Raw genomic sequence first — 229750 nt, 5'->3', positions numbered from 1 at the left:
CTTGCAGGGGGGCCTGGGCCTTGGGGGCCCCACCTTCTCATGTTTATCCACTTTCCCTGGATTTAACCTTGGCCCAGTATCCATCATTGCAATCCTCATGGACACATCGGTCTCCACGAGAAATCCAGCCACTCCATGTGGGAAAGGGAAAGAAATACTTATTTTCAGCTTTGAATCCACTGCCTGGGATCTGAAGTTGTCACCCACTCGAGCCATCTGACTCCACCCTGAGCAGTCATTTCTTTTTTTTTTTTTAAGATTTTATTTATTTATTCATGAGAGACACAGAGAGAGGCAGAGATACAGGCAGAGGAAGAAGCAGGCTCCCTGAGGGGAACCTGTTGTGGGACTCGATCCCAGGACCCCAGGATCATGTCCTGAGCTGAAGGCAGATGCTCAACCGCTACACTACCCAGGGGTCCCCTGAGAAGTCATTTCATTTTTTGTTTTTTGTTTTTACTGAAGTTTGATTTGTTAACATATAGTATAAGACCCAGTGCTCATCCCATCAAGTGCCCTCCTCAGTGCCCATTACCCAGTCACCCCATCCTCCCGCCCACCTCCCCTTCCACAGCACTTTGTTTCCCAGAGTTAGGAGTCTCTCATGGTTTGTCTCCCTCTCTAATTTTCCCCACTCATTTTCCTTCCTTTCTTACACCATACACAAAGATAAACTCGAAATGGATGAAAGATCTAAATGTGAGACAAGATTCCATCAAAATCCTAGAGGAGAACACAGGCAACACCCTTTTTGAACTCGGCCACAGTAACTTCTTGCAAGATCCATCCACGAAGGCAAAAGAAACAAAAGCAAAAATGAACTATTGGGACTTCATCAAGATAAGAAGCTTTTGCACAGCTTTGATACAGTCAACAAAACTAAACGACAACCTACAGAATGGGAGAAGATGTTTGCAAATGATGTATCAGATAAAGGGCTAGTTTCCAAGATCTATAAAGAACTTATTCAACTCAACAGCAAAGAAACAAACAATCCAATCATGAAATGGGCAAAAGACGTGAACAGAAATTTCACCAAAGAAGACATAGACATGCTCAACAAGCACATGAGAAAATGCTCCACATCACTTGCATCAGGGAAATACAAATCAAAACCACAAGATACCACCTCACACCAGTGAGAATGGGGAAAATTAACAAGACAGGAAACCACAAATGTTGGAGAGGATGCGGAGAAAGGGGAGCCCTCTTGCACTGTTGGTGGGAATGTGAACTGGTGCAGCCACTCTGGAAAACTGTGTGGAGGTTCCTCAAAGAGTTAAAAATAGATCTGCCCTATGACACAGCTATTGCACTGCTGGGGATTTACCCCAAAGATACAGATGCAGTGAAACACCAGGACACCTGCACCCCGATGTTTCTAGCAGCAATGTCCACAATAGCCAAACTGTGGAAGGAGCCTCGGTGTCCATCGAAAGATGAATGGATAAAGAAGATGTGGTTTATGTATACACTGGAATATTACTCAGCCATTAGAAACGACAAATACCCACCATTTGCTTTGACATGGATGGGACTGGAGGGTATTATGCTGAGTGAAGTAAGTCAGTCGGAGAAGGACAAACATTATATGCTTTCACTCATACGGGGAATATGAGCAGTCATTTCAAACATGAGTCTGGCCCTGCTGCTCCAGAGCTGAAAGCCCCAGGGGTGGCCTGTTGTTCGAGGAAAACAGGATGGGAGGGGCCCAAGTGGACAGGCCCTTTCCTCACTGCCCTGCCCCCTCCTGACTTTCCTTCAGGCACAGCAACATGGGCTCCTCCAGACCCCGAGGGACCCAGGGAAGGTGCTCTGGATGCCCCCGAACAAACCTTCTTACCCTCTCTCGCTGCGAACCTCGACCCCTGCCCCTCAATCTTTTCCTTGCCGCCCCTGCACCCAGCAGGCTCTGACCTCTGCAAGGACAGCTGTCTGTGTGTGTCCTGCTCATCGCCACATCGCTGGCGCCTGGAAAGCTCCCAGAGTGTAGTGAGAACCAAATACATACCTGGTGAATAAATGAGCACACGGGGGTGTGAGACACCCCACGGCTGGACACGGTGCAGCAGGCAGGCCCGACAGGCATCTTCGTGCAGGGGTCAGCGAACCGCCACGGCCCTGGCACAGCTGGGTTCCCTGGCTCTGCTTCTCCCTGAGCCTCCCGGCACATTCCCGTTAGAGCGAGTTCCGCATCCTGCCCACAGCAGAGGAAGCACAGCTTCCAGCTCCACGAGGGGCTCCTTCCCCCACCCGCCTGAATTACCTGCCGTCACATCCAGATGCCCAGTCGCCGTCCGGGCAGGTAGATCTGCGCCGCTGCTCCCGGGGCCCTCAGTTCCGAGGCAGGAAAGCCAAGTGCGCAGAGTCAGGAGCGATCCGCTCACCGGCCCCTCCTGCGCAGATGGCGACCACCTCCCCGGGATCCGGCTGGTGCCCAGGAGGAAACAGCCTGTGCTGGGAGCTCTGTCATCCAGGACGGACGTCTGCACAGCCTCACGCCCCGCACCCCTACAGGAGCCACCGCCGGCGCCGTCCAGGAAGCCCAGGGTCCCCCGCAGAGGTGGGAGGCTGGCAGGTTGGCCCCTGTAGCACCTGAGTCACGTGGCTCCCTCGGCATGCCCAGCCATGAGCCAGGGCGCTGGGCTTGAGCCACAGAAGGATCCAGGCTGCATCATCCTCTCGGCAAGGACCATAAATCTTCCAAGGGCCTGAATGTGCTCTTCAGACAGTTGCAGTTCATGAAGCTTATGGCGCTCACAACTATAACTCGGGAAAGGGATGGATAAGCTGACAGCATCCTCTCTCCTGGGCGCCCCCACTGCGGGTTTCCCAGGTGAGCAACGGATGAATTGACATGAGGTGTTGCTGGCGGGAATGTAAGGTGGGGCAGCCCTTTGGAAACAGTCTGACAATCCTCAAATGTCACACCTAGCACTACACGGTCACTCCAGGTACCCTTCCACCCCAGGAAATGGAAGCAGTGAACACAGGGCCACACGAAAACTTGGACTTAAATGCCCTTAACAGCATTATTCATAGCAGCCAAGAGCGGAAACAACCCCAGCGTCCATCAGGGGATGGAAGGATGGACACTCATGCTCTATCCGGGCAAGGGATGAAAAGCCATAGAAAGCAATGAGGTACGAAGCCAAGTGGCAACACTTGAAAACATCATGCCACATGAGAGGAGCTGGTTCCCAAAGGCCACGTGGTGTATGGTTCCAGTTATGAGAAACGTCCAGAATGGGCAAATCCATGGAAACGGAGAGCAGGTGTTTGTTGCCACGTACTAGTCACACAGGGGAACTGGGGTTGATTACAAAGAGGTATGAGATTTCTTTCTGGGGTGCTGGAAATGTTCCGGAAGTAGATGCCAGGGATGGTTGCACAGCACAAGAAGTGTGCTGAGGATCACAGGATTATAATACTTCCAGTTGGAGAGTTTTATAGTGTGTGAATTTTATTTCAATAGAAAACATAAGAGAAAACGGTATGTCGGAGAAGACCCGCTATGATCCACACGCTCAATTGTGGTCTCTAACGCAAACACGGTCCCTCATGCCCAGGACAGTGAGTATCCCCTCATGCCCAGGATTGCCAGGCTGAAGGCGAAACCTTGGGCACTAGCCTCAAGCAAGAAGGCAGGGTCAGGAGTGTGGGCTCACCCCTCTCCTGGTCTGTGGGATCTCTGTGGGATCACACACCCCAGCCCCCAGCCCTGGCCAGAAGGGTCCCAGCTAAGCCCAGCTGGGAGACCGACTGAGAGTGTCCCCTAGCGACCAACCCAGATCCAGGGCACTGTGTACTTTGGAGCTGCTCATGTTGTCACCGCGTCACTATGTCACACACTGCCTGCCCTCAGTTCCTGCTGCTGAGTGGCTGTGGATGCCCTGCATCATCCACCTTCTCCGCCGAACCCTTCCCTTCAACCCACAAACCACTTCAGTGTCTCCTGTTCCTCACCTGTCCTGCACCCTCACCCCAGCCCCATCCCTCCCTTTCTTGTTGCAACAGTTGCACCAGAGATGTGAGACACTCACAGAGCCAAATTCTGTCCTCCAGGCCTCTCTGCTTGTCATTCAGTCCAGTGCTCAATGGAGACCTCACCACCTTGATGTTGCCAAAACCAGTGGTTACTCCTCATCCCCATCTTATTTGACTACCAGTAGCATTTGGACACAGGTCACTGCTCTTTCCTTCTAGAAAGAATTGCACAAGGGGTGTCCTTGAGTGGGCAAGAAGCGTTCAGATCTAGACCCAAGGGGGAGGCTGGTCTTAGCTGGGAGCACAGAGTCCATCCCTGTCCCAGGGCCAAAGGCAGGTGTGCACATGAGGGTAGATGTGACCCTGGGACCGTGGAAGTTCTCCTTTGCTGGCTGTAGCATTTACCTGCAGGACTAGGAATTGAGAACATCGCTGAGAGTGAGAATGAGGTGCAGGTGTTGGAGATTTGAAAGGTATGAAATAGTGTCTGTGACCCCAGGTCAGCAAAAGGCCAGGGGACACGGTGTGGCCACCAGGCAGCATAAGAACCCAGCTGTGCTAGGGAGTGTCCACCGAAGGTGAGACAAATCAGCATGTGTATTCATCATCAATTGCTGCTAACGAGTTACCCCAAACTCAGTGGCCTAGAACAATAAATATTTATTTTCTTGCGATTTCTGTGCAAGGAAGTCAGGGGTAGCTTAGCTGAGTAGTTCCGGCCTGAGGGTCTTCCTTGGAGCTGATGCTGGCTGGGGTGGCCATCCACCAAAGGCCTGACCGGGCAGAGGGTCACTTCCAAGATGGTGCACTCAGGTGGCTGCTGGCAGGAGGTGCCCCCCTCACTCTGCGGGCTCTCCACGGGGAGCCTGAGTGTCCTTATGACATGGCAGCTGCCTTCCTCCAGTGCGAGGGACACAGAGACCACAGAGGAAACCACAGTGCCTTGTATGCCCTGGTCTCCAAAGTGGCACACTGTCACCTCCAGTTCATCTGCTCACTAGCAACAAGCCTGAGGTCCAGGCCGCTCTGGGAGTAAGGCAATCAGCCTTCACTTCTCACAGGGAGGAAGGTCGGACACTTCAGTCACGTCCGGCCGCGCAGGCTCGGATATGGGCTCAGGCTGGGTGGAAAGTTGGGTCCAAGCCGTGATGCTGCCGATCAGACGTGGAATCTGCAGCAGCCTGAGCACCAGGACTCGTGGGTCCTGCTCCCGCTGCCCTCTGTGAGCAAGTCTTCGCTTTGGTCGACCACCCATCTCTGCCCCGCTCTCGGCTGGCCGCCTCGGAGCGCTCCTTGTTTTTTATCCAGGCAGGCTTTGGCTTCCCCACCTCGGCCTCTCCAGCTCCAACTCCGTCTCCTGGCCTCTCAAGGGCAGCTCCCACCCCCAAAAGGCAGACAATGCCTCGTGGTCCTCAGCAGGGGTCCCGGGAGAGAATCGAATTGGCCCAGCTCACCTTTTGGAGGCAGGCATGCTGGTCCCGTCACCAAGCAGGCTGAGGACGGGCGGCTGGGGCACGAGGTCTAGGCTCGACCTGTCGCCCTCAAAGCCTCTCAGCCTTCTCACGCACGGGCCCTGGGGTGCAGCAGCTGCCCCCTCATTCCCAGCTGGAGGCTATGCTGCTCCCTAGCTGGCAGTGCCCATGCCTGCCTGCACTGGGGATCTGCACCCTGCAGGTGGTGTGATGACATGCTGAAGGATAAATGTGACGTGCATTCTTTTTTTTTTTTTAAGATTTTATTTATTTATTCTCAAGAAACACAGAGAGAGAGGCAGAGACACAGGCAGAGGGAGAAGCAGGCTCCATGCACGGAGCCTGATGTGGGACCCGATCCCAGGACCCCGGGATCACGCCCTAAGCTAAAGGTAGACGCTCAATCACTGAGCCACCCAGGTGTCCCCATGATGTGCTTTCTTGAATTATCATCTTCACTCAAAGATCCGTTTGTAAGAGGAATTTTTAAAATGTTCAGCATGAAATATATTGAGGAAGCTGCCAGGCTCAAGTCCCGAGGAAAGCGTGTTAGCTCTCCCCACCAACCCCGCAGTGTAGGAAGCTTCTTCCCATTTAGTGGGACAACTTTGAATGTGGGGGGGGAAACACGGCCATGCAAAGATAAGAATTAAAACTCACTGGGGTGCCCAGCTGGTTCAGCCAATGGAGCACACAACTCAACCTCAGGGCTGTGAGTTCAAGCCCTCATTGAGTATAGAGGTGACTTAAAAATAAACTGTTTAAAAACAGATAAATAAATGATAAAATACACCAAAAAAGAAAGATAAACACAAAGCTCACAATGGTGGTCCTTTCCGTCTTGAAGAGGGGGAGATGGGATGGGAAAAAGTGTATAGAAATGTAAGCTGTAGGTTCTTTATGTTCTTAGGTGGGGTAGGGGACATAGAGGAGTTCATTATACTATCAAAAATAACATAATTAAAGAAAGCTATGCATGGACTAATGATGAGAGTGTGTCATGAATCAAGGATTATCTTTACTCCAGTTTTTTTTTAACATTTTTATTTTTTTTATTTTTTATTTATTTATGATAGTCACAGAGGGAGAGAGAGAGAGAGGCGCAGAGACATAGGCAGAGGGAGAAGCAGGCTCCACGCACCGGGAGCCCGATGTGGGATTCGATCCTGGGTCTCCAGGATCGCGCCCTGGGCCAAAGGCAGGCGCCAAACCGCTGTGCCACCCAGGGATCCCTTTACTCCAGTTTTGAACACTGACAGGGTCAGGACACTCACCACCTGAGTCCAGCGCGGCCCATCACGGGCTCCTCGGGAAGAACTGACGCTGAGAAAGCCCTGCCGTGCCCCTGCCGACCAGAACAGACACCTGCTCCCTGCCCGCCCCACCCTGGCTCACCGTCCAGATTCAGCTGCACCTCTGCAGAAGGGCTCCCGCGGCAGAGGCCGTCCTGTGCCCCACGCGGAAGCATAATCATTGTCCCACGGAGCTAAATCCTCGCACGTGGAAACTGTACTGTTCCTCCCCGAGTCTCTGCCCCTCCACTGTGGCCCAGGGCTGGGCCCATGACAGATGTCCCATAAATGGGTGATGAACTAATAACTCACCAAACAGAGGGGTTGCACTCAAGCTTCGGGTCTTGCACCCTTAGATTAGCGAGAGACAGAATATGATCTAGCCCCCACATGGGTAAGATTACCGAGATTTCAGTGCAGGTGCATCCAGAGGGCTCTTATTTCCTGGTGATGGTCTGAAAAGGTTTGCATTTATGACTGAAACCAAGACTAACTAGGAAGGGCTTGGAGAAAACTAGAAGTATCTAGACATAGTAGATTTGATGCAGCCTGTGAGAGCCCCAGACCCAGAGTAGACCCAGATTTCAGCCTCTCTCTGCTCCATCCTCACGTCACCTGGAGAAATCACTTTTCCCGCAGGCCTTTGCTATCTGACACAGAGGACACGGGAAGCCCAGCACATAGCTGCACTATGCACTTAAGCAAGCCACACTTGTCTGGAGGAGATGGGCTCCTGCTGAGCTGAATGTAACCATCAGCCTGCTGAGCTCCCCAGGAGGGGGTGAGGGGGTACCCCTCGCAGTTATGCGTGCATGCGCACACTCACACCACACACTGAACCCCCGCCCCCCGCTGAGCCCTTCGTCCCTGTGCAACAGCAGCCATCAACTGCCTGTTATCAATGAGGAAAGGCAGATGCATCTCTTGGCTCCTAAGTAGCGGATCAGGATTTGAACCCCGGTCTGTCTTCCCTAAAAGTCCACTTGTTTTCCTAAGACTTTATATTGACACTTTAAAAAATCAGTTAACTAACATATAATGTATTATTAGTTTCAGAGGTAGAGGTGAGTGATGTATCAGTCTTAAATAATGCCTGGTGCCCATCACATCACGTGCCCTCTTTACTGCCCATCACCCAGTGACCCCGTCTCCCCCTCCCCTCCAGCGACCCTCAGTTTGTTTCCTATGATTAAGAGTCTTATGGTTTGTCTCCCTCTCTGATTTTGTCTTGTTTTATTTTTTCCTCTCTCCTCCTATGATCTTCTGTTTTGTTTCTTAAATTCCACACTTGAGTGAGATCATGTAATTATCTTTCTCTGACTTATTTTACTCGGCAAACTATCCTCTAGTTCCATCCAAGTCATTGCAAATGGCAAGATTTCATCCTTTCTGATGGCTAATACTCCACTGCATATATATACCACATCTTCCTTATCCATCCATCCATCGATGGACATCTGGGCTCCTTCCACAGTTTGGCTATTGTGGACATTGCTGCTATGAATGTTGGGGTGCAGGTGCCCCTTCCGATCACTATGTTTGTATCCCTTGAGTAAATATCTAGCAGTGTAATTGCTTGGTTTAAAGAGACAAAGGATCACTTGAAAACACGGAGAATGCACCTGGAGGGTTGAACTGAGGGCGGCTGGTTCCTCAACAGGGCTCTGAGTCCCCACAGGGCTGCTGGGCTCTTGCTGCTAGCCTGGAGGTGAGACTCTTCTCTTTCAGCCACAGAGAACAAGGGCCAGGGACGCCAGGAACAGCGTCTAGTCCCCCCTGCAGCCACGACCCACACATATCCTCTCACAGCAACTGAGATTCTCCCTAGCAGAGCGGCCGGCTGCAAGCTGCAGTGCTCCAGAGTGAGGGACCCCAGAAGGTTCCAGAGCCAGGGTGGGCTGGCTGCAGGAGCTGGTGGTCTCTGCTGCCCCCTAGAGCCCCTCTCATCCCCACAGGCCTCAGGCATCCCTTTAGAACCAAGTACTCCAGATAACATTGTCTCTATAGTAACTCACACTTGCCTGCTTCACTCCTCAGAGGGTGGCTGCTAGCTGATTCTCCTGACAAAGAATATTGAAACTTATTTTTAAGTGAGTAGCGCATTCTGAAAATTGATAAAGGGAAAGCACCGTGCATATATTGTCCTCCCTTTTAGGGAAAATATCTGATAAGGCGAAGCTTTCTTTATAGAAGAATTGCAGCTGATCAGAGGAGTGGGGGAGAATTGGAAGCATCAATATCTTAAACCCTTAGTGAAATCTAAGCAGCTGTCACCAATGGACGATAAAACTTCAAGATGAAAAGTTTTGGGGTTTTTTTTTTTTTTTTTTTTTTTTTTATTTATGATAGTCACACACACAGAGAGAGAGAGAGAGAGAGAGAGGCAGAGACACAGGCAGAGGGAGAAGCAGGCTCCATGCACCAGGAGCCCGACATGGGATTTGATCCCGGGTCTCCAGGATCGCGCCCTGGGCCAAAGGCAGGCGCCAAACTGCTGCGCCACCCAGGGATCCCCTCAAGATGAAAAGTTAACGAGGAGCTTGGCAGTGGGTGGACCAGGCTGGCACATCGAGACCTGCTTACCGATCTGCACATCGCTAAGCACGGACGCCATTGCCTTCTTGTGTGATACAACAGGATGTGCAACACGGGTCCACCTGTGAGGGAAGAATTCTGTTATCCCCCCAAAAATGAACTTGAATTTAACCAAACCCCTCAATCTAGTTGCCATTTTAAAGACAATAAAAGGTTTAGAAGAGGGACATCTGGGGGGCTCAGTGGTTTAGTACCTGCCTTCAGCCCAGGACGTGATCCTGGAGTCCCAGGATCGAGTCCCACATGGGGCTCCCTGCATGGAGCATGCTTCTCCCTCTGCCTATGTCTCTGCCTCTCTCTCTGTGTGTCTCTAATGAATAAATAAATAAAATCTTTAAAAATATATCTGTACTATTGATGTTTTGGACCAGATAACTCCTTGCTGGGGGAGCTGTTCTGTACATTGCAGTTTAGATGCATCTTTGGCCTCCACTTACCAATGCCAATTGTGCTGTGTAATCATGGCAACTGAAAATGCCTAGACATCACCAGATGTACTCTGGGCAGCCAGACCTCCCCCAGTCATGTCACTAGGCTAGAGACGCAATTAAATGGCACCATGAGGATTCCATCAGCTATCTCCCAAATGTGGAAATTCTACAGGACAACAATACAGTCTCTTCCTTAAATAAATGTCACGGGGGGATAAAGGGTGAGAGCAATGTTGTTATAGATCTAAAGGTAGCTGAGAAACCTATCAGTCAAATACTATCTGGGGCACCTGACTGGCTCAGTTGGTGGAGAGGGTGACTCTTGATCTCAGGGTTGTGAGGTCGAGCCCCACACTGGGTATAAAGATTACTTAAAAATAAAATCTTTAAACGAAATACAATGCATGAGCCCTCTATGTATCCCAATTTGAACAAACTGGGACATTTTGGAGACAATTTGGGAAAACTGAACTTAAGGTGGGTATTACATGCCATTTGCAACAACATGGATGCTAAGTGAAGTAAGTCAGAGAAAGACAAATACCATATGACTTCACAGATATGTGGAATTTAAGAAGCAAAACAAATGAAGATGAGGAGAAAGGAGAGGCAAACCAAGAAACAGACCTTAACTACAGAAAACTGATGACCAGAGGTCACCAGGTGGGATGATGGTTAAAACAGGTGGTAGGGATTGAGTAGTGTACCTGTTGTGCCAAGCACCAGCTGACATACAGAAGAGCTGAATATTGCACGCTTGAAAATAATATAGTACTGTATGTCAACTATACTGGAATTTAAATTTTTAAAAATGGGCAGGGCGCCTGGGGGGCCTCAGAGGTTGAGTATCTGCCTTTGGCTCAAGTCATGATCCTGGGGTCCTGGGATTGAGTCTCCCATCCAGTTCCCCACAGGGAGCCTGCTTCTGCCTCTGCCTGTGTCTCTGCCTCTCTCTGTGTGTCTCTCATGAATAAATAAATAAAATCTTTCTTCTTTAGTGGATATTAAATGATATTAAGAAATTATTAATTTTGGGCAGCCCCGGTGGCATAGCGGTTGATCCTGGAGACCCTGGATCGAGTCCCACATCGGGCTCTCTGCATGGAGCCTGCTTCTCTCTCTGCCTGTGTCTCTGCCTCTCTCTCTCTCTCTGCATCTCTATGAATAACTAAATAAAATCTTTAAAAAAAAGAAATTATTAATTTTATTGAATTAAAATATTGTAGTTTTTATATAGATATATTTGTCACATCTTTATCTGAAAAGCACACTAAAGTATTTTCAATTAAAATGATATTTTTCTGCCCTTTGATTTAAAACATTCAGGCCAGGGACACCTGGGTGGCTCAGTGGTTGAGCGTCTGCCTTCGACTCAGGGTGTGATCCCAGAGTCTGGGATCGAGTCCCACATCGGGCTCCTTGTGGGGAGCCTGCTTCTCCCTCTGCCTATGTCTCTGCCTCTCTCTCTCTCTGTCTCTCATGAATAAATAAATAAATCTTTTTTTTCCCCACTAAAAAAATATTTTACTTATTTATTCATGAGAGACATAGAGAGGCAGAGACACAGGCAGAGTGGGGAGCCAATATGGGACTCGATTCCAGGACCCTGGGATCATGCCCCCCAGCCAAAGGCAAATGCCCAACCACTGAGCCACCCAGGTGTCCCCTCTGCCCATATTTTACTTGGGTTATATGTTGTTTCTGCTCTTGAGTTTTAAGAGTCCCTTATAGATTTTGGAAATGAGCTCCTCGGCAGATATTATAGTTTGCAAATATTTTCTCTCACTCCAGAGGAGGCCTTTTTATTCTGTCTTTTCCTTTGCTGTGCAGCTTTTTAGTGTAATGTTCTCTATTTTTGCTTTTGTTGCACTCCATTCCTTCTTCATATCAGTGAAAACTATTTCCTCAGGAATGCCTTCCTTGAGCCCCACACCGCCTCCCATGTCAGCTCAGGTCACCAAGCACCAGTTTAGTGCACTTTGCATTTTTTTCCTCACCCAGTTTCTGATCATATATTTGTTCGTGGTTACTAATGAAACATTAAGCTCGAGAGGTGAAGGGACTCTCACCAGTTTGGCTTACGGTGATGTTAGGTCACTTAGCACGACGCCTGGCACGCAGAATGTTGCCAACCAAGTGAACGGGGACTTGCCCAAGGTCATTCATTAAGGATCACATCTGAAACCAGACTTGGTAACCCAATGCTCACAGGAAGGCTTTCTCTGCTGTGCCACTTGCTTCCACTCCAAACCTCATTGCTTTTTTCAGCGCCAAAACTTCTGACCATCTACCGATTAAGGCATGGTGTCTACTGCTTCTCCTCAAACGGAAAACATTCCATCTTCATCTCAACAGCCACCTTCTTGCCAAAATAAGCCAGAGAAGGTTATGGGAGTGCCTGGATTCCAACAGGAGTTGAGCGGGTCAAAAGGGATTATATCACAAAAATGGGCTCGTGAAGGTCACGCTCCCACAAGGAGAGTAGAATTGCCTCTCTGAGCCTTTGTTTCTCTTGCATTCCAGACAAGATGCAATGGTAGGAAGGGAAGCTGAAGGGAGAGATGCTCCCACTCCTCTCAACTGGGCCAATTTAGTTGAAATACTGGTACAACCCACTGAAATTCACGGAAGATGGGGTCCATTGCTCTGACCTTGGACAAGTTGCTTAACTTCTGTAAACCTCAGTCTTCTCATCTTGGTTGAGAGTTTCCTTCTCTCGGCTTCCCAGTGTCTGGGGGCAGGCCTCCCTGGGCCTGGGAGCTGCTCTGCCCATGGCTTAGTCTGGAGAGAATAAATAAATAAATCTTAAAAAAAAAACAAAACATTCAAGCCAAAAAAAAATGCAGGGTTACTTCCTCTCCCTTGAATATTCTTGTGATTTGAGCCTTTCTCATTACAAGATGACTCTTTTATTCTAATAATGCTTTTTTGCCCTAGAGTTTATTTTTTCCATTATTAATATAGTTTTGCCAGCTTCCTTCTCTTTAACCTTCGCATAATCTTTTCCCGTTATTTTTTTTCAATCTTCCTATACTATATCCATCATTCGGTTCATGTAGATCAGTGATTCACCGACTGAGTCCCTGATACCCTGATGTTAAACCAATCTCCTGTTCTCCTTTTAAAATAATCTCTGGGGTGTTATTCTGTATGTTGGTAAATTGAACACCAATAAAAAATAAATTTTATTAAAAAATAAAAATAAAAAATAAAATAATCTCTGTATGCAATGTGATGCTCAAACCCACAACCCCAGACCAAGAGTCAGATTCTTCACCAAGTGATCCCTCCAGGTGCCACCCCTCCCCCAACCTTGTATTCTTGGTTGTGAGTATTACCATGTGTATACAGCTGGAGTCAGTTAGCTAGCATTCTCTCCAGAAGTCCAGGAGAGATGTGGGTCAACCTGAGAAGGGTGTGTCCTCAGGGCAGTGGTTCTGCCCCAAGTAGACCCCCAAAGGACCTGAGGCTGAGAAGTCCCTACAGAGGGAGCAGCCCACACCCAGGGCCTGACAGAGACAAGACTACAAAGACGTTCATGCCCATCCTGCATCTCTGGTAAACCACAGATGGTCCAGGGCTCCCATGGGATTGGCCAGAACTCTGGCCCAAGTATGTGGCGTTTTGACTTCTCCCTCTGACCGAGACTCTCAGATGTTGATCCCTAGTAAACACAGTGGATGTGAAACTCCACCACAGCGTCCACTTCTGGAGAAGGCAGCAGCAGACTGGGCAGGCCAGCTACTCTCAGAAGGGCCCACACTACCTTGACGCTCCTTGGTCACCACCTTGCGTTTCCATGGCTCAGTAAGTGAATTTTCAGCAAAATGAGTCAGAGAAATCCTATGATCCATCATGATATTCAAATTAATAAAAACTACATCATTCATCATATCATATAAAATTAGAATACCAGAAATAGCATATTTTTACAGTTTTGAGTTTATGTTGAACCTCGGTGTCATTCTTACTATCTTTTGTAAGTAAAAAGTATCATTAAAGGAAAAAGCTTGGAACACCTGGGTGCTTCAGTGGTTGAGCGTCTTGCCTTCTGCACAGGTTGTGATCCCCGGGGTCCTGGGATGGAGTCCCACATCGGGCTCCCTGCAGGGAACCTGCTTCTCCTTCTTCCTATGTTTCTGCCTCTCTCTGTGTGTCTCATGAATAAATAAATAAAATTGTAATAAATAAATACATACATACATCATAAATAAGCTTGATATTTCAATGGTACTTCTTTTCCGAGTTTGGGAGAATGTGGCCACATTTGCATTTGCACTGAGCCCCACTGTCTCCAACTGGCCCCGGGGAGTTGCGGGGGAGACTCCTGCTCCCCGAGCTTTCCTGGTGCACAGGGCTCCACCAGAGAAGAGTGGAGCTTTCAGCTGTCATTCGTTATTTACACCCTAATGTGAATGAATGGCAGGCACTTTTATGAAATATTTTCAAATGTGTAAGAAGAGATCGATTGTAGGGCCACTGCATACATGGAAAACAGGGGGTGCCCTCCAGAGTCCAAGGAAGGGCAGAGCAGAGGGGGGTGGGAGGGGGGAGAGGGAGAGAGTAGGCAGGGAGGGGGGGGGAAGAGGGGGGGAGTGGAGGGGAGGGGCTTTGTTAGAATTTTGTCCCTGACCCAATGCAAACATAACACACAGTCAAGCTATTGAACGCTAAAAATGAAGATGTCATTTAAATAAATCATTAAAAATTTACCTTACCACAGGAAGTACACTAACACCACATGGAAAACTGAACAATCAGGAACAGTCTTCTTTAGAACTGGCTTTGAAAGCCCCAGCCCGGAGCCTGGAGCTGCTTCTCGTGATCCGGGCCCCTGGAGGAATACCAGTGTCTCCAAAAGTACTCCAAAGAGAGAAGTGTATCCAGAGTTAATTAAAATGGGCCAATGCCATCATTTTCCTTGTGGCTGGAAAGAACTCATGTGTGGTTAAGAGAGGAGCCAAAGGCTGGTAAAAACGTAAGTCACTGGTAAAGAATGCACAGCTTCTGGGAGGTGATCAAAGCACAACTTGTTTTTACACTATGCTGCATGTATATATGATATTTCTATTTAATGACCCCCTTGTGCAAAGAGTGGCTCTGTTTTCCTGTGAAAGGAGCCCCCAGCTCACAACACGGTGGCTGGGGTGATGGAGCACACCATACCGTCCTGCCGTCCACGCTGCAGACTCAGTGTCCACCCAACCTCAGGGAAGAACTAAGCTGAGAAACCACTCTGTCCACAGCATCCTGACCGCTGGTCCTCCCTGAATCCAAATGAACTGTAAACAAATGCTGAACACTGGTCAGTAGTTTCGATTTTCATAGTAATATGGACCAGCAACTTGAAACTACTTCTGTGTTTCCTTAGAGCAAGAAAATGAGGAAATTGATGAAGAATGTTGGAAGCCAGGCTTCTTGTCGCTGGACAGGTTCGCTACAGATACAGGGAGACAGAACTTTGAAACAAGCCAGAGGCTTTTCGTCTGGAAGCGAAGGTAAATGTGAACTCATGTGACAAAATATAACTTTTTTAAAAACTTTTTTTAATTTATTCATTTGAGAGAGCGAACTCACAAGCAGGAAGAGCAGTGGGCAGAGAGAGAAGCAGGCTCCCCCCTGAGCAGGAAGTCCAACTTGGGGCTTGACCCCAGGACACGACGCTGAGTGGAAGGCAGACACTTCACCAACTAAGCCGCCCAGGTGCCTCGACAAAGTGTAACCTTTTAGAAGTTAAAATTTTGTCATTTCTTCACTTTCATAAACATGAAAAGAGCTTGTATTTATTTACCTAATTTTTTTTTTTTACAATTTATTTACTTAATTAAAAGATAACCAGCAGGATGGTAAAGTTGCACTGAATGTTAAAATAGGAATTCTGGGTTATATTCACAACTGGTTAATGTCATATAGGACAAGGAGACTATAACCTTTAGGATTGGGGAGCTTTTGTTTCTGCTTTGTTTGGTTGGGGTTTTATTCTTTTGTTACCTGAAAGAAGTTATTTGCATAAATAGCAGACAAAAACCTACATGTTAACATGTAACCTTATAGAGTCTGGGTGCTATTCAACAAATAACAAATCAAACAGAAATACATCCCTAAGGAATAAGAAAATCAGATGGCAGAAGAGTAGGGTCCCCAAGTCACCTGTCCCCACCAACTTACCTAGATAACTTTCAAATCATCCAGAAAACCTTTGAATTCGACCTGAGATTTAAAGAGAGAACAGCTTGAATGCTACAGAGAGAAGAGTTTGCACTTCCAACAAGTACAACTCATTTTTAGCCACTCTGCACTGAGCAAAATGACTAGAAAGAAGAACTCACCACAAAAGAAAGAATCAGAAACAGTACTCTCTGCCACAGAGTTACAGAATTTGGATTACAATTCGATGTCAGAAAACCAATTCAGAAGCACAATTATAAAGCTACTGGTGGCTCTGGAAAAAAGGATAAATGACTTCATGACTGCAGAATTTGGATCTAATCAGGTTGAAATTAAAAATCAATTAAATGAGATGCAATCCAAACTGGAGGTCCTAACGACAAGGGTTAATGAGGTAGAAGAAAGAGTGAGTGACATAGAAGACAAATTGATGGCAAGGAAGGAAATTGAGGAAAAAAGAGAAAAACAATTAAAAGACCATGAGGAAAGGTTAAGGGGAAAAAAATTACAGCCTCAGAAGGAAAAATCTATGTTTAATTGGGGTTCCAGAGGGCGCCGAAAGGGACAGAGGACCAGGAAGCATATATGAACAAATCATAGTTGAGAACGTCCCTAACTTGGGGAGGGAAACAGCCATTTAGATCCAGGAGATAGAGAGATCCTCCCCTAAAATCAATAAAAACCATTCACCATTCAACACCTCAACATTTAATAGTGAAACTTGCAAATCCCCAAAATAAAGAGAAAATCCTTAAAGCAGCAAGAGACAAGAGATCCCTAAATTATATGGGGAGAAATACTAGATTAACAGCAGACCTCTCCACAGACACCTGGCAGGCCAGAAAGGGCTGGCAGGATATATTCAGGGTCCTAAATGAGAAGAACATGCAACCAAGAATACTTTATCCAGCAAGGCTCTCATTCAAAATGGAAGGAGAGATAAAGAGCTTCCAAGATAGGCAGAAACTAAAAGAGTATGTGACCACCAAACTACCTCTGCAAAAAATATTAAGGGGGACTCTGTAAAAGAAAGAGGAAGCCCAAAGAAATACCACAAAAACAGGGACTGAATATGTATTATAATGACACTAAATTCGTATCATTCAATAGAAACTCTGAATGTGAATGGCTTAATGATCCCATCAAAAGGCGCAGGGTTTCAGACTGAATAAAAAAGCAGGACCCATCTATTTGCTGTCTACAAGAGACTCATTTTAGACCTTAGCACACCTACAGCCTGAAAATGAAAGGTTGGAGAACCATTTACCATTCAAATGGTCCTCAAAAGAAAGCAGGGGTAGCCATCCTCATATCAGATAAATTAAAGTTTATTCCAAAGTAGTAAGAGATGGAGAGGGACACTATATCATACTTAAAGGGTCTATCCAACAAGAGGACCTAACAATAATGAATATTTATGCCCCTAAAGTGGGAGCCACCAACTATATCAATCAATTAATAACCAAAGTAAAGACATACTTAGATAATAATATACTAATACTGGGAGACTTCAACACTGCGCTTTCTGCAAATGACAGATATTCTAAGCACAACATCTCTAAAGAAACAAGAACTTTATTTTTTTTTAAAGATTTTATTTATTTATTTATGAGAGACGCACACAGAGAGAGGCATAGACAGAAGCAGGCTCCATGCAAGGAGCCTGATGTGGGACTTGATCCTAGGTCCCCAGGATCAGGCCCTGGGCTGAAGGCAGCGCTAAACCACTGAGCCACCCGGGCTGCCCAGAAACAAGAGCTTTAAATGATACACTAGACCAGATGGATTTCACAGATATTTATAGAACTTTACATTCAAATGCAAGAATACACATTCTTCTCAAGTGCACATGGAACTTTCTCCAGAACAGACCACATACTAGGTCACAAATCAGGTCTTAACCAATGCCAAAAGATTGGGATTGTCCCCCGCATATTTTCAGATCATAATGCTTTGAAACTTGAACCCAATCATAAGAAGAAATTTGGAAGAAATTCAAACACATGGAGGCTAAAGACCATCCTGCTAAAAGATGAAAGGGTCAACCAGGAAATTAGAGAAGAATTAAAAAGATTCATGGAAACTAATGAGAATGAAGATACAACAGTTCAAAATCTTTGGGATACAGCAAAAGCAATCCTGAGAGGGAAATACAAGCCTCCCTCAAAAAACTGGAAAAAACTCAAATACACAAGCTAACCTTGCATCTAAAGGAACTGGAGAAAGAACAACAAATAAAACCTACACCCAGCAGAAGAAGAGAGTTAATAAAGACTTGATCAGAACTCAATGAAATAGAGACCAGAAGAACTGTGGAACAGATCAACAAAACCAGGAGTCGGTTCTTTGAAAGAATTAATAAGATAGATAAACCATTAGCCAGCCTTATTAAAAACAAAAGAGAAAAAAGACTCTAATTAATATACTCACAAATGAGAAAGGAGAGATCACAACCAATACCAAGGAAATATAAATGATTTTTGAAACATATTATGAAAAATAAAATAAAAAATAAAAACATTATGAGCAGCTATACGCCAATAAATTAGGCAATCTAGAAGAAATGGACGCATTTCTGGAAAACCACAAACTACCAAAACTGGAACAGGAAGAAATAGAAAACCTGAACATCAGGGCCAATAACCAGGGAGGAAATTGAAGCAGTCATCAAAAACAAAAAGTCCAGGGCCAGATGGCTTCCCAAGGGAATTCTATCAAACGTTTAAAGAACTAACAATACCTATTCCACTAAAGCTGTTCTCAAAGATGGAAAGGGATGGAACACTTCCAAATTCGTTCTATGAGGCCAGCATCACCTTAATTCCAAAGCTAGACAAATACCCCACCAAAAAGGAGAGTTATAGACCAATATCCCTGATGAACACAGATGCAAAAATTCTCAACAAGATACTAGCCAATAGGATCCAGCAATACATTAAGAAGATTATTCATCATGACCAAGTGGGATTTATCCCCAGGATGCAAGGTTGGTTCAACACTTGTAAAGCAATCAACATGATAGATCATATCAACAAGAGAAAAAACAAGAACCATAGGATCCTCTCAATAGATGCAGAGAAAGCATTTGACAAAATACAGCATCCATTCCTGGTCAAAACTCTTCAGAGTGTAGGGATAGAGGAAACATTCCTCAGCATCTTAAAAGCCATCTACGAAAAGCCCACAGCAAATATCATTCTCAATGGGGAAACACTGGGAGCCTTTCCCCTAAGATCAGGAACATGACAGGGATGTTCACTCTCACCACTGCTATTCAACATAGTACTAGAAATCCTAGCCTCAGCAATCAGGCAACAAAAATAAATAAAAGGCTTTCAAATTGGCAAAGAAGAAGTCAAACTCTCCCTCTTTGCAGATGACATGATATTGTACATAGAAAACCCAAAAGACTACACCCAAGATTGCTAGAACTCATACAGCAATTTGGCAGCGTGGCAGGATACAAAATCAATGCTCAGAAATCAATGGCATTTCTATACACTAATAATGACACTGAAGAAAATGAAATTAAGGAGCCAATCCCATTTACAATTGCACCCAAAAGCATAAGATACCTAGGAATAAACCCAACCAAAGAGGTAAAGGATCTATACCCTAAAAACCACAGAACACTTCTGAAAGTAATCGAGGAAGACACAAAGAGATGGAAAAATATTCCATGCTCATGGATTGGAAGAATGAATATTGTGAAAATGTCAATGCTACCCAGGGCAATTTACACATTTAATGCAATTCCCTATCAAAATACCATGGACTTTCTTCAGAGAGTTGGAACAAATAATCTTAAGATTTGTGTGGAATCAGAAAAGACCCCGAATAGCAAGGGGAATAACTGAAAAAGAAAACCAGAGCTGGGGCATCACAATGCCAGATTTCAGGTTGTACTACAAAGCTGTGGTCATCAAGACAGTGTGGTACTGGCACAAAAACAGACACATAGATCAATGGAACAGAATAGAGAATCCAGAAATGGGCCCTCAACTCTATGGTCAACTAATAATCAACAAAGCAGGAAAGACTATCCACTGGAAAAAAAGGCAGTCTCTTCAATAAATGGTGCTGGGAAAATTGGACATCCACATGCAGAAGAGTGAAACTAGACCACTCTCTTACACCATACACAAAGATAAACTCAAAATGGATGAAAGATCTAAATGTGAGACAAGATTCCATCAAAATCCTAGAGGAGAACACAGGCAACACCCTTTTTGAACTTGGCCACAACAACTTCTTGCAAGATACATCTATGAAGGCAAGGGAAACAAAAGCAAAAATAAACTATTGGGACTTAATCAGGATAAAAACTTCTGCACAGCAAAGGAAACAGTCAGCAAAACTAAAAGACAACCTACAGAATGGGAGAAGATATTTGCAAATGACCTATCAGATAAAGGGCTAGTATCCAAGATCTATAAAGAACTTATTCAACTCAACAGCAAAGAAACAAACAATCCAATCATGAAATGGGCAAAAGACATGAACAGAAATTTCACCAAAGAAGACATACACATGGCCAACAAGCACATGAGAAAATGCTCCACATCACTTGCCATCAGGGAAATACAAATTAAAACCACAATGAGATACCACCTCACACCAGTGAGAATGGGGAAAATTAACAAGACAGGAAACCACAAATGTTGAAGAGGATGCGGAGAAAGGGGAACCCTCTTGCACTGTTGGTGGGAATGTGAACTGGTGCAGCCACTCTGGAAAACTGTGTGGAGGTTCCTCAAAGAGTTAAAAATAGACCTGCCCTATGACCCAGCAATTGCACTGCTGGGCATTTACCCCAAAGATACAGATGCAGTGAAACATTAGGACACCTGTACCCCGATGTTTATAGCAGCAATGTCCACAATAGCCAAACTGTGGAAGGAGTTTCAGTGTCCATCGAAAGATGAATGGATAAAGAAAATGTGGTCTACATATACAATGGAATATTACTCAGCCATTAGAAATGACAAATACCCACCATTTGCTTCAGCTTGGATGGAACTGGAGGGTATTATGCTGAGTGAAGTAAGTCAATTGGAGAAGGTCAAACATTATATGGTCTCATTCATTTGGGGAATATAAAAAATAGTGAAAGGGAATAAAGGGGAAAGGAGAGAAAATGAGTGGGAAATATCAGTGAGGGTGACAGGACATGAAAGACTCCTAACTCTGAGAAATGAACAAGGGGTAGTGGAAGGGGAGGTGGGTGGGGGGTTGGGGTGACTGGGTGACAGGCACGGAAGGAGGCACTTGACAGGATGAGCACTGGGTATTAGGCTATATGTTGGCAAATTGAACTCCAATAAAAAAAATATACAAAAGATAAATAAATAAATAAATAAATAAATAAATAAATAAATAAATAAGAAAATCTGGGGTGCCTGGCTGGCTCAGTCCATGGACCATGTGGCTGTTGATCTTGAGGTTGTGAGTTCAAGTCCCCATGTAGCATGTAAGGATTATTTATGAATGAATGAGTAAATAAATAAATAAACAAATAAATAAAACAGTCACTTAAAACAAAAGAAAAGAAAATCCTTGAGTGGGCCTGTCAGCTAGAGAGGACAGAGATTCATCCAACACAAGGCCTGCAGGCACCCAGCCTCCTGACTGTCCTCCTGCCCTGACAACCTGCTTGCCACACTCAAGTTAAAAGCATTGGCTGAAGTCCCATTCTTATGGTCCAAACTTGTCCAGCTAGCTTACCACACCGTATGTCCTGGCTCCCACTCTCCTGGCTGACCTCCTCCTGCCTCCATCAGCCCACCCACCCTCACATCAGCTGAACAAGCTCTGGGCCCGTCCGTGGTTATGACTTCCTCACTGGAGCCTTCCAAGACTCCCCAAGTCTGGGTGAGGGTCCTCAACATGCACTTCCCGCCATAGCCACAGTCAGGGCTAATCATGGTCACCTACTGACTCGCCTAAATCCTCTGCGAGCACTGTCCTGTGCTTGGCTCACAGCTGAAGCCCAGGGCTACACCTGCCCACAAATCACACGGATGGTGGATGGACAGACTGACCAATCGCTAAACAGTTGCTGGGTACAAGTGAACAGATAGGGGAGAGGGAGGGAGGGACAAAGATGGTAGATGGTAGATGATAGATAGTTGATACATACATACATATATACATGATAGATGATAGATAGATAGATAGATAGATAGATAGATAGATAGATAGACAGACAGACAGACAGACAGACAGACAGATAGATAGATAGATAGATAGATAGATAGATAGATAGATAGATAGATAGATAGATAGATATGGATGGATGATGGATGGATGGATGGATGATGGATGGATGGAGAGAGAGATCAATCAGAGAGGAGATAAAATGATCCAAAGCGAGAGGCTTTGGAATCTGCAGCTGTGGCTGCCTGCAATCCCCTCAACACACTTTGCTAATTTTAGTTCTTTATGCTGAACAGTATCAAAGGCTTCTTGAGGCAGAGATACCCTTTATTGCAGCTCAATTGGGGTTTTTCTTGCTTCGAACTAGCAATGCTGTGTTTTACCGCGTGGTGGAGCTAACACAGCATGGAAGAGGCCTGCCCCCACCCCCGCTCTCCCTCCCTCAGCAGGTCACACCCTGCCGTCCACAATGGAGAGGGGCTTCCAGGGGTGGAGATGGTGAGCATACACAGGCTCACATTCGCCATTCTGGAAGTCTCAGTGGACTTTAGAACCCTCCGAGACTCAAACAAACCACCCAGCTCCACAAAAGCATGAGTGGGCCTGTGGCCTGTGTTCCACTCTGAGGACAAGTGGGAGAAACTAGGGGACAGGCATCTTCCCTCAGCCCATCCTTTCCCAGCAGGATCCAGGGTACAGGGGTTAGGGGACTGCAGTCCTGGCCAGGAACTCTGCTCCCAGGAGGAAGCCCTCAGTGTGGCATTCCTGCCAGCCCTGGGGCCCTCTCCACACAGCCCTCTAAGCCTGGATCCTTGGGTGGCTCCCTTACAGCCCAGGAGGCCCTAGGAGATCCAGGCCCTCCCTCCCTCCTGGCCTCACCCCTGACCTCCCCCTGCCCTCTCACACCACCACCACCAGTCCCAGGGCCCCAACCCCACCCACAAACTCTCCAGAGCCAGAGGGAGTTCCCTGGTTTCCTGGGCTTACAGTGCTTTGATGGCTTGGCAATGCCTCTATGGTGGCCATGGGGTGGAGACTGGACTGTGTGTCCCAAGCAGACTCCCCAAAGATTTCCTGGACTCCCCACCCCAATCCCAGCACCAAAGGAAGCTGAGCAATGGACCGGCCCTGCCAGGGTAAGGGAGGAGGAGGGCGGAAGGAAATGCTTGCTGGCCTTGTCTCACCTTTCTCTGGAGTAAAGGTCAGGAGCAGCACCGCACCTTAGGGGAGGGATCTTCTGGTTCTCCTGGAAAGAAGGATCGCACACACACCCGCAAACACACAGCCCTGAAACAGTCCTGGGAGTTACTAACTCAGAGGGGCCCTCGGGGCCCCTTGGACAGGTCATGGGCCCCAGGCTGCTTCCCCCACCTGTGCCAGGGAGTCCAACACTGAAGGCCCAGCAGGCTTTGCCTCGGCAAGCTTGCTGTCTGTGATCCTTCCTTGAATAAACTTTCCCACGGACTTGAGTGTGTCGCATGCTGTGCCAGGATCATGAGGTGAGTAGGAAAGACCGTCAGCTCCAGGCCCTTACAGGCCAGCAGGGGACGGGACGGGTGAATGGTCTGACACCTGGCAGATGTGCAGGGGCTCCACAGAAAGTGCTGAGGGAGCAGCTCTAATCATAGTTGTGCTTGTTGATTTCGAGTCAAATCCACATCACAATGTGGACTTTAGGGAGCACTCCCATCCTGATGTGACTTGCATTTTCCATCCGTCCGTGAACCACTGGAGTGGAAAGAAATCCCTCAAGACACTCCCCCTCTGAGTTAGGAAGCTGGGGAGTCCCTGGCATAACCTGGTCGCAGGCAGAGTGACAGGGGCGGGGCACAGCCTGAGCAGCGGGCAGCAGGCCGGGCCACCCTGGTCTAGACCCTGTGCGTGCCTGGGGCCCCCTTCAGCTGTCAAGCCTGCGGCTCTGCCTTTGACTCCCCAGCTGCAGCAGGTGGACGCAGAGAGAGTCGGCCCTCTGCTCTGCCCCTCAGCAGCTGCCTCCGGGATTCTTAGCTTGCCTGAGGAGCTGTGGAATCTGAGTCAGACGGGGCAGGGTGCAGCTGCATCACTGAGTGGTGACTCACACCAGACACAGCTTGGAGGCCCCTCAGGCAAATTCCCTTATTTGGCGCCTGGCAGGGGCTGGGGTTCTTTCTGGAGAATGGTCCTGGCTGAGCCTCTCTTCTCTGGGCCCAGAAAGAACCTGGGGTGTCTGGAGCTGACCTGGCACCTGCCTGGAAACCCACATTCATGTGCTAAATAAAAAATCAATCTCTGGGTCACCTGGGTGGCTCAGCGGCTGAGCATATGCCTTCAGCTCAGGGCGTGGTCCTGGAGTCACCGGATCGAGTCCCACATTGGGCTCTTTGCTTGGAGCCTGCTTCTCCTCCCACTGCCTGTGTCTCTGCCTCTTTCTGTGTCCCTCATGAATAAATAAATAAAATCTTCCGTGATGAGGAGCCGGAGGCAGAGGAGGCGGTGGGCCAGGGGGTCTTGAGGCAGAAGAAGCCTGACCTGTGCACACAAGATACAGCCCAAGAAGAGCTGGTGAAGGGCAGTGAGAAAGAGCAAAGAACAGAAGCATCTGCAAGAAAGGTTTACGAGACGCAGGGAGGCAGAGGAGCCGCAGGCCATGGGGGTGCTGGTTCTGAGGTCTGGAAAGCCTTCGGTGTGCGGTGTGTGGTGTGCAGTGTGCGGGTGTGCGGGTGTGTGGGTGTGTGATGTGCAGGTGTGCGGTGTGTGGATGTGCAGTGTGCACTGTGCAGGTGTGTGCTGTGCAGGTGTGCAGTGTGTGGTTGTGCGGTGTGCAGTGTGTGGGTGTACAGTGTGCACTGTGCAGGTATGCGCTGTGCGGGTGTGTGGTGTAGGTGTGTGGATGTGTGATGTGAGGGTCGGCGGTGTGCGGTGTGTGGGTGTATGGTGTGTGCTGTGCGGGTGTGCAGTGTGCGGGTATGGTGTGCGGTGGGTGGGTGTGTGATGTGAGGGTGTGCAGCATGCAGGTGTGCAGTGTGTGGTTGTACGGTTGTGTGGGTGTGTGATATGTGGGTGTGTGGGTGTACAGTGTGCGGGTGTGTGGATGTGTGGTGTGTGGGTGTGGTGGGTGGGTGTGCAGTGTGCGGATGTGTGGTGTGCAGTATGTGGATGTGGGTGTGCAGTGTGTGAATGTGTGATGTGTAGGGGTGTAATGTGAGGATGTGTGGGTGTGCAGGGTACAGTGTGCACTGTGCAGGTGTACGCTGTGCAGGTGTGTGGGTGTGCACTGTGCAGATGTGTGGGTGTGCGCTGTGCAGATGTGCAGTGTGTGGGTGTGCAAGTGTGTGGTATGCAGTGTGTGGGTGTGTAGTGTGCAATGTGTGTGTGATGTGTGCTGTGTGGTGTGTGGGTGTGACGTGCAGGTGTGCTATGTACAGTGTGCAGGTGTGCGGTGTGTGGGTGTGTGGTGTGCACTATGCGGGTGTGATGTGTGGGTGTGTGATGTGCAATGTGCGGGTGTGTGGTGTGCAGTGGGTGGGTATGCGTGTGGGGGTGTGTGATGTGCAGGTGTGTGGGTGTGTGATGTGCAGGTGTGCAGTGTGTGGTGTGTGGAGAGATGAGCATCCGTGTTCCCTCCCCATTTGCCCTGCAATCCCCGCAGCCCCAGCTGTAGGGCCGAGCTTCCCGAAGGCAGCCTTGCACTCTGATTGTGATTCCATCACTCACCACTGGCCAGGTGACCCGGGCCAAGTCACAGAAACGCTCCATGCCTCAGTTTCTTCATCGGTAAATGTGGAAAACACAGCGAGACCTACGTCGCAGGGTTATTGTGAGGGTTTGTCTAAGGAAGAAAAATGAAAACACCCTCACTCCCAGACACCTGCGCCCTCGTGTTCGGAGCAGCACTGTTTACAACAGCCACGGCGTGGAAGCAGCACAAGTGTCCATCCCCAGAAGAACGGTGAGGAGATGGGCTGTGTCTGCCGCGAGCCCTCTTCTCCACCACAGACCCCATCAGCTAAGGCGACAAATAGACAAGGGGCGCCGAGGTGGCTCCGTTGATCCAACTCCTGATCTCAGGGTCATGAGTTCAAATCTGGAGTTGGTCCACCTGGACAAGGAGCCTACTTGAAAAAAAAAATGTTAACCCCACAAAAACACACAAGCCCACTTAACTCATGCTCTAACTCAAACCAGGGTGCTTATTGCTTATCCTACTTCTTGAGGCATTCATGAAGACGTTTTGCAATGACCAGAACATTCCAGAACAGGAAAGCCCTGATAGCAAGGGAATGTGTAGAGGACAACACCCAGCACGTCCCCTGCTCTGCCGGTGATCCTGGGCTGAAGGCAGACTGACCCCCGCCCATGGTCACCCACTGTCTGCACACTCCCTCGCATGTACCCCCCCTCCCCTTATAAAACTCCTGGTGCTCCTCTTGCCACTGGAGAGGTTGGTTGGGATTTTTTGTAGGATTTACTTTTTGAGAGGTCAGTTGTTAAGGCTGGAACCTGTGTCCTCCCCCCAGCTGCCAGCACCTGAAATAAATCCCTCCCTTTCTTTCCAAACCCTCATCTCTTGAGTTACTGGCTTCTCTTGCCGTGAGAGCTTATCTGGTTTGTTGTGAGGCCGTGTTGGCAAACCCAACCTGGAGCCATACTTCAGATTTGTGCAGCCCCCTCAGAATTCCCCGGGATTCCCTGGCACTGAGTAGATGGCAGGGGCGGCGCGCCAGGGTCTTACCCACTCGTTTCCTGAGTTAGTGGTTATGATAGATCCGTGGGCGAGATGTACACAGTGGAATATTACTCGGCCATTAAAAACGATGAGATCTTGTCATTTGCAAGCACGTGGATGGACCTTGAGGGCATCATGCCGAGCAACATCAGTCAGACAAGAAAAACAAATACCACACAATCTCACTTACATGTGCAGTCAAACAAAACAAAACCGAGATACAGAGAACAGATTGGTGGTTGCCAGAGGTGGCAGCTGGGGTGTGAGCAAAATGGGTGAAGTAGGTCAAAAGGTCCAAGCTTCCAGTTATGGACCAGACAGGTTGTGGAATGCAGCACCAGGGTCGGGACCGTCGCTGATGCTCTAGTGCATGTTGGAGAGCTGCTAAGAGAGTAGATCTTAAAAGTCGTCACAAGAAAAACATTTTCTGTACCTACGTTTGGCGATGCATGTTGGCCACACTTAGTGTGGAGACCATCTTGCAATGTACACCAACACCGAATCATCATACTGTCCACCTGAAATTAACATAATGTAGGATGCCAATTATAGTTCAATTTTTAAAAATGAGTAAATATTTGCAGAACACTCAAGATGAGGACAGGCTGTCCCCTGCTGCTCCAGCCAGCGACAACACAGCAGACGTCTCGGGCCCCCTGCTTCTACCCCATGCAGACCTCTAACAGGCCAGCTCTGCTGGGGACTCCCCATGGGGTTGGCTGAGACCCTGTCGGGCCGCACTGCAGGCCAGGGATCCTCCTACCCTGGGGGCTTTCCTTCTCACTCTTCACAGGTGTCAGACATGTGCTGTGGTCTGAAGGCTCCCCTACCTTCTCTGTTCCCCCTCCCCTTTATCTTTCACAGGCAGGACCCCCAATAAATCTCTTGCACTTCTAAGTCTCTGTTGGCATTTGTTTCCTGGAGAATGCAAAAATGACAGACTAGGATAAATAGAATTCTTCACTGCAGGACTTGTCAGAGTCTTTGACATAATAATACATATGAGGATTCCTTGAGAGGAACATACTGTGAAGTGTGCTCCAAATTCATTGACTAAACGTTAACATCCACATGCTCATACCCATATACACAGCACAGAACATCCCTTAGCACCTTGTGGAACTTACAATCTGCTGTATAAAGTTTAGTTAAAACTGGATGAGAAGACTACATTTCTAGCAAGGCTGGGATTCCATCATACAGACCTCAAGATATACATCCAGAGCCTCGTGGTACAGAAGGAAAGCCCCAAAGCCTCGCCTGATTTTTATCAGCACCCCACTCTGTACACTCTGTATGTATAAGCCTCCACCCATCAGAATTACAGAACCCTTGATGACACAGTGCTGTCCTTATTCCTATTTTACAGAGGGAAAAACTGAGGCACAGAGAGGTTGTGAACATCCCCCAGATCCACTCTCGGGTTCCTGGCACAGCCACTGAGTCATGGTCCATCTGACTGTTACATCGACAGAGAACGAGGTGGCCACCACAGGGGATAGGGAGCCCGGCGTCCCTGGTGGGATCTTGGCCCCAGGGAAGGGGGTCCCCGCAATTACAGGAGTCTGGGGGCTGACCCCTGGGTCCGGGGGTTGTAAAGAGCAATGAGTGCCCGACCCCAGTGCAATGCAGCAGCACACAGACAAGTACTGAAATAGGTCTATACTGCCAAACCCCACTCACAGAGTGCAAGGAAGCGCGGAGGCCCCAAACACCTCCGTAACAGGGCCCGCTGGCCGTCCTCCATCACAGCGGGCCTGGCAGGTGGCTGCCCCCTCTCACTATCCTGGCCCCATGGCCCCCCAGCCCCTGTCCATCGGCCCTGCCACTCGTGAGCCTCTCTAGGCTTTTTGGTGCTTTCTTCCCAGCATTTCTCCCTCCTGCCCACAGCACCTCCCACCTCTTGCAATACCAGGGACCAGCCCACCCCTGCTCCTCTTCAGACCTTGGAAGGCACTAGAACACCCCCCACCCCCGGGCTCCCGCACCCAACGGCATCCAGCAGGCCCGCCCAGCCCACAAGCTGCAGTCATAAGGAAGGAATAAGCCCTGTAAGCGCTCCAAAAGGGAGAGGTCTCTAAAGCAAAACCATTTGTTGTAATACCATGGAATTCCTAATTCCTATTCTCCCCTAGCTCCTCTGGACTCAGCTCGCAGGCTGGGGGTGGGGGAGAGGCTTGGGCTTTCCTAGGCCCCAGCCGACCGCTCGGCCCTGCTGGAGGAGGCCGACAGCCTATGGTCTGCAGCCCTGGGCTAGGCTCATGCCAGAGCCCAATCGCTGCTGCCCTGCGGGCCTCTGTTTTCCTTTTCTGTAAAATGAAGAAACAAGGCCTTGCTTAACCACTTGCGAAGACTTAATGTATATAAAGTGTGGAGCTCGAGCCTGGCACCTGGAGATGCTCAGGGTAAAGGAGCCTGGACCCCTACGTCCACACCCTGCAGAATGTGCCTCTGCCACCCTTCCCCATCGGACATCGAGGACCATGGGTGCTGGGGTCGAGATGTTTCCTTCTCCTCTGGGTCTCTGTCACATGCACGCATGGGCACACAGGCCGGGGCCCCACCCATTCCGGGTGCTCCCAGCGCTCTGACACCGCCCCCCCAACTGGCCTCTGGGTCTGGGTGACTCACTGCAGGAAGGTTCCCCAGGGTGAGGCCCTGAGTGTGCATCTGTGGACTTCTGTGTGAATCCTGAGGAAAGGATTGTGGGGTCAGAAACAGATTGGCTTTTGCCAGATCCAATGAGATAGCATCGTGTGAGAGGCTCCAAAGGATAAAGAACGCTTTTTTCAGTTTTAAAAACCACTCCCTGTCCATTGGCGAGGGCAGTAATCATTGTGTGAATCTGCAAACAAATCTGAGTCACTCGGATGGCGAAGCTCTTTGTTAGCGGGGTCCTGTGTGCCAAGGCCCTGGGAGGCTGCTGGACAGCTGCTGGGGTGCAGGAAGCTGCTGCTGGGGCTGGCCTGCCCTGGCCAGAGTCGTGTAGAGTGTTGGCTGCACCAGGGCGGGCGGGGAGGAGGACCACGTCCTGAGGGAGCTGGCCTCGAGGAGACTGGCAGGAGAAGTGTGAGCACCCCTGGCCCCTCTGTCACAGTGGCCAGGTAGACACGGTTTCCCCCAAGAGCTCATAGCCCAGAAGGAATCTGGTGCGCACAGTAGAAATCGGACAGTGAAGCCAGTTAACGGTTCCAGGAAGAGCTCTCTTCCCTTTCTTCCCAGTTACAGTGATTTCAGAAACCCTATGAGCTAGAAGCCAAGGCCGGTGTGTGCCATTTCATCCAAGGCTACAAAAGCAGAGCCTGGGAGTGGGTGGTGGTTCCTGTCCCTTGGCCAGCACACCTGGACTTGCAAAGGGAGTGTGGAGATTTCAGACAAAAGCACAGCCAGGCTTAGGTAGGCAAGACTTGAATCAGAAAGAACGACTATCGACATAGGGAGACATTTCCAGTCTCAGAAATCTGCAAGCGTCTCAGCATCATACAGAAAGGGGTTTCCTCTTTAGGGTAAAGGACAGGCAGAGATAAGCAGAATCTTTGCCAGGGAAGCCGGTCAAACAAGGAGAAATGACCAGTGGGGTCTGACAGGAAAAGCCAACAAAGGGACCACGCTCCACTTTGTGTTTGTCTGAAGGCAGCAGAGTTCAGATGCCTTGTAAGAAAGAGAAAAACCTGCCTACAGTTTGGTCAAGGGGGCAGAGTGTAAGAAACAGGCAACTGAGCATCTGATCAGGAGCAAGAGCCAAGGGGGGGGGCAATATTAGAGACTGCAAACCCAAACCCCAAAGCAGACTGATTCCATGGACTCCTCTCCTAGACACATGGTGCAAAGGGATCACGTCTTTTATTATTATTATTATTTTATTTTTAAAGTTGTCTCCACACCTAACATGGAGCTCGAACTCAGGACCCTGAGACCAAATGTCTCCCGCTCCCATTCCCCCAGCTGAGCCAGCCAGGCGCCCCAAGGGCTCAGTTCTTGAATCTGAATAAATACTGGGCTGCTTCCTCCTCTCTGGGGAAGTTTAGGGAGTGGGAGGAAATACCAGGCAGTCCCCACAGAATTCTGAGGGGCAGAGAAATCGTACCTTTCAAAACCTATGAAAGTGCCCCTGAGAACAAGGCAATGCTGACTTTCAGGCTAAGAAGAAACTGGCCCCCTGATGACACCGGAGTAACACCTCCAGCCTGAGTCCCACCTCCTGCCAGCGACACCACCACTGGCCTGCCAAGGCCTGGGAGGTCAGCAGCCCCCCACTGGGCAGGCCCCCAGGCAGTAGGACCCCAGGGAGTGGGAATGCCCCTCCACCCTCCAGGTCCCCTGCGGGACTGAGAGTTCAGTGTACACACATCGACCTAGAGGTGTGTTACATGCTCACAGAGGCTCAGGGATGAAACTGGGACCCAAAGAAATCACCAACAAACCCAGGTGGTTTTTACACGTTTTAGACAAAGAGATGATAAATTTGTGAGGAATCAACAGAATCAGGAAACACATGCATGGGAGCTTTAATGAGTAAGGAAGTCCAAGTGGAATTAGGGCTGAGATAGGAGATGAGTGAAAAAGTAACAAGTTTTGTTTTTGCAGCTTTCTGGGCTTTGGAGTCTCTATCTCTGAAGATAAGGGTGTCACTTAGAGCGGGAGGATTTTTTTCGTTTCCTTTTTATTTTAAAAAGTATTTATTTTTAGAGAGAGTGAGAGAGAGCATGTGCACAGGGCAGAGAGAGAGGGAGAGAATCTTCAGCAGACTCTGTGTTAATCTCAGCCCAATGTGGAGCTCCATCTCACAACCTTGAGATCGTGACCTCAAGATCACAACCTGAGCCAAAACAGAGTCTGATGCTCAACTGACTGAGCCACCCTGGTGCCTCTAAGAGGATTTTTTTCATAAGGGAGGTTTATTTTCTGCTTTCAGGGGGAGAGAGGAGGATTTGAGGCACTAGCTGTTTCTTGAGTGACTTTTATTTAAAATAATCACTATGCCGAAGGGGCACAATTTAGGGTGGCCTGCCCTTGGGCCTTACAGCCCCAACCCTGTTGGTCCTCGATCGTCAAAGACTTCTTAGTGAATTGGCACCTGGGTGTGCAGGCCTGGAAGCTGTGTTTTTAATATGCTTGCAGGTGGTGCTCAGCAAAATCGGAAGCCTAAACCTCGGGAGCACACCAGCAGGGCTATACTTTCAGTGCCACAATGCTGGCCAGTGTGAGCATTTTTTGTTCAATTAAAACCTGCACCCCATGAAGCCCATTGCTGGCCCTTGTTTCCTCTGCGGAGCAACACAGCATAAATACACATCCTATTCTCCATGGCAACCCCCAAAACACTTGAAGTTAGCATCTGGGCCTGTGCACAAAAAGACACCGAAAGTTACTTTCCTAAAAAAGTAAAATAATGAAAAAAAAAAAGTAAAATAATGACTCTCATTCAAATATAAGGTGAACATATGTGCAAGATTTTACTTAACTCATTAATGAAGGAGGGAGTCAGTAGGTATTTTTTATTTTAAAATAGTTAGGGCAGCCCTGGTGGCTCAGGAGTTTAGCGCCGCCTTCAGCCCAGGGCGTGATCCTGGGGACCTGGGATCGGGATGGAGTCCCACATCGGGCTCCCTGCATGGAGCCTGCTTCTCCCTCTGCCTGTGTCTCTGCCTCTCTCTCTCTCTCTCTCTCTCTCTCTCTCTCTGTCTCTCATGAATAAATAAATAAAATCTTTAAAAAATCTAGTTAAAAGGAGAATTTAAAAGAGCAGCTGGTTAGAAATGCAGAATTTAGGTCTGTGAATAGATGTAAAGCAGGAGTGGGGAGGCTGTGGGGTCCCCCTTGCACCAGGGAAAGTCTATTTGCATATACATGGACAAGAGTTTTTAGCATTACTGTCAATTTCCTAAAACTACAGAGTGGTAACTAGTTTGAAGACTACAAAGTGCACAACCCCAAGCTCTCCTCACACCTGCAAGTTTGCTCAGGCTTCACTTAACACTGCAGAGAACACCCAGGACATCTTTTTCTTTTTCTTTTTCTTTTTTTTTTTTTTAATTCCAAAGATGTTCAAGTGTCTCCTGACAGGTCATTGACTGGTGGGCAAATTCTAAGTGCTCAAATCTCAAACTATGCTTCAAGATCAACCATCTGTTCTTCCTACTCTTCAGGCTAAAAGAGAATTTAAAAATCAAATTATGACCGACTCTCATCTAGCTATAGAATGAACACGCGTCAAAGATTTCATTTAACTCATTAATTAAATGAGACAACTGAGCAGATGCTGCATCTGGTTAAAAGGGAAAGTCCTAGAAACACAAGTTTATGTGAAATGAAGACATGTTTTTTTAAGAATTTACTTATTCATTCATGAGAGACACAGAGAGAGGCAGAGACACAGGCAGAGGGAGAAGCAGGCCCCATGCAGGGAGCCTGACGCAGGACTTGGCTGTGGGACCCCAGGATCACGCCCTGGGCTGAAGGCAGATGGTCAACTGCTGAGCCACCCAGGCGTCCTGAAATGAAGACTATCTAAATGAATGTGCAGATGGCCTCAACTGACCTCCCCCACTTGGGGAAACCCCCCCACCGGTCAGGATGAGTTTGGGTCTCCACAGTGTACTGTCTGGCTATCCACAGCAGCTCAAACAGTGAAAGGCTACTACCCAGCAAGCTGGGAAGAAGGGCTCTAATCCAGGATTCTCAGCATTGCTGACATTTTGGGTCAGATCACTTGCTGTGGAAGCTGTCTCAGGCAGTAAGAAGTTTAGGAGCATCCCTGCTACCCAGGAGTGGGCAGTGGCCCCCATCTACAGTCCTGACAATGAAAATTGTCTTCCAGACAAGCCCAGTGTCCCCTCGGGCCGGGTGCAGGGGCAAATTCACCCCGTTTCCCCCTGAAGGGAGGGTGCACTAGCAGTGGGTGGGACCCCGCCTGGGTGCTGGAGCGGAGAAGCTACCCCCCCAACACTCTGCCCCTGTCACTCAGGCCTCCCTCCAAGGTGAGTTTCAGGTAACCTGCAAGACCTTTCTGGTCATCTCCACCTCCAACCTGGGGCTCCTGACGCCAAGAGCACAGGTCGCGCTGCACCTACTGACCCGGCCAGGCGCCCCACAACCCACCCCTGCAAAATCTGGGACATACTTAACGCCGAGAAAACACTGGTGCTACCCTGAAATTCAAATGGAACGGCGAGGATGTATTTTTGATTGCCAGCCGGCAGTGACCTGCGGCGTGTGACGAGGGCAGGCCCCGAGGCCCCGGAACCCTGCGCAGCCCGAGACCCTGCGTCCCCCCCAGCTCTCCAAGGCCCGCGGCCGGCAGCTGCAGGAGGGCACAGGAGGGCACGGGAGCGCGGGGACCCCTGTGCTGGGGTTGCCGCGAGCCTTAAACGAGAGACCGTCTGCGGGGCCGTGGCCACGGCGCTGGACACAAAGCCGGGGCCTAGGTGGTGGCGGCGGATCCAGGTCAGGGACCTTCCTGCCCCGGGGGCCGCCGAGGGCACCTGGCGGCTCCTCCCCGCCCCGCCCCGCCCCGCCCAGCGGAGGCCCCGGGCCCGCCCAGCCGGAGGCCCCGCCCCCGAGGCCCCGCCCCCGCCGGGAGGGGGCACCGCCTGCAGCGCCGCGGACCGCAGTCCTGCCGCCGCTCGCCCGACCAGGCCGCGCCCCTGCCGCCCGGGCCCCGCTCGCCGCGCCCCGCAGAGCCCCCGAGCCATGGCCGGCATCGCGGCCAAGCTGGTGAGGGACCGAGAGGCAGCCGAGGGGCTGGGCTCGCACGAACGGGCCATCAAGTACCTCAACCAGGACTACGAGGCGCTGCGGGACGAGTGCCTGGAGGCCGGGGCGCTCTTCCAGGACCCCTCCTTCCCGGCCATCCCCTCCTCCCTGGGCTTCAAGGAGCTGGGGCCGTACTCCAGCAAGACCCAGGGCATCGAGTGGAAGCGGCCCACGGTAGGGGGAGGTGCGGGGGGCCCGGGCGCGGGGCGGGGGGCGAGGCGGAGGGGGGGACCCGGCGTGGGGGGGGGTGCGGGGGGGCCGGCGTGGGAGGGGGTGCGGGGAACGGGGTGGGGGGCGGGGGGGCCGGCGTGGGAGGGGGTGCGGGGAACGGGGTGGGGGGGCGGGGGGCCGGCGTGGGAGGGGGTGCGGGGAACGGGGTGGGGGGCGGGGGGGCCGGCGTGGGAGGGGGTGCGGGGAACGGGGTGGGGGGGCGGGGGGGCCGGCGTGGGAGGGGGTGCGGGGAACGGGGCGGGGGGGCGGGGGGGCCGGCGTGGGAGGGGGTGCGGGGAACGGGCGGGGGGGCGGGGGGGCCGGCGTGGGAGGGGGTGCGGGGAACGGGGCGGGGGGGCGGGGGGGCCGGCGTGGGAGGGGGTGCGGGGAACGGGGCGGGGGGGCCGGCGTGGGAGGGGGTGCGGGGAACCGGGTGGGGGCGCGGGGTGCGGGGCCTGGGCCCCTGGCGCGCGGAGCACACCCAGGTCGCGGAGGGCCCCGAGAGCGCGCTCCTCCCCGTTAGCCGGTCCGCAGCGCAGGCCCGGCCCCTCCCTGCCCCCGCGCTTCCCGGGGCGGCCAGGCGCGCCCTGCCCTCCGGGGCCGGGGCCGGGGCCGGGGCCCATAGCAGGCCCTCCAGGGGAGCCGCCCTCGCACCCCACGCGGGGGACCTGGGGGAAACTGCTTGGACTCCGGGGGGGACATGGTAGGGAGGAGGGTCTGCGGGGAAAGGAGGGGGAGGCAGTATCTGACCAGGAAAAGTCAGGCTGCAACTCGGCTTGCGTCTGCCTCAGGGAGGAGGGAAATCCGCATTCTGGGCCTTTTGTGAGGAAGGATCTCTCCTGCGGTCGTGGTTACATTGACCCAATCGGAGCTTCTGGTTTATTTTTCCACTTGGGAGTCGGCCAGACATCCGCATATTTACCCTGATGATTAACAAGGACAGGGGTGATGCAGCACTGAGGCAGATGCTCCTCCTCACTGCGCTGGGCCAAAATCCTCCCTGGGGAGCCTGGGGGCCCCCTCCAAGCTCCCTTGCCCTGTCCACCCCCACACCGGGTCCAGGACAGGCCTCGGACACCTTACTCCCTCTTCCTGTAGTGAACCACTGCTGGCTCCCCCTGACACTTCACCGGCTTCCCCCACCAAACCTGAACAAGGCTTCCTAGGAACCCAGCCTCTCGATTCCTGACCTGAGAGTAGGATTGCTGCCCCTTGTCCATGCCTCTGGACCGCCTGGGTCACCTGTTCCCCTACATCCAGCCTGTAGGCAGCAGGCGCAGTAGAAATGCCCTCGGCGGGGTCCCCAGCACTTGAGTTCATTTCTTGCTAACTACTGGGTGGCCCTGGCTCCACTTTTTAGCCTTTCTACTTCCATTTCTTCATCTAAAAGGAGAGGTGTTGCTAAATATTTTCCTCATTTATTATTCTTTATCTTTTACGATTCCTCACAAAGCCCTGCTATCTTTCCTCAAGTGTTTTTACAGCTTATAGACATAGGTATTATCTGTCCTTCTCCCTGAACTGCTGGGCCCTATGTATCAGTCACCAGTGTATCCCCAGAGGCCAGTTCCACCTCGTCCAGCAGTGTGTACTGAGCGTCTGTTATATGCCAGGCGCTGTCTTCAGTGTTGGGCTCATCGGTGAACAGAACAACAGTGATTCTCCGTGGAACGAGGGAATGAATGACAGCAGGTCGTAGTGCACCTAAGGGAAGTTGTGGTTGTGAAGGTGACAGATGAGAGAGCGTATTCACCTGACATGAGCCCTCACAGCTTAGAGTGAATTTGCACACTCTGTCCCTTGTTCTTTCATTTACTAAATAAGCACTTACTGAACATTTACTATGTGCCAGGCATGGTTTGTCTCGTTTTTGCCTCCTTAGACTTTAGGGCTGGTGAGGGAAGGCAGGTCATCCAACAGTTGGAAATACCAGGAGGGTTTCCACCCCTGCTTAGGGGGAGATGCTGTGAGCTATACAAGCGTCAGGGGGAGGCGGGGAGGCTGTTACATTCCCACTCCACTGTGGAGGAATGGAGGCTCCCGGAAGCTAAATGTTTGCTCACACAGGTGTCCAGGGAGGAGCCAGAACTCTGTCCAGCCTGTCGGTGTGCAGAGCCTCCGGCCCACGGCTGCCCTCGGCTTCCGTCCTACCCTCCCAGACACTGCTGTGCTTGGGGTCCAGGAAGGGAAACACAATGTCCCCAGATTTGGACACAAGCAAGACTTTCATGGAGCCACCATGGGAAGGTGGTGCCAAGTCAAACAGCTGTATGCTGTGGACTCCACAGTGAGGGACCCAAAGGGACGAGTGTCATCTCTTTCAGAAGACTGTCTAAAAAGAGACAGGGAGTGGTGGATAGGGCTGTGGGGTTTGAGGGGCTGTGGGGTGTGTCATGAGTTGAGTCAACAGGAAGGAAGGGATGAAAGCTGGGCAGACAGGAGGAGTTGGTGAAACAGGGTCCGGAGGAGGGAGAGCAAGGGGTGGGCAAGCTGGGCCGGCTCCTCCCCAGAGAGGGGTTTCCTGACCTCACTGCTGCTGCTGCTGACTGGCCCTGGGACTGAGAAGGGACTGGAGTCCCTGGAAGGCGCAGTCTCACTCTGGCAGGGGTGCAGGGAGAGGGCAGGGGCAGCAGAGGCAGGCAGGGGTGGCAGGGGCGGGCCATGTGAGTCCTGGTGTCCCCTGAGAGCCCAGACCTCTGTGGTGACTCACTTGTTCAGCCTCAACCCTTCATCTCCTGCCTCTGGGTTCAGGGACTAGTATCTCCTTGTTTGCCAGTGACTATGGTAACAGGTGATTTCCGTGGAGTGCTTACCAAAGCCACCTCCACGGTCGTCTCACTGAACCCCCAGAACACCCTGTGGTCGGTACACTTGTCACACCATCCCCATCCTACAGTTGAGAAACCAAGGCCAAGAGAGGTGGAGGGACTTACCCGGGGCTAAAACCTGTTCAAGTGGCAGAGCCAGGGCTCAGACCCCGTTGCCAGAACCCAGAGCCCAGGTGCTCACCCTCTTCCCTGAACCCATCACATCCCTGTTTACTGGATGTGTGCAGGCTTGTGTGCAGGCCTCAGAGGGCCAGTCTGGGCTTTGCCTTCTTTGAAGAGGCTGCCTAAGGTGCAGGAAGGTTTCTGAACCAGTGGAAAATCCTGCTGAGGGATGAGCCTGGCACAAGGAGGAACTGCAGCATGTTCTTGGGTTCTCGGCACCAAGCCCAGTGGGTCCGTCAAAACACTGCATGGGTGGTTGGCTGGCAGGCTCAGTTGCTCAGCAGAAACACATTCTCATTGTCCCGTTATCCCCAAAACAGAGCAACCTGAGCAGGGAGGGGACAGTGTGAAGCCTGAAAGGAATGTGCTCTGCTGTAGATTGAGGTGCAGGGCAGGGCAGGCCAGGCTGGGTAGGCCAGGCAGGCCCACCCGGGAAGGGCTTCTGCTTGCCTGAGAGGGGAACACCACGGGGTGTGGGGTGGAACACCTGCAAACTGAGGTCACCAGAGCCGATGAAAGCCCAGATTTATGCCTGGCTTCCTCTGTGGCTTCAGAATCAGGAAACAGAGAGGGTGGTGGAAGGGGCCAGAATTGTTCACTGTTGGCCGCCAGCAGGCTGCTTGTGACACCCTTAGGGTTTTGTTACTCATCAGTTGGAGGCAGTGCAGGCGCAGAAAGAGTACGCGCTCTAGGCCAGTGAGCGCGAATCCCAGCGCAGCCGTCTGTGACTTAGGGTCAGCTCCCCATGGACACATTGTTTCATATGGTTCTATCCCCTTGGCCTATTTCCTCTCCCATAAAATGGGGACAGTACCCATCTGTGTTCCTGGGAGGGCTCCATGACATAAAGCACCACGCGCAGCCTGGCTCTGCAGCAGGTTCCCAAGCACAGATGCTGCCAGTATCCTGGCCCGGTGGACAGATTCAGAAGGCATACATAAACCCACCAGCACCGCTAGATGGTGCAGAGTCCAAGTGTTCTGGGGCTCAGAATCCCAGAGATGACCAAGGGCTGGGCTGTGAAGGAGGGCTTCCTGGAGGAGGCGGCAGTGAGTCTTGAACTATGGGTAGGAGGTGAGAGATCAGGGTGGGAAAGGAATCCCATGAAGACAAAACAGCTGATGTGCAGGACTGGAGAGGGGCTGAGGGGGCGGCCCCAGGCGGTGAAGGGATTGCATACCTGGTAGAGAGGCAGCTCAATGCCTCTGTGGCCTCAGATAGCAGATGATGTAGGCTGCAAGCAGTGCAGGGCGTTGGGGCTCCACGGAGCAAGGTGCAAGCAGGACCCCATGGCAGCCTATAACTGCACTGCCTTCCCCAGGGGGGCAGGGGCAGGGAGAAGGCATCTGGTGCACCTCCTGGGAGCTGAGGTATCCTAACCACACAAGCCCGCGCCTGGTGGTTGACAGTGGGTTTCATTCCCAGGAGATCTGCGATGATCCCCAGTTCATTGTTGGAGGCGCTACCCGCACGGACATCTGCCAGGGAGCCCTGGGTAAGTGACAGCACCTGAAATGGGCTTGCCTTCCCCCCTCCCAGGCAGCCTGATGATTTCCAATTCCAGAAGCTTCCTGGGATTTCTGCTCCCCTGAGGGCCCCCTTCTCCCCCACCCCCCTGAGCTGGTGGTGGAGGGTGGAGGGGCTTCCGGATTCCGGCCACCCCTTGCTCTAGGAAGCAGCTGGGGGCAGAGTTGGGAGCGGCCTGTGATAGTCTGTGGGCTGAGAGCCAGGGCAGAGGGACTCCCCAGGCCAGTGACGGCACTGACACCTCTGTTCTCTGGGGCTCCGGGGCCCAGGGATGGTGACTCAGTGGGAGGGAAGAGGAAAGTCTCTGCACCCGCTGCTAAGCGGAAGTCAGAGCACCAGGTTGTCAGTGTTTGCAAGACAAGCTCACCATGGTATCACAACAGCAGGGAGCAGTGCTCCTTATTGCAAAGGTGCTTGTGATGTTCATTTAAACAAGACGTATGGGGAAGGCTGAACCGTAGGCATCTGCAGCCGAGCCCCTATCTCCTCCTGGACACAGTGCCGCTGAGACTGGACCTGCAGGGTTTCTGGCTTTACTGTGAAATCTCCCAGGGCTTCTGTGAAGTCTTAGCAGTGGGCCTGGAACTGTTAAGTACGACACTCGTAGAACCCACTTGAGATAAATATGAGCCTGTGGCCCCTGGAGTAAATCATCTGCTCCCATAAACCAGAGATGTGTGTCCTGCCATCAGCTTCACCTTGTTCCCCAGACTAGTCCACCAGTAACAAAATCGATCACCTGGAATCAGACTTCCTTTCCTGGCTTTGCACAGGTTCCGATACTCAGAATAATAACAGCTAATATTTATTGAGCGAATACTGTGTGCCAGACACTATGATGGCACTGTGATGATTCTTATTTAATCGATGAGGACACTGAGGTCCCAGAGCAGCAGTGGAAATGAGTCTGGCATACCGGTGCGGACAGCGTGACTCCAGGGCTGGGCTGCTTGTAGAAGGGGGGCCTGGGGAGTCCCTGAGCGATGTCGGGGGCAGCTGTGTGAATCAGTAGGCTGGGCACTCTGGGAGCCCACAGGAAATACCTCTCTGAGAGCAGGACCAGCTGGCCTGAGCCCAGCCTGCATGTGCAGATGCCTGAGATGCCGAGCACATTCTTACCTGCAGAGAACCCCCCCAGCCACCCCTGTTTCCTTCCTGCTCCTCCACAGACAATAGAAGCCCAAGGGTAATGGGAGTTAACAGGCCTGGAAGTTGACAGAAGCCTTAGCCAACCCAGGGGGCTTGGGGGAGACAAAGAGGTAGCAGCTGTCACACTTGGCCCACCCTCCATGCCTGGCCTGCTTGGCTACAGGTGTGCCCTCCCCCACTTGGCTACAGGTGCGCCCCCACAGCAAAGCACACTAGAGTGGGGACAGGCAGGAGGACCAGTGGGAAAAGCACCTGCTCCCTCCACCACTCACTAGCCGGTGTGTATGGGGTTAGGGGGCTTGGGCAGGTTACCCAAGCTCCCTGAGACTCCATCTCCTCCTCCATAAATGGGAATAGCGGCACTACAGTTGACCCTGGAGCAGCATGGGGGTTAGGGGTGCTGAAGCCCCACACATTCGAAAATCTGCATATAACTCAACTCCTCCCCAACTTAGCTACTAATAAGTGTTGTAAATAATTTTTATTTGTTTTTTAAAGACTTATTTATTTGAGAGAGAGAGAGCACGAGCTGGGGGAGCAGGAGGCAGAAGGAGAGAGAGAGAAGCAGATTCCCCACTGATTAGGAAGTCTGGCACGGGGCTCAATCCCACAACCCTGAGATCATGACCTGAGCTGAAACCAAGAATCAGATGCTTAAGCGACTGAGCCACCCAGGTGCCCCTGTAAGTGACTTTTAGATTATTTATATTATAATTTTTTTTAAATCATTTTTATAGTGGATGGCTTTGAAAATTTTAACAGGCTTTATTTTATAGTAGAGTGTTAGACTTACGGAAGAAGTGAGGACAGTAAGAGAATCCCATACACCCCACAGCCAGATCCATCTCACTCAACTCTGGCGACAGTGCTGTGCACCTGTTACAGCTCATGAACCAGCACTGACACGGCACCGTCCAGATCTCCTAGCTGGTACTACTGTCCTGTCTCTGCTCCCGAGTCCCATTCAGGGACCACGCTGTGTTTAGTTGTGTCTGTGTGGGCTCCTCTGGGCTGTGGCAACTGCTGAGTCTCCTTGCTTTTTTGGTTCTTGTAGGATGTTCCTCTGTTGGAATTTGCAGGTGCCTATAGAAAAAAAAATAGTGCTTGTACTTAAAAAAAAAAAAAAAAAAAAAAAAACCAAAACAGGTCTGAAAGTTAAGTGTCCATTTGTTTGGTGGAGAAAGTAAATAGATCCTCTTCTGTACTGCAGTCGCTTCTTGGCCAGCCCCATCCTCCCCGCCCGCCGTGGTCTCTCCAGCAGATACGTGGCCGTCATGACTCATTTCCTCCTAGCCTTCCTTCCATCTATAAATACTCCTTCGCCGCTCTCCTCCCGCTCCCTTCCACTGCCTCTGAGACCTCACAGAAGCTGGGAACCCTGATGCTTTCCCCGGGTCCCTGTCCTGCCCTGGCTGTCCCAGCCTTGGCCGGCACACAGGCCTGACCTCCTGTCCCCAGAGAGCAGAGGCAGCAGGAATCTTACCCCTAAAGACCACCCCTGTTGTTGCGTATATTTGTATTTGAGGCCCAGGGATGCTAAGAGGGGTTTACAGGGCTCCCCCCCTCCACTCTCCGTGGCCTCTGGTTCACACTGTGACTTGTCCAGGGGCTCCCTGAGCCCAGAGCCAGGCCACACTTCTCTGGCCTCTTGTCTGACATGGGAGTTGGATCAGATTTTCCTAAGGCCCCACTGCTTCTGACATTTTGTGACTCCGAAGTATGCTACCCGCTGCTGGCAACCCCCCGCCCCCTGAGGGGCTCCTCCGCTCTTGTTTGTTCCTGCTCTGTGTTGGGGGAGCCTTGCTCAGATCAGCCCCCAGGGGTGTCAGCCACAGGGGGACCTGGCCACCTGCTGGCGAGGGGCCCTAGGAGGAGGGTGGTCCACACGCGTCGGGGGCCTGGCCAGCAGGCATGCACTAATGGAGAAGGAAGTGGTGTCCTCACTCCCACGTGGTGGCACAGGCCACGTGTGGAGTGGTGCAACCAAGGAACCGAATTTCTAATGTAAATATAAATGTGAGGAGCTCTGTGTGCCTTGTGGCTACAGCAGGGGCGGCACCTCAGACCCTGACGCATGGGAGTCCAGCCTCCCTGCAGTCTCCAGGGGGGGACGGTCCTCACAGGCCTGCATGTGTCCAGTAGAGCCAGCCTGGGCCCACCTGTAAATAGCAGGGACCAGAGTGAGGATGTACGTGGGTGCCCATCCTGGCTCTTGGCTTTGGGCTCCCTCCTGGAGCCTCCGTTGTCTTATCCACGAACTGGAGTGAGAGGGGCACCTGCTGCGGGGCTGAGGCTAAAGGTGAACGCACCTGAGAACAGCTATTAATAGCTGCACATTGCCAGCTCTGGTCCCGTGAGCAGGTCAGGGGACAGGGGTAGCAGGTGTGGTGCCCGTTGTTGGTATGGGCCAGGTCGGGCTCTGGGCCTTGCCCTCAGCAGCCCCCAGAGGTGTGGGAGGGACAGGAGACAGGAGCTGGAGGGGCACCGTGTGGACTCCTGCGCCCGCCCTCCCCTGAGAGGCTCTTGCAACATGCCCTCAGCCAGAGCTCCCTCACCCCCCTGCACACAGGAAACAGAGGTGATCCCTCTCCCGTGGCTGGGGAACTGTGTGACTTGGTTTCTCTGTCCCTCTGGGGTCTGGATCAGCATGAAGAGCCCATTCCTCTTGGGCCACTTTGTAATAGGGTCTCCTGCCTCCGGCTGCCTCCCACGGGGAGACTTTCGTCCACAGTTCAACACTACGAATGCCACCAGCAAGTCAGGAGATTGGTGCTCTCCTCCTAGGGGTGCATGAAGGCAGCAGGGGGTCGGGGGCAAAAGGCCATGGGTAGGACTGAGCCACAGCCCGTGGAGCCAGGGAACCAGCATCGGAGTGGGGGGGCTTCCTGCTGGTCTGGGACCCGTTGGGGCTTCTGTCCCTTCCTTCAGGCTGCCTAAGCCTGTCCCCTGTGCTGGAGACCTGTAAACACCAGTGTGTCAGGAAGGGTCAGGTGTGGCGGAAAGCAACCTCAGCATCTTGGTCTGTTTAGTGTTGATGTAGCTGTCGCCAGGAAGGACAAGGAACAAGGCACTGACGCAGTGAGACCGGGGCCAGCGGGACAGGACCCAGGGCAGGGCTTTCCACCAGCATTCCTGGCCTCTGCCCACTGTTGCACCAGCCCCCACCCAAACTTGACAGTCAGAAATGTCTCCAGGCGTCGCCAAGATCTCCTGGGGTGGGGGAGTCAGTGGCGGAAAGCCATCATACGCTGGAGTGTGCAGGGGGAGGGTGGGGAGGACAGTGGTGGATATTAAAGGGGGGTAAATGAGGGAGGCTCATGGAGGCAGGCAGGTGGAGGAACCAGTGGCGTGCAGTCAGGGCACATTGCTGGGATGTTTGAACTTGTGGGAGGCGTTCCCGCCCTTCCCCCTGGGCACTGCTGCAGCAGAAGAGGGGCTGTCCCTGCTTCTCAGAGGGTGCTCCCCTGCAGGGCTGGTTGTCCCATCAGCCTCCTGGCACAGGTGTGTGGACCGCATCCCGGGCCCTGGAGTGCCCTGGGCACAGCAGACTGACTGGGCACCCTCCCAACAGGGCAGGCCACTACAGCCAGCAGGTGCATCTTACTGCCTAGATCTCAGGCAAGCAGATTCCAGGAGGGGTGCTGTCTTGCTCTACCTGTGTCTAGCATCATAACCACTCCAAAATCAGTAGCTCGAAACAGGATTTTCCTGTTCACTTCCACAGGTTTGAAGGATGACCAGGGTCAGCCCGGTGACCCAGGGATCCTCCTGCACTTACAGCCTCTAAGCTGGGGCTGGGGTCGCATGTTTGGCACCTGGGCTGGAGGCTGGGTCAGCTGGGGCTCCAGGGTCCCTGTGCCCCTTATGTGCCTCATCTGCAGAGGCCTCCAGTTAGCAGATCTTCTGGGTGCACGTCCTGAGAGACACCCTAGGAAGCTGCCTCTCCTTTTGAGATGGAGCTTCAGAGATCACGCAGTATCCCTTCTGCCAAACCTTCTCCATTGAGACCCCCCGAGGCCGGCCCAGGTCCTAGGAGAGCATGTGAAACCAGAAATGGTATGGCTGCCATTTCTGGAAGATGCCACAGGTCTTCCTTTAAATAATGGCCTTGTCCCTTGCCTGTGGTGACCCAAGGCAGCTCAGACACCTGCCCATCATGGTTGGGGGGCTGTGTTCCCAGGGACCCCCCAGCATGCAGGGCAGAGGGGCACTCAGCTAGCTGGGCTCCCTGGCTGCAGTGTGGGGACACTGGAGGCAGACAGCAAGGGGTGAAGAGGAGCCCCCAAAGCTGGGACTGAGCCCCAAGGGTGACAGAGGTGGAAGTCAGGTGTCCAGACAGGGGACGCAGGGTCACAGTGGTCCCCTAGAAAGTGGTGGCATTTTGTCTGAGCCGTGTCCCCCATGAAGAGGTCGCGTGGCCCACACCATATGCCCCACTGTGACATGGGCCCTGCCCTCCTGAATCTTCCCTGCTGGGACCCGCCGGGCAGCCACGCTCTCCTGAGCTGCACCACCAGGGGTCATGGGTTGGGGACAGGCTCCTGGACTTCCCGCCTCACTTTCCTGTTGGCAAAGGGACACTGTGGTGGGAGGAAGCACACGACTGTTCCTGTGCTCTCCTCTTGGAAATACTCCATGGCCACGAATACTAGTAAACAGCCTGTCCAGCTTCCTGCAGGGCCCCGGGTGACCTCAGCCCACCCCCACCCAGGGTTGACCTCCAGGACGCAGAGAGAGGCCTGGGTGCACATGGAAATTTACTGACATGGCTCTGTATGAATCTACCTTTTCAGAAGAGGCTCTGCACCTCCAAAGAGCCATTCATAAGTCCACTGGGCATGCTGTGTGGGGGGGGCGTGCTGTGTGCCCCGGGGTGTTCAGGCCGCCGCCAGGAGGAGGGTGAGCCCCGCTGGAGACACTTCACGTTTGTCCGGTTAGGTCCCAGTGGCCGGTCCAGAGGGCAAGGCGGTGCCTGATGGCCCCAGAAGGCTACCTGTTCCTCCTTTTCCCAAGCAGGGGAGGGGGGGGGCCAGGTCTGGACATGGACGGGCTTCCCTGGGGCCCATGAGCGCCAGGGGCCTCGTGATCCCAGCGGGCACCAGCGGGCACAGGGAGGCTGAGAGGATGTCGCTCAGCAGTGGTTGAACAAAGGAATAAACTAATACGTGACCTCTCCCTGCCTTAGACACAAAATACATAGGTGTAACTTCTGTGCAAACACGCGCCTCAGGACACACAGGGAGCAAGTGGTCATCCACCTGCTGAGTTGGGGCAAGGCGCTGGTGCAGCTCCCTCCCCTCTGCGGGCACCCCCACCACCCAGACGCTTTGTCAGCTGTCCTCCTGTCTGGGACACACACCTCAGCCTGAGCATTCACCCGTCCTAACCCTAACTGCTCCCGCTAGGAAAATGCATATGTTCACATTCGTGCAGAATTTGCAGTTTGGGGTTCGCCACCTCTGAAGCCCATGTGGGCTTTGATCTGATCCTAACAGCATTCGGACTATCTCCTTTCACAGCTGAGAGGGCATGGCGTCAGAGAAGTTAAGAAATGTATCCAGGTTTACACATCACAATCAGGATGGGGATTCAGATCCAGGTCCTCTTGGCACACGTCCTGTGCTCATATGCACCACCTCCGGTTGGGCCTGCTAGGTTTGCCCTGTGCCTAAAGCTGGGGACGGCTAGCTCCACCCCCGTGAGACTGCTTCGTCAACCCGAGCCTTACTTGGGACCCCTGTGCGCCCAGGCTGACCAGCGCCCTGCTCAGAACACCTGGGGAAGGGGGGGACCTCTGTGCCAACCCAAGTGAAAGAGGGCGAGTCTGTCTTGGCCTTGGACACCCCCCACCCCGCCTCGGGCAATTTCTATACTGCTAGCTTCCTAGCTGCCCCCACCCGGCCTCAGACACTTAGAACCTCTCCAGAGTTCCCAGTCCAAGTCTGGTCTCCATGTAGGATGGGGACTCTGTCTTCTGCTATGGGAATTAAGTCAAGGTGCAGTGTGGGGTTTTGGGCGGGGGATGCAAGCTCCTGTACGTAGCTCCTGTTTGACCAAGCACACGGCTGTTGGGGCACCAGGTGGGCTTTTAGGATAGGAAGCAGGGCAGAAAATTCACCCCCACACACGCCTGGCTTCTCTGGCCTATACCAGTTGAATGTCTTCCAGCACAGAACAGAAGAGCCAGGAGTCCAGCTGGGTGTGTGTGGGGAGCGCAGACGTGGGAACAGCCAGTCTGGAGCCTATGGTCAGACCTACAGTGGGTGTTTCAGAAACCTCTGGGCAGGGCCTCATCTGCTCCTGTGATGATGAGCATGGCTGGCAGCTCTGACCCTTGTCCCTGCCCATGTCTGGGGTGCTGGGCGAACTGAGGCAGGCAGCAGGTGCACAGGGCATCCGAGCTTTAGACGAAGACGGCAGAAATGTGCTAGCGTTGATGCACGCCTCACCTCAGTGACCCTCCCCGGGTGCATACAATAAGGCCATGTCTTGTAAAGAAAAACCATGGTTCTGGGCAGCCCGGGTGGCTCAGCGGTTTAGCGCCACATGCGGCCCAGGGCATGATCCTGGAGATCCAGGATCGAGTCCCACGTTGGGCTCCCTGCATGGAGCCTGCTTCTCCCTCTGTGTCTTTGCCTCTGTCTCTCTGTGTCTCTCATGAATAAATAAAATCTTAATAAAAAAAAAAAGAAAGAAAAACCATGGTTCTAAAGAGAAAAGTATATGAAAATCTAGAGAGAAAAAAGACACAGATGCTATCACAGGACCTCAGCTGCCAGAGGAGGTCTCTGCATTTAGGGCAGATGCCAGACGGCCAGGAAGGAACTTTACCCAATCCCAGGGAAGATCTGGCTCTGCGCAGTCCAGCCCCGGGAGACCCTGGGCAGCCAGGCCGGCAGCAGGTGCACCCTTCCTGACCCCAGAAGGGCTCCAGGGCCGAGTCCACGGAAACCGTGCCCCTCTCCCCCAAAGTCACCACATCATTGTTGGGAAGCTCTGAGAAATCGCCTCTCTTGACCTGCTTCGCTCTGCATCTCCCGTGGAAATGCACGTTTCTGTAGAAAATGTTTCTCAGAGGATAGCTGTTAACTTTCGGGGGAGCTAGTTTCTAGCACACATATTGGGGGTCACGGGAGTCCATCAGAACAACTGATGAGCTGTTCTTATTGACGACAGACCCATTCTGACAGGGACTTTACGTAAAATAGTAATATTCGCTTAGAATAGCTGCTATTACGCTGTTGTCCTCACTCTAAGGGGGGACATAGCTGAGCAGTCCGTTGAGGACAGTAAGCTAGGGTTGATGGCAGGAGAAGCACAGTCGAAGGACACATAAAACAAGCCTCCAAAAGCAGCTTCAGTTGACGAAGACAGGAGTCGCAGGATGGGCCTGTGCAATGCTCCCCCATATTTGCTCCCATTTCTCTGGTTTTCTCCCTTTTTTGGCACATCCGACATCCTGTAATGTGCCAGGCTGTCTTACTGAGCACCTAGTCCCAGGCAGCGGAGAACGTCTTTGATTCTTCTGTGGCCGCGGAGAGTCTCGTCCTAGAGGTGGCCCCTAATTTGTTCCCCTAGTTACCTGCAGACGACATGCAGCTGTTTCTGCTACGACCAAGGTTCAGGAAATAACCATATCACCTGCCTGCTGCTCATGGGAGTATGTCTGTAGGGCCAACTCCTGACCCGGAACCACGGGGGCACATGCTCTATGTTGCCCCTCCGTGCTTGCAGGTGGGTGTGAGAGTGAGTCTCCCACAGCTGCCTGGGGGTCCCACATCTTGTTCTTTGCCATCCAAAAGGTAGAAATGGTGCTCTGTGGGTCCACTTCATGTTTCTTTCATGATGAGTGAGGGTGAGTACCTTTTCATGCCTAGGGTTTATCTATTTAGTTATTTTAAATACTCTGTACCCCTCAATGTGGGGCTCAAACTCACAACCCTGAGATCAAGAGTCCTGTGCTCCTCTGACAGAGCCAGCCAGGCACCCCTCAGTATGTTTGAGATGTTGGTTTTTCCCTTTTCCATGAATGTTTTATATCTTTGTCCATTTTACTATGGAGCTCTCTTTCTTTATTTACTAGAAAAGTTTACATGTAATGTCTGGGATCTGAGTAACATATTTTTCCTTTGATTTTTTTTTATCATGTTTTTTTTTATCATGTTGATTTTTTTTTTTTTTACTTTAGCATAGTTAAGTTTATCATTTAAAAGGTTTATGGCTTCCAGGTTACAATGTGTTAGCCTGTCTCCACTCAGATTATATTGGAATTCCCCCATTGTCTTTTCCAGAATGCCTATGGATTTATAAAAATACTGTATGTATAATGTTATCATAATGTAAACATACTAAAATGCAGATAAGATATATGGTATAAATACATAGGCAATAAACATGTAAATAAAACAAATGGCTAGATTTTCCATATTTATGTGGGAATATGTAAATAATAGTTTAAGCGTATACTTAAGATGTATAATGTTAAATGCCTAAACATGAATGTTATTCCATTTAGAATTTATCCCTGTGACAGGATGAGCTAGAACTTGATTTTTTTCTAGGTGGCCACTTAATTGTTCCAATTCCACATGTGAATAATGAGTGACTGCACTAAATTCCTGTGTATGGAATGATTTCTGAACTTTCTGTTCAATGCCATGTATCAGTATTCTCATGCACAAGTTTTGCACTCTTTTAATTATTGTGGCTTTATGCCTGTTTTAATACCTGTTAGAGCTAGACTCTCTTCCTTCTAGACTTTTTTCTGTGTTTGATGTTTAATTTTTCCTTAAAAACTTTAGAACAGCTAAGTTCCCAATGTTAAATATCCTCTCACTATTTTTGTTGGAATTGCATTGCGTTTATAGACTAACTTAAGAGGAAATGGCATTTTTACAATGATGACTTTCTAGCCAGGAATCTGGGCCACATTTTAAATGGGATAAATGATTATCTGAGCCTCTCCAGGCAGGATGGCGCCCTCCGAGTTAGTTTGGGGTGAATGGCTGATGAGGGACAGATGGCAGTTGGTGAAGTCTTGAACACCTCTGGCCATACACGCTGTGTGTTGGAAGCCTTCTGAGATCCGGTGAGGTAGCATAACCAGCTCCCTGGCAGGAGAGGCCCTGATTTAGGAGGTGGAGTCAGTGTTAGAATTCTAGAACTGGGTGTGAGTGGATCATGCCCAGATGCCACCTCGAGGGAGCCGTGCCTGGGGTCAAGGGACACAGCTCAAGTCGAGCCCAGGAAGAAATACTCTCTCCACACCCTCCTCCCTCCCTGTGACTCCCCACACCCTTTTTCCTCCCTGTGCTCCCCAGGGCTTCCATTGGCCAAACCCACCAGCTGCCAGAGGCACTGGGAGCCCATGGTCACGTCCAGGGGGGCCAGCTCGGGGGTAGATGGCAGAATGAGGGCGTGCACTGGACATGGGGAGGCGGACGACTCCTCAAGGTGGTCACCTCTGCCCTGAGACAATGGATTAAGTGAGGACAGGTCACCAGTGGTGACCGAGTGTATGTAAGCAGACACTGCAGCTGGCTCAGGCTTTATGGTGCACTGCTCAGGGACAGTCCCGTGTGGTCTGGGGGGCTGCCTGCCCTCACCTGTCTCTTGCAGTCAGATAATTTAAACCCTATAGAACTGCACACCGACGTCCTTCCAAGCCATCCATGTGGCAGCTTTCCCGGGCAGTCCTGGTCACTGAAGGACACCCTCGCAGGCTTTTCTGAGCTACACCAGTAGAGTGGCAGGCAGGTGTGTCACCATCCCCCCTGTCCCGAACCAGCCGGGTTGTACCCAGATCTTGATGCCACTGGCCTGCACGGGCTCTCTGGGCGCGGCTCCAGGGACTTTACCCAAGTCACCTCCGCAGAAGCAAGTCCAGGCAGGACCGTCCAGGGCGGGAGGGCTATTTGAGTCATTTGGGGGCAGATAGGAGCTGACCTTGACAGAGGGGATGGAGGATCTGAGGCTGGAGCAGGAGGTTTTGGGACAGGTATCCCGGGGTGGTGGGGAGAAGGCCCCATGTGGATGAGGTGTCCAGGTGGCAGCAGGGCGCTAGTGAGCGCACTGTGCAGCCAGACACTGAAACAACCAAGTCTCCTCTCAAGGACAGAGTCCCCACCACCAAATCTTGTGAATTAGGTGCTTTGGAAATTGGCACCTGTTTGCAAAGAAGACTGTGTGGGTCACACAGTAAGAGCTTTGCTCAGACCCACCTGATGGCCACGTGTTACGGGGTCTTGGGGTGAGTCACAGGCCTCCCTGGGCCTCCTGTCCTCAGGTGTGATGGGCTGACGGCACCTGTGTGTTCTGTGATGAAACGAGAGGGCGATGCAGGAATCTTGGTAGAGCTTGGGGCCTAACTCATAGTGAGCCTCACGGATGGGACTAGCCCAGTGCTTGATACTGAGCAGCTCACTCAAGCAGGGGTGAGTAAGGAAGACAGGTGCACTCTGCAAGGGAGAGTCAGAGAGTTAGGGTACAAAGTAGGATTTCTGGTGCTTCCAGCTTAATGGACATCAGATCAGGATGCTGTTCGGGGGACCTCCCAACCTTGAACCCACAACCTGGAGCACCAATGGGAACTGTTTCAGGTCTTTGGCTATAAAACACTCTGGCTCTTGTTCCTGCTTGTTGGCTGTTTTTCTGGTGGCCTGGGTTTGACCGTGTGATGACAGGCCACCATCCCATTGTCCTGGTGAATCACGGTGCGTCAGGCAGCATCGAGTTCTTCTGTCCCATGAGCCCATGGCCTGAGGGGGTCCAGGAGGCCGAGTACCCCTTAGTTTGACATTTGAATTGCAGTTGGGTACTCCAAGTGGGGTCTCTCCTTCGCTAAAGGAATCGGACGCCCTTGAACCAAAAGAAATCTCCAGCAAGGTTCAGTTTTGAGACAAAATCCAGGGTTTGACTTAGACGATATGCTGGCGAGACCTGCCAGTTACCTGGCGTACATGCCCTGCCCCCCAGCTTCAATTTCTTCACCCCAGGAAGGCAATGACGGTGAGGGCAGTCGTGTCAGAGGCTCACAGACAAAGGTGCAGCACGTTCTCTGTGACCTATGGAGCATGATCCAGAACGCTGGCTGCTTGCTGCGGCTACGGGCAGAGGCGGGGGTGGGGACCAGCCCGTGAGTGCTCTGCTCCTCCCACGACACGCGACTTCAAGCAAGGAACTTGACCCCTCAAAGCCATGGTTCTGTCATCCAGCTAACATTCTGGGATGATGGGCCCTTTCAGAGGAGCCCGTAGGTTGAACCAGCCAGGCTCCAGGAGAGCAGCCATCCGCAGGCAGGGGCGGCCAGGGGAGACCGAGACCACGGAACGAGGCCACTGATCTCTGGGCCTGCTGGAGAATGGTAATCCGAGCTGCGTGTATGGCCAGCACAGACCTAGATGTGTGGTCCTGATAAACACGACCTGAAGCCACATGACCTGCATTTAGTCATGGCCCAAGAACAGCTGTGACCTCATGGCCACAGAGCAGGTGACCGGTCCTGCACTGACGCTGGGGACCCAGGGAACGCGATCCAGGAGGATTTGGAGTGGCCACCCTGTGCCTGCAGCCCCAGCACCCTGGGCAGCTCTTCGGTGACTGCACAGCAAGTGTGGGAGCTGTAGTTTTGGGACTCTGTCTCCAGGATCCCTACACTTGGGTCCACTTTGTCCACAGGGCTTTTCTCCTCCTCGAGTTGACAGACCCAAATCCCAGCATTTGCAGGATGCCCAGAAAAATCTCAAATTCACTCAAGAAGAATAAAAGTCACAGGCATCTTCAGGCTTCCAGAGAAGGCCCAGAGCCTTGAGAGGTTAGGGGAGGGGATCTCGTGACCCCAGGAACCACTGACACGTGGTGGGTTCATCCTCCAGGCGGGAGAGTGAGATGCTCAAAAACGTCCAGAAGATGGTCTGTTTTATTGACCAGGCAGCATGTGGGCTCAGGACAGGGAAGCCCCTCTGCGTACACTTCCATCCCTGTGACTCCTAAAGACTCCCGCTGCCATGTTTCTCTGCAAGCTCCGTGTTGTCAACACACCCAAGGGTCTCTACTTTGGTTTCCATAAAGGCCTGCTTGGCCCAAAAGGCTGTCTCTGAGATCTGATGGACAGAAACACCCCCTGAGCCATGTCCTACTCCTACTGACGCGGAGACGTCCATACTCCTCACAGAGCATTGAGAGGAATAGATGAGGTAATGACCTCTTCAGGGTAATGACCCTGAAGCTCCCAGGAGACTGGTTGGCACATCAGAAGGTTCAGCAAGTGAGGGCTGGTGCCTACACTGCCCGGGCACTCAGGAAACGGAGGTCATCCATTCAAGTAGCAGGAAAGTCCACGGCAGAGCAGGCTGCAGGTGTGGCTTGATTCGGGGTCTCCAGTGATGCCAGCAGGACCTGGTTTCTAAATTCCTTCTACCTCCCAGCCCCTCTTCCTCTGAGATGGCCCGTTCTCAGGCAGGCTGCCCCTCCCACGGCAGCGGTAGACTGTACATCACTGAGCCGATGCAGCAGACATTTGTCCACTCTCGCCAAAGCCCCCGTAAAGGTCTCGTGGCACCTCACAGGCTCTGGCTGGGCCACAGAACCTTCTCCAACCCAACCACTGCAGGTGGGGCAATGTGATGCCTGGGTGGCCACAGGCCTGCCTCTGGAATTGGGGCAGGGTCCGCACCATGGAAACATTGCAGACTGAGTGTGCCGGGCAGCTGGTTTCACAGACGGATGTGGGGTACTCGGGAGGAGCACAGGAAAGCCAAAGCTGAGTCCCCAGCACCGCTGCACCCACTCAGTGCAGGAGCCACAGGATTCATTTGCCCTGGTCAGGTTGGGGCCTCAGAGAGCTGTGCGCACCACAGGACAGTGGTGCGCACTTTCTGAGCATCAGCAGGACAGTCCCGTTTAAGAATCATCAGGACACCAAGGGGTGGACCAGAAGAGAAAAGAGCTCCGTGACCTTCAGTAGCACCTGCAAGAGGCCCGACCCTCAGTAAACGTAAATCCAGTGATGCACATGAACTCATCCAAGGCTGTTTCCTGTTACCGCCTTGGGAAGTGGTAGGAGAGTGCTCACTCCTTTAGCACAAACTAGATGTCCTCAGCCTCCCCCGGAGCCTCCATCGGTGGCCTTGGGAGGTAAATGCGAGCCCCCCACGGCACACTGTTGCTGCCCACGGCTCGCTTCTAACCGCACAACAGGGTCGCGGTGCTTGTGTGCTGAGCACCTGCTGCTGGAGCCGCAGGCACATGAGAGCTTTACACACGTGCTGCCGTGACCGCATGGTCCTGTGTGCCACAGGGGGCACTGCGGCTGCGGGGGGCCCGTCTGACTGTCCTTGTTCTTGTGCCCCTCATGTGGTGCCCTCCCATACCTCAGAAGTGACCATCCATGTGCTCTTGCCCAGGGGAGCAGCTCGACAATGCACTTCTCTGACCCTGGAACCTGCTCCCACCCACTTGGGGACATGCAGGACACCCTGTGTGGGACCTGCCAGCCCGCCTTCCCCTGCCCCTATGCCCTCCTCCCTGCCGACCGCTCCCCACCTGCGCCACCCTGTCCTCCACCCGTGCTCCAGAAGTGTCCCTCATCATTTCAGAGGCCCCTGCCATGCCCTCCGTGGCTGAGCTGGGTGGACAGCATGACTGTCACAGGTCTTTCCAAGAGTGAGTTCTCCTGCCTCCGTCTGGGTCACCCAAACCCTCCAACCTGCCTGTCCCCTGGTGGCTTGTCCGCAGCTTCAAGCTCCTAGAGGCGGGACGAGGTGTCCAGCATCCTCCTGGCACTGAGCCCCCTGCTCAGAGCTCTGTGCTATGTCCACAGGTGACTGCTGGCTGCTGGCAGCCATTGCCTCCCTGACCTTGAACGAAGAGGTCCTGGCTCGTGTTGTGCCCCCGAACCAGAGCTTCCAGGAAAACTATGCAGGGATCTTCCACTTCCAGGTGAGTTAATGTTGGCACACATTTCTCCCCAGTGGGTCCTGGGGGGCTAAGACAGGTCCTGGGGGGTTCTGAGGTTGGGTCCCGGTGGGGGAGAGCTGAGAACGGGCTGGGGGGTTTGCTGAGGATGGGTCAGGGGGATTTCTGAGGATGGGTCCTGGGGGTGCTGAGGGCGGGTCGGTGGGGGGTGCTGAGGATAGGTCTGGAGGATGCTGAGGACAGGTCCCGGGGGAGTGCAGAGGATGGGTCAGGGGGCCGCTAAGGACGGGTCCCGGGGTGGGGAACTGAGGACGGGTCCCGGGGGCGGGAGCTAAGGCTGGGTCCCAGGGTGGGGAACTGAGGACGGGTCCCAGGGTGGGGGAGCTAAGGATGGATCCCGGGGTGGGAGCTGAGGATGGGTCCTGTGGGGGGAACTGAGGACAGGTCCCGGGATGGGGGAGCTGAGCATAGGTCCTGGGGGGGCAGCTGAGGACAGGTCCCAGTGGGAGGAGCTAGAAGAGATCCTAGAAGGTAGGAACAGGTTCCCTGGCTCAGCCACGTTTATCAGATCCTGGGGTTTGCAAACCCCTAGGACCATGCTGTCCTACAGAGGACCTGGAGAGGCTGCAGGAAGCTCTCTGGCCTGCTCCTGACAGGGACCCTGTCCCTGACGGGGAGACCCTGCAGGAATAGCAGTGGGGAGCCTCTTGAGACAGGCAAGGAGGGACGTAGTGCAAGGCACTCAAGAGTTAATTCCCAAGTTTCAAGCCTGTTCTGGGGGGTCTGAGTCAATGGCGAGGTACCACTCACTGTCCTCCCTTCACGCTTGGTAAATGAGAAGTCCTATCCTGAGAGCGTGAGGTGCAGGCAGGGTGCCCAAGAGGCAAGTGTGGGAAGGACAGGAGCTTCTGCCCTGGGCTTCTCAGCGAGGACTTGCCAGGAGGAGGAGGGTGGGAGGTCTCCTCCCGGAATGGGCTCACGGTGCCAGGGCCAGGCAGGGAGGAGCCGGTGCCTCTGAGGCTGGGATCCCCACGCGGCAGCCCGCCCGCTGGCTCTTCCCGCAGCCCACCCCGGGCCACCCTGTCCTGTCTCTGTCCCCGACCCACAGTTCTGGCAGTACGGCGAGTGGGTGGAGGTGGTGGTGGACGACAGGCTGCCCACCAAGAACGGGGAGCTGCTCTTCGTGCACTCTGCAGAGGGCAGCGAGTTCTGGAGCGCGCTGCTGGAGAAGGCCTACGCCAAGTGAGTGAGCGTGAGCGTGCCCTTCCCTCCAGCAGCCTGCCCCAACCACCCTGCATTCTGGAAGAGACGGGTGGTGGTCAGGAACTACCTGGGCCAGAATTGCACTCTAGATTCAAGGAGTGAATGCAGGTGGGGTGCCTGGCCGCATCGCGCCTGGATGGGTGATCGTGCTCACCCTGCTTAGACACACGCACAGGAGCCGGTGTGGCGCAGACTGCCCTTGAGAAGGACCCTACGTCCTCGGCAGGTCAGATCACATTTTTGTCAGCTAAATACCACAGAGTTTCTACTAGTGGGCAGAACCATCCAGTGCAGAGGTAGAAGTCTGGAAGCTTTTGCAGAATCTACGGTGTGCTATGAGATGTGGTTTCCCATGACCTCCCTGGGCAGGAACCCCACGACCTCATCCCGACCGTGCCGCCCAGGCTCTGCGGCACCCAGAGGGCTCCTGGCCCTTGCAGCCACTGCTGGGGAGGAGGGCCAGCCCCCCCAGCTGTGACAGTCGGGGGTCTGGGAGCCACTTCTCAGTCACTTGCCCCAACAGCACCGCTAGAAGCCATGGGACGCCGTGGGGCAGGAGGGCGGGAGGAGCAGCACTGTGTGTGTGCACCTGTAATTGCTTTTGTTGTGGAGTTGTTGTCCTTTAAGCTTTAGATGCCAAACAGCCAATGAACAGCCCTGCCCTTTGCTACAAGGATGTCCAAACCATGAGTACGGGGGGTCGGATCAGATAACCACCGGTCCTTCCACCTGGAAGACTAGATTTGCTGGAGCCCAAGCCGAGGGGATCCCGAGTGGACGGTCCCTGGAACATCCAGTAAAGGGAAGCAGCAGTGGCAGCAGGATCTGTCCTCCCTCAGGATCAACGGCTGTTACGAGGCACTCTCGGGGGGCGCCACCACTGAGGGCTTTGAGGACTTTACCGGGGGGATCGCGGAGTGGTACGAGCTGAGGAAGGCCCCCCCTGACCTGTTCAGGATCATCCAGAAGGCTCTGCAGAAAGGCTCCCTCCTTGGCTGCTCCATAGACGTGAGTCCAGGCCCCATCACCTGCTGTAGATGGCACATCCATCCCGGTCCACCACACTGTGCCTCACCTGGAACCCATGGCTGGTCAGCGACTTCCAGGCTGTCTGGGGGACAGCTGGTGGGCGAAGGTGGCCCCAGCCCACTTCCGACACCCACCTCCTGTGCATCGCCAGCCTGGACCTCAGGCCCTGGGACTCCATTCCCTCGGCTGGTCACCAGGGAACCTCCTGCCCTCGGCTGATCCCCCGGGAACCGCCTGCCCTCCACTAGTGCCCAGGGAGCCCCTTGTCCTCTGCTGGTCTGGGGGAAACACCCTGTGCAGACACTTGTCCCTGTGGATAGGGCCTGCATGGGCCTGGAGCCAGGCACCTTACCCTTCATTGCTGCAGGGTCCACGGCCCTGGGGAAGACTTCGGGAGGGGCCCTTTCCTCCAGAAGCTGGAGGTGTGCATCACGTCCTGCCCCCAGGCATCCTCTGGACAGAGGCTGAGCATCCCACCCCCACCCCAACCCTGTGCTACCCAGGACTCATTCCCTGTGGGGACAGAGAGGGAGGCCCCAGCTTCCACGGGCAAAATTTCTGTCCAACTTGCTAAAAACCAAAATTCAGTCTAGTAAATGTGAAGATATAATTGCCTTTATTAGGTGATCCATGAGTTGGGTGGCACCCCATCCCACAAGTAGCGGAGACCCTCTATGAAAGAAGGTGGGCAGCCTGACTCTTCCCATCTTTCCAGATCACCAGCATGGCAGACTCAGAGGCCATCACGTTCCAGAAGCTGGTGAAGGGGCACGCGTACTCAGTCACTGGGGCCGAGGAGGTAAGGCCGACAGAGTTTGCAGGGGTGTCTTCTCCCTAACACCACAGAGGACTGCCCCCCAGCTTAGTGGGTCCCGCACTCCCACGGCCCCTCCTCTACCAGGCCTTGAACTCCTGAAGCCAAGGGAGCGAGGCCAGCGCTTCAAGGGCCGCTGCGCCCCATGTCTGCCCTCTGTGGGCCACGGGCCAGCTCTGGCGTGCTCCCTATGCTTCGTTCACACTCGCCTTGCTCTTCCCGACCGGCTAGATATAAAGGAACAGGGATCGCATCCATACAGTGTTTTAGATTCTCAAAATGGTGCTTTTGCGATTGATGTCACCGCAGCATCAGTGCTGAATTCCTGTTCCGGTCTGGCCGCCTCTGGCCCGCTGCATGGCCTGGGCACATTTCTCAAACTTCCTGGCCTGGAGTGTCCTCCAGTCAGACAAGGGTGATGTCCGCAGGGAGCTGTGGTGGGAGGCGCCACGGCTCCCCAGTGTCACAGTAACGCCACACGCCCCAGTCAGCAGCCGGCGTCAGGGCGAGTACAGAACCCCATGTCTTCAGACGTGTCCAGGGCTCCATTCTGTTTTAAACCTTAAATTTTTATTTTATTCCCGAGCCCACCACACCCAAGACACGTACACCTTTTTATTTTGAAAAAGCTCGAGTCAATAGAAAGGTTGAAAGGCTAGAACAATCATAAACATCCAGGTACTGAGACCCCTGGGTGGCTCAGTTGGGCATCTGCCTTTGGCTCGGGTCGTGATCCTGAGGTCATGGGATCGAGTCCCATGTGGGGCTCCCTGCTTAGCAAGGAGTCTGCTTCTCCCTCTCCTCCCCACTCATGCTCTCTCTCTCTCACTCTCTATCTCTCTCTCAAATAAATAAATAAAAATATTTAAAAAAAGAGAACACATCCAGGTACTGCTTCTGTAGACTCAACAGTATCTGCACGTCTGTTTTCTGAGCCGTTGGTAGGTCAGGCACATACATCACGAGACTTCCACATTCGCCTCCCAGGCTCTCGTGTGACATCAGTGCTGTTGTCAGGTTTTCATCCCATGACAGCATCTCACGCAGGGCCCGTGTTCACACGTCTTCCCAACTCGACAGCATGTCCCCTGTAGTGCCCGCCCAGGGCTCCAGGTCCAGGCAGCGTGACCACTCTGCATCTGCAGAGTTCCTGCGCAGGTGGGAAGGTGCCCTCGCCCTGGGACCGCAGCAGGTCCCGCTCTAGTCGGGAGGCTGGGGGCCCCATGCCATGGCATCTAGAATGAGGAGAATGAGGACACTGCCGCCGCAGGCTCGAGACCAATCAAGGAGCTGCATCCTGCAAGAGTGGACCCAAGGAGTGGTCCACACTGGCAGCGGCAGGGGGTCTGGGGTCAGCCCTTCCCATTTCATGACCCGGACCCGACCCCTCTCAGCTGATGGAGAAGCCCCCCCAGGCCGGGCTTGAGCTCAGCAGCTCCCCTCTCCTTCCCGCACCCCACCTTCAGGTCGAAAGTGGGGGCAGCCTGCAGAAGCTGATCCGCATCCGCAACCCCTGGGGCGAAGTGGAGTGGACCGGGAAGTGGAATGACAAGTGAGCGGCATTGGAACCTGGGAGGTTCTGGGGGCTGCGCTGGGGGGTCAGGCCCGGAGGCCGCAGGTCCCGCTCCCTGCCCCACTAGGGCGTGTGTGTGTGTGCCCTCCTGCAAGTCCCGGGCTCAGGCGATGCACAACCCATCCGTCACCTCACAGTCCATGCCTTCCCTGGCGCAGTCACCCTGCTGGCGGGCCTTCCCAGGGTGGGAGGTGCAGAGAGGTTCCCAGCCAGGGCAGCCACTCGTGGGACTCTTGGTTCCCCTCACAGGGGCGGCAGGGCATAGGCCGCCTGTGCTACCCCTCTCCCCCGACGGCTGCGCTCTTTCTGCCACCACCACCCAGGGGGCTCCCTGTCCTCACCCCCCTGCTTCCCGGCTCCGGGCCGCGTACATGTCACTCCTCCCGGTGGAGTCTGGCACTTGGAGGCTCGGGAGCATGTCCCTGGGTATCCACTCTGGGGTTGTGGGGACGGTCCTCACCTGTCCCTTGGTTTCTCAGCTGCCCCAACTGGAACACAGTGGACCCAGAGGTGAGGGAGAGGCTGACCAGACGGCACGAGGACGGGGAGTTCTGGTAAGGTTGTTAGCGGCCGCAGGGCCAGGGCTCTATCCTTGGGTTGTGGGCACAGGGGCGTGGGAGCTGCTTCTGTAGTCCTAAACTCACCAGAAGACCCCGATGAAACTATTCCTCGGCCTCTCCCATTTGTCCATCTCAACGATGGGGTTTCAAAGGCCCAGGAGGGTTCAGGTCCCACGAGGAGACTGGAGAGGAGGGGCCCTTCCCCAACCAGCTCCCAGAGTGGGCCTGATACCTCAGGAAAGAAACAGGCCCTTGGAGAGCATGGCTAGGCCAGCGGCTGTGTCTGCCCACCTGCATCTGTGCTGCCTGGCTCAGTGCTTTGAGCAGCACAGCGCCCGAGTGCGGTGCCAGGCCGGGCATCTGCACCTCTACCTGCGGGCCTGGGGGTGGCTCCTGGCCCAGCTGCAGGGGGAAGGTCACCGTTGTCAGCGTCCTCGTGTAACCTGGTCGTCCTTGTTCCTGCCTCGGCCAGGATGTCTTTCAGCGACTTCCTGAGGCACTACTCCCGCGTGGAGATTTGCAACCTGACCCCCGACACCCTCACCAGCGAGTCCTATAAGAAGTGGAAGCTCACCAAGATGGATGGGAGCTGGAGACGGGGCTCCACGGCTGGAGGCTGCAGGAACTACCCGAGTAAGGCCCTCCCACGTGCCCTCGCTGTCCCCCGCACCTCAGGGCCCACTCACACAGCTCCCTGGTCCCTCCCTCAATGATCCTGCACCCCTTTTCCCTGTCCTGGAGCTGCTCTCCTCCACGTGGCAAAAATGAGTCCACGTGACTCCACATGCTGGGCCCAGGGGACTGTCCCAAGTGGTTTAGAGAGATGCTACCCCTTCAGTCTGCACGACCAGCATCCAGGCGGAGTCCTGGGGAGGGCTGCAAGCTGGCTGGGATTTGCATGCAGGCAGCCTGGCTGTGGGGAGCTGGTCTGTAAGACTCTCTGTGGTGGCAGGTCCTGGTCACGTGTGGATCCTAGGCCACAGATGAGGAAACTGAGGGTCCCAGTGGCATCCTAGGCTGCAGAGCAGGTCATCGGGCAAGCTGACGGGTCCTTCTAGGTCCCGTGCTCTTAATCCTTCACCTCAGACATGTGGCCATCAAGTGGCAGTTGTAAAAGTGCCAGACGAGACTCTCCCACCTGCTAGATGAGGGGTCAGCAAACTCAAGAGACCAGTGGTAGACATTGGCTCTGTCTGCCCTTGGCTTCAGTCATCACACGGCTCTACTACTGACTGAAGGCCGTTAAATGAATGTATGTGGCTGTATTCTAATAAAACTTTATTGGCAAAAACAGGCAGGAGCTGTGGTCCACCAAGCCCTGCACTTTATCTCCCCAACAAAGAGTTTGATCCCATCAAGGAGGGGAAGGCAACCCTGCACGATTGTCCCTCAACCTGAATGAGTCTCGTTTTGGAAGCAGTAAGGGCAGAGACACCCTGGAGGCAATGGGACAGGCCCGGGGATGAGGACACAGAAAAAGAGGCTGAAATTGTGCAGAGGATGTTCCTGGCCTCAGGGTTTGTAGAGGGGGTACAGGCCAGCCACTGGAGCTGGGGAGGGAGAGGTGCCACAGGCCAGCAGCTCAGCTCTAGCCATGCTCTTCCAGGGGGACTAACTGTCCCCAAGATAAGCCCGCCCGGCAGCAGGCAGGAGAGGATTGCAGGGCAGGTGGTAACATAAGGGTCCCCGTGGTGTCCAGGCGCACACGCACTGGCTCTCTGCACGCCCCCACCAGTGCCGTCCCCTCCCACACCCCCTCCCCGGCTAGGGCTCCCGGTCCCCAGTGACGGAGTCCAGTCCCACTCTGGCCACAGATACCTTCTGGATGAACCCTCAGTATGTGATCAAGCTGGAAGAGGAGGACGAGGACCAGGAGGATGGAGAACGCGGCTGCACGTTCCTCGTGGGCCTCATCCAGAAGCACCGGCGGCGGCAGCGCAAGATGGGCGAGGACATGCACACCATCGGCTTCGGCATCTACGAGGTGCGTGGTCTCAGCCCGGCGAGGAGGGAAAGCCCCAGGGCAGGATGGGAGGCGGGCCCCCTGCCCGTCAGGGACAGAGCAAGATCATGGGGGCAGCCTGAGCCACCTGGGGTCGTGAGGGGTCAGAGACAGGGCCCCGCTCACTCGTCACCGGCCACGTGGCCCCCGCTGACGGGACCCTGCCTGTCCATTCACCAAGTAGAGTTGGTCAAACGCCATCATTTCAAACAGTGTACAAACTCTAAGCCTCTCAGTCTCTGAAATCAGAGCTGAGGATGTCAGATCTGGGACAGAGTAACCCAAGGAAAATGCACGTTGAAATGTGACCCACCACCCTCCAGCCTGCGCCCCCACCTCTCAGGTTTGGGAAGCCCCAGGGATCATTCAGTTGCGTGTTGGAGATAAGAGACCGGGGCAGGAGCGGGAGCTGACCCTGCTGGCTCCCAGCCCAATGGGACCCCCTTCACTGCCCCCTTCCTCCAGGACACAGCCCTGCTTCTGTGAGTGGGGGACAGGGAGACCCCAGGCCAGGCCCTGAACCACTCTGTGCCTCAGTTTTATACTCTGTAAATCAGGAATGGTGCTAAGGGCTTGCCGGTATTGTCACTGGGTCATGACATTTGTGTTTAGCATGGGAACAGCAGGGGCCCATGGGATAATAATCCCCTAGTGGCTGTAGTGCTGCTGGAGCTGTAGGGGCGAGGGGCCTTCAGGCGTCCCTCCCAGAATCGGGGCTCAGCACCTTCTCCTCCCTTTGTCCCCACAGGTCCCAGAGGAGGTACGTCCAGCACGCGTTGGCTCAGGGTCACCGAAGGCGCAGGCTTGGACGGCTGGCTCAGGGGTCTTGTGAGGCCTGGGCAGGGGCTGGCAGCTGCACAGGACAAGGCCCATGCCCTCTGGGCCCTGGTGAGGTCACTCGGGACATGGACCTGTTGGTCTGTCGAGGCCAGACCTCTGGGAGGTGCCTGTGGTTTTGCTCCGGGTGGACGGTGTGCGGGCCTAGGGCCACAGAGGCTCTTCACAGAGTCCTGCACTCTCCCCAGTTCAGAGATGAACTGCCAGGCGGCGCAGGAGCAGAGGGAGGCCCAGCCTCCACGTGCAGGCTATGTGCCCTCAGATGAGCTGCGCGTCCTCTCTGAACCTCGGTTTCTCCCTCAGTGGAGCTGGTCCATCACGTAGACCAGCTTCGGGGAGAGCCGAAGGGCGTGAGAGCACAGCAGGCCCACAGCCGGCATGAGTGGGTCTGACGAGAGGGCAGCAGTAGCCTTGAGGCCATCACGCTGGGCATGCAAGGCGCGCTGGGCCCCGGCCATACACCCTGCCCTAGCCGTGCTGCCCAAGGCCTGCTGGGCTCCCCCTGCTGTGCTCAGGCCACACCTGAGCTGGGCTGCTTTCCATCTGTGTGCCCCGCACATGCACGTCCCTGACTCAAGGAGGAGGAGGCCGGGCACCTCCATGTGCAGATGGGGCTTCTCTGCAAAGCTGAGTGCCGGGACCCCCCCCCCCGGCAAACCCCCCAGAGCATTCGTTCTCCTGACCCGGAGTGACCCAGACATAGTCGCCATCCCCAGAGAAAATGATGCTGATTCGGGGCTCTTCCCACCCTCTACTTCCCGCTGTTTCTGTTTATCCATCAGATGACCGGACAGACCAACATCCACCTCAGCAGAAACTTCTTCCTGACGCACAGAGCAAGAGAGCGCTCTGACACCTTCATCAACCTGCGCGAGGTCCTCAACCGGTTCAAGCTGCCCCCGGGGGAGTACATCCTGGTGCCCTCAACCTTCGAGCCCAACAAGGACGGGGACTTCTGTGTCCGGGTCTTTTCAGAGAAGAAGGCCGACTACCAGTAGGTGGCTCTGCCCATCGCACCCTTCCTGTCCCCGCGGCCTGTCCCTGACCCTTGGAGCGCCGCATCCTCTGAACACTCCTGTTGGACGACACCTGCCTGCTTCCAGGGCTCAGCACAGGGACGTGGGGTCTTGAAGGTCGTCAGTGTTGTCCCTCGGGCTTTGGGGTCTTAGTGGTTAGAGCAGGGAGGCTGTGGAGCAAGGATAGTCGTGTGTCTGCAACACCAATTGTTAGGTTCGTTGTAACAACACGTATCAGCCCGTGACTAGTCATGTCAGCGGAGAGCCTGGGCCACACTGGTATAATCCTTTCCTGCCCAGCAGCCCGCAAGCGCCAGAGCGTGAGTGGTGGCCTCAGTGGTCACTGGACCTCACCGGGCCCCATGCAGCTGATGCCACTGTCACGCCGTCGGGATGGCCCCACTTCTCAGCAGTTTCTGCCAATTTGGCTACCGCCTGGACCACATCTATCAGTTGAGCACTTGATGGCAGGACACGTAATCCGCCTCAGGCAGCTTAAGCAAAAGGGGATTAACTGAGAGACCACAGGGACTTTGACCTGAGGGGAAGCAGCGGACACAGCCACGCCATGTGCTCCATCCAAGACCAGGACCATGTGTCCAGTGGGCCTGCCAGCTTCTGGGAGGCGCAGCCTCAGTGGGTCGGATGCTCAGCGGCCTAGCGTGGGATCTAGGGCCCAAGAAGGACTCTTCGAGGCTTGAGTACGTTCGCTGCGGAGGACCCAGCCCTGCTCACGGCACTGAGCATGGTGGACCCAACGCTGCCCGAGCTTCAGCTGCAACCACTCCCGGCCTCCCTGCCACTACCTTCCCCGAGCAAAGCGTGTTGGCAGTGGGGACCTGGTGTGCTTCCCCGTGTGAGAGGTTTATGGTGGCAGAGATCACGCACGACCGGAGAGCGGGTCCCCGAGGCAGGCCCCGAGCGGGTTGTGCGGGCAGGCTGCGCCAGCAGACAGGAGCACGAAATCTCTGCTTCCCCGTGCTCCGGCTGGGCCTCCGGCTTGACTTTTCCTGCCTTGGTTCCTGCTGTGTGGGGACACGCAGTCGCAAGCCCCCAGCTCACCTGTCACACTTCCATGTGGGCCATGACACGATTTCCTTCTGTCCCCAGGGTCGTGGACGACGAGATCGAGGCCGACCTTGAGGAGGTACTTGCAGCCCTGGGACACCTTGCTCCCTCCAAGCTCTGCCCCAGATGACCAGGCCCAGAGTCACCAGAGAACCGCCAGGGTTTAGGAGGCCTCAGGACTTCGTGCCCACAGCTTGAAACTAGACTCTGTCCTGCACCTGCACCTGCCACTGTGTGGTCCTCACCCCTTGTGTGCAGGACCTGGGGTTCCTGTGACTCCCCTTTCTCTGCCTCAGTTTCCTTATCTGTAAAATGAAGTCTCCAGATGACAAGATCCCTGAGGCCCCTGAGGTGGTGTGATTCCCGGGGGCTCGTGGGCTCCGACGAGACCCACCCACAACACATCCAGTGGAGGGAGGGGACTGCCACCAGCAGGCTGGGAGGCTCCTCTTGCTGCCCCTGGACCTGATAACCCTCCACTCCTCAGCCGCTCCGTGCTTGTCGAGAGACCTAGTGAGAGACCCTACGGTTCCAGGGGGCTACCGTTGCAGGCCTTCTAGAACATTCCAACTAGGCTCTGCATCTGAATCCCCACTAGTGCAGATCAGAGGGCTGTTCTGGCCAAGGGTTCAAGATGATGCTATGTGAGGAACTCACCAACCCTTCACATAGTTTCCATCCATCTCATGTCTTCACTAGAAAAGTTCCTCATTCATTCTTCACACCGTCCTTGTTTCAAGCCTGCAACTTGGCCCTCAGGTCTGCGGGAGGCGGGGGAGATGGGGGAGGCCCCTTCTTGGCTCTGACCTGCTCCCACCCCTTGCCTCCCTCTCCAGATAGACGCCAGTGAGGATGACATTGACGACGGCTTCAGAAGGCTGTTTGCCCAGCTGGCAGGCGAGGTGGGTGTCCACGTGGGCTCCGTCACACACTCTGGTCCCTGCAAAGGGACAGACTCGTCCTTGGCGAGACTCCAGAGGGGCAGAAGGGATAGCGAGCAGAGGCGGAGGGTAATCGTGGAGGGAACTCGGGCTCCTGCCCACGTCCTGCCCATGCAGCGGGGCTGCTGGCTCACAGCCCTGGCCCTGTGTTCCTCCCACCTTAGCGTACAGCTCTTTTCCTGTGTCTTCCACTCCTGCTGGGATGTGGGGCCTTTCCTTTGATTTCCACAAAAATATCCCGGAGGGACAGAAGGGTTTTGAATCTTGACAATGCAAGTGACTTAGGGCTGTGGTGGGTGCTGCCCTGCGCCGTGTGGGCCTCAGGCTGCTGCAGACCGTTCCCAGCCAGCGCCTGCCCGGCGCCCTCCTCCATCAGGCGCACGAAGCCGGCTCACCTGGACCTCCCATCAGAGTGCTCAGCAGGCGTGGGGCATCACAGAGACTTATTTCCCCGCTGGCCACTGGCCGGGTCATACACGGGCCCCCACCCCCATGCCCTGGAGGCAGGAGGGACTGCGGCCAATCTTGGCCTTCTGCCATGGGGCTCGCCTGCAGTCTGGGGTTTGTGGGCATTAAAAAAGCACATCACAGACCCTGCCTGTGCCCACCCAGTGCACCGGCACAGGACAAGCCTCCACACTTCCTACAGCCCACGGTATAACCACGCTTTGCTTCGTGTCCACAGGACGCAGAGATTTCTGCCTTTGAGCTGCAGACCATCCTGAGAAGAGTGCTGGCCAAGCGTAAGTGCCTCTTAGGGGGCCCCGGTCCTGCTCCTCCCCGCGCCCTTCCAGCCACCCCTGCACCCACCTAAACACCCGTGCCAGCCACCACTGCCACCAGCAGACTGGGCTGAGGATGCTCTGTGTGCCCCGATAAAGGAGGAACAAAGGTTTCCAGGTGGACAGCAAAGGTCTTATCCTGGTTCTCACCCCTGACAGCTGTTGCTCTCAGCCGGGACGCAGGACCCCTTGGGCTCTTTACTCACCTGGAAAGTGGGCAGATCACTACCTAACTTCCGTGAGGGGCACCACGGGGCGGTCACTCTGATGTTCTGCTGGTAAGGAGGGCTGAGTCAGCCCTGAACACTGGCCAGAAAGCACCTCCACCCTGAACTCCACTGTATTTAGTGGGGTTGTCGATGGGGTCGACATCTCACTGCATAGTCAGGGTGGAAGGACAAACAGACCATCTTGTACTCACACCACGGGAACAGTTCACAAAGCATCTCCCCAGCATGCATGGCAGGGAGCCTTGTGCAGTGTTCTGCTTGAGCCCACGAGCCAGGCCGGCGACTGCAAGGCCCCAGAGGCAGTTGCCAGGCCTCCTGGAAGAAGGAGCGAGGTGGGAGAGGGGCCTGGGGCAGAGCTGGAGCACCTCCCACAGACCTTCAGGCTCATTCACCCCAAGCGTGGGCCAGTCCCGGGGGACATGTTTTCTCACCTCAATTTATCAAGAGCCGCACTGCCCTGGAAGAGACGCTACCCCTGGGCGGGATTGCTGATGTCAGACCCTTCAGGGCTGAAGGCCGCCCTGTCCTGAGCTGTGGACCGCCTAGAAGCTGGCCTAACCCATGACACAGAAGCAAATTCTCTAGAAGCACCCGGGCTGGTCGGGTCATCCATCCCAGAGAATGTGGGCAGCGTGCCCAGCACAGGATCCACACAGCTGGTTCCTCCAGGCAGCCCGAGCGAGGACAAGAAGGGGGTATTTGCCCTGGAGGCTGCCAGGCACGAGTGAAGTCACAGAGCTGTTGAGGCACGTGGCCGTCAAAGCTGCCTTGTTCCCACACAGATGGTGGTTGGGCAGGCGGCGAAGAGCCAGGCCGCGCAGGGATGCAACCTCCCTGGCTGCCACTGACCCCAGCCTCTGACCGGGCCCAAGAAGGAGTCCAAGCCCACAACGGCAGCGTTGAGGCAGGCTAAGCCAACCTTTGTAAGGATGTGACAAAGGATGGGCCTCTCATGGTCTGTGGGGTACCAGAACCAGCTTGTGACAAGGGTCTCCTGCCACCTGCCACCCCCTGCTGTACCTGAGTCACCTAGTAGAGCGCAGGGCTCTGGATAGCTTCTGGTTCTCAGGCCTCTCAGTCCACGGAGACACAGGCTAATGTGCAAATACACGAAGAAGCAGCGGACGCAGCACACCCTCCACTCTGGCCCCTCTGGCAGCCACTAGCCTGCTGTGGCATTGGATGTAGGTCAAGTGGCCCCCGTACCGGAAGGCACAGACACGCATTTCCATCCTCGTGGGGGCTCCTCGGGATGACGAGGCTCTGCAGGATGTTTCCCATCACTCTCATTTTGTCTTGTAGGCCAGGACATCAAGTCAGACGGCTTCAGCATTGAGACCTGCAAAATCATGGTGGACATGCTGGACGTATCCTTTCACGCTGCAGAGCACAGATGAGGCGTCTGAGACCCCCACCTGGGGAATTTGTCATACCGCCTCTCCTGTTCAGACACCTCCTGGGGCAACGTGAGAAGCCCCCTGCCTTAGCGAGCAGGAGATGCCTGCCCAGCTGTGCCCAAGCAGCTTGGGTTGGTTTCCCGGGCATGTGGAGAACGTCCCTCAGACTGTCCCATTTCCGACATACATGTCTTTTCTCTGGTTGTGGTTTTTTTCTCAGTTTGCAGGCACGGGGCCCACCCGCTGTGGGCATCTCCTTCCCTTTGTTCAGGCTCCTTCCCCAGGTCACGTGCTTGCCTGTCTTCCTGCGTGGCTTGCAGATAAGTTCTGGGCAGGGATGGTCTGAGCTGCTCAAAGTTTTGTCTCGTGGGCTCACAACACCCACTGTGTAGCTGTCCCACACAAGGCCATAGAAATACTCCAAAAATCAACAAAGGGCTTCTGCATGTCACTCGGCAGCTCATTCCCAGTAGGGTCAGGGGCCCCTGCACCCCAGACCAGCCAACAAGAGTCAGGGCCACCAGGGGCATCGGCCAGCCTTTACATGCAGGTTTGGGCACTGAGTGCAGCACAAAGTCTTCAGCGGGAGCTCCTTGTAAATAACGCAGTGGGTGCCATCAGGTGACAGGGCACCCACACGGAGACACCACAGGAGCTTCCTTAATGGCAGGCAGTCAGATGGCAGTGGGAAGCTGGGCCTGAAAGAGTTCTATGTTCTCTGGACAAAGATCCAGAAGTACCAGGTGAGCGCCCAGGGGTGGAAGGCAGGGCGAGTGGCTCTGTCAGGGACGTGGGTGTGTGAAGGGGCAGGCTCTTGACCCCCAGAGGCAGGATGGGCAGATGTGAACAGCAGAGCCGAGCCTGTTTGAGGGACATGGTCTGCTCCCTGCCCTTGAGTGCTAGGGGACAGAAACAGGGTCCCCCTCCAGCTGCCCCCAGAGTGTCCTCGAGAGGCTGTGTAGCCTTCTGTCATTTGGGTTTTTGACAGCTCCAGCAGAAAAGTGACACAATGACACGAGCCCACAGCGGCCGGCTAGTTGACCAACAGGCACGGTACAAGCCAGCTCGTGGAGTGAGGCGGACACTCTTAGCTATTTACGGCAGAGACGCAGGTGCTTTTCAAGGGCAGGCTGGGGACAGAGCTAGAAGAGCCTCCTGCCTGCGCACACAGTGCGACCTACGGGGTGCCTGCTGGCTTCGGGTCACGGTTCTCGTAACTGTTCTGCTTGATTCCAGAAAATTTACCGGGAGATCGATGTGGACCGGTCTGGCACCATGAACTCCTACGAGATGCGGAAAGCACTGGAGGAAGCAGGTGAGAACTCCTAACTGGTTTCCCTTCTGTTTTACGCGCAGAACATGTCAGCGTTTACTGCGTACGATACAGAGGGCAGCTGTGTTCAGTGAGGTGGCCGCGGGCTCACCGCAAGCATGTCCCTTCCATTCCTCTTTTAAAAGTTAACTGATGAAATAAAACACAGTCCCAGATGCTCTGCCCACCAGGCCCTCTTGAAGTTTCCTTCCGAGAGCCTGGCAGGCCAAGCAGGCAAAAGCCAGTTCTCAGTTCACTGGGCCCCCCTTGGGTAAGTGCCTTGCACACAACACAGGACTCCCCACTCTATTGGTTGAGATGTAATCCTGCCACAGAGACCCCAAATAACCATCTTTGTCTCCCAAACGGTCCAAGCACAAGGGGCAATGCCTCGTGCTGCCAGGCTGGCTCCCCTTGTCACGCTCACCACTGGCCCAGAGGTGGTGCCCCTTCCCGCGGGACCACACTGGCTTGCCGCCACGACGTCCTGGCAACAGGTGGATGGCAGGAGGGAAAGACCGGGTCCTTGTTTTTTGGGACACATGTCCCACTATCAGGGCTTGGTCACAGACCCTCGGCAGGCTGCAAGGGATGTGGGAAACGTCTCGATTTCAGGCAGCCACGGCCCATTAGAAATTCTACTGCTGTGGAAAGGGCGGGAATTAGCGCTAGTTTATGATGAATGGTTTCTGCCACATGCATCCAGGAACAATCTAGACTCCAGGGTGATTCAGAGCTAAGAGGCAAGAGAGGAAGCACGAGCAACAGGGCCAGGACTTGGACCACAGGAAGGGATTGGGAACGGGGCTGGGCAGCCTGGCGTGAGCCAGTGGAGACAGGCAGGAAGGCGATGAGTCTGGAGTCGGGAGTGAGGGCAGAGGTACTGGCTTTGCAATGCACGGCAGCCCCCAGGAAAGCACCAAGGAGCAAGAGCAGCTGTGCAATGCGGGCGTCCGTGGCGCAGGCGCAGGTGTGAGCACAGGCACCGTCTGATGCTCATGCCCAGGCTGTGCGCTTGTTTGTACTCCAGGCTTCAAGCTGCCCTGTCAGCTCCACCAGGTCATCGTCGCTCGCTTTGCAGATGACGAGCTCATCATCGACTTCGACAATTTCGTCCGGTGTCTGGTTCGACTGGAAACACTGTTCAGTAAGTGGCTGTTTGGGGAGAGGCCCATTTGGCCCATTTGGGTGCTGTCAGGGTGAAGGCAGCCTGCCCGTCGCCACGGGTGATGTTGCCTGAACTGGGGCGCGTCTGTGCAGTGGACCATGAAGACCCTGCCCCAGCATGGGCACGGGGGAGCAGAAGTCATAGTGTGAGACTAACAGAGAGGGGGACGGTGCGGTCTCTGTTCCCGCTCGCTCACAGGACGCCCCTTCTTCCTTCACAGGGATATTTAAGCAGCTGGACCCCGAGGGCTCTGGAACCATAGAGCTGGACCTCATCTCTGTAAGTCTGCAGCAACCACGCCCGGCCCTGGCGGGGGGCTGCTGACCCCCAGCTGGAGGTCTGTCCTCCCTCCCAGCTCTGCCTGGAGGAGGCAGTAGAAGGGGCTGCAGGAACTGCTGAATTGCGTGCACGGGAGGCGGTGCTTGTGTAACAAAACCCTGATGAAATTCAAGTGGGTTTGGGAAGACCTGTCATTCTTAGAGCAGATCTACTTCAAATACTTTCAAAACAAATCAGTTCACTTCCTTCCCCTTTAAAAACGCTGCCGAAGGTAAGTAAGCTTGGTGTCTGTAGTCACTGTGCTCCGGTGTCTGGACCCTGGCCATGCCCACCTGTGGGGTGGTCATCAGGCCACTACCTGGAGTCAGGACGCCAGTTCTGGGAAGAGCAAAGTGTGAGATGTTCTCTGGTCATCTTGATGCCAGACTGTTCTCTCACCCCCGGGCTGGGGTACTCTCGCACTGCCAGGCAGGAGCGCACATTTCCTCTGCTCTCCGGGGAACCGAGATTGGGGCAGCACAGGCCACTGAGGAGCAAAGTGGCAAGAGGGGCAGGTTTAAGGGACAGTACACTCCTTTCCTTGAACTTTGAACTCTGGAGGAAGGCAGCAACCCAGCAGCCATCCACCTGCTGTGCTGCGGTATAAAGGACGTTAGCCAACTGAAAATGCATTTGTGCCGGTTACTAAGTCGCTTTTCTAGCTGTGTGGACCCGGGAAATATACCCACCCTGTGGTCGAGTCCACAGCGGAGGCTCGGGTCTTCGCTGGGATGGGCAGCTTGCCGCCGCGCCAGCAGCCTCATGACACACGGGGCGGGGAGCTGGGCCAAGGCTGGGGGTCCAGGCGCGTCCCAGAGCAGCTCAATCAGAATCTGACCAGGTTCCCGTTTCACTGCAACAGAGACCGGGGCGAACGCCACTGGTTTCGGGGTGAACCGCAGGCAGGACCTGGCCTCTGAGGCGGACGTGTGGAGCCCCAGGCCGTGTTGTCTGAGCCCGTGTCACGGTGCCGGCCGGCCTGTGAGCCAGGCTGCGGCCCCCTGGCCTGTGGGCTAGAGAAGCCGTGAGTGCGCCGCTGTGCTGGCTCTCAGGCCGCCTTTCAGAAGGCGCCACGGGCACCGGAATAGCTGTGTCGCTCCTGCTCGTGGCTCTGGGCTGACTGGCTCTTCTTCTCCTCGCAGTGGCTCTGCTTTTCCGTCCTCTAAAGTCGTAATTCATCTGCCTGGAGACCATCCGCCAAGCACCGGGCCACCAGAGAACGTTTTTCTCTCGACCTTGAAATTATGGCAACAGTTGCTCAAACTAATGATTATAACCGAAAATAAAGATGCCTTCTGAGATAGCAAGAACTTCCAGATTTCAGAGTAGAAGATTCACATATCGTTCTATTAAACACCAGTGAGCCACTTAGTCCTTGGTCAACTCAAAGAGAACCTGAAATCTGTCACTAGTCTACTTTTACACACTTTTCTGTTTATAGCAATATTCAGCCAGGGGAACGATGCTGGCCGGTGTCTCCCCAGCTAAGGACACAAGGTCCCTGCGGGGAATATTTAAAGCAACGTCAGGTTTAAAAATGCAGCCCTGACATTGACCCGCCAGCGGTCCGTGTCCCGGAGGAAAGGGGAAGCAGGATGCGTGGCTGAGGGGCCTGGTCGGGGCGGCACTCGGGCGACCCACCGGTTACCCACGTGTGTCCTAACCCAACCCTGAGCACTCCAGGTCTCAGGAGCATCCTGGGTACTGAAGGGGTTCGGCTCTTGCTCAGCGACCTGCAGCCCACCAAAGTGGGGCCCGGTGTCCGAGCCAATGACAGTCAAAGACACACCGTTTGCCACCCGGACACCACACCCTGCCATGCTCATGCGTGGAGCGGGAGGGGCTGTCTTGGAAGCTTGTTCCTCGGCTTCACCCTGGGAAAACGCTGGCCGCATGATGAAAATACCGCCTTGTTGCCTTATCTTCTTCCAAATGTGCTGTTAAATAAAGAGTCGCCCAGGCAGTCTGGCGCGGTGCTGTCCTTCCTGGAGGGCCCGGCGGTGGTTTGTGCGCACACCTGGCCACAGCCTGTGTCCACCTCCACAAGTCGCTACCTCTGAATTCCCGTCTTGAGGGGAAAAAGGAGCTTAACTAACTCCCCCTTCCTGTGGAAGTACACGATTTCCTAATCCACTTTAGAAGCTCCTAAGTGGCCGTGGAGCAGGCCCCGCTCTAAGGCAAGTCCCTCAGGTGTGGGGACGAGACCCGGGGCCGTCAGGACAGGCACCTAGGCCTGGCCTGCTGCTGGTGACCCTGGAGGAGCCCCACAACCTGGGAAAGGAGCAGGATGGGGCGGGACAGGAAGTGCATCCCCCAGACTTGGCTATGAGCCAAGGGGAGGCAGGAGGAGTGGTGAGAGTCCTCCACTCAGCAGCACAGGCAAGGGGGCCGGGGCTGGGGGCCCTCGTGCCAGGCGCAGGAACGGGATGGGTGGCCTCCCCAGCCCCAGAGGCCACAGCAACCCGCATCTGTGCCAGGGGCTGGGCCCCCTTGCGCCTGCTGGGCTGACCTGGCTCACCACCTTACCCGGCACCGGCTGGTTCCGTCCCAGCGGAAATAAGAGACACACAAGGAATGGCCGCTTTGGGAAAGGACGAAGAGGGCAGAGCGACCGAGTTCCCGGGTTCTCCCAGCAGTGCCACCCTCCCAGCACCACCTTCACAGGGAGACGCTAGCCAGTGCATCAACACCCTCCACCTCCTGACCCAGAGGGAAGGGGCCGCCCGAGGCCCCCAAGTCCGCGCTGGGTGCATGGGCGTCTGCAGCTGTCCCCACGTGGGGCATTCCAGCACGTCTGAGCGCGGGCACCTGCTTCTCCAACAGGGACTGCAGCTGCCAGGCTGAGGGGCGCCCTGCCCCCTGCCCTCTCCTCCCCCACCCCTCCCTCTCCCTTCACTCCCCGCTCCTCACCTCTCCCCTCCCTTCCCCTCTCCTTCACCTCCCCGCCCCCCCCAACACACCTCCCAGGGCTCCCTGGGCCCTCCTGTAACTGCTGTTTCCTGTGACCAGCACCTACCTCCCAGTGCCCAGACTTACCGAGAACCAGCAGCATCTTACCAATTTTCTGTGCCTTTGCCAGGGTGACCTCTGCCCTCTGCCTTGTCCTCCATGACCCCCCCTGCCCCCACCATAAGCCCCTCTTCAGCAGGGCCCATCCTCCAGGTGCCCTACTCCCCCTTCTTCAAAAATCTAAAAACTGGGATCCCTGGGTGGCGCAGCGGTTTAGCACCTGCCTTTGGCCCAGGGCGCGATCCTGGAGACCCGGAATCGAATCCCACGTCGGGCTCCTGGTGCACGGAGCCTGCTTCTCCCTCTGCCTGTGTCTCTCCCTTTCTCTCTCTCTCTCTCTATCATAAATAAATAAATTTTAAAAAAATATAAAAACTGCACCGTGAAGATGGCTCATGGGCATCCCTACAGGAACTGGGGACCAGCACACACCCAGGTCAGATCCTGGGTCCCTCACGTGTCGGGTGTCATGCGGCCATCAGAAATCATGCTCCTGAGCAACCTCTCACACACGACACAGCCGCTGAAGCTGAACGCTCCTGACCCCTGCGCAGAAGCCGGGAAGCACTAGCGGTGGTCCCACTGGCATTGCCACCCTCACTGTGACCCTTTCCCATGCCTGGAGGTTTCTACGAGGACCTCTGATACGAGGATGCTCTGATGATAAACAAGTAAAAAACAAAGAGGGATAATAAAAGCAAATGTTCTCAGTTTAGGACGAAGGAAACAAGATGATCGCGTTCTCCTAATTTTCACATCTTCCCTTCCATGCATTTGAGCAATTCTCTACAGTCTCCTGGGACCTGTGTACAGTACCTGGCGTGGGTCTCTTCATGTGCCGAGGTGTACAGAGGTGGTGTTGTTGAACTGTGAGTCCCGAGCAAGGCTGCATGGCCAATTAGTAAGCGCCAGACCAGGTCCAGAGTCCCTGGCATTTCCTATTGCTTAGCAGCTTAAACACGCATCACCTGGTGCCCAGCTGGCTCAGAGGAGTGTGTGATAATTGATCTCAGGGCCATGAGTTTGAGCCCCACATTGGGCATAGAGATTACTTAAAATCTTAAAAAAACAGAAACAAAAACTACCCATCACCACACCAGTCTGTAGTAGGAGTCCCACCCAGCCCCGTGGGACTGGCTGGTCCCAGCAGAGGCCGGAGGAGGGGATTGGTTCCCAGCTGTTGGCAGGGGCTTTCCGCCTTCCCTGGCACATGACCCTTTCCTCCTTGTGGCTGGCCGTGGTGGGCTGAGTCCCTCATACTTCGTACCTCTCCTGTGCCCACCCAGCAGCCCAGGGTGACCTCCCTGTCCCCAGGTCAGCTGATTAGGAAACTTAGTGAAATCTGCAAAGTTCCTCACAGAAGCACCCAGATCGGTGTCTGACTGGATAACCAGGACTCCTAGTCTGCGCAGCTCCAAAGCAAAAGCCCACGGCCTGGGGCTCACACAACACACACCTATCTCTCACCGTTCTGGGGGTTCAGGGACCAGATCAGGGTGCAGCCAATTCAGCATCTGGCCAGGACACTTCCCAGCATGCAGATGGCTGCCTTCTTGCAGTGTCCTCCTGTGGCAGAGGGGAGGACCACGGCCTCCTCCTCCTTCATGGGGTGGGGGTGGGGGGCTCTCTAACCTGGTGATGTCACACAAGACTCCGCAGCTGCCAGAGGCCCCAACTCTAAACACCGTCCCCTCAGAGCAGGAAGATGGGAGGCATCCTCAGAATTCTGTAAACCACTCGTGTCTTCTGACAGCTAGCTCCCACGGTCACTATTTCTCTATTACTCTGACTAGCAACGGGGTTGTTTTGTGTTTCACCTTTCTTGCTGGTATTTAGCTGCTCATAAAAACATATAAGGAAAAATGAGCAATGGCTTTTCTTCTGTAGCTTTTACTTAATAGAAATGAAAATAGTTCCACTAAGCAGAATGGGTTCCAAAGTCTTTCACAAACTTGGTAACATATTAACACAACGTAGGGATCCTGTGTATGTATGTTTTCACCCAGTGAACGCCTGCAGACATTCCCCCATGCAGATGGGGGAGCTGAAGTGGCACGAGGACAAGACCTGTCTCACAGAGGCTGAGGGCCGGTGAGGGCCTCTGTCCCCATGGTTCTCTATAGAGGGCCAACACAGAACTCATGAATTGCAAAACCAAGTTCTCTGTAAACAAAAAAACCACCTCTTACATGTCATCACATAGCCGGTAAAGAAATTTTATTATTCTCCCACTGGATAAGCCGTCCTAATTGCGTGTGAACTATAAACAGGCTTTTAATGACACAAAAAACTAAACCAGTAAAAAGGTTAGAGTCAAAAACTTTAATTTTATTACAATTGTTTTTAAAGTCAGCTACGATTTGACAAATATCATGAGTAAGTCTATATAGCAAGTCTCCAATTTCCAAGATACAAAAGACAATAAATATAGATTCAAATTCATTCTAAAAACAAGATTCTACATCTAATGAGCTATGCTACAGCTTGATTCCAATATCTCAAACATGTAGAATTCTGAAGAACTCCTATCACAAAGGGACTGCCGACAACCAACAGTTCTTCACCCACAATGGGGGTCCCCTGGGGGCCTGCGGGAGGACAGGCAGAGGTGCTGCCTCCGTGGCACTGGTCCTTTCTGGCGGGGGCAAGTGCAGGGGAGGCGACTTCCCAGGAGCCCAGTGAATGGCCCTGTGACTCCAGGGAACCAGGACAGTCACTGTTCATGTTCCTGAGTGCCCCGTGAACACCTATTTCCCAAGAGTATGGTCAGCTCACTTGTAAGCTCAGTTCATCATGCTGAACCTCCCCCGAGGACAGCAAATTCTCCAATCCTTCACGTTCTCCCAGAAGACGTCCTTCACCGCTTTCAAACTACGCTGTCACTAAAGTCGGTCTTGTGAATTTTTACCAAAAACAATCACATTACTTCTTGTGATAACAAAGACTAATTCTTCAAAAACTAAAATTCTGTAAAGTTTCAGGCCAAACTCCTCTGTCTTGGTTTAATTCTTGGGTATAGCTGCAAGAGAATGGAGACATGATTTACATGCTGTACAGAGAGACACAAGGATAGGGGTGGGGAATGGGGGTCACAGGAGAAAAACCAAGGAAAGGATTCTTTCTGCCATGGGAGGCATCCAGAGCTGCCCAAGGACACAAAGATTCACATTCAGCAACTCCTTGGCAAAGGTCACAGGGGCTCCCCACCGGGGACAACACAGAGGTGAACCCATGACCCCTAAGCCCTTGCTCCGGGGGCGGAGCATGGCCTGTGACAGCGGCAGGTGGTGGTGGGGATCTGCAGCTTGCCACGTGCACGGGCTTACATCTGTAGGGGGACAACTTCACTCACAACAGCCCTACAAACAGTGGGACTGGACACTGTCAGCCACAGAATGCCACAGACAAAAAGGCTACTGATTTAAGGGAGGATAAGTGGAGTTTTTGTTGTTGGATTTTTGTGGTTTTATGTTTTCCATAACAAGAGCTGAGGAGGAATACATGTGAAGGTCGGAAGATCTGCAGTCTTAAAGCCAAGGGTGAGTCAAACTAGTAATTCAACTGGCAAACTAAACAAAAGCCTTCCTCCTCCTCCTCCTGCCTAGACAAAAGGGAAATAGGTTTACTGTAAAAAAGGAGTCAGACTTCCAGCCAGAACTGAAAAACTGGTGGATCAGCATTCTACAAAAAGTGATTTTCCTCACAAAAGATAATTAGTAAATACAATTTTCTAGACTCCCATCTGAGCCTGATTAAAAATTCAGCATTTAAAAAAAAAAATTCAGCATTTATGTGACTTCCATTTTTTGAACCTCTAAGAAAACCAAAAAAAGTTACTTAGAGGCCAATTTTACCCCAAAGAGATTTCCAGAAGACTAAGAGTATTTAAATGCCGGATTAACACAAAAATCTTGGGTCCAGCTGGCTGATTTCAGAGCCTTCTGAGAACCTCGTGCCCAAGGCCAAGTGCCTCCACACCCACAAGTGATGCTTCCCGTTTCATGAGTCATGGAACCTCTTTGTTAGAAAATTAAAATGAAAGATTCAAATAAGCAAGTGGCTCTAAGAGGTTTTCCCAGGTAAGAAACTATAAAAGTACAAGTGCTGTTGGTGTTCATCAGGGACATGGCTACAAGCCAGGCTGCATCTTGGGGACTGGGGCCTCTGTGGAAGCAGCTCCACACTCGAGAACACCTCTGGTCTGGGCACTGAAAAAATTCTCTGAAGGGATCCATGGCTCACTGTTTTTTAACTTTCATCTATTCTTTATAATTTACACTACGATCACACCAGTTAACACTGTCTAAGCCCCAAAGGTTTTGGGGGGCTCTTGTCTACATGCCCTGGTCAAACTCTGCCAGCAGTGCAGACCCTGACATGAGCAGACATGGCTTTGGTACGGAATGCTCTCACACTCCCACGACATGACCCATGTACTCTGTGAAGCAGCAGGACCCCTGATGGTGGGGGCTGACAAACCTGTAAGTGGAACCTCCACTCTGGGTAAATCTAAAACCATCCAAACTTTAAGATTCTATGTCATGTGAACAAAGGGCAGTCAGCTGCACACGGCGTTCCTGCAAAGCCCTGGTGCGCACAGAAGTGTCATCCAGGTTTGATAACTTACGCCCAGCAGGTTTCGTGGGACGTATCCCTCCTTGTCGTGCAGGCGGGCCCACCACCACTCAGTCTCATCTTCGTCCTCCCTGCGGATGACAGTCATGCAGTCCCCTTCTCGCATGGGCAGCTCGTCACCATTCTGAGGTTCATAATCCCAGAGTGCGTAAAGGACTCCTTTGTTCATGATGCCCATTTTCTCCTGGACTCCTGAAATCATGACAGGAAAAAACCCACAGGACATGTAAGGCAGACTGTCCATTCTTAAAACCTTTGGTTCCATGAGCCAAATGAGGAGAAATGGGCACACACTGCTGGAATGCTAGGAATACTGAATGAAGCACCCCGTGAATAAAGCCCCGGGCGGGAAGGAGGCACAGAGGGGTAGGCAGGGAGCTTGGGAGGCAGAAAGGGATCATACCACACACAGTTGGCCTCCACGATCTTTTCAAAGGCAACTCAGAAACTAGTCTTACTCAGAGCACAAAAACTTCTGAAAGCCCAGGAATAAAAAATGAACTGTTTTTAGTTCTAATAGTCTGGGCTATTAGAAGAGTGAGCACTACGCCTGTCAAATTCTAGCCTGCCTCTGGGCGTGGGGACCGAGGAAGTCTGCATAAACTACTTCCATCCTGATCCAGAGCATAAGCAGCCGAGACAACAGTCTACTGAACAACCTCTGCCCATTTCCAAATGTGGGAAGGGAGAGGGAGAAACATCGTAAAATTCGTTAGATGGCAAAAGTATTTCAGATGTGATATAAAAGCCTACATAGAGCCAAGTCTAAAGTAATGAGAATCCAGGTTCTAGAAGATACAGAAACCCACAAACGTCCACTTTCACTGAGTTAGTAACAGACGTGCACATTCAGCCCCACTTTGCACTCCTCTACTCCCCCCTCTCGAGTGCGGGGCAGGCATGAGGGGGTTGCAGGGCACTGTGGGTGAGGGGGCAGTGAAGTCAGGCCAGGAGGCCCGAACACTCTAGACGTTATTACCAGTTTCACCTTTACAGGTTTAGAAAAGGCAGGAAAGTATCTGCTTGCTTTTGGCAAATTGTCAGATTTTTTAACTTACTTTACTATGAACTTAGGACTCATCTACCGATTACAATGACGGAGCACTGCCTATCTCACTGCCACTCTGGGCAAAACTGACACAAGACATGGAGTTGCTCTATTCCACCAGGGGCTCTGCCAACATAAGGGGCTATTCCACTAATGGGGATGTTCACGCTTCTGACTCCCTGTTTAAATGAGACGTGACTGTGACACTCACAAGGGTGATGCCTTGCCAGAACTCTGACTACACCAGGTTGGCATAGGAGAGGGAAGGGGCAGGAGAGAAACCCTGGACACTGTGGTGTCCTCTCCAAAGTAGTAGTAACATTATTATCATCAAACCTAAAGGACTGTAAAATATATTAATTAAAAGATATTTGGTCAGAGTTAGAAAATGATACTCTAATAAAAAAATAACGAGTCCCATTTCTAAGAAATCATCAAGAATGAGAAAAAATTTCTCCTTACTTTGCTATTTACCAAACTAAGAGTTACAGATTATGGTTTAAAGTTTTTTTTTGAGGGGCACCTGGGTGGCTCAGTGGCTGAGTGTCTACTGTTAGCCCAGGGCATAATCCCAAGGTACTAAGAACGAGTCCTGCATCAGGCTCCCCGCAGGGAGCCTGCCTCTCCCTCTGCCTATGTCTTTGCCTCTCTCTCATGAATAAATAAAATCTTTAAAATAAATTTATTTTTGAAGAGCCTGAGCACATGCTAAGTATCATGAATTATTTGGGAAATGTGAACTGAAGCCACATGGGTTATGAACCCACATCCAGCAGGGGTCAGAGGGGGACATGGCAGGAAAGGAATGGTCAGCTGGGCCACATCCCTGTGACCCGCAAGTCTGTTTCCAGATCGACCATTTCTAACTGCGAGAGAATGCAAACCCCGATGCCCCAAGGCAGAATGGAAGGAAAGACATGGTGGACGCAGCCACAAAGCGGAACGGACAGTGAGAACGAGCACCACCACACAGATGAGGCACAAGGACCACAGTGGACAGAATCACCATGACTTCCTTTACAGAAACAGCAAAACCAGGCACAACCGGACAACAGTAGTTACAAGATTCATTCATGGGTGATAAAGATATTTTTTAAAAGCAACAGATGATTAACATGAGGAACAGAATATTCAAGGTCAAGGCTGTGGCTGCCAAGGTTATAGCTCCCCAGGCCCTACCAAGCAAGGAGAAGCCAAGCCACTGTCATTTCAGCATCTACAGCAGAGACACTTTCTTGGTGCCATGATGCGTTCCATAAAGTAAAGCCTCTGATCAGATGTCCCTACATGTTTTTAAAAATCAGATTTCATAATTAAATAAAGCTCAAGATGACCAATACACTTCAAATAACAAAGTATATATTAATATCTTGATTATAAAGTATTTACCAAAATTATTCTCCGATCCAGAGTTCAGAACAGAAACAAAGTCACCCTGAGTGTCCACGGTAGACAGTCAAGAGCAGGGAAGCCGCCTCGCCTGCCCCTGCCTGCTGCTGCCTGCCCACCCCCCCACCCCCCCAAGCCTGAGAGCAGCCTGGGAGCCAACAGACGCAGTCATGCGAAGAGCCTCATGGCCTCTCCACCAACAGGCAGAGCAGCTTCCCAAAGCACTGAGCAGCATGGAGTCTTGGCACCTGCTCACCGCCTCTCAATTCTGCTCAAGCCCAGGTAAGAGTTAACCTCAACTTGTAAGAGTCAGAGGCACAGGCAGCTCAAGCCATCCCTGGCAGGGCTGCTCCCAGGCACACACACAAAAGCTGCATTCATCTCTGCCGTCAAGGCTGTCCTGTTTTCACTGCCTAGGGCTCTGCACAACGCAAAAATGTTTTTCCACATGATGAATATACTTAGCAAACAGTACCCTAGACAGAGGACAAATGAGTGCAGTCGTCAGCATGTTCAACTGTGCTGGTTACAAACCGTAAAGGAATTGTGAGCACTGGGTGTAGCCCTCCTCCATCTCCTCGCACTTGTCTGCGGCAGTCTGCATGTCACTGTAGGTCGTGGCGAACACAGCGGCTCCGGACTCGACCAGGAACTTACACACTTGCACATTGTTGCATGAGGCCGCACAGTGCAGCGGGGTCCTGTGGGCAACACACAGTGGGGCTAAATGGCCGCCCTGGACATGCAACCCTGGTGGGCTGGGCTGTCTCTACAGAATGTCCTCAAGTCTACCATCTGGGCCTCCTTCTGGAAAGCCTCTTACATGGTGTTTAAGAGTCAATAAACACGGATACTACAGCCCATGAGAGAATGACAGGAGGGACAGTGGAGCACAGCTACACTGGGCAGACGCAGGGCAGTGCAAGAGGAATCACAGAAATAAAAGCAAGGACTTGAGATGTGTGTGATCGTCTAAAACAGGGTGAGGCATTCTGGAACACCTGTTCCATGTCTTTGGGCAGCACGGAGGGCACAGCCATCTTTATGTCCCGGGTCTTCCCTCCAAAGAGATGCCTGTACATATTCCCTTTCCACTCCCACTTCTGCAGGAATTGGGCTGCACAGAGAAACTACCTTTACCTAATAGCTTGTAAAATCCAAATGGATTTTGAATTGAGAGAAAGCTTTGTCAATCCAATGCAGACTGTAAAATACATACACTTAGGTCTGCAAGGCCCCTGGCTGGCAGGAGCTCGCTGATGTCATGACGGAGAATCCCTCTAGCACCTCAAATGCATGCTCTAAAGGACCCAAGACCCATAAAGGGGGAAGAAGAGCCAGCACCACCACCCAACTCAGAGACAAGTGTAGAGTGCTATCCAGGCCTGGATGACACAGATGTAGGTGTTTACCCTTCTCTTCCCCCATCTCTTCATCTCATTCCTCTCAGGAGTAGTCTCCAGAAACATATCCCCATCTCACATCCCAGACACTATGGTCTGAGTTTGAGGAATATTACTGCAGACTTTTTAACTGCATGGCTTTAATAGTTAAAGGTTATATGTAATCTAAACTGCTAATAATAGGCAAAGACCTCATGACACGTTAAGACTTTGTTTTCGGAGCACCTGGCAGGATCAAGCATGCAACTCTTAATCTCGGGGTCATGAGTTCAAGCCCCACCCTGGATGTAGAGATTACCAAAAGGAAAAAAAAAAAAAAAAGAAAGAAAGAAAGAAAATAATTTATTTCACCCACGTTGTTAAAGTTAAGCCAAAAAATTTGGCTAAAAAAAAAAATGTAAACTTGAATAAATTAGCAAAAAGTATGTTTTCTAGATTCTTTCAAAAAAAAAGCATATTATAATTTATATGTTCTTTTCCAAAAAAAATTACAAAATGTACTCTCCATTCTATTATAGTTATTGAGGGTGGACAGCACTTTATAAGGATCTCTTATTTCTATCCTATGAAGAATAATCATTTATAATAGTATCTCTTGTGTTTTATGCACATAACCATTCTACAAAATGCTCCATGAAAAATGGATTCCATGGCCAAAGAGACTTGGGAAAGGCTACAAACTCTTCCCTCTTGCAAATACACAGTGGATATCTATGTACTAAGGACAGATGCTGCAGGGCTCTGGGGACCAGGCTCAAAGCAGCATCTCTCAAACTCATGGAGGTCCCTAGATCTGTGCCACTTTGTGACGTTTCTTATCATCTGACAATACTTTTATAAGAATTCCACGTGCATCCAAAATGGGAGTGAGAAGAGTGTCCCGTGAAGACACATGTGGACGCTTTTATGGCCTGGCAGTGCCAGGGACACCCAAGTGACACTGTGGGGCAGCAGATGACAGGGCCTTACCATCCATCACTGTCTGCAGCATTGACATTGACACCAAATTGCACGAGGAACTTAACGATCTCTGTGTGGCCTGCACACACGGCGTTGTGAAGAGCGGTGATGCCCTCGTCATTGGGCAGGCTTGGGTCATCAACCTGTAACATGGAGACAAAGGCTGACATCACCCACGCTCCCCATCACTGTTCAGGTCACTTATCACCTGGCTCTTCAGGATCAAGAGAACTGAAATAGGCTCCTCTGGTTTGTTTAGGAGTTTTCTTAGGTCATAATTAAAACCTCGAGGAGCCGACTATACCAACTTCAAGTCTAGACATAAGAGTGCCGGAATAGCCAAAATAGCTGCTCACTATAAAGAGGTCTGAAAATGAAGAGGTGCCAGGAACCATACCCTCAGAGTCATTTTTGCTTCTTTACCCTCCAGCTCCCCACCACAAATTAGTGTCTGAGGAGAAGATGCATTTGCCATGGAAAGGAAAAAAGGTCAACTAAAAAACATCTTAAACAGGAGGCTTCTGCAAACAAGGACCACATGTGCAACCAAATAGTGCAAGTCTGCATCCACCCAGGAGCAACTGTATGGAGGGGGAGGATCTCCCGGAAAGAATACTCTGGAGGCGCACCCCCAAACCTCAGCCACCCCTCAGCACAGCACAGACTATCCCTCTGCATCCCTCCGCACCGTCTCACCCCCACCCCCCAGACGAGCCTTCTAAGTGGAGGTCAGAAACAAAATACAAGGTTGTTCAAGAAATCTATGAATCAAATCATACCTCATAAATAATCCTCTGTACAAGATCAAATTCTCCCTCCAAAGATGAATCTAGAAGCAAAGCAAGGGGGTTGAACTTGACCCTCATCCCATGGGCAATCCTTTCTGAACCAGTTTTACGCAAGTTTGTCCTTTTGCCCTGCAGAGGAAGAAAGGGATGAATTAAGGAGACTAAGGGAAGGACGAGCTCAACTGAAGAAGTAAAATGAAATTTAAAGATACAATTCAGAGCATTTTATCAACATGTAACGTTATCTAGAAATGTGTACAGATCACAAGAGGCAGTGTCATGAATACACCCATGTAACAAAGTGGGAGACTTTTCCCCAAGTTGCTGAGGTCACGTGCAGGTGACACGGCATAGCTGGGGCTGGGCTAAGGCTGTGGCAGGCGATGCCAGCAGGCGGGTTTTCTGTGGAGTGTCCTCCAATCAGCCAAGATTGGTCATTAAGTTCCCTATCTTATTTAGGATGGCAAACCCCACACAATTAAACCAAAATTACTATGGCTACCGTTTAATGAATGATTATCCATGGACTTCCCACAAAAACCCTATGACCCCATTTTACAGATAAGGAAGTAAAGGTATAGAGCCAGTCCCATCAGAGCTGGGATTTAAATCCAAGTCATCTAGCTTCTTCAAACCCCTTCCTTTCAGTCAGTTTATAACATAATGGCTCCTCGGGGGAGGGGGGGAAGCATATAATTAAGGGAATAAGTATTATCAGCCTGTCCCAGGTAGACTAACAAGAAATCCTTCCAGTGTTAAAATGCTATCCCTGTTTCATATTCAGAATGTGACTATACTCCAAGATACACAAGCAACTTAATCAAGCCTTAGACTGTTAACAAACCAGGCTTAAAACAATATGGCAAAATTATTAAAAGAGATCTAACACCCCATCAAATAAGTTTCTTAAACACATCCAACAAAGTGGGAACGTTTCCTCAGGTGTGCTGTGCCACTCAGACTGTTTTTTATTTTATTTCGGTTGTGGAAAACCACTGAGGTCTAGAAAACATCAAGTGGCCATCGCTCCATTTCACAAACATGCAATGGCTAAACTATTGTTTCTTGGGAAAAGAAGTAAAAAAAAGAAGGATAAACGTTATACAGGGGTGACGTGGAGCCACAAGCAGGACAGCCAGGGCCCCACACACACTTGTGCTTCTGTCCCACTCAAAGCCAGGCAAGAAGAAAACTGCTCTCCCAGGATGATGGTAACAGACTATGACACTGGGACACTCGGGTCTCCTCTGTCTCTGAGAGTGTGAATCATCTTGACAACTAAAGCAGGGGGGCACAAGCAGGTGTGAAATCGTCTCTTTCCTGAGTTTTAGTGCCAACTGCAGAGAACTCGGCACTCTGGACAGGCACAGCGCTGTTTCAAGTGGTAACCTCTAGATCAACCTTGTCCCCTATAATCCAATGTGTGTCATATAAACCTTTTAAGCAAATGTCTACAGCAACCAGTAGTGACAGCAACTTGGGATGATCATTATGTCTGAATCCACCACATCTCAAAGATTCAATAAGGGATCAAACATAAAGCACTTAAAAAAAAATCCTTATAATATGCTCTTTCACACTTTGGAATGGGTCTTTAAAATTCATAGTTTGGCATCCTACTGAAACATGACCCCAGTTACACCTGAAAAGGTCAACTTTACTAAGGACACCTGGGGGGTTTTGATCCTCTCTCAGGACCTCAAAGGGACACAAGAGATTTGCAAACAAGGCGTAACAAGGTGCCCAGTCAAAACACATACCCACACATTCCTCCCATCCTGGGAGGAACAGGATGCCTGCTGGTGTTCAAGGGCACCACAAGGTCCCTGCACCCTGCACAGACTTGCCAACTTCACGGGAGGAGAGGAACAGACTTCAGTAGGTGCCCTGTTACCTCATCCTGCCCCCATCTGTCCTGAATGCTTCCAAGTTTACTAGCATTGGAAGCCTGAAGATGGATCACCCCTGAACACTTCATTAAAGATACACATCACTGCAGGGAGAAGAGGAGTGTGAGTGACCCCACCAGAGGTTGAGTGAGTGAGAGATTTTCTGAGCCAGGGCTCTACTTTCACAGCCTCGTGGGCCTCCCTAGCAGGAACCACCACAGCCAGAGAAGAAACAGCACGTGGTTTGTATCACAGAGAACCCAACTCTGCTTCTTTGCAGAGAAAAGGGTTCTTCCTAAAAAATAAAGATGATGTTTATCCTCAATACACCAAATTTCTTAATACTTATGAGATCCACTGTATGCTAAGAGGGCTATAAAATAAAATGCAGGGCAACCCGGGTGGCTCAGTGATTTAGCGCCGCCTTCAGCCCAGGGCCTGATCCTGGAGACCCAGGATCAAGTCCCACGTCGGGCTCCCTGCATGGAGCCTGCTTCTCCCTCTGCCTGTGTCTCTGTCTCTCTCTCTCTCTCTGTCTCTCATAAATAAATAAATAAAATCTTTAGAAAAAATAAAAGAATAAAATAAAATAAAATAAAATAAAATAAAATAAAATAAAAATAAAATAAAATGCCAACTGCAGACATGTTTGCAACCACAGGCAATTCACACACAAACCATCTTTTGCAAATGGCCCTGAGCACTTGTGTTTCACTGGGTCTTGACAGTCAACTGCCTGCCTGGAAGTCTGTGCTGGGGGGGTGGACAGGGGGGTAGCAGAAAGGACCACGAGACACCACATTACTTACAGGAGGCAGTGAGACCTGCCCTGTGATTTCGGGGGGACGCATGCTCCCAGAGTCTTCTCCTGGACCTTCTGGCTCCCCAGATGGGTATGGTGGGGGCGGGTATGGGGGATACTCCTCCAGGTACACTTCAAGCAGATGGGGAGCCTCTGCATTTGGTTCCTCCACACTGTTCTGGAAATTTGGGCTGTTGTCTGGGACTCCTTCTGGCACACAATCAAGGCCCGGAGAAGGAGCTGGCATGTCCGTGTTCTCTGAACTGGTACTCTCCACTTCCTCTGGGGATACTGGCTCAGGAACCAGAGAGACTGCCTCCTTCTCTGGCTCCACATGTAAATATGGATTCTGGATCTCTACTGGGCTTTCAGAGTCAGCCGCCACTGAGGTCGGCTTGGAGGGATATGAAGGGACAGAGATGGTCTCCATGGCAGCTATGGTGGTCCTCTGGTACAAAAGTTTCTGGATATTTGGCCCATTTGGACCCTCTGGCTCTGTAATAGAGCTACGCTTCTTTAGTGGCCGTGGCGCATTGGACAGTTTCTTCCGCAGGGCTTCCAGGTCAGCATCGCTCTGGTTCCGGTAGGGATTGGACAAGAAGGGCAGCAGTTTGGTCGGGCTGAGGGGCCGAGGAATTCTTTCATTCTCGTGGCCCTCCTGAACTGAAGACGCAGGCTCCATGTCAGGCTCAGGACTGCCCAGCTGGCCCTGGGGACCAGAATAAACGTTCTCCGGGTGCTGCTGCTGGTTCTGGGCAGCAGCAATCACAGGCTTGCCATAAACTAATTGGAAAACAGAAACAAAGTCCTGATTAGTATTAAATCAAACGGGCAAGTAACAAACACAGCCAACAATAATTAAAGCCTCCTTTAATTTTAGTTACTACAGAGTACCTTTCAACACGACGAATTTTTAAAAACAACAAAGGACAGGGATGCCTGGGTGGCTCAGCGGTTAAGCGCCTGCCTTTAGCTCAGGGCGTGATCCTGGAGACCCAGAATCGAGTCCTACATCGGGCTCCCTACGTGGAGCCTACTTCACTTCTCCCTCTGCCTGTGACTCTGCCTCTCTCTCTCTCTCTCATGAATAAATCAGTAAAATATTTTAAATAAATAAATACATACAAACAAACAACAAAAGACAAAGCAAGGCTTCCATCTCCACATAGTAAACTTGTCAGAATGAAAACCCTCACTGATGGGAATGCGTGCCACTATTTTATGTACCAATAAGAAAAAAAACTCAATTATAACTGTAAGAAATCACTAGCTATAGCACACAAAGCTGAAATGTCAAAATATGAAGGCAATGTAAAAGCAATGGAAATGGGCAATCCTTCCCTGTGTCCAGATTAAAACTGAACATGAGCCATCCTCTTTCCTATATCTCAAAAGTCAGTCAATGTGGGAAACTATTTGGTGTAAGTTATTGAAAACCACTTGTATTTACCAAAACTATCCCCTTATCATCCTGGTTCTATCAGAACTATCCAATTCCCACATTACTGTGTCAGTAGTTCTCACTGAAGTCGAGAGTCAGCCACGGCACATGTATAAAAATCTGTTGTCTGGGTTACTTTTGGGATATTTCAAAGCGCCATTACTTGCTGATTTCATAACAAGAAAACCAATTTTCTTGGAAAATGGAAACAGGGTGAACTTGATTCCAGTTTTCTAAATTAATGACTCTTAGGAAGAACCCAACTGTACCAGACTATAAGTCTATGCTTTATAGCTAACTAGCACTCGTGTCCTCATTAGAACAACTTAAAATACAGTAGAGAGCGTGATTCCTACAAACCCACGGAGCAGAGGCTGTGTCTGCGCCATAGCTTTTACTCATCTATGGTGTTCACTTATTACTACTGCTACACTTATTTCACTGTATTCCTCTAACACCTACCGCAGGTGTGACATTTAGCAGACACCGGTTTAAAATCCCAGATAAGAAGAAAAGCCGCAATTAAACTTTTGTCTTAGAACAAAAGCAACCATCAACACAGCTACAAAGTCACTTTGCTGGTTCGGGGAAAGAGGACTGCTCCAGCACAGGACCAAGCTGTTATCCTGTGACCCAGTGAGAATGAGACCCCGAACCTTACCAGTGGAGAAGTGCGGCCCTCTGGAATGTGTTTTGGTCAGGGCACTCTGCACCGCTTGCTGGAAGTTTTTTCCAGGTGCTTGGTGCTGCGTGTACATGGAGTATATGGAGCTTGCCGCCACGGTCTGGGGTTTTCGGAAGGGTGGAAGAGCGGTGTCCTTCGAAGGCTGAGGGGTGAATGGCCGCACAGCGGCGGCGGGCGGGCTCTCCTGCTTACCAGCTGGGGACAGGACCTGGCCCTGGCCAGCTGAAGGTGGGCCAGGGGACCCCATGAGCCTCTGCTGCTGCCCCGTTTTTGGTTTGTTTCCCACAGACGCAACAGCTGCTGACAATTGCTGAAGGTTTCCATCTGGCTTTGTATCTGATGCTGACTGATTAGTTTGCCCAAAATAAGGCAAATTGATCTGTTTTGGTTTTGATGGAACAGGAGGTGGTACTTTAGTCACATTTTTATTCGCAGCCTGAAACACACACATGTATAAAGCAGTTGAAACACTGTCCAAATGGGAACACAGCATGTTCTAGAGAACCATATGCTGAACACATGAGCTCTACATTTTCAAGTCATAAAAACCCTGCAGGTCTCTGCACTGAACTACATATAATAAGGAACCTGAGGAATGCAATAGGATTCCCACCTTGAACGCCTCTTCCTTATCATCCCCTCTCCCACTGGGAGCCTGGAGGGCCCACTTGGAAATTAACTGCCACTTTACACATTCAAAGATGGCCCCAATAGCCCCAAATCACCCTGGCTCATGAGAACATCATGTCACTGTGCTTAAAACACCTAACTAGGAGCACGCCGCCATCACCCGATGGTCAAAGGCTGGAGTCCCAATAGTTACAAAAGATTTGCCACCAAATCGTTCCTGACATAACCTCCATTCCAGACTATGAAGAAACAGGCTGAGTAACACAAATACGATGTGCTTCAACACACTCCTTTTTTTTTTCAGAGAATCACAGAAAATGTGAGCCAGCAGCAAGTATGGCAGCCGTCCTCCAATATAGTGTGAGACCACAAATATGCTCAAGCCGCAGACTTCGTAATGACAGATTTCTGTTGTGTTTTCTAATCTTCCAGATATATTTTGTTTTTTCCTGGTCTCCCTCAACACGATACTCTGTCTCTCTTCCAAAGAGCATATACAGAATTACCACCGAATGTTACAACAGCCATTCTTAGCACCTGAGCATCCCGCAGAATGTCCTCACTGCTCTGGTTTTTCCTCAGAGCCCCCAAGGGGGACGGTACAGCAGACTGGTCCACCGTGTCAAACATCGAAAAGGGACGGACTTTCTTCTCCTTCTCCCTCAGGGGAACCTCTCCATCATCAACTGAAGACAGAAAAAGATCACATGGATATTCAATCTGTTTGTAATAAGACTTGTTTTTCACATGTAAGTTTTTCTTTTTCTCTCCTTATTATCTTTAAAACCCTGCACGCAAGACATTCTTCCCTATTTTTTAAATTAAGTTGACTAAAGAACAGCCCAAATGCTACAATGCTAGTACTTTAACTCCCCAACTAAACAAAGGTGTTCTGGAAATAAACACTGTCCCCAGTTTTAACACACCAGGAAACAAACCATCGAAAGGAGAATGTGGGGAACCCAGGTGGCTCAGTCGGTTAAGTGTCCAACCCTTGGTTTCAGCTCAGGTCATGATCCCGTGGTCGTGAGATTGAGCCCTGAGTCAGGGCTCAGCATGGAGTCAGCTTGAAATTCTCTCTCCCTCCCCCTCTACCTCTCCCACTCATTTTCTTTCTCAAATAAATAATAAATCTTGGAAAAAAAAAAAAAAAAGAGTGCGGAGCACCTCTCAGATGCCAGAACAGAACCCCACCTTGGTCCGGGATACCCCCTGAGCTTGCAGGCACAGGCGTGGAGGCTTGGCTCAAAGAAATGTCTGCACTTGGAGGGCTCCAGTCAGGGCCCAGTGGATGAATTTTAGACCCTAGAATGCAGAAAAGCAACGAAGGTAACCTGGCATTCTAAAGAGATTTCTAATGGTTCCTTTTGCTGCAAGTTTAATCTCTGAAAACAGCTTGAAATTTCAGACTCACAACCATCCCATTAAACTTATTTAGCAAATATTGGATTTTAGATTTCTAATTTAAACTTAAACAATTTAAGATTAATCATGGTAAACAAAAAATCTGCTTGAATCAATGAGGACACATTGCTTTTCACTGGTACGAATCAGTCCCATCCCACTCAGAAAACAATTTCCAACTTTGCAGACCAAGGATTCCACGGTGCAGCTTACACACCAGTGATGCACACACAACAAAAAGACAAAAATGTGTACATTGACCAGTCTTTCACAGATCACTCTACACGGGTTTTCTCTATGCAGATATGGAAGTGTCAAAGCCATACCTTTGCCCTAAGAGGAGCAAAACAAAAGTAGTTCTTTCTACAGCAAAACCCAGACATGTAGCACTACTGCTTCACACTGGGAATTAGAGCAAAATAACCACAACTGTAAAGTTAGCCATCTTTTGCACGACAGTGGTTAGGGAAAAAAGACAATATTGTCTAGAGCTACTATTTCTCTTTGCAGGGGTCTAAATGAGAAGGTCTTTAAAGGATGTTTTCACTCTGCTTTCCCTACGAGCCTCCCTTCATCTACTCCTCCTGTCACGCAACTCTGGCTTGCACCTACCCGTGCGTCTGAGGTGTGCACAGAATACAGAGGCCCCTAACAAGGAGCTTCTGTTACTGTCACTGTGAGCTTCCAAAAGGTTTACCTTTATTCTGTAAGTGCTAGCAAGCAAATGCTCACACATAAGCAAATAAGAATAGTAAGCACCACCAATCAGCAGAATGCATTCACCACCTCACCTTTTGTGAAGATGACGTCAACCACTACCACATATAGAAGAAGGAATTCAAAACAATCTTCACTGCAGAGATATTATGTTTCATCTCATTTCCCAAACAGAAATGCATTATTTAGGATTAAAAAATGTATCACTGCACAAGCAAAAACCACAAGGAGATTCTCAGGATTTAAACAAGAATAAGGGATAGGAAGACATTCTTTTAAACCCCAACTCAGAGGGAAATGGTGAGAAGCAGCCGTGGAAGGGCCAGAAGTGACCCAATTTACCTTTAGTCTGGGAGGTGGCCCCAGATCGCATGTTGGGCAACGTGTGTACTTTGAGTGGACCGTCCGGAGCCTGCATGGCCAAGGAGCTGTCCGGCAGAGCTGGCTTCACCAGAAGTTCAGGCCTTGAAGGGACACGGGGCATCGTGGACGACTGGATGTAAGGGCCCACCGCGGCCACACGACTGGGCGCTGGCAGCCCTTGCGGGGGCAGATTTCCATCAGATGAAACCTGAGGCAGACACAGAAGTCCTTCAGCATCACAAGTCAGATGCATCAGAATGCATCAAACTCAGAAGAGGCCCAAGACACTTGCTAGTTTTTAAAAATCAGCACTTTCAGGGCCTCGCCCTGGAGTGTACAAAACATCCTAGACCAACCATCCGACAGGGAGTGATGGCCCCCTGCTCTGTCCCAACAAGCAGGAGGCCCTCTTCCCGGAGGGCACCCGGGCACAGCCCCAGAGGCAGTGGCTCACGTGATCTCACTGGGCGGCCAGCGGCCACTCACCGGGAGGCTCTCCTTCTGCTGAAGCGCCGCCTTCTTCTTCCACAGCCGGTCCCGCAGCTCATTAACACGCTTGTCCATGACCGCCACCTCTGAATTGCGCTTATTCAGACACTCCCGCTGTTGCTGCAGCTTGGCGTTCTGCTCCTGATTCAGTTTGTTTCGTAACTGAATAAAATGGAGAGAGGGGGTAGTCAAGGAGCAGGAAAAAAAATTTCTCAAACAGATAATCACATGCTTAACTATTACATAATTTCTAAAACCGTAGGGTCCCTCCAACCCCTCCACACTTCCATCTCATGGTTTAAAATTAAGTGTCAGCCCGCCAGCTGTGGCTGTTTAAGAAGTGCCTCAATTTCCTGTGTGAGATGCTCTGAAGTTTATTCTGGACTCTCTGGGGTTTAGATCCCCCCGCTGGAGGAAAAGAAACCAAAATCCCGCCCTTCCAGCTACTTTCACGGCTGCTGGCAGCAGCACACACCTGCAGCTCCTTGTAGAGCCGGTCGAGCTCAGCCGCGGCGGACCGGCTGTCGTGTCGGCCATCCATCCTGCCACTCCTGAGCATCTCCAGCTGTCTCGTCAGCTCCTCCACCTTGGACACGGCCAGAACAAGTTCCCTCTGCTTCTGCTGGAACACGCTATTCATATGCTCGATCTCCTCCACTAGAGTGAGAACCAGAACAGCAACAACAGTTGAAAAGAAAAATAATGGAGCACTCCCAGGCAACCGGGCTTTGCAACAAACTTCCTAACAGAGTACAGACAGTTTTCAGAAGTGTCCTAGAACCAACCTACTTCTTTTACAAGCAACTGGAATCAACAGACATTTCTCAGTGTCTGTGCCTCTCTCTGAATATACCTTTAGCAGAATCTGCATTGTGATTATTAAGCTCCAAATTTTAGAAACAATGACATTTATTTAAAACTTGTAATCTCAGTTTTATAGTGGTAGAGGGGGTATTAAATCACTAAAATTTTAATTAAAATAGCATTGTAATGGAGGGACCTATTACACGAATAAAAATCCTAGCCTTCATCAATTTTTAGTCAAGCAGTATTTAATTAGAAAGAGGGGGGGAAAAAAAAGCCCTACTAGTATATTTTTTCCAAAGGTAACTGAGAAAACTTGTCTAAAACACCCAGCAATGAAACTCAATTCCCAGGAACCAAAAGTATCAAAACTTCGCAGAACTGTGTTCTGAAAAACCTCGATTTGAACGTTGCATGCACACAGTGCCATCCTGCCAGCACTCAGCACAGAGGGCTGTGAGCACCGCACTGCCCCCTGCAGTGGGGCCCTGAGCGCTGGCAGGGCCCCTCCGGACCCGTTCCCTAAGGACTCACCAAGGCGGCCATTGCTCAGCCTCTTCTGCTCCACGTGGCCCTTCAGGGCTCGAACTTTCTTTAGCTTAGCCTCCTGCTTCTCGGCCATCTCCTTCAGCTTCTTGAGCTTCTCTTGTTCAGCGACTTCTTGCTGTTGACGCTGATCTTGCTGTTTCAGAAACTTCAAGCGCTGTTCCTGAAGACAGAAGCCATCGTTGGGCACATCCCCGCAAATAGATGGGAGCAGGGCTGTAGAGGCAGGGCTGGGGCACAGCAGATGTCCTGCCCACAGCAGCAAACCTCCTTGGACAGGAGACAAAGACACAGCCTCCTGGCCCCAACCCCACACTCCCTGGAAGACCCATGAGTGAGCATTTCTGTTCGTGGTGGACCTTGGAGAGTAGGCGAACAGGGATCTGGAGCTAGTTCTCATGGATGGAGCTAAATATTAAGGAGGAGCTCACTGTAAAGAAGGCTCTGGAGTCAGTTTTGGACTCACAATGTGAGTGAGCTCTGCTTCTTATAAGCTCTGAGACTGGGCAGACTGCTACCCTCACCAAGGACACGTGTCGCTCTGTCTAAAAATGGGGGGATCAACAGCCTCGTGGGGCCACAATGAGGAGCAAATGAATCGTGAAGGGTGCGTCTCCTGTACAGAACCTCACCCAGCTAGTGTACATCCAGCACACAGACTTAGCAAAGAGCTCAAGAGCTACTCAAGCTTCAGAAACCTACAATATAACTTTTTGTTTCTAGTACATTGAAGAGTTTTTTTGTTGCTGCTTTTGGATATTTTTTTTATTTTAATTTAATTTTATTTATTTGATAGACAGCATGCACCCAAGAGGTGAAAGAGAGGCAGAGGGAGAGGGAGCAGCAAATTCCCCAGTTGGGAAGCCCCAATCTGGGGCTCAATCCCAGGACCCTGAGGTCATGACCTGAGGGGAAGACAAATGCTTCACCGACTGAGTCACTCAGGTGCCCCTCAGTATATTAGTTTTAACTAAAAGTGAGTAACAGAACCACACAATTTACAATCGGGGGTAAACTTCTCAGACTAATATGCCTGAAACATAAATAACATAAAAATAGTTTCAAAATAAGACCCTGAGGTTAAAGATTTATTGTATTAATCAGCCTTTTTATTTGAATCTATGTCCCTGATACCCAGGAAATGGTGCATTGGCATCACATGGGAGCCTGTCAGAAATCCACCACCTCAGATCCCAACATATACCTACTGAACCAGAATATGCATTTGTAACACAGTCCCCAGGAGATTCATTCGCATGCATGAGAAGCAATGCTACTATACCTGATTTTGAAAACGCTGGTGTCTGGCATCAGAGACGGAAACAGACACACAGGAACCCCAACAAGAGTTACATGGAGGGCCACAGGGCATGTTGCTGAGGACCCTGCACGCTAGATCGCTGAAGGTCTAGCCCAGCTCCAGTGCACTGACAGTCACCATGACAGTCGTCAGCTGCAGTTACCAAGTGTTTAGAGCAGGGATGGCAGGTGAAACCAGCCTGCTCTCTATGTGTGTGAGTCAAGTTTTAAGGGATCACAGCCAGCCACCCATAGTTTATGTCTTTGGCTGCTCTTGTGCTACGACCGCAACACTGAGAGGCCTGCACAGCCTACAATATTGACCACTAGTCTTTTTGAGGACATGTGGTGACACCTGTTTCAGACCATAGCTTGTGGCTAGCAGGAGAAACAGCAGGGAGACTGATGTAGACAATAACAGGGAAGCATGTCATATTCTACCTGAGGCCAGGAGGGTGATTAGTCTGTGGGGGCAGGATGGCTCAAATAAAGGCAAGCAGTCTGTGACCGGTGCCACACAGCAGAAGGGGACAGAGTTAGCATTAGTTGACTTTAAAGTCCCTCTTGCTGTAGTAATAATTCAGGACAAGGCTAGTCCAGAGCAGTTCTTACTCTCAAAGTCCAAGTATTCTTTATGCCTTCTCCTATTTTCCTAATACACAACATAACGTGGTTAATTTTGATCAGAACCAGAGGTCAAGAGACCTGGATCAACTGGGATGATCTAAAGATTTCTACAAAATGCTGTGGTAAAGAGAAGAAAGCACCACAAAGCAGATAACCTGTGGGTTGATGGTATCAACTTGTATCTTGAAGTCACTGGCTTAACAGGGTAGAACATAAACAGCTTTACACACAGATCAACAGAGAGGCCTGTCCAGGCTTTAAACAAGACCTTACCTTGGTAGCCAGCATTTGTTGCTGGGCCTCAATCTGTTGCTGCTGGCGAGATGCCATTTCCTGAAGCTCGGCCAGAGTCAGATCCATCCTCGGGCTATTAACCTACACGCGAGAACAGAAAGAATCCAGCTGCAAGATGAGCACAGAGGCCTGTGTCAGCTCCATCTGGACCCACCTGGGTCCCTTAGGACACAGTTCATGTTTCTTTCGTAACATTAAAGAGACCACTTTTATATTAATATCCCCACAACAACTAAGTTCAGATGGAAGACATGCTAATGCTCTTTTAAGTTATAAAATGTAAAACTAAACACTCTCAATAGTCAGTGACCAAAATGGAACAATTTAGAACTACCTTGTTCTGGAGTTAACTTATATTAGAAAAACAATATTTGATCACGCTAAACATGGTATTGAGGCACTGGCAGATAACCTAGAAATACTGCACCAGCATTAAAAAATTCAAGATGTGGAGTTGTCCGGAACAAACAAGATGTCTACTACATTCAACATGGTCCTAGAAGTGCTAGCCAGGGCAGCCCCGGTGGCGCAGCGGTTTAGCGCCGCCTGCAGTCAGGGGTGTGATCCTGGAGACCGGGGATCGAGTCCCACATTGGGCTTCCTGCATGGAGTCTGCTTCTCCCTCTGCCTGTGTCTCTGCCTCTCTCTTCGCTCTCTCTGAATGAATAAATAAATAAATCTTTAAAAAAAAAAAAAAAAAGAAGAAGAAGAAGAAGAAGTGCTAGCCAGTGCAGTAGAGCAAGAAAAAGACGTGAGTTGTATCCTATCTGGAAAGGACAGACAACAGTCACCCATAAGGAAAATGGTCTGGAATCCACAGAAGAGATACCAGAACTAAAAAGTTTTTTAGCAAGATTGCAGGATAAACAACCAATATGCAAAAATCTACTGTACTTCTTATATTAACAACCAGGAAAATTTTTTAATTTACTTATTTTTATTTAGACTTTATATATTTAACAGAGAGAGAGAGAAAACAAGCAGGCAGTGCTGTAGCAGGCAGAGAGAGAGCTGAGCAGGGAGCCCAACATGGGGCTCCATCCCAGGACCCTGAGATCATGACCCCAGGGGCAGACGCTGAACTGTCTTGTCTGAGCCACTCAGGTGCCCCTAAAATTTTTTTAAATACTATTTACAGTAGCATAAAAACCATGAAGCACTGAGGAATAAATTTAACAAAGGATGTACAGGACCTGCACCCCAGAAACTCAATCCCACAAGACGAGGTCTGAATAAACGGCAGTATGTTGCAGCACTCACAAGTCAAAATGCCCAGTACTGTCAAGATGGCAATTCTTCGCAAACTGATCTACAGACTCAACAGAATAAAATCCCAGCAGGTTTTTTTTTTGGATAAATGGACAAGTGGATGGACATGCACAGGATCTAGAAAAGTCACAACAACCCCAAGAGGAATAAAGTTGGAAAACTCTCACTACTCAACTGCATGACTGAGCTGGCTTCAGGGGCCAACACAGGTAGTACTAACATCAAGACAGAGGATCGGAGAATACACAGACAGACCTGCCTGGATACAGGGCAACAAACACTGCTTGGTCAACAGGATATCCATACATCCACAGACAAAACTTTCATTCTCACACCACAACCACATGTTCACCCAAAATGAATAAAATGAAATGTAAAGTAATACTACAAAACTTCTAAATTGAGCAATTATACTTTACCAAAATTAAAAACAAGTCACAGACTAGGAAAAATATTTGCAGATCATATACCTAATAAAGGACTTGGATCCAGAATATGGAAGAATTCTCGAGCCCAATACTAAGAAAGCAAACAAACCAACAAAGAAAAATATGAAAAGATTTCAACAAAGACTTCACCAAAAAACATACACAAATGGCAAATAAGCTCATGGAGAGACACCAATATCATGGGCCATTAGAGAAATACACACTAAAGCCTCAATATACTACTCAATATACATGCCTATTAGCCAAAATTGAAAAGACTGACCATACCAAATGTTGGCAAGGATGTGGAAAGACTGGAACTCTGATAAGAATGTAATATAAAACAATCACTTTGCAAAACAGTTTGGCAGCCTTATTTTTTTTTTTAAGATTTTATTTATTTATTCATGAGAGACACAGAGAGAGAGGCAGAGACACAGGCAGAGGAAGAAGCAGACTCTCCATGGGGAACCCAAAGCGGGACTCAAACCCCAGACCCCAGGATCATGACCTACGCCAAAGGCAGATGCTCAACCACTGAGCCATCCAGGCAGCCCTGGCAGCCTCTTAAAAAATGAACACACACTTACCATGTGACCCAGCACTATTTACTCAAAAGAAATAAAAGAATATGCCCATATAAAGATTTGTACCCAAATATTCCTTACAACTTGATACAGAGTGACCAAAAACTAGAAGCACCTCAATGTCCTTCAAGAGAGAAATGGAAGAACAAGCTGTGCCATATCCAGACAATGAAATGTCTCTTGGCAATAAAGAGGAACCAACTACTGATACACACGACGAAATGGATAAAAATAATGATACTGAGAAAATTCAGACAAAAGGATTATATATGGCATGACTCCATTTAGGTAAGATTCTAGAAAAATAAAAGTAATTTGTAGTGACAGAAAGTGGACCCCCCAGAGGGTCCGTGAGGATGAAGAGAGAGAAGCATGAAGGCAAGGGTTACAGACGGACACAAGGAAACTCAGAGGGTGATGGATGTTCTCACTATCCTGATTATGGTGATGGTTTTACAGATGTATATGTATGTAAAAACGTATATGTATGTATCAAGTTGTATACTCAAAACATGTGTGGTTTATTATAGGCCAATTATACTTCAATGAAACCCAATGAGGGAGAAAGATATATTGTGTCAAGATGCACTCAAATGCTGGTAATGGCTAAGAGGAGTTTTTGGTCATTCTTATACGAGTTTTTCATCCCTGTAAGGTAACAGTAAGATCTCAGAAGAGGAAAAAGGAGAATTTGGGGAAAGGCAGAGCAGGAGCAAATGGCCTGGATTCTCCCATAAATTTACTCTAGGTTGGGGAAAGATGAGGTAGCTAATCTTAACAGTATTAAAAATTCTGAGCTCTAGAAACAAAATGTCTACAAGGTACCCCCCTAAAGATACTTGATACAATTCATATGCAATACCAAGAGCATTAACATGTAACTTTTCATTTTACTAAAGCCATTATAGCAAAAAAAAAAATCATACACATGCAAAAATTTCTCCCTTAAACTTGCCCACAATTTGTTTTGTTCTGAATTTGCTGTGTGCCCAGCATCTAACTGCTCTCAATAGTCAGCTATGTAAAAATCATTAAAATTAATCCTTTCTATGAAATAAATTTAAAACAACCCTTTAAAAAGCAGGCCATCTGGGGCCCCTTGGGAGCTCAGTCAGTGAAGCATTTGCCTTCTGCTCAGGTCATGATCTCAGGGTCCTGGGATGGAGCCCCATGTCGGGCTCACTGGTCAACTGGGAGTCTGCTTCTCCCTCTGTCCCTCACCCCTGCTTGGGCATTCTCTCTCTCTCTCTCTCTGCCTCCGCCTCTCAAATAAATAAATCTTTAAAAAAAATAAAAAGCTAAGATCCTTCGAAGGCAGTGAGTTAACAAAGCAGCATTGAAGCAGCAATGAGTCAAAGGGAAATGTTACAAGAGTAGCAGGCTCTCAGCTCTCATGCATATCACTTACCCCGTTCTCCTTCCTTCGATGTTCACCAGGGACTTTCATGCCATTTCTCTTTACACTTGGATCCTGAGACCGTGATCCACTCACTAAGCACAAAATTCAAAAACAATGCATTAACACCAGAGTTGGCAGACACTGCAAGTACTGGCTCATCTCTGAGCTCCGCGATTATTGCTCCTGGGTATCTTAAGTAGAAATATACCGTAAACCAAGTATTTTCTCATAGCAATGGAGAAAGTCTCATAATTCTGCCTGTTTTGGAAAACCGTACTTGGAATGGTGAATAGTCAGGACCAGAAAATTATCACGTGCTGGCTGCTCCCACGAGAGTCACACAAGCCTGACACCAGAGGAGGGAAAACCGACAACAGGAGTGTACTTCTGATGGGTCATGTGTACCATCTGTTTGCAGACTCCTGGGACTCTATTTAGCTACTTAGTACTAAAGTCAAGAACTTCCACTGGAAGGAACAAGTGAAAATTAAATCAATCCATCCTTGTGCTCATTAATCATGCTTCTAACTCACACAGAATAGTAGTAACTAAAGACAGAACAAGAGGGGCTCTGCATATTTGGTTTACTGAGGGCATTTTATGGTAATTCACGAGTAGTACAAAGTACGTCAAAAAAAAAAGTGCGTCCCCATTTATTTCAGTGAAAAATTTCTATTTTCTTAGCTTAGAAAAGTACTAACTGGAAAACACTGTATTCTTTTTTGGCTAAAAGGAATTTTTCAAGTCAAAACATATAGGTCTCTCAGTATCATGTGCTGTATCATACACAGAAAATAATCTTAATTTAAACTGATACATTTTTAGAAATTAACAGTGCCAAAACATTTTTAAATGTATGAAATTAAACTTCTCCTTGTAAGTTCCCAGAGATCAGAAAACGCATTATCTCCCAAGAAGTTTTAGATCAAAATTTCTTCTGAATTAAATGTCTATGATACCTACTTAACAGACTCCCACGCCAATAAATAAAGGTCTGTCCTCAGCACCAGGTATGACACATACACCTAACTCAAAAGCATTTGCTTTATTTTTAAAATACTGTTCCATCCTCTGACAACACAGCTTGGGTAATCTGTCACAATATTTCTGCAAGAAAAAAAAAATCTACCATTTAAGAATTTACCATTTAATTGCTTTCTTTGCTGCCTAAGAGAGAGGACTCAGCCAGTGGGAGCATGTTCAGGACATAATTAGAAACAGCTCCCATCCTTGCTCGGGCCCAGGCCCTGGCTAAGGAAACAAGAGTGTCGCAGCCCTGCCCTCACCCGCAGTCCAGAAGTCTGCGCAGAAAGGCCCACTTGTGGAGCCAGCGAATTGCTGCCATATCCCAGTTCAAACACCGTGTGGCACTGGTGTTTGCCAAGATGGAAACAGCTCCTTCATCTTCAGCCTCTATTTCTCACCTTACAGACACACTGAGACAGCACTACTGAGAGGCTCTTTAATAATTTACCCACTATGTATATACCAGATACGCGAACTGTTAGGTGAACAGGTAAAATTCCTTCTTCCAAGAGGATGTGTGCAGTAACAGAAACAAAAGACAAAATAAAAATGCGAATGCAGATGCCAATTTAAAACTACAAGGGCAGCAGCTTAGGAAAGAAATAAGTGCTTATATAAAGCAAAATCACAGACACCAGTGCTGCTGAAAAGCATGTGGCCAGCCTGGCTGAGGGGACTCAGCTGCACTCCTGGCCCCATCCTGGGCACATCAGACAGGTTAGGTCACCCGAGTGCTAGCACTTTTCACCCGCAGAGTGGAGGAGTCCACACTAAGTCACTCTAGGGCCCCCCTACACACACACCACATTTAATAATTTCTAATTGCTGGGCACCATATGCATGTGCAGTAAAATTGAGATGTTAGAATACATGATAATTAACATCTGTGACCTACATTCCTGCTCCCGAGAATAGGAGCCTGAGGTCACAAATCCTCAACCTCCCATTTTAAAAGTTCTCTCATTTTTAGAAACACCTAGTAATCCTGCTCAACAAGTGACTTCCCCTGGAACAGAGCTTCCCCGCCATTCTGACTAGAAACGAGGCCACCAGGGTCCCCGAGATGACTGTACCCTCGGGGTCTGGCTCCTTTCAGTCCACCATTCCTCTTCCTCTTCTCCCTCTGTTCTACATCTACACAGAGCACCTGACTCCCATCCAAAGCCAGCCTCTCAGCCTCTAATTCTGGCTCGCTTCATGGCCAAATGGAGCCCTCATCACCTAGAAGTCTCCCTCTGGAATCTTAGATTCAGGTATCTCCCTTTTTGTTTGTTTGTTTGTTTGTTTGTTTGTTTTTTATGATAGTCACACAGAGAGAGAGAGAGAGAGAGAGAGAGAGAGAGAGAGAGAGAGGAGAGAGAGGCAGAGACACAGGCAGAGGGAGAAGCAGGCTCCATGCACCGGGAGCCTGACATGGGATTCGATCCCGTGTCTCCAGGATCGCGCCCTGGGCCAAAGGCAGGCGCCAAACCGCTGCGCCACCCAGGGATCCCAGGTATCTCCCTTTTGAACCCTAACTTCCTCTCACTACACCTGCTCACAAGCCTGAGACTGTGGTCTCTGTCCCTGCCAACTATCTCCCCACAGCCCTCTCCTCCTCCCCTCCTCACAAGCTCATATGCTGTCCCGCCCATGGCCTCCTCTCCCCGTCCATGGACCCTTCTCTGAATCAGGCTAGCAAAACCCCAAGACTGGGTCAATCCAACCATCTTACAACCGTCCGGGATGCCAAGCCCAGCTGGAGGGAATGCCCCATGGTCTCACCTGCTCCCTAGCATCCTGACACCCTTACCAGAGGCTCACTTGTTCCCCACAATAGCTCACACGGGCCTCTACACCCTCCCACCTCAGAGAAAACAATCAGACAAGAAGCTCGTCCACCTGATTCCACAAAGCACACACGCCCACCATCATCCCCAGGCAGTTCTCTCTCCCTCTGCTTACAGCAGATGAGGGCTCCCGGCTGAGGGCACACCTTCTCAGGCACACATTCCCTCTCCCACATTTCAGCCTCCTGCTCTAGAGACTCATTTCCACCTGCTTCTCTCGCCTCTTCAAACAAAACAAATCAAAGAAAACCACACCCTTTCCTCCCCAACAATCAGGTACTCAGAAGCTGGTCTGTCCTCAGGCTTCCCCTTCCCTTTCTGTCCTGCACCCCTCACATTACATGGCTCCTGACCACCCCCAGCTCCTCCAACATGGGAGTCAAAGTCCACAGCTCTGTTAAGATTCACATAATGCTACCCACCCGTGTCCCTGCCAGGGGGCCGTTCATGACGAAGGAAGAAACGGACTTCATTCCTCTGACTTCCAAACCTCTGCAGAACATCAAACATCCGCTCATTATCAGCAACTGGACGTTCTAAAGGAAACAAACAGAAATACATGATTTGCAGGTACAAGAAGCATTTACTATCCATCCTTCATGCAAATTATGCCTGTAGGAAATACTAAGCATCTTAGATGATGTTTTCTCACTAAAAGCCATTGAAATTGGTATATATATAAAACAGAATGCTACTCAGCCAACAGAAAGAATGAAATCTTGCCATTTGCAATGATGTAGATGGAACTAGAGGGTGTTATGTGAAGCAAAATAAAATAAGTCAAAGATAATTATGTTATTTCACTCATGTGGAATTGAAGAAGCAAAACAGAGGGTCATATGGGAAAGAAAGGAAAAAAGAAAACAAGATGAAATCAGAGAGGGAGACAAACCATAAGAGACTCTTAATCACAGGAAACAAACTAAGGGTTGCTGGAGAGGAGTGGGGTGGGGTGGGGGAACAGGGTCACTGGGTGATGGGCATAAAAAGACGGCACATGATGTGATGAGCACCGGGTGTTGTTATGAGACTGATCAATCACTGACCTCTACCTCTGAAACTAGTAACACATTATATTTTAATTAAATTTAAATAAAATTTCAAAAAGGAAAAAGAAAAAGAAAAAAAAAGAAAGAAAGCATCACAAGTTTTCCACACACACAGCCAGTGTAGAGTCAATGGGCATTGGAAAGGAGAATGCATCTGGGCCGGATACCAGGAGCATGGGAGTGTAACTCAGTGCTCCCGACAGGCCACAGGCTTGCCATTGAACTCAGGGAGTTTCAGAAGTCGCTGTAAACTATTACACAGGATGGACTCTGATGTCCCTTCCAACTCAAACATTCTAGGGTTCTTTAAATATAAATGAAAAATTAAAAATAACTTTCTAGATAAATAGCCCAGGGGTGCCTGGGTGGCTCAGTCGGTTGAGCAGAGACTCTTGATGTCAGCTCAGGTCATGATCTCAGGATCATGAGTTCAAGCCTTCACATGGGGCTTACTTGGTGCAAAATCGGCTCAGGATTCTCTCTCCCTTAGCCCTTCCCCCTGCTCGTGCACATGTGCTCTCTAAATAAATAAAATCTTTACATATGGGGATCCCTGGGTGGCACAGCGGTTTAGCGCCTGCCTTTGGCCCAGGGCGCGATCCTGGAGACCCGGGATCGAATCCCACATCGGGCTCCCGGTGCATGGAGCCTGCTTCTCCCTCTGCCTGTGTCTCTGCCTCTCTCTCTCTATCTGTGTGACTGTCATAAATAAATAAAAATTAAAAAAAAAAAAAAAAATCTTTACATATAGTTTAGCTTTACTATCTATTAGACTATTTTTTTATTTTTTTTCTATTAGACTATTTTTAAATTATAATTCTATAAACCATGTTAAAAAAATCCATAGAAAAGGCTATTTACTACACTGAAAATATACTTGGCCCTTGAATAACATCGGCGTGATCCACCCAGGTTCACATATATAGGAGGTTTTTCTGATAAACACAGTCCTGAAATATATTTCCTTTTCCTTAAAAAAAATTTTTTTTTTAGATTCATTTCTTTTAAAAAGAGAGAGTGAGAGCGAGTGAGCAGGGATAGGCAGACAGAGAGAATCTCTAGTAGACCCCACTGAGCACAGAGCCTAACGCGGGGCACGATCTCTTGACCCTGAAATCACAACCTGAGCTGACATCAAGAGTTGGATGCCTAACTGACAGGCCATCCAGGCACCCCATGATTTTCTTAATAGCACTTTTTTCTCTCCAGCAAACTCAATTAAAGAACACAATAAATAATACATAACACACATAACACACAAAATATGTTAATCAACTGCTCACATGCTCAGCAAGGCTTCTAGCCAACACCAGGCTGTAAGTGGTGAAGTTTGGGGGGGGGGGGGTGAGTCAAAAGTCCCATGTGGATTTGACTACATGAGGGGTTGGTGCCCCGAGCCCCAACATTGTTCAAAGGTCACCTGTATCTATTCAGCCTTCTTTCAGTGAGATTGTTAATTGTCAAACTTCTCTAGAGACAAAAAGAAGGACACAGAATATTCTAAGAGATGGGCACTTCCAGAGAAACCATGTGTCTTAAGCTCCCCTCAAAATATCTTCAACCTTGGGGATGCCTGGGTGGCTCAGCAGTTTAGTGCCTGCCTTCAGCCCAGGGCATGGTCCCGGAGTCCCAGGATCAAGTCCCACATCAGGCTCCCTGCAGGGAGCCAGCTTCTCCCTCTGCCTGTGTCTCTGCCTCTCTCTCTCTCTCTGTCTCTCATGAATGAATAAATAAAATCTTTAAAATATAGATATATATCTTCAACCTCAAGGATCTGGATATAAAAACCAAACCTACTGTTCAAGGATACAACTGCTAAAATCAGAGATACTCCAGTGCTGTCTGTGTAAGTTCTAATAGAATGTGGAAAGAGCCTAAGAAAGGCAGTGCACCTGCCCATAATCAGAGCCACTATGCCAGCCCCTGCCATCACCAATAGGACAGAGACTAGAGCAGCCACGGTTGTGGACTGGCCATGAACTCAATCTGCTCAGCCACAACAAAGTACAGTTCTGCTTCCAGTCACAGCACAGTAACAGGTTAACACCTGTTACAGAGGCAGCCCTCCTCTTCCCTAAACCAGAGAAATGCTAAGACTCCCAAAAGGAAATATCTCTAGCAGGTAAGCACCCCCCAAAAGAAGTCTGAGTGGACCTTCCACCTCCTGACCAAACATGCATGGGGTTGTGCAAGCACACAAACTCCTTCAAAAATCTGAGGTGATGCCACATGTTCCAGAAGCACAGAGGAGAAAAGCCAGGATGCGGCTACACGCACTGCAACACCCCTCACAGGCCCTACAAGTCCCCTACAAACCCTGCCTGCTCCAAAGGCAGTGTAAGGGTTACAGAGATTTTCAGTTATAAAGCTAGGAACGAAGGAGACAGGATTTTGATGCCCAAGACCTTGCTCCTAATCAGAGCATCATACAAACCAACCTCAAAAATCAATTATGGGACACCTGAGTGGCTCAGTGGTTGGGTGTCTGCCTTCAGCTCAGGGCATGATCCTGGAGACCTGGGATGGGGTCCCACATCAGGCTCCCTGCATGGAGCCTGCTTCTCCCTCTGCCCGTGTCTCTGCCTCTCTCTCTCTCTCTCTCTCTCTCTCTCTCTCGTGTGTGTGTCTCTCATGATTAAATAAAATCTTTTTTAAAAAATCAGTTATGAATTCACCACAATCAATCAAAATCCCAATAGGACTTTCCATGGAACCTTTCAAGGTCATTCTAAAATTTACCTGTAAAAGAAAAAATATAAGGATAGCTCAGGTATTTTTTGAAAAAGCAGAATGATGAAATAAAACCACTTGTCTTACAAACACTTAACCTATCATCAAACTCTAGTAATCAGAACCATTTGGTTCTGCCATAAAGAAGAAGACAAGAGTAACAGACTAAAGCTTATAGAAGCACAATTTCACACAAGATCTAACGTGGCATACAGGGACGTTTCATGTTAGTAAGAAACCACTGTTAGTGACGGACTTCAGACAATTCACTATCCATTTGGGGACAATTCACTATCCATTCGGGAAACAACTATTGCTCCCTAACTCACCCGAGTCACAAAAATTAATGGGGGAGAGAAGGGAAATTCTTTCAAACTTACACCATTACATAACAGGAGAGTAGGTTTACAGCCTTGCAGCAAGGAAAGGATCCTTTTAAATCACACAAACAGGCCTGGGATCCAGAATAGTTGTTTTTGTTTTTAAATGCCTCAAATCAAGAGGCAAACACCAAGGGAAACATGAACAAAGACTACGGAGAAACAGATTTTTTAAAAATGGAAACTCAAGGGAGGCTGCTGGCTCAGTCGGAGGAGTATGAGACTCTTAAGCTCAGGTCAGGAGTCCCAGCCCCATTGTGGGTGTGGAGCTTCCTTAAAATGTAAACAAACAAACAAACAAAAAAAAACTTGTTTTAAGATTATTTATTTAAGACAGAGCAAGTGCACATGCATGAACAAAGGGAAGGGCAAAGGGAGAAGCAGACTCCATAATGAGCAGGGAGCCTGACAAGGGACTTGATCCCAGGACCCCAAGATCATGACCTGGGCCGAAGGCACATGCTCAACCCACTGAGCCATCCAGGCATCTCCTCACCCAAAAATAAATAAATAAATAAATAAATAAATAAATAAATAAATAAATAAATAAATAAATAAATTTTTAATTAATAAAAATGGATACCCCAATGGACAATAAACAAATGAAAAAATGGGCAACCTTAGCAAAAATTAAAATATTATTGTATCAAGTGTTGACATTAGATTCTTTCAGAAATAACTGGTAGGGGTGTGAGCAGACAGCCTTTGTGGAGGGCAATCTGGCACCATAAATTTCAAAGTGTTTGAACCTTTAAGCTATTTCATTTTGTGGTGTCTACTCCAGAGAAACAGCTGCATGGATCAAGAAGCTCCTAAAAGGACCTTCGCTGCAGCATGTATAAGAACAAGGAGTGTCAGGGCACCTGGGTGGTTCAGTCAGTTGTTTCTGACTCTGGGTTTCAGCTCAGGTCATAATCTTGGGGTCATGAGATCGAGCCCCACAGTTGTCCCTACGCTTAGTGCAGAATCTGCTTTAGATTCTCTCCCTCCTGCTCTGCTCCCCGTTTTAAAACAACAAAATGTTTTAAAAATAAAATTAAAAACAAGAGTAGAATTAATGTAGGCATAAAAGTGGTTAGATCAATTACACTTTATGCATACTATGGAAAATTATGTGACTATTAAAAATAATGATATCAGGGCAACCTGGGTGACTCAGTGGTTTGGCGCTGCCTTCAGCCCAGGGCCTGATCCTGGAGACCCGGAATCGGGTCCCGTGTTGGGTTCCCTGCGTGGAGCCTGCTTCTCTCTCTGCCTGTGTCTCTGCCTCTCTCTCTGTGTGTCTCTCATGAATAAATAAATAAAATATTTTTTAAAAATTTTTAAAAATAATATCAGGGGCACCTGGGTGGCTCAGTCGGTTAAGTGTCCGATTCTTGGTTTCAGCTCAGGTCATGATCTCAGGTGCATGTGTTTGGGGCTACGTGGATTCAAAAGGCAATAAATGAATAAACACACAAAACCAGAGGATTCAATCAGGGTGGCATCATGGCCACTGTAGCAGAATGCTCCAGGAAAGTCTCTCCTGGAGGAGGTAACATTCCAGCTGAAGTCCAGGCGGCAAAACCTGGAGAGCAACATAGGCAGTGGGAAGAGCTAGTGCCAAGAGTCCAAAGGTGGGAAGGAGCTTTGTTTACTTAGGAACATCAGAAAAGCTGCAGACAAGGAGAATGGTACCCGATGACAACACAGACTTCACAATCCAAGATCAGAAGTCTGGATTTGATTCTAAGTAGAAAAGAAAGCCACAGAGAAGTGGAAGGTCAGACTATCACATTTTCATTTGAAAAGGATCATGTGGGTTTCTTTACGTGAATAGTCTAATCTAGCTCTTTTGTGAAGGGAAAAGAAGTAAACAATTCAGGGAGAGAGCACAAGACCTTCCAGAACACCCAACGGTAACAAAGTCAGCCAAAGAGGAACAAGAGGCCTGGGCCTAGGCCTGGGAGACAGGGAGCACTCAGCTGTGGGCAGGTATTATGAATGGTGTGGACCTAATTAACACAGTGTGCAACCATGCTGGAACGTTTGGCACCCCTAGAAGAGGAAAAGAAGCAGTGGGAGGTCACCCAGGCTGTAAAGGAACAAGGCAGAAATTATGGAAAATTACTCACACATCTACAAACTCCTAAAAGGCCAAAAAAAGACCAGGCTGTCCCATTTTAGAGTTCCAAAGGACTATAGTGAGGGATTGATTTCAAAGCTTAAAATAATGCCTATGATTTCAGCACTGCCATTTGCCACCATGGTAACTCGACACTGAATAGCTTTCCCTGAAAACCTACAAAAACTTGGAGAGGGCAAAGCAATCAGGATGCCTCAAATGTCTAATTCAGTCAAGCTGCAGCATACAGAAAGTACTACTTCTTGAGCATTTTACGGGTATGCCCCAGAAGCTTCCAATGGTGTGCCACCTGCCTGTCTTTTGACCTTTCACACTGCGGGGTCCTCACTGTACTGCAGGAAAGGACAAGAGCAGAGAGGCTCCCTCTGTCACAGTGAAGCTATGCCCTGAGGACAAGCGCACTGCACGCTGTCACGTCCAGATGTCAGCAGTAATAAGCAGCAGCCTAAGAGCCCAGGTCCCATACCGGAGCCACACCACACTTCAGCTAGATGGCACTCGCTCTCGCCGGGCTCTTTGCACAGATCCACCACATCTCTGCACATCGTCTCAGGGGTCACTGGAACCTCGGTGAAGTGCTGCTCGCTGTCACTGAGGTACACGGTGAGAAACATCTGCCAACAGAGAGAGACAGCAGCTGTCAGTGTCCACACTGGCGGGTTTCACTCTTTACCCACCTGGGATTGTGTTTTACCCTACATTCACTCAACTCAGGGAATACCTCCTCCACGTAAGTCAACGTGTATCAGGATAAAATACAAACAATCTGAAGAAATCCCACTGTGGCCATCTATCCCATGAAAATAATTCTTCTCACAAAAAGAGAATGTAAAGGCTTTGGAACAACCACTCTGTGGACCAGCACATATTCTATAACGATGATTAATGGGCCACCAACACAGGAAAAAGCTGGGATTCTTAAGGCCATAAAACAGCAGAATGAGCAGAATTTGCAGGGCCCTCAGGACTACATAGGCCTGCCCACAGCCACGCACCTCCCCCTCCAGCTCGGACTTCCTCACCCAACCCACCCCTAAGGAGGGGGCAGAAAGCTGCATTAGGCTCTTCTGTGCAAAAAGGCAGCACCTGGTTAGGGACAGTGACAGACACAGGTAAGCCCAGTGCCACAGGGGTGCAGTCGGGTGAGAGGAGGAGCCATGCAGGGGAAGACACACCCCCAGGTAAGGACGCTCAGCACCAGGCACCTTCCAGCTCGTCTTTCACCCCAACCACATTTTCTTAAGGTCATCGAGTCCTCCCTTCTTACAGCCAATGCTTGCTACTCACGTGAGCACATGCCATATAGAAAGTCACCCGGAACATGAGAACACATCAGAGTAACCCAGAAAAATTAACACCGTGGGTACTGTTGAAATGGTAAATTAACATGAAAAAACTGTACAGCTTCCCAGGGTGAGCTGAGAAGTTTTCAAGCTAATTATACCCGGTTCTTCCCATCCTGACAAACCGTATTAATAAAGACATTCAGTTCCGGGCCTCAAGCAGACAGGAAGGCAGCACTTTAAAACCACACAGAAACCCTAAGGCCTTGACAAAAATCACTTGGAAAAAAATAACAAAGATTCACTAAGCTCACAGAATCCCCTCTGCTGCTGCTCTGACAAAACACACAGCACATTTAACAGCGGAGCTACATCATTTACACTCTGGTATCACACAGCGCTTGTCTGGACTCCCCACCCACAACACTTTTGGTCAAGTTTAATGCTTCAAACACAGTGTTTTCACTGTAAACCACAGACATGAGATATTTGTCACATTACAGGAACATTTAACACAGTCTGTATGCTATGCACACAGGGTACAAGAGACAGGCCTGCTGCAGGGTCCAACACCTCCCTGTGCCCACAGCTCCCTCTGGAGAGCTCATGCACATGGGGTCATTACCTTCCTTTATAAAGGAAGAAAAAGACTCACAGAAATGGTCTACTTGGCTACTAAAATGACAGGGTCAATTCTGCTCTTTTGATCCATTTTCTACTCTGCAGGCTGTTCCTTACAGCAGGAAAATATTAGGAAATGCTCTAGGTAACCATGGTAACCCAAACTTTAGTAGAGATCTGGTCTTTTACTTTCTGGAAATCAGTTTCGTTGACTTAAAAATACAATCACAAATAAGCATAACAAGAGATGTGTTCTGAAAGCCCACAGGAACTTCTACCTTCCATGTGCAAGGATGCACTCAGGGTGACGGGCTGTGGGCACCGTAAAGCCCACAGCAACTTCTACCTTCCATGTGCAAGGATGCACTCAGGGTGACGGGCTGTGGGCACCATCCTGAAGTCTTGTGGCACACTGGCAGGTGGGTGAGTGGGACACCACTCTGGACTCCCCCGGAAGGAGGTCTGGGCTCTGCCCCTGGCTCTGTGATTCATTAGTTAGACCTCCTTGGGGAAACCAAGTCACTTCTCCTGAGTCTCAGTCCTCATCTTCAAAGTAAGAGTCTTCCACTCCGAGACCTGCCACTGACTTTGGGCATCAGAGTTAAAGCCAACCTTTCTGCACGCTGCAGCCAGCCTTCAGGCACGGAGTGAGGGCCTGAACAAAGGCAGGGAGAAAGGACAGATTCTGTAAAAAAGACAGGATCTGGAGACAGAAGGGGGGAGGTAGTGTTCTGTGTGAGTGGCACAACTCAGGTGACAGAGTAAACTGAGGAGTAAAAGCAGGCTGCTCGGCATGTGGCTGTGTCAGGTGGGGTGAGAGCTGGGGAGGGAGGGGGAACTGGTCTCGATTAGCAGACTCCTGCCCTGCCCACCAATACCTGTCCCCATTACCTTTGGGGGCCTCCTCTCCTAATCCCCTCCCTCCCTGGGATCCTCACACGCAGCACACAGCAGGCAGGCCCAGCCCCTGGAGCCTATCCACCTGCCCTGCTCTGTCTGCAGCCAACTTGGCTGCCCCTCCAGGCCCTGTAGTGTTTTGTTTTGTTTTGTTTAAAGATTTATTTACTTATTTATTCATGACAGACATAGAGAGAGAGAGGCAGAGACACAGGCAGAGGGAGAAGCAGGCTCCATGCATGGAGTCCGACGCGGGACTCGATCCCGGGACTCCAGGATAGCGCCCTGGGCCAAAGGCAGGTGCCAAACTGCTGAGCCACCCAGGGATCCCTGGGCCCTGTAGTTCTGCACTCATATGCTACCTTCTCAGTGAGGCCTTCCTGGCCATCCTTCCCCAAATCCCAATGCCATGTGTGCACAAGCTCACACTTCCCTGCTTTGTGCTCTCCTTGGCACAGCCGCTCACATACCATGCTGTATGTTTAGTTAACTTGTTTTTATCCTGCCTTCCCTTCTAGAACATACACTCCACCCAGGCTGGTGGTCTGTCCCTTCAGTGCTGTATCCTCAGCACTGTGACCTCCACGGCCTGGCAGGCAGCAAGCACGCAGTACTTGTTCATGAACAAGCGACTCCTGTAGCTGGTCCTGCATCTGACAGGCTCACCTCAGACTTACTTTCAGGGCAAGTCTCCCTGTGTGCGTGGATGAGCCTGCGGCCCATGCAACCGCCAGAACTCTGATGGAAAAGAGAGGCTGCGTCCTCGTGGTTCTTGAGCTCACACCAGCCAGCCTGCTCCACTTCAACACTCTTTTCACTCATTCAGTACTTACAGGCCATCTGCTCCACAGACCAAGGCCCAATGTGGAAATAACCTTCAATAAAAAGCTAATACAGCCCAAGGCACAAAATTCAAAACGGAGGGGACCATGTGGAAAGGGACACAGCACTGTGGTCTGCAGAAGCCCACCACTGGGAGCACAGGGCAGGGAGGGGAGGATGCAGAGTACCTCTGGGAGGGGGGCAGCAAAAGGTGCTCAGCACATCAGTCCTCCCATCCACATGCAGATGCAGGGATGTTCTGGAGGGCTCCTGGGCAGCCATGCAAGCAGAATGAGACACCAGCCTGGCTGAGGAGACAGTATGTAGAGAGGCCCTGGGGAGGGTCCAGTTTGCTCTATCTGTGGAAGAACAGGGTCGGAGTAGAGGCAGCAAGGGAAAAGGATTAGAGGGGATTAATGAGGCCACGGGACCTCAAACTGGGGCATGGACAGAGGGCTGTTAACCTCAGACCTCTGGGCTCCACCCTCACTTTCTGATTGAGTAGATCCGGGAAGGGGGCCGAGACTGCATTTCTAACAAGCTCCCATGTGATGTGGATGCCACTGGTCTGGAAACCACTGTTCAAAGGCCAAGGCAAAGAATTTGGATTTTAATCAAAGAGCCCACTGGAGGCAAATTGTTAAGAGACTGAGACACAAGTGGTTGCCGGGGGCTGGGGGAGTGACTGCTAACACATGCGGGGCTTCGTGTGCAGCAATGAAAACATGCTGGCATTACTGTGATGGTTGTATAGCCCTGTGGAAAGTCTAAAACCACTGAACTGCACACTTCAGAATGGTCTCATGGTCCTTGGAGGATTCCAATCAGGGCAGTGAAGTGATGTCATCTAAAACACTCTGGCTGCTGCATGAGCAGATCCAGGGGATGGGCATGCAAGCCCAGTGCAGGGGAAATGTGGCACCCAAGCTGGAGGACAGCCCAGACTGCAGGTGACAGCAAAGGTGGTGACAACGGCTGGGTATAGATTTATTTTGAAGGCAGAGCCAGAGACACACTTGGTGGGCAGCAGGTGGATGTGAAAGCAGAAAGAGAGACTGGCGTGAACCCAGATCTGCTGCCTCGGCACCTGGGTGAGAGACACAGAGGTAAGAAGGGGGCCAGCTGGGGCAGCTGTCTCCCAGACGCCAGAACAGACTCGAGGAGGCTGCTCACTGCACATGGCTGGCGGCTGGTGAAAATACAACAGGAGAACGGAGGCCCATGGGCCCAAAGCTGGGCAAGATCAGCAAGGGTCAGCAGACGCAGAACAGAGCTGAGGGCTGTGCTGGAGCTGGCTGCACAACGTCCAGGGGCCCTGAGAACACGGACTCAGCAAAGGACTGAGAGAGGCCATCCACAAGAAAACAGAAACTCAATCCAAGGCGTGCAAGGCCCTAGAAACAAAGTAGATAGAGTGTCTCTATAAAATTCAGTTAACTTAGGGTCTTGAAAAGATGCCTGTGGGCAGTCCCGGTGGCTCTGCGGTTTAGTGCCACCTTCCACCCAGGGCGTGATCCTGGAGACCCGGGATGGAGTCCCACGTCAGGCTCCCTGCATGGAGCCTGCTTCTCCCTCTGCTGTGTCTCTGCCCCTCTCTCTCTCTCTCTCTCTCTCTCTCTCTCTCTCTGTGTGTGTGTGTGTATCTCTAATAAATTTTTTTAAAAATCTTAAAAAAAGAAAAAAAAAGAAAAGATGTCTGAGAACCAACCCCTAGCCCCACAAGTGGCACTTGGAGGCTGCCAGACCAGACCAGAGACCCCGAGGGGAGGGCGCAGGCCCAGCACAGCAAAGCCTCCCAAGATGGTCTGCCTTAACACTGCGCAGAGGAAAGCTGACGGAGTCCCAGACAGAAGATGCCTGACCAAAGGGGTATGGTTTCTATTCTAGCAGAGGGGTCTTCCTGGGGTGTGTAAAGGCCAGAGACCAGCCCAAAAGAGATGAGACTGGTGGTGGCAATAATGACCATGACTCGTTCTCTAAACTACTGTCTGCTGCCCAGTGTCCTGGGCTCTGCCAAGACAGCCCAGCCCACAAGCCCTCTGCACCAGGCCAACCCGCCAGTCCCACCCTCACCTCTATCCTTTGTTCCAGAGATTATTCTACTTTATACATTACAAAGACAATTTGCCAAGTTTGATGGATTTCTTAGCTGGCCACCACAGCACAGTGGCAACAACTTGGCCAGAAGGGGTGGCCTGAAGCCGGTTGAGGACACTTTACACTAAGTGACCACAGAGGGCCCTCTCCCCATATGCCACCTCCAGGTGGACGAGAACCATAATGGCCACATTATTTGTAACTGATGCTTCTCTCTCCTAGAAAATGATCAGTAAAACAAAGAAAAGGCATCCCAACTCTGAAATAAACTTTTAAACTCATTTCATCCACTTTTAAATGTATACACATAAGTATATCCCCAAGTTATAAAGGTTAAATATCACTTACACTAATATATCACTTATAATTTAAAATCTTTTAAGTTATAATCTGGCCACAATTATGGGCTTTACTGTGATAATTTATACCTATTTAAAATTTTATAGAGGAAGTGAATCAGGGATTTTCTCAATAAATATCAATGCTCTTCTTACTTAAAAGAGTAGCAAAAAAAAAAATGAGAAAGAGGATCAAAAGAGACGGCTGGCTAAATTAATCATATTAACCCAAGAAAAAGCAGGTGCACACATTCTTCATGTGGCCACGTTACTTTTATCTTTTTTCACAAATTTGCTGTGCTCCAAAAGGGTGAAAAAATTCTTCAAGCTGTAATTTAATTCCCTAAAAAATGACATAAAAGCAAGGTGAAGTTGTATTTGGTTTGTTTTAAGTTTTATTATCATGTTGAAAAATCTACCTTAAAAAAGATACTTGAGTTGACTCTATCAAATAAGTCCTACAGAGAACAATTTTGGCCTGTAACTCATGAATTTTTAAAGATATAAAATAAAATTGTTAAATCTAGAAGTTTCTAGCATCTGATACCAAAACATTTTAGAAGGAAAAAGCACAAATTTTCAAAAACGTGTGGGTTATGCAGTGTGTTGTTACAAGACAGTTTACCACTCCTTTTCTACAAATGGGACGATGGAACATAAATGTGTATACACACGAGCAATCCAAGCATAGAAAAAAGCCTGGAACTATATTCACCAAACTAACAGTAGTTATGCCTTGGTGAGAAGATTATAACTTCCTAGGAGCTCAGTTACGCTTAAATTTTCTAGAATGATTACACGATGTGTATAATAAAATTGTTATTTGGATGAAACCAGTGGCTGAAATCAGTAAGATGAACACAAGATGCCACTTTACTCCACACACCACCACTTCCCAGGGCCTTGCTGCTGTGATGTGTACGGCAAGTATGTGTTCCATCGTGCTTTTCTTGGGCCACCACGCTGCCTCAACTTTAGTCAGGGGCCACGAGAAACAAGCAATCAAGAAACAGATCTTAAGGGTGCCTGGGTCTGCCTTGGCCTCAGATCATGATCTCAGGGTCCCAGGATCGAGCCCCGCATCAGGCTCCCTGCTCAGCGGGGAGTCTGCTTCTTCCTCTCTCTCTCTGCCTCTCCCCCTGTTAGTGTTCTCTCTGTCAAATAAAAAAAAATCTTTAAGAAAAAAGAAAAAAAAAGGAACAGACCTAGAAGTCCACTATATCAGAACAGAGTATTATTTGGCCATAAAAAAGAATGCAGGGCAGCCCCAGTGGCTCAGCGGTTTAGCACCGCCTTCAGCCCAGGGCCTGTTCCTGGAGACCCAAGATCGAGGAGTCGCACGTCAGGCTCCCTGCATGGAGCCTGCTTCTCCCTCTGCCTGTGTCTCTGCCTCCCCCCCCCCCAGTGTATCTCATGAATAAATAAATAAAATCTTAAAAAAAAAAAAAAAAGAATGCAGCATGGAGACATGCTACAACGTGGATGAACCATGAAAGCATTACCCTGAGTGACGGAAGCCGGACACAAACAGGACGAGTCCCGAACACTCAAGGGCACAGAGACAAAAAGCACAGTAATGGTTGCTAAAGGCGGCGGCGGGGGGGGGGGGGGGGTGTTGCTTCTTGAGAGTATGGGGCTTCCTGTCAGGGTGATGGAAACTTCTAGAATTGGTCCTGATGGTTACATAACCCTATGAAGTCACAAAAAACTACTGTACCGCACACTTCACAGGGTGAATTTCACGGAACATGAATTCTAGCACTATTTAAAAGGCCTACTGCCTTCTTTCTGTGTAAGATACAAAAATCTCTTGAGGGAGATGAAATGTGTTTGTAGAAAATGAGATAATTTACTACCAAAGCACTGAATGAGACTGAAGGTAAAATGGAAGATCAGAAATGAAAGAAATACACATGATCAGAGACAGGCTGAGGTTTTGGGGCAAAGACACAAATTCATGGAAAGCATAAGAATAAGAAAACTCCAGTAACCTATTTCCAAATATGTCATCTGTTCCTGCCACCTGCCACATATACCTGAAAACACCATATTCTCAAGAACCCAGAGATGACTTCATCGGCTCCCTGGCCCACAAGGAAGCACCCAATATGGGACTTCCCAGGGAGGCTGTCATGAGAGTCCTGCCTGTTCTCATGGACTCAAGCTCCGGGCTTGTTCCTGGGAACCTTCAAGGTGAGTTACCTGCATCACAGATGTGCCTGGGCTCCACGAGGACCAAGAACTGAGGGGGTACCTGAAAGCACACACCTCAGCGGGGCAGCCCTCTGGCCCTCCTGCCTTCTTGCCCTCCATAGGACTGAGACCTGGAGCAACCCCTCCCAGGGGCAGAGACAGACAACACGCTAACTCCTTGCCAACTCGTCAATCAAGAACTTCATTTTTGTAAGAATGAGCCACAAGGAGAAGAGATCCCTCGATAAACAATAAACTCTAAAGTATACTTCAGAGCATGGGAATAACAGGCAGGTCACCAGAGATAAACTGCAAAACCTGGGGGGGGGGGGATTCATTGTTTTAACTAAAGTGAAACAATGAGGTGCCCACTTACAGCAATTAAATTAGTAATTTGATTAAAGATTCAACAGAGGGGCACCTCGGTGGCTTAGTAGTTGAGCATCTGCCTTCGGCTCAGGTTGTGATCCCAGGGTCTTTGGATGAGTACAGCATGGGGCTCCCCGCAGGGGGCCTGCTGTTCCCTCTGCCTATCTGTGTCTCTCACGAATAAATAAAATATTTAAAAAATAAAAAAATAAAAATAAAAGATCCAACAGAAATGAGACCATAGAACAGTGCTTCACCTGACATGATGATGACACTATATACATTGCTAAAATCTGCTTGGAAAGTAAAATGTGTTTTACACAGAATTATGTTTACCTCATGACCTTACTTCTGGGAATTTAAACTAAAGAAATAACTGAAATGAAGAAAAACTCTAAATGCTGGAAGATTTTCACAACTGTGTTAGATCTACGAAGGGTAATGTAGAAAACTAAACATCTAGCAACACAGAAAAGTAAGTTTAAAAACTGATGCTGGAAGGGTTACGACCCCGCTGCCAACTAGTACAAGTACAGTGTCTGGAAAGTGGTTAAGATCAAGCCACAAAGCAGAATTATGTGAAGCTGTAGACTATAACCATTTAAAACACACATACAGAGGAACTGGCTTGCACAGAATATACAGGAGAGCGGGTACAGATACCACTTTAAAATGTTCTCAATGTTAATAGATTTTTACGATAATTTCAGCATAAAAGTAACTGTGATAAAAGAATGTGGAAATACTCCACCAAACGTGGTGGCTGTGACGATTATTTGCATGGACTTCTCAAGTGCTTGATCAAAGAGGAAAGGCTCCTGGCCCGGCACTGCCCACCATCCTGGCATTCTGCAATAACTCACGCCCGTCAGGGCCTAGGAAGACTTGCCCTTCCAAAATTTCAAAGTCACAGGTTATCTTCATTAAAAACAATGGGTCGCAGATTTATTTTTAAGAGCTCCGTTTTAGAGGACATGTATTCACTGTGACTATATGTTATGCTATTAACGTAAGAATGACTCATTTTCCAAGAGGCATTATCTCAAATTAAAATTTGGAAGACTCTTCCAAGAGGAAGCACACACACACACACACACACACACACACACACACACAAACCGAAAACTGGTCAGGGCAGTTATAAGAAATTTACTTTGTGTCAGAGGCTACAGTTTATTCCTTTAATTTAAAAAATCACGTAAAGTTCCACAGAAAGAGAAAGGAATCAAGGTCTCATTAGACAGAGGAAACAAGGCTCTGTGTTAACAGCTCTGGAGTTTCTGACTCCTAAAACTTAAATCCCCTGGGTTTACCTAGGAGAAAAAAAGAATACAAAAGGGGGAAATAATGTCCTTCAGAAGAAAAGGAACAATCCATAAAAAGAAGGACACAAATCTTCCCCAAGCCTGACAACTCACAGGGACTCAGTGTAAGGACAGCCAGCTAGCAACAAGGCTGGTGAGGAGATCAGGGAGGAGTCGGCCCCATTTGGGATTTGACACACCCCTGTGCAGGGAGAAATGCAAACCACCACTTTCCTTTTACACTGTGCTGTACCCTGCCCACAGCCAAGGCCCAGGGTGGCCTTCTGGAAGAGAAACCCTTCAGGGCGAACATCTCCCCTAACACAATCAGACAGAACAGGGACTGAATGAACAAACAGGAGCATCAGCCAAAGCTTTGTCAGCCCAGCCATGGCTGCGGAGAACAGAAGGGCTAGAAATGACATGCAGGTCATCCCCACCTTCCAGGATCTCCTGCCACACCTCCTCACAGGTGGGCTTCCCTGTGAACCAGGCTGCCAGCCTGAAAGCCCAGTGTTCCGCCCAGATCTCCACATCCACTTGTGTGGGGAGCCTCCCTCGGGGTGCAGAGATGGGCATCTCCCAGTCCTGGCCCTCAGAGACCAGCACAGCTTTGTTTTGGCTATCAGGGCACCACTGCTTCCAGGCTGCCTTGACTCCTGCCCAGAATTTACTCTCAAGGCCACTGGGCTGCTACTCATCAATCCTTCATAGAGGACCATGAGTTACATCAACCAGCACTCCATTAAGGGTCAGTGATGTTTAAGCCCACTTGAATATTAACAGCACTGCTTTTTATTACAGCATATTTTAAAATCAGTCCATCAGCTTCCATCAGCCACATTTGAGTTAGTTAAAGCAACATCATAAAATCATAATCAATGGGTATTTTTTCACTCTTTTGGCCACTCCAGCATGTGAACAAAGTTAGAAATCAACAACATGGGAAGTTTCAACAGTGATCTGGACAGCAAGTAAGTCCATCAAACAGGGAGATTGCCAACCACTCAGTGTCATCCAGAGAACAGTCATCTTCCAAGATAACCCCCATTCCAGAAAAAAATAATACAGCAAATAGGAAGCAGCTACTCTGAGAGAAACATACTCTGCATACGGAGACATCATGCTCTCTCAGAAAGCTGCACACTGCTCCCAGACGTCTATTACATCCCCACTTCGTGCCTGCAAGCCCACAGCATTGCTGCCTCTGAGACTCACGGGCCTGGTGTCCTCCCAACGTCCATCCCTCTGAAGAAGCTCCTGGTTCTGTCCCCTTTCAGCCCCAACTGCTTGTTGACCTGGACATCTTTCCCACCTGCACCCGCTAGCATTTCCTAAGCACCAACTAAGCCAGCCCAGGCACGGCTGGACAAGGCAGGGACAGGAAGGCCCGCAGCCCCCCCGGAGAGGCATCTGCACAGAGAGGCATCTGCATGGAAGCCCAAGGGGCCACCTGGAACCCCTGGGAGGAGACATCCCATGAGAAGACTCAGCAGAAACAAACAGAAAGAAGGGCAGTGCTAATAAGCTCACTCACCAGGGCCCCGAAGGTCAAGAGCAAGTAGGCTTTCTAATACAAAAGGTCACTAGAGCCGTTCCCAGACTGCGGTCCCCAGACCAAGGACATGGGCATTATTAGCCAGGGACCTGTCACAGCAGAAAGCGTTGGCCACGGGGTCCCCCCTCCCAGCAGACCTCCTGAATCAGAAGCCCTTGGGGTGGGCCCCAAAACTCCATCACAGCTTGAGGAGCACCAGCTTGGAGGGTTTTGAGCAGGGATGGGACACAGAGCTCACTTTCAGAGTTATCTCACTAACAAGTGACCACCAAGCATAGTGGCCTGTCCAGCACACATAAACCATCGCAGCACCAGGAGCTAACATGGTAACAGTATTGAAACATTCACGGGCACTCATATTTATCTTTGCAGAATTTGAATTTCAGAGAACTTGGTTTACATGATCTGTTGCATGGTCATGGGCTCAAATCACCAAATGAGAAACCTAAAAAGCCATACTTTTCTTCACTCATCTCCTGGGTTAGCTCACTTGTAGGTACACCCTGTCCCTTTAGTGTCCAAGTCATCCCTATGCTTCTAGAATAACTGAAAGACCCTCAAACTGCCGTCAGCACCTCCTCCACACATACACATATACACACACACCCCTCCAGCCACAAGAAAATTTTCTCTTTGCTTCTCCAACGTCCACTCACACACAGTTGTTTATACCTGTCTTATCTACTTCACTGGTCTACAAATTCCTTTAGGACAGAGATTCTGACCCTTAAAGGCTTCCTCCACCCCCCATGCTATCTCAGATCTCACACACAGCAAGTCCACAACACGTGCTCACAGAGTTGCATGGATGCTGCGGGGCAGAGACGCAGAGCTCCGTGGCAGCCTGGAGAGTCAGCAGAGCAGAGCATGAGCAAGAGTGAGCTCCTCCACAAACGTGTGGTAGAACTTCAAAGTGAGCTTTCCCAAAGCAGACAATGGCTCAAAGGAGGAAACAAGGCATTCTGCTTATTTTATTTTATTACAATTTTATTTATTTATTTATTTATTTATTCAAAAGAGACACAGGCAGAGGCAGAAGCAGGCTCCATGCAAGGAGCCTGACATGGGACTCGATCCGGGGTCTCCAGGATCACGCCCCGGGCCAAAGGCAGGCGCTAAACCGCTGAGCCACCCAGGGATTCCCTTTCTGCTTATTTTAGAGTAACTTAAGAAATCTGTCCTCTCCTTTTCAACTATGCCTTAGGCCTGACATAGATCTCAAATTCCAAATATATGCTGCAGAGCAACTTGCATGAGGCCACTCTGCTTTCAATATCTGTCATAAACAAACACCAAATACACTAAGAGGACTAAAAACTATATTTAACTAGGTCACCGCCCACCCTGACCCTGCCGTTCTCTACCACTGGCGCTGGTGCTTCGTGTGTGCAGGATGATTTCAGAGAAAGGCACTTTTCATCTGATTTCTCGCTTTTTCTTCACTAAGCACACTATTTCTCAGAGCTACCCATGATGCCATAAGGACAACCAGTCCAGGGTTTCCAGTTCTCCCTTTTCTGTCTCATACACCAATGAAGTGTTCCTCCACCTTCAAAGGTTTCAGCTCTGTGAACTCTCTAAAGAAGCTCAAAAGCTAATCGCAATATAGGTGGGTGAGAACCACCCCCACACCAAGAAGACCAAACAAAAGAACATTCAGGGGCTCCTGGGTGGCTCAGTCAGGAAAGCGTCTGCCTTCTGCTCAGGCTTCTCCCTCTCCCCCTGCTCACGTGCACGCGCTCGCGCTCTCTCTCTAATACATAAAATCTCTAAAAAAAAAAAAAAGGAACACTCATTCACTCAAACAATATTAAGTCCCCACAGTGTGTCAAAGAGTGCGCCAAGTGCTAGAAACCCTCAAGGGAAGGGCATGTGCCTGGCCTCCAGGAGCTCCAGGGGGCTGTGAACACCTGGCCACACCTCAGAGGCTCTGCAGGAAGAGGAACATCACGTGTGGGGCCCAGGAGCGTGAGAGCACAGGCGTGGCATCATAACCACAGTCCTCCAGCTGCTGAAATGTGAAGGTGGGGGCAAGACTGGACACATAAACATGGACAGGTCAATTCTCAACCCAAGCTGCAGTGTACACACCTGATGTCTCTCTCTCAAACACAGGGTCACAGCGCAATCAGGTGGCACAGAGCTCGCTGTGGACGGAAGTGTGTGATGGGCTAAACTTGCCGTGAGCACCAGAACACAAGTGCCTAGCCCCCCACCAGCCCTAATGCAGATCCCCCCTAGGGGCACTGACGAGGCAGGAGGTGCATCTCCTGGAAGGGAGACGCAATGCCAACGGCAGGCCAGAGAATGTAGTGGGAATGGATGCTGACTTGTTTGATGTTTTGCATCTTTCCATCACATCTCCTGTGAGGCTCAGGACTCTGGAATGGAAGCATGTGGTTGGCACAGAAGTGCTGAAACCCACCAGGCTAGCCATCAGACCCTTTTCACCTGACTAGGGAGCTCATCCCGCACTCCTGGAGTATTCTGGAGAGGGAAGACCATTTCAGGAAAAATTCCGGGTAACCAGTATGTAGAATGGACCAAAGGGGCAGAGAATAAAGCAGGAAGATAAATAAGGAGAGGACGGCAGGAGCCAGGCCAGGAGGCGGAGGGAGCATCAGGGGCCAGGGCGGGGCTGGGATACAAGGATGGCATGGGATGGCAGGGACATGCAAGACCCAAAGGAAAGGGGGCCAACCCCCACCTCTCCAGCAGCTTGCAGCAACAAGCAAAACCTGCCAGGGAAGACCTTTCTACCTTTAAAATAAAGTCTTATCCAAAATAGCCCCCTTTTTCTAGAAATCAGCAAATTACCAAAATGACCCACCTATCACAAACTAGCTAGCGACTGTGGTTCAGAAAAACAGTCAGGAGGCCCTCTGTAGACCTGAATTTCCTAGATGGCTGGCTTCTATGCATCTGTTGACAAGAGGAAGCAATCCCTGATTTAAAAGACAATTGGTAAAGGTACTTGTAGGGGAACCCAGCAAAGCTGCCAAGGCGGTCCAGTCACCTGGTCCAAAGTACAGTTGCTATAAAACATTTTTTAGGTTAGGGCTTCCTTCAAAAACCGGATTTGCCCTACTCGGAACCCCAGTGAATGACCACTCCTCTGGAGCTCTTCAGAACTCCCTAATTCTATAAAGTCTGGTTTCTCTCTAATCCCTTAGGAAGAAGCTTGCGGGTACAGGAGCAGTCTTCCCTACTCCTGCCTTGTCTTATTCTCAACCCTGGGAGGTACTCCTGCTGCTTCTCTCACCCTGGGTTTCTCAGTGGCACGGCGGCGGCGTGTCATTAGAGCAAACTGTGTCCATCGAGTCTGTGAAAGTCAGTAAAGGGAAAGGTCACTAAGGTGGATTCTGGGTGCAGAAGGGGAGGCTGAAAGAGGCAGCCCCATGACTCAGGGTCAGTGTCAAACCCAACAGAAGAACCCTCAACCAGGAAGAATCCTGAACTCCAGGCCCCAATGGGAAAGATGGGCACTACAACTCCCGCAAGAAGTGAGCACCCCTGCAGCTCAGCCAGTGACAAGTCACCATCACCCTCAACTCTGCCTTTTCTCCAGCGGACTTTGCTTCAGAACAATCCCTCCCAGCCTCCTCCTCTTTGCCCATAAAACAATGTTCTTCTCCTTCATTGGCTGGACTTGTCCATGGTCTTGACGTAGCTCGCAGGTCCCAAACTGCCATTCTCTGCTATTCCCAATAAACCCAGTTTTGCAGGTAAAGTGACTGCTTTATTTAAGATAACAAGTTCACCACCAGTTCACACTATTGGCTGGGCCCTTGGGGTGATAAGGTATGGCTTTTGCTCCCTTTACACTGCTGTCTGTGGACCTTCCTCCTAAGGCCCTGAGATGCATTCCCACTCCCCGCCTCTCCTGCTGATCCCCTCTGGCTCCTGCACAACCGGCTCTCCAACGTCTTTAGAATTGATGAGTTGCAGGCCCTCTTCCTGCTATCACTCCCCCAGGGCTACCGCATCCCCACCAGTGCTCCCGCTATACATGGAGTGCCAGTGCTCCGGGGCTGCACTGCTTCCTCCTGCCTATGCCCCCAGCTCAGACTCTGCCCACATGACACACAGGACCAGCTCCTCCTGTGCTGAACTCCAACTCCAGGTCTCAGTTGAACTGGCACTTCCCTGGCCCCCAATCTAAAGCAGACATCCCAGCCAACTGATCCTACTGGAATCCCACTCTCACACTCTTCCTTTCCTATTCTCCATGTTCCCCCTTCCTCCCCATTCCACTCCATGGAAGGTAAGCCCCCTGGCCAGTTTTATCCTCTCCTGGTTCCATGGCACTTAAAACAGTGCCCGAGACACAGCACACAGTCTCAAAGTCTCTGCTAAACTGATGTTGGCCCAAACAGCCATCCAAATACAATCAACAGGTTAAAGAGGACGAATGAACAATGATTTATGGTGATCTCATCCAAAATCAGTTTCTGGGGGCGTCTGGGTGGCTCAGCTGGTTAAGCAGCTGCCTTCACCTCAGGTCATGGTCTCAGGATCCTGGGATCAATCAAGCACAGGTCAGATCACTACTGTACCACTCATGCCTCTGGAACCAGCTGAAGATCAAAGATTGGGGACAGCACCCAGACCCCTGCAGACGTGACTTAAGTCTTCCCATCCTTCGGGTCTCCCTACACACCCATTCACTTCTGATCCTTTCTTCCAGCATCATGGCCTTTCCAGCCCTGTTTAAGAACACCCTCCAGAGAAGAGGATTTCACACACTTCCTACAAATGGTAGCCATCCCACCTCTTCTCTCCTCCTGCCAATGCCAGGGAGGGGCTGAGATCTCCACGGAGCATTCAAGGCACACAGACAACAAGCACTAAGTGTTTTTCCATTGCACTGGGCACTCGGGTCTCCTTTTTTTTTTTTTTTTAATTTTTATTTATTTATGATAGTCACAGAGAGAGAGAGAGGCAGAGACACAGGCAGAGGGAGAAGCAGGCTCCATGCACCGGGAGCCCGATGTGGGATTCGATCCCGGGTCTCCAGGATCGCGCCCTGGGCCAAAGGCAGGCGCCAAACCGCTGCGCCACCCAGGGATCCCTCGGGTCTCCTCCGAGTCATTCGACACTCATCTTCTCACCCAGTTTGGGTTTAAATACAGAAAAATGTCTTTTCCTTTTCTGACTTAAGCAATTGTAGTTATGTCCTAAAGAGCACTGCTTGAAGTTCTCATTCACCAAAAGAACACCATGGCCAAGAGTATACAGAAAGAGCCTGATATAGGCACTGCTGCCTCAAAGAGTGTTTGTCTGCAGGCAGACCTGGTTCATATCTCATTTTGGCTGAGTGACCAGGAGCAAATTCCTAAAACCTTTTGAGCTTCAAATTCCTCATCTGTGGAACAAGGATGAGAAGACTGGCTTCACAAGGTCATGGGGAAATTGGATGGGATTGGGGGGCACAGGTGGGGTCTCAGGAGGAACTCCTGCACCCTCCCCCGGGAGAGAACCTGGAGCACAGGGCTTTTGAGCCCACAGCTGTTTGCACAGAAGTGTTCTCCTCCACTGTGTAAGGTCAGTCCACTGTGCAGTCCCTCTTCCATTACTAGCACTAGCGCCTTAAACTGGAGTTCTAGACCCATTTACTCATTATGGCTTCCTACTACTTTTCTAACCTTGTGTCTTAGAGGCTTTTACTGTAGTGTTTGAAATGTAAATAAAGTAGTACTGAGCTAGGGCAACCTGGGTGGCTCAGCAGTTTGGCACCATCTTCCGCCCGGGGTGTGATCCTGGAGTCCCCGGATCGAGTCCGCGTCAAGCTCCCTGCATGAAGCCTGCTTCTCCCTCCACAGGCTGGAGGCTGTGTCTCTGCCTCTCTCTCTCTCCTCTCTCATGAATAAACAAATAAAATCTTTAGAAAAAAAAAAAGTAGTACTGAGCTAAAAATGTATTTCTAAAGAAACAACTAAAGTAGGCATGTAAGAAGTAAAAGTTCAGTATTGGGCAGCCCTGGTGGCTCAGTGGTTTAGAGCCTACCTTCGGCCTGGGACCTGATCCTGGGGACCCGTGATTGAGTCCCACATCGGGCTCCCTGCATGGAGCCTGCTTCTCCCTCTGCCTGTGTCTCTGCCTCTCTCTCTGTGTCTCTCATGAATAAATAAATAAAATCCTTTAAAAATAAAGTTAAAAAATAAAAAAATAAAAATTCAGTATTTACTGGCCAAATGAATATTTTCAATGAAAACTTAGTTCTCTTATCATCTCAATACATCATTTGGTTTTGGATAAATTTTAGGTAGAAAAAGAAATCTAAAAATGACAAGTTGCTGAGTCTGGGAAGCTACTTTTCCTACACATTATCTATGTTTAGAATGCACATTTCTTTCATAAAATAATTTTCTTCTGCTGAGATAGTACACAAAATGTTTTCGGAACCCTGCCACCATGTCACCTGGTGATCCCCTATCGACTACAACCTCTTCTTGACTCTCCCCAGTAGAATGTAAAATGTTAATGTCTCACTCAGCACTCCAAAATAAGTATATATTTCATACACAGTCTGTCATCTGTTTCCTTTTCTCAATTACATCTCATTAAAGAAAAATGTTCTCTTCAGAACATAGCACACCAAAAGGCAAGTATTTCAATCATGTTTGACTTGGTAGAGTGGCATGAGCGGAAAAGAACATTCCAGATTCCTAAACTCTCCTACCCCACTCTCCTTATCCTTTGATACTTAGTAGAGGCTGGTAAGAGGTTCGCAACCCAAGACGGCAAATCACACCAACAGGCACTGGTGGACAGTCCCCTCTCTGAGCTGGTGAGAGGCCCTCCATGACACAGGAGTACCAAGAAGGACTCAGTGATGAGTTTGCTTTAGACAGACTTTTTAAGGAATGCCCCACACAGTGACAGATTACCAACAGATAAAGGTCTACAGTATTCCTTAAAAGTTTCAGGAAAAAACAAAAAAAAAAAAAGCAGGTTTTGTTCCACTGTTTCCACTTCCTACTGTTGGAGGGCAGGGGACATGGGAGAGAAAACAGTTGCAGCACATGAGTAAATGACCCTCTGTTCTCACGGCCTCCAGATAAATATCCCTTCCAGATACTTAAAATCCTCTTCAATCTGGGAAATGAACTAGGGGTGGTGGAGGGGGAGGAGGGCGGGGGGTGGGGGTGAATGGGTGACGGGCACTGAAGGGGACACTTGACGGGATGAGCACTGGGTGTTATTCTGTATGTTGGTAAATTGAACACCAATAAAAATTAATTTATTAAAAAAAAATCCTCTTCAAGTGTTAAAACACAAGCAGCTGTATGCTTGTGCTAAAGTTCCTTATAAAGTCTAAACTGTTTCCCTGAAAGAGGTTAAAATACAGAAAATTTTTAATACTTTTCAGCTTTTAATGAATATAGCAGAAGTCACAAGCACATAAAATGTGAGGTACTTGTCATGTTTTTAAAGAATAGAGGATTTAACAGCCTTTGAGAATCACAATTCTATAAAGATAGACAACCGACCTTAAACTTTATTCTGGAATAAAACCTAAATTAACCTGCTACATTACTATTCAACAAGAAGAAATTCTTTTACCACATGGTATAATCATATAAACACAATGTTCTAAAGCTGTAACTTGAAATTTTGTTTTGTTTTGCTTTAAAGATTTCATCCATTCATGAGAGACACCGAGAAAGAGGCAGAGACATAGGCAGAGGGACGAAACAGGTGCCCCGCAAAGGAGCCCAATGCAGGACTCAATCCCAGATCCCGGAATCTCGCCCTGAGCCCAAGGCAGACACTTGACCGCTCAACCACCCAGGCTTCCCAACTTGACAGCTTTTTAATTTCAACACATAATTTCAGTTTGGAAAATATATGCAAGTAATACCACCCTTTTACAGAAATAACGCAAGTATTTAAGCCAGTCATACCTTTGGTCTGTGAGCTGCACAGGTAGTTTCCTTTAGAAATACAGAAATCCTACCCACCAGCTGTCAGACTTCTAAAGGAGATACTGCAAGAATCTATTTTTTTGGTCCTAGACTTCCCAAACTAGCAGCTCTCATGATCAGATACTGTCCTACAGCATCATGGAATAACTAGAAATAATTATGATATACTGCGGCCCTAGAAGGGAAAATGCCACAAATTTAAAACTTAAATCACGATCAGGTCAATTGAGCTTTTTAAAGTAAGCTATCATTTTCTTGAGAACATTATCTGTATCAGGGCCACCCGAAGAGACTGGTTCAAAGAGAATGCTGAACTAAATAACTGGAAAACCCATTTCCCAAGTCATCAGGGGTAAACAGGCCATTACAATTTCATTTTAAAGTATTAATGGAAACACGAAGCTGCAAATAAATGTGCAATTCCAACATACAGTTGTGTGCTACTTTGTCAAAGTGACTACAGTATCAATACAGTGGCCACCAGGCACATGTGGCTATTTAGATGTAATCAAAACTAAATAATTGTCTTAAAATTTCAGTTTCTCATCCCACCGGCCACATTTCTAGTGCTGTAGCTGCAGGTGGCTGGTGGCTGCCATACAGGACAGCACGACACAGCGCATCTCCATCACAGTTGGACCTTGTATGCCTAACACATAGTACCTGCCAGACAGGCAAATTCAAGTCCTCTGGCTTTCCATGTGGCCCTGCACAATACCATGTGGTTTTATGTGTAGTTTTGTTTTGTTTTTAATTTACCATTTCAATAGCAGTACAAACAGAAATTTGTATAAAACTACATCGAAAAGCACAGTGAATCCTTTTAGAGTTAGCTAAACTCATAAAAATATTTTTGAATATATGCTTTGCTTCAGTATAATGCTTTACAAAATGAAAGCGATAAAAAAAGATACCTGATATCATTTTACGTAGCTGAGAAATTTTGCTTTTAATAATTACCTCCCTTTATTTGATAGCCAAGTACAATAAGGATGGCTCAACTCAAAAAGCCATACTCTCAACCTGCAAACAACACATTCTTCGATAAAGGAAAACACGGTGTCAAGTAGAAGAGGTTAATCAGTTTCTTCTTACCAAGTTGTAGAAATATCAGAGAATCAGAGATGCTTTGGTGGGTATCTGGAAATGAGTGTTAATTATCACAGCCACTCTGCTGCACCCTATCATTACCTCCACCCTGATACTCAGCTGTTTGCTTACTTATTTTTAGTTAGCCTACTAAAATGCACCTTTTCCTTCTGGTTTTGGGTCCAATTATCACTTCATGTCCCACATAAAAAAATCACTTGATTCTCTACCATTTGGTGAGAAAATACACAAACATTTTGTATATAATGCTGTCTAAACAGCAAGCTGTTATCTTTAGAATGCCTTTAAAGGCAAATCAAGGAATGTGCTTAGTGCTAGAGAACTACACACTTGAAAATGGTTAAAATAGCAATTTTTGTTAGGTACCTTTATTCTTTTTTTTTTTTTTAATTTTTATTCATTTATGATAGTCACAGAGAGAGAGAGAGAGAGGCAGAGACACAGGCAGAGGGAGAAGCAGGCTCCATGCACCAGGAGCCCGATGTGGGATTCGATCCCGGGTCTCCAGGATCGCGTCCTGGGCCAAAGGCAGGCGCCAAACCGCTGCGCCACCCCGGGATCCCTGTTAGGTACCTTTAATCAGGACAACAATAAGAGCATATCAAGGCAACTGTCTACATCCTGAGATGATCCATTTTTTCATATGAAGCACACTGTTTTCCCCAATAAATTGGTTAAGAATTTTAAAGTAATAAGATATGGAAACCTCACTCAACTTTAAAATTCAAGTATATTAAAAGCTAAAGATGAGAAATAAATGTTAAGAAAACAGGTTTCTTTTCAAGTACCCAAGATATGAGAGGATAAAGACACATATAATATGATGCCACTAAATGAAAACTTGCTTCACGTGTTTATGGATCCCAAGATTGCAAACTCTAGACAAGGTCTTACGTCGTCCCTCTTACAAGCTGGGCACTGGACTCGCTGCTTCAGAACCAGCAGCCCTGATCCTCAGCACCACCCAAAGAGCCAGTATGATCATCACCCCCATTTTACAGATGCTGAGTCTGAGACACATCACTTTTTAAAAGAAGGCAGTTCTGGTCCCAAAGGTCATAGCGGAACAAATAGTGAAGCTCTGGCTGTTGTTGGTGGCCTTGAGTCTGTGCTCAACGCAATGAGAACCACAACGTCTCAAGAGCAACATAACTTTTTTATAAATTCTGATCATCTGGTAATATCGCTGGGAGAAGGAAAACTCCTTAGTTTTAAGGATACCTTGACATGAAACTATCCTTAAAAAATGACATTGCAGGGGTACCTGGGTGGCTCAGTGGTTGAGCGTCAGCCTTCAGCTCAGAGAGTGATCCTGGGGTCCTGGGATCCAGTCCCACTTCGAGCTCCCCACAGGATGCCTGCCTCTCCACCTCTCTCTCGTGAATGAATAAATAAAATCTTAAAAAAAAAAAAAATCGCATTGCAACCAATACTTGTCTTGCTTCTATTTTTAGGAAAATTCAGAGACAACCTGCAAAAGTCATTTCAAGAGAAAGAAATGTTAAAAAGAGAGAGAGAGAGAAAAGCAAATCCAAGGGATAAAGATTTTAATAGCAAACTCCCCTCATCCAGGTCCATATTGTTAACACTGGGTATGTGCATCACAAAATTCACTTTGTAACTAGGCCTTAAACTAAAACAGGATGCATAACTAACACTTCCCAAATCCCTTAATCCTGGCGGGACAAAATATCCCAAACCAGCGGAACTGCACAACTCCAGTTAAGACCAGTCGGCCGGGACCCTGACCCTTCTGGACTCCCCCCCCCCACGACAGGGGCGGGGACCAGGGACCAAACTTCTCCACCTGTAACGGCCTATCAGGGGAGCCCACAGATGGGCTCAAAGTTCCCTGCTGCTTCCTCCCGCACAGGAGGCCCTAAGAAAGCACCAAGAGCCGCAGAGCGACCCGGGGTTGGGGGAGAGGCGCGAGCACAACTTGGGGGGGCGTGCACGAGCCCCCAGCAGCGCCCCTCAGGCCCCCAGCGCGCGGGCGCGGAGAAGGAAAGCGCCGCTCCACGCGTGTCAGCCCGCGGCCGCAGGGGCCCTGCCCTGGCCGGGGCTCGTGGCGCTGGGGGTTCGGGGAGCCAGGGGGTGCTCAGGGACTCTGGGGCGGGGCGTCCAGGGGGCTCGGAGGAGCGGGGCGGGATCCAGACGATCCAGGGGGCTGGGGGCTCAAGGGGCCAGAGGCTCGGAAAGCCAGGGGAGGAGCGGACGCGAGGGACTGCAGCCAGAGGCGCGGGGCCGGGGCGCTCAGGAGGTCTCAGGGTGACCGGAGGATTGGGGTGGGGCGTTCCGAGGAGGGCTTGGGGGGGTGGGGGGGCGGGGGCCCGGGGGGGAGGGGAGCCCGGGGTGCAGTCGGGTGTCCCGGGACCCGACACTCGGGCTGCCGTCGCAGGGAGCGAAACGCGAGCAAAACGAAGGCAAGGCCAAGTTTTCTGCCCATTTCACTCTAACGAAAAGTTTTCTAAAAGGACAAAGCAGCCGCGACTCCCGCGCCCCAGCTCTCGACGCTCACGACCGCACCGAGGACCCAGGAAAGTTTCGGCGGCCGTGCGCGCGCAGCTCCCGCCGGCGGGGGCAGGGGCTGGGGGAGCCGGAGGGCGCGGGGGCCGCGGGGGCCGCGGGGGCCGCGGGGGGCGGGGGCCGGGGGCCCGACCGGCGGCGGCGGCGGCGGCGGCGGCGGGGGGCGGGGGGCGGGGGGCGGAGGCCGGCGGGGGGCCGCGGCCTGGGGCGCCGGAGGGCGGCCGCGCCGCGAGCTGCCCCCGCCGCCGCGACCCCGGCTGGGCGCCCGTCCGCGCGCTTACCGGCATCATCTTGGAGCCGAACCGCATGGAGCCGCGGCCCGAGCCGAGCGGGGCGCCCAGGTCTCGGGAGCGGGGGGCGGCGGCGCAGGGCGAGGCTCCCGGAAGGCGGCCGACCTGTTGCGAGGCGGCCGCGGCGTGGGCGGTCCGCCGAGCCCTCCCCGCGGGCGGGGGCGCCGCCGAGCCGCAGGCCTACCCCCCGCGGCCCCGCCGCCGCTTTGTCTGCTCCGCGCCCGCGACGGCCCGCGCGCCCTCTGCGCTCTGCCCCCCGCGCGCGGCGGCGGGGAGGGGAGGGGAGGGGAGGGGAGGGGAGGGGAGGGGAGGGGAGGGGAGGGGAGGGGAGGGGCCGGGAGCGCGCCTGCGCGGGCGGGGGCGCGCGGCGGGGGCGGTGGGGGAGGGGCGGGGCCGGGAGCGCGCCTGCGCGGGCGGGGGCGGGGGGGCGGGGCGGGAGCGCGCCTGCGCGGCCCGGGCTGGGAGACCCGCGGGGCGGTCCGAGGGGCGCGGGTTCGCGGCCACTCGCCGGGGCTCCGGTGCGACGCTCCGGTCTGACTCGCTTTAACTTAATGAAGGAATACACTTAAAAATGACTTCAACGGTAGGTCGTACATATTTTTGCCACAGTCACAATAAACAAGCCTTCAAAACGGTTACAAGTGTGCCCAGGGCAGCCCAGGTGGCTCAGTGGTTTAGCGCCGCCTTCAGCCCAGGGCCTGATCCTGGAGACCCGGGATCGAGTCCTGCATCGGGCTCCCTGCATGGAGCCTGCTTCTCCCTCTGCCTGTGTCTCTGCCTCTCTCTCTCTCTGGGTCTCTCATGAACAAATAAATAAAAACAAAAAGTGTCCCCAGCAGCCTTCTGAGGAAGGCGGCTGCCGAGCCTGTCAGGCACTGGGGTGGGGGAGGGAGGAGGAGAGAACTCTGGCGGCGGGGCGGGGTGGGGGGGCGAGGGCGCTGGGAGGGGAAGGAGGGAGAGAGGAGCGGGTGCTGGGGGAAGGGGCTCTTGGGTGCTAGGGGATGGGGGATGGGGGCCCTGGGGGGCGGCTCCCGTGAGGGGCACTCCGGGGAAGAGTGGGGGGGTGGGGCGGTCCAGTTGGGGGCACTCGGGGGGCCGTGCTCTAGAGGGAGGCTGAGAAGCGAGGCGAGGACAGCACTGCCGGCATCCAGCCTCCAGGACAGGCACCCCCTTTTCCAGATATCCAGCAAATACCTGCACCCGGGCCACGCACCCTGAAAGGATGAAGAAGGGCTAATTCCTTGAGAATGCAAAATTCTCCAAAACCGCAGTTTGACGCCTAGGTAGGTTAGCAGGGGCTCCATGCCGACTGTTGGTTCAGCTTTTATCAAACACCTGCCGCGCATCGGGAGTGCTGGCATACTGATGCACAGAACAAAAATTGGAGGCACAGTGCAGTGTAATAGTGCAGCGTATTAGTAATAATTACGCAAATTACCAGTAGGGGTACAAAGACAAAATTAAAAGAGGTTGGGGGAGGAGCCTGCAGGTACAACTCTATGGAGGGTGGTCCAAGCAGATGACCCCACCAGACCCAGGACCCAGACCCGAGGCCCCCGAGCTGGAGGAGCACATGTGCACGTGACCCCTCCTCCAGGAAGCCTGCCTGGGAGCCAGGCAGCTGCAGAGACCACAGGACAGCACAGTGACACGGGTGCACTTGGCCCATGCGAGGGCGTTGGCCACACTCCCAGCGAAGTGGAGAGCCCTGGAAGGGTTTGGAGCAGATGATCTGACCACTGTTTCTCTGGGACCCCCTGCCTGCTGGGCAGAACCCATTGGGCCTTAGCCGAGAACCTCCAGGAAGCTGTTGCAGTAAGCCAGGCTGGACACAGAAGTGGCTTAGGCAGCAGCCGTGGCCTGATGAAGAGGTGAAGGCCCACCCCACGGAATTCCCTGACAGGTTAGCTATGGAATATGAGAGAAAGAAGTCAAGGATAAATCTAAGAAGTTTGTGCTGGAGGATGAAGCTGCCATCAGCTAGGCTGCAGAAGACCACCAGCCGGCATCCCATCCCGAAAGCCAGCGCATACACAGACAGCAAGAATCCTTCCTGGCAACACATAGCTCATTGAGGGACCATTTAGCCCTAAAAAAAGCTGGCCCCGTATTACACTGGTTTTCATTATTTTCTTGCACAAACAAAAATCTCAGAAACAACCTGAGATATCATGATCCACCAAACTTCCAGTTTTGGGCAATAGAAAACACGTCTCTTTACCACCTGGAAGCTGGTCACACGCTGTACCTTGTATTTCACATGAACACTGGCCACCCTGGCTTATTAATAAAATGATCATAATGGAAATAGAAGCAAGGAGAGAAAAAGTCAGTAGGATGGCCTGCTTCTGTTTCTTTACTGCCTGTTTTCATAACCACTGAGCAGGAGGGAGAAGGGAGAGGGCAGCACCTGGCCCCCATCCTGGAGCTCCCGTCCAGCCCAAGAGAGAAGGTGCTCTGGCACCAAACAGCAGGTAGGCCTGGGTTGAGGGTTTTGTTTTGTTTCCTTTTTTTTTTTTTTTTTAACCCGAAAAGCATGAAACCAAATACATCCCATGTGATGGCTGTGCCTTTCATGTCCAGCTCTGGGATGGGCTGTTTGCTTCCCTCACCCTGCCTGGCAAGGCTGCTCTCTTCTCTCTCAATCTGCACGCCACTCCGGGAGAGATAAGCCACAGGCCCAGAGCGGGGTGGGGTGCCCCAAGCCCAGCTCACCCCCAGGCACAGACTCACTCCTTATCTGTTGGGCTGGAGTTCCAGTGTTCGAGTTCCCTCCTTTCCCACTTCCCTCAGCTGTTCCCAGTCTTCCTGCCTCTCCCCTTCTGGGGCATTCAACCTGTGGGGTCGACCTGCTGACCCTCTGCCCACAGCCCATCCTGTGTCCCTCCACTCTTCCCACATCTCCTGGTGATTCATGTCACTGACATTCTTACATGTCTGTATTTTACCAGGCAGTGCCCCAGATTCTAGAAATAAAACTCTAAACGAAACACATGCTCTGACTTTGTGAAGCTTGTGTTCTAGTGTGGAGTTAGAGTGTAAAAGGAGGAGATCATAATCACCAGAGGGGAAAGCATCAGGGCAAACCTAAGAGACCATGATCAGTATTGGCTAGGGTGGTCGGGCAGGACATTTGAGGAACAAATGAGGGAGGAATTGGACTCCAGCCCAGGGGAACAGCAAGCGCAAAGGGCCTGGGGCAGGAGTGTCAGGAGCACCTTAAAGAAACAGCAGAAAGGCCAGACAGCATGCCTGGAGCCCAGTGAACACGGAGGGGAGTCGTCAGAGATGGAAGAGGTAGCCAGGTCTGGATCACCAAGCACCACGTGACATCCCACAAATCGTCCCCCCTCTTGAAACCTCAGATGCTCCATTTCCACAGGCTTCTCAGCCTACAAATTGACTCCCTCTTCTCCCATGTTCCCCTCCAGAGATCAGTTATCCAGAAGACAGATGGGGAGAAGCCTCCCGCCAGGAAAGGAAGCCTCTTTACGCCTACCCGTCTTTCCCCTTTGCCTCAGACACCTTCCCTTAACCCTCCTACTCTTGTGTGAAGTGCCTACCTTCATGGAAGGCACTTGCACTGGAAGTCATGTTTGAATTCGTATGTCATCTATATTCTGTAGTCATTTGTGCATGTGCATGAATGTATAAATACATGTATACATGTATATTATTTGAATTTTTATATTTACTTTTTATTTTATTTTTTAGATTTATTTTAGAGAGTGTGCTCATGCACGCGGGTGAGGGGAGGGGCAGAGGGAGAGGGAGAGAGGGAATCTCAAGCAGACTCCCTGCTGAGCGAGGAGCCCCACATAGGGCTCAATCTCAGGACCCTGTGATCATGACCTGAGCCGAAATGAAGTCAGATGCTCCATAGAATGAGCCACCCAGGTGTCCCATTTGCTTTTTTATTTATCATGGTACTTACCACATGACACAGAAAAAAAAATGCATCTGTCTCCCCAACTAGACTAAGTGGCAAAAACTATGTAACTCATTTATTTGTCTATGCTCAGCCCCAACACTGTGCTCAGGGCATAAGACGAAATCAATAAACGCAGGGTTGATAGTACTAATAATAATGGCAAACTTACCATTCTGTGTCCTCCATGCAGGTTTGATAAAGTTTGGTCCCTGACCCCTGCAGCAGCCCCGAGGGTGGAGGGTGTCTCCCTGCGTGCCCTCCTGCTCCCTTGATCCGTTCCCCACCCTTGTGGTTGACAAGCTATAGGCCAAATCCAGCCCTCTGTCTGTTTCTGTATTGCCCATGAGCAACAATGATTTTCACGTTGTTTCATGGTTGGGGTGGGGGGAGGGACCTCAGAAAGAAGAGGAAGAGTCTGTGACAGTGTGAAAATCATGCAAAATTCAAACTTCAGCATCCTGCAAAGTTTTATTGGCACTCAGCCTCACTTACTTGTTGAGATGTGTTGGTTGCTGCTTTCACGCTGCAGCAGCAACTGTATGCCCTGCAAAGCCTGAAATGTGTACCACGTGGCTCATTACAGGGAAGGTGCCTGCTTCTGCCCCAGCAAGCCTTTAGAAGGTCTTCTGAGCAGAAGTGTCAGATGTCCCTCGATGCTTCCACATGTGCAGTGAAGCAGGAGGCATGTGGTTGGAGCAGCGTGGACGGTGAAAGGGCATGAGGGCAGTGAGTCATACATGGACATTTATTACACTCTTCTGTCTTCTTGTGCCTTCTCTAAATTCTAGATAGTACCATGTTTCTGGGAGTGCCCAAGGAGCTCAGATGGTGAAGCGTCTGCCTTCAGCTCAGGTCATGATCTCAGGGTCCTGGGATTGAGCCCTGCATCGGACTCCCTGCTCAGCGGGAAGTCTGCTTCTCCTTCTACCTCTCCCCTCACTTGTGCGTTCTCTCTCTCTCTCTCTCTCTCTCTCAATAAATAAAATCTTTTAAAAAATATATCACAGTCTATGTGGCTGAAACCACAGGAATTTATTTTTTCCAGGTGTGGAGGCTAGGAAGTCTAAGGTCAAGAAGCTAGCCAATTTTGCTCCCTGGTGAGGGCTCTCTTCCTTGCAGGACATCTTCAAAGCATATCCTCATGTGCTCAGATAGAGAGAAAGCAAGCTCTCTGGAGTCTCTACTTATAAAGGATGCATACGTTATCTTAATCTGAGGGCCCCACCCTCATGACTCCACAGAAAAGTAACTCTTTCCAAAGGCCGCACCTCCAAAGACCATCAGATTGCAGGTCAAGGCTTCAACATGTGAATTTTGAAGGGACACCACGAGGTCCACGGCAGCCAGTGTATTGTCCTATCCTACGGCCATAGATTATATCTATCACCCCAACAAGTGTCTCTTAAATGCCTATGAGAGCTACAGGTTGTACAAGGGTAAAATGATTTCTGGAACCCAAACTCATTGCTAGAATACAAACCTTGTCCTTCCAATGGTTGGATGCATGGGGTCAGCATCCATGAAGAACTCTATAATTCTTGAAAGTCAAGAAAATCTACTTGATGAGATAGATTTCAAAAAGTTGAACTGAGGCTTCACTATGGATAATGAAGAGAAATCTACCAAATATACTGACAATAGAGACTTTCAAGTGCCAAGATGTCACCAAGCCACAAGCCATCATCAGAGGCTGCTGTGGCACACACACACAAAGGGGGTTCTATTCCGCAGTGAGGAATGTGCGCCCAGGTCTTCCTGGTCTCTATTAAATATTAAGTTGGAGTGAATTGCATTCTAGTCATTTAAAAACCATTTTAAACCATTTTTAAATGGGCTTTCTTCAAATATTTTTCAAGAGTACCTGTGAAAACCACACTGGTTTTGTAGATAAACGGCCACAGGTCCTTTGAGGAAAGGACCAATTCCTAAAGTTGTTGACATTCTTTTTTGCCAGCACACAGTTTTACCAGCAGTTAATCATTACAAGAATGCCATCATGTTGCTACTATTAAAATTTTTTCCCAGTAGCCAAAGATAAACAATTAGGGAAAATCTCATGCTGTCACTCTCTCTCAAATAAATAAACACAATCTTAAAAAAAAAAAAAAAAAAAAAAACCTGAGACACCTGGGTGGCTGAGTGGTTGAGCGTTTGCCTTTGGCTCAGGGAGTGATCCTGGGGTCTTGGGATCAAGTCCCGCATTGGACTCCCCGTGGGGAGACTGCTTCTCTCTACCTCGCTGCCTATGTCTCTACCTCGCTGTGTCCCATGAATAAAAAAACAAACAAACAACAACAAAAAATCCTTTGGTAAAAAAATTAAAAAAATAAAAATAAGACAAACCTGAAACGGGAAAATACCCTGTTTAAAGAGAATTTTCCCTTCAGATTGATGAGGCTGCAAGCTCTAGCCAGGGAAGTTTGTTTTTCTTTCAGTACTTTGTTCTCTCAAAGTGTTTATAAATTGATTCTGGGGAAAGTATAGATCTCTTCTCAAATGTACTTCACATTTACCACATCTCATAGGATAAATATGAAATCAGAAAAAAAAAAACCCACATAAAAAAAAAACACCCCACATCAGGCTTGCTTATACATATTACAAAGGATCAACAAGTTCTCCCTGTCTGTTTAAATATGCTTTTATTTACAAAAAAAATCAATTTATGTACAACTTTTCAGGTTAATTCAGTAAACACTACTGAACATATGGTGGGAGCCAAGAGCAGTCTGGGGCCTGAGAGGTTCAGACTAGTATGGGTGAGACTTGGAGCTGGGATTGCAGCCCAGGGGCTCTGAGTCCAAGGTCTGCATTCCTGATCCCCACATCGCTGTCCCTACAGGGCTAAACATGTCTACACTGAGTGCTGGGGGCATAGGGCCAGCTGGCCAGAGTACAGGATAAATAAGGTCCGAACCCCGAGCAGCCTCGTGGAGAAAAGCGCATCCATGAGCACGAGTGACAGCAAACGTGCAGATGCTCCAACGGGAGTCCACACAGGAACTATCCCCCAGCCCTTCCAGGACCAGGCAGTCTGGAAAGTCTACACAGGGACAAGGGCTCTTGACTTGAGTATAAAAGATGAGCTTACGTGGGGCGTCTGGATGGCTCCTTCGGTTGATCATCCAACTCTTGGTTTCAGCTCAGGTCGTGGTCTCAGGGTCGTGGGATCCAGCATGGTGTCGGGCTCCCTGCTCAGCGGAGAGTCTGCTTCTCCTTCTCCCTCCCCTGCTCACTCTCTCTCTCTCAAATAAGTAAATAAATTTTTAAACAAATTAAAAACTAAAGATGAGCTTCCATGAAGTTGATGTGTTTTCTATTTTATTTGCTTGAGGCCTTGATTTACTGGGAGGAAGTTTTTTCATATAAACAATGTTTTATTGAGTGTGTACTACATGCATAGCAATGTGAAATAGACGAGTAAGATGTAATCTGTGCTCTGGACCAGCTCATACAGCTGGGCAGGGGCAACAGGGTCAGAAATGACAGTGAGTAGATCCACAGTTTATAGCACACTCACCCTATGCCACACAACAGGCTAACCCTTTATAAACGTTTTGTCCTATGATTTTCACTAACCCTACAAGGAGGTACTACTGTCTCCACTTTACAGATAGAGGGGCTAACTCTCTGATCCACTCAATAAATATGAAGAACTCTGTAAATGTGTCAGGGACAATCCAAGGCTCTGGGGACATCGTGGTACAGTAGGCAGCTCTGGCCCTGCTCCATGTTCTGGATGCTTTTGTTCTCATTGAGTGTGACAGATGATAAGCTAATAAACAGGACACATGCTTCAAAGAAATTAAGAGAAGATGGTGCAGTTGTACTCAATGAGGTATGTGTTTCAGAAATGGTGATCAGGAAAGTTCTATCTGAAGGGATGGCATTGGTTTCATTTATCATTTTTAAGTAATCTCTACACCCAACATGGGGCACAAACTCACGAGCCTAAGATTGAGAGTCTTGTGCCCCATCAACTAAGTTGGCCAGGCGCCCCTGCACAGATGGCGTTTAAAGTGAGATGTGAATGAGGAACCTCCTGCAGAAACTCCAAATGAGCAGGCCCGGTAGAGGCAGCAGCAAATGCCAAGCCCCTGAGGGAGACATGAGCTTGGTTCCCCCAACAGGAAAGGCCAGGATGGTGGTGGCTGGAGCTGAGCATCCCACCCCAAGTCCTATAGCTGATAAACAGCAGGGATGATGGTCAGATCCCCGTGTGTCTAGGCCACGGTTGACTGTGAAGCTAATTGCCTAAAGGAACAAATAGAACATTCCACATGTTGTCAGAGACCTGTGTGTTCTCAAGTTAACTTGAGCACAACTCAGAAGAGGGGAACCTATGGAATGAAAAGTCGACACAGAGAAGAGTTGCCAGCAGAAAGGCTTCCGGAAGGCGAGAGACACAAAGACAAATGAAGCCCCATCTAATACAAGCGGTGACAAATCCACCTTTGTCCCACCCTAGCCTTCACCCCGATCCAGTAAGCACCCTTCGTTCAAACCTCTTGTTGGACTGAGGGCACGCAGCTCTGACACTTGAGGTTAGGAGTTTAGATTAGCCTCACGCCAAAACCTTCCAGCTCCCCGAAGGTGCCAGCACAGAACAGCAGGCCAGAGGCCATCTGCTCCCTGAGGCTCAGTGGGAAGAGCTGTCGGGCGGGAGGCTCTGCAGTAGACCGCCCGGGGTGGCCGGCCAGGCATTGTGTAACAGGGGTGCACAAAGGAGGTGGGGGCCATGTGCAGAGGAGTTGTTATGGGAGAGTAATCATAAGGCAAGTGGCAGAGGCTAGACAGTGGCAGGCAGGCATCATGGACGGGGAGGGCAGAAAAACTTGGTGAAAGGGGACTCCTCTTAGAAATCTAAGATGTATTGTTCTGACAGCTCATTGGCTCAAATGAGCCTGTTCTCATTCAGGTCAGTCTGGAATTCACAGCACAGCCCTGGCCCAGAGAAAGTTCATTTGGCCTTCAGGGCTGGGCCTCTTCTGTGTGTGCAAGTACAGGGATGGTCACGTGGCAGCTCGGCAGGGGGAGGAGATTCAGCTCCACTTCCCGGCCAAGAGCTGGCACAAGAGCAGGTGCTTTTCCAGGGTGTGACATGTGACCTGTGGGCATGCACATAGTCCCTGGGGTCTGCAGAAGCAGCAATTCTGGAATGAGATAAACCCCAAACCACGTTCTTTCAGGATATGATGAAGGAAAAAAAAAAAAAAAACACAAATGCAGGTATAGAAGTTAGCTTGGATTTTAAGTCTGCACCAGGCCTCAAAACAAAATGTGGTGTCTTATTAAATCGTCCCAACAACCCTGTGAAAGGGGGACTGTTGTAGCCTGGGCTCGCAGATGCAGAGGCGAGCCTGCTTGCAGGGCCAGGTATGCGGTCTCCGGGTTTTCCTGATGTGGGGTCCACAGGCAGCATTGCTACATGCCTCATGCGGGCAGTCCTCTGAGTTCAGACAAGTGTATAAACTCGCACAAGTACCACCAGATTGAGCTACACCATCTTCCCTGCATCTGACAACCACTGATCTACTTTCTGATTCTCATGGGTTCCTGGTGCCAAAGAAACGAAATCAGACAGCACGAACCTGAGGTGTTTCTTTTGTCTGCAAACTTCTCAGATGATACCACTGAGAAGTATTCACGGGACCGCATCGGTGATGGGTCCTCCTCACTGCTGAGCAGCATCCACTGTTTGTCTACACCTTCCCCTCCTGATAGGCATGTGGGTTGTTCCCTGGCCTGGCTCTTAGGGATAAGCCTGCTATCAACGTTCATGGACTCAAGTCCCTTTCTGAGCATTTGTTCTCATTTCTCTTTGGTAAGTATCTAGATCAGGGTCCCAGGACCCCAAGATTGTGACCTGAGCTGAAGGCAGATGTTTCACTGATAGAACCCCCAAGGTGCCTCGAGTCGTTTTTATCTCTTACTGGTGTCTTTCAAAGAGCAGAAATTCTAATTCGATGAAGTTCAGTGTAGCTTTTTTTTTTTTTTTTTTTTTTTTTTTTTTTTTTTTTGCTTTGCGCTTTTGGTGTCATAAGAAATCTTGCTTAACCCAAAATTTCAAAGATTTTTTTCCCATATTCTAATGGAAATTTTATAAATGTAACTTTTGGGTTTAAGTCCAAGATCTCTGAAATAAGGTCATAGCTCTTTTTTCCCTGGATAGATATCCAGTTTGTTCCAGTGAACTAGGTTATCCTTCCCCCATGTAATCATCTTGGCTGCTTTGTCCACCATCAATTAGCCATGTACCTGTGGGTTTACTTTTGGGCAGTCCACACTGTCCTGTTGGCTTCCAGGTGTCACGGCACCTGTGCCCCTCATGACCTCCTCCCTGCAGTACCCTGCCTGCCCCAGCCACCACTCAAGCTGCACAATAGCCTCCCCAGCTCAAAGAGGCACCCACGCTCATTCATTTGGGCCCTGCCTGATGACAGCAAGTCCAGAAGTTGTCCCCAGACAGGGCAAATGGGGCTGATCCAACGAGATGTGTATCTCAGGGACAGCCCTGTACTGTGTGTTGTCAAGACGTCTAAAACATAGAATGTGCGAGGACTGGAAGCAGGTTATCTGGTTCCCTATTGGACATAATGCACAGGTGTCCACTAACTAGCTGACCTCACATAGGAAGTTCCAGGAGACCATGAGAGTGCCATACACCACAAAGTCCTGAGGCAGGACCCAGACATGTCCTGTGGGTCTGAACAAGGGCAAGTATCACCTTGGACTTGGGGCTGACAGGTTTGCTGAACCACATGACTGCCTGGCTGCTCTGGGTGCCACACCTGACCCAGAGCTGAGCCTCACAGCTGCACTCAGAAGCAGCAGACTCATTGACACTGTTACCTCTGGGGCGTGCATGTGACTCAGAGAGCAGGACGTTGGGGAGATGTGCTGAACCGAACCACGGAACCAAGCTAGCAGGCGGGCCTGCGTACCTGACACTGGCTGGACCTCGGGGTGGGGAGAGATGTTTGCCGATCCTGCCTGCCGCCATCAGGTAAATGACTCCCTCGGGGTCATGCTAGCAGCCTAAGCCACAAATCTAACATCAGTCTGACAATAAGCTTTTTTAGATACCTATTGTGGTGGCTGGGGGGCTCAGTGGGTTAAGTATCTTCCTTCAACTCAGGTCATGATCTAAGGATCCTGGGATTGAGCCCGGCATCAGGCTCCCTGCTCAGCGGGGAGTCTGCTTCTCCCTCTGCCCCTCTACTCTGCTCATTCTCTCTCTCTCTCTCTCTCAAATAAATATTTTTTAAAATAAAATTAAATTTTATAAAAAGATGCAGGGCATAATGAATAGAAGGAATTTTCAATAAGCCTGTGTTCACCTGCCAAAGTCTGCCCAGAAAATAAACCTTCATTGGTCAGTCTCTAAAAAGTAGCATAGCAGATGGACTTGGTGTCACAGAACTGCAAGGAAGCCACCTCAGCCACCAACTAGTTGTGTGGCATTGGACCATTAATTTAAATCTCTGGAAGCCTCAGTGTCCTCATCTGTAAATGGCCAGCCAGCCAGCCGCACCTGGCTCTCAGGTTACTGTACTGATAACAACACCAAGTACCGACCTAATCCAGGACCCTATGGGGCACCACACAGAGACCTGTCAGCTGAGAGGCCCCTCGGCTGTGCAGGACCTGGTGGCTGATGCGATGGCCCCAGGGGGCAGCAGACTTATGATAACATCATGGCCTGGGGTCCCCAGGCTGAGGATCCCAGAGAAATCCTAATACTGTCATAGAAACAGTTTCCAAATGGTCCCAGATCCTACAAATGGGCTCAGTTGGATTATAAGGAATGGAATTAGCAATTAAGTTCTAACTTAAAATGTTTGTGAAAACAAACTTCTGGGATCTCTGGGTGGCGCAGCAGTTTGGCACCTGCCTTTGGCCCAGGACGCGATCCTGGAGACCCAGGATCGAATCCCACATCGGGCTCCCGGTGCATGGAGCCTGCTTCTCCCTCTGCCTATGTCTCTGCCTCTCTCTCTCTCTCTCTCTGTGTAACTATCATAAATAAAAATAAAAATTAAAAAAAAAGAAAACAAACTTCCTTCAAACTTCAGGATCCCAGGACCCTGAGATCATGACCTGAGCCAAAGGCAGACACTTCACTGGCTAAGCCACCCAGGGCTCCCAGAATTAGATTTATATTTTAACATTATTGTTTTTGCAAGTCTGAATAAAGTTTTTACCATACATCAAAGTGCTTTCCTGGTGAGCGTCGCTCACAATAATCCCGCGAACAAGATTTGTCCCATATACAACTTATGGGTGAAACCACACACCCCTCTTCTAAATGTCTGATTTTTTTTTTTACAAAAAAAAATTTTTTTTATGTGAAACACCTTTAAAAAACAAAAAGTCCTAAGCCCAACCAAACTGTCATTTGAGAATAAGTTACTGGTCCTCTTCCCAGAAGAGGCCAGACATGATCTCTGAAAATGGTTCACCATCCTATGGACCCATAAATTCCCACAAAATCATGCGAATCAGGAGGTTCAAACCTTCATGTGCACTTTCATGACACTTGTAAGACCGCCAAGCCGTCAGGATATGCATGTCCGAAGCACTGCTGAGTCTCTGACGGATATCACTGGTGGGCAGCAAAGGCAGCGCCACCATTGCTGCGATGCTGGAGGGGCGAGGAGTGCCTGGCAACTGCTCCCTCCCTCTTCTATAGAACTTCATTTATTTATTTCTGTACCATTCCTTTCACGTTCTGTCCTTGATGTGTTTTCTGTATTTCAATATGGTACAATTCCAAAAGACATTCTGGCACCAAAGTAACTCAGAGACTTTGGGAACAAATTGAAAGAAGCCAAGGGGCAGGTGAGCAGGGCCAGTGGCCTGAGTCTCCGGGGGGGCCGGGAGTGGGGGAGGACGTCACAGCAACACCAGGGCAGCCCAGTGAATTTGTTACCGCATCATTATGAGGCTCTGAGAAAAGACAGCGCACTCTGGAAGTCCCACCTCAGTGACTCCAGGACTCTCACCCTTACATGATATCATCCCCTCTGAGTGTGGGTGGGATGATCCACGTGATGGTTTTACCTTTTCTGGCACAGGGGAGCTCGTCCACATGGGCCAGGATGAAGCACCGAGTCTCCTGCGGGAAGAAGGCAGAGACTTGAACTGGGGCGGTTTCACCTGAGGGGGTCCTCCTGCTTCGGAGATGGGGGGCCACATGCAAGGGCCTGAGAGCAGCCTCCAGGAGCTGAGCGCCACCCCAGAAAAGACAAGGGGCCTCCTTTCCATGACAGCAAGGAGATGAAGTTGGTGGGGAACCCAGATGAGCTGCAGAGCAGGGTGACTCCAGAGCCTCTGGGGAAAGTCCCCCAGTGGCCCCCTTGGTCTCCCGCCTGCTCAGCCGCATCGCCCACAGTGCTGTAGGGCCACACCGTTGAGTATACACAGAGATGCAGAGCTGACACGGGTGACAGGTGTCCCTGAGGGACAGGTAGGGCTCCAGATGCTGAGAAGAAGGCAGGCGAGAGCAAAACCGCATGTGGGGGTGGGAAGGTCTGGGTGCCCAGGGGTGCTGGTGGTGCTGGCCTGGGGCCAGGCTCCCTGCAAGGAGTCTGAGGTCAACTGGAGAGATCTGGGGAGCCATCCCGAGCAGCTAATCTCTTCTCAGGGACATCATGAAGCCTTGCGAGCCAGGAGTTCCTTTGAAGGCTACTCTGACAGTACACGCGGGGCAGGTTGGAGGCAGACACAGAGGCAGGAAGAATATCAGCAACTTGTCACCACAGTCCAGGGGACAGGCAGGGGTCTTTCAGGGACCACTAGGACCCCGGCAAGTGCAGGTCCCCTCAGTGACAGGGGACAGAAGCACTGATGAAACATCTGTCTTCTAAAGGCATCTAGATGCTTCCTGAAAGGGGCCGGGCAGGGGGAGTAATGCCGGTACTGCTCAAAGCAGTGTGGACCCTTGGTAATGCTCTTCCTCCTTCCCCATCTCTCTGCTTCTTCCCTGCACCCAGGTCCTCAGATCAAGCTCTGCTGTGGGGAAAACCCACATGCATACGTTCAGGCAAGAGCATCCAACCCAGCTGGCGCTGTGGACGAGAAGGGGGCACAGAAACAGTGGGCCGCGGGCAGCACCTTTGGGAGTGCACCAGGTTTAAACCCAAGGGTCATGGCAGGAAAAGGCAAGCGGGAGGTGGAAATGTATGATGTGTGGCCTTGAACCAACATTTACACCAATATCAAGAACATACATCATCAGTAATCTCGTATTCTATGTCCCCTACCCCACTGTCCTATGTCATAAAACACTAAGTCAATAATGCCCATTGTTATCGGCGGCAGTGGCAGGGGGGTGGGGGGCAGACAAAAGTCCCAGAGGCTACCAGCAGCTCTGGGCACACGGGCCCTACTGGTTTTTTGCTTGTGGTGGTCACATCGCCTCCCGGGCCGTGGCCCCATGCGATTCTGCCTGACCCATGTTCCCCTCACCTGACAGCTCACAACCTTCTAGAACCCACATACAGCTTACCTCCCTGGATGGAAAGATGCAAGATGTAGTCTCACCTTCATCTGCAAGCAAACCAGAGCAAACAGTGTGTCTCTTCTGAGCTTCCAGCAGAACTGTAGCTTTATAACTTAACCCCAATTATGTGGAAAGAGAAAGGACATCTAAGACCCCAAATGCCAACAGAACCAAAGATGAAGCCCTGAGGCTCGGCTAATGTGCTTCTCATTGCTGCCTCAGAAAACAAGGTGGTGTTCTATCTAGGTCAAATGCTGAGGGCTCTCTCATTTTTTGAGGACTTACAATTAATTGAGCACTTTCACCACCTTATTTCATGATGTTCTCATGTCAACTCCATGTCCTAGTTATCAGATCTCCATCCTCGAAAAGGGACAGCCATCTGAGGTGGGTGAGTGATGATCTGTGGCTGAAATCTGGCCTCCCCGCTTCCAGATCCTGCTCTTTCTACTGGTCATGTGGACGTACCTGCAGGCTCGGTAGGTAAAGCGTCACGTGCCACAATGGAGAGGATAGGCCAGCGCTATTTTCCCTGTGTACATGACCCCTGACACTTTTGTGACCCCCACGGGGTTTTCCATATTTACCTTCCAGAGAACAGAGGCAAACAGTTTGCTAAATTCCTGTGGATCAATACTATTAAGTCAACCCTAAAATGAGTGTGCACTGTATGACGCTTCCTGAGATGACTCACCCACATATGGGCCGGCCAACAACCCTGAACACATCTGTTTTCCCTGAGCCATGCCCCGTTCCATCCCCCGGGTTAATCCCCCTGCAAGTCCTCCTGCCCGGTGCCCCCTGTGGGCTCGCTACCTGCTGCCTGAGAGGGGGTCCCCACTATGTGACTTCCTAATGTTTTCTTGGTGAAGACATCCACAACATACACACAAGCCTGCAACATGGCTGAGTGCCAGAGGTCATTCAAGGTTAGGGGTTCGTCAGAAGCTAAAGATTCACAGTGAAAGCGGTGCTCCAGAGAAGCGTCCTGGCCCACTCTTCCTAGCAAAGCTACCTACTCCTGCCACAGATGAAGAAATAGCACATCACGGGAGGGGAATACAAGGTGTGCTGTAGGAGTTTGCATAGACTTGATAATGTTCTGCCTGTCTGGCCTTTATCCCCTCTTCCTGGAGCTGCAGAGAGGGAGCAGCCAAGGCTGCTGGGAAGGGGGGATCATGTTGATTTCCCTACACAAATAACACATTTGTCAATGTGGGAAAAACTCAGAGAAGCTGACATCCTTCCCAAACTACTGATTTAATAAACACAATGGGCTGAGACAGTAATCTACTCCTCAAACTCTGGGAGGTTGGACCCGCATCACCCGCCAGCCAACAGACCTTGACTGTAGTTTCCATCAGCAATACTAAAGCCACCCAAAGACCAAGTGTCAGAGAAGAGGTGAGTTCAGAGGAAAACATAGGTCCAGGGGGACACAAGGAGCCAATGGCATATATCTCTGTCCAGGATCCTGCACGTCCCTGAGAAGTATCTTCCGCTGAGAAGGGGCTGTTGTCCATCAGGCTTCCAGAACATGGGGGAAGCACTCCCCACTGCCATGTTTCCTTGCCTGTGTCCTGTTTCAGAAACAGTCTTCTGATTCCCAGTGCAGTCACCGAGAGCACCGCTACCACTGGGGACAGCAGCTCTCCTGCAGGCACAAATCAGAGACCCAGGCATTCTGGTTGCTGGAAAGGAAACCCCTTCCTGCGAATCATTCTACTGGAATTCTACTGAACAGGAGTCTGTCCCTCAGTGGACAAAGAAAATCCAGGTGCTGGCCCTAAAATTCCCAGGACTGAGCTACGGTAAGCCCTGAGCTCAGGGACACCTTGGAGGTGCCAGGGCCTTGTGAGACCACTGAATTCCGATGAGTGAGAACCCCCATGCTCCCCTAAAAAACACCCTTTCCACATCAGAATTCCTAGAAGTTATGCCTGCATCATGAGGAATTCTTTGAGAAAGCCTTGCTGGGAAACAATTTTTAAGTATTTGGTTGCCCACAAAAATATCTGATGGTTTCCCTTCCCCCCACCATGGACTAAGTACCTACCATATATTTATGTGTATGTACACGCACAGATCACGTATGTGTATGTGTGTATGTGCTCATTCTTCCTGACTTGTTCCTTTTACCACCGTATTTACATGTCTCTGCACCAGGAGCCAAAATCAGGTGCTCAAAGCATCACTCATGGTCTCAGCCACAACTACCACCTGCAGGCACAGTGCCATGGGGCAGACCACACCATGGATGATTCAAGGCAGGCCTGGTCACCCAGCTGTCCCCTGCTCTCAGCCCTCTGCCGCAGAGGTCCAGCTGCGCACAGCAGGCCCCCATCCCACCTCCTAGAGCGACAGTCCTCCTGGCTCTGCTGGGGCTTCCCGCCCGCGGACATGTCCTGCTGCTCCCGGTTCAGTCAGGGTGCAGCTCCCAGCCTTCGCCTGCTTCCAGGAAAGTGCCCACCCAGCCAGTCCTCTTTCTCACTTGGGCCCTGGGGTGGGTCCGCAGATGGTGAGGAGCCGTGAAGCAGGACAATGTCCCTCCCAGGAGGAGGCTGGCAGAGAGCCACAGTTAATGAGCACTTCTGGCTGCAAGGACTTTTCAAAACAGCTGAAGGCGTGGGCAGGGACAGTCTCCCTGGCACATGTCAGATTTACCTTTAAAGGAATCCAACTGCCTTCAGGAAGAAATGTCCAAAGTACTTAGCCTGGTGATCAAGGTTCTGCAGTTTCACCCTAGAACGCCATCCACGTGGCTCGCCTCTTGATTCCCTCCATGTCATTGCACCCTGGGTGGGTCCCAGGCAGCGCACCCCTCAGACCCTGGCTCACATGTCCCCTCCCTCGAGCAGTCGGGCAGCATTTTTCCCTCAAACCCAGGCCTTTGGAGATGCTGACAGCCCCAAAGGGCAGCAAAGGAGAACAGACACAAAAGCCCCAACAGCTCTCTAGTCCAACAGGTGGTCACATCCAGGACCGGTGGGACCTCATCACCTTTCAAGACACACACACCCCCTGCACCGCCACCCCACCCCCCACTGGATCCTACCAGTGAGCATCCACTTGCCTACCCTCTCGGAACATTTTGATGCTCACAGAAGACTTTCTATTTTCAGTTCAGGCTGAAAGACCCTTCCCACTCCCTCTGGCACCAGGAACATGCCAGGAGCCCCTCCCCATCAATCCCACATGTCCGAGCTCCCCCATCCTTCCTGGGCCAGCGCAGGCACCATTTCTTCCACAAATCCTTTCCAAGCCCTTGGAGCAATGAGAAGCCCCCCACATGGACCCACACACCTAACCCACCCACCACCACCCCAGACACTCGTCACTAGAGACTTACAGTCCTCTCTGCACTTGGCTTAACACCTCCCCACATACGAAGATTCATGTTTGATAAAAGTTTTATTTTTAATTCATCTTTAGTTCCCTCTCAGCCTGGAAGCCCGGTACATTGGCCGCAATACATTCTAAGTATTTTGTTGAGTAGATGAACGACCTCTCTGGAGCTGATATTTGAGTCTGCATGTAGTTCTGGCTGGTCAGAGGAAGGCATCTCCACCACTCAGGGGAGAAGTCCCTGGACAGTCACCCAGTTACTTAGCTCCACTATTACGCATGAAAAAACAAATCTATTTTTGTGAGGTGAGCACATGAGAATGCTGCTTTGTAGTCTTTCTTGTAATTACACAAATCAGAATGGTTATCTAGAACCTTGTTTTTAACAGATACCAGTTGTCAGTATCAGTAAAACACTCTACGGACCAGGTGAAATGTATCATTCACATAAATAAAATATATTTTAGGGGCACCTGCCTGGCTCAGTTGGTTGAACATCTGACTCTTGGTTTCGGTTCAGGTCACAATCCTGGGGTCCCTGGGGTTGAGCCCCACATTGACCTCCCTGCTTAGCAGGGAGTCTGCTTCTCCCTCTGCCCCTGCCCCTCCCCCATCATGCTCACTCTTTCTCTCGAAAATAAATAATAAATAAATCTTTAAAAAAATAAAATAAATTTTATGCACACCAAATGTAGAGCCCTGTATGATAAAAATGCTTGGTCCAGGGGTGCCTGGCTGGCTCAGCAGGTGGAGCGTGTGACTCCTGATCTCAGGGCTATGGGTTCAACCCCAGGTTGGGTGCAGAGATTGCTTAAAAATAAAATTCAAAAACCTTAACAAAAAATGCTTGGTCTAGGAGATCCTTGGGTGGCTCAGCGGTTTAACGCCACCTTCAGCCCAGGGTGTGATCCTGGAGACCCAGGATCAAGTCCCACGTTGGGCTCCCTGCATGGAGCCTGCTTCTCCCCCTGCCTCTCTCTCTCTCTCTCTCTCTCTCTCTCTCTCTGTCTCTCATGAATAAATAAATAAAATCTTTAATAAATAAATAAGTACTTGGTCTGACTTATGAGCCAGTGGCCATGGACCCAGCTCCATGGCTACCACACTCATCAGAAAAACACTAAAAGTCAAGTTGAAAATAAAGTTTGTGTGCAAATGGCAGGGAGCTGAGACCCACAGGCCACCTCCAAGGCCCTGCCCAGCCTGGAGTTGAGAGGCAGTGCTGAGCTCCTTTTCATGACCATGACTGTTCCAGGATGGAAGAAGAAGATTGGTGTTCTTTCTCTCCACAGCTGGGCCTCCCCTCTGCTTGCTGTGGTGGCTTCTCATCACAAATATCCTTCTAGTTGAAAATCATTCATGACTTTTTGTTTATGAGCAGGTTGATTGGGATTGCTATATAGACGTTTACTGACTCTGTAAACACAAAATGCAAATCCCTGTGGCCTGGGGGTGTGTGGTGGAGATGAGATCTAATATTAAACCAGGACTGGGAGGCCTGTGTGACTCAGTGGTTGAGCATCTGCCTTTGGCTCAGGGCGTGATCCGAGTCCCACGTCGGGCTCCCTGCATGGAGCCTGCTTCTCCCTCTGCCTATGTCTCTGCCTCTCTCTATCTCTCTGTGTTTCTCATGAATAAATAAATAAATAAAATCTTTTTTAAAAAAATAAATAAATAAGCCAGGCCAGAATTCCATTACAGCTGCCAGGAATGAGTCCGGGAGCCTCCTTCAGGGACTACAACCCAATTTCACAGAAAGTAAAAAAGGCCCTGAGGTCTAAACCACAGTTACAAAATGGTTTTGACCTAGAACATCCAAGGAAAAAAGTTTCCTGCAGAACCTGTTGTTTGGAGTAGCATAGTTGTAAGTGTACCTGTCAGTAAGAATTAGGTGGAAAAATCACAGCTGTGCATACAACCCCCTCAGAAACTGTGACAGTTTGCCATGTTTCCAAAGAGTTTGTGCCTGCAGGTGTGAATTTTGTCTTCTAATTCATACAGATAGATGCACTGAATGCATCTATTCGTAACAAGGAATCAGGAAGGACCCAAATATCCAGCAACAGTGTAATAGGAAAGAAGAGCAGAAGAGCATACCCAACCTCTGCGTGTGGTGTTGGACCAAAGCCTCCAGACACAGCACAGAGACCACTGCATTTAGAGGATATTTGCAGCAGGCAACCGGGAGCATGCTGACCATGGGGCAGGAGTCGGGGAGGGAGCACCTTCGTGAGGACAGGGAGGACAGAGAGGGTGGGAGGGAGTCTCCAAGGACAGGTAATGCGCTCTCTCTGATGGCAGCCGCATCAGGGGGACACTCACGATCTGCACAGTTCTGTAGTGTGTTACACCTGAACAAAAATCCTACCAATACATACACTCCCCTAGGTAATCACTGACCTGCCTGCCTTACGGCTGTCACAGCAATTCCATTTTTTAAATGGAAATAACCAGAATGCCTCCCCAAGGCAGCCCAATGGTGGCAGATCCATGCATGAAATGCTATGAACCTGTTAGCACAAGGAGACAGCTCCTACGTTGCAATGTGCACAGTCAAGGCACCAACATGGTGTGGCTGTAGCTAACCTCAGTGCTTTAAAACAAGAATGAATATGTCAATATAAAAATATATACACATTGTTTATACAAAAAACATATCTGGGGAATAATAAAAAAAAAACAACTGGTTGTTTCTGGGAAAGGAGATTGAGAGGTTTGTTGGAGGTGGACACTTTTTACTTGTACTCTGTTGAGCTTTTCAGATTTTACTAACCTCCTTAAAAGCAATGATTTAATTTCAAAATAGCTTCTTCACAAGAAAAATGCAACTTAAAAATTTTTTAATTAATGTATTTATTTGAGAGAGAGAGAGAGAGAGATTGAACATGAGTGGGAAGAGCAGAGGGAGAGGAGAAGCAGGCTCCCCACTCAGCAGGGAGCTGAACTCAGGATTCCATCTCATGACCCTGAGATCACCACCTGAGTGGAAACCAAGAGTCGGACACCCAACCAGCTGTGCCTTCCAGGCACCCCACAACTTAAAATGTTTACGTAAAGATTGAAAATTGGGAATGTAAGTGAGAAAAACATAACTCATCCAACAAAATATTAAAAACGAATAAAGTGGGGATCCCTGGGTGGCGCAGCGGTTTGGCGCCTGCCTTTGGCCCAGGGCGTGATCCTGGAGACCCGGGATCGAGTCCCACGTCGGGCTCCCTACATGGAGCCTGCTTCTCCCTCTGCCTGTGTCTCTGCCTCTCTCTCTCTCTCTCTGTGACTATCATAAATATAAATAAATAAATAAATAAATAAATAAATAAATAAATAAATAATAAATAAAAAAAATAAAAACGAATAAAGTTGGTGGTGATTTTCCCCTTGATGAGCAGTCATAGCTGCTGGATGGTCTTCAGACCTATAAACACAGGTGAGTCCCATTGCAGGTGATGACTGAGCCCATCACTGATGGAAGATATTTAGGCTTGGACAACATCAGAAAACAGTACACCATCAGAGGTGAAAATGGATATAACTGGGGTTGATGACATGATTCTACTCGTTCAGATGGCGTCTGAGCACTTTGCCCCAAACAACATGAATGCTCACCTGCGGAAAGACTCAGGTTCCCATCCTATCTGCTGTTTCAAGAGAAACAGGTACCCATGCCAGCCCCAAACAGAGAAGAGACAGTGGCACCTGACCAGCGGAGGGCAGGGTATATTTTCAACTTCTCAAGATTCTAGCACCAGCAATTGATTTTCTACTGGGAGTTAGAGCCTTTAGGAAAAGTGGCAACTGGGGAAAAAATGTTACCTGGAAACATATAATGAGAATGTAAAATCATTCTTTGATCTTTCTACTTTGGCGTCAAAATGCCCATATTCATGTCATTGCTATTTGTAATAATGGAAACATGAGAAATAGGTTGAAACTTTATTTTGCTTTCTAAATATTTGGATGGAGACTATGCTGATTCTAACGGGTGAAATAACACTGAATTAAAAGCAGAAACACACTTGTTACCATTACAGGAAGGCAATGTGGAGACATTATCACAAGTAATCTGAATTTGGAGGATCAAAAGCAGGTGTTGAGAGGTGTGCATTAGTGTTTGGGTGAATGGTTGCTCCCAGGTTCAGAATCCACCCATCAGCCTGGCAGGCTCCACAACAGAGCGAGGAGGGGTGGATGGGCCACAGTAGCAGGTCAGCACTGCCGAGGTAGGATTACTGATGTTACATCCCCGGCATAGGGAGGCCAGCTGGCCTGGTCCCTGACTAGTTTGTGCCAGGCTCCCGCCAGGGGTTAAAGCCACCTGCTGGTCCCGAAGGGGAAGTACAGCCTCGGTCCCAGAGATCAGGTGCACCAGGCACACCAGGACTTAAGATGACCACCACTTGTCATCAACTGGCTTTGAGGGCACACAGCAGCATCTTCACTGGCTCCTGGTCCATCGTCACTATTTCCTGCCAATCCTATGACTTCCTCTCTGTCTTTGCCAAGGTTCCAGGTGTTACCTTCTCTCAGTCCCGATCAACAGAAGATCCTCTTGACCATCTTTGGTCATGGTGAGAATGTCTCACCATGGCATCTTTCCTCTGGTGATGCTTCACTAGTGCATCACCAGCGCCCCAAGGTTGGAGGACCATCTCTGTGCCCCAGCCCACCCCTAATTTCTCTCTGGGGATGCAGCAATGTGCTTTATAATTAAACAATAAAAAAAACAAAGGAGTGCTTGATTCACCAAGATAAACACAGATTATGTCTCAGGGTATTTTTTTAATGTCCTGTTCATCCCATCATTCAGCCAACCCTCAGTTGTCTGTTGGTGAGTTTGGTTGATGCGAATCATTTACTTTCAGGTCCATTTTTGCTACTGTTGTTATTGGTGCTTTGTATAGCGGGACCTGGCTGCCTCAAAGAAGAGCCCCAGGGATGGACCCGGGCATGACCTGCATATCCCAGGGGGGTGAGGAATGTCTCTCTGGAGAGGACATGTGGCTGTGGACATCTACCTCCTTTGGTTCCTGTGTGACTCCCTCTGCTGGCGTCTGCTTCCTGACCACCCACTGAGCACTCCTCTTCTATCTGCCATGGAAGTAAATGGATTAGAGAAAGAGCCTAACAAACACCCATCCAGACTTGTATAAAAGCCAGAAGAATGGAACAGAAGGGCAGGGACCAGTCGCATGAGATGGGAAGTCGTTAGGTCCATCTATGGCTCTGACATGTCCTAAGACCAGATGGCCCCTCAGCCACCCCCTTGGCCTTAATCCCTGTGCAGTCAAAGCAGGCCCTCATCTGGTCATTGGCCCATCTTCCCTGGCCTGGATCTGTGTGGGCCCAGTCAAGAAATGTTCTAAATCCCTTTCCCTAAATCCATCTTGTGACACCACTACAACTGCCTGATTTTTCCAAACTCATTAAAAATTAGAAGACGTGTGCATGTGCAAAACTTGAGAACAGAAACACAAAAAACTTTGGGAAATGTATGCATTCATCGATATAAGTCTCCCCTCCCTCCCACCCCATAACCATTCCCTGCACTTTGCTTACAGCTTCTGCACCTAGAGTGGATTTTGTTGTTCTTGTTTTGTTGTTTGTTTTGTTCTTTATATTTTATTTTTAAAGATTTTATTTATTTATCTTTGAGAGAGTGAGAGCGAGCATGAGCAGGGGCAGAGGCAGAGGGAGAGGGAGAAGCAGACTCCCCACTGAGCAGAGAGCCTGACCGGGGCTCCATCCCAGGACTCTGGGATTATGACCTGAGCTCAAGGCAGATGCTTCACCAACTGAGCCACCCAAGAACCCTTGTTTTGTTTGTTTGTTTCTGGAGCAGGTTTTGAACAGCATTACTCAGAAAGTGTCACGGCATCCATGTGTCTGACATAGAAACCTATTTTCAGCCTGGACTCCCATCCACACCTTCATTTTTCTGCCAAAGGAAGTGGAGTGTCAAGCTCCTGCCATGGCACCAGTGAGGGCCAAGCATGGAATCACAGGGCTGAACACGCTTGTCGTTACCACAGAATTCTCCCGAGAGACTCAGGTCAGGGGAGACAGAAGCTGTAACTGCCTGGCAGCATTTTGTATGGTGGGTGTGAAGGGAGGGCCCATTCCATTCTGGAGCTCAGCTGGAATTGGAGTTGGCGTTGGACAAAACAGTGAAAAAGAGCGTTCCCCCTGCTTTGGAAGATTCTCTCTCCCTCTCCCTCCAGCCCTCCCCCGCCCCAAATAAATCAATCCTTATAATAATAGATAAAAGTTCATTTATTTATTTATTTTTAGTAATCTCTACCCAGATGTGGGGCTTGAGCTCACCACACCAGCAATCAACAGTCCACGGACAGAGCCAATCCATTTTATTGGTCAAGAAGTAACAAAGCCCAAACTCAAGGAGAGGGGGTGCCAACCTCACCTCTCCATGAGGAGTGTCAAAAATTGGAGGGGGCCACAGCTCATAACTCCCCTCCTTTCCTTACCAACACCTACTTTTCGAGGAAAAAGTATTTTTCCTTACAAAACAAATATTTACAAAACTTGTATCCATTCAATATTCTGAAAATATAACGTGCCCTAATGTGTGTCAAACACGGCGTGGACGAGTCTTCTGAGTGATGGTGTGAGGAGAAATGCGTTGTGGGAGAGAATATGAATGTGTTGATAGGCTGGAGGGGTCCAGGTGTCGCCCATATAGAACAGTGACCCAGGTCATGGCCGGGGAAGGCAGGCCTGCATGAGGAGAACCAGGGGAGGGATTTACCAGGGCAGGAGGGGGCTATCAGTCGTTTGTCCCTTCCAGAAACTTCCTTCTAATGGAGTTGGTACCTTCTTCCCTCTAAACATTTAAAACCTGTTTGGACAGAAGTGTGTGGGCCTTAGCAGAAACACCCACTGGGAGGTCCAACTTCAAAGGTGTTAGGGCCCCAAATGTAATTATTTCTACCATTTCCTGCCTCCATTTAGAAGAGGGGACCTACTATGCGTTACATACTCCTCCCCTAAGGGTATTCCAAGAGGCAGAGATACTCAGGCTGCTACAATGAGCCCTCTGAGCAATTCTGATTCTCAAGAGATGGCAATGGTTTCCTTCTACTCCAGTGTTTGGTGAAGGGGTGCTCCCATCTTTAAGAAAACACCCTTACACCGTCCAACAGCCTCCCCTACAGAGGCCTCCCAAGTCTGCAAGTACAAACGAGGCCTTTACCAGATGCCTGAATTACTTGTAAGACAATTACCAGACCCATACGGCAGAAGTTCATCCACACCGCCATTCTTGGTATTTTTTGGAAGCCATTTTATTTTGCATTTTAAGAGAAATGGTCCCTAATAAAACATTTTTATTGAACACTATCAATGGTTGAGCTTTGAGATATGTTTTCGAAGGGCCAAACTCCTGCCCTTCTAATTTTAGATATGCATGGGTTTCATGGACACTATTTAATTATCCAAACAGAACAAAACCAACAGACTGTGCAGAATTGGGGACAGGCCTGTGAGCCGCCCAGTGTCCCCTCGGGACTCGAGACAGTGCCTACCTTCATCTTCTGTGTCAGGGCTGTCACCAGCTCACAGATAACAAGCTGTCCCTGCAACTTATTTCCCTGTGTTCACACTCCAACAAATAATCATGACGCACTTGCTACACGTTATGCCGCAGGAGACGCCAGCCAACTCTGAAGATGAAGGTGGGTAAGGAGCAGACTGGCTAAGAGATGGGTGGGGATTCTTCCCACCATAAGAAGAGAAACAACAGCTGCATGGCAAGCTGGAGGTGCCAGTTAGTGTGACGATGGCAGAGACGGGCCACTCTGGGTTCCCTCCTGGGCATACCTGGCAGTCACAGCCCAAAGCAGAAAGCAGGGAAAGCTGTTTGCCAGCTCCTGTTGTGTGGAACTGGAGGACTTCCTGTTCCAAACCATCTAACCCAGTGTGTTAGATATGATTCAAGACACAAACTTGTTGACTTTCACGGCAAATCTATGGACTCCTGTCCACTATCGTTCACTGGCTGTTACATAACTTTCTCCACAGCTCATATATGTTTCCCTGCTGAAGGCATTTGGATTTCAGTCTTTCATTTTTGAAAAAAGCAACTTTGCTTTTTAGTCTAATTTAGTTTTTGCAAGAAGTATTATAGGAAATCCTCTGGGCACTTGTCCTAAGGGGAGAGAATCCTGCAGGCTTTCAAACCCAACCGTGTTTGTGCAGAAGCCAAGGAACCAAGGCAAGGGGACAAATGAGACCCAACATGAGGTTTGGCCTGGGGTCTGAATGACACTCAGCAAAGGCAGACAGCCCATCCTAGCACAGAGCCTCTGATGGTCAATCTCCTGAGATTGAGAGGCTCAAGAGAGACTCCCTTGGCTTTGTTTGCAGAAGTGTGCTGGATGAGTCTTTGAATAGTGACCAGAAAGTCTACTGCAGTCATTACTGTTATTCTTACTTTTAGGATGAGACTTTAGATCATGATTTTTTTTAAGATTTTATTTATTTATTCATGAGACAGAGAGAAAGAGAGGCAGAAACAACGGCAGAGACAGAAGCAGACTCCATGCAGGGAGTTCAACGTGGGACTCAATCCCAGGTCTCCAGGATCAGGCCCCGGGCCAAAGGCAGTGCTAAACCACTGAGCCACCCGGGCTGCCCTAGATCATGATATTTTTTAACCTCCAGAGATGTGCTATGCAGAATACAGACTATAACACAAAGGGAGAGACATTTCAGGAAATCTACTTTTTAAGGTTTGACTTATAAGGTACAAAATTACACCAGTGAAGCAAATGCCCATTGGTCAATGTATAAAAAGTAACGTGTGGCAATTACTTCAGAAGTCTGAAAGGGAGTCTGAGTGTCTTCTGTGAGAAGCAGACAGCCAAAAACAAATGGTGGGTACATTCTCGCTCCCCAGAGAGCCCACCCACCATCTTTTTAGGAGGGTGTTGAAAAGAAATAGAAGACAAAGGAACAGGAGCAGGAAGTTATGGCCAAAGCACCCTCTAACCCACCCCAAACACGGGCAGTGTGCATGTGAAATATCACTGGTATTTGATCATTTTTTATAAGATTTTATTTGTTTGAGAGAGACAGAGAGAGAACATGAGCAGGGGGAGGAGCAGAGGGAGAGAGAGAGAGAAGCAGACTCTCCACTGAGCAGGGAGCCCAAAGTGGGGCTCAATCCCAGGACCCTGAGATCATGACCTGAGCGGAAGGCAGATGCTTAACCAACTGAACCACTCAGACATCCCTATTTGATCAATTTTCATGGGTAACTTTCTTTCTTTTTCGTTCTTTTCTTTCTCTCTCTCTTTTTATTTAATTTGTTCAAAGTGAGTTACAAACCTTTCTGACAAAAAACTCCTAGCAATATCCATATTTTCCAGGCAGCAGTCAAGCCTCCCTAGTCCCCACCAGTCTCACTTCTTCCTTTCCCACCATGCAGAGTGATGGTGGGCTGAGGGTTGCCCTAGGCTTATCTTCCATTTGTGGAAACCATTGTCTAGACAACTCATCACCCTGAAAGAAGCCCTATCTTTGTTGTAAAAGAAGATTGTCTGAGACTGTACTGTGTTCCTCAGTCCCCTCATCTGCACCTGCCATCTGCAGTAGTACAGTGCCCTCATGCTTGTTTCAAAAGCATCCTGCATACTATATCATACTCGAAGGGTCTATCCAACAAGAAGATATAACAATTATAAGTGTTTATCCCCCTAATTTTGGAGCAGCCAATTATATCAACCAATTAATAACCAAAGTAAAGAAACATATAGGGACAGCTGGGTGGCTCAGCAGTTGAGCGTCTGCTTCGGCTCAGGATGTGGTCCTGGAGTTCTGGGACTGAGTTCCGCATCAGGCTCCCACATGGAGCCTGCTTCTCCTCCCTCTACCTGTGTTTCTGCCTTTCTCTGTGTCTCTCATGAATAAATAAATAAAATATTTTTTTAAAAAAACCATATAGATAACAATACATTAATAGTAGAGGACTTCAGAGCAGCCTGGGTGGCTCAGAGGTTTAGAGCCACTTTCAGCCCAGGGCGTGATCCTGGAGACCCGGGATCGAGTCCCATACTGGGCTTTCTGCATGGAGCCTGCTTCTCCCTCTGCCTGTGTCTCTGCCTCTGTGTGTGTGTGTGTGTGTGTGTATGTGTGTGTGTGTGTGTGTGTCTCATGAATAAATAAATAAAATCTTTAAAAAAAATACTAGGGGACTTCAATACCCCACTCACTGCAATGGACAGATCATCTAAGTAGAAGATCAGCAAAGAAACAAGGGCTTTGAATGACACACTGGACTTCACACAGATGGACTTCACAGACATATTCAGAACATTCCATCCTAAAGCAATAGATACACATTCTTCTCTAGTGCATGTGGAACTTTCTCCAGAATAGATCACATAGTGGATCACAAATCAGGTCTCAACTGATACCAAAAGATCGGGATTATTCCCTGCATATTTTCAGACAACAATGCTTTGAAACTAGAACTCAATTACAAGAGGAAATTTGGAAGGAACTCAAGTCACTTGGAAGTTAAAAAGCATCCTACTAAAAAAAAAATGAATGGGTCAATTAGGAAATTAGAGAATAAAAGAGTTGTGCAAACTAACAAAAATGAAAGCACAACTGTTCAAAACCTTTGGGATATAGCAAAGGTGGTCCTAAGAGGGAAGTACATTTCAATACAATTCTTTCTCAAAAAATTAGAAAAATCTCAAATACACAAGCTAACCTTACATCTAAAGGAGCTGCAGAAGAACAGAAAATAAACCTAAACGCAGCAGGAGAAGAGAAATAATAAAAATTAGAGGAGAACTCAATGAAATTGAGACCAGAAGAACAGTAGAACAGATCAATGACACCAGGAGCTGGTTCTTTGGAAGAATTAATAAGATAGATAAACTCCTGGCCAGACTTAATAAAAAGATAAAAAAACTCAAATTAGTAAAATCATGAATGAAAGAGGAGAGATCACAAACAACACCAAAGAAATACATAAAATTTTAAGAACATATTATGAGCAACTATATGCCAACAAATTAGGCAATCTAGAAAGAAATGGATGCATTCCTGAAAACTCATAAACTACCAAAACTGAAGAAGGAAAAAATAAAAAACCTGAACAGGCCAATAATCAGCAAGAAAAATTGAAGCAGTCATCAAAAATCTCCCAAGGAACTAGAGTTCGGGGCCAGATGTCTTCCCAGGGGAATTTTACCGAATATTTATAGAAGAAATAATACCTATTCTACTGAAGCTGTTTCAAAAGATAGAAATGGAAAGAAAACTTCCAAACTCGTTTTATGAGGCCAGAACTACCTTGATCCCAAAACCAGACAAAGACTCCACCAAAAAGTAGAATTGCAGACCAATATCCTTGATTAACATGAATGTCAAAATACTTACCAAGATACTAGCCAATAGGATCCAACTGTATATTAAGAGGATTTTTCACCACAACCAAGTGGGATTTATTCCTAGGCTGCAAGGATGGTTCAACATTCATAAAACAATCAACCTGATCACATTAATAAAAGAAAAGACAAGAACCATATGATCCTCTCAATAGATGCAGAGAAAGCATTTGACAAAATACACCATCTTTTCTTGATTAAAACTCTTCAAAGTGTAGGGATAGAGGGAATATACCTCAACATCATAAAAGCCATCTGCGAAAAGCTCACAGAAAATATCACTCTCAATGGGGAAAAACTGAGAGCCTTTCCCTAAGATCAGGAACACGACAGGGATGTCCACTCTCACCACTGTTATTCAACATAGTACTAGAAGTCCTAGCCTCAGCAATCAGGCAACAAAAAGAAATAAAAGGCATTCAAATTGACAAAGAAGCCAAACTTTCACTCTTTGCAGATGACATGATCCTGTATATAGAAAACCCAAAAGACTCCACCCCAAGATTGCTAGAACTCATACAGCAATTCAGCAATGGGGCAGGATACAATATCAATGCATAGAAATAAGCTGCATTTCTATAAACCGACAAAGAGACTGAATAAAGAGAAATTAAGGAACCAATTCTATTTACAATTGGACCCAAAACCATAGGAATAAACCTAACCAAAGAGGTAAAGGATTTGTACTCCAAAAACTACAGAACACTTATGAAATTGAGGAAGGTACAAAGAGACAGGAAAACATTCCATGCTCATAGATTGGAAAAATAAATATTGTGAAAATGTCCATGCTACCCAGAGCAATTTACACATTCAGTGCAATCTCTATCAAAATACCATAGACTTTTTTCACAGAGTTGTGACAAATAATCCTAAGATTTGCATGGAACCAGAAAAGACCCTGAATAGCCAAAGTAATATTGAAAAAGAAAACCAAAGACGGGGACATCACATTTCCAGACTTCAAGCTCTATTACAAACCTGTAATCATCAAGACTGTATGTGATTGGCACAAAAATAGACATGTAGATCAATGGAACAGAATAGAGGACCCAGAAATGGACCCTTAACTCTATGGTCAACTAATCTTTGACAAAGCAGGAAAAATCATTCACTTGAAAAAAAAGACAGTCTCTTCAATAAATGGTTGGGAAAATTGGACAGCCACATGCAGAAGAATGACACTGGACCTTTTGGGGATCCCTGGGTGGCTCAGCGGTTTAGCGCCTGCCTTTGGTCCAGGGCGTGATCCTGGAGACCCGGGATCGAGTCCCACGTCAGGCTCCTGGTGCATGGAGCCTGCTTCTCCCTCCTCCTGTGTCTCTGCCTCTCTCTCTCTCTCTCTCTCTCTCTCTCTCTCTCTGTCTATCATAAATAAATAAATAAATAAATAAATAAATAAATAAATAAATAAATAAATAAATATTTTTTTAAACAAAAGAAACTGGACCTTTCTCTTACACCATACACAAAGATAAACTCAAAATGGATGAAATACCTAAATGTGAAACAGGAATCCATCAAAATCCTAGAAGAGATCATAGGCAGCAACCTTTTTGACCTTGGCCCCAGTAAATTCTTACAAGACACATCTCTAAAGAAGGAAACAAAAGCAAAAATGTACTATTGGGACTTCATCAAGATAAAAAGTTTCTGGGATGCCTGGGTGCCTCAGTGGTTAAGTGTCTGCTGTCGGTTCAGGGTGTGATCCTGGAGTCACAGGATCGAGTCCCACATCGGGCTCCCTGCATGGAGCCTGCTTCTCCCTTGGCCTATGTTTCTGCCTCTCTATCTGTGTCTCTCATGAATAAATAAAGAAAAGTATTTTTAAAAAAGATAAAAAGCTTCTGCACAGGAAAGGAAACAGCCAACAAAACTAAAAGACAATCTACAGGATGGGAGAAGATATTTGCAAATGACATATCAGATAAAGAGCTAGTAGCCAAGACCTATAAAGTACTTATCAACCTGAACACCCAAGAAACAATCCAGTCATGAAATGGGCAGAAGACAGGAACAGACATTTCTCCCAAGAAGGCCTATATGTGGCCAACAAATACATGAAAAAAGTGCTCCACATCACTCGGCATCAGGGAACTACAAACCAAAACCACAATGAGATACCACCTCACACCAGTGAGAATGACTAAAATTAACAAGACAGGAAAAACAAATGTTGGTGAGGATGTATAGAAAGGGGAACCCTCTTGCACTATTGGTGGGAATGTGAGCTTGTGCAGCCACTCTGGAAAACAGCGTGGAGGTTCCTCAAGAAGTTAAAAATAGAGCTACCCTATAACCCAGCAATTCCACTGCTGGGTATTTACCCCAAGGGTATAGATGTAGTGAAACGACGGGGCACCTGCTCCCCAATGTTCATAGCAGCAATATCCACAATAGCCAATCTGTGGAAGGAGCCATGATGTCCTTTGACAGATGAATGGATAAAGATGTGGTATATATACAACGGACTATTACTCAGCCATCAGAAAGGGTGAATACCTACCATTTACACTGATGTGGATGGTACTGGAGGGTATTAAGCTGAGTGAAGTAAGTCAGTCAGAGAAAGACAATTATCATATGGTTTCACTCATATGCAGAATATAAGAAATAGCACAGAGGATCAAAGAGGAAGGGAGGGGAAACTGAATGGGGAAAAATTAGAGAGGAAGACAAATCATGAGAGACTCTTAATCATAGGAAATAAATGGAAGGTCGCTGAAGGGGTGGGGGTAAGGGATGGGATAACTGGGGTAAGGGCATGTGATGTGATGAGCACCGGGTGTTATACTATATGTTGGCAAATTGAATTTAAATAAAAACTGCTAAACAAACAAAAGCATCCTTCATATATATTAAGATGAGCTCCAGGGCAGCCCCGGTGGCTCAGCGGTTTAGCGCCGCCTTCAGTCCAGGCAGGGCGTGATCCTGGAGACCCAGGATGGAGTCCCGCATCGGGCTCCCTGCATGGAGCCTGCTTCTCCCTTTGCCTGTGTCTCTGCCTCTCTCTGTGTGTGTCTCTTTCTCATGAATAAATGAATAAAATCTTAAAAAAAAAAAAAAAGGGATCCCTGGGTGGCGCAGCGGTTTAGCGCCTGCCTTTGGCCCAGGGCGCGATCCTGGAGACCCGGGATCGAATCCCACATCAGGCTCCCAGTGCATGGAGCCTGCTTCTCCCTCTGCCTATGTCTCTGCCCTCTCTCTCTCTCTCTCTCTCTCTCTCTCTCTCTGTGACTATCATAAATAAATAAAAAAATTTTTTTTGAAAAAAAAAAAAAAGATGAGCTCTATGTGAGAATTTGACTGAAGCTTGAGGGGACAACCTACGGCCCTCCCAGGAGGAATTCATGTCCTTATGATCATTTCAGACCAAAAGTGCTCCGCAGATTAGCCCTGGGCTTTATCCTCTCCAGAAGCAGGACCCTTGCCCCCACCTTCCCCGACGGATTCAGCTGAAACCCAATCCTGAGGCACTTGTCTGATGCGCTTATGAGATATTCTTCCCTGGGTGTCTTCAAGAAAAGAAAATCAGTTTCCTGAAATAGGCTCCAAGAGAAACTGTTCCTCAGGAAAGTTAAGTTAAATGACCTCTGGTAGTTTTTTCCAATTGTGTTGTTATTTTTAATTCTCTTCTGCCTCCCTGCTACCCCCATTTCCAATCAGGGAGGCTCCAAGTAGAGGTTATTATGTTCAAGTCTTGCCAAAAGATGCAAGAAAAGGATTCCTATTTGGTCAGATCAAGAGGAACAATCTTCCTAAAAATAAAACATGTCTGAGTGAAAGGGGATGAAAAAGTTTATACAGAGCAAGGTCAGTGCTTCCTTTCTGGTCTCCTTTCATCCTCCTGCGATTTACTGTAAGTGCAGAGGCAGTTCTAACCACATGACTCCGTGGCCTGACAGTGGATCACCTGTCCCGCCCACACCAATGCTGACAGGTAGTCAACTCTAGTTACTCACTGAAGACGTTACTCACCAATATTACTCTACCTGGCAGCCTCCTGACCCTCGCCCAGCCGTGAAGTTTGGTGCTCATCTGCTCTTACCTACAGAGAAAGAGCAAGAAGCTACCACATGACTTCGCTAGGAGGGGTGGTGCCTCACTTCTGATGGTCAGACATGAGAAGCTGAATTTTGAATTTTTTCGAATTTTGCCCCATCAGTTCCTAAAAGTATAGCATGAGAATTTGTAATCATAAGTGCCCCTCATCTATCCCCCAAGAATGAAATTGTTCTCCCCAGTTGAAATTTAAAGGAACGAATGGATTAGTGTATTTGGCCAGAGTGTTCTACAATTGCAAAGTATTGTGTATCACCACACAATTTTTCCCTTAGATGGTCAGTTAGGAGCAAGTATGACATTCTAGAAGCTCTCTCCAATTAGATCAGCAGAATCCACCCCTGTCTTGGAGTCTGATCCCCTCTCTGACCAGATATAATTCCAGTGACAAGTGACTTTCAAACTTACATCCATGCACTCTTGGATTTCTGATTTGGTCCCCAAGGAAGGTAATAGTGTTCTGAGTGCTGGCTCTGGGCCTGAGTTCTCTGCCTGGCCTTGGGGACTTGCCTCCTCATTCCTTCGCTGATGACTTGCCTCCCTGGATTCCTGAACCAGTCTCAACCTCTGGCAACATATGCTCCTTAACAATGTTCTTACCTGCATAGATAACTACCTTCCACCCAATTCATAATTCTGATTACTGGGCTACTGGACCAGGCCAATTTCTATAGTCTAGCGAGAGTGTAGACAGTCCTAGATGGAAATGCCTAAGCCCAGGGTTCATGATTAATGAGGATAGACAAGTCAAGGATTCAGGGTCCATTCAAATGCGACCCTAGGGCATAGATGGATGTGAAGGAGACAGAGAGGTTCTACTTCCCTTAATGCAGCCTATGCGTGGATTAGCATCTGAAGGACCGGTGTATCACATCCTGAAATCACATTACTCTCAGTCTTTTTCCCATGAGTGGATGTTAAACAACACCTCTTACGTTCTGTGTTAATTGAAATTTTCATTTCAAGCTAGGATGTTAGAGTTTGTCCCTGTTGGATTTCATCTCGCTGATGTTGGAAGAGCCTATAAGGAAAGGCTGAGGGAGAAAGGGATCACTAGCAGGCCCTCTGAGTCCCCACCCCACCCCATCAGTAGGAGGTATACTGTCTGGACAACAGGAATCTGTTGGCAACCCTCTGTGGAGGGTTGGCATACTATTCTCAGCAGATAAAAGGAAATACTCTCAGCTCAACCCCTTTCCTACTTGGGAAAATATTACTGAATCCTTCTGTACAGAAACAACCAGACCAAAGAGGAAAGACCTAGAATCTAGACTAAGGGTTCCCTGGTGATATGCCTCCAACTCCACCATTTGGTGAAGCCCATAAACAACCCCTATTTACACAGAGTCTCCAGACAACCTGCACGGGTGACTCTCTTAAATATAAGCAGACATCTAAGGCTCACCAGGCAGCTGAGGAAAATCTCCAGCATGAGAAACAGATCACAACAGATACACGGCGGGGGCGGAGGGGGGGACAAAACAAAACAAAACAAAACAAAAGAACTCAAAGGACACAGAGACTGCAGAGACAGTGAGAAAACATAAAACTATAACTAAAACCTCAGAAAGATGAGAAGACATCATATTAATAAAATAAGAATATTTAGAGACCAGGGCCCCTGGCTAGTTCAGTCAGAAGAATATACAATTCTTGATCTCTGGGTCTGAGTTTGAATCCCGTGTTGGGTGTAGAGATTACTTTAAAAAAAAAGAGAAAAAAGTAACAAACAAAAACAAAACAATCCAACTAAAAAATGAGAAGACATGAACAGACATTTCTCCAAAGAAGACATCCAGATGGCCAACAGACATATGAAAAGATGCTCACATCACTGATCATCAGGAAAATGCAAATCAAACTGCAGTGAGATACATCACCTCACACCTGTCAGAAGAGCTAAAATTAACAGTACAACAAACAACAGGTATTGGCGAGGATGTGGAGAAAGTGGAACCCTCCTGCTCTATTGGTGGGAATCCAAACTGGTACAGCCACTGTGGGAAACAGTATGGAGGTTCCTCAAGAAGTTAGGGGGATCCCTGGGTGGCTCAGTGGTTTAGTGCCTGCCTTTGGCCCAGGGTGTGATCCTGGGGTTCCAGGGTCGAGTCCCACATCGGGCTCCCTGCGTGGAGCCTGCTTCTCCCTCTGCCTGTGTCTTTGCCCCTCTCTCTCTCTCTCTCTCTCTCTCTCTCTCTCTCATAAATAAGTAAAATCTTAGAAAAAAAAAAAAAAAGAAGAAGAAGCCGGGCAGCCCAGGTGGCTCAGCGGTTTAGTGTTGCCTTCAGCCCAGGACGTGATCCTGGAGACCCAGGAACGAGTCCCACGTCGGGCTCCCTGCATGGAGGCTGCTTCTTCCTCTGCCCATGTCTCTGCCTCTCTCTCTCTCTGTCTGTATCTCATGAATAAATAAATAAAATCTTTAAAAAAAAAAAGAAGTTAAAAATAGAACTACCCTATGATCCAGCAATTGCATTACTAGGTAGTGTATCCAAAGAATACAAAAATACTAATTCAAAAGAGGCATGCACCCCAATTTTTAGCAGCATTATTTACAACCACCAAGATATGGAAGCAGCCCAAGTGTTCATGGATAGATGAATGAATAAAGAATATGTAATGTGTATATATACAATGGAATGGAATACAACTTAGCCATAAAAAAGAATGAGATCTTGCCATTTGCAACAACATGGATGGATCTTGAAGGTATAATGCTAAGTGAAATAAGTCATTCAGAGAAATACAAATACCATATGATCTCACTCCATTCTGGAATTTAAGAAACAAAACAAACAAAGATAAACAAAAAAAAAACCAGACTCTTAACTATAGAGAACAATAGTTATCAGAAGGAAGTGTGGGATGGGTGAAATGGGAGATAGGGATTAAGAGGACACTTATCATGATGAGTACTGAGTAATGTATAGAATTGTTGAATCACTGGGGCATCTCTGTGCTCAGTCAGTTAAGTGTCTAATTCTTGGTTTCAGGTCAGGTCATGATCTCAGGATCTTGAGATCCAGCCCCTCATTGTACTCCCCGCTCGGCAGGGACTCTGCTTGAGAATCTCTCTCTCTCCCACCACCCCTCCCTCCACTCATGCTCCTAAATAAATAAATGAATAAAATCTTTTTTAAAAAAAGAATTATTGGGGATCCCTGGGTGCTCAGTGGTTTAGCACCTGCCTTTGGCCTGGGGCATGATCCTGGGGTCCTGGGGTCAAGTCCCGCATCAGGCTCCCTGCATGGAGCCTGCTTCTCCCTCTGCCTGTGTCTCTGCCTCTCTGTCTCATTCTCAGTCTCTCATGAAGAAATAAATAAAATCTTAAAAAAAAAAAAAAAAAGAACTACTGAATCGCTCTATTGTGAGACTAATGTAACACTATAAACTACACTGGGACACTGGGATTAAAATTAAAAACTTAATAAAAATTTAAAAAATAATATCTAGGGGATCCCTGGGTGGCTCAGCGGTTTGGCGCCTGCCTTTGGCCCAGGGCGCGATCCTGGAGACCCGGGATCGAATCCCACGTCAGGCTCCTGGTGCATGAAGCCTGCTTCTCCCTCTGCCTGTGTCTCTGCCTCTCTTTATGTGTGTGTGTGACTATCATAAATAAAAAAAATTTTTTTAATAATAAATAAATAAATAAAAATAATAATATCTAGCATTGGGATAACAAGAGTCCTACAAAGATAGAAAAAAATTCAAGGGAAAGAAATCATCAAAAAGATAATTTAAGAAAATTTTATAAAACTGAAAGCTGTAAGTTTTCAGGTGGAAAGGGCCCGCCAAACATCCAGCACAATGTGAGGAAATGAACCACAGAAAAACACATGAACAGGATGTCTCAGAACACCAGAAACAAAGGGAAGGCCATCTAGGATTTCAGACAGGAAGCAGGCCACATATCAAGAATCAAGAGTCAGAATGAGGGATGCCTGGGTGTTCAGCAGTTGAGCATCAGTCTTTGGCTTAGGGCATGATCCTGGGTCCAGGGATCGAGTTCTGCACCAGGCTCCTTGCAAGGAGCCTGCTTCTCCCTCTGCCTATGTCTCTGCCTCTCTCTCTCTGTGTCTCTCACGAAAACATAAATAAAACCTTTAAAAAAAAAAAAAGAGGGCAGCCCAGGTGGCTCAGCAGTTTAGTGCTGCCTTCGGCCCAGGGCCTGATCCTGGCTGGAGACCCAGGATCGAGTCCCACATCGGGCTCCCTGCATGGAGCCTGCTTCTCCCTCTGCCTGTGTCTCTGCCTCTCTCTCTCATGAATAAATAAATAAAATCTTTTAAAATTTTTTTTAATTAAAAAAAAAAGAATGACTGGAAGACAGAAGGAAATGGAGTGTGACTTTCAAAATTCTGAGGGAAAATGATTATCAGTCCAAAATTCTGTCTCGAACATAAAGACTTCTAACTCTGGGAAATGAACTAAGGGTGGTGGAGGGGGAGGAGGGCGGGGGGTGGGGGTGAATGGGTGACGGGCACTGAGGGGTACACTTGACGGGATGAGCACTGGGTGTTATTCTGTATGTTGGTAAATTGAACACCAATAAAAATTAATTTATAAAATTAAAAAAAAAATTCTGTCTCATGTATTAGTTATGCATAAAGGTGAGACGAAGACATTTTCTGAATACTCTCAAAAATTTCCCTCCTACACAGTTTCTTGGGAAGCTACTAGAGGACACATGTCATCCAAACAAGAAGTCAGCATGAGCGCATTGTTTAAAGATAGGAAGGTAGAAATAGAAGCAGGGAGAACCAAACACTTTCTAACAAGCCTCACAGCATGATTCGACCCTTTATGTGCACTAAGACCGCTATAAAAATGAAAACTGATTTGAAACATGGTGAATAAAGGAGGGGGGAGAGCCATGGAACTTTGCTGAGAAAATCTGCTGATGCTGTGTGAAGAGGGAACAGAATGCATCTGACACTGCAAAGCCAGGTAGATAGGGAGCAGAAGTGGAGCAAAGCAACAAAGGTCACCCCTTGAATACACAGGATCCTTGGGAAAGGGAAGACATGGGCCAATCACCAAGGCCTGTCCATCCCACCTCCTGGATATGTGCTGATCTGGGTGGCTGCGACCCCACGCATGCCCACCTTCCCATCCAGGAGGCAGATGGCCCTCCCAGGGCCACAATGGCCTCCCCTCCCCCAACCCACTCCCCCCACAGCAGCCACATGGCCCTTTCTAAACAAAGTCTGGTCATTGTGCTCGCTTCGGCAGCACATATACAAAGTCTGGTCATATTGTCCCCCTGACAAAATGCTTAAATGGCTTTTTGTTGCTCCTTGCACAAGACCAAGTAATTTGACAGAACTCTATGGTTTGAACAGCCTCTCTTATTGCTGTTAACAGCCTCCACTTAACAATATGGAAATCAGAGCCTTCCTCTACATCACCCCACTCTCTTGTCACTGACCCCCACAGTCCTGCCCCTTGTTACCTGCTTAATTCTCACACTTCCTTTGGGAGGAGCTCTGCAAAGCAACCCCTGACCTTCTAAACCAGGGTGGTTCCCCGCTGTGAGCACCTCCCTCCCTGTAGCTCACCACATGGCCTGCAGCATGCTTATTCCAGTTTCTGGATGGCTCCCATCAAATAGCAAGCTCTACTAGACCTCCTACTGGCCATGACTCCACTAGATACAAATGACCACTCTCCAAGTCAAACCAGCCAACACAAATAGGAATTTATCAGCTCTCATGTGTCCCTGGGGGGGAGGGGGGGGGAGTAGGTCACAAACACTACCAGAGTCCTGGCCTCTGTTCCTTTCCTCTCCTTACAGATTCTCTCTGTTAGCTGGTCTCCACGTGGTGGAGTCACCAGCTCACATCCTTCCAGCTTGAGGCAGTCCTGCCTGCTGGCTCCTGGGAAAGACTCCAGAACAAAGGGCCTGGATGCTCTGTGTGGGTGGGCCTGGGTCCATCCCCAAAAGATGGGGAAGATACGGATGTTCTCAGAACAGAACAACGCCTGCCACAGGCACCCCTGTACTCGTGGCCCCCAGTAGACACACAGCTGATGTTCAGTGAATGTTGAATAGACAGACTTACACTCTGAGTTCATGATACTGTGTCTGTTCTGTTTTCTGAGACAAATTCAGTAAAAGCATGTGATTTCTATAGAAGTTCATTGGAAGAAGCCAGTAACAATTAATAGCAAGCACCTATGTAATTCTTTTCATGTATGAGCCACTGTCCTAAGACCTTTATGTATATTGACTGATTTAGTCTTTAAAGAAAAAAGCACTTCTGTGAGGTAGACACTATTACTGATGCCTCGAATCCCGCAGCTAGAAGGCCTTTCCTCCAACAACACCAGAGTCCCTGTCAAGTCCTGAAACCCGTGCATATTTTAACTTTGCTTTGCACACTGCCTGCTGCCTTTGCTGAGAGCGGAATCTCCCAGTGCTTCCTGCACAGCTGTCCAACCCTGTGGTCCAACCCCACAACACCAAGGGCTGCTGTTCCCTGGAAATCTGCTCAGAGGTCTCCACTGAAGCTGTTCTGGAATCCAGAATGGCCACAGGTAGCATCTGTACCTCTCATCCCAAAAGCAGTTTTCCTGCCCACCTGGTGTGAGATCAGTTCACATCCACACACGATGGGGTTTCTGCTAGTGTGCAGTGGGCTGGTCAACACTAGTCTCAGGGCAGGTTCCAAGCTCCTGCCATGGCTCATGGGGCTAATCCAGACGCTGAATCCATCTGCTGACCAATCTAGAGGACATTGCCAATACTCCACAAACTATTGGTCCAAAGCTTCACACCCATTTGCTTTTGTATTTTGTTTCTCTAGCCTCTGAAATTCTGTGCTTCCTTCTTAATTTGATTTCCTAATAAAAAGGGGGGGCACCTGGGTGGCTCAGTCATTAGCATCTGCCTTCGGCTCAGGTCGTGATCCCAGAGTCCTGGGATGGAGTCCTGCATCTGGCTCCCTGCTCAGGGGAAGTCTGCTTCTCCCTCTATCTCTGCCCCTCCTCTCCACTTGCATTCTCTTTCTCTCTCTCAAATAAATAAATAAAATCTTAAAAAAATTTTTTTTAAATCAATGCATCACGTGCAGGAAACAAAGAGCCTTTACAATTTTCTGCCAGTTAAAATCTTTGCCTTCCAAAATCTTGGACCCTACCTGAATCTTCCTATCCTTGGTGTTTTTCTGTGTGTATAAAGGACTCCATATATGTAGATGTGCTTTAAGGGATGTAACTATTTATCTACAACAGTTCCAACTGACTTTGTGGCTGGATTAAATCACAGCATGGTGTACGGAAAAGCATGAGGCTCCTGTCCTCACCTGAGCACTAGCTCTTTACATATGCTCTCAAGTGAGACACCTGCATTCACCAAACCTGACTTTTCAAATCTGTAAAACAAGACAATGAAACTCGGCTACGTGAAACCCATTAAAACTCCATCATCCGTGATCTCATGGGCATCTAATGAATGCAGATGTGTTTTAAGACAAGTCACCACATCCCATGGGCTACTGTGACTGTGATGGAAAGCTTCTGAGGCGCTCTGGCTTTCTCCTTTCCTGATGTCCATGCCCACATGTGATCCCCTTTCCCTGCAGTGTAGGATGAGTCCTGGGTCATGCTTCCAACCCACAGAACAGGGTAGGGGAATGTCCCTGCAAGATAAGGTGCAATACTGCAATAGGACACCAGACACCTTCGAGGAGCACAGATTCTGTAGATGTAAGAGCGCAGGCCACCAGGTCACCCGCACTTTATATGCAGCCACAAGTTTGGGGTCCCCGAGCCCCTAGCACTTCTGAGCAACTGGCTCCACATCCAGGCAATCTCACTACTTCTCAGGTTCAATAGTTCACTAGAGTGACTCACAGAACTCAAGAAAGTACTTACAGTTACTGTTTTATTGTGATGCATACAAATTAGGACAGGGCAAAGCTGGAGAGGGTCACTAATGCAGACTTCCCTCATCTTCTCCCTGTGGAATCAGGACACATAGATGGACTCATCTGAGCTTAGCGTCCAGAGTTCTTACTGGAGTTTTCCTCATCTGCATGGTTGCTTTACCATCAGCTACTGGTGGGCCAGGCTCCATCTCCAAAGTTTTCCCCACAGGAGGTCAAGCTAAAGTCCCAACCCCTCATCATGTGGTTGGTCTTCTGAACTGTGCACCCTGGGTCATCTCATCAACAGAAATGTGACATGGTAGAGGGGCTACCATGAGTAACAAGACATTCCTACCGACAACTCAGGGAATTCTCAGGATTTAGAGGCTATATCCCAGGAACAGGAGTCAGGATCAGACAGATTCTTTACTGTGCAGCATCAAGGTACAGACATGGCAGCCTTCATGTTGGTTATAGAATGTCTCTCTTACCAGTTTTGATGAAGCAAATGGCAATGTGCAGAGGGAGGCCTGCATCCAACCACCACTGAAACACAGAATCATGTCAACAGTCATATAACGTTGGAAGCAGACTCTTCCCCAGCTGAGCCTTCAGATAACACCATTGATTGCAATCTTTTCAGAAATCCAAAACAAGGATGTCTGGGTGGCTCAGTGGTTGAGCGTCTGCCTTTGGCTCAGGTCATGATCCCAGGGTCCTGGGATGGAGTCCCACATCGGGCTCCCTGCATGGAGCCTGCTTCTCCTTCTGCTTATGTCTCTGCCTCTCTCTGTGTGTGTCTCATGAATAAGTAAATAAAAAATCTTAAAAAAAAAAAAAGAAAATCCCAAAGCAGAGGACCCAGCTAAGCCCTTCCCACATTCCTGACTCATGGGGAACAACTACTATGAAATAACACATGTACTGTTTTAATTTGCTGGATTTGGGGCTAATTTGTTACACAGCAATACACATAATACACCAATACACTGACTATACTGTGACTAAAATTTAGGATTTCCTGAGTAAAGCAAAACTAGAAGATGCGATCAAACAATGGACTTCCCATAGTTATGCTAAGTAAATGAAAAAATGGGATGGATCATCAAGCAGCAAACTAGCAGCACAGACAGATTAAGTGACTTAACCTGAGCTCAAACAAGAGGGAAGTAGTAGAGTGAAGACCTGAACCCCCAGTGGCCAGACTCCAGAACCTGTACATTAAAACACCACTTTACATGCCCGCTGGAGAAAACCAAACAGCAAAACCACAGGAAAGTTGCCCAAGGTCCCTAAGTAACAAAGACTTCTCCCCCTCAAGGTTTTAACTACAATTTATTTATATACCACTGTTTCCAAAGAGGATATCAAGTGTTTCAATGATTCTACAAAACACTGTGATAAAAATTGAAGGAAAATCAGGTGAGGCGATCAGAAGGAAAAGTATATAGGCAGGAAAAGCAGCAGGAAGCTGGGTGGGCTTGTTCCTGGGGAGGGACGGGAGACCCAGGTTCTGAGTTCTGAGCGTGAAAGACTCCAGGACAGAGGGAAGCAGATTCGACCGCAGGACGCACAGCGTGCTCTTGGAAGACTGAAGCAACTATTCCTGGCATAAACCGGAGAAAATGTGTTCCCATAGGGGTCACAAAGGAAATCTTGTGTCATACAGTCATCGACATCCCCAGAAACATCTGTAAGGGGCCCAAACACATCCCAGAGGAACGAGAAAGATGGATGCAATACCTAGCGCTCTCTCTCTCTCTCTCTCTCTCAATTTTTCCTTCACAACATTTTTCAATTTCTCCTACCCTCTGCCCTTTGGTGTTTTGTGCATTAGTGGAGTAGCCGTGAGGTCTTGGGCTGAAAATGAAGACCAAGTGCAAAATCAGTAGTGTCATAAAGAGGGCCTGGGGAACATAAGGAAGATATCCCTCCCTAAACACATCAACTGCTCCCACACATTGACAAACCAATCCTCCTCTGTAGATGTGTGCCCCATCCTGCGGGTCAAATGCTAAATGTGCCATCAGGATGTGTAGATCCCAACACTGAATCTCCTGTTGCAGCAACAATACGATACTTTTTCATCTTTTTGCTGTGAGATCTCAGCCCCGTGGCACTACCCTCAGCAGTTCTGCTGGGGATGTCCTGCCTCAGGCAGCCCAACCCCTCTGGACGCTCCCTGTTTCCTGGATCCCAATGACCTCAGACATGACACTATTATGTGACTGTGGCAGAACCATTAAAAAAATAATGGAAAAAATAAATAAATAAATAATGGAAGGGAGGCCAAGGGATGTAAAACAGAGTCCTGAGTACTTGCCTGGGTTGTGACTGCTCCATATCTGGCATCCACACTAGGCCAGGCACGAGAAGTCAGGCAGGATGAGGCACATGGCTGCATGATGTCCTCCTGGGATGTCCTGTGGCAGGTCAGCGCCAATGGTTAGCATCCAATGTCCATGTGATTGCCAGAATAGGCAAGTACTTATGGGAGCAAGGGGTCCTCCAACGAGAGGGACTTCTCAGAACCTGGAGAAATGCATGAGGTAAGCTGAAACCATGCTGTAATGGGATGTTATTTTACATTCGGGAAAAAGGAAATTAGTATTTTCATTGTAAGCACTTCTGAAAGTAATGATCAGCAAGACCTTCCTGCCTGCGGAGACACCTGGGTGGCTCAGTCGATGAAGCGCCTGCCTGCGGTGTCCGTCATGATCTGGGTCCTGGGATGGAGTCCCACACGGGGCTCCCTGCTCAGTAGGGATCTGCTTCCTCCTCTCTCTGTACCTCTGTGCCTCCCCCTGCCTGTGCACGTGCACTCTCTGTCTCTCAATCAATCAATCAATCAATCTACCTTTTAAAAAAAAATCTTCCTGGCTGCAGAGAATACCAAGAATACCGAGAAGTAGTGACTATCAAAGTCATGATAAGAAAGTAGGGACATGGGGAACGCACGCAGCCGGGCGGGACAGGCCCCGAGAGCTCCGTCGTCAGCATAGGGGACATGGACTGAGCAGGGAACCCTGTAGCAGAGGACCATGTGGGTTTCCTCCCGCTCCCCCCAGCGCCTACACAGAACCTGCGGATGGAAAATCTGCTCTGTGCAGTGGAAAGCACATCGGTGCTCACCTGCAGCAAGGGGTTTGTGAGATGGGTGACTGGGAAGGGGCGCAGGGAGACCCCCTGGAGTGAGGAAGGTGTCCTGCTCCTCGACTTGCAGTGGTGGTTGTGTGGATACACACACCCGACATGACTCATAAAACTGCACATGTGTGCACTTCCCTGCATGCACATTATGCACATTATGCCTCCATAAAGTTGGGGGGGTTAAGTCATAGCCACACCCAGCATGGGGCTCTATTTCACAGCCCTGAGATCAAGAGCCGCATGTTTCACTGACTGAGCCAGGCAGGGGCCCCATAAAACTGGTTTTAAAAGGAAATTGAAGGACACCTGGGTGGCTCAGCGGTTGAACGTCTGCCTTCAGTCCAGGGTATGATCCCAGAGTCCTGGGATCGAGTCCCACATCAGGGGGACAGGAAGTCCCACATGCAGGGACTTCCCTGCATGAAGCCTGCTTCTCCCTCTGCCTGTGTCTCTGCCTCTCTTTCTGTGTCTCTTATGAATAAATAAATAAAAATCTTTTTTTAAAAAAAGGAAATTGAACACAATCAAAGTGAAGCTCTTGATCCCTTCATCTAGAACCTGCTCCTCGTTTTCCCTTCTCAGGAAATATCTGCCATCTTCCTCTTGTGTTCAGATCCCGCCATCACCGACTCCCCTCCATCTCTCACTCTGACATCTCTCACTGCCTGACCCCTCCTTTGGCATGTGCAAGCCACTGTCCTCTCTTGCCTCACTCGGGAGCCTCCCCCTGACCTCCCTGCCTCCATCCTCAGCCACTCTTCTGTTCTCCCCACTGACCCACAACACACATGTGACTCCTCCACTCAGCACTCCCCTACCAGTCCCTTTCTTACATGGTATATACTCCAAAGTGCTTGCATGGCTGGCATGACCTTCCGAGATCTGCCCCCAACTCGCTCCCCACATTCACATATTCTTAAGTAACATCTACCTCAGGACATTTGACTTAGTCTTTTTGCCTTTGTTGACATTGACATTGTCCCAGACATCCCAGGGCCCCATCAGAGAGGCCATCCCTATATAAACAGCATTCCCACTAAACAACTATGATGCAAATAAAAGAAAATGGACTTTTAAATATGAAGAAGTGAAGGAAATGTATTACAGATTTGCAGGCATTTTACACATAAGACTAGTTAACCAATTTCTACCAATGAGGAAACATTTTATATTCCAGTATTAATCACTGTGGTCTTAAAATATTAAAACTCTTTAATTCACTAGTATTGTTCCTGAAAAATTACTCTAAAAATTTTAAAGGCAAAACCTATCTATGCAAAATATTACATCATCTGTACTATAAACAAAAAATTTGAAACAATCAAAATATCCAGTGCTTGGTAAATAGGTACATTATAGATGTTTAACATTATAATTACCAACATTATATAACACCAAGGAAAAGATGTTTCTGATATAATCTGTAAACAAAAAAGGAGCAGAATAAAACTTTTTGAATTTTTTGTATTTTTACATTTACAAGTATGGAAAATGTGAGTGTGTATACAAGGAACTGCAGAGATGTGGAACCACTATACTCAAACGGCAGAGATCAAGAGAGTATAGGTTTTCAACTTTTCTTTAATGTTGATGTTTCTAAGATTTGTATGCAGAGCAAAATGATGTATACAGACTTGAATCCTGTGGACACCATTCAGCAGTACACACCTGAAGACAGTCTTCCAAACTCTCTGGACCTCAGAAATCCATCAAGTTCTCATTAATGCAGGTGCCCTGTGCCCACCCACGTCCGCTGAGTCCATGTCTCCAGAGGAGTTGCCCCGGGAACTGTATTTTTAACCAACACAGATGATTAGGCAATCACTAATTTAGGGCAGAGAATAGCATCATTGTGACATAAAAGATTCCAGTGCAGTTTTCAGGCCACTAATTGATTTGTCCCATCCATAAGTATACGTTGCTCATTCTTCCTCATCCCCTCTCATTAAGGAGCCGCAGAGAACCATCTCAACGAGCCTCTCAAGCAACTTGCTCTATGAGCTCATGAGGCAGCAATGTTCTCCAGCCATACATGGTAACAGAAATGAAACAGGAAGCCTGACCAGACTCACTCAGTGAATTACAGGTAGAGAGTAGACCAAGATGTTGTTTGGAGAGAGACAGAGGAAAGGAAGCTAAGGGGATTTTGTTTTTGCTTTTTAAGGATTTATTTATTGGGGGAGGGTGCAGAGGGAGAGAATCTTTCAAGCAGACCCCTCACTGAGTGAGGAACCTGATGCAGGGCTTGATCCTAGAATCCTGCAATGGTGACCCCAGCCAAAACCAAGGGTCAGACACCCAGCTAAGTAAGCCACCCACATATCCCATTTTGTTGGGGTGTTTTGTCTTGTTTTATTTTTGAAGATATAATTGTTTTTTAAGTTTCTATTTAAATACCAGTTAGTGATCATACAGTGTAATATTAGGTTTCGGTGTACAATATAGTGATTCAAAGACTTCTGTACAACACCCAGTGGTCATCATGACAGGTGCACTCCATCTCCATTCCCTGCCCACCATCCTTCTGGTGACCATCAGTGTGTTCTCTAGAGTGAAGAGTCTGTTTTTTGGTTTTCTGCTCTGGTTCTTTTTTTCCCCTTTGCTCATTTGTTTTGTTCATCAAATTCCACATATGAATGAAATCATATGGTGTTTATCTTTCTCTAACTTACTTCACTCAGCATGATACTCTCTAGCTCCATCCATGTCATTGCAAATGGCAAGATTTCATTATTTTTCATGGCTGAGTAATATTCCAGTGTGTATATACACCACTTCTTCTTTATTCATTCGTCAGTGGAAACTTGGGTTGCTTCCATATCTTGGCTATTATGTATAATGTTTCTGTAAACATCAGGATGAGGAAGCCATGATTTACAGGAGCATTAATGTGATTGGGATGATAGTTTAGGAGGAGGGCAATAATGGATAGGAACACAAAACATAGCTTCCTATTGTTGGAAAGAAAAATGACCCTGTTTCTTTGTTTCCTCTCCACCCTCAGCCCAGGGTAAAGGCAAGAGGCCCAGGCAGTCCCCTAACCAGGGACGCAGCCCAAGTTTTCCTAGGCTACCTGCCATGAAGAAGTTACCCAGGGGGAGGCGGTATCCAAAGATTTATTCCCAGTGTGTAAAGACAAGAGCCTGTCATGAACTGTGAGGATACAAACCAGAGGAGTCAAGAGAAAGAACAAAAGACAAAACAGGTGAGTTAGCTCAAGGCTCAGTCCTTAAATGGGACATACTCTCTTTTTTTGGCAGCAGAGTTCCTCAATGCACCCCTCCACATTGGGCTCGAGCCTCCTCCTCCTGCTCATTGTGTTCACCCAATCCGTGAGGGTAGGTCCTTGCCTGCCTTGGCTTCCCACTGGGTTCTGCAAGTCCACACTCGCGTCAGAGCCCAGCCCAGAACATTAGTCGCTCAGCTAGAGGATCCAACACGCTCCTGCCTTGCGCAAGCCCTTCCCTACTCACCTCCTGCTCTGAGATGATTTCTTAGAACCCAGTTCTGCCACATGTTGCCCCAACGCATGAGACAAAATGTCCTCTGATAAGAAAGTCATGGCAGTTCATCAAGCCATGGGGCTGATAATCCCCATGGGGATATCATGGGGATGATATTGATAATCCCCTGGGGATAATGGCTGCTGGCCATCCCATCCTGGGGGGCAGTTTCTCTAGCTCTGGTTCCACCTAGTGTCTGTCATCCCAGCCCCTGACACTAAACTCAAGTTAGCAGAACACAAAGGGCATCTGAATGATGTTCAAGGACATTAGCTACTTGCAAACACCTGACATTTTGTAAGAGCTGAGGATACAGACACCCTCAAAGAGGTGGTCATTTCTGATTTCCTTTAGAGACCACAATGCCTCAAGAGGCTCAGAATCTGAGCAGGAAAACAAGCATCTCACTCTTTAAAAGCCTTCTCAAGATGCCTGGGTGGCTCAGCAGTTGAGCATCTGCCTTTGGCTCAGGGCATGATCCCAGGGTCCTGGGATAGAGTCCTGCATTGGGATCCCCGCAGGGAGCTTGCTTCTCCCTCTGCTTGTGTCTCTGCCTCTCTCTGTCTCTCATGAATGAATAAATAAAATCTTTTTTTAAAAAAAGCCCTTCTCACTGGTCTCCTGCTTTCTGCAACACGTTCGAACCCAATGGGTGGGGTCTGAACCACAGCTGCTCATTCAGAAGTGAGTTGGACACCCCAAGCCTACAGCTCTTGACATCTCCTTCTGGCCCCCACTTCATGCCTCTGGTTCTGTAGTCCTCCCCGCAATGCCAGTATTTTCTTTTCTGACATACGATAAATTGGCTTTGCTCCTTGACTCCCAGCACTTTCTAATGGGGCTGCTACTCCTGCTTCTACTATCAATGCCCTAAAATGTGCCCCTCCTGCGGGTGCAGGGGTACAATAAAAACATTTGAAAGGCCATATATTGTGTTTCCATACAAAGTTTGCAGGCTTTTCTTCTCTTGAAAGCTGCAGGATCATTCTGGCTTGTTGTGTATAGCTTAGGACTCCAAACTATGGCACCACATTTAGATGAAGCCTGGGGAAATATGAAGCAGTTACCAGTGAGCCACGTCATCTGCAGGACCATGATTTCTACCAAAGACCCTACAGGCAGGAGACTCTGGTTAGTCTTGAATCAGAACCACTTTTGACCCCAAAACATAGTTTGATTTGGAGGACAATTCCCTCCAGACTGCTATGACTTACACTGCTGACAGCTTCCGTGCATGCTAGTGATGCTGACCTCCCCATGGCCAAGGAGCTGCCCCCACCCATTCCAAGGACTAGTAAATATTAACATCCCTGGCTCTGTACCATTATCATGTAAATTGAATTCCTTCCGTATTTGTTAGCATCTGCTGTGCCAATGTAACATGCCAGGGACTCAAGGCACACAGAGATAAACAAGACAAGTTTTCTCTTGAAAAGAATCTCAGATGCAAATTTAGAAAGAAAAAAAAAAGATTTATCAAAAAAAAAAGTTGGATAGCCTATTCTATGAAAATCACTAACATAGAAGCCAGTGCCTCAACATCAGAGGATAATAAAGAGTTCTTAAATAGTTAACTGAGCAGAAAATCTCTGTTCCAGAAGCAACCTGAACTTCAGGCACAATCACACAATCTGAAAACCCAGTTTCACAGATTGGCACAGGGCAGGGACAATTATACACAATCAAACCATGTAGCATGCTCAAGAAATAGGTGTGGAAAAAATAATAAGATACCTAAGAACAAACATAACCAAGAGGTGAAAGACCTGTACTCTGAAAACTATGAAACACTTATGAAAGCAATTGAAGATGACATAAATGCAAAGACAGTCCATGCTCATGGATTGGAAGAACAAATATTGTTAAAATGTCTCTACTACCCAAAGCAATCCACAGATTTAAAGCAATCCCTATCAAAATACCAATGGCATTTTTCACAGAGATAGAACAAATAATCCTAAATTTGTGTGAAACCACAAAAGACCCTGAATAGCCAAAGCTACCTTGAAAAAGAAAAGCTGAGGGCATCACAATTCCAGACTTCAAGTTATATTATAAAGCTGTAGTGATCAAGACAGTATGGTATTGGAACAAAAATAAACAAAACAGACACATAGATCATTATAGATCTATAGATCATTACAAAAGAATAGAAAACCCAGAGATGAACCCACAACTAATTGTCAATTAATCTTTGGCAAAGCAGGAAAGAACATCCAATAGGGAAAAGACAGTCACTTCAACAAATGGTGTTGGGAAAATTGGACAGCAACAAGCGAAAGAATAAAACTGGACAGCCTTCTTATACCACACGCAAAAATAAATTCAAAATGGATGAAAGACCTAAATGTGGGACCTGAAACTATAAAAATCCTAGAAGAGAACACAAACAGTAACCTCTTTGACATTGGGCATAGCAACTTCTTTCTAGATATGTCTCCTGAGGCAAGGGAAAATAAAAGGAAAACAAAAGCAAAAACAAACTATTGGGACTTCATTAAAACAAAAGGCTTCTGCACAGTAAAGGAAACCATCAAGAAAACCGAGAGGCAGCCTACAGAACGGGAGAAAATGTTTGCAAAGGACATAACCAATAAAAGGTTAGTATTCAACATATATAAAGAACTGATACAACTCAACACCTAAAAAACAAATAATCCAATTAAAAACGGGCAGAAGACATAAACAGACATTCTCTCAAAGAAGACATCCAGATGGCTAACAGACACACGAAAAGATGCTCCACACATCACTCATCACTGGGGAAATGCAAATCAAACCCACAATGAGATACTACCTCACACTTGTCAGAATGGCTAAATCAACAACAAAAGAAACAACAGGTGTTGGCAAGGATGTGTGGAAAGGGGAACACTCCTGCACTGTTGGTAGGAATGCAAACCGGTACAGTCATTCTGTAAAATTATGGAGGTCTTTCAAAAAATTACAAATAGAACTACCCTATGATCCAGGGTGCCTAGGTGACTCAGTTGGTTAAGCGTCTATTTTGGTTCAGGTCATCAAGTCCCGGATCTGGCTCCCTGCTCAGCAGTCTGCTTCTCCTATTCCCTCTACCCCTCCCCCTTGTTCATGCTCTCTCATTCTCTCTCTCTCTCTCTCATGCTCTCTCAAATAAAATCTTTTAAAAATGAACTACCCTATGATCCAGTAATTGCACTAGTATTTACCTAATGAACACAAAAGCACTAATTCAAAGGGATACATGCACCCCAATGCTTATAGCATCATTATCTACAATAGCCAAGACATGGAAGCCCAAGTGTCCATTAAGTGATGAATGGATAAAGAAGTTGTGATATATTGGGGCACATTGCTCAATAGTTAAGCGTCCATCTCTAGATTTCAGGTCATGTCATGATTGCGGGCAGGTTGTAAGATTGAGCCTTGTGTCAGGCTTGGCACTATTCATGGAGCCTGCTTGGGATTCTCTCTCACTCTCCCTTTCTCTCTCTCTCTCTCAGAATTAATTAATTAAAAGAAGTGGTATATATAATAGAATATTACTTAGCCATAAAAAATTAAATCTTGCCATTTGGAGCCATACGGATAGAGCTACTGTATTATGCAAACTGAAATAGGTCAGTCAGAGAAAGACAAAGACCACATAATTTCAGTCATCTGTGGAAATTAAGAAGCAAAACAAACGAGCAAAAGGGAGGAAAAAAGGAGACACAGACACAAAGAAACAGATCCATAACTATACAGAATAAACTGCTGATCACCAGAGGGGAGGTTGGTGGGGAATGGGTGGGATAGGTGATGGGGATTAAGGAGTTCATCTGTCCTGATGAGCACCAGGCAATATATGGAAGTTTTGAATCACTCTATCATACACCTAAAAGTAATATGACACTATATGTTAACCAACTGGTATTAAATTTTTTTTTAAAAAAGGAAAGAAATAGGTGCGGAGCTTATTTACAATAAAGATTCTCAGAGCTTCTGATTTGGTAGATCTTGGGTAGGGCCTAGGAATCTTCATTTTTATCCAATGCTCCAGATTTTTCTGATCCAGGATTCTGAGCAATTTGGAAATGTGTTGATCCATAGTATTGGACAAAAGGGCAGGCTATGTCTAGCTGTCCCAAGACTTACCTGGAATGTTGAGATTCAAATATCCAGCTGTCCTGCTACCCACTCATCATCCCTCATCCCCTTTCACTAAAAGCTTCTTTGAAAATGAGAGGAGCAGCAAGTGAAGGCTGAGGCTTGAGCTGTATTTGCTTCATGGTAAATCCACTGTGTGGGAAGCGAACCACAGGAGAATCTGGGTGAGGGGCTTTGCAGGCAGAGAGAATGCCTGTGAGATGGAGAGTGTTGGCAGGGGGGACAAGAGGCCAGAGTGACTGAAGCCCAGGAGTAAAAGTGAGGTCAGAGCTGTCATGGGCCCAAGTTTGCCAGGTCTGTGGCCCTTTGCAAGGACTTTGGCTTTTCCTGAGTGGGGTGGAGACCACCAAGCAGAGGGATGCGGTTTGCCTTGGGACATCACTGTGGCTGCTGGTTAGGACATTCTCAAGGGGTGCCAGGGAGAGTGCAGGTACCCCAGCTAAGAAGTAGTCACGATGACCCAGGCAAGAGGTGATGGGGCTTGGATGCTCAGCGGACATGGTGAGAGATGGAATATTCAGAATATGCTGCCTAAAGGCAGAACCCACAGGGCTTGCTGATCGACTCCAGGTGGGCCACAAAAGAGAAGTCAAGAATGGCTTCAACTAAAGCACAGGGTCTCTTTTTTGGAGAGATGAAGTGTTCTGAATTGACTGGTATTGGTTGTGTGAATACACCAAAAGCCATTGAGTTGTATACTTTAAGTGGGTGAATTTTATGATACTCAAAGTTTGTGTGAATAAAATCGTTGTTTTTCATGAATGACTTCAAGTTCTGGGGCCTGAGTGATGGGGAAGGTGAAGCCCCATTAATAGAGATGAGGAAGTCTGTGGAAAGAGCGGGTCTGATGGAGCTCAGCCAGAGATATGGCAATGCAGGGACTCACTAGATTTGAGATGCCTGCTAGACATAAAGAGGAAGACATTTCCTTAGGCTGTGAAATATCTGAATCTTAGACTCACAACGTGGACTGGGCTGGAGATGCACTCATTTTAAAGGCACTGGGTGAGATCAGCAAATGTAGACAATGAAGAGAGGAAGTCCAAGGATTGAGCTCCAAGGACTCTAATCTTAAGGGATCAGGGGGACAAAGAGAGACGAGTAAGTAGACGGAAAACCTAGTTGGCAGGTGCCATGAAGGCAGGTGCACAAAGTGTCCTAAAGAGGGTAGAGCAATCAATGCATCAAATGCTCCTGACAAGTCCAGTAAAATGAATACTGAAAATTGGCCATTAGACTTGGCGATTCATACATAGGCCCCAGAAACCTTAATAACAGCAAATTTGGAGGTGCGCTCAGAGTAAAAGCCCAGTTGGAGCAGGATCAAGAGAGAACATAAGAGAGGTTAGAGGCAAAAATCACAACCAACTCTTTCAAGAACTTTTGCTGGGAGGGAAAGGAGGGAGTTGGAGCAGTGGCTGAAAGGGGAAGGGGGTGGAGAGGTTTTTCTACTAAGATAGGAAAACCAGCGGTGTGAGTGTACCTGAACAGAAATATTAGGTAAAGACAGAAATTGTAAAGGTGAGAGAGGAGGATTGATGGAGTGAGTCCTGGAGCAGAGGAGAGAAGGTGGGATGTAACATCCAAGTGGAAGGTCTCCCATGTCAGGAACTAACCAAGTTCGGAGGAGAAGGGGAGCATGCGGGCAGGTGCAGCACAGCTGGACAGTGGGCTGGGAACTGGTGGAGACTCTCCTGACCCCTCTGTTCTGTCATTGATGTAAGAAGCCAGGTCACCACTGAATGGAGTCATGAGGTGGAGGGGGGGGAAGTACTGAAGATGTGAGAACAGAAGGGAGGGTAGGAAGAAATCACACAGGAAAATGGCGGTTGGAGTGAATTTGGGAAACAAGCAATGACTGCAGAGCAGCAGGGAGGCTCACTTGGGGCTCACTTGGGGTCATGATCGTGAATTTAAAGTGAGGTCAGCACAGTAGCATATCTGTTGGCAGTAATGGGGGCAGCAGGGCTAGCTGAGGACAAAGCACAGCTGATACCCCACGAACCACCCCGTCCAGGGTGAGATATGTGTGGATTCCTCAGGAGGCTTCCAATTGTCTTAATGTGGGTGCCTTGCTAGAGGGAAAAACAATCTTTAACTTGACAATGGCAAGGCCTCCAGTGTCTCGTAGGTCCTCTTTAGCTTATGAAAATCCTTTTGAAATCTCCCTTTTCCTTACCTCCCCCAACTCCCAGGTATATAAGCAGCCACCCCTCACAGGCCCGGGGCAGCAGCTCTTCCTGCCCATGGGTCCCGTCCCTGGGCTTTAATAAAACCATCATTTTGCACCAAAGATGTCTCAAGAATTCTTTCTTGGTCGGCTCCAGACTGCACCTATATTTCAAAACTTCAGCAGCAGCATGCTCAGCCCTATAGCGCAGGCAAGGTTAAGTAGATAGCAGGCGCTGACAGTACGCTAAGCACATTTTAGCTAGAAGTGAGACAAAGCAAGTAGATGTCCCTGCCAGGAGAAATGGAGTCCAGGACTTGAGACATCAGGCCGGAAGGCGCCTTGAGCCTGAGAGGCCGTATACAAGCCAGCGGGGCGGAAGGGGAGGTCCGTGGTTCTGAGGATTGTGAGGGGACCAGAGAGATGCTTGGAACATGTTTGACAAAGATATAGAAAGTTGCAGGCACAGAAAGTGACCATGTGTGTGAGCAGCAAGGACCGAAGGGAGAGGATCCTTGAGAGCAGAGGGACATGACCTCATGTTCTCTCCATATTTCTGATGCTTTGGTATCTGGGGCTTCTCTCATCTGTCCCTTGCAGGGTCAGCACGTTCCCAGAGAGAGCAAATAACTTGCCTTTGAACTCGACCTTGGGCCTTAGACCAACTGTCCAGATTCCACCCACCTCCTTTCATCAGCCTCTGACTGTCCCTTGCCCTAAGTGACCCCAGGGCCGGGTCCTAGACAACCAGACCCTCCTATAACACAGAGCCACCGAAATTATTCAAACTAGGCAACCCTAAACTTGTTCAACTTGCCCGTCCTGCTTCACCTGTTCCTCCCTCTGAAAGTCACGTGAAGGCTCTGGGCCAGACTTTCCCGTTCCCCTTGCTCCCCCACATCCCTAGCATGGGCGGCCTGGTACACCCTTCCCTCGGGGGTGCAGGTGGCAAAGGCTTCCTCCAAGGGGTTGTCTCTGTGTCTGTTGTCATACAGTGCCTGATTAATACAAAATCCCAGGCACATTTAAAAACAGAAGATAAAGAGAGAATCGGGGACAATGGAAACGTCATCAGCACATAGTGACTATTCAGTAAATTAGAGCTATGGTTATCATTCTTTGGATGCCCCAAGTCAGATGCATTTTATCTCCTCCTATGCCAGCTGGAGCCTCTTCCTGTCACTCTCACCTCCCTCAATGGCACGTGGGTCATCCTGACACAGGAAATGAAGGCAAAAGAAAAAATTAAGTTTCCCTACTGCCCACAGCCCACTGACAAGTCCTTGAAACAGGCAGGGTGACCTTCCTGCCTCAGCTGCCTTGATTAATACTTGGCTAAGAGCAGGGCACTTGGGTGGCTCAGTGGTTGAGCATCTGGCTTTGGCTCAGGTCGTGATCCTGGGGTCCTAGGATCGAGTCCCACATGGAGCTCCTCGCAGGGAGCCTGCTGCTCCTTCTGCCTACGTCTCTGCCTCTCTGTGTCTCTCACAAATAAATAAAATCTTACCAAATAAATACTTGGCTAAGGGCAAGAGGCAATCCTAGCTTTACCCTCCCGGATCCTGTGAGTCTACTTGAACATATAAAAATTCTTTTGGTAGCTTTATCTCTAAACCTTAGGATACATGTTGGCAATCATCTCCCAACCACATGACCTGCTGATACTCATCTGAAGGGTCTCACAACTCAGATTTTATTAGACGGTAATAAACAGCTAGCCCCCTCAGGTCCTGGGAACCCTGCTTCCAAACTCCTTAGAGACTCACCCCCTCCCTAACTCCCTTCTGACCTTAAAGTATGTAATGGGCCACCCCTCATGACCCCAGCAGCTCTCTTTGCCCACAGGTCCTGTGCCCAAGCTTTCATAAAACTACCTTTTTGCACCAAAGATGTTTCAAGAACTCCTTGGCCTTCGGTTCCAGACTTCCAAGTTTGTGCAACAATGTGGTCTTAATTTTCCCCAGAACCATATTGCTAGCTCCCAGTCCTTAAGTATTGTCAGTTTGTTTCAGTCCTGTCAATTTCAACAATTGTTTAAGGCTGCATTTCTCTTTTCTGCTCTAATTCAGATTCAAAGTCTTATCTTCCCTTGACCACTACACCATCCTCCTAACTGGCACCCCTCCACACCAGCTCTCTGCCTTCCAATCTGGTCTCCAGACTTATTTCCCCAAACACACAATGGAGCGAGTCTCTACCTCCAAATGCTCCCAACTGCCCACAGCAATGGTTGTCACGTGTCTACAGACTCGGTTTTAGAGAAGCTGCCTTAGGGAACCAGAGGGAAATTGAACAGGCGCGTCCTGGGCTGTCTACCTGGCTTTACTGGAAAAGACTTGTCTTAGGGTTCTTGAAAGATTTTCACTGTAAAAACAGGATCTCACAACTGTATCAGTCTGAGTCCAATGAAGAGAGAGAAACCAGACAGTAATTTGAACAGGGAGACATGAATATCGTTCTGTGGGAGTGTGTGAGCAAAATGACCTCCAAAGGCCAAAGGAGATGGGAGATGGAAATCAAAGGCTGACAAGTCCAGCTGGGTGAGAACTGGTTTATTAAGGGCCCTTTGGGAGGAAACAGGTCCTGGGCGTCCACCAGAAAAGATCTCCACATCCCACCTGCCTGGGGACCTGCTTTTACAGGCTAGGCGTACACGGGGGACCCACAGGGGCTCAAGAATCAGTGTGTGTCACAGTCAGATCTCCTGGCCCATAAAAGACGAGTGTATTGAGGGTGCAGGGAAGGGTATGGTTAACTTGAGGGAAAGAATGGGGTGGGCACTGAGCTCCAGGAAGTGTCTGGGCACAGTGGCCATCGTGGCGGATTTGTTCAGGACGGCGGCAGTCCATTTCACACAAACACCAAGATTTCATGACCAGAGCAGGGATGGGAATGTGACCCTGGCTAGTCAGCAGCAAAGGGGACTCTATAGGCTGCAGCACAGCAAATATAAGGAGCAGCACAGCCTTTGATACAGGAGGCTGAGATATAGCTTCCAAGGAAGGGGGTCCCGTAGGGCTGAAGCCCAGACTTTGCTGGAGGGCAAAGCAATGGCTCGGGGGGTGGCGGGCCATCGCTGGGGGGCTGTGCTGCAACCTGTTCTGGGAGACGCTGGGGGAGGCTGACAACCACTGGTCCCAAGGAGCCTGCCAGGCCGGCACACTGAAGCCATCGAGTAACCCCTTACCTGTTGCAATGGCTCTCCAGAAAGGAAAAACATTTCAAGAGCCCAGATCTATGAAGCAGGTGAGAAGAGTGATTTGGGGGCTCAGGGGAAATACACTGAAAACTGGAGAAGCATTCTAAAGGGATTCAAAACCAAAGTCATCTGCAGCCCTGTGTGCACACACACTCCTTCACCTGCCGGCCAACCACCTACTTCATGCTCTGCTTTGCACACTCTGTTAATGGCAGGACCCAGGAAATTCGACTTTTCTGTCCAAGTATGCAACGTTAGCAAGACTGGGTGTGAGGAGGCAGAAGGCCAGCCTGCCGGCTCAGTGGGGGCAGTTCGGCAGATCCCTGTGGCCACCAATGCTGCAACCTGGTCCCCAGCCTGACGGTGGGAAACACTATTTATCTGGGTGTCCTCCCAGCAACTTATCCATTTAGCCACTAATAAACACTTGCTGAAATGAAGGTTAGTGAGCTATCTTTCCATAGTGTCAAAACTTTAAATGAATAAGAAAGCATCTAATGGGGCAGCCCTGGTGGCTCAGCAGTTTACCTCCCCCTTCAGTCCAGGGTGTGATCCTGGAGATCCGGGATAGAGTCCCAGGTCAGGCTCCCTGCATGGGGCCTGCTTCTCCCTCTGCCTGTGTCTCTGTCTCTCTAGGTCTCTCATGAATAAATAAATAAAATCTTAAAAAAAAAAAAAAAGCAAGCATCTAATGATAGCATTTCAGGCATTGGGTACGACCAGGAACTCAGTGGTCACAGGATGGGTCTTAAAAAAGATACTTAAAGAACAAAGTTGTAAGCCACACTTCCTGATTTCAAAAGTTGTTATAAAACATTGTGGACTGTGGGACTAGTAGAGAGATAGATACGCGGGAACCTGGGGGCTCAGACGGTGAAGCATCTGCCTTTGGCTCAGATCATGATCCTGGGTTCCTGGGATCAAGTCTTACATCAGGCTCCCTGATCAGCGGGGAGTCTGCTTCTCCCTCTCTCCCTGCCTCTCCCACCGTTCATGCCATGATTTCTCTCTCTCTCAAATAAAATTTTTAAAAAAATTAATCTAAAAAAAAAAAAAGACAAGACATACAGCCTGTGGGGAATAGGGGAGAGCACCCAAAAATTAACCCTCATACATACAGTCAAATGATCTCTGCCAAGGTTGCCAAGACGAGTCAATGGAGAAAGGGCAGCTGCTTCAACAGAGGGCAGGGAACAAACGAACATATGCAGAGGATGGAAGTTGGACCCCTTCTCATGTCATATACAGAAATGAACCCAAAATGGATCAGAGACCTAAATGAAAGATCTAAAACTCTAATTTTCCTTAAAAAAATCATAGAGGAAAAATCATGATGTTGGATTTGACAATAGTTTTGTGCATATGACACCAGAGCACAAGCAACAGAAGAAAAAACAGACAATGCCACACTTGAAAACTTCTGTGCATCTAAGGACACAATCAGCAGGGTGGAAAGGCAACCTACAGAAAGGGAGAAGTGATTTGCAAATCACGTATCTGCTAAGAGGTTAATATACAAAATATACAAATAAGTCATACAACTCAACAACAACAAAACAAAGAGTCCAGTTAAAACTGAGCGCCCAGGTGGCTCAGTTGGTTGAACGTCTGACTCTTGGTTTCAGTTCAGGTCATGATTTGTAGGTTGTAGGATCCAGCCCTGCACTGGGCTCTGTGGTCAGTGAGGAGTCTGCTTGAAATTCTCTCTCCCTCTCAAATAAATAAATAAATAAAATCTTAAAAAAAAAAAACTGGGCTAAGGACTTGAACTGACTTTTTTCAGAGATGACACAGATGGCCAACAAGCATGTGAAAAGATGCTCAACATCACTAATAATTTGGGAAATGCAAATCAAAACCGATGTGGAGCAAAAGTAAAAGAAATATAGAAAAAAAAATAAATTTCCTTGCAACTTACGGCTCATTGGCAAATCCTTGAGACAGGGTGGGTGAGTTTTCTCTGCGAGTTCAGCCGCCTCGATGTTCAAACTTTGCTAAGGGTAATCTTAGCCTGACCCCCAGGATCTTGTAAGTCCTCTTTAACAGATAAAAATCCCTTTGGAAACCTTCTTTATCTCTGGTCCTCCCCAAGATACATGTTGGCGATCATCCCACAAGCATATGGCCCCGATACACATCCAAAGGTCTCATAACTCAGGTTTTATTAGGTGGTAATAAATGACAGCCAGCCCGACGGCGTCCTGGAAACTTTTGGTGGTTCCTCAAAAAATTAAAAATAGAGCTACTGTATGACCTAGGAATCCCACTGCTGTGAATGTCTCCAAGGGAATATCATACAGCCCTTAAAAATGGGGGAGACTCTGACACACACTACAACACAGGTGAACTTTGAGGACATTATGCTCAGTGAAATAAGCCAGACACACAAAGAACCAAATTCTAATATGATTTAGATGAGGTATCCAGAGTAGTCAAATTCATAGCAACAGAAAGTGGAAGTGTGGCAGCCAAGGGTGGGGGGCAGCAGAGAATGCGGAGTTGTTTAATGGGTGTAGAGTTTCAGTTTTGCAAGATGAAAGACTTCTGGAATTGATTGCACAACAGTGTGAATATATTTAACACTACTGAGCTGTACAGTTCGAAATGGTCAAGATGCTCAATTAATTTTGTTTTTGATTTTTTAAGATGGTAAGTTTTGTTAATTTTTTTATAATTAAAAAAGAAAAACATAGCTAATTACAATCTGTAGAAACTCTCAAGCCTCTTTTTAGTTAGTCTATGAGCTCATTCTTCGTTCTCTGGATATTATAAACCTGCTAACCAACAGGAGAAACAATGTCTGGTTAGGGTTTCCTCTTTTTCATATATAAAGGCCTTTCTCCTATGGAGGTGCCATAGATCAGATCACCCTTCACCACACCTGACTGCGCCCAACACACAGGAAGGCAAGTGGATAAGGGGGACCAAAATAGTGCACATAACATACAGTCTCTACATTATAGTAATTTGACTTGAACATCTTTAATCAGAGGAATGCAAAACTCGACCTATTTGTTGTATCTGCTCATCCTCATATTTGTGAGATGAAAGAAGGAAGGTATGCTATTCCCTCATGTAAACACGAAACTAGAAACACATAGATCTTGAGATGCATACTTGCATCCTACACTAGAGATCACTATCTTACAAAGGTCCTACAGTACGTGGCTGGCAAAAACCCTCACGTAGAACCCAGAACTCCTGAAAGTTCAAGTATTTATGTTAGTTACAAGTATTTTTGTTGTTGTTGTTTGGAAATAATCTTCAAAGCATTGATTCTAATAATTGAAACGAAGAAACCGTGTGTTTTGAAATTTTCTCTACTAAAAAAAAAATGTGTAGGGAATACAAGGACACCAGATATCCATTAACAGAGGATAGTTTGAATGAGCTTACTGGCAGGAAGTGGCTTATATTGTTTCCAAAGTTGTACTGGTTGTGCAGATGAGTGGTCAGCCTGCCCTAGGTCAACTGGTTAACCACAGATGGAGAGATAAGGGAATAGGAAGGCTTTTTCATATACCCATTTCAAGCAAAACTATATGAAACTAGTGGATTTACAGAACAAATTAAGTTAGGGAGTAACGATTCACTTTTTAAAGGATTTTCTATGGGTTTCCTTTAGGAGAGTTGCCATAATGTATTTAAGGCATAGTTTCATTTAAAGAAATCCAATTTCAATCCAGTCTATTAAGAAAGTATCAGTTTTGGGGGCGTCTGATAGCTCAGTCAGTTGTGGTTTTGGTTCAGGTAGTGATCTTAGGGTTGTGGGATTGAACCCAGTTAGGGCCTCTGTGCTCAGCAGGGAGTCTGCTTGAAGATTCTCTCCCTCTACCCCTCCCCACCCCTGCTTTCACGCGGATGCACACACACACATACACTCTCTCTCAAATAAATAAATGAATCTTTAAAAGAAATCAAACTTGAATGAGGTTTCATCTCAGACCAAACTGTAATAGGTTTCATGAAGAGAGAGCAATATCCTAAGTAGAAAAGGGAACTTACAATCTATCGTGACAATGAACAAACATTTCATAAATTTGCAAATGTATCAGAAACATTTAGGCATAAAGCATTTAGGGAATGCTAAACATGGTGGGGGCAGAAAAACTAAAGAAATAACTCCAAAGGGTTTCAGTGTGCAACAAGATAGACAAGTGACCAGTTGTTTACAAGCCAGTGAAGGGGCAAAGAGTGTCAATTCTTTTTAAAAAAATTTTTTAATTTAGGGATCCCTGGGTGGCGCAGCGGTTTGGCACCTGCCTTTGGCCCAGGACACGATCCTGGAGACCCGGGATCGAATCCCACGTCAGGCTCCCGGTGCATGGAGCCTGCTTCTCCCTCTGCCTGTGTCTCTGCCTCTCTCTCTCTCTCTGTGACTATCATAAATAAATAAAAATGAAAATTAAAAAAAATTTTTTTAATTTAAATTCAGTTAGTTAACATATAGTTTATTATTTGTTTTAAGGGTAGAATTTAGTGATTCAGCAGTTGCATAAAACACCCAGAACAGGGACACCTGGGTGGCTCAGCAGTTGAGCATCTGCCTTTGGCCCAGGGCGTGATCCCAGGGTCCCTGGATCGAGTCCCACATCGGGCTCCCTGCATGGAGCCTGCTTCTCCCTCTGCCTGTCTCTGCCTCTCTCTCTCTCTCTCTCTCGCTCTCTCTTTCGTGAATAAATAAATAAAATCTTAAAAAAAAAGAAAAAGAAAAAACACCCCACACTCATTATATCACGTGCCCTCCTTACTACCCATCACTTGGAAGTGTGCCCATTCTGACCCACAACCCTCCCAGTGTCACCCCCCCACCCCATTAATCTTGCTTGAGTTGTCCCCTTGCCTTAGCCCCTTCTCACTCTTAGCTTTTCCTGCAATTTCTGCATCTATGACGTAACCCTTAGGTTCCAAACCAGAGCTGCAAAAAGAGGGACACACTGGAGACTTTGAGATTAAGACCCAGGGCTAAGAAAACAAAGCTTCAAGATTCAGTCATCTGTGCACCCTGATCTTTCTTATGGGATATGATGAGGATACAAAAACCCAGAAATACTGTTACCTTAAAAATAAAAGTTAGTCACTTTACCCGCGAAAGTGGAATAGCAGAGAATGGCAGTTTGGGACCTGCGAGCTATGGCAAGACCATAGACAAGTCCAACCAACAAAGGAGACGAACATTGTTTTATGGGCAAAGAGGAGGAGGCTGGGAGGGGTTGTTCTGAACCAAAGTCCGCTGGAGAAAAGGCAGAGTTGAGGGTGATGGTGACTTGTCACTGGCTGAGCTGCAGGGGTGCTCACTTCTTGCGGGAGTTGTAGTGCCCATCTTTCCCACTGGGGCCTGGAGTTCAGGATTCTTCCTGGTTGAGGGTTCTTCTGTTGGGTCTGACACTGACCCTGAGTCACGGGGCTGCCTCTTTCAGCCTCCCCTTCTGCACCCAGAATCCACCTTGGTGACCTTTCCCTTTACTGACTTTCACAAATACTACCTCCAAAAAGTTTTCATTCTGAAATAATTGCTAGATAGTACAAGTCTACTCTTCATCCAGATTCACCACTTGTTAACAGTTATCATATTTGCTTTATTACTCTCATTCTCTATGGAGCTATTAAGATCAAATTGAGATATGCCCCTTCACCCCTAAATATTTCAATATGTATTTTCTGAGAACAAGGACATTCTCTGACAAGAGCACAATAAAATTATCCAAATCAAAAGATGTAATATGATCACAATATTATCTAATACATAATCCACATTCAAATTTTGCCAATTGTCACAATAATGTTGTTTTTAGGTATTTTTCCTAATCCAGAATCCAATTCAGGATCATCCATGACTGCAATTACCTTCCCTTCTCAGTCTCTCCTAACCTGGCACGAATCTCCATTCCTTGTCTTTCATGATGATGTTGTTGAGGAGCATGGAACAATCAGCCAGATTGGCCCATTTCAAATAACGGTTATGCTTCCTTTTTTTCTTTTTTCAGGAATACTATCTAGTGTCACTTCTTTTGAGGATATCATATCAGGAGGTATGTGGTGTCCATTCCTCTCAAAACGCTGGCTATTAATGTTAATGATTTGATTACGGTAGTGTCCACCAAATTTCTCTATTGCAAACTTTTTATTTTTGCAAGTAATATGCAATTTGTAGGGAGTTATTTTGAGACCACCTAAATATTACGTTCCACCTACCTTTACTTTCTCCTTTTAGCATTTTTTTGATGACTCTTGCCTCAATCAATTTTCTATTGAGACACAATTCAGTGTAACAATCACTTTAACTTACTAGTTTTAGCATACTCCCAAGATCGTGCACCCTAGCTCTCCAACCCTGAAGCCCCTTCACCCCTACAGCATGCCACTCCCTCCCCTCTGCAGGCCTCCCCAGCCACACCCTGTCCCCCACCCCACTAATCCTCTGCCTGCCCAGGATTTACTACCCCAGCAGGACCTCCCTCTCCACCCCCTCCCCACAGCAGGCTGCCTTTGCTCTCCCATCCCTCACCAGGACCCCGCCCCCCCAACGCAGGATGCCTCTCCCTCCTCCCACCCTGCCCCCCCCAACCAGGACGCCTCTCCCTCTGCATCCCCCAGCAGGACCCCCCCCACCTCGTCCCCACAGCAGGCTGCCTCTCGCTCTCCCATCCCTCTCCCTCCGGCCCCCCCCCAAGGAGGACGCTTCTCCCCCTGCATCCCCCAGCAGGACCCCCCACCTCGTCCCCACAGCAGGCTGCCTCTCGCTCTCCCATCCCTCACCCTCCGGCCCCCAGCAACGCAGGATGCCTCTCCCTCCTCCCACCTTGCCCCTCCCCAAGCAGGACGCTTCTCCCCCAGCATCCCCCAGCAGGACCCTCGCCCCCCCCAAGCACGCCGCCTCTCCCCCTGCATCCCGGGGCAGGACCCTCCCCTCCCCCCGCCCCACTCCCGGCCCCCGGAGCCCCGCGAACCGCCCCGTGCCGCCTCCCCGCACCCCCCACCCCAATGCTGCCCCGTGGGTCTGGCCTCTTACATTCAGCACGGTGTTTTCCAGGTCCATCCGCCCGGTAGCCCTGATGAGTACTCACTCCCCGCCGTCCGCCTGAAGGGACCGCCTGACGGCACCGGCGACCACGCGCTGCCCACGTCGCGTCCACACTCGCCAGGCAACACTACTCCCCGCCCGCGTCAGGAGGCGCGCCCCGAAAGCCGCGCCCGCGGGCTGCACTCGGGCAGGCAGGGCTCCCTCGCCCTCCCGTCTTGCCGGCCTCGGGTCCGAGGGCTTCCAAAGGCCCCATTCCCGGGACGGAGGAGGCCCGGCCACCCCGCCACCCGGACCGCGGACCCCGAGACCCGCTCGCGCCGCCACACTCCGCGCAGGCCCCGCCCCTCGGCGGCCCCGCCCCCTCGGCGGCCCCGCCCCCCTCGCGGCCCGGGGCGGAAGTGACGCACCGGAAGCGCCCCTGGTCCCCTTGCAGTGGGGGCAAGGAATCAAACCCCCAAGATGGCGGCGGCGTCGGAGGAGCGGATGGCTGAGGAAGGAGGCGGCGGCCACGGCGACGGCGGCCCCTCTTCGGCCGTCGGTTCTGCCCAGCGACTGCCCCCCCCGCCCCCGCCCCCAGCCCCGCAGCCGGGCTCCCAGGCGCCCCCAGCCCCGGCGCTGGCTCCCGACCAGCTGCCTCAAAACAACACGCTGGTGGCGCTGCCCATCGTAGCCATCGAGAACATCCTCAGCTTTATGTCCTACGACGAAATTAGCCAGCTCCGCCTGGTGAGGCCCCCGCGGGACCCCCGCCGCCCCCTCCGCCGGCCGCGGTCTGGGGAGGGGCGGAGCGGGGAGCGCGTCCCCAGGGGAGGGAGCCGCAGCCGGCTCCAGTACGCGGGGTGCCGGCGCCGGGCGGCGGAGGCGTCCCCTTCCCGCCGCGGGGCTGGGGGGCTCGCTGCCCCCGCCGGGAGCCGGGCGTCCCAGCGCCGGCCCGCGGCTCCGGCCGCCCCTTGGGTGCTCCGGCGCCCAGCCCCGCGGCCGGGCCGGCCAGGTTCGGTGGGTCGGCAGGAAGCGCGCACTGTGCCCCAGCCTGGCCCCCCGCAGCCCCGGACCCAGGTCTCCCAGTCGGAGAAGATGGAGAAGGGTCGACGAGGCCTCCCCACACCCGGGGGGCCCGGGAGGCCCGAGGGGCCCGGGGGGCGTGAGCTCCGGGGGGGGCCGGCTCCCCAGGTGACCCGTAACGTAGAGCCCACCGAGAGCGCGTCCGGCTCGGCCTCGCCCGGCTCTCCCGCCCTCGGGGAGCACCTCGCCCCTGGACAGGGTTGGTTTCTCGCAGTTCGTGTGCTAACTAGTGACTTAACGCCCACCCGCCAGCTTCAAGTCTCAGGAGTTGAGGGGTTTCCAGAACGGACCGACGAGCCGGTGGGCTTCGACCTCGCCCCCTCCCCCCACCCCCGCCTTCCCTGGAGGGGGTGACGAGCCGCTTGGTTCGGGGACGTGTTTTGCTTCCTGTCGGGCAATTTATCCTTAAGTGGGAAGGAAATCGAAGGAGGTGGACGTGTTGAAGAGATCGCCAACCGATTCTGTGTAGGGGCTAAATCTGTGCGGGGATTGTTTTTAAGAGGACAAAGACGTATTTCTGAATGTACAGCGGACAGCATTTTCCCCTTCACGGGCCACACTCTGGGTGTACACTTGCAGTGTTAACGGGATGATAATTGCGCTTTTGAAAGGGAACCATACTTTTTAAAGAAAGTTTATAAATTTTGGCACAAACTGATGACCCAAGGTTTTTTTTTTTTCCAGTGAACCCAGCGGTTCTGCCCCTCCACCCCCGACCCCCCAGTCTGCAGGAACGGAAGATTCTTCGGTGGAAAAGCCATATTTCAAAATTGATTCTCCCTGAATTCCCATACATGTCATCCTAGAATTCCATATAGAGTCTTAAATGTTTTTTCCGGTGTTTATAAAGGATGGTCTTTGATCGAGGTTCATGGTGTCTGGAAACTGGGCATAACATTTGATTGGATTGAGCCTCAGTCAGACAATGGCTTTTGGAAAGCTTGAAATATTCCCAGTTCTGTTTTTTGTAAGTGTGGGGGGAAAACTGTTTGTTTGTTTGTTTGTTAGTCATTTACTTTTTTAAGACATTTTTTAAGGGGGAAAAAACTAGCTTCTCAGGGGAGAGAGTTAAAATACATCCCTCAGTTTATTAATAAATGAGATCTCTTTCAAGTGAAATATTCAGTTGCATTCTTAACTGTAAAGCAGTCATCTATTCTAGCCTTTTGTTGCTTCAAAGATTTTTCATAAAGAGCCTCTTCCCATCCCCTGTGCTACCTTCCTTTTCACCGCACCCCACAAAAGATTCTGCAATTTTATGTCTCAGGAGTCTTTTCCCTCAGGTTTAGTAATGGGGAACTATTTTCTTATTCCTTTGTTTACTTGAGGTTAATAGATAATTCTTAGATTAAGTGGATAATGTTTTGTGGACATTTGAAAGTGTCTTTGGCTTCAGATTGATTGGTTTGGTGTCATAAGATACAGTTCGGGTAGCATTATAAAAGATGTTCTTTCTTGCCACTAGATGTCAGCATTAATTTAATTGTGGTCTCAATGAAATTGGCAGTCTATAAACAGTGCCTGGTAGGTGCTTTACTTCTACCTGAAGAGCTATTTGCTAGAAAATCAAGGAACTTTAGTATATATGCTACTATCTGGAGTACACATTACATAGCTCCCTTCATTTTAAGGGTGTGTGTGTGTGTGTGTGTGTGTGTGTTTAGTGGGATTAAGGCTGGACGTGCTTGGAAGAGTGATATTAATTAAGAATAGAATTAGTTTCCATAAAGCTAAATGTCATCTGCTTAGTGGTTGATGATCTAGTTTATGTACTGTTTGGATGTTTGGGTTCTTTTCTTTCTTCCCGGTTTACATGCCTCACTAGGACCTCAATTGTAACTACGGTTAGCACCAAAATTTGAGGACAGGCACACAAACCATGTACTTATTACTCTGTATTTTCTTTAAAAGATTTGCCCTCAGTTGAAATTGCTAAAAATAACAGTTTTCTGCTTTGTGCATTTAGTTGATGATAGTCTTTGCTTTCTGTTGCCATGAATAATTGAAATTTGACTCTCCAGTCTAGTTATTTCCAAGGGATTGTCCAGATCCCTTATTGAATTGTTGGTTTGTTTGGTCATTTTTCCTCCCATTGACTATTGCTCCAAAAATGTACCCAGAGCCTAGAAATCCTGGTTACACAGAAGTAGTTCTTTAAAGATTTAATCGTATTTAAAATTATTTGGCAGAACACAGCTTTTGAAGTGACAAAACTTGTACTTTGAGTTGTTTTTCCCGTAAATCAGACAGATTTGTGCTGATGCAGCGTTAGACTGTCACCTAGGCCCCCTTGACAATGGCAAAGGTTAAGAAGTGAGGTCCTACCGCTAGTTAGGGAGTAAATCTAAGCCAAGTTTGAGTGTTTGACTTTGACTTTGTGAGCACAGTGTTCTCACTCACTGAAAAATGAGTGTGGGAGGCTTTTTAAAAGCTGTTTTACAGGGATCCTATCAAATTTCTTCCTGTATGGTCTGAATGGAGCTCCTATAAATTTAATAGAATCCTATTAGTGGTTTAGGACATAAATATGACTGAGGGTTAAATTCAGAAGTCTTGCTCATTATCTAGAATGAAATTTTCTGGTAGGTAGCAAAATACATATGTACTTTCATCCCAATATATTTCTCTAGAGCACTCTAGCAAGTTAAATATGTTACCCGTTTATAGTTCCTTTTACATCTTTTGTTCAAATATGTGAGACAGGGATGCCTAGGTGGCTCAGCAGTTGGGCCAGTGCCTTCGGCTCAGCTTGGGATCCCAGGGTCCTGTGAAGAGCCTGCTTCTCCCTCTGACTACGTCTCTGCCTCTCTTTCTCTGGCCTCTCATGAATACATAAATCTCTTTTAAAAAACACAAGTGTGTGGGACAGTTTTATAGAGAAGGTTGATTGGTAGGAAATATGAAGGAAAATGAGAAACCATTACTTTTTAATAGGCAAGCTGTCTTCCTCATATCTCTTGTTCTTTGCCAGTAGTTCTGAAATTTTTTTTAACCTCAGGACATCTTTACACTCTTAAAAGTTATTGAGGACCCTATAAGCTTACCTTAGAAAATCCTAGAAGACACAGGAAGAGACAACACATACTCTCTTAGCTGTCAGAAAAACTGTTAGGTGTCATGCTGCTACTGGGAAGGTCCACTGTAATGTTATGGAGGAACGAGAGTAAAAATGGTAAGTAACGTCTTAGTATTATGAAAATAGTTTGGCCTCAGAGTCTCGGAAGGATCTTGGGAATCCCAGGGGTCCCTAGACCTCACTTTGAGAACCAAAGCTCTTTGTTGCAGCCTGATGGAGAATATATTCTCTGTATTGTTGATTTGTGGGGTTTTTCCCCACCATTGCATCATTAAGTTGATTTTATTAACAGGTACTTACAGGTAGGAGATTATGATATTTAGGGGACTATTCATTTTCTCCTACAGATTCTAGTCCTGAAGTGAAAGGGATTCAATCAGTAACCTTGTCCACAGTGTCATGAAGACAATGGACACACACCCCTTCTTGAGCAAACTTAGAAAGCACCAGGATGGCAACTGCAAAGATAAGAAATACAAGAACGTTGAGGTTAATCGGGAGCATTTAATCAGAGAGGCTCCCTCAAGATAATGAGTTTTTATCCAGTTTATCCTTAGTAAAGGAAAGAGAGCATTCCCAGCAGAAAAGAAATGACGTGTAATGTAGTGAAGCGATTGGAGCAGGGTGACTAATTAGAACTATGAGGCGATTGTTTGAAGTGTCAGATGTCCTAGATTAGTGTTCAGACTCTACCCCCCCACCCCCTGCAATGTTCTACATTTTTTTATTTCTCAGACCGGCCAGATTTAAGAAACTATTTTGAGAACCTCCAGGGTTGACACCTTTTGCAAGGGGGCAGCAAGTAGGGATCTTAAACAGCTTCCACCATTTAACTCATCATTATTTCCTAACAGTGACCAGAGGCACCTGCATACTCCACTCAGCAGAGCAGCATAGATTCTTTTGGGACGGGAGAAGGTCCTAGCTTCAAAGGATGGCCAATGTATATGATCCAATCTCACAATTTTTGAGACTAGGAGCAAAAGATAACCTTTGATAGAGGTTTCTTCCAACCACCCACTTCTAGCATCTTGTACTTAAGCTTGATCGAAGCAGGCATCATGAAGCTGTTGAGTTTCCCAAATATCCTAGGCCTCTGGGAGCATGTGCTGCTGCTTCTGTAGCCTCCCCTTCTCTCCTTCTAGAACAGATCTGTACCTTGAGGATACACCTCAAGTGTCAGTTATGTCAGAAAAGTCTCTTTGGCTCTTCTCTGCACTTGACTGGGTAGTACTTCCGAGTTCCCATGCAACGTGGTTGTACTTACAGATTTTATTGGAATTGTCTTTGGAGGGGCCAGTTGGGCACTGAATTTAGGCTCCATTTCATCAGGAATTCCAGTGGCCTTCTGTAGTCTGTGATTCAATATAAATACTCAGTATTTGTTAAGTAAATGAAATATTCTTAAGAACAGCAGTATTCTAAGTAAAGGAGAGAAAATAAGTGTCATTGTGAAATAAGTGTATTTTCTTTTTTTTTCTTTTTTTTCTTTTTTTTTAATAAGTGTATTTTCTGTACAGATTATGGTAGTGCTAGAAAATGCACTGCTTCATATTTACCTTCAACAGAAGAGATTAGGATTTTTTTTTAACTTAAGACCATTTTAATGGGAATGAAAATTGATAAAGTGATGTGAAGTTAGTATGTAATAAAGGTAGCCATTTGCAGTAGTGCATCAGGCTGCATGGTAACCATCATTCCACTCCCATATTAATGAAAACAATGGTACAGATCATCAAAAACAGAATCAGAAAAGCTGTTCTATTTGGCTTTTAAGATGTAGTATAGAAATCCTGGGAACAGGCTTTTCTTCCTAATTGTTTTGCTCAGGCTAATATTAAAAGAAATTTTTATTTTCTTTCCAAGTGAACATCTAAGGGAGGATACCCAGAGAATTTTTTTTTAAGATTTTATTTATTTATTCATGAGTAGGGAGGGGTGGGGAGCAGAGACACAGGCAGAGGGAGACGCAGGCTCTATGCAGGGAGCCTGATGTGGGACTCGATCCCAGGACTCCAGGATCACGCCCTGGGCCGAAGGCAGGCGCCAAACCGTTGAGCCACCCAGGGATCCCCGATACCCAGAGAATTTAAGATTTGTTATAACTCTTTTTTTAATTTATTTTTATTTTTTTTTTAATTTGAATTCAATATAGTTAACATATACTGTGTATTAGTTTCAGGGGTAGAATTTAGTGATTCATCAGTTTTATTTTATTTATTTATTTATTTTTAAAGATTTATTTATTTGAGAGAGAGAGAGAGAGAGGCAGAGACACAGGAGGAGGGAGAAACAGGCTCCATGCCAGGAGCCCGACGTGGGACTTGATCCCGGGACTCCAGGATCGCGCCCTGGGCCAAAGGCCGGCGCTAAACCGCTGAGCCACCCAGGGATCCCCTGATTCATCAGTTTTATACAACACCCAGTGCTCATTACATTGTGTGTCCTCCTTAATGCCCATCACCCAGTTACCCTGTCCCCCCTCCAACAACCCTCAATTTGTTTCTTAGAGCTAAGAGTCTTAAAATTTGTTGTAATTCTACCTGCAGATAATTAACTGTCTCTCTGTATGTGGTGTTATAAACAGTCCACACCACATAGACAGAATTGTTTAAGAGATTTTATCACCCATCATTAACTATTTTGCCACTTTGCTCTCTCACTACTTATGTGCTCATTCTTTCTCTCTAAACGTGTGTTGTATGTCCTTCACACATTATTTATTTCATTAAACCATTTAAAAGTAAAATGCAAATATGATGACATTTTGTCCTTTGTATAATCACAGTATTATCACTTCCCAGGGATTTAACATTCCATTTTATATTCTTATTTCTCAGTTATCCTAAAAATGTCTTTGTAGGTTTTTTGTTTGTTTTGGTGGGGGATAGGGTTTTGAATCTAATAAAACATTTGTCTCTCTCTCTTTTTTAAAGATTTTATTTATTTATTCATAGAGACAGAGAGAGGCAGAGACAGAAGCAGGCATCATACAGAGAGCCTGATGTGGGACTCGATCCAGGGTCTCCAGGATCACGCCCTGGGCTGCAGGCGGCGCTAAACTGCTGCACCACCGGGGCTGCCCTTAAATATTTGTCTCTTTAACCTAGAACATTCTCTCCCTACTTTTTTCATTCTTTCATACAGTTTTGGTGTTTTGAAGAATCAGGGCAGATGGCTTATAAAATGTTCTACAATGCACATTTGTCTGATTGTTTTCTCATGATTGACTTCTAGTTTTTGAACTTTGAAAGGATTCTAGAAAGGTTTTGGTCTAGTGCCATCTCTCTGAACTTTGGCTGTGTAGTAAGAATACCCCCTGGTGTCCTTAAAATCTCATGTTGCCTCAAGAAGTCCTACTTGAGACTCGTGGCCAACAGTTTTCTGTAGCAGCAGTGTTAGACTGTAATCAGTTGAGAATAGTTAGGATTAATTATTTCGGTCTATAGAGCTGCAGATAACAAAATTTAAAAAGATACTAATTAAAAGCCTAATTTCTTAATTTAACTTTGGCCACTGAATAATTTGATTGACAAAGGAAGACAAGGTTCTGTTGTCTTAAGTTCCTTCCAGTTTGAAGGTTATTGATAAGCAGCCTAGTCTTTGATAATAGCTTCTGGATTAACTGGAGAAAAACATCAAGTATTTAATTCATTGGAGAAATGTAGAGCACTAAATAAATACATGAAAAATTTGGTTCCATTACAGTATTTCCTTGACTCTAAGATACAGTTTCAAGTTTTAACATTTTTGAAATCAGAATGCATCTTGATCAACTTGTATGTATAGTATTTTAGCAGTGCCTTTTTTCCCCCAGAAAAGCTTTTATTGAATTTGGTAACATCTTAAAGTCTCTACAGTATCTTAAACAAAATCAAAGAAGTCCACCCTTTTATGTTTCACAGCATCTAAGCTATCTGAAAAAGAAATGCTGCCAATTATAAGACCATTCTGATGTCAGATGTTAAAATACGAAAAAATACGCATTTTAGAATCAACAGATTTGATACCAAGATTAGGTTTAACAAGAGAAGTACAGGTTTCACAAATTTGTGGCAAGTGTGTCTTGCACTGTTAAGGACTATAATGGCACAAAAATCAAAAAAGATTCCTAAACAAAATGAAGAAAAATTTTCATTACTACTTACGTTAGAAAGTGATGGAAAAGAGTAAACATGAGCAGCCCGGGTGGCTCAGCAGTTTAGCGCTGCCTTCAGCCCAGGGCATGATCCTGGAGACCTGGGATCAAGTCCCATGTCGGGCTCCCTGAATGGAGCCTGCTTCTCCCTCTGCCTTGTGTCTCTGCCTCTCTCTCTCTCTCTCTCTCTCTCTCTCTCTCTCTCTCTCTCTCTCTCTGTCTCTCATGAATAAATAAATAAAATCTTAAAAAAAAAGAACAGACACTCAAATTTAAAAAAAAGAAAAAGGGTAAACGGTGACATTTTAAATCTTCCAAGTATTTAACAACGAAAAACTACATCTCTTCCAACTAGAACAGCAGTGCCAGAGGAACCCAGACTAAACTTTCCACTGGACACTGGTGTGTATTCTATGAGCTCCCTGTTAGATTGATGTGTCTGTTTTTGCTGATCTCTGAATACAGTGATAGTTTTTGACATAGTCATCATCTTTGTGTGCTAAACTCCAGAATTTTATTTTATTGCCTTGGGTAAACGACCAAATTGCTAGGATTTTTGTTGTATTTTTAATAACTAGGGAAATAAAATTTCTTCCTGTCAGCCTTGGGAAATTCTTAAAATACCCATAGATATAAAGCTACATTTTAAATGAGATAATTTTGCATTGCAAGTTAGTGTACATCATCAGCAGCCAACATTAGACTGTTTAATGTAGGGAAAATTAGTGTACAGTTGACCTTTGAACAATGCAGGGATTAGGAATGCCGACCCCTATGCATTTGAAAATCCACACAGAACATGTAACTCCCCCAAAACTACCAACAGCCTACTATTGACATAAATAACTGATGAACATATTTTGTGTGTTCTATGTATTTATATGCTATATTCATAAAGGAAGCTGGAGAAAAAATCATAAGAAAAAGAACATATGTTTACAGAACTGGACTGTATATTTATCCAAAAAAATCCATGTTTTAAGTGGACGCTGCAGATCAAATTTGTATTGTTCAGGGGTCAATTGCTTCTGTTTTCCAGGGGTCACTTTACTGCTTTCTGGATTCTAAACAAAGATACATGATCTATTGTATCTTTGTTTTTGTGCTATTGGTCTATCAGTGCTATTGAACATCCAGGAAAGAAAGAACACCAAATTATATGCTGCTCTTTTCTTACAATAATATTGATTAATGCTACAAATATTTCTGACTTCAGCTTTTGTGGTGCCATTTTCATTTGTGACTTCCCATTTTCTCTTTTTACCAGCTTTTAACAATAATGTCAGTTGAGACTCTATATAGGCCCTTATTTTCTTACGTTATGCTTGTTCATTTGGGGGTTCATCTCCATTGATTTCGGCTATCCTGGTGTGAAATTTCTGGAACCACATATTTAGTCCTAATTTTATAGTTGTTTACAGAAAATGACCAGCTGTCCCCATACGAGATCTTTCCAAAAATGGGTGATCTTTAAGTTACCATCTGATTTCCCTGCTCAAAATATGGGAGATTTTATTCTCAGCTTTGCCTGCACACCTGATCTATCCTGAGTAGTAGTTTGCTTGCCAGTGATTTATTCACTCCAGATTCGGTGCCTTTGCATGGGTCACAGCTCTAACTTAGCAGTCCTTTCTTCTTTGCGAAGGTAATTCAAATCTTGTATCATGTGAAGGCTTCCTTGGCTGACCTTATGTGATTATGTATTCACATTCTCATCACCCAGCCAGTACTCATACTGCTCAGTACTTAGACACTAGGTGAGTTTCTAGATTATCAGAATACATCCCAGCACTTAGTAGTTTTGGTGCAGCAAAATGCTAGTATAAAAATGAAATAATATAGGGAATAACTTGGAAAGTATTGCAATAATATCTGACCTTAATTTTTTTCTCTATAAATTTGCTGCTAAAAAATTATTTCTCTTATTTCATCTCAGAAATTACCAAAGAGGTTGCATAGCTCACAAAGACAAGAAGTGTTTCCTACCAGATTGTGTTAAAAGGTGCTTCATGTGAAACAGATTTGGCAACAACAAAATTATTTCTAAAGCCCTCAATTTTTATTCCCCAGAGGTGCCACTTTCAGGTCTTTGGGCTGATGCTATTTTGATAACTGTTGACTTTCTTCTGTGAAAGAGGAGAATTTAATCTACTGTATTCCCTCTCATCACACATGTAGACATACCTCCTCCTTCCCCCAATAACATAATAAACGTGGAAGTATTTTCATTGTAGTTCTAAGTTATTATTTCCACCTTTCACAAGTGGACAATGGAGCTTTCCAGGAGCTCTGTGACATGTGATGATGTCAGCATACCAATAACTCATGAAATGCGTGCTTGTGTATTGTTTCTTAGAACTTTCTAAGGTAATACTTCAGTAGATTGAATGCAGAAGCAGATAGGACGATTCATTTCTGTTTTATAAGACTACATATCAAAGAGATTTCCAAAAATGTAACTCACTATTTTGTTTTAGAAGAGTTTTTTGTTTTTGTTTTTTCCTTTATTTATGTTGGGGCACCTGGCTGGCTCAGGTGAAGGAGTATATGACTTTTGATCTTGAGGTTGTGGGTTCAAGCCCCACAATGGGTGTAGAGCTTTCTAAAAAACATAAAGTTTAAAGTTTATGTTAATATGTATTGGTCTTATTATTGTAATTTTTTAATAGACATTGACTATATGTTAACAGCTGGTTTAGTTAGAAATAGATCCCACTTTATTCTAAAATATCAGTTATTAGGAATTACTCTTAGTTTCATTACTAAAAGTTCGCTATATTTTTATTTCCAAATGGAAAAGAAGTGTTTTCCTTAATGCCATTTCTTTGGCATGCTATGATTTAGGAAGTACATAATGTTTAATATTAGAGTACTATAGCCTTCATTAGCTTCAGTCCTGTTTCCCAGAATTTTTATCTGTGTATTCTCAGGAGAAAGCAAACATATCAAGAGTTTCATCAGCATTTCAGTTTCAACAAGTATTTGTCAAGCATTTGTGCTTGGGTGCTGTGAGAGATAGAAGCATATGACAACCCCCATCTAATCGCCTTGGCCTTGATCTAGATTTATCTCAGTGTCTTGCACTTTCAACATCCACACCTATACAGTGAAAACTAACATTCAAGTTGATGACTCTGAGTCACTGCAAAATTCTCAGTCATCAGAAAACAAACAGATTTTGTGCACTGGGTTTCATTAAGATAACAAAGATACTGGGGTGTCTCAGAAATACAGCACCAGTGGAGCAAAATTTTCAAATGAGTACTAAGTTAAACAATTTACTTAACAATTTTTAGAGAGTACTTTAGAGTTTATCCAAAGTGACTTTAGCATGTCTTGTTGCTCTTAACCCTAATGATAGCCCTTAGTTACGGTAATATAGAAGGCTGACTCGGGCTTTCCAATGGTAGCTGACTTGCTCAAGAATGTGTAAAAGTTAGGCTCACAATCAGGTGTTCTGACTTACAATCCTGGGCTTTTACTGTATAAAAAAAAAAACAGTATTCCTTAAAGATTCAAAATAGTCGAGATTCTGCTCCATATGTTAAAAGATTTTATATTATGTAGGATATGAGAGAATATAGTATAACTATCTACTTAACCCTGACTAGTAGAATAAGAATTCTTATTATATAGATCCTATAAACTTGGAAAGGTTGAATATACTTTTGAGCTAAAAGAGAATTTTCGGGATCCCTGGGTGGCGCAGTGGTTTGGCGCCTGCCTTTGGCCCAGGGCGCGATCCTGGCGACCCGGGATCGAATCCCACGTTGGACTCCTGGTGCATGGAGCCTGCTTCTCCCTCTGCCTGTGTCTCTGCCCCTCTCTCTCTCATTCTATGTGACTATCATAAATAAATAAAAATTTAAAAAAATCATGAAAAAAAATAAAAGAGAATTTTCTTTTTTCAACCCATTAAAAACCTTTTGAATTTGTTGTTTTACTGATCTTCAGGATACATTTTCTGACCATGATAATGGGGATAAATTCAGAACATTGAACAAATACCTAACATAAAGGTAAAGTATTCCTTGCCTACACGTAGTATTAATTTCTTAAAGTAATGTTGCAAGAGTTATAAAGTACGAGAGGTTCACCTCTTAATCTTTGTACCATCTATATATCATATGTACTGTTTGAGAGATTCAGACAGCAAACTGGCACAGGGAACTTTCAGCCAACAGGAGTCTTAAGTTAATTGTTACTTACTTGAATTTACATGTTAAAATTCTTTCTCCTCTTGCTGCCCAAAGGTTTGTAAAAGAATGGACTTGGTCTGCCAGAGAATGTTGAATCAGGGATTTCTAAAAGTGGAGAGATACCACAATCTATGTCAGAAACAAGTTAAAGCACAACTTCCAAGGTATGTTGGGCTAGTGGTGGCAGTAATTTACAAATGGGAATTTTCATTGTTTCTTGGTTGGTGTTTTTAAGTAATGGTTATACCCAACATGGGATGCCCTGTTGTTTTTGTTTGTTTTTTAATCTGGGTAAGCTTATATTTTAAATGGTTTCCCATGTTTTTATAGGGAGGGTACTTGGATCACAATAAGTGATTTTGACTATGGTTTATCCTCTCTCACCATTTCTATTCAGCATTTTATTGGAGGTTCTAACCAACCAGGGCAGTTAGGCAAGAAAATGAAATAAAAGGCATTATTAGAAAGGATTAGACTAGAAAGGAAGAATTAGTGTTCTCTCTTCATAGATGACATGAACTCACATATATGTGATCATATATATAAGGAGTCCTCTGTTAGAGTTCATAAACAAGCTCAGCAGGGATACAAGACATAAGATCAATATACAAAAAGGAATTGTATAATTATGTATACTCACACTAAATGATCGGAAAACAAGATGATTCCAGGATGCAGGGATGGGGAGAGCAGGTGAAGGGGAGTGGGAGGTACAGGTTTCCAGTTATGGAATGAAAAAGTCATGGGGATGAAAAGTACAGTATAGGGAATATAGTCAGTGGTATTAGAATAGCATTGTATGGTGACAAATGGCAGCTACCCTTGTAGGGAGCATGACATAGGTTATAGAGATGTTGAGTCACTGTGTTGTACATCTGAGACTAAGGAACTAAGGTAGCATTGTGTGTCAGCTAGACTCTGAAAAGGGAGGGAAGAAGGGAGGGGCCTAGCTGGCTCAGTCATGGGAGCATGTGACTCTTGATCTCATGGTTGTGAGTTCAAGCCCCACATTGGGCATAGAGCTTACTTAAAAAAGAGAGAGGGACCATTCCATGTACAATACCATCACAAAGTATAATGACTATTAAAAAAAAGAATTGTCTACTGCAAACTACAAAACATTGATAAAAGACTTAAATGGAAAGACATTTCATGGTCATGGATTGGAAGACTTCATGCTGTGATGGTGGCAGTTCTCCTCAAGTTGATAGGCACATTCGGTGCAATCCCTGTCAAAATCATAACTGTGTTTTTTGCAGAGAAAATAGAAATGAGAGTATAGAATACCAATCATTACATGTTTAGTTAGTTCATTTTCAATAAGGATGCCTTGACAATTCAGAGGGGAAAGAATAATGCTTTCCACAGATGATGCTGGGATAGCTGGGTGTCTGTTTGTGAAAGAATGAAGTTGGACCCCTTCCTCACACTGTCTACAAAGATCAACTCAAAATAGACTATAGACCAAAGTGTGTCAGGGTATACCTTAAATCCTTACATGGAAACAGTACTGACCTCCATGAACTTGGATTAGACAGTGGTTTCTTTTCTGTGACGCCAGAAGCACGAGTAGCAAAAGGGAAGAGTAGGCAGATGGGACTTCATCAGAATTTAAACTTCTGTGCTTCAGACAATGACATCATGCCAGCGAAGGATCAACCTACACAAGGAGAGAAGATAGTTACAGCTCGTCTTTCCAGTGGGGGACTTACATCCAGATCGTGTGAGGAACTCTTAGAATTCAACAGTAAAAAGACACAGAACCTGGTTTAAAAGTGGGCAAAGGACTTGAATTAGACATTTCTCCAAGGAAGATAAACTGGAGGCAAGCAAATACAGAATACTCAACATCAGTGGTCACCAAGGTGTTGTAGATAGAAACAGAGATACTCCTGAACACCCGCTAGGATGGCCCAAGGAAAGAAGACAAAAAATCTTAGGTAGGATGTGGACCAATCGGAACCTTTGTAGGTTACTGGTGAGGTTATAAAATGGTTCTGCCACCTTAGAAAACACTTTATTGCTCCAAAGGCTAAACATAGAATTACCATATGACCTGGCAGTTTCACTCCTAGGTATATAGCCAAAAGAAATGGAAGTACAGCCACACAAAAAAAGCTGGTACATATGTCTTCTGTGCAGCATTATTCATAACAGGCAGAAGTGGAAACAGCCCAACAGTCCTCACCTGATGATAGGATAATCAAAATGATGGTATGTCTCTATGATAGAATATTTGTGGGCAGCAGAAAAGAATGCAGTCCTTGATACATGCTACAACACAGATGAGGCTTAAGAACTCTGCTGCATGAAAGAAGACAGTCACGAAATGCCATGTACTGTACAACTCCACAGTTACCTGCTGTGTCTAGAATAAGCAGATCCATAGAAATAGAAAATGCACTAGTGGCTCCCAAGGGCTGAGGAATGGGAGTGACTCATAATAGTTATGGGCTTTCGTTTTGTGATAGGAGAGATGTTTAGAAATTAAGTGGTGCAGAAGCTTACGCATAACAGAGTGAGCAATCACCACAACTAAAAGACAACTTACAGAATGGAAGAAGATATTTGTAAATGACCTATCAAGTAAAGGGCTAGTATCCAAAATATTTAAAGAACTTATAAAATTCGGGGATCCCTGGGTAGCTCAGCAGTTTAGCGCCTGCCTTCGGCCCAGGGTGTGATCCTGGAGCCCTGGGATCAAGTTCTGCATCGGGCTCCCTGCATGGAGTCTGCTTCTCCCTCCGTGTGTGTGTGTGTGTGTGTGTGTATCTTTCTCTCTGTGTCTCTCATGAATAAATAAATAAAATCTTTAAAAAAAAAAAACTTATGAGATTCAACACCCCAAAAAACAAATAATACAATTTAAAAATAGGAAGAAGGTGTGCTTGAGTGGCTCAGTCAGTTAAGCATCTGACTCTCAATCTCAGGGTAATGAATTCAAGCCCTGTGTGGAGCCTACTTTAAAAAGGGGCAAGGGGAGAAGACAGGAACAGACGTTTTTCCAAAGAAGATATGCTGATGGCCAACAGACACATGAAAAGATAATCAACATTTCTCATCATCAGGGAAATGCCAATCAAAACCATAATGAGACCCCACCTCACACCTGTCAGAATGGCTAAAATCAAGCCAAGAAACAACAAGTGTTGGTGAGGATGAGGAAAAAGGGGAAGCCTCTTGGACAGTTGGTGGGAATGCAAACTGGTGCAGCCACTGTAGAGAACAGTTTGGAAATCCTTCAGAAAGTTAAATATAGAGCTACCCTACAATCCAGTAATTACACTACTAGGTATTTGCCCAAAGAATACAAAAACACTAATTCAAAGGGATATATGCACCCCAATGTTTATAGCAGCATTTCTACAATAGCCAAAGTGTGGAAACAGTCCACGTGTGCATCAGCTGATGAATGGATAAAGAAGATGCGGTATATACACATATTCTATTATATATATATAGTTTTACAAATGTTATATTATTCCATAGAATAATGCTTAGCTATAAAAAATAATGAAATCTTGCCATTTACAATGACATGGATGGAGCTGGAGAATATTATACTAAGTGAAATGAGTTAGAGAAAGACAAATACCATATAATTTCATGCATATGTGGAATTTTTTTTAAGATTTTAATTTATTCATGAGAGACACAGAGAGAAGGGCAGAGACATAGGCAGATGCTCAACCACTGAGCCACCCACGTGTCCCGCATATATGGAATTTAAGAAACAAAACAAACTTGCAAAGGGAAAAAAGAGCGAAGGAAATAAAAAAATATACTCTTAAATGTAGAGAACAAACTGATGGTTGCTGAAAGGGAAGTATGGGGGGGATGTGTGAGAGGGGTTGGCGGGGGCACTTGTGATGGGCACTGGATAATTGTGTTGAAGTGTTGAACCACTGGGTTGTACACCTGAAATTAACTTTACACTGTATGTTGACTAGCTGGAATTTAAATAAAAACTTTTAAAAAAATAAAAAATAATTTTAAAAAATTAAATGGTGGTAGTAGGTACACAACTCTGTGAATATACTAAAAACCATAAAGTTATACACATTAAAAGTGGTTTTTATATGTGAATTATTTCACAATAAAACAAAAAGTTTAAGTGCTCGCTTCGGCAGCACATATACTAAAATTGAAACGATACAGAGAAGATTAGCATGGCCCCTGCACAAGGATGACACCCAAATTTGTGAAGTGTTCCATATTAAAAAAAAAAAAAAAACCCAAAAGTTTAAAAGGGAGCTGGAGGCACCTGGGTGGCTCAGTCAATTAAGCATCTGACTCTTGGTTTTGGCTCAGGTCATGATCTCAGGGCTGTGAGATCAAGCCCCGTGTCAGTCTCCCCACTCAGTGCAGAGTCTGAGATTCCTCTCCCTCTCCTTCTGCCCCTACCCACCCCTCCTCTAAAATAAGTAAGTAAATCATTTTTAGGGGCTCCTGGGTGTCTCAGTGGTTGAGCATCTGCTTTTGACTCAGATCATGATCCCAGGGTCCTGGAATCAAGTCCTACAGCAGGCTCCCAATAGGGAGCCTGCTTCTCCCTCCCTGTATCTCTGCCTCTCTCTCTGCGTGTGTCTCGTGAATAAATAAATAAAAATCTTTTTTAAAAAATCATTTTTAAAAACATTTTAAAAAATAAAAGTTTGCTTTTTCGCAACGGGTTTGCCACCAGAACACAGGTGTCGTGAAAACCACCGCTAAACCTAAACTAAAATGGGAAAGGAGAAGACTCACATCAACATCGTCGTCATTGGACACGTAGATTCGGGCAAGTCTACCACTACTGGCCATCTGATCTACAAATGTGGGATCGACAAAAGAACTATCGAAAAATTTGAGAAGGAGGCTGCTGAGATGGGAAAAGGCTCCTTCAAGTATGCCTGGGTCTTGGATAAACTGAAAGCTGAACGTGAACATGGTATCACCATTGACATCTCCCTGTGGAAATTTGAGACCAGCAAGTATTATGTGACCATCATTGATGCCCCAGGACACAGAGACTTTATCAAAAACATGATTACAGGCACATCTCAGGCTGACTGTGCTGTCCTGATTGTTGCTGCTGGTGTTGGTGAATTTGAAGCAGGTATCTCCAAGAATGGGCAGACCCGTGAGCATGCCCTTCTGGCTTACACACTGGGTGTAAAACAACTAATTGTTGGTGTTAACAAAATGGATTCCACTGAACCACCCTACAGCCAGAAGAGATACGAGGAAATCGTTAAGGAAGTCAGCACCTACATTAAGAAAATTGGCTACAACCCCGACACAGTAGCATTTGTGCCAATTTCTGGTTGAAATGGTGACAACATGCTGGAGCCAAGTGCTAACATGCCTTGGTTCAAGGGATGGAAAGTCACCCGTAAAGATGGGAATGCCAGCGGAACCACACTGCTTGAAGCCCTGGATTGCATTCTGCCACCAACTCGTCCAACTGATAAGCCCTTGCGTCTGCCTCTCCAAGACGTCTACAAAATTGGTGGTATTGGTACTGTACCAGTGGGTCGAGTGGAGACTGGTGTTCTTAAGCCTGGTATGGTGGTCACCTTTGCTCCAGTCAATGTTACAACTGAAGTAAAGTCTGTTGAAATGCACCATGAAACTTTGAGTGAGGCTCTTCCTGGGGACAATGTGGGCTTCAATGTCAAGAACGTATCTGTCAAAGATGTTCATCGTGGCAGCGTCGCTGGTGACGGCAAAAATGACCCACCAATGGAAGCAGCCGGCTTCACAGCTCAGGTGATTATCCTGAACCATCCAGGCCAAATCAGTGCTGGATATGCACCTGTGCTGGATTGTCACACAGCTCACATTGCTTGCAAGTTTGCTGAGCTGAAGGAAAAGATCGTCGTTCTGGAAAGAAGCTGGAAGATGGTCCCAAGTTCTTGAAATCTGGGGATGCTGCCATTGTTGATATGGTTCCTGGCAAACCTATGTGTGTTGAGAGCTTCTCTGACTATCCTCCTCTGAGCCGTTTTGCTGTTCATGACATGAGACAGACGGTTGCTGTGGGTGTCATCAAAGCAGTGGACAAGAAGGCAGCTGGAGCTGGCAAAGTCACCAAGTCTGCCCAGAAAGCTCAGAAGGCTAAATGAATATTATCCCCAATACCTGCCACCCCAGTCTTAATCAGTGGTGGAAGAACGGTCTCAGAACTGTTTGTGTCGGGATCCCTGGGTGGCGCAGCGGTTTGGCGCCTGCCTTTGGCCCAGGGCGTGATCCTGGAGACCCAGGATCGAGTCCCACGTCGGGCTCCCGGTGCATGGAGCCTGCTTCTCCCTCTGCCTATGTTTCTGCCTCTCTCTCTCTCTCACTGTGTGCCTATCATAAATAAATAAAATAAAAAAAATAAAAAAAAAGAACTGTTTGTGTCAATTGGCCATTTAAGTTTAATAGTAAAAGACTGGTTAATGATAACAATGCATCGTAAAACCTTCAGAAGGAAAGGAGAATGTTTTGTGGACCATTTGTTTTTTTTGGTTTTTTTGTTGTGTGTGTGTGTGTGCGTGTGTGGCAGTTTTAAGTTATTAGTTTTTAAAATCAGTACTTTTTAATGGAAACAACTTGACCAAAAATCTGTCACAGAATTTTGAGACCCATTAAAACAAAAGTTTAATGAGAAAAAAAATTTAAAAAAATAAAATAAATAAAAGTTTAAGTGAGCTGCTTTTATGGGTAAAAACATAGTTCCTTGTCCACACATCCCTGCATAATTCTTTCATTTCTCTGATTTTTCTAATTCAAATAGCCCTCAGGCCTGATAACAGCCAAAACAAAAAACAAAGATTTTTTTTTTTCTCCCCCAAATAATTTATCAGTGAGTACTAGTCCTTGGGAGGGATTTCTGGACATAGCAATTTGATGATCGTTACAATTAAATTATGACCCAGTTGTAGATATCAGAATTAACGGGTCTCTGTTAGACTATTAGAAATCCCATTAAAGGCATTTTCATTGCTTACCATTTTCATTCACAGTACTTCTTTCATGGTTGCTTTTTCTTACCATAGGAGGGAGTCAGAAAGAAGAAACCACTCATTAGCCCGTCACGCAGACATCCTTGCTGCTGTTGAAACAAGGCTCTCACTGTTAAATATGACTTTCATGAAGTATGTGGATTCCAATCTCTGTTGCTTCATCCCAGGAAAGGTAAAATAGAACTGCTTACCTAAAACAGCTGGATTGCACTGCTTAAACTGAAATTACTCTAAAGCAGTTGTTTACCTGTCAGAATTGTTCTACTTCTTTGGAATGAGTTCCTGTGAATGGCTTTGTTCAGCTTCTGTACAGAAGCTGGTAGAGAAAGCCATATTTTGTGTGATCTCCATTTTGAAAGACCTCATTGTGAAACATACAGTAGAAGCCCTGCTGTTCTTTAGAAAAGCTTGTTAGGAATTCATCCTCAATTCCAGGTAATAAGCTATTTCCATAAATATGAAGGGAAAAAAAGAGTTCCTACTAAAGAACCCATTTGTGGGCTTTTACTCTTTGTTTAGGATGGACAGTGAGCAAGTTTACAGGTATTTCCTTGCGTTTAGGATTGTTCTGATTTGGGGGAGATGGAGTAGGAGGGACAAGCTGATGTTTGTTTCGTGTGAGAAGTGTTTCATGAGGACGACTTGGGTCCTTCCAGATCAGGCAGGTGTAGATACGAGATAGCAGTGCAGGAATAGTGGTGATGAACACAGAAGGCAGTCTATGGGGGCGGATTGACCGTCACCAAGTCCTGAAGGCCCCAGCACTCAGCATACTACTTGTGTGTATCTTGCTTCTTGAATTGGGAATAAATTCAGATGAAATCTGTGTGTATCGTATGTGGAAGAAGTAGAGATGCATTGAAAGACCCTTTTGCTACTTACTTGATGCTGGCAGAAGATTCCATTTAATGTGGTCGGAACTAAGCAAGCCCTAGAAAAAAGTCGAATGTTAGCTTTTTGTTATTTCTGTAGATAACACTGGCAGTATTTTCTATATACATCCTCTGTCTTCGGTTTTCTGTGAGGTTTATTGGGGGGGGTATCCTGTTTCTTATTTTATTTAAAATATTCTTCAATATATCTCACTTTCATCCTTTTGGCTACAAATTCTTCTGAAGGGTACTTAACTTTAAAAGGTGACCAGTTGGCAACTTCAGATTCTGATTCTTATGCCAGATTGTATCCAAATCTGATTGACAGGCCTCAACTCTCAAGTATTCCTGGGAGGTTGACTGAACTAGTATAGGTTGTCCCCTACAGCCTCATGGTTTTTAACCCATATCTCATTGTTAGGAATGTGAATATTTAAGAAACACAATTTCCATAACGTCAAAAACAATTCAGCCAGTCGTTAGGAACCAGAGTGGAGTAGTTTGTGCTAAGTCCACGTGGCCTGCAAAGCCTGAGCAACTTCATACATGGCCTTTACAGAAGTGGCCAATCTCCATTCTGGGTGATCAGGACCACATACTTGGAACGCTGCTCTTTGCTGTCTTAACAAATAGGGTCAAATCCAATCGAGCTTTGCTGGGGCTTTTTGCAAGTCTTTGTTGACTCACATGTTAATTTTGGTACCAAAATAACAAAACCAAGGCCGCAGGTGTGAAGAACTTGTTCAGTTTTTGTTTTTGTTTTTGTTTTTGTTTGTTTTTTTGTTTTTGTTCAGTTTTGAAGGTATTGCAGGTCAATGCGGCATCAACTCTAGGCAGCTCCTCAGCCAGAACCCTCACTGTGCCCTCAGTGGAGGAGCAGCTGGGGAGGGATTTTGTACCCAGCCTCACATGTAATACAGACCTATCCCTGTCCCTTGTCCTTGCTCTCATCTTAGATTCGTGAAATACTTGTTATTCTCAGAGCACGCTCATGTGCACTGACTCATGTCCTTCCCATCACGGCCGTGGAAGGTCTGGCCTGTTCCTGTCCCGTCGGTAAGAACACGGGCCCAGCCAGCTGACGTGACTTCACAGAAGCTTCACTTGAGCCTTCTGATTGCCCGGTTATCGTCTTCAGTGTTTTCTTCCATTTTCCCTTAAGAGTACCCTTGTCTTCACAAAAACTCACCCTCGGTTTTCTCCTGTAACCCTGAAAAAAACCCCACCAAAAAAACCCAGAAATAATTTTTGTTTTTTTAATCACACCTAATTCATCTTGAATTGCTTTGTTTCTTAAAAGGGCCATTTTTATAGCTTATGTTTTACCTAAAATAACAAACACTGTGTATACTCAAAATATTACTTTTTTCTTTTTTTTTTTTTTTAATTAAGTAATCCCTGAGCCCAGCGTGGGGCTCAGACTTATGACCCCGAGATCAAGAGTCACCTGCTCTGCTGAGCCAGCCAGGCACCACCCTGAATGTTATTTTTTTATTCTCATGTAGCTAGTACTTTTTAGCTTGTTTAGTCAAAAATAAAACTGCTTACTTAACACACTCTGCAGCATTGGGGTTGCTTTATGATTGCTCCCTTTCTGTACTTCTCAGCCTTAAACTGCTCACATTCTGTCTTCAGAACTGAAGGCCGCGGCACTTAATCACACGTGCCTGAGTATGTTCTATAAAATAATTCTCTCTCCGTATAACATCTAATCTTGATCTGGTATATGGTTCCTATATTAGGTAATTCTTGTGTCCCACCAGATCCTGCTTCTGGATTTTACTCAAAAGTTCAGGAACTTTCATACTTCATAGGAGAACACATTTTTGTGGTTTTGTTAGAATTTACATCTATGGTAAACATAGCTTATATGAGCTATGCTCATAATATCTCCTCAGCTCTGAGAAACAGTGGACAGCATGTGGGGAAATAAATGAGTGTGCCCATGTTCCAATAAACCTTTATTTACAGAAACAGTGCAGGTCCAGTAGGGCCTCTGCTGCCAACCTGACCACGTGTGGCCGTTCCGTCCATCTTCTCTCAGAACCTGGAGGCTGTGGGTGTCTAGCTCACTCCTCTATACATTTTTCAAGTCTTCTGACAGAGAAGTCACACTTTTTACAGTCAGTTGAGGGTCCATGTGGCATCTCACACATACTGAAACACACATGGAACAGAGGCCAACTTACTGTCCTGGGAAATAGAGTGATGATGGAAGATGTGGGTAAGGCCTGTTCTTCAGCACTGCTCGTGACCCTGCTTAGGAATGTGAAACCCAGGGGTTCCCAAGAGTCAGGGTTTTCAGTGTAAGTAATTATGCAAGGTCACAAGTCCAGATGTTCCTGAACAAACCTAAAATCTGCAAATTAGGTTTTGTTGGTTAGTTTTTAATGTTTTGGCCAGGGAGATGGCGGGTGGGGAGGGAGTAGGGGGAGAGGATGGCAGTGTGGCATTATGTAATCTCTTCTCTTTTTTTGGTAACTTCTTGATGCAATTTCATATTTGCATGAAAACTGCAAGAATAGTACGAGGATCTTTCATAGGCTTTTATCCAGATCCCACAGTTATTTACCTTTCGTCCCATTTGCTTTTATTCTCTCTGTAAGTATGTGTTGTGTTTTTTCTGAATCATTTGAAAATGGTGGAGATAACTGTGACCCTTTATTCTTAAATATTCTTATGTATTTCTTGAGTAAGCATTTTCTAACTGAGCTGCAGCATGGTTACCAAAGTAGGAAGTGTGACTTTGATACAGTGGCCCCTCTCTCAGTCCAGAGCCCCATCCAGTGCTGTGCTAGACTCTGTATCCTCCTTAATGGGGCAGTTTCTGTGCAGCCTTGGCATACCCTGATCTCCACATTTTTGAAGAACATGGGTTCCTTCCGGATGCCCCCTTCACGATGTCCCTGCCCTGCCCCTCTTCCTCCACCCCCACCCCTCCCACCATCTGGGCTAAGCAGGGGGTTCTTGTGAGCTGTCTCTGTGCTGGGTTCTTCAATACTAGCAGAGAATCATCAGACTAATATGAAACACAAATGGGGGAAGACATCTTTGAGAAAACCATTCAAGGATATAAGCCTTAGAGAAGAAACCATGACTAATATTCTAAGAGAAATAAAAAAGGATAGAGTCAAACATGTGCCACATAGAAATAACAGAAGTTGTTTTTTTTTTTTTTTAAGATTTTATTTATTTATTCATGAGAGACACAGAGAGAGAGGCAGAGACATAGGCAGAGGGAGAAGCAGGCTCCATGCAGGAACTCTGATGTGGGACTCGATCTTGGGCCCCAGGATCACACCCTGAGCCAAAGGCAGACGCTCAACCACTGAGCCACCCAGGCATCCCCAAAATACAGAAGTTTTTAAATGCACTTAAATTTCTTTTTTTTTTTTTTATTTTTTTTATTTTTATGATAGTCACACAGAGAGAGAGAGAGAGATAGAGGCAGAGACACAGGCAGAGGGAGAAGCAGGCTCCATGCACCGGGAGCCCGACGTGGGATTCGATCCGGGGTCTCCAGGATCGCGCCCTGGGCCAAAGGCAGGCGCCAAACCGCTGCGCCACCCAGGGATCCCTTAAATTTCTTAAATATGGAAGAAGTGTTGAATTAAATAAAAGGAGTAGAAGGGAAGGTTGAGATCTCAAATAGAACAAAAAGGTGGAAAGTGAGAAAAAATTAGGACAAAGAGGTTCAGTTTTTTCTTTGGAACTTTGCTCAACAAGTGACATAAGATAGAAATTCTCTCTCACAAGAGTCCACACACTGCAGCCGTATCCATAGCATGTCTGTGCTAGTTAACATGAGCTGCCAGCATTAGAGATGCAGTGCTCACTCACCATATCTGGTTGGTACCATACTTTTTAAAATATTATCACCTCAGGCTCAGGTAGGATCAGCACGCAGCACATTTGAAAGCTATAGAAACAGCCACTAAGAGTTTGAGTGCCTAGGGGCACTCCGGTCGGCTCAGTCATTGAAGCGTGTGACTCTTGACCTTGAGGTTTGAGGTCCTGGGTTCAATGCCCACATTCGGAATAGAAATTATTTTTGAAAATAAATAAAACTTTTAAAAAATTGAAGGAATGATCTGAGAAGTAGAAAATCACAAGAAAAAAAAAGAAATTTAGTGCCCAACCTTAAAAAAAGAAAATTAAAAAAAGAAATTTAGTGCCCAACCTTAACATGTGTGATCTTTCCAGTAGACTCAAGACTCATCACACCATTACATTCTTGCTGCTATAGTAATTTTCAGAAAGTAATTAAAGCCACGGAGGGGGTTGAAATATTTTGAAAATTGGGTAGATACCATGCTTTTCTAATATGTGCCATTGCAACCATAAGTAACTTGAGTGGTAGAAGCAGTGTGGTTCTCAGGTGCCATGTTAGTTTCTCCTTCATCTCGTCCTTTGAGTATAACTTTTGGAGAGACGGGACTCCTGACTCAGTCATTGAGCATCTGCTTTCAGCTCAGGGCGTGATCCTAAGAGCTGGGATTGAGTCCCACATAGGGCTCCTTGCTGGGAGCCTGCTTCTCCCTCTGCCTGTATCTCTGCCTCTGTGTGTGTATGTGTCTCATGAATAAATAATAAAATCTTAAAAAAAAAAAAAACTTTGGAAAGAGGAAAGACATTGTTTTTAATTTTATTGAAAACTTGGATTATCAACCACTTGACTAAACCTAATCTCTCTCTCTCTAGTAAAATTTAGAAACATTACCTTTCTTAATTGAAGACTTGAGCAAATGGAGAGATGCCTTGCTTTGAGGCTGTATCTAAAAGGCCAAAACCAGTAAAGATAAGAATATGGTACAAGTTAGTTTACAGGTGTAATTTTTCAGTTCTCAGGGTTAGAGCTGAGGGCCAAAATGTACAGGGAAGGTTCAGCTACCAGTGCAGCAAGAGCATTAGGAACCAGGTGGTCAGGAAAAAAAAGGAACCAGGTGGTCAGAACTTTGTTTCTTTCTCATGTCTGTTACACTTGTGTTTCCCCATTGTGATGACCCTTAAGGTGAAAAGGGGTCTTTTGCTCCCCTTTGGTGATCGCAGGAGAGGGGGACCTGAGGAGACTTCATTCCAATCCATAGCAAGTCTTAAGAGAAAGAAAAGCTTGGAGGCCAGAACACCTCATCCCAGAGCAGGAAATTGAGCTGGGTCCCAGGGCTTTGGGTCAGTTCTTCTCCCCATCATCGCAGACAGAATTCAGTATCATTGTTTAGTCCTAAGGCTTCTCTAGCAGCTCATAGCAACACTTTGTAACACAACCTGTCGCTCCCTTACATTGTGATTTCCATCAGAGCAAGAGCTGTATTTTTATTCACCCTGATTCCTTAGCATCAGCACCTGCTACAGAAAAATCCTAATAAATACGTTTGTGAAACTCACTAAGAATTTCAACAAGCCAAAAGCTGTGCGTTACAGACGGTGTTGTTCACCCCATAGGTCTTTACAGGGATTGCAAAATAAGCTGTCACTTCTCTCCCTATTTAGCATTTTTTTTCTAAACACAGAATTGGAAGTGCTAATGAGAACTCTTTATTTTAGGTGATCGATGAGATTTATCGTGTGTTGAGATATGTCAATTCTACCAGAGCCCCTCAGCGAGCCCATGAGGTACTTCAGGAGTTAAGGGACATCTCCTCCATGGCGATGGAGTACTTCGATGAGAAGATCGTGCCCATTCTCAAGAGAAAGTTACCAGGATCAGATGTGTCTGGAAGACTCATGGGCTCTCCTCCAGGTAGCTCTTGTTCTTATGTTCAGTTTAAAGTAACATTCATATATAGTTTCATAACTTGCTCTCCCCCACCCCCATTTAATCATACATTGTCACCTTTTCTGTATCTGTAAATATGTATTTGCAACATGATTTTTAATGACAGGTTGATTACAGACCATAACATGTATAACTGATCCACTACTGTTCAGCACATTTGTCTTTAGTTTCAGTGTTTAAACTACACTTAGAAGGACAATCTCATGGCTAAATCTTTATATATATCCACAACTACTGACTTACAATAAATTTGTTAGAATTTCTGGGCTAAAAGCCATATATATGTATGGGGAGGTTTTGTGGGTTGTTGGTTTTGTTTGGGGTGGGGTTTTTTGGGGGGTTGTTTTTTTTGTTGGTGGTGGGGGTTTTTTTGTTTTTTTGTTTTGTTTTTGTTTTTTGGGGGGGTTTTGGAGTTTTTTTTTAATGCTGATTCTGTCTGGCTAATATCCGTTATGCCAAAACAGAATTAAATATACCAGATAAAACCCCCCAAAATTATTCATGGAATATTCACTTAATATTTCAGCCCCTAGAGTGTCTGGCTGCTACTTTAAAAGACAGAGTATATAAAACTATTTTGAGCACAATCACTGCTTCTGTGGTAGCTATTTTGCAAAAGTGTATCAGAGCCGAGGGATTTGTGCCTTTACTGAAAGACTAAATTGTTAAAAATATCTTCAACCCTTGCAAATACTTTAAATCAGGAAAAAATTTTTAGTAAGACTCTTTGTTTTGTTTGGATTAGATAGTTCCCTGGAATGCTCAGTAGGGTAACCAAGTGGCTTTCTGTAATTGAATAATAAAGCCTACAGCATCTCGGCATTAATACATCAGTTATTTATTAAGTACCTATTATGCGCGCACAGCACTGTTCTATGTACTGTGGAGACTAAAAGGAAGTGTAATACATGGTGTCTGATCTCAAGGACCTTACTATGTCAAAAGGTAAGACATATCCAGACTCAAAGTTAAATGGTCATTGGTAAGAGAAATCTTTTAAAGAAGGGTCCATTGAAATGCCTAATGAATAGCAGAGATAGGATCTTAAGGAAGCTAGAACCCTTGTTGACTGGTCTGATTGAGAGTTCACAAGAAGTAAGAAGAATTGATCTAAGCCTTGATGTGTTAGTGGAAATTGGATGAAGGTAAGCAGAGAAAGAAGGAAGAATGCATTGGTGCAGGAAATAACCTGGCTCTTTATGTGTATAAAGAGAAAACTGGGGATCCCTGGGTGGCGCAGCGGTTTGGCGCCTGCCTTTGGCCCAGGGCGCGATCCTGGAGACCCGGGATCGAATCCCACGTCGGGCTCCCAGTGCATGGAGCCTGCTTCTCCCTCTGCCTGTGACTCTGCCTCTCTCTCTCTCACTGTGTGCCTATCATGAATAAATAAAAGTTAAAAAAAAAAATTGTTAAAAAAAAAAAGAGAGAAAACTGTCATGATGGGTTTAGGGTATAAATGGATTCATCTGGTTCTTTTAGAAGACTTTTAGTTTTTGGGCAGCCCCGGTGGCACAGCGGTTTAGCGCCGCCTACCGCCCAGGGTGTGATCCTGGGGACCCAGGATCAAGTCCCACATCAGGCTCCTTGCATGGAGCCTGCTTCTCCCTCTGCCTGTGTCTCAGCCTCTTTCTCTGTGTGTGTGTCTCTCATGAATAAATAAATAAAATCTTTTAAAAAAAAAAAGACTTTTAGTTTTTAAAAAGTAGGTTATTAGTTTATGGCAGTGATTTTTATGCCAATGTTACCTTCTCTTATTCCCGTAACAGAATGATTCCAAAGCCTTCTTCCTGCGTCACATGGGAGATTCTTCGTGGTCATCGTATGTGACGTAACCCACTGTTTGATGGTATCCCTCCCTGTCTGGCTAAAGTTGAAACTCTTACATAGAGCTAAGTGCTGAAAGAATTTAAGGGCATAATAGGCCTGTGCTTCTAAAACAAATGTTTATGTTTGCTCCTGTGAAATAAGATAGAAAATAGTTTAATTTTACTAGTGTTTTCTTAGTAGGTCTTGAAAATGTTTTATTATATTTTAGTCCAAGTTTATGCCGTTAAACGTTGTTCTCCATTACTGGCAATCCACACGGTGCCAGATGAACCCAAGCGTCAGAATTTAGACTCCTTTACTCCTAAGACAAGGCTATCTGATTAATCCATTCAACCAAGTAGATTGCAGAGAGAACATTATCTGAAGTGATGTTTTAAGGGCATTCTATTTCAGAGTAAGTTTCATGACGGAAGTCTTACTGGTAGTGAGACATTTTGAGTGATTGATGGACCATTTAACACTGTGTCTCCACAGTTCCAGGACCTTCCGCAGCCCTCACGACAATGCAGCTCTTCTCCAAGCAGAACCCCTCAAGACAAGAGGTCACCAAACTCCAGCAGCAGGTCAAGACCAATGGCGCTGGTGTGACTGTTCTCAGGCGCGAGATCTCTGAGCTTCGCACCAAAGTGCAGGAGCAGCAGAAGCAACTTCAGGACCAGGACCAGAAACTGCTGGAGCAGACCCAGATCATAGGCGAACAGAACGCACGGCTGGCGGAGCTGGAGCGCAAACTGCGGGAGGTCATGGAGAGTGCGGTGGGGAGCTCCTCTGGGTCAGGGGCCAACGAAGAGTCTCCTCGGAAACGGAAGAAGGCAGCAGAAGCCATAGACTCCCTTAGGAAATCAAAGCGACTCCGGAATAGAAAGTAAAGGGGGCGTGTTTCCAGCGCCAGAGGAAGACGTGCTCAGCAGCTGAGTGGTTCTGCCTGCAGGACCTGGGAGCCTCGGTGCCCCCCAGGCTGCCAGGCCTTCGGAAGGAGCACGACTCCTGCTTGGACTCTTCCCGCTTCTCCCAGTTGAACTGATGCACAGAATCTTTTTACTTTGCAATAGATTTGTACTAACCAGACCTGTTCTATCATGTTTTGAGGAGTTAACTTTTTTCTGTGCAGATAATGTCTAAAGTAAATTTATTTGTTTCTGCATATATGCACATTACAGAAGGATCTGAAACAAACCAGTCTGGACAGACTAGAAGTTAAGTTTAATACAGAAAAATGTCCTGTTTCACTTGAAAGAAAAGACCTACTTTTTAAATGGACAATATCTTGTTTAAAAAAAAAAAAAAGTTGACTTTTTGTTATAAGTGACCTTTGTCTGGAATGTCTGAAAAGTAGTAAATGCTTTTTGGTATCGAAGTAATGGGTAACTAAAATGGACTTCCATAGTGTTGGCTGTAGAAGGGGCCTCTACAGTATTGACTATCTATTTTTATAAACTACTGGCAAGGGACTTATCCAGTTGTTATATACATGTTTTCATTTCTCTTCTGGGGCCATGTCCTCCATTTGCATGGATGCATGCATTGCCTAGTCAGCTCACTTAAGAAGCTCTTGCACTGGTATTGACCTTGAACCTCTATACTTCTCCACTTTTTAGAGCAGCGTTAGTTTATTAGAGCGCCTGACATCTCCTACCACCACGACAGCTTGCCTCCAGGGAGGCATTTGTCAGACCATTTGTCCTCTGCTTTCACAGGAACAAGGGAGCATGGAAGCCCATCTGTTTTCGTTAGGGTTCAGGTACATGGGCCGAGGCAGAACCCCAAACTCCCAGGCTCTATCAGTGTCGGACCTCTGGTGACTGGTGTAGTGTCCCTTCCTCACCACCGCGTGTGTTCCCCAATCAGTGTGGTGGTCACTGCAGGTATGAGTAGGGGATTCAGCTGTGGGCTGCAGTGTTGCCATTGAAAGAAAGCTCGTTGGAGAAAAGCGTACTCTGAGAAAGCATTTTGATCGTTTTGTTTCTGGGGGATGACCTGAGGGAAGCATTTAAGCATTTAAATATTAGTTTCAAGCTTTCCTTATTCTACAACTTTAAACAAAGCTTTAATTTCGTTTGCACTCCTGTTTTGAGCGTGTAACTGGAAAAGCATGTCTTGCACTGTTCACCCTTCTAAGCGGTCACTTTAAGCACCTCCAAATCGTGTGCAGTGGTTACTTTCCCCAGGTGGATATTTTTGAGGCATTGTCCAAAACATTAGACAAGTTGTCATTGTCCATGACAACATGACTGTCCTCATTTTATTTTCATGTACTAAATTATGTAGTTATTATTTGACTGATAAGTTCTTTTATCAACTTTTACCAACTGTTGCTTTGGGCTTCAGTTATTTCAAATAGGCTTAGGTGTAATATAGGAAATGACCCCTGTCCAGGTAGGAGTTTGACACCTGCATGAAACCTAAGGTTTGGGTAAGTACCTTAGTGGAACAAAAGCACAAGGTTGCCTCCCTTTTTATCCGCCCATGACATCACCTCACCAAATGAAACTTTTTCTTACCCATTTTTAATATTTTCCTTACATAATACTGTCCTTAGATTTTGATCAATTCTCTGTCTGGCTTGGAAACTCCATTTACAATGTAGTATGTTTTCAGTGAAAAAAACCATATAACATCCAAGTGTTTCATGGTTTGTTGGGAAGGTAATTTTAAAATAAACAATTTCCAAAAAACATTTTGTCAGCCAAGGTCATCCATAAAAGTCCCCGTCTGGAACTTGTTTTCTCGGCAGGTGTCATTTTTGTAATCCTAGGATTGAGCCATATTGTCCTGACTCTGGAGCAGGCCTGCTGGAGTACTCATGGCTGTTAATATTCCGCCTTCCTGGTAATAGGAAGATGCTAGAGTAACCAGGTAACATGTTTACAGGTTTACAAAGTAGGATCCTTAATACATCAAAGGGATAGGACCTCAGATGACTAACAGTTGTTAGTGAATTATTTCCACTTTCTTGGATTGCTTTTTAAACCACACATAGATACCCAAATGTATGTAGAGTCTTCCGTTCGTTAACATGAGTATTTGGCTTTCACACCATCAGAAGGTAGATTTTGAGTTTCGGAATCCAGATTTCTGCAGGATACACGTATCACTGTCCATAAGGTCCACGGGCCCCACTTGTAAGCACTACGGTTGTCCATTCAAGTCTTAATCTTCCTTAAGGCGTCTTGCCAAAAATCGTGTGAGGCTGTGGCCTTGACTGATTCAATAGCTCTTACACTTAACTTTTGGATCGCATAGTGGGATTTAGGGTTCGACAAATCACAAATTATTTTGACCAACTGAAACTGACATGTCAATTGTGGATGAGCCCCTGAGCAGGAGCCATCTCACCTGAGGGTTAGACCCCAGGGATTTCAGTGCTGTTAGTGTCATTTTGTCCTTGATTAAGAGTCCCTGACTCACCCATGTCATCTTCCTTGGCTGTTTTTCAGAGACTTCGTGCTGACAGGTCCACTCCCACTTGTGAATTGATTATGGTCCAGCACCATTGACCCAGACACAAGGAGACTTGCCCCTGCCTCACAGGCACAGGGCCCTCCCTCCACGTCTCTCCCACACAGATTTGGTCTGGTTTTCACATAATCTGAAATACAAATGATTTCAGGACATGAGATTACAAAACCTGCTGCTTTTCAAGCTCCTATTTTGCTGTACAGAGCCTGGAAACAATGGGGCAGACACAAACTCACTAATTAATCATACTGTTTTAAAAACCGTTGGGGTGCCATCTGGTCTAAAGCCACTGGTTTTAGAAGCAGCTTTTTTCTTTTTCTTTTCTTGTAAAATGTGGTTTTTGGAGTACTGAATTATAAGGGGCTTGCCTTAATCTCTATTTAGTAGTTTCAAGATGTATGCTCTATTATTCTACTTGTTAACATGTTAAAATATTCTATGTAGCCCCAAAGGTGGGTCAAACAGTATAAGTCATGACTAAATAAATAAGCTAAAGGTGTCACTATAGCTGGATTTTTTTTTTTTAGATAAGATGGACATATGAACAGAGGCTATGTGTGAGAAGCAAAAACCATGGCACCTTGAGATTGCACTATTTTTTGCATTGTTTTCTATGCCATTTCATAGCCTGCACTTTAGTCTCCAAAGAAACAATATATGATGTCCCAGTTCCTTATTAGTAATAAACTGTTTCCTGAGACAGGGCACTTAATTCTGTTTTACTGAGAGAGTTTCTTGGAGGTGGATCCCTTTCCTGAGTTCTCTATTTCCTTAGCCATAATATTTTTCTAGGATCTAGGAACTCCCGATCTTCTCTGTTTCCAACAGTATAGAATTTTAATTTAATGTAAAATCTCATTCTTGGTGATCAGCACATTCTTACATCCTGCCCTAGTGGTGAGTACCCATTTGTTGACACCTATCCAACCCTCTAAAAATATGTAAGTACGATCTGGAGCCAGGAATAAAAGCATTCTGAAAGGTAGATGTCCCATAGGATCCTGGCTTGTAACTGGCTATTTCTAATATATGATGTGAAATCCAATCTGATAATGCCATCCAACTTGTCAAGATCTGAGTCCCTTTAACTAGTCCACAAAAGATTAGTAAGTTAAAACACCCCGGAAATGACAAGCTTCAGTAGCCTGCCATCAGGGATCAATTATTTTCCAAAAAATACTGAAGCAATCAAAAAAATGAAACTAGCAATCAGTCAACTGCTGCCCACCATTTTATTTTTAATAGTGCGTTGTATCTGTGGCAAGTATGATAGGCCCAAGTAATGTTGGCTTTTTCCGGCTTGCTCAGAATAATTGCTAAATTCCTAAAATCAAAAGTTAAACTTGTCCTGTTGTGTCTGGAGAGAACCATGGGATTTTAGAAGCATATTGGAAATCTATTGGGTCCATTGCCAAAGTATACCGGTCCATATTCTAAAGCTATACCAAAAGTTTAGAAGTGTTTGAAATTCCTTATGTGGTACCATGTCTGTTTACTTATGCTCATGAGCAACAATGAGTTACTAGTTTGCCTTCTGGAATTTTAATTGTTATAACCTAATTCAATTATTGGAAATGAAAAGCACCTCCTGCTCACACAACAGGGTACGTAAATAAATGTGTTGTAACCAACGCTACTTGTTTTCTTTGTATTTCATGCACAAAAGGTGATGGAGCTCCGCTTCTAGCAAACACCGCTATAACTCTAGCTACCACCTCTGGAAACACCATGTGTTGTGTGTGTTCCACGGGTCCTGGTCTTCATAGCCGCCCTAGAAAGCAGGTGCACCCTAGGGAACATGAACACGGAGTAAGCTGCACATTCACAATATACAACCAAGTGCCTAAGTGGGATTTGAACACAGACCTGCCTGCCGCCAAAGCTTCTGTACTTCCCACCATGCTGTACTATATCCTAAACCAGTGGGGAGCTTTGAGACTCTAGATTACATTAATTCTAGTTTTAATAATAAATACATAGATGAACATTCCATACATCTACTAGAACCAGTGA

The 229750-nt window shown here is 48.1% G+C and overlaps 3 protein-coding genes and 1 non-coding gene across 9 annotated transcripts; 3 read left to right on the top strand and 1 right to left on the bottom strand.

Moving 5' to 3' along the window:
• Positions 1 to 34396: 34396 nt before the first annotated feature.
• On the top strand, positions 34397 to 72624 carry CAPN2 (calpain 2). Its single transcript, XM_055324483.1, has 21 exons — positions 34397 to 34735; positions 39187 to 39256; positions 54257 to 54375; positions 55460 to 55593; positions 56454 to 56622; positions 57359 to 57442; positions 58924 to 59009; positions 59510 to 59584; positions 60063 to 60223; positions 61405 to 61574; positions 62341 to 62352; positions 63212 to 63423; positions 64556 to 64592; positions 65350 to 65415; positions 66140 to 66197; positions 67769 to 67833; positions 68538 to 68606; positions 69100 to 69178; positions 70206 to 70322; positions 70564 to 70622; positions 71804 to 72624. Exons 1-21 carry the CDS (start codon positions 34499 to 34501, stop codon positions 71825 to 71827), a joined length of 2103 nt encoding a protein of 700 aa, XP_055180458.1. The 5' UTR covers positions 34397 to 34498; the 3' UTR covers positions 71828 to 72624.
• Positions 72625 to 75977: 3353 nt separating this feature from the next.
• Positions 75978 to 196665, bottom strand: TP53BP2 (tumor protein p53 binding protein 2). 6 transcript variants are annotated; one of them, XM_055324478.1, is made up of 20 exons: positions 196328 to 196665; positions 195511 to 195563; positions 175489 to 175697; positions 109172 to 109319; positions 102844 to 102957; positions 99576 to 99658; positions 95863 to 95964; positions 93652 to 93826; positions 92789 to 92970; positions 92311 to 92475; positions 91804 to 92032; positions 90535 to 90645; positions 89878 to 90026; positions 88687 to 89146; positions 86592 to 87367; positions 83885 to 84022; positions 83115 to 83248; positions 81277 to 81443; positions 78298 to 78497; positions 75978 to 76689 (listed from the first exon to the last, which is right to left on the bottom strand). In XM_055324478.1, exons 3-20 carry the CDS (start codon positions 175567 to 175569, stop codon positions 76648 to 76650), a joined length of 3456 nt encoding a protein of 1151 aa, XP_055180453.1. In that variant the 5' UTR covers positions 175570 to 175697; positions 195511 to 195563; positions 196328 to 196665; the 3' UTR covers positions 75978 to 76647. The 6 variants fall into 6 exon arrangements, with proteins under 6 accessions (XP_055180453.1, XP_055180452.1, XP_055180455.1 ...); XM_055324477.1 differs by lacking the exon at positions 195511 to 195563; XM_055324480.1 differs by lacking the exons at positions 175489 to 175697; positions 195511 to 195563; positions 196328 to 196665 and adding exons at positions 130490 to 130623; positions 132033 to 132266.
• Positions 196666 to 196785: 120 nt separating this feature from the next.
• FBXO28 (F-box protein 28) lies at positions 196786 to 229368 on the top strand. Its single transcript, XM_055324484.1, has 5 exons — positions 196786 to 197065; positions 208869 to 208978; positions 215837 to 215975; positions 222220 to 222415; positions 224753 to 229368. Exons 1-5 carry the CDS (start codon positions 196799 to 196801, stop codon positions 225145 to 225147), a joined length of 1107 nt encoding a protein of 368 aa, XP_055180459.1. The 5' UTR covers positions 196786 to 196798; the 3' UTR covers positions 225148 to 229368.
• On the top strand, positions 212929 to 213035 carry LOC129509176 (U6 spliceosomal RNA). The gene has a single exon (XR_008664290.1). It is a non-coding gene; the product is annotated as a U6 spliceosomal RNA (small nuclear RNA).
• Positions 229369 to 229750: the final 382 nt, after the last annotated feature.

The sequence above is a fragment of the Nyctereutes procyonoides genome, unplaced genomic scaffold (genome assembly GCF_905146905.1).
Source record: "Nyctereutes procyonoides isolate TBG_1078 unplaced genomic scaffold, NYPRO_anot_genome, whole genome shotgun sequence".
In the NCBI taxonomy this organism is placed as follows: Eukaryota; Metazoa; Chordata; class Mammalia; order Carnivora; family Canidae; genus Nyctereutes; species Nyctereutes procyonoides.
The sequence above is the reverse complement of the archived record's forward strand: the minus strand, read 5'-3'. Positions and strand labels throughout refer to the sequence as shown.

Excerpts from the sequence above, each read along its gene's own strand:
- FBXO28 (XM_055324484.1), top strand. The coding sequence starts at position 196,799 with ATGGCGGCGGCGTCGGAGGAGCGGATGGCTGAGGAAGGAGGCGGCGGC. Across the intron at positions 208,979-215,836 it reads GTTAAAGCACAACTTCCAAG|GAGGGAGTCAGAAAGAAGAA; the intron begins GTATGTTGGGCT and ends TTCTTACCATAG. Across the intron at positions 222,416-224,752 it reads ACTCATGGGCTCTCCTCCAG|TTCCAGGACCTTCCGCAGCC; the intron begins GTAGCTCTTGTT and ends GTGTCTCCACAG.
- TP53BP2 (XM_055324478.1), bottom strand. The coding sequence starts at position 175,569 with ATGCAGCCATGTGCCTCATCCTGCCTGACTTCTCGTGCCTGGCCTAGT. Across the intron at positions 92,033-92,310 it reads AGCAGAAGGAGAGCCTCCCG|GTTTCATCTGATGGAAATCT; the intron begins GTGAGTGGCCGC and ends TGTCTGCCTCAG. Across the intron at positions 81,444-83,114 it reads GCTGCAGACAGTGATGGATG|GACCCCGCTGCACTGTGCGG; the intron begins GTAAGGCCCTGT and ends TGTTGCCCACAG.
- CAPN2 (XM_055324483.1), top strand. The coding sequence starts at position 34,499 with ATGGCCGGCATCGCGGCCAAGCTGGTGAGGGACCGAGAGGCAGCCGAG. Across the intron at positions 59,010-59,509 it reads ACCGGGAAGTGGAATGACAA|CTGCCCCAACTGGAACACAG; the intron begins GTGAGCGGCATT and ends TTGGTTTCTCAG. Across the intron at positions 69,179-70,205 it reads GAAAGCACTGGAGGAAGCAG|GCTTCAAGCTGCCCTGTCAG; the intron begins GTGAGAACTCCT and ends TTTGTACTCCAG.